This window comes from Eleutherodactylus coqui, chromosome 13, assembly GCF_035609145.1.
Source record: "Eleutherodactylus coqui strain aEleCoq1 chromosome 13, aEleCoq1.hap1, whole genome shotgun sequence".
In the NCBI taxonomy this organism is placed as follows: Eukaryota; Metazoa; Chordata; class Amphibia; order Anura; family Eleutherodactylidae; genus Eleutherodactylus; species Eleutherodactylus coqui.
The window spans coordinates 64,312,064-64,600,421 of NC_089849.1; the positions used below are offsets into that span (position 1 = coordinate 64,312,064).

Here is a 288,358-nt window from a genome sequence, read left to right on the forward strand (position 1 = left end):
CTCGGAAAGGTGCGCCGGCTCAGCGCACATTTCCGCAAGCTGCCACCCTGCGCACCCTGCAACATCGGTTTAATCTGCCAGTGCACCGACTGCTGTGCGACGTGCCCACACGGTGGAACTCTACGCTCCACATGTTGGCCAGGCTCTATGAGCAGCGTAGAGCTATAGTGGAATACCAACTCCAACATGGGCGGCGTAGTGGGAGTCAGCCTCCTCAATTCTTTACAGAAAAGTGGGCCTGATTGGCAGCCATCTGCCAGGTCCTTGGAAACTACCCAGATGGTAAGTGGGGATGCTGCAATCATTAGCGTCACCATTCCTCTGCTATGCCTCTTGAGAAGTTCCCTGCAAAGCATAAAGGCAGACGCTTTGCGCTTGGAAACGGAGGCGGGGGAAGACAGTATGTCGCTGGATAGTCAGAGCACCCTCATGTCTATATCTCAGCGCGTTGAGGAGGAGGGGGAGGAGCATGAGGAGGAGGGGGAAGAGACAGCTTGGCCCACTGCTGAGGGTACCCATGCTGCTTGCCTGTCATCCTTTCAGCGTGTATGGCCGGAGGAGGAGGATCCTGAAAGTGATCTTCCTAGTGAGGTACAGCCATGTGTTGCGTACAGCGCTGAGCCAATCAGAGGCAGGTCTGACTCACACCCCCTTCACACCCACTGCAGGCCGGCCGCGCGGAACTCCGGCTGCCGGGAGCAGGTGTGTATATATATATTTTTTATTTTAACACTTTTCTGGATGAATTGCAGGGAAGGGCTTATATATTTAAGCCCTTCCCGACAATTCATCTCGCGCACGCCGGCAGCCCATTGCTACAATGGAGCCGGCTGTATTGCCGACTCCATTGAATTCAATGGGCAAACATCGTTCTTCTCTGCCACAGCTGTTACAGCTGTGGCAGAGTAGAATGATTTGTCTTCTATATGTTCTCAATGGGGTCGGCGCTGCTGCTGCCGGCCCCATTGAGCGCATATAGAGAAGAGAACAGGAATCGCAGATCGCAGATAGGTGCGATCTGCGATTTCTGTTCTATAATTTATCGGACGAGCACATAAAAGGTGCTCATGTGTCCGATACCATTGCAAAGCAATGGTTTAAAAAAATCGCCGGACGCATGCGCATGCGCAAATTGCGCGAAAAAACGCCCGTCTGACTAAGGCCTAAAGCGTTGAAACTTTCACCTGAACCAATTTTTATTTTAACTGGGCTGCCTCCAGGCCTAGTTACCAATTAAGCCACATTAACCAAAGCGATTAATGGGTTTCACCTGCCCTCTTGGTTGGGCATGGGCAATTTTTCTGACGTACATTAGTACTGTTGGTACACCAATTTTTTGGAGCTCTCGCCTACAGTGTAATCCTATTAATTTTTTGCCCACCTGCATTAAAGCTGACGTTACATCAGCTGTGATTGGCAATGCAATGGGATATATTTATGTACCGCCGGTGGCTTCCTGGCACCCACGCATGCTGTGGGTCCACAGGGAGTTGTAACTGCATGTGTCCACTTCTAAAGAACCCCAGTCTGACTGGGGCATGCAGTGGGGGCCGAAGCCCACCTGCATTTAATCGGACATTACCTCAGCTGTGATGGGCACTGCAATGGGATACATTTATGTACAGCCGGTGGGTTCCAGGGAGCCACCCATGCTGTGGGTGCACACGGAATTCCCATTGCGGAGTTGTACCTGCCTGTGACTATTTATAAAAAACCGCAGTCTGACTGGGGCATGCAGACACCTTGACAGAATGAATAGTGTGTGGCACATAGGTTCCCCATTGCTGTGCCCACGTGTGCAGCTCCTGATGGCGGTGGCACAGGATTATATTTCTCATTGCTTCTGTACAGCATTGTGGGCTATCGCCCCGCCCCTTTTAAAGAGGGTCGCTGCCTAGCCGTGCCAACCCTCTGCAGTGTGTGCCTGCGGTTCCTCCTCATGGCAGATGCACTTATAAATAGACATGAGGGTGGTGTGGCATGAGTGCAGCTGAAGGCTGCGCAGGGACACTTTGGTGTGCGCTGTAGACACTGGGTCGTGCGGGGGGGGGGGGGAGGGGTTGGGCAGCATGTAACCCAGGAGAAGTGGCAGCGGAGTGTCATGCAGGCACTGATTGTGCTTTGTTGGAGGTAGTGTGGTGCTTAGCTAAGGTATGCATTGCTAATGAGGGCTTTTCAGAAGTAAAAGTTGTTGGGAGGGGGGTGGGCCCACTCTTGCCGCTATTGTGGCTTAATAGTGGGACCTGGGAACTTGAGATGCAGCCCAACATGTAGCCCCTCGCCTGCCCTATCCGTTGCTGTGTCGTTCCCATCACTTTCTTGAATTGCCCAGATTTTCACAAATGAAAACCTTAGCGAGCATTGGCGATATACAAAAATGCTCGGGTCGCCCATTGACTTCAATGGGGTTCGTTACTCGAAACGAACCCTCGAGCATCGCGATAATTTCGTCCCGAGTAATGAGCACCCGAGCATTTTGGTGCTCGCTCATCTCTAATTATGATTTAAGGCTGTACAGCTCTGATGTTGGAAGATGTCCATCGGGGTTCTCTTACTGTATATTGCCAGCCTCTCTGCTGTTGGAGCCTATCCAATGTGTTACCTCATGCAGTACTGGCTTTAGCCAGCATATAGCGCTGTTGTATAACGACAGAAAAAGAGTAAGCCCCCTAGGAAAACCAGGATACAAATTGGATTGGAAAGGGTTAAACCTGAAACTGTCTAGGTATACGGAGATGCCAAGATGACAAGACACGCATGTTGGCTCCGAGTTGCGTGCAAAGATAGGACCTGTCCTATCTTTGGTGCGTGCTTTCCATTGAAAGCACGCAGCTTGCACCTAGAATCGTGGGAACGGGCTACTCCAAGTAGCTGGAAGCAGCCCATTTACTCAATCTTTATAGCTTCTATAGCCGCGAACTTTTTGCGCTGCTAGCAGCGCGACATCTACGTTCGTCTGAAAGAACCCAGAAGTGCAGGAAGGGAGATACATTTATAGCTAAAATAGGATTTTTGTTTTCATCGGGGCATCAATGGGGTGAGAGAGTAAAGAAGCATGAAGGGGCAGACTATGACACCTACCTCTAAGACCTGCTCTAAGACAGGGAGAATGACTCCAGGGCAAGCCTACATGAACAAGAAAACTCTTGTAAGTTTGCCAGAAAGGGAAATGACATTGCTCCGAGCCAAACTTCTTTCTGGAATTTTTCCCAGAAGTTATGTTTCATTTTCTAAATTATTTTTCACATTGGATCTACTTGAATTTGTTTTTTAGTGAGAGTTATTCAGAATTTTCAATCACATTTAGTAATTCTACCCTGTAATGTATTACATCATTTGGAATTGACACCACAAACATATTTAACCTGTTTATGACTGTCCCATTTTAGGCCTTAATGACAAATTCATTTTCTAGTTTGTTTTTCATCTTCGTATTCCTAGAGCCTTAACTTTATTTTCCTGTTGACATAGCGGTATGAGGGCTTGTTTTTTGGTGGAATAAATTGTATTTTATAATGGTATCATTTTGGGGTACATATAATATATTGTATAACTCTTATTTTTAGGGTGGGTGTGATGGGATGAAAAAACACAGAAATTCCATTGTTTTTTGGGTTTCTATGGCATTTATACCACTGTGTGGTATAAATAACATAATAGCATTACTTTCAGCACAATTACAGTGATAACAAATTTAAAAGGTTTTTTAGATTTCCTAAAAACAATTTTTTTAGGGAAAAAAATTGCTTTTGTGTCTCTGCATTCCCAAAGCCATAACATATTTCTTTTTGTTTTGAGGGAACATTATGAGGGCTTGATTTTCGCTGCATAATCTGTAGTTCTGAGTGATAACATCTTTTGGAACATACCAATTTTTGATCATTTTTTATTCCATTTTTTTGGAAGCAAAATTAATAAAAAACTGCAATTCTAGCACTGTTCTTAGGCAGTTTCTTTATGCAGCATTCATCGTGCGATAGAAACTACATGTAGTTTTAATTCCTTAGATCACCATGATTGGCGCGATACCAAATTTATATGATTTTTGTTCTGTTTTACTACTCTTGCACAACACAGACACTTTTGTAAAAATGTACATTTTTCACACTGTTTACCCTGCATGTTCACTTGTTTGCTGTTCAGAATGCAATGCCAGTTGTCTAGTGTTTTTCTTTTCTTTTTCTTACGTGGTAAGTAGGGAAAGAAAAGGTGTTTTGTTTTTTAAACTTTTTTAATGTTTTTGTAATATTTTTATTAAACTTTGTTGGCTTGTATATTTTTGTCCCACTAATAGACTTCTTCACTTGGATTGTTCATAGAATACATGGCAATACTTAACCGTGGCAAGTGTATTCTACAAACCTACTTCCCCTACTTTTGGCAGGGCTTAATAGGCCACCACAGATAGCTGACCCAGAGGCCATTGTTAGGCCTCTAAGTACCATAGCTACCCATCAGCTTTCACAGGGTGCTAATGGGTGACATAGGGAGTCCCTTCCCACTGTCAGCCTGTTAGATGCCACAAAAACCTTGACTGCAACATTTAAGGGGTTTATGTGCAATTTTTTTTTCCCACGCCTATAATGCGGAAGAAAATTTGCTTGTCTTACTGAGCCCTGACGCTGACTCAAATACTGATGAAAATTCATATTAGAAAATATATGTACACATTAAATTTCACATGCAAACTGCAAATTTTAATGTTTTTTTTCATTGAATGTTGCTTGTACTCCCAACCAACATTTGCACAGAATGTAAAATGTCATATTAAAGTGGTTGCCAAGGTTCAAAAAAAGGCTGCTGTGAATTGGACACTTCCTTTCTTCAAATCCTTTTGGGAACGCAGTGTATAAAAATAGATACAACATATTACGCATACTGTATCTTATGGATGGATTATAATAGTCCAATCTCATTAAAGAAGTCCCCTTGTGTTGTTATATAGTTTCTGACACAAATAGCACGCAATTAAATGCTATATGAATTTTACAACCATTTATTATTGTTCCAATGCATCAAAAATTAAAAATAAGCAACTTTGCAAAATGTCTTGGATAAAAATATCTTACGATTTTGTGCATACTGCTTATATGCCGTCCTGTATATCTCCATGGTTACAAATGTCTAAGGTAGAAAAAGCTCTTTGTAGAGGCTTCGTACCATAGAAAGCTGCTGTAACAATATGCCATCACTTCATAATCGGATGTAGTTAAGCGCATCGATATCAACTCCCTGATATCAACTGTGCAGGGAGCTACAACACAGACCCGTATACTTGAATGGAGCAGTGCGGGAGTTCCTTACACGAAACATTAACCCTTTCTAATTCAATTCTGGATTCAGGGTTGCCTAAAAGGCTCTCTCTTTTTGCTGTTATACAACGGTGCCATCTGCTGGCTAAAGCCAGTGTGTGTGCACCAGAGAGGCTCCGACAGCAGAGTGGCTGGCAATAGACGGTAAGAATACCCTGTTGGACGTCTTCTGACATCAGAATGTAGGATTGGAAAGGGTTAAAGGAGTTTTCCAATATTAATTAGAATTTTTTTAAGCTGCCCATATTAAAACCTAATAAAAGGCACCTTCCTTCACTGGTTACAATCCTTTTGCCGCAACCTGGTTAGCAATATCCTCTTCAGCCATACATGTTGTGGATAAATGGTGATAAGTGGAGGAAGATTGTTGACTCTGCTTTTATGTAATAGCATGTTCATCATTACATATAGTTATAGGCTCTGCTGTTCAATAGGTCCTTTTTTGTGATCATTAACCTCTTTTGATTGAGGCCATTAATGGTCTGCAGCGCCGTCTAAGACCAAGTTCACATGACCAGGTCATATTCCGCATGTGGGAGGCCCGCAGTGGATTCCGGCTGTGAGCCCAGCCGGTGACCCTGCATAGCACAGTACAGATTACTTTTTTGTTCATATTTCCTGCACCGTCACCTAGCGTTGATGCAGGTACTTGCAGCCCATACGCAATGTAATTGCGTATGGGCTACAGGTATATCCGCGACCATAGAGCACAATGGGCTCTAAGGTCATGGATTCCGTGGTAAAATAGAGCATGCTACGATTTTCCTTCCGCTCATGGAATACGCAATTCGTAACCACAGGTGTGAGGGAAACTTCAAAAATGCATGTCTTTCAATGAATGCGTATTACCACGGATTGTCCGTACAGGCGGCGATTGCGGAATCCGCAATTCAAATCCGGTCGTGCGAGACTGGCCTTAGTTGGATCCTGTGTCAATGGGGTCCATCGGGCAATCTAAGCTGCAGTGTTCAATGTGACCATTTTGAGGTACATCTAATATATTGATTAGCTTGTAGACTTTTTCTTGTTGTCTGGCAGGGGTATCTCATGTCGTACATGTACATCATAGAGCGTTAAGAAGGTAAGTGTTTAGCACTAGCTATTTATTTGCTATAGTTATAGAAGTTAATTACTAGTTTCTTTGGTAAAGGGGTTGTTATGACAAGACAATCTATTTTTCAAATGCAGCCAAACATTCGGTTCCATCCGCCATGTCCAGGCGATAAAGTCCTACAGTAACTCTACAGACACCTCTCTGGGCAAAACACCTCCAAATGAATGGCATAGCTGTATTTGTCCACCGTGGTGCTGCAGCCACAGCTCCCACTGAAGTGAATGGTTGGACTCCTGTAAATACCGTAGGTCATCAGTTTTTAAGATCTCGAAAAGTTTCTAGTTGGTCCTTTAATTCTAAAACTGTTCAATTTGCAAGTAGAGAAAGGATGTTCTTATTACAGCTGACTAATCAGGAGGAAAGTATAAGTGTAATTTACACTGATCCAATTTAGATTACAGTACTATGTTCTTATGATAACTTCATTTTAAGGATGGTACCCATACTCAAAGAGAGCAGTACTCATTCATTTATTCCATATGTGAATTCAATGCTTAGAGGGGTCTCTGTATATTAAGACCAAACATTTCTTTTTTCGTAGAACACTTAGGCCCAATGTCCATGGCCGGAAAGCATTGGGCTTCCACACTTCATTTAATACCTGCGGATCTGTTTTGATTTGATTTGCGGATGCCACGTGTGGATAATAAATCGCAGCATGCTCCATTTTACCGCAGATCAGGCACAGATGCGCTCCATTCATCTCTATGGGAGCTTACGATCCGCAGTGCATCCACAAATACATTTGCAGGTTAAATTCAATTAGAAAGGTGGGGGAAAGGCTGGGAGGTGAGTTTGTGGATTTTTTACGCACGGATGATCCGCACTGCATCTGCGCGGGAAAAAAATGCAATCCACGATCTCCCGCAAGCAATAGAAAAATCAATTTAATGATGACTCGAAGTGCATCCGCTATGGAAATCTGCATGAAAAATCCACACACACCGTGGGCTTAAGGCCTTACTATTGCGTGAATATGTTGATAAAAGACTAAGGCCGCCTGCTGACGAGCGGGTCGGATCTGGCGGCGAGAATTCTCGCCGCGGGACCCGACCCGAGCGCCTGCAGAAACGAGCGTGTACTCACCCGCGCACGGCGGCCCCAGCTCTTTCATGTGCCGGCTGCCGGGCAGCCGGCGCATGCGCAGACCAGAGCCGGCGGCCGGGTGAGTGACGTTTCTGTGCGAGGCTCTGCGAGCCCCGCACAAAAATAGGACATGCCGCATAGGAGTGCGTATTGTAATGCACTCCTATGCAGGCTTTCAGTGGCGGAAATCCCGCCGCGGGATTTCCGCCCGTGTGCAGGCGGCCTACGGCTGAATGCACACAGCCAAGTTGGATTCCAACTTCGAGATCTCGCAGCGGAATCAGACCCTGTGCCCTGGCAGTGACCCCTGTGTACCTGCCAGTTGTCTTCTCCGTGCTGCAGGATGTGCTGGCCGCCGCGCCGCCGCACATGCGCAGTGCTGAGAATGACGCACCTCAATACAGAGAAGAACAGGTCAGGAAGTATTTGCATAACATACAAAAAAGGGAATCCACATTTAAATGAGTCAATAACCGTCAGTATATACAAGAAAATGAAAAAGAGAAGTGTCCTACTGGCACAATAAGTGAGTTATTAACTAGAAGGAGGCTTCCAGAAACTGACTTTTCTAAATAAAAACAACCAGTCAGGGTAAAGGTTTTTTTTTTGCTGTGGGAAATTACATTGATAAAATACCCTTAAAGGGAAACTGTCACTGGCTACGAGCTCCGTAAATTAAGTTATGGTGCTCAAAGGGCTGGATTGCAGGGGAGTATTTTTTATACTTACCTGCCTCATGCTGCCCGCACTGTCAGACCCAAAAGTCTGCATACAGACCCTGTCATTCGACTGAGGGCTTAAACACATGGATGCATGCGCAAATACGCTCGCCACTACGGAGCAGATTTGCGCATGAACCAGTGATTTTGTTTTACTATTCAAACTCTGTGCAAGTCTAGAAGAAAAAAAAACAGGAAGATAGGTCATGCCCTATCCTTTCTCGTACGTAGTAATATCTCACGAGAAACCCACCAGTCAAAACAATATCATTGAAATCAATGGTTTTCTTTCGTCACTTTTTGCGGCCTTGATTTTTAACAGCCGCAAAAAGCTGCAAAATCATGGCCATGTGAAGAAGCCCTGAAGGATGTGTGCGCACATTCCCATTAATCTCTGCATTCTAAATGCACGGTCCGCGCACAAACTTTCAGGGAGTTTCTTTAGACATGGAGAGGCAGGTAAGTATAACAAGTACCTCCCTGCACCCCTAAGAACCTGCCATATGAGTATCATAACTTAGTTTTTGGTGCTCATAACCAGTGACAGCTTCCCTTTAGGGCTTCTTCAGATAGCAGTGTTTTTCCAGGTTTTTGCACTGTTTTCAATGGATTCGTTTTGACTAGCAGGATTCTAGCGAGATATCTCTAGAAAAGATAGAGCTTGTCCTATCTTTCTCATTAATAGTATTTTTATGTGCGAGAAAAAATAGCGCAGGGCTATCTTCCTGCTTTTTTTTTTTTAATCTTGCGTGCAATAGCGCAAGTTTGAATAGTCAAAAAAAAACTGGTTCATACACAATTATGTTCCATAGTGACGAGCGTATTTATGCATGTGCCCATGTGTTTAAGCCCTTTAAGGGGTTTTGTCATTACAAAAAATAAATTCTATTCCTCCCCAGGCAGACTTCTTACCACATTTTCTCCTCACTGATCTTAACCAGTCCCCTGGGTCAGCTCACCGCAAGCCATCTGGATCCTTTTCTCCTTGTTATGAAGCCTGCATTCTTCACATTCTCCTTCCTGCAGGTCAGAGAAGGTCACGTCCCTGTGATGTAGTGTTCACCGACTTGGAAGGAATGCCGATCTATTGCAGAGACAGCACACATAAGCAGTCTCCGCAATAGCTCGCACTTCCTGCTAGACTGTGATTTAGTGACATAGCGTACATTTCCGGGCAGAAAGGAGCAGCCAAAATTCGCCGGAATTCTTTGACCAGAAAACCTGCCTGCTATAACTAAGGGCGCATCTGGACAGTGATTGTTTTCATGAGACAACCTTTTAAGGAACAGTCCCAAATGTTACTGATTTTTTCAAATGTACAAGATGAACCTATATATCTTATTTATATATTATAGAATCATTTATATATACTATAGTATATATAATATAAATAGTACATGTGTAATATGAAAGTGCCTGCATGTACAGTTATGTTATCAATGGATTTTAGCACTCTTCTAGTTGTCTAGCTTAACACAGGAGCATTTGCACAGAATACGCAGAGAATAAAACCGTTTGCTTTCAATGAGTTTGTTCAAATTTGCATATTTTTCCTGCACGTGTTAGTGGCACAAAAAAAATACAGCATGCTCTACTTTTCTGTGTATTTGGGCACCATAAATGTCAATAGGGATGCGTAAATGTGTGCGCAATACACAAGTATATGTGTGAAACATTGAGTAAATCGACTGGAAAAAGAACATACCTGCAACGAAATAGTCATTTCAATCAGTCCTTGTCTGCCGTGTGAAAATGAACATGCCTTGCAGGCGCAATAAGTACAGTAAAATACGCTGACGTATATACATGGCAGCCTGGCCATCTGAATGGGCGAGAAAACGGGAGATTTAGCCGCGACTTCATCGTGGCTTTCTCTCATTCGTATGATTTTCGGCCGCGATGTGGGTGGCCCATAATCACAACGCCTGTGTGAAAGAGCCCTAACGCTGAAGTGCCGTGAAATGAATGGCTCTATCATCGTGGAAATTGTTTTAAAAAGTTTAATTTCATAAAATTTGTGAAAAGTGATTAAAATCCAATTTTTCTGCCCTTGGGCATGTTCAAGACCTTTTCCCCCTGATCCCTGGACTTTGACCCACTTCCTTCTAACATTCCTCCTAGAAACTTCCCAATACTGTGCTGCAATGTTGTACATCATTTTACAACTATCAGCAATATATAACTCACAAATGTTTGGAAGCTTTCAACATGTCTGGGCTCCTGCTTGACTTTGACCTGAAGGTTTTAAATTATTTTGTGTAAGACATGTTTATGCATTGTTAGGGCAAAACGTGACAAAACGAAACCATTCATTTCAATGGTTTAGTTTTGACTAGTGTGTTTCTCAGGTGATCTTACTACGCGCAAGAAAAGACAGGCCTTGCCCGATTTTTCTTGCACATAGTTTTTCTACATACAAGAAGAGATAAGACACAACTTGACTTTTTGCTTTTTTTTTTACTTGTGCTTAAATTTACGCCTTGTTCAAATGAGCGTTCACATTTACACATGCATAGGTGTGCACAAATACGCATCCACGCATGTGCCAAAACATGCTTGAACGAAGCTCCGTGCAGCATTGCTCTCACTGGGGCCTCCACTGCTGCCAGCGGCCCCATTGAAAGCAATGGCCTGCCGGCAACCCCTACAGTGATTTTCGGTGAAGGACTTTAAATATAAGCCCTTCCATGAAAATCATCCCTAGCTGTAGTAAAAAATAAAAAAAATATATACTCACCTCTCCGCCGTTGCCGGGGCTCAGGCGCGTCTAGCCGCATTTCCTATGGGAACGTTCATGTGAAGGAATTTTAGCCGCGCAAAAAACATCTGAACATTCCTATAGGAAACCATTGGTTCTTATAGCCGCAAGTTTTTACGCGAGTGATTTCTGCGCGCGTAGGAACCCATGTGAAAGAGGCCTTACATGAGCCTTTACTATGGAAACGTTCAGATGAAAGAATTTTAGCCGCGCAAAAAAAAAAATTGCACCTAAAATGTTATGTAATGAAGAGGAATGGTGAGCCATGGTCAGCGCTGAGCCAATCAGGGGGCAGGTCTGACTCACACCCCCTTCACACCCACTGCAGGCCGGCCGTGCGGAACTCCGGCTGCCGGGAGCAGGTGAGTATGTATATTTTTTTTATTTTAACACTTTTCTGGATGAATTTCAGGGAAGGGCTTATATATTTAAGCCCTTCCCGACAATTCATCCCGCGCACGCCGGCAGCGCATTGCTTTCAATGAAGTCGGCTGTATTGCCGGCTCCATTGAATTCAATGGGCAAACATCGTTCTTCTCTGCCACAGCTGTTACAGCTGTGGCAGAGAAGAATGATTTGTCTACTATATGTTCTCAATGGGGTCGGCGCTGCTGCCGCCGGCCCCGTTGAGCGCATATAGAGAAGAGAACAGGAATCGCAGATCGCAGATAGGTGCGATCTGCGATTTCTGTTCTATAATTTATCGGACGAGCGCATAAAAAGCGCTCATGTGTCCGATACCATTGCAAAGCAATGGTTTTAAAAAATCGCCGGACGCATGCGCATGCGCAATTCGCGCGAAAAAACGCCCGTCTGACTAAGGCCTAAAAGGGACATCTTATCTTTATTCTACGCATCAATGCAACTAAAACGATACACAATGTATATTTTTTTAATGAACTTCTGCTTAAAATTAAAAAAAGAAAAAAACACCTGACACCTGAATGGCAACCCCATGGTCCTATTGTGGCAGGGCTATTTGCGTAATTTTTTACATCTTGATTGATCAGGATACTTATATACCGCTGTCAAGACTAACAGCGGCATTTAAAGGCTTATGTGCTTATTCACACGGGCGTATATCGGCCAGGTTTTCACGCCCGACCAATATACGATACCCCTTGGCTTACAATGCATCAGTGCACAGGGGAGTATTTCCGTGGCGTAAAAGCGCCGCTGGCAGCTGCATAGATTCCTATGGGAGCTGCCGGAGAAGGGAGGTAGAAGGGAGTTTAGCAGTGGGATTGCTAAACTCCCTCCCCCTTCTCTTCTCCTCTCTGCCTCTTGCCACTGTTTGCAATGGGAAGGGGCGGGACACTCCACCCTCTCCCATTGCTGGCTGCGGACAAGGAGCAGGGAGGGGTGGGAGCTTAGCTCTGCCCCTGTCCCACCCCCTCTCATTGCAAACGGTCAGAGGGGAGGAGAGAGGAGGGGAGCTGGCGAGGGGAGGAAAGGCGGAATGTTTCCCCAGGCCCCACGGCATGGCAGCCCCAGCATATATGCGCTGGGCCTTTTGCCATTCAGGCTTTTTTATGGCGGCGGCGTCTGCACGAAAGACACCTACGGCCATGTAGATGGGCCCTAACAGCTACAATCTGAATTAACTCCAATTGTGGCTGTTGCAGATATGTGTTTGTTGTCAAAAACAGCTGATACCTGTTGTATATGGAACGGACGCCATACACAGCATATACTGTGGACGTCTATACACATCCTAACTGAACAGGGCATTTGCAGTCAGGATATTTATAGCTGTATGGCTATCTGAAAAGGGGTAAAGTCTTGGCTTTGGAAATAAGTAATTAGGAAGGTATAATTTATTTTCATATTAGATTACTTCATTCATTTTTGTATTCTGTATTTACATATTGAAGGTTTTGCAGTACCATCTTGTTGCAGCTTGTCAGCTGTAATCAGGAAGTGGAGCAGAGGTGGCGTCTCTATGTCGGCCTGGTTCAGGTGACCACGCCTTGAGTGCTGAGATGTGCCTCTTCATGTCACTGTAGAATGTCCCTTACAAGTTTGCTGTTGGCTATCCCTTAAGGTTTCCTGTCACTGCTGAAGGTATCTTTGGGGTCATCTTTGGGAATTCCTTAATGTACTCTGCAATAGCATCTGTGGTGTGTGGACTGATTGACCAACAGGGAAGTGTTTTCCCTAGCCTGTAAATCAGTCATATTGAATGTGTATTTATTCTAGACCCTCCCCTCTAAGGGCTCAGTCAGATGAGCCTTTTTGTTTTTGCACACCGATGTGCGCCAAAAAATGCGCTCCACACATGTTAAAAATGTGCGTGACTGAATTCAATGAATGGCTAAGTGCTGCCTCTGATTGGCTGAGCACTCAACCAATCATACACAGCCCTTTCAGGAGGCGGGGATTTTTAAATCCCTGGCAGGAGAAGAAGCTTCAGAAGAGTGTTGGGGAAGCCAGTGACAAGACGCACCAGAGCTGCACAGCAGTGGAGAGGTGATGTATATATATTTTTTATTTTTTACAGCAGCTATGGATGATTTTCAGGGAAGGGCTTATATTTCAAGCCCTTCCCCAAAAATCACTTCGGGGGTTGCCTGCATCCCATTCCTTTCAATAGGGCCGCCGGCAGTAGCGCCAGCCCTATTGAAAGCAATTGGATGGCATTGCGGTCCTTTGCCACAGCTGTCACAGTGTTCAGTGATGAGGGGACTCTCAACGGGGAATCTTTACGCACAGCATGGTCCTTCCCGGCGCACGGATGTCCTATCTTTTGCTGGTGCGAGTATTTTGTGCCTGTAAAAGATGGACATGTGAACACAGCATAGGAAAGCAATGGTTCTATCAGTATGCGCAAAATAACGCTCGTCTGACTTCGCCCTAAGAGTGCTGCTTATTTACCGGACTTTCTGGTGTGGGAATGCATGCTATTCTATCTATTTTATCTGTCCTATGGGTGTTGTCGGACGCCTGTACCCTCTGCCCGATGGATGTTGTTGAACATCTAAACCCAGTCTAGTCTGAATTATGTCCTGACAGTTGTCATCTGCTGATAAGTTTTTGTGGTTATACTTTTACTGTGAAGACTATTCATTGCCTGTAATGTATACACATAGACAGTGTTTTCATCTCCTATGTATTCTCTCCTATCTGCCATTTAGGCATTTAGGGACAGACTAGGTCACCTTGGGTCAAGATGTGGGGCTGCCCCTATAAGGGTGATCCCCCTGCTTTTAGGCCCTATTTGATATTTGACCTGTTTTATGAACTCCGTGTTGGTACCAAATATAGATTTATCTATTTATTTTGGTGTTGCTTGATTTTGTAGTGATATATATATTCCTATCTCTTTTGGAGACTAAAATACTACATTTGTGTAGGAAGTTATCCGCACATCCTGTACGAAAGTGAGTTATCGGAGCTTTGTCCTGCATAGCGTAATATACATATGCAGAACAGCCTATGACATCGGAGCTCTGTCCTGCATAGCGTAATATACGTATGCAGAACAGCTTATGACTTTGGAGCACTGTCCTGAATAGTGTAATAAACATACGCAGAACAGCCTCCAAAATAATAATGTAACATACATATACAGAACAGTCTCCAACATTAGAGAGCTGTCCTGCATAGTGATAGAAACATATGCTATATACATTGTATGCCGTTATAGGATGATTTTGTATGGCACTGTATTACAGAGATAGATAGATAATCATTAAACAGATTAGAAAGGAATTGAGTCTTATATAAATGCATGTAATAACAATATACATATATTTACAGGATTGTTACAAATGATCTTCCCAATGTGAAACACTCATACCTCATGCTGAATTTTCAAAACACTGCTAATAAAATCATCCTGACAGCTCATTTTTATGTGTTTCTGTTGAGTAACTCCAAGGAATCCACAACTACCCAAAATAAATAAGAACTGGGGAGGGGGCGGGTGGCAGGGAAACTGGATTGGAAAGGGTTAAAACTTGGCAGTGTCCTTTTTTAGAAATCCCCTAGCTGTTCCTTGATTGTATGTAGTTCCCACTTTCACTTTCACTCAGCAGTAATCCTTGGGTGGGACTTACTGTATAATACGGAACAGAGAACATATAACAAGCACTTGTCTGCTGTCTATCCCAGTCTTTGCAGTTAGCACTGTCATTGGGTCGCCTTATGAGCTCTTTTTGGGGTCATCATCGTCTTAATCTTCATGCGATGAGGTGTCTCTGTTATCATCACTGAGATCCTACATTCTACATTCGCTGCAGATGCTCCTGGGACCATCCAGTTGGTATTGTCACCTTTTGCAATTCTGTGGCCTTCCAATGTATCCTTGGATTCTCTGGTTGATTCTCTGTAGCCTCTGCTGCCAGGTGAGACATGACTGATACTACCTTCCCGTAATCATTGCTTGTATCATCATTAATATTACAAACTAGCAAGCCCATCGCCGCTCTGCCCTGTATCTCTAGTATGCCCGTGTGTTTTGTGCTACATCAATCTTCTCGTTGTTTCCCCAAGGAGTTAATATGCGTTTGTTCCTCATTTGTGACACTGGTAATTTCCAGGCACCTGCTGTTTGCCTCCCTGGGGAGTTTAACTACAGACGTGAAGTGCTGTGTACTATCTAAATGTGTGTGCACTTTAGCATCCCACTGGTAGGCTAATTTCATGCCATGATCGACTAATCTGTTCAATGTTAACAATGAATATATCTTGGAAAGTTGTACACCGTGGCAGTACTGCTGTTTATGAAATAGCCCACAGAGAATTTTGTTTAATGAACCCACTGTTGAGAGAAAATTAATTTAATCAGAAAATGCCTGGAAGCAAGTTAACACTGAAGTTAAAGTCGATTTTCTATTGTTCCTCATATTCAGCAAAAAGTCAGACCGAGGGGTAGATCTGCCGATGGAGTTTCAATATAAAGCAGCTTAAAATACTGTCATGGCATATCTGTGGTTAGGATGTATATGTTGCAGAACACCTTTTGCAATCAGAAATTAGAGATGGGATGATGTCACCATGTCAGCTCTGACACACATGAATGCACCTTCGGTGCTCGCACCAATGAAAGCCTGTTTCCGGTCACTGCAGAAGTTCCCTTTGAAGAGTTGTCTGTTGGGAATCTGTCAGTGTTTTAAGTTTCCTTCTTCTCTTCCTTGGAACAATATTTCCTATGGTGTATGGGCTAGTTGGCTTACATGGAGGTGTTTCTGCTAGCCGGGCAATTAGCCATAATGGAAGTGCATTCATTTGGGGCCCGCCTCTACATGGGTGCTGGTTATTTTTCTGCCTGAGGTGTTTGGTGTGGCTTTGGGACTTATTCACCTGTGCGTAGCTCTGTTAGCATTTCCACCTGCTATATATCCTTCCCTATCTTCCAGCTAGGGACAACAGGCTAGGTCCTCTTGATCCGAGACATGGGGCCGTCCCTATCAGGACGAATACACTGCTTTTAGGCAAGGTCCATCAAGTTGTACTTGGTTAAGGAGAGCGTTCCCTCTCCTGCATTTTGTGTTTCCCTTGTTCCAGTGATGTAGATGTTGGTCCATTGCTGACACTATTACGTCTTAGGCCTCATGTCCACAGGAGGGTTGGATTCCCTATGCGGATTTCCGCAGTGGTAGACCTGCTGAAACCATTTGCGGGAGATCACGGATGTACTTGCTTTTCTGCGCAGATGTACACGGATGCACTGTGGATGGTATATTGTCAAGATACACAATGAATTACTGATTCATCAAGGTCTGACAATTGGGACTTCACCAGTCGTTAAAATAAAGGACCCTTTGACATTTTCTCATCACAGCACCTGGAAAGAAACTCGGCCTCAGTATCTGCACAGAGCCTGGATGGGAGGGGAACTGTGCGACTACATATAAGCCACACTTTTAGGGGTTTCATTTTTATGGCATTTACAGTGCGGTAAAAATTGCATGTTCACTGTATTCTGTGGGTCGATATGATTCTGGCAATACCAAATTTATACAGTTTTTTTTAAATTTTACTACTTTAAAAAGGCAACCCCCCTTTTTTTAAAGAAAAAAATTGCTTTCCACCTCGATTTTATAACACCCATAAGTTCTTTATTCTTCTGTTTATTGGCTTGTGTGTAGACTTGTTTTATGTGGGATGAGCTGTAGTTTTAATTAGTACAATTTTTGTGTACCTACAACTTTTTAATCACATTTTATTCACATTTTTTTTACGAGATTAGGGAGCCCCAAGAAACACAATTCTAATGTGTTAGAAATAATGTGATATTTTAATAGTTGAGACTTTTACAAATAAGGTGATATTTATATTTTCTAATTTGTTTTTATATGAAAATAGGAAAATTTGTTTTTATTAACTTTTACCATTTAAGCATCGCTAGCGATATTCCGTCGTGGCCGTGGACAGGCGGCCTTAGTTTAAATTTTCATCATGAAGCTACATAGCACACAAAGGATACAATATTGCAACTTCTCAGCTGTGAAAAATATAAAGTCTGTACAGATTAGCTGATGAAAATGTTTCCATCCACTGGAAGCAAGCAGAGATCTTAACCATTGTAAAGAATTGAAGCATACAGTTGGAAATAGAGAAAAAAAAACTCTCAATGCTATTTTTTAAAATTTGATTAGCCCTGCAGCATGAGATAGGAAACAACATGGCTAGATTTTGTCAAGCTGATCTTCTTATCTGCTGTCAGCAAAGTGTCAGTTCAGTAGAGCAGCCCACCATTTACATTGAGCAGTCTGCAGTTTTACAGCATACCTATCATTTCATATGACTTTGCAGATTAAGCTGTCATGTAGAGATGAGCGAGCACCAAAATGCTCAGGTGCTCGTTACTCGGGACGAAATTATCGCGATGCTCGAGGGTTCGTGTCGAGTAACGAACCCCATTGAAGTCAATGGGCGACTCGAGCATTTTTGTATATCGCCGATACTTGCTAAGGTTTCCATTTGTGAAAATCTGGGCAATTCAAGAAAGTGATGGGAACGACACAGCAACGGATAGGGCAGGCGAGGGGCTACATGTTGGGCTGCATCTCAAGTTCCCAGGTCCCACTATTAAGCCACAATAGCGGCAAGAGTGCCCCCCCCCGACAATTTTTACTTCTGAAAAGCCCTCATTAGCAATGCATACCTTAGCTAAGCACCACACTACCTCCAACAAAGCACAATCACTGCCTGCATGACACTCCGCTGCCACTTCTCCTGGGTTACATGCTGCCCAACACCCCCCCCCCCGCACGACCCAGTGTCCACAGCGCACAACAAAGTGTCTCTGCGCAGCCTTCAGCTGCCCTCATGCCACACCACCCTCATGTCTATTTATAAGTGCGTCTGCCATGAGGAGGAACCGCAGGCACACACTGCAGAGGGTTGGCATGGCTAGACAGCGACCCTCTTTAAAAAGGGCGGGGCGATAGCCCACAATGCTGTACAGAAGCAATGAGAAATATAATCCTGTGCCACCGCCATCAGGAGCTGTACACGTGGGCATAGCAATGGGGAACCTATGTGCCACACACTATTCATTCTGTCAAGGTGTCTGCATGCCCCAGTCAGACCGCGGTTTTTTATAAATAGTCACAGGCAGGTACAACTCCGCAATGGGAATTCCGTGTGCACCCACAGCATGGGTGGCTCCCTGGAACCCACCGGCTGTACATAAATGTATCCCATTGCAGTGCCCATCACAGCTGAGGTAACGTCCGATTAAATGCAGGTGGGCTTCGGCCCACACTGCATGCCCCAGTCAGACTGGGGTTCTTTAGAAGTGGACACATGCAGTTACAACTCCCTGTGGACCCACAGCATGGGTGGGTGCCAGGAAGCCACCGGTGGTACATAAATATATCCCATTGCATTGCCCATCACAGCTGATGTAACGTCAGCTTTAATGCAGGTGGGCAAAAAATTAATTGGATTACACTGTAGGCGAGGGCCCCAAAAAATTGGTGTACCAACAGTACTAATGTACCTCAGAAAAATTGCCCATGCCCAACCAAGAGGGCAGGTGAAACCCATTAATCGCTTTGGTTAATGTGGCTTAATTTGTAACTAGGCCTGGAGGCAGCCCAGTTAAAATAAAAATTGGTTCAGGTGAAAGTTTCAACGCTTTAATGAGCATTGAAACGTATAAAAATTGTTTACAAAAACAGTTTACACTGTCGGTTGACAGGCGGGTACGCTTATCCGTGATGATTCCCCCAGCCGCACTAAACACCCTCTCTGACAAGACGCTAGCCACAGGACAAGCAAGCACCTCCAGGGCATACAGCGCGAGTTCAGGCCACGTGTCCAGCTTCGACACCCAGTAGTTGTAGGGGGCAGAGGCGTCACGGAGGACGGTCGTGCGATCGGCTACGTACTCCCTCACCATCCTTTTACAGTGCTCCCGCCGACTCAGCCTTGACTGGGGAGCGGTGACACAGTCTTGCTGGGGAGCCAGAAAGCTGTCAAAGGCCTTAGAGAGTGTTCCCCTGCCTGTGCTGTACATGCTGCCTGATCTCTGCGCCTCCCCTGCTACCTGGCCCTCGGAACTGCGCCTTCGGCCACTAGCGCTGTCGGATGGGAATTTTACCATCAGCTTGTCCACCAGGGTCCTGTGGTATAGCATCACTCTCGAACCCCTTTCCTCTTCGGGTATGAGAGTGGAAAGGTTCTCCTTGTACCGTGGGTCGAGCAGTGTGTACACCCAGTAATCCGTAGTGGCCAGAATGCGTGTAACGCGAGGGTCACGAGAAAGGCATCCTAACATGAAGTCAGCCATGTGTGCCAGGGTACCTGTACGCAACACATGGCTGTCTGCACTAGGAAGATCACTTTCAAGATCCTCCTCCTCCTCAGGCCATACACGCTGAAAGGATGACAGGCAAGCAGCATGGGTACCCTCAGCATTGGGCCAAGCTGTCTCTTCACCCTCATCCTCATCCTCCTCATGCTCCTCCTCCTCAACGCGCTGAGATATAGACAGGAGGGTGCTCTGACTATCCAGCGACATACTGTCTTCCCCCGCCTCTGTTTCCGAGCGCAAAGCGTCTGCCTTTATGCTTTGCAGGGAACTTCTCAAGAGGCATAGCAAAGGAATGGTGACGCTAATGATTGCAGCATCGCCGCTCACCATCTGGGTAGACTCCTCAAAGTTTCCAAGGACCTGGCAGATGTCTGCCAACCAGGCCCACTCTTCTGTAAAGAATTAAGGAGGCTGACTCCCACTGCGCCGCCCATGTTGGAGTTGGTATTCCACTATAGCTCTACGCTGCTCATAGAGCCTGGCCAACATGTGGAGCGTAGAGTTCCACCGTGTGGGCATGTCGCACAGCAGTCGGTGCACTGGCAGATGAAACCGATGTTGCAGGGTGCGCAGGGTGGCAGCGTCCGTGTGGGACTTGCGGAAATGTGCGCAGAGCCGGCGCACCTTTCTGAGCAGGTCTGACAAGCGTGGGTAGCTTTTCAGAAAGTGCTGAACCACCAAATTAAAGACGTGGGCCAGGCATGGCACGTGCGTGAGGCTGCAGAGCCGCCACCAGGTTACGGCCGTTGTCACACACGACCATGCCCGGTTGGAGGCTCAGCGGCGCAAGCCAGCGGTCGGTCTGCTCTGTCAGACCCTGCAGCAGTTCGTGGGCCGTGTGCCTCTTCTCTCCTAAGCTGAGTAGTTTCAGCACGGCCTGCTGACGCTTGCCCACCGCTGTGCTGCCACGCCGCGCGACACCGACTGCTGGCGACGTGCTGCTGCTGACACATCTTGATTGCGAGACAGAGGTTGCGTAGGAGGAGGGTGGTTTAGTGGAGGAAGCATACACCGCCGCAGATACCACCACCGCGCTGGGGCCCGTAATTCTGGGGGTGGGTAGGACGTGAGCGGTCCCAGGCTCTGACTCTGTCCCAGCCTCCACTCAATTCGCCCAATGTGCCGTCAGGGAGATATAGTGGCCCTGCCCGCCTGTGCTTGTCCACGTGTCCGTTGTTAAGTGGACCTTGGCAGTAACCGCGTTGGTGAGGGCGCAAACAATGTTGCGGGAGACGTGGTCGTGCAGGGCTGGGACGGCACATCGGGAAAAGTAGTGGCGACTGGGAACTGAGTAGTGCGGGGCCGCCGCCGCCATCATACCTTTGAAAGCCTCTGTTTCCACAACCCTATACGGCAGCATCTCCAGGCTTATAAATTTGGCTATGTGCACGTTTAACGCTTGAGCGTGCGGGTGCGTGGCGGCGTACTTGCGCTTGCGCTCCAACACTTGCGCTAGCGACGGCTGGACGGTGCGCTGAGAGACATTGGTGGATGGGGCCGAGCACAGCGGAGGTGAGGGTGTGGGTGCAGGCCAGGAGACGGTAGTGCCTGTGTCCTGAGAGGGGGGTTGGATCTCAGTGGCAGGTTGGGGCACGCATATTAACACATTCTGCCGCAGTTCTCCAGCGCGGCCGATTCACCCAATCAGCTGGCTGGAATCGGCACATGTGACTACACAGCGTGCACGCGGATTGCCTGCAGCAGCCGTGTGCACTACACAGTACAGTTAAGCAGCCGTGTACTACACACTCCACTTAAGCAGCACGGGGTTAGGTTTAGGGTTAGGTTTAGGGTTAGGGTTAACTAAACCTAACCCTAACCCCAACCCTAAACCTAACCCTAAACACTAATCCTAAACCTTAACCCTAAAGCTTAACCCTAACCCTAACCCTAACCCTAAACACTAACCCTAAACACTAACCCTAAACCTAACCGTAAACCTAACCCTAAACCTAACCCTAAACCCTAACCCCGTGCTGCTTAAGTGTAGTGTGTAGTACACGGCTGCTTAACTGTACTGTGTAGTGCACACGGCTGCTGCAGGCAATCCGCGTGCACGCTGTGTAGTCACATGTGCCGATTCCAGCCAGCTGATTGGGTGAATCGGCCGCGCTGGAGAACTGCGGCAGAATGTGTTAATATGCTTGGGGCACAGGGGGAGAGGCAGCGGTGCAAACCGGAGGCGGTGAACGGCCTTCGTCCCACCTTGTGGGGTGCTTGGCCATCATATGTCTGCGCATGCTGGTGGTGGTGAGGCTGGTGGTGGTTGCTCCCCGGCTGATTTTGGCGCGACAAAGGTTGCACACCACTGTTCGTCGGTCGTCTGCACTCTCAGTGAAAAACTGCCAGACCTTTGAGCACCTCGGCCTCTGCAGGGTGGCATGGTGCGAGGGGGCGCTTTGGGAAACAGTTGGTGGATTATTCGGTCTGGCCCTGCCTCTACCCCTGGCCACCGCACTGGCTCTTCCAACCTGCCCTGCTGCTGCACTTGCCTCCCCCTCTGAAGACCTGTCCTCAGTAGGCGTAGCAAACCAGGTGGGGTCAGTCACCTCATCGTCCTGCTGCTCTTCCTTTGAATCCTCTGTGCGCTCCTCCCTCAGACTTACTCCAATTACTACTACCTGAGTGATAGACAACTGTGTCTCATCGTCATCGTCCTCCTCACCCACTGAAAGCTCTTGAGACAGTTGCCGGAAGTCCCCAGCCTCATCCCCCGGACCCCGGGAACTTTCCAAAGGTTGGGCATCGGTCACGACAAACTCCTCCGGTGGGAGAGGAACCATTGCTGGCCATTCTGGGCAGGGGCCCGGGAACAGTTCCTGGGAGTCTGCCTGCTCCTCAGAATGTGTCATTGTAATGGAGTGAGGAGGCTGGGAGGAAGGAGGAGCAGCAGCCAGAGGATTCAGAGTTGCAGCAGTTGGCGCAGAACTCTAGGTGGTCGATAGATTGCTGGATGCACTTTCTGTCATCCACGACAGGACCTGCTCACACTGCTCATTTTCTAATAAAGGTCTACCGCGTGGACCCATTAATTGTGAGATGAATGTGGGGACGCCAGAAACGTGCCTCTCTCCTAATCCCGCAGCAGTCGGCTGCGATACACCTGGATCAGGAGCTCGGCCTGTGTCCACACCCTGACTTGGGCCTCCGCGTCCTCGGCCGCGTCCACATCCTCTAGGCCTACCCCTATCCCTCAGCATGGTGTATTACCAGTAGTGCAGAAACAGAACGCTGTAATTAAATGTGCCGCTTATTGGCCTGTGGTTGGAGGCTGACTTCGCTTACGGAACGCACAGCAGAGGCAGAAAAGAATTTTGCGCAAGCCTGCTGTAACACTTAGCTGGCTGCGTATGAATTAGGACAACTACCCCCAGCAGAGACCCAGTACACTGAGGACGGTCACAGGCAGCCCAAATAGATTTTTTTTCCCAAATATTTTTGGAAAGGCCCACTGCCTATATACACTGTATATGTCTTCTCTCTCTGCGTCACCACTACTGGCCCTGGAGTATGTAAAATAACTGCAAACTGTTGCACTGTGGACTGGAATACAGCGGTGATGTAACAGCCAACACAGAGCCAGGAAATAATTTTGCGCAAGCCTGCTGTAACACTTAGCTGGCTGCGTATGAATTAGGACAACTACCCCCAGCACAGCCCCAGTACACTGAGGACGGTCACAGGCAGCCCAAATAGATTTTTTTTCCCTAATGTTTTTGGAAAAGCCCACTGCCCATATACACTAAATATGTCTTCTGTCCCTGCCTCACCACTACTGGCCCTGGACAATGTAAAATTACTGCAGACTGTTTCACTGTGGAGAGGAATACAGCGGTGATGTAACAGGCAACACAGAGCTAGGAAAGAATTTTGCGCAAGCCTGCTGTAACACTTAGCTGGCTGCGTATGAATTAGGACAACTAGCCCCAGCAGAGACCCAGTACACTGAGGACGGTCACAGGCAGCCCAAATAGATTTTTTTTCCCAAATGTTTTTGGAAAGGCCCACTGCCTATATACACTAAGGGCTCATGTCCACGGGCAAAATGAGATTTAAAATCCGCAGCGGATCTCCCGCGCGCGGATCCGCACCCCATAGGGATGCATTGACCACCCGCGGGTAGATAAATACCCGCGGATCGTCAATAAAAGTGATTTAAAAAAAAATGGAGCATGAAAAAATCTGGACCATGCTCCATTTTCATGCGGGTCTCCCGCGGGGACGGCTCCCGCGGGCTTCTATTGAAGCCTATGGAAGCCGTCCGGATCCGCGGGAGACCTAAAATAGGAATTTAAAGCATTTACTCACCCGCAGCGGGCCGCGAAGCTCTGCTCTTCCTCACGGCCGCATCTCCCTTGCTTCGGCTCGGCGGATGTGCCCGGCGCATGCGCGCGGCACGTCGACGACGTGCCGGCGACGTGCCGCCGGCGTCAGGAATTCATCCGCCGGCCGAAAATGAAGATCCGGCCGTGAGGAAGAGCAGAGCTTCGCCGCCCGCTACGGATAGGTAAATGCTTTTAAATTGCTATTTTCAGCGCTCATGTCCGCGGGGCAGGAGGGACCCGTTGCAGATTCTACATGTAGAATCTGCAGCGGATCTGATTTTCCCCGTGGACATGAGGCCTAAATATGTCTTCTGTCCCTGCCTCACCACTGCTGGCCCTGGACAATGTAAAATTACTGCAGGACGCAATGCTCTGCAAGGCCGATATGCCAAAAAAAAAATGTGCAACACTGCAAAAAGCAGCCTCCACACTACTGCACACGGTTAGATGTGGCCCTAAGAAGGACCGTTGGGGTTCTTGAAGCCTAAAATAACTCCTAACGCTCTCCCTATAGCAGCTCCGTCACCAGCAGCACTTTCCCTGAACTATGTCAGAATGCATCTGTGGCGAGCCGCGGGAGGGGCCGATTTATATACTCGGGTGACACCTGATCTCGCCAGCCACTCACTGCAGGGGGGTGGTATAGGGCTTGAACGTCGCAGTGGGAAGTTGTAATGCCTTCCCTGTCTTTCTATTGGCCAGAAAAGCGCGCTAATGTCTCAGAGATGAAAGTGAAAGTAACTCGAACATCGCGTGGTACTCGTCTCGAGTTACGAGCATCTCGAACATGCTAATACTCGAACGAGTATCAAGCTCGGACGAGTACGTTCGCTCATCTCTACTGTCATGCATTGACATGAGAAATAGTTGTATTTCTGTCCATCATAATACTGTTATGATGCACTGATCACTAGTTTTTCCTGTATGTAGCTTCCATCTCAAATTGTGAATTTTCCAGGAGCTGGTGGCTGGAGAAAAGCTACTGTAATGTTTCCCATGCACAGCAGACACAGAAACCGGAAAACCTGCTCCCTTTTCCTTCAGTAGCATACCTTCAGAAGCTGCATCAGCATGGCGGACATTATACAAAAGTACTGAGCAGCATAGTTGTGAATCCATCACTAGGATGCAATAAAACAGTTACAAGAGCCTTCAGCAGCAGTGTCTCCTTGTCTCTATCTTCTCTTACACTGCAGTTGCTTTCTTCCCCTCTCTTCTCCATAGATTTCTATGGGGAGCATGTAATCTGATCCCTCAGTGAGCTGATCTGTCCAAAGTTGGATTTCAGAGTATTTCAGAGTGCTGGAGGCAGGAAGGAAGAGAAGAACTGGCCCATAAGTGGAAGCATTTTTGTCTAATAAGATATATGGCAAAGTGACTTATATTCACTTGTACTATTGATTTATGCAAAGTTTTTATGAAGTGGCAGTTTTAGTTAAATTACCTAAGTCTTTAACTGAAAAAAGAATTGTCAGTGAAGTGAGGGCAGTAAAAAGGGTAAGGTTTGCAAATCTCTGAAACTGTTGTTTAAGCAGGTCAGACAAGAAGGCTTTCATATGACCGTTTAAACAAAATGGAATAAAATATACAAATAAATGAAAAAAAAACAAACAACTGTTTTAGTATCATCCCTTTAATAGAGCTGGCTGTAGTAAAATAATAAACTGAGCTGTACTTACCCCTCTGCTGCCTCCTGGATCCAGCACTGCAGCCCGCTGTGATCCCGGTGTTTATGGTGATAAAGGTCAGGTGACAGCTGCAGCCAATCAGGGGTTGCAGCATCACCACTTGTTTTCCTGGCATTGGCGCTAACATACTGAGTGCTGTGATGCCAGAAGTTCAGGAACGCAACGCTGCAGCCTCTGGTAACTGGACAACCCCCTTACTAAGTTTTAAAAAGTTCTTAAATGATTTTCCAAGTTATTTCTTCTAAATAGTTCTGGACTTCTCATGCCCAAAACTATATAAAAGAAATATACTCACCACAGCACCAGACCCTTTTTCGGCAGTTTGGCACTAAGGCATCTGACAGGTGACGTCCCGTAAACCTGTCACCTGGACTCCTAATGTAGAAGCCCCAAGGCAGGTTTACGGGACATCACTGATGACATCCCTGCCAGCCTCCCATTGGCTGCAGTGGTCACATGGGTAAACAACTCACATGACTACTGAAGACAGAATACACAAAACATTGGAGGACTGGAGTTTGCAACAGGAAAGCAGTACAGCATCGGAGAGGACAGCATTTGTGTTTTTTTTAAATAATACTCAGCACCCTACTGCCACCAATCTTTCTTCACAGGGCTTGACTCGGAAAACCCCTTTAAGACCAAAAATATAATGGAAATAATCTATATTTTGTAATTTGACGTCATTGAACATTTTCACTTCATAAAAGTACTTGTAAAATTGTCCTCATGAGTTATGTTATTACAGATACATTTTATAAGAATTTTCTAAAAAAAATAAGCTGAAAAGAGGAACTTAAATATTTCTAAAGCAAATTAGGGTTATTTTTTCAAATTTTAAACAATGTTTGTCCAACAATGAAGAGCAGTGAGTCATGAATAACCTTTCTAACCTATCTGTGTCCTACAGACACAGCATTCGTCAATCATTGGGTGGTCCTGGTACATGTGCAGTGCACACATAAAGCGGATACGAATACACCTGGCTTCACTGCATGTGCCTGGGAATCAGTGATCCTGCTGATGCCAGACCCCCTTTGGTGCGTCAATCATGCCTCAGTGGGCGTGCTTACAGTAGGGACTGCATAACTACTGAGTTGAGTGGCTCTGCACAGTTGACTAGTTCTTGGTAATTATAGTACAGTATGTGCACAATTAAGTTCATTTTCTGCAGTATTCATTATCACCCAGCATACAGTAATTAAAAGCATCTCAGTAGAGCTATTAAAGTTTCTAATCCAGCTGACAGATACCCTTTAAGTTCCTAAAGTGACATTTTTATAAGTTTCTCAAAACTCTGTTACCTCTGTAAACCACTGTCCAATTTAAGGTTATGTCTATAGCTGCTACCAAATGGTCTTCATTCCCTTAGGGTGGCCATAAACATTAGATAGAAGTAGGTTGATGGTTCAAAACCATACAATGAGCGATCATAACCCTGCGCCAGCCATATACATTGTAGTTCATGTTGACTGTTGCAGTCATTCAAACTGGCCATGCATTTTCAATGACACTGGGTGATGGACAAACAATGTTTCACTGGATAAATGATCTTTCAATTTTGGAAATGTTCTTTCATGGAATAGTCGTCCTTATAATGGCCAACTGTACACTAAAGTACTAGTGGATTTCTCACAAAAATTTTCAACATGGCTGATTTCTAACCAGATCTGGCATTGGTTGCCCCAAATGATTGTTTGATGTTACATTTTACTCAACAATCGTTTTGGTTGAAATAAACTGTTTTGATTAACTTCAGACTAATGGGTGTGACCACCTTAACATGGTAGATGTGCTCAGTGTCTTAGGTTTGCTTCGGTGTGAGGTTTCAGAAGCTTAGAATGTGGGTAAAATTGTAGTCACTAGTAATTGTTACACCAATCGTTCACTGAAAGAACTTTCCACCATAGAAGATCTTTTGTTCGGTGTCATTGAACATAAATGGGCAGTTTGAACCACTGTAATGGCCAATATGGAGTAAAATGGGCACAGCTGCATTAGTGTAATGATCGCTCACCAGATGATCACTTGTACAACCCTCCACCTACTTCTGTGCAATGTGTATGGTCACCTTAATGAGGTTATCCAGGCAAAACGACTTTTTGTTAATTTGCTCACCAGGTTGGAATGTGATTTAAAAGAGCCTACAGGCTTTTTCCTGCACCACACTTTGAACCCTTTGCGTGACCTTTGGTGGATGCTTTTGGTGTCATTGAATTTTTTACATCCTCACCACTGCCGTAAAATCATAAGATTTAAGTTTGATACATTGAGTGATGTCAGGCCAGGTCAAAGGTCCTATGTTAAATCTAGCGGTACTGTTGTGCTTCAGCCAACAGCCCCGCTAGGGAGAGTCAAGCATTGCTAATTGACGTTCCTATCAAATGCTTACCAGTTTGACTGTTATCATGTCCTCAAAACGTGGAAGACCAAACTGCGGATGGCGAACAGTTCAAGCCCAATCATCGGCTCGACAGTTCTTAAAACATTTACAAACATTTTATGTTCACGCAGCGAACATCGGGTTAATCTAGTAATATAAAAGATGTCATACTCACCTTATCCAATCCTCCCCACTCCCAGCCCCATGCTACTCTCTACTACCTGCTGCAGTGAGAACATCACCAACGCAAGCACATGTAACTGCTGCAGCCAATTACTGGCTCACTTTGGCTGGTGAGTAGCTGCAGTGGGCAAATGTTCCATTATTAGGACATCATTGCTACTGTTGCATGTACTAAAGAGCAGCGGGCAACCAGGCGCCGGTGGCAGGGGATCGGGTGATGTACGAAATCTTTGTTTTTCCAGCCTAGTAGGCAGATTTCCAAAAATTAATTTTCCCTGGATAACCCCTTAACCCTTTCCAATCCACTGTCTGACGTCTAAAGATATTCTGATTGATGGCTGTACAGCTTCTGATGTCAGAAGACGTCCCGCAGGGTATTCTTACTGTATATTACTGGCCGCTCTGTTGTCGGGGGGCCTCTCCAGGATGTCCAACACCGCAGTACTGGCTCTAGCCAGCAGGTGGCGCCATTGTATAATGGCAGAAAGAGAAAACCCCCTAGGAAACCCTGAATCCAAAATTGGATTGCAAAAGGTTAAAGTCCTCGACAAACTTCAACTTGTTAGGTATCTAAGCAGGGAATTTTCCAACAGACTACTGAAGTAAGAATAACTTTCATAACTTTAATATATCTACCAGCAGAATCTCAGCAGGTTTTCTCCATAGCGTCCAATATAGCAACTGCTATGTATTTTTTCTTTGGGAGCAGGCACATTCCTAGTCATCATAAAGACTGATGGAGCCACTGAGATACTGCTATTCTTCAACACATAGAAAAACACCGATAACACACACTTTATTATCAGCCAGCAGAGTGGGGATTGCTAATATGAACTTTTACACGGGGGAAAACTTACATTTAATGAATACCTTATCTTTTGCTACCATCAACAAATGCTGCTTCAGACAGGTTCTTATTAGAGGCAAGTCTCTGTGCAGGAAACCCGGCTAATAGCTCACTAAGGGGCTCATTTATGAAAACTAGTGCAAGAAAAAGTGGTAGACTTACCTATTGCAACCATTTTCTATTTATATTGAGGTTGTAAAGTTGTTTGCAATGGACAATATCTTTTATGCAGCTGATTTTATGCTATAAATGGACCCTAATGAATGGTCTACACGAACACTTCAGAATATATGACATATCACTAATGTTTATGACGTATCTTCTCTTTCGTAGAGTTCAGAATTCTCGTGTAAAATTACCGAATATGAGAATGACAGTAGATGTTGTTCACTATGTAAGCCAGGTAAGTGCACATCCGGTTTAAAGAATAAGAAACACTTTAGCTGTCAATACCGTGTTTCCTGTACATATACTGTGTTTTCCTGAAAATAAGACCCTGTGTTATATTAATTTTTTTCTCCAAAAGTGACATTAGGTCTTATTTTCGAGGAAGGTCTTATTATACCTACAAAGCAGGCTCGGTCCAGGTCCCTCCTACTGCTGTCCTCAGCTCCGACATGCTTCCAGCAGCCCTCAGCCGCTCATACAATATTACTTCCTGGTTACGGGATTCATAAATTCCGCCTCCAGGAAGCAATGGCTGTGATTGGTTTATCGAGCACTGCATTGATTGGCTGAGCAGTGGTGGAAGCCAATCACGTTTTAGAGGAGGGATTTATGAATTGGCTGAGCCACGGCCAATTACAGCCATCGCATTGGTTCTTCCAGTGCTGCACTGATTGGCTGAGCGGTGATCAACAAACAAATCACAGCCATCACTTCCTGGAGATGTGATTTATTAATCCCGTAACCAGGAAGTGATGTTGTACAAGCGGCTGAGGATTGCTGGAACCACACTGAGCTTCTAAAGAGCAGCAGGAGGGACCTGGACAGAGCCTGCTAGGTAATGTATTCTTTTTTTTTTAATGTATTATATCTAGGGCTTATTTTCAGGGTAGGGCTTATATTTCCAGCCTCCTCAAAATTATTTTTGGGGTAGGTCTTATTTTTGCGGAAACAGGGTAGATAACCTATGAAACAAGCATTCGTACAAAAATATAGTATTATCAGTCCCCTGCCTATTTTAATAGGCGGTCCTGTCATACACATTCATGCTAAAAGTACACACACACACACACACACTAGATATACAGTAGATTTGCTGAGCCTTCCAGTTGCTGGTCATCTGATATATATGGCGGCCTCCTGACTTTTCCCCAATGGCATAGGTTGGGTATGATAAGGATCGGACACTTGGATTTCAGCTGCCTGATCCATTTGTTCAGGACCTATCTTCCTGCTTTTGTTTTTTGAAACTCGCACGCAATAGGCTAGAGTTTATTCATTTTTACATTTTGAGCATGCTCAGAGTGCAGAACACATGCTCTGGCTGTTCATCAATGCCAGGAGCACACTTCACGGAGCATACACTGACTGTGCTGGTTGTGCTCCATCCAAAAGCAGGGTTGAAAACAGAGCATCAAGATGGCAGCATCAAGTGTAAAAACTCGTAATCAGTTTATCCTGGACAGAAAGTTGTGCATCATAGAAATGGATGCAGAAACTGCAAGGATGTAACTGTAAAGTAAGTTAAAAGCAAGGTCACAGTGTGATAATTTTATTTATAGTGTGATCTGATTGGTCTGTACTGAGCAGGCTAGAATGGAGTAGGTTGATCAGCTGGATCATTAGCACTGTGTACTCCTGCTGGTCACATGATTCACTCTGTGATTTCATGGATTACTCTGGGAGTAATCTAACAATGTGAAAATGAATATGCCTTTTGACTGAGGAACTGGATCGGGGTGACGTCACTGCGTCAACCCTTCACCACAGGATTCTCATGCTGGCATTGCTGACTGCCATTTTGGCGTTGAACGTTGACAGTCATACTTCTCACATTTTTTCCTCCTGTATGGGCAGCAGTCCAGCAACCAATCAGCTTTAGTCTATGTATATTTATTCTGGCTCCTCCTCATATATAGGGCATCAGTTTTTCATTCAGTCTGGTCTGATCACACTGTTTGAAGATCTCTGGTTCTGTCTGACTCCTGTCTGACAACTCTCTGCTTGTAGGGGTTTCTGGCCAAGTCAGTGGTCCCCAATTTTGTCCTGTATATTACTTAAGATTCGTCTGGTGATTACTAATTATCTGGTGTGTTAACATCTCATCAGCTGTACTTCTGTGGTTTCTACATTTGTGTTACATCTAACCTTTGCCCCATTTCCTGCCACCTTCTAGGGAAAGTCAGAGTCCCCCAGGCTCCTGGCGTGGGGCTGCCCCCATCAGGGCGATCACCCTGCTTTTAGGTAGGGTCTTTCTGTATCTGAGAGGTCAGAGTCAGTTTCCTTTTCACCTAGTTATATGTTCATTATCCCCTTAGTGACTACGCTATTGTGTTTTTACGCCCTGCTGTTGCAGAACTTGTATGGAGGGAGATAGCGCTGCTATCTCCTTCCATACATCGCAAGTGTCAGCTGTTTATTACGGCTGACACCTGTGGGCAACAGGCCCGTTCAGCTGCACGGCCGATCAGGACTATTAACCCTTTAAATGCCGCTGTCAAATCTGTCACGTACGTCCCCCTCCGGTGAGATCAGGGAAGCCATACGGGTGTCATGGCAGCCGGGATCCTTCTGAAAGGTCCCAGGGCTGTCATGGCAGAATGCCTATCAAGCCATCCCCGTGGGGTGGCTTAATAGGCTGCCTGTCAGAATGCAGTATGATGTAATACTATAGCCTTTTGCCATATTTACAATGAAAAAATCTAAATAATAAAACAAAAATACATATTTGGTATCGCTGCATCCATAAAAGTCCGATCTAGCATAGTAATGCATTATTTACCACGCACGGTGAACGTTGTCCGAAAAAAACAAAAAAAAAAACAACCAGAAATACGCTTTTTTGGTCACCCTGTTGCAAATCTAATTAAAAGTGATCAAAAAGTCCTATTTATTTAATCACGGTACAAACAGAAACGACAGGCCGCACCGCAAAAATGAGCTGTCGCACGACTATATTGATAGCAAAATAAAATAGTTATTGTGCGTAGAAGATGGAGACAGAAAATAAGTTTAAAAAATTAAATATTTAAAAAAAAATATATAAGTAGCACAGCAAAAATAAACTATACAAGTTTAGGATCGTAGTAATCATAGTGGCCCGTAGAATAAAGTTATCATGTCATCTTTGTTGCAGTTTGTGCGCCGTAGAAACAAGACTCACTGAAAGAAGGCAGAATGTCGTTTTTTTTTCCATTTCTCTCCATTAGAATTTTTTTTAAAGTTTTTCAGTACGTTATATGGTACAGTAAATATTACCATTGAAAAATACAACTCCACCCACAAAAAAAGCAAGCCCTCATACAGCCACGTCGATGGATAAATAAAGGAGTTACGATTTTTTAAAGGAAGGGAGGAAAAAACGAAACTGGAAAAAAGCAAAAAAAAGTGTAGTCACTAAGATGTTATATATATATTTTATTCCATGTTTTATCTATTTAGGACATTATATTTAGGCCACTTTCACACGGGTGACAGCGATATGGCAACAAGAAAATCGCAGCAATATCGCTTATGTGTTCTGCGTGACATTGCTGCGTTTTGTCGTGGCGATATCACGATTCTGGGTTGCTACAAAGTCATACGTACTGCTACAAAGTTGCGCAACTTTGTAGCGCTGTTTTTGCCAGGATTTTCTTGGGGGAAGGGAGTGGAGTGAAGGGGGCTTGAAATATAAGCCCTACACTGAAAATAACCCTTAGCTGCAGTAAAAAAAGGCGCTGTGATTGGTTCATCGAGCGCTGCAGTGATTGGCTCAGCCGCGGCACTCGAGAAACCAATCAGAGTCAGCGGTTCCTGTTCCAATGAACCACAAAGGAAGGCTTCATAGGGAAACATGGGCTACAAAACCTCTCAAATCGTGGCTGTGTAGAGCATGCCACGATTATCTATTCTAGCAATGTCGCAGGCAATAAATCATCGCTCATGTGAAAGAACCCATTTAAAAGCATTGGCCTCACATACAAGCGTTTTGTAGTGCTGTTGCATTGCTACAAAATCACGCGATAGGCCTGGTAGATTGCTGTGGTTGCACCTTGCACAGACATAACAGGTGGGCATGCCATTCACGTGATCTTACTTCACTCGATTTCTTCCTCAGGAAGTTAACACCAACTTATTCCACAGTGCTTTCAAGTAATTTATATTCCCTACCAAGCTGGGTACTCATTTTACCAACCTTGGGAGGATAAAAGGCTAAGTCGACCTTGAGCTGGCTACCTGAATTCATGTGGGGATTGAATTTGCAACCTTCAGGTCATGAGCAAGAGCTTGGCACTCTGTGCCACACGAGGGTTACATAAAGGATAATGTCTTCAAGAACAGGATGAATAGTCTCTCAGATTTACAAGCTTACACCTGTGATACGATTGCTACTGTAACAATAGACAAGCTGGAGAGAGCATGGCAGAAAATTGAGTATACACTGGATATTGTTCATGCTACCAATGGGGCACATGTTGAGGTTTATACGTACGTGCCAAAAATATGTTGAGTTGTTCTTGCATGTCCTGTAGTTTCACTTTCATTTTCCTGCCATTCATACTTTGTGCTGTGAACTAATAAAATGAGGCAGGTTTGAATGAAGCACCCTATATAGTGATCTACACCAGAATGTGAGACTTAGGCTGGGCACACACGGCCGTACGCGGAATCCACTTGCGGCCCGCTGTGACTCTGCATATGGCTGCTAAATTGTACTGCGCATGACCGCGTACTAACGCAGGTGGTCATGCGCAGTACATCTTTTTTTTCAGATTTAGTCAGTATTTTCTGTGCCAAAACCAGGAGTGGAATGTACAGAGAGAAAATTTAATGGAAATATTTGCATTTCTTCTGTATTTTGGACCCGCTCCTGGTTCTGGCTCACAAAATACTGATGAAAAATACGCCCTTGTGAAGGAGCTCTTAAACACTTAGAATATACAATATTACTTGTAGAACTGATCAGGAAAATTACAGTTGTGTATATAGTTCAGTCACTTATATAAGGACCTAACAGGGGCAGGTTAAGACTCAGAGAAAGGACACTTGTCAGAGCTGAAGTATCAGCAGCAGTACAATTATATTTCCTCTTCTGACTGCTCCAACTCTCTTTACACTTCAACCAGAGAACTCTGAGAGGGTTTGCTCATAAGCAAGAGCATCTGTCTGTAAGGCAGTAGAGGAGCTCACAACCTCCTCCCACCAGCACTGCCCTAGTCAGAGATTCAAGTGGCATAGCCTCTCTGGATGAAGCCTTTACCTCTGATACAGGCCTGCATCTTCATGAAATTAGCGCAACATCACCCATGAAGCCCTTTGCTCTTGGTGAAACTACTGGAGTACATATTTTGAAGACATAAATCTGTCCGGACTATTTTCAAGTCAAATAGTTAGACCCCTCCCTACTAAACCTCCTTGACCCCGCCACTGTGTTTGAGAATGTTGATCATGGCCTGCTCCTCACTATGCTTCGCTACATAGGCCTAAAGGACATTGCTCTTTCCTGGTGCACCTCCTATTTCTCTGACCGCTCATTTGGCATTTCCTTTGCTGGCTCTACCTCCTATCCGCTCCCCCTCATTGTTGCGATCTACAAAGCCCCGCAGATTTGGCCACCAATATCATCTCTATGCTGACGACACTCAGCTATACACCCCTTCCCATGACATCTCAGCACCATTCCTCCAAAACGTCACTGACTGTCAGTCCACTGTCTCAAATGCCATGTCCTCCCTTTTTCTCAGACTTATCCTCTAAAAAAATGAGCTTCTCGTCTTTCCGCCTTCTGCCAGCCGATCTTCCCCCAATATCTCAATCTCAGAATCTGGCACCATCATAACCCCCAGACAGGATGTCTGCTGCCTTGGGGCCACACTGGAATCTGACATCTCCTTTACTCCCCACATCCAATCTCTGGCCCAAACATGCCACCCGCACCTCAGGAAAATTGCAAAAATCCATCCATTTCTCACCACAGACATGCTAAAGACACTCGCCGCCTTCATCCACTCCCGACTCGACTACTGCAACTCTCTGTTAATCAGCCTTCCCTGCACCAGACTCTACCCTCTACAATCCATACTAAATGTGGCAGCTGGACTCATCTTCCTATCTAGCCGCTTCTCTGATGCCCATGCATTATGCCATTTGCTGCACTGGCTACCCATCCACTACAGAACTAAATTCAAACTCATCAGTCTCACCTTCAAAGCTCTCCATGGCACTGCACCACTGTACACTCTGATCCACTAACACACTGAGACTAAACACCCCTCTAATACAAACCTCACATTCTCGTCTCCAAGATCTCTCCAGAGCATCACCGATCCTCTAGAAAGCTCTACCCAAAAACATCCGGACAATCCCCAATGCAAGGAACTTTAGATGCGCCTTAAAACGCACCTTAAAATGCACCTCTTCAAAGAAGCATATCAAACCTCCGGAATGAATTCTCCCCTCACCCCTTACACTGCACAAAATAACACATTGCCTCCTTGTGCAAAGCAATTCTTGATCTTTGGTTCTCTAAGTAGAGAGCTACTTTTTATAGTGGCTTTCCACTTTGTTGGGTGAGGGACTCCTTCTACTAAATTCACATGCCCTAACAAGATATATAAATGGGGATTGCTGAAGGCAGACATCCCCACTGAAAACTTGTACAAGACTTTACCTCTTCATTGGCAGCAAAGTATCAGCAGAGGAGAAACAAAGAACCAGTCTAAGAATTACATCACTCTTCTCATAAGAGGAGGGGCTAAAAAATTGTAAAGCCCTTTTGTCTTGGGATGAGGAAGTGGAATGGAACTAGGCGGAGGGCACCATTATTATTTGTGCCATAGGACCCTTCTTATCTATGTATGACCCATTCTCCATCAAGGATGAAAATAGATCAGAACAAACAACTAGTCAATGTATTGGTGACCGTTTTCCTCTGTAAACTTTTCTTTAGTGATCTGTCCGTATGCCCAATGTTCGCCTCAGAGCACCACTCGCTATTTTTCACAGTTGATATATTAGGTTGGTTATTTTTTATGTGTGTTAATGTCTGAATCCATCATTCACAGGACAATGGTTGTTAACAGACTGCACAGAGCATAATGAAACCGTGTGCTTGCCCTGCAATGCTGGAGAGTTTCACGATAAATACCATAGAGAAACAAGCTGTCTGCTGCACTCAGAATGCAATGAAAGTATGTGGGACTTATTTGTTGTTCTTCTTCCCTTCTGTATTTTTTCTATCGTGTTTTGTTGGGAATTTTTGGGTAGTAGTTTAAAGGGGTTTTCAAAACTAGATAAAAAATGGACAATAGTTTTCTAACCAACACGTTGTTCTTAGAGCTTGGCTTTCAGATGATAAAAGATGGAACATCAACCTCAAATGTAGTCTGCAGTTGTCAATTGGGCAAGCACTGCTCAAGTGAAGCATGTGAGACATGTGTGAGGAGCACGGCTTGTGGTCCAGGAGAAGGAGTTATACAGAAAGGTGAGAGAAGAGATATAGTCAACTGTGGTGGGTACAAGAAGTGCTTGTGAAACATCTTGTAAGACGATGGCTACACGGTAGCTTTGGCCATGACACACAACATGACCACAGGTTTGGATATCTTACAACTGATGTGTCCTGGTAGCGCAATCAGATTCACTTGCATTGCAACGCTTGCAATGAACACAGTGTGAGGTTGCGATGTTTGACATATGATGTGGCCAAAGTTGACATGTAGTCCTAACCTTAAAGTTCTATCTCTACTTTTTTTGGTGCTAGTACATCATGAATGTTATACATCAGTGAGAATGCGTTCATAGTAACATGTTGTCCAATGGCTGCCGTACTGGGGCGTAACTATAGAGGATGCAGGGGATGCGGTTGCACCCGGGCCCAGGATCCTTGGGGGGCCCATAAGGCCTGTCTTCTCCATATAGAGAGCCCAGTACTATGAATAAAGCATTATAGTTGGGGGCCCTGGTACAGGTTTTGCATTGGGGCCCAGGAGCTTCAAGTTACGCCTCTGCTGCCGTAGGATACATTACTATGAACGAAGCATCACTGAAGCATAGTAAATGTACTGTGCAAGTTGAGAAATAATATAAAAGTTTAAGTCATTACGAATAAGAACTCTGTTCGAAACATGTAAGAAAAATTTTGGAAGATGGCTTTATCCTTGAAATTTAAATAAAACACTGTTTTTATTCTGGAATCCACAGTTTTGATTTTATTCTAGTATATGATAAATATATTATTAAATGGGGGCTAGTCAGAGTCCACAAGAGCTGCTCCACTCTTGCTTATAGCATTCTATGAAGTCCACATGCTCTAATAGGACATTTGGACAGGGGTTATCTTGATGGAACAATCCCATTAAAAGTAGTAATGTCTCCTTCGTTATTGAAATTCAGCTTATTTGAGAAAGTGGTTTCACTTCAAATTTTTTGGGTTATCCATAATTTTACAACATATTACTTTTTTGACATAAAGGTATTTAATGGGGTTGCCTTGTTGCCGGACAATATGCCCTCTATAGTGCCCACTGTGCTCAAATAGAAAAGGAGCAGTGCTTGCATGTTCCTTGTTGCTGCTGCCCAGCCATGGTCTCAGTGTTTGCTGGTAATGTCACTGGAAATCAGATGACCGTTACAGCTAATCAGAGGCTGTGGCATCACCACTCATTCTCCTGGCATCAGCTTTCTTATTTTAGCACAGTGGGCACTAATGCTGGCATATTGACCGGTAACTGGACAGCCCCTTTAAAATTGTATACATTTATATTGTTACCCAATGTGGTCAGGTTATTTAGGCATGACAAGATTAGGCCAGGCTCACACGAACTGGTTGGGTTTCCACATGCGGATATCCACAGTAGAAGACCTGCAATAAATCGCGGAAAGTAATTGTGAATGGTAGCGGAAGATTGCGAATGAGTGTGGTTTACCGCGCTGATGTATGCGTATGCTCAGCGTATCGTACGCACGGAAAAAACATTGCACACATGGAAACGACACCAGAGAGTAGTAGAGCATCGCTTAGGTGAGAGATTCCTGCTCTTAGCTCTCTCTCGCCCTCTTTTGCTCTCACTCTCTTTCCTGCTCTCTTGCTCTCTCTCGCTTGCTAGCTCACTCTCTATGTCGTGCGCTCTCTTTTGCTCTTTCCCGCTCTCACTCCCTCTCATGCTCTCTCGTTCTTTCGTCCGCTCTATCGCGCTCTCTCTTTCTCACATCCATTGACTTCATGCTGCAGAACATGCTGTTATTTTTGTCCTGCTTTCGGAATGCGCAATTCGTACCCTCGAGTGTGAAGGGAAAATACTTTCAATGCCCGCATTTTACCACGGATCTTCCACGTGGACATCGATCGCGGAATACGCAATTCAAGTCTGTTCGTGTGAGACTGGCCTTATGGTGTGATATTGTAGAAGTCCTAGTAATAGTTTTGTACTTATTGCATGTTTTACACGCCACTTTGGTTACTTTTAACACTCTTCTATATTTTGTCAGCTAACAGAGTTTCGGACACCCAGTGCTCGCCATGCCAAGAGGGAACATATTCTGATATAGAATCGCTGACGGCGGAGTGTATACACTGGAGCAAGTAAGAAAACACTTATACAGTACAGCTTATGTGCTACTAAAGTCACCAGATACATAAAGAATGTCTGCCAGGGAGCCAAGTGATCTGCTCTTTCAAGCTAAGGATTATTGTAGCATTTCTTCATTAAAGGGGTTGTCCCGCGGCAGCAAGTGGGTCTATACACTTCTGTATGGCCATAATAATGCACTTTGTAATATACATTGTGCATTAATTATGAGCCATACAGAAGTTATAATAAGTTTTTCACTTACCTGCTCCGTTGCTAGCGTCCTCGTTTCCATGGAGCCGACTAATTTTCGCCGTCTAATGGCCAAATTAGCCGCGCTTGCGCAGTCCCGGTCTTCTTCTTTTTTCAATGGGGCTGCTCGTGCTGGATGCCGGCTCCGTGTAGCTCCGCCCCGTCACGTGCCGTTTCCAGCCAATCAGGAGACTGGAATCGGCAATGGACCGCACAGAAGCCCTGCGGTCCACTGAGTGAGAAGATCCCCGCGGCCATCTTCATCAGGTAAGTAAGAAGTCACCGGAGCGCGGGGATTCAGGTAAGCACTCTCCGGTGTTCTTTTTTAACCCCTGCATCGGGGTTGTCTCGCGGCGAACGGGGGGGGGGGGGGGTTGAAAAAAACCAAAAACGTTTCGGCGCGGGACAACCCCTTTAAACAGAGGCCCACTTATCAGTGATTTGTAAGTCTGGGTTTGCACACTGTAGATGCAGCGTGGCCAAGGTGCACCTTCAATATGGCTGAAAACGCACCAATGGGGACTTAGTTTTCAAATTGACTGCAAGTAAAAGCAGTTCCATTGTTAATGGCTGCTTGGTTGGTTATGCAGCTAAACAGCAGTTTAGCACATGATCAGTTGATTTGATAATCCTGTCGTTCTATGTTCCGATTGCATGGTGGGTGCGCCGCAGCCGCAGTGTGTCTGCAGCATGGGAATGCAACCTACATGTGCTCTGATGGGTGGTTGCCGCATCAGCTGCTCTCCTAAATGACAGTCAAAGAAAGTGGCTTGTAGAGGGTTGGTACTGCCCATTTAAATAATACAGAGCCCTATTGTTAGTGTCTTACCCCTGTTGGTCTGTATGTGTGCAGAATGAGTGTCCTTTGTGGCCCCTTGTGTCTCCCCTCCCTGGTTTGCATGGATTGGAAGCATCACTTGTGTAGTCTCTCTGCTCCCTTCAATCAGTCCTGCCGGCATGTAGGATAGAAGCAGTGTAGTATCGCTGCATAGAATAGGGGAGTGAGGCAGCAGATACATACAGGAGGGGGAGCTGGGAGCCGGTGGTGGCATGAGCCACATGGAGGTGTCCAGCAGCTGCCTTCCCCTCAGTCCTAGCAGTAGTGGCACACATGCTCTGATTTACCCCCTAGCTACATCCCGAATAAGGGATCTGGCAACAGTACCTTGTTGGTGGCTTGCAGGAAAGAAGTTATAAAAGGTTCCTGCGCTCTTGGTGTATGAGTAGACAAAAGGAGAAGAGAGTAAGAAAAGTTATCACTTCTCTGAGGAGCCCACAAGCGCTAGCAAGCTTCCTCAAATATCCAGGTTCACATATTTAAGTAAAAAGGACCAAAGGTGCGAGTGTGCATTCGCACCAGTGGTCAAATGTGCGCTTGTGGGTTTGTGCATGCAAAGGTGCGCGTTTACTGGAAGAAGATGGCTGCCGAGTGGCGACGGCGTGCATACCGGCGCGTGTATGTTTGATCGCCAGTGCAAATGCACCCAATTACGTCCACTCCTTTTTACTTAAATATGTGCTTTTATCCAGTCAACACACCCTACTGCGTCATATGCTTGAAAAAGGAGTCCTCTGAAATGCGTTGCATGCATTCCCTGTGAAGTTTGTATTGTCCTGTTTAGGGCCCCTTTCCACTGGTGAGGAAATTGCGCATTTTTTTGTGCGATTCGAGAAAACACATGATTATGAAACCAAGGAAGTTCAATGGTTTCATTCTCATTGGAAATGTTTTCACTCCAGCGATGCTGCGTGAAAAAATTATAGCATGCCCATTCTTTTTGCAAAACTGCCCATTGTTTTCAATGGGGCCGGTGGCAGCAGCGCTGCCCCCATGGAAAGCAATAGGAGAGGATTGCTATCCCCTGCTGCGGCTGTGACAGCTGCAGCAGGGAATTCCTTGCATGGGAAACCCCTGGATGCAGTCACATTCGGGGGCTTCACCTTGTCGTCAGCAGGGCCGGCGGCAGCAGGTTAAAGGGATGAAGGGAACCTTGCAGGTATGCGAGGCTATTTTCACATGAAAACGCCTTGCATCTGGGGGGTTTCCCATGGATTACGAGAACGATATCAGGCCGTTAATCACTGCCCGATATCGCTCTTGCTAGTGTGCAGGAGGCCTTATGGAATAAAGAAACCTGGAGTTATTCCCACTCTCCAAAATATCCGTGCCCAATCTGTGACTTCCCATAAGTGAACCTGGATATTTGGGGAAGCCCACTGGCGCTTGCAGGCTCCTCACAGAAGTAAGTGAAAAGTTCTTTACTCTCTTGTCCTTTTGTCTACTCGTACATCAAGAGCGCAGGAACCTTTTGTAAGTTCTTTCCTGTACCTGTGACCGAGGTACCGGCATACTCTGGGCCCTTCCTCTGACGCTCTTCCTATGAGCTTGGCCTTTTACAGGGATCAGGTGGTAGAGTGGAATAGTACCATTTTGAAGGCAAACTGGGACCATCGGTGTGGTTGGTGGTCTGTCGTAAGATGGGCAGTCCACGCCCCTATATTTTCTGCTGCACCTTTCTAAAAACACAAAAATATATTCTCGGAGCGCTGCCTTGAACTTTTATTTATTGCTGATGGTTTGTACATTGCAGAGTAATGACAAAATAATGAATTAAGTTCAAACAGCAAAAAGTAATGAAGATAAATTACAGAGATGCCAGATCTTTTTTATTTGTTAGGCAATAAAGCCTAACTAATTACAGATAATGCAAAAAGCTTGGCAGTTACAGTCGCTGATGGGCACACTCAGCCTGGTGGTTACAGCATGACACATGACAGTTTCACATAGGTATTCAGTGTGGCGGTTGCAAACTCTATTGAGCACACAGTGGGTCGGTTGGCAACAGTCACCCACAACAAGAACAGTCTCTATTAGGCACACAGAATTGTGGTTTCATTTAGTAAATTCACTATATAGGATATGCAAGGCCTAGAGAGCTAGCTGGGTCTCAATATCTAGGCAGCACCATCAGCCAAGACATTATCATTTTGGAAGTGGTCTGCAACCATATGCAGGATTCTCCGACCCTCTCCGACCTTGGGGTTTTTATAGTAACCTCTTATTAAATGTCTCATTCATATTATTACTGATACATCTTACCACTCAGTAGTTCTACTGAACCCAACTTGGTTCACTATAGCTGGGACCATATTACAGCTGTGTGGAACAGGACTTATTGGGACCAGACTGATATTTAATAGGTTTGGCTGTAGGATGTAACTGAGCAATGCCATTGTCAGGGATGTACACAGTATTATCTCAAGGTGATAGTTTAATTAAATTCATTATGAAATAACTTACTCGGCACAGTCATGTTAGGATTTCAAGTAGTGCTAAGAGTCCTAATACCAATGTGCCGAATGATGACTCTTGCTAATGACACCAACAGTCACTGTCTGGTTGTCTCCCACGAAAGGGGGCAAAACGCCAGTCCATCCATACAGCCAGCTATGTTCTACAGACCACTGTCGACTGTACTAACAGGTGAGAGCAGCTTGTTTCCGTTCCTGCCCGACTACTACAGCCACCCTAGCAGTCTGAACATTTGTCTCCCAGACCTGATGCAACAGTGCTACCGTGTTTCTCCAAAAATAAGGCCTACCTCGATAATAAGCCTTACCCTGTTTTTATGGAGGGCTTAAAATATAAGCCCCACTCAAAAATAAGCCCTAGCTATAATAAATGAAAAAAAAGGAATACTCAACTAGCAGACGCCGTTCGGGTTCCTCCCGCCGAGCTGTAGGACTCCGTCAGGCTGCCGTGCAGTCCTCAATGCTGACTGAGCATGTCTTGTTGGTGACAGGGCTTAAATACCCTGCCTTTAGCAAGCGATAGCTTTGATTGGTTCAGGAGCGCCGCCTGAGCCAATCAGAGCCAGTGCTCAATGAACCAATCACAGCCATTCATTGAATGACATAATTGAATGGCTGTGATTGGTTCATAGAGCGCCGGCTTGGCTGAGGCAGTTCTCCTGAATCAATCACAGAAATCGCATGCTGGTGGCAGAGTATTTAAGCCCTGTCACCAGCAAGAGATGCTCCGTTGACATTGAGGACTACAGGGAAGCCTGCAGGAGCACCGCAGCCCAGTGGGAGGGACCCAAACAGCGCCTGCTAGGTGAGTATAATATACCCCCCGAAAATAAGACCCTGTGCCTCTTTTGGGGAAAAAATAATATAAGACAGAGTCTTATTTTCAGGGAAACACAGTAAGGACCAGAAGGGGGCAGATTGCTCTAGCCTGTACAACCAGCATGATACTTATCAATGTTTGTCGTCTCGGACAGCTGGCAATGCTCCTTTTGAACTTTTATAGCTAGTAAGTAGGGCAGTTCGGGACCTCGACACTGTTCCCACTAAGGTCGGCAGTCCAGAACAGCATCAAGTAAACATTACAACACCCTGATAATTTGCTATGAAAGTCAGATATACCGGGTCACATAGCATCCAGGCAAATAGTATTTAACACTATCCATGCCTAGTGCAGTGAAGACTATTGTCTGCACCCCTGGTGGTCTAGGGCAGTGATGCGGTTAATGTCTGTATACCTGAAACCTGGAACAGCGAGGGCATTAGGCCTCCTGCACACGGTCAGAAATTCCGCGGCGGGATTTCCCGCAGAATTTCCGCCTGTACACTCCTGCGTAGGATTGCATTACAATACGCAAACCTATGCAGACGGCCGCAATTTGTCCGTGTGAAATCACACGCGGAAAACAAGTCACGGCATGCTCTATTTCTGTGCGGGTCTCGCAGAGGCCCGCACAGAAATGTCACTCCCGGGTTGACATGTCTCCTTCTTCCTGGGTTGGTGGGACAGCCCTCAGAATCTGGGATGGTTCTGTGAAATCCAGGATGATTGGAAGATATGACTAATCATAGAGATGAGTTTAGGGAGAGATAATGATGCAAAGTAAGTAGTTATGGAGTCTACTTATATTAGATGATCCAAGTTACACAGCCAGTATGCAAGGAGTGCAGTGGACCTCTGCCGGCAATCAGCTTTGGAGAAGCGTGTACGATAGGAAAAAGTCCAGCACTTCCATGTATAAACACTTACGACATCAAGAATGAAAAGTCTATACAATAGTGTAACACTTTACAACCGCATCCTCTGCATTCCCTATAGTTACACCCCTGATTAAGAGCCACTGCACGGTTTGAAACGTGTAACCATTAGACTGCTATATGGATTTTTCATTACTGATGTAATAATAAACAAGTGATTTCATATGAGAAGACCGTGCAACTAATGGCTGTGCATGGTTCTCAATGATTGGGCAGAATGCTTCATCAGCACTTTTCCAGATCATTAAAGGGGTTGTCCGGTTACCGGACAATTTGCACTTTTTTAGCGTCCCTTGTACTAAAATAAAAAGAGGAGCAGTACTTAGGGCCCAACAACACTGTTTTCTACAGTATCAGTTTCACATACCGATTGCAGAAGTGTGTCCCTCCCTGACCATGGGTCTTCAGACCCGAATTCAAAGCATGATATGCGCGTATCTGGAAACCCACAGTCAGGCTGGAACACACTTCTTCCATCTGTATGTGCTCGGGCCCTTACCTGTCCTCTGTCGCCATGATCCAGTGCTGTAGCCTTTGTAACGGCTCCCTTGCTTATGTCACCAGTCACTGTACATCATCGATCAAGGCTTATGGGTGCAGCACTGCATTCCACATAGCATGTGCACGGAATAAATTTTCATATTCTGCTTGAATACACAGAGTTTTGTTTAAAATAAAGGAATATGACAGGCAAATTGGTGTATTCCGTTCTATTACATATCAAAATATTGTTTGCAGGTTTCGTTTGCCTTTAATGGCATGTTGTCATTGCATTTATTTATTAAGTGTAAACTGCTATAATGAATATAAATTATAAATGTGTCGTTTCCATTCTGTTTATTAATAAAATGTTATGGCTGCAGGGAACAACGACTTTGAAGAACTCAATCGAGATAGCTCTTTAATTGCAAAGTGTTGTGAAAACTGGCAGCAGTGATATAAATGTGTTTTATATGGAGAAAGACTGAATCTGCTTCAACATAGTACATTATATCTGGTAATTCCTCCAGAAAGCAATGTACTGTAAGATGCACAGAGTACATAGATTTAAAGAAAATAACTTCTCCCTTTAACAGCTATGGTCAATAAGTTACTACTTGATTAAAATCCTATAAGGGTAATTGTGACTTCCTATGAAATTAACCCTAGAGTGTATCTAAGATACAGAAATTAGATTGGGGGATCAATAGGGACAGGGAGAGATGCGAATGGTAACAGTTTCTCTTTAAATATCTGGCATCTGCCAGCTTCATTGCACACATCACAGGTTTACAGCATCACATCCTGCATATACGCCTGGAACACGATGCAATCTTCTGGGTTTAGAACCCGCAGTATCCTCGTCGCTATTCCCTACCAGGACATCTAGGGGATGTCCTCCCTTGTCAGACTCGCAATCTGGGTTTACAGCTCGCAGTGTCCTTGTCACTTACTTCACCTGAGGTTTCTAGGGGGTGTCCTCACCTGTCAGACCCGTAACAGACACAGTCTGGTCCGCACCAGCCGACTTGTAAGCGGGCTCGTGGGCTTATGTATTTTGGCCAAAATATGAACTAATACCTTCTACATTCTATAGCCAGTCCATCTGACTATGCATGCAGTATGCAATGTGAGTATTTTGGGTCGTTAGTCAGTTCAGTTAGAGGAATAGTTGGAACAGATTGGAACTTGTCTCTTGGATGAAAGCTTTCTATATTCATCTAAGTACTGGTTATCTTTCATTTTGCTTTTGTTAGTCTTTTCTCAGTTTCTTTGCTGTATTAGTGCATCTCTCCAGGTGTCCTGTCAGGCATAATCAGGTCCTAGATGAAGACCGTGGGGCCGTCCTTACCAGGACGCCTACCCTGCTTTTAGGCAGGGGTTCACCATTCCCCTGATTTGTAAAGGAAGATTTTTTTCCATCAAATTGTGCCTGCAGTGGTGCAATCTGATTCTGCAGTGTAACATGTGTGCTTACGGCATTTCTGTGTGAATGCTGCTCTGAGTCTGTGTTGGGCATGGTGCTTCTGAGCCACACGGACATGAGACCACCACTTCAGTTATCCATTAGGAGATATGGTTATTAAAATGTGGTATATTTTTTCTATATTTTATGTGGTATATTTTTTCTGTATTGAGAAGCAGACAGACACTCCTGTCACAGTTACTGATGAGGATCACACAGCTCCTGTCACACAGTTATAATAGAGGAGATCACAGCTCATCCTCCTTGTGGAGGTCCTAGGGGTCTGAGCCAACTTATCAGAAAGTTATGCCCTATTCTGTAGATAGGGCATAACTTTCTATCTTGGTCTAACTTCTATTAAGTTACTGTTCAGTTGTTTGGCTGCTCATGTTATATAAAATACAATTTTGCCACCTCCCATTTTTGTCTACCTTTTTAGGTGCGGTGATGGACACACAATTGTACAGCCAGGAACCTCAACCACGGATGTTGTCTGTGGTGAGTTATTATCCTAAGGGGATGCCATGTTTAGTTATCTTTCCTCAAACTGAACAGTAAATCACTAAATCAGGGAGGAACAAGTCACCAGGACAGTTCAAGAGTCAGAGTAATACAAAATGGCAAATACATTGTAGCTTATTACAGAGATGGCATCCTAGTAGGCCAATCAATTGCCACTTGCCATTGGCTGAAGCATGTTTTAAGCTAGTTAGGGTTCTTTTACACAGAGCGAGAAATCATTTGTGTGAGTGAACAATTTACAGAAATTCCTTGTTCGCTTGTTCATCCAGTTTACACAAGCAGATAAATAGTCTACATTTTGTTCGCTTGGTCGTTCATTTGTTCACATTCACAGCACCAGTGACTGAACGATTGCTGTTGAAACGCGACAAATTGCAAACGAGCAACGAATGAGAAGTAAATGAATTATCATTTGTCGGTCAATCGTTGGTTGCATTTACACGGAATGATTAGTGTTATAATTCACCTGGTCCAACACTATTTTTTAAAACAATCATTTTACATCTCAAACGTCGTGAAATGAGCCCTCGCACAACTACGGCGACAGAAAAATAAAAAGTTATTGCATGCAGAAGATGGCGGCAGAAAATATTGAAAAAAAAATAAATGTTTTTTAAAAAATATATAAAAGTAGTACGGCAAAAAAAAAACTATATAAGTTTGGTATCGTAGTAATCGTACTGACCCATAGAATAAAGTTACCGTGTCATTTTTGTTGCAGCTTGTGCGCCGTAGAAACAAAATGCACTGAAAGATGGTGGAATGACGTGTTTTTTTTCATTTTACTTCACTTAGAATTTTTTAAAAGCTTTTCAGTATATTATATAGAGTGAGAAGATAGTCCCTGCCCTATAAAATCTGATGTAGAGCAACCTCTCTCTGTGCCTGTAAGACTATTGGGGCAAATATGTAAGGAATAGAGATAAGTGAGCATACTCGCTAAGGGCAATTACTCGATCGAGCATTGCCCTTAGCGAGTACCTGCCCGCTCGGAAGAAAAGGTTCGGCTGCCGGCGCGGGTGGGGAGCGGCCGGGGAGAGCGGGGAGGAACAGAGGGGAGAACTCTCTCTCCCTCTTTCCCCCCCGCTCCCCCCTGCTCACTGCCGCAACTCACCTCTTCCCTGCGCCGGCAGCCGAATCTTTTCTTCCGAGCGGGCAGGTACTCGCTAAGGGCAATGCTCGATCGAGTAATTCTCCTTAGCGAGTATGCTCACTCATCTCTAGTAAGGAAGAAATCGGTAGACAATTACTATTCATCTAAGGGCTTCTTCAGATGACTGTGAGTTTGTCCCGTTTTCACATGGGATGAATCGAAACCATTGATTTCAATGGTTTTGTTTTCACTAGCGGGATTCTCGCGCGTTTCATATTATGAGCGAGAAAAGATTGGACTTGTATATTGTACTGCATTTACATCCAGCTGGAGACATTTGTCTTCTATTTCCTATTAATTGATGTGATCTTTTTCTCTTCCTTTTACAGGCCCGAGTGCATCCGATAAAACATGGATCTATATTCTATTAGTCTTCGGATGCTTTGTGGTGATTGGTTTGCCTGCTATCATTTGTAAGTACAAATAGATCACAACAGAAAATAACAGCATAGACATGGCAATACATATTGGATTAGAATTTGCCCTTTTTGGTAGTCAACAGTTTAATGTATAGCCACAGTTTCTTGATGACTGCCGTAGGAGAGAGAGGGGTCAAGCTTATTGGATTTCATAGGTTTCTATCAGAGCATTATTCTTCCTTTCTCCAGTAAAATGAACAGTGCACTCAACCAATCTGAGCATTTTGATATATTAGAGAGCTTGGAGTGATAGATGTCAACAAACCAAGTGTTAGCCCGACATCTACATCTACCTCATGTCTAAGGCCAGCTCTATTGCCATGCGGTATCTTAATATCCCATTTACACGCAAAGATGATCGCTCAAAATTCGCTCAAAAGACAATTTGAGTGAGCATTGTGTATAGCTACTAATGGGCACTAATGTCCATTAGCAGCTAATTAACATCATTTGCATGTTAATGAGCCATCAGGCGATGTATTTACAGAACAGCAGGTGGTATATTCTTTAAATACCTGTTCTTTGTTCTGCAGTGGGCTGCTAGCTCATAACAATGTTATCAGCGCTGCCCGCAGAGAACTCATCATGTGGTCCCTGCTATCACAAACAATGGATTTAATGAAATCCATTGTTCAGCAGAAAAGCAAACAATGGTAGGATTTAGAAGCAAGGATTATCACTTAAAAGCCATCCTTTGGACGAATTTCGAGCGATAATCGTTGTGTCTAAATGGGCCTTAAGGCTCTTTTCACACTGCGCTCTGCTATCCAGCAAAGGCTTCTTCTTGACTTGTTGTCTTCTATGCAGAAAACTGCATAGGGAAGCAAAGCAGGATGGAACCGGGACAGAACCATAGGATTTAACATCTGAGATGGACACCTCTTTGGTCTCCGTTTGACATGACTTCCACCCCTGGCAGTGTTTAAAGCTGGATAGAAAACACTTTTCTTGGTGATTTTCTAATCAGCTAAAAACAAATGGCAGAAGAAAGAGGTCTCAAATCTCACCTATTGAGCCTTATGATTCCATCTTGGTTCTGTCCTAATTTCTATCCTTATGCAGTTTTGTGCATGGAAGACAGCTGAGCCTAACATTTGTAGGGATAGGAAGATTGTTTTGGTCCTCAGAGTCTCTTGCCTTCTTTCTTAAATTGAAGCTGGAATGGCAATCAGCTAATCTTCACAAGTTTTGGCACCGGAAACCCTCAGGGGCACGTGTATTAATCCTGCAGGCAAATGAACTACTGTATGCTCAAGTGAATGGCTATTTCTAGTTTACTGCGAATATATGAGCATTTTACATCAGTTTTTGCATTTTTAATGCACGTGTCATCTGAGTGCAATTCATTTTTCATGCACTTGAAAAAAAGTGTCCCAATTGAAGCAATTTAAAACTTCCATTAAAGTCATTAAGTGCATGGACAAAAATGTAAAGACATGCAATTGCGTTCCGTTATAACATGCCAATTGACTTGAATGAGTGATTCTGGTCCAAGAATCACACCAGAATAGGACATTCCACAATCTTTTTACATGGACCTCAGGCTGCATTTCCACGAATGTATATCGGCTCGGTTTTCACGCCGAGCCGATATATAGGTCGTCCTCATGTGCAGGGGGGGGGGGGAGGGAAGAGCCAGGAGCAGGAACTGAGCTCCCGCCCCCTCTCTGCCTCCTCTCCGTCCCTCTGCACTATTTGCAATGAAAGGAGGTGGGACGGGGCGGGGCTAAGTTCTGAGAATTAGCCCCGCCCCTGTTCCGCCTCTCCCCATTGCAAATAGTGCAGAGGGGCGGAGAGGAGGAAGAGAGGGGGCGGGAGCTCAGTTCTTGCTCCTGGCTCTTCCATCCTCCCCCCCTGCACATGAGGACGACGTATACCGGCTCAGCGTGAAAACCGAGCCAATATATGTTCGTGGGAATGCAGCCTTAGGAATGTGAAAATCACATGTTAAGGGCTTAAACACATGGGTGTGCCTTTGAAAATCATGGCTGCATAATGGGACAATTACGAAACCTTTGATTTCCATGGTTTTGTTTCCACTATTGGGATTCTTGCTAGTTAATACTTTGTGCGAAAAAGATAGGGCAAGATCCATCTTCCTGCTTTTTTTCTTCAAACTCACACGCACTAGTGTGGAGTTTGAATAGTCTGCAAAAAAAAAACGAAACCTGTTCATGCGCTAATACACTCAATAGCGGCGAGTGTAATACTGCATGCCCCATGTGTTTTTGCCCTAATACACATATTGACTTTATTGGGTCCGAGTTCTGTATAAGATCTGTTTATTTTCAAACTAGGAGAGAACTCGCATGTTAAAATTGTCTGCGTTATTAAGCCTTAACACTTAAAGGAGTTGTCTGGTTGTAAACTCTTGATGTCCTATGCACAGGATAAGTTATCAGTAGTAGATTGGCAGAAGGCCACTGCCTGATCAGCTTTTTGCCAGGCTGGTATACTTGTGCACTGAGCTGATTTCTGTAGTAAGCAAACAGCTCTGTTTCAACTGCAGTGGCCAAGCTTGGTATTGCAGGCAAAGCCCCAATTCATTTCAATGAGAACTTGGCCTGCAATAGCAAACCTGGCCACTGCAGTAAGAACGGAACTGTCCGCTTCCTGCAGAAATCAGTTCAGTAAATGAGTGCGCCAACCCGGTGAATGGCTGATTGGCAGGTGGCCCAGGCAATGAACCCCTGCAAATCTACTATTGATAGCTTATCCTGTGGATAGTACATCAAGAGTTTACAACCAGACAACTCCTTAAAGTGTTAAGGAAGGACAGGACATCAGTAGTTTACAACTGAAAAAACTCTCTAACTGTCTTTGAGTGTTGATTCTAATCAGATCGACTAAATAGTTATTACCGTGATGGCTTATTCACCTGGGCAATATTCCCTTGCGAGTTCTGTCTGATTGCTATATGGATGGAACTCACATGTGAAAAGAACCCATTCATTTAAATGAGTTCATGACCACAAGCAATTTTTTACTTTGACCCATGGTTTGAGTTTGAAAATCCATGCATGTCCTATTGTGTGAGGCTTGCACCAGAATAGGACATGTAATGTGCAGTGTTCTGCATATCAGACAGCACACGGATGGAGTGTCCGTATTCAGGCCAGGACTCTCAGGCACAACTCATATGATATTTTTTAAGTGTCCTTTAATAACATTAGTAAGAAAAAATAATTAGAGATCAGCGAGCATACACACTAAGGCAAACTACTCAAGCGAGTAGTGCCTTATGCGAGTACCTGCCCGCTTGTCTCTAAAGATTCGGCTGCCGGCAGGGGGCGGGGAGCGGTGGGGGAGAGCGGGGAGGAATGAGGGGGAGATCTCTCTCTCACTCTCTCCCCCCCGCTCCCCACTGCTCACTCCTGCAACTCACCACTCACCCGCGCCGGCCGCCGAATCTTTAGAGACGAGTGGGCAGGTACTCCAATAAGGCACTACTCGCTCGAGTAGTTTGCCTTAGCGAGTACGCTCGCTCATCTCTACTAATAATGTCAAACATTGATCTTCTATGATGAACTGCATGATGGGCCCGTTTTATACTATAAATGTTAATGTAGCTGCTTATCTATCAAGGCCAACCAAGGCTATTAGATGTACATTAAGGTAAAACAAGCTCTCTGGGACAATTTTAGCCACATTTTCCTCATTTGTTATTCAGATCAGATTCCTTCTTGATTTACGAAAGGCAACTGGATGATATCCTTGTATCTAATCCCATACTACCCTCCTATTACATTAGTCATGGGATAAATATGTAGCCCTTCTTTATAGAGTATAATACTTATATTATCTGGAGGTTGATACATTTGATTTTACTGTAGTTAACCTGCTTTTTCTTTTATTTAGTTATGAGATTACATCGGAGGAAGAAGAAGAATGAGAAAAAACAGGTAAGAAATTATCACATTTGTATGCAAAATACCGTTATGAAAAAAACTAAGTACACTCTCTTCGAATTCTATGGCATTACGTATCGAGACATAAAAAAAAATCTGTCCAAGAATACACAGGATGTCAGCATGTCCTTCTTGCAACTTTTATTATGGTAGAAACAAGTACAAAAAATGTTCTTGTACATGTTCCTGCCATAATAAAAGTTGCCAGAAGGGCATCCTGATATCTTGTGTTTTATTGGACGTGTTGGGATGGATTCATTGCAGTTTCTTACATTTTTTGGGCTTTGGCATAAAAAACATCTGGTCCTTAGAAGGTCTTAAAATGAGGTAAATACAACTTCTGATGAACGACACAAGATAAAACCAGAGTTCAAAGGGGGTATACTTAGTTTTTCTCGTGACGATACACATAAGAACTCTGTCTTCCACAGCACCGTTATCATGATTGTGTTTAACCTTGAATTTTAACAGAATCCACCTGACCAAAACAATCAACAGCAGCCTATCAAAGTGAACCAGCCTGAAGAATATCAAGACGATCAGGATATTACAATGCAAGGATTGCCGGTGGCCCAGGAGCAGGGAAAGGACTACCGGTTGTCACAAGAGGAAGTCTAGGAGAACTATCAATGGAATGATTTGCATAGGCTCAGAATCAGACATTGGAGATGGGCAACAGTCTGACAGTCATTGCTAACTACTAAAATTAGCAGTGCAAGTTTTTGCTATACCAGCAAAGAATATTAACCTGGGCTTAAACCAAACTGGAAGTGGTAGGATGTTGGCTACCTAGGAACAGACCACTTTAATCATAACACTCTTTGATGAACTGGAGAAATTGCCAGCTTACCCAACCTAACTATTCCTCCTCACTGAGTGTATGGAAGCACAGAGCCAATGCTGATAAGCATAAAAGCAAATGGTTTTCCAGCAACTCGGACAGCATAAAATACTTCCTAATTTCACTAAGAGCATGGATAAAAAAAACAGCATAGATGTTTAAATGCTTACATGTTTCGAACAGGAACTCTTAGTAATGGCATAAGATGAACCATTAAATACATTTCTTCCTGCTTTTCACCCAATCTATTAAAAATGTATCAGATAATAGCATATATCATTAGTAGGTTGTTTTTTCTCCTCCCCTTGTTTGCAATTCCCTCTTTCAGCTTCTGTATATGTAACTGATTTCACTGATTGCTCATTTGCCCAACAATTGATCTGTGGTAAAGGGACCAACGATCAGCCAACAAACCAGCTGCACATCTCCCTTTTTTCAATGGGGACATGTGCAGTCAAACTAACGATTGTGGTAATGATCTGTCATTGGCATAAAGCAGATAATCTATCCATGTACATTGGGCTAATGAGCGCTGAGTGACATGACCATTGTCAGTCAGTGTTTGTTGAAAAAAGTTTGTTAGCCAGTAGAAAAAAATGTGATTGTTCTCAGTAAGCGAAACCAAGTAATCTTGTAGATATGATAACTTTTAATGACTAACAAAAATACATGATGTTATAGCAAGCTTTTGGACCTACTCAGGCATTAGCCTGAGGAAGAACCCTATGTAGGTTTGAAAGCTTGCTATAACAGCATGTATTTTTGTTAGCCATTAAAAGGTATCATATCTACAAGATTACTTGGTTTCTCTTGCTGAGAATAATCGCATTTCACTGTTTGTTAGCATGGGCAGATTATCTACTCGTGTAAAAGGACCATAAGAGCTCCTGCTCAAAACATGTAGGCGTTTAAAAATATTTGATTCCTTTTTTTCCATGTTTTTACTGAAATGATGAAATAAACAAGTCTTTTATGTTGTCTGAGTTACTGGAAAAACTTAATTGTCTTCTATTACACTCTTTAAGGCCAGTTTCAGATAAGTGCATTATTGCTGCATTTCTGCATCCATAATATGGACGTATGTTCTAGCCCAACCATGGGATTTACTGGCCCAAACTGTCACTGTTATAGGGATCTATGATGGTGACAGTTGGAGTGGGTATACCCCATGGTTTGGCTCGGACACACATACGTATTACAGACATAGAAATGCCAGTGCAATATGCTTGTTTAAAACTGGCCTAAGGCCCAATGCACAGGGGTATATTTGCATTGTGGGATCCAGAGCGGGCGTCCAACTCCAGATTCTGCAGCAAACACTGCCCATAGAAATGCTATACAAAATTGCTCAATCAGAGTTGGAGGGGACCTCCAGGGTCATTGGGTTCAACCCCCTGCTCAGTGCCGGATTCACTAAATCATCCCAGACAGATGTCTGTCCAGCCTCTGTTTAAACTCTTCCATTGAAGGAGAACTCACCACCTCCTGTGGTAACCTGTTCCACTCATTGATCATCCCCACTGTCAAATTGTTTTGTAAATTAATTGTATATGAAAACTGTAAAATGGTGTTTAAAAAAATCTTGTCATGTCCTCATGTCAGTGAGGCAGCTGTGGCCCAACCGATTCCAACTATGTATTTCTTTTGTTTATACACACCCATTATAGACTTTTCTTAGATTTGCCTCCTGACACTGTGAATAAGTCAAGTGGGTGGTGCCCATAGCTCACTGTCAATGGGTGAGGTCAGACTTGATAGACAGCGAGCAGTGGGGACTTCACACTTGACAAATTCACAGTGCTGGGAGACGAATATAAGAAGAGCCACTATGGAGGAACCGTGTTGAGTATAAACAGTATTTAGTTTTTGCTATTGTTGTGGACTATGTGAATACATTCATAAGGTAGAAGAATTATGATTTCTTCCCTTTATGAATGTGAGCCCCTTTCTTGTAGTCATAGATTTTGTCTAATGAAATGCCTTTGTGATGCCAGGATACTACCTTTTTCCTGATGCTTTTAGTCTTTCTGGAACTGGCTCTTTTTATAATTGATGGTAAAAGTATCCTCAAATGTGTTTTGCATAGCAAAGGGGTTGCGGTCATAGCAATAAATTCTGGTTCCACAGTGGACTATCTATTAAAGCAGAGGAATGGATGTCTTGCCTTAAAGGAAATCTCCAAACTTTAAAAAAAAAAAAAATTGTAAATTTGTCACACTACAATTAGCAGAAATAGTGTGGTACCGCGTTAGCCAGAAGAAAACCCTTGTAATATTTAATACTCTGTATAAAAAAAGACAAAAGTATTCAAGACAAAGGTATTATGATAACTTTATTGGCTAACCAGAAAAATTATATATGCAAGCTTTAGATAGAGGCTACTTAATGCCTCTTCATCAGTCTTGTCAGATTATAACAGAGGAAACATATTTATACATAACCGATCAGAGACAGTGTGATTAATTTACATTTTAGAAAGACAGGATAACAAATGGAAGGAAAAGCTCAGCATTTACATAATGATAAACTAGAGTCATAGGACTACGTCTTGTGTATAAGATGAAAGCGGGAGAGGGAATCTGGCAGCTCGAATATGCTGTCAAACTGCAGTCATTAAATTGTAGAGTAGTAGGAGCTGAGCAGATTCTATACAAGTTTGTGGGGGACGATTCAGTATAACTTGTATTTTATTGATTCAAACTTTGCTCATTCTGAGTCGAACAGTCCAATGGGCGGTCCTACCAGTGATTGAGAGCCTTCCCAGTTATACAGAGATCACTGATAGAACCGCCCACTGGACCACTTTGTTTCTCAGATGTAATCTGATGCGTTCATAATTACTACAGCTTCTCCTTTATCCACTGGTTTAATGGGGATATCATTAACTTTTAGTGACTTTAAAACCTTCCTCTCTTTCATTCTGAAATTGTGTGTAATTTTGTGGCATTTGTTTAAAAGTTCCAATTTTACCTTATTTCTAAAGCAGTCTGTATAATCCAGAATTGGGTTGTATCCAGATTGTGGGGTCCAGTTTTTAAAAATGACAGAGATAGAAAAATATGTTTCCTCAGTTATAATCTGACAAGTCTGATGAAGTCTCTAAAGCTTGCATGTTCTATAATTCTCTTCTCTTTTTTATACTAGAGAATTTAATATTACACTGTGATTGATATAGATTGCATATGATAGATTAGATAGATAGATAGATAGATATGAGAGATAGATAGATAGATAGATAGATGTTTTATGGTGTGGACTGGAATAGGTGCTTTAAAAAGAGTAAATACAAAATACACTTTTTTTCTTAAAAGATTAAGTATGTAACATTTGAAGCTTATTTTCTTAATAAAATCTTGCTACAAAGACTCTTGTAATTTCTAAAATTTTCCCAATTTGAATAGAGAAGTTTTTGACAAGTAGAAGATATTTTATTATAGAAACAGAGGTATGAGCAAAATTATATTACTATTCAATAATCATAAAGGGACTCTGTCACATCCTATAAGTTCTAGAAACTAAAATTATGGAGTTTCCTTCCTCGCCATTCCCCTGCTGTCTGCCCATAAAACCATCACTGTATGTATCTCACTTTGAACGCCACATAACGAGGACTTGTTTTAAGTAGTCTATTATGATAAATCCTTTTTTTTGCCTAAGAGGAAGAGCCTGCATTGTGCTAGGAACACATAACTGTCAAAGTAACATCCACAATGCCCTTGAGAAAGACAGAAGGTGAGCAAGGAAATGTCTGAATATCCATATATGCAGGTGGGTGACCAGAAAACACTTGTCAGTAAGTTCAAAATGGCCGACTATGTTTCCAACTTCTTGCTCCACTTATAAAGTATAAACTATTTCTTTAATAACAAACTTCTATGCAAACTACTAGAGGAACGTTAAAGAGTATGTTCAATTATACTATTTGATTGGAGAGCTACCGGTACTAATCATTGTAATAATAGTATTCAGTGTGATGATAAGAAAACTTGTACTAACCAAACCTAATATGCTTTCTATGAAGTTTTTAAATAATACATTTTCATAGCTACAACACTAAGAACACTTTAGTGCTATTGAGATGGATCGTGGTCTCCAGAGCACTGTTTCCAGGATGGCTCTATGATTATCGGTAGTATAAGAGGAACATTTAAGCTTCTTTATAGCAAAGGGACGAACAGAAATTCTGTGTATATATTACATAGTACAAAACGTTTTGTGATAGCCGTTCTGATTTTTACCCATTACCACAATTAGCAATTTCACTGGTATCCCACAATCATCTTTAAATAAATCACTGGATATATGTCCTCAAACAATAATAATCACGGGTAATATCCATTATACTTATGAGAATCTAGGAAGACTATTGTCTTGCATTGTTAAAGCCTTAAGATGCCAATTTTCATAACCAGCAAGAGAATGCTAAGGCTGGTCAACTTGGACAAGGAACCCAGGTCTATCACTAGGGTAATGGAAGACCTGGGTTTACTGCTGTAGATCTGAACTACTGGACGATTATCGCTCCATTTCCTTTGTTTGAATGAATTTTGAGCGATTATCGTCCCGTGTAAATGGCCCATAAGAAAATTAGGTTAAATAGATTATTGGTTAGGTCATCTATACTTATGGCTGGCCTTACGCTGCATGGTGCCCGTTGCAAAATTGCCCTGACTCCATTTTTTACTATTATGTGGTGTTGGTATTCAGTTCTTTTGTTCATTTTTTTCTACTCCGTTTCCCCAGGACATATTTAATATCTTAGGAAAGTTGATTAAAACTGCTGTACATGTGGACTATGTTGGTAGTTTTACTCATTTTCTTTTTAAAAAACCTCCTTATGTTGACTTTTGTTCTTCATACACTGTCTCCCTTTGTGCTGCACGTAGTCCTGCAATTCTGGCACGTATTTTGTGTTTTATTTTTACGCTGTTCACTGGGCGGTAAAAATGACACATTACCTTAATTCTGCGGGTCAGAATGATTACAGTGATACTAAATTGATACATTTTTGTTATGCTTAATTACTTTTAACCCTTTCCAATCCAATTTGTATCCTGGTTTTCCTAGGGGGCTTACTCTTTTTCTGCCGTCATACAACGACGCAATATGCTGGCTAAAGCCAGTACTGCATGAGGTGACATGTTGGATAGGCTCTGACAGCAGAGAGGCTGGCAATACACAGTAAGAGAACCCAGATGGATGTCTACCAACATCGGAGCCGTACAGCCTTAAATCATAATGTCTTCAGAGGTCAGACAGTGGATTGGAAAGGGTTAAAAAACCTTTCAGAAGAAAAATTGCTTTGGTTCACAGAATTCCTAGACCCATAACTTTTTTTTTCCATTGATGGTACTGAGCGAGGGATCATATTTTTGCGGGGCGAACTGTGGTTTTTATTGGTACCCTTTCGGAGTACGTATGATTTTTTGACAATTGTTATTCCTTTATTTGGGAGGTAAGGTGACCAAAAAACATAAATTCTGGGACTATGTATTTTTACTTTTAATGGCGTTCACTGTGGGGCATAAATAGCATGCTATTTTAATAGTTCTGACCTTTTTGCAAGCATTGAGAGCAATTTTGTTTATTGTTAATATTTTTTTACATCTCTACTTTTTTATGTGCAAAATGGGAAAGAGGGTGATTTTGTTAGGGTTGGAGTTCTACTTTATAGTGGTTTTCCGAGTTGTTAGTGAGGCCGGGAAATGTCCGCAGCGATCACATGATTGTATAACACAGAAGTCAGGAGGGAATACCGACTACCAGCGACCACAAGCGACAAAGGATGAGAGTATGCACTGTTTCTTATTTTATTACATACACTGAAAAAGAGACATCTTGGCAGTGTCTCTATCAGACGACAGTCACCACTCCCTTGTAGATGGAGGACGGTATTCTGTGAACCCGCACAGGTCACACATAGCTCAGGCCAGCCATGTCTATACACTTAAGCCAGCCAACAGCTATTTCTCTTGAGTTCATTATAAACCACAGATCTGAATCTGTATGGTCGTTCAATAAGGAAATGTGAAAAAGTCACTGCCAGACTCTGTAGTTGGGGGATAGTTGGTAGACCATCATACACATTAGACGGTTGGCCAGACATAACAAAATTGGCAGGTTTTGTCAGCATTTATCTCACATTATTTGCAATTTTTACTTTTAATTTTTGCACTATTAGCAATCATTTGCTCTGATATTGTAGATATTGTCATTTATTGTGTAAAACTGAACTCTTGAAGGAAGGCTCCATTACTCTGTTGGGTTGCCTCTGTTTTACACAGTTGTGCCTCTTTTGCGTTTGTATGACCTTCTCGTCCAGAACAAACATAACATGCAGGATGTCCTGGACATATTGCTGAGCTGTCATTGTCTCTTGTACTACCACTAGGGGTGAATGAATGTCATATGCAATGGTCCCTAAGACTATCACACCAGCAGTAGGGTCACGTCCCACAGCAAAGGCAAGTTTGAGGCACTCACTCCTAGGTCTCCAGACACAAGCATACCCATCGTCAGTGCTCAAACTAAACCTGGATTCATCACTGAATACAACCCGATTCCACTTTGTAGCGGTCCAGTTTCATTGTACATGACAACACTGCAAATTAAGGTGACAGTGGGTGGGTGTCAAAGGCAATACATGTAAAGGGTGCCAGGAGACTAAATGTCAATCAGCCAAGCTCTTGGAAATGGTTCTGAAAACAGGGGCCTGTAGCAATTGTGCCACCTGTCGCTGGATGGCAGAGAATGAAACAGTTGAATCTGGTCATGTTTGTTGGATGATCAGAGGATCCTCTCTACTGGTGGTCTGTTGAGAGCGATCTGAGCTCGGTGGCCTTGTATGCATGCCCTCATGCATCTACTGTTCCAAACACCACCTAACAGTCTGATTAGAAGGGCCCAGGTGGCAGGCAATTCATTGATATGACCATCCAGCTTCTCGCATTCCAATAATGAACCTCAGAATCCGTTAACTGGGAAAAATCTCTTTGATTGTGTCATAGAGGCGTCTAGTGCTCAACAAGCTCTACACAAGCGGAAGAAGAGGTCACTACACACAAGAAGCCTCTGAGAGCCTTTTTATAGGTTAAGGGTGGAACCACTTTTAGGGCCTCAGGTGGCAAGAATGTTCATCTAATCACACCACAGCTCTAATTATTTGCATATCTGTATGAGATGTAACCATTGAAAATAGACAATTCCTTCTAGGTGACATATTAACATAATATGTTAGACTGAAAAAAGACATATGTTTATCCAGTCTATTAACCCCCCTCCCCCAATGTTGATCCAGAAGAAGGCAAAAAATCCCAATGAGGTAGAAGCCAATTTATCTCATTTAAGGGAAAAAATCCTTCCTGACTTTAAATCTGGCAATCAGAATAATCCCTGGATTTACAATCCCTCTGAAGTAATTTGTGACTATAACATGTAATACTGTAATGCTCAAGAAAGGCATCCAGGCCCCTCTTAAACTCTTTTATCGAATTTGCCACGTCCTCAAGCAGAAAGTTCCATAGTATGGAAAGTTCCATAGTTCCATCCCCATATAGTCACATTAGTCACAATGAGAGCTGTTCTAGGGTTGCTGGCAATCCCATGATCGTCGAGTCCCAGACAGGAAACGGCAGTGCTGCTTCCTGCATGTAGCCTGCGAAAGGGAATGCGGAAGGACTCAAGGACACAACCTCCTCCTATTAGATTGCAGGAGCTTTAATTCTTCTCTATATTTTTAGTACTGTATATTTGGTCCCCAACGGGTTAAGTTCAAAATACAAGTAAATATGGTACGAGTCACTTATATTTGCTAATCTACAAAACCAAATGTAATTACTTGTAAATGTAATAAGACTTGAGACGAAATGTTTTCTGCTGGTAGAATGCTTTATAATATTTGCAGTACTTTCCAATTTATTAGTCATCTGAGCATGTTTATGTTCCCGATTTTAACACCTCATTGGATGTAGAAATAACCAGTTGTTAATATATACTGATAAACTGATGTGATGAATGAAAAAAAAAATCAGGCTCTTAAAAAGATATGTAATGTTCTTCTGATGGATTTCAATTCAGTTTTAAAGCCATGGGCGTAACTATAGAGGATGCAGGGGATGCGGTTGCACCCGGGCCCAGGAGCCTTGGGGGGCTCATAAGGCCTATCTCCTCCATAAAGGGAGCCCAGTACTATGAATAAAGCATTATAGTTGGGGGTTCTGTTACAGATTTTGCACTGGGGCCCCAAATCTTCAAGTTACGCCTCTGTTTAAAGCTATAGAATTTACGGATGTCTTTGCAGAACAACCACTATAGCCACCAAGATACTGCTCCGAGCTATACAATGTTTCAACACACTGCTAGGCGAGGAAACAAATCTAGGTTGAGTGGCAAATGGAGAATTTTTCTGGCAAGTACTACTTTATTTAATAACTGGGACTTCAGGAAAACGGTGAGGTTGGGAGAATGTTCAGTGCTGAATGACGTCCAGAGTGCAACTTCACTGACCGCTCTTTATTTCCACCTTCTACTAGACCAAAGCCAAAGTGGTTTCACCCCAGTTAAGAGGCTCCTACGGTAGGGCGCCGGATTTGAGGAGTCCGCTTCCAGTCACTGTTATGGGGATCTTGTGGCTATTACTATTATGAGAATCCCGTGGCTTTCACTGCATTTGAAGGGTCATTTAGCGGTAACTTATAAGGGGTTCTTTTTGCAGACACTTGTTATCATTTTAGCATTCACATTTGAGGCTACATTAGTGGGAAAAAAATCATTGTTAAATAGCGTTAGATTTTTTTTCATTTGGTGATTTACAGCTATTTATCCCCGTTATTACAGCTATTTCTACTTAATTTAAAATTAAGTCGTAGCCTTATTGGTATCTTGGCACACTTTAGAGAATTTCCCAGAAAAATTATCACAAATTTAGACACAGTGACAAAAAGGTCCAGGCCATTAATCGGTCATCTTTTAACTTTTTTTTCTGCCAGGCAAGCATTACTTGGATGAATGCAATAGCACAATGTTCTGTATAAATATCATATTCTTCTTGAATTACTCTAACATCTTTTCTCTTGTTGTACTTTTTGAAGATAGCGTCCTTAAGAAACTCGGGTATTAATTTTCTGTTAATCTATAACCCAAAAGAGATACAACTAGTTTAATATATGTATATACTGTATACTTGACACTAGTCTTGTAGTGTCCCATTTGGTCATTTAGTGATTCCGCCATGAGTCCACATGTCTGGTGTCACTCTTAAGGGGGTTGTCCAAGTTATTATTTTTTTTTTATTTTTATACCCTCTTTCACCAAACTATATTTGACTACTATGCTTACCCTGGAACTGGAGCACATCTTCTGCCCTGGTGATGTCACATGGGCTTCTAATGTAGAAGCCATGGGACTGTGTACAGGATGTCATTGATGATGCCCATGTCAGACCTTCTATTTGCTAGAGCAGTCACATGGGTAAGCAACCACATGACTGCTGCAAACCCAGTGTGCACAAAGAAGGACCGGAGCAGCGAGGCCATGGAGAGGGGAGTTTCACTATTTATTTTTAACTTTGTCAGCCCCCGAATTTTATTATAAATTGGATAATAACAATCAGATAATCACCATGAAAGTTTACATATTTTAAACCCACATGGTTTTTAGTCATAGTATCATAGCATGACTAAGAACCGTGTAGGTTTGTAACATGTAAGCTCTGTCTGGGTTACACTGTTTTGCTTTTAACATGCCTTGAATTAAACTCTTTTGATGCACCCCATGATCCTATACGCCTTGGCAGCAGCTGCCTGACACTGGTTGCTCCGGTTCGGTTTACAGCTAACTAAAAAAACCCAAGTCCCTTTCCATGTCAGTGTTTCCCATTTAGTGTGTAATAGTGACATGTATTTCCTCTGCCCATAGGCATAACCTTACATTTATGCCTGGGTCAGGCTCACACGAGCGTAAGTTTTCAGTGTATTACGCGTGTGATGTATGTGTGTGTGATACACGGTAATTCGCAGGCAATCAAATATATTGCCTTACGCTGTTTCGCTCACATTTGCATGTATGCATTGCGTAATACGCAAGTGCAAAAAAGAACGTAGATATTCTGTTTTGCCGTGCATTACGTAGATAGATCCCATTGTCCTATGGGTGTGTAATCAATGCTGCCTGTATGCAATTAAATTATGTATGGGCGGCGTATATATGCGCCATTGTGAAACAACAGTGCAGGAAATTTAACAAAAAAAACGAAACAGGAAAACTGCGCATGACAGAGTGCGTGATATACATTGTCATGTGCATAACAATATCACAGCCCCACAGCTGCAAAACCCTGCGTGACTAACGCAGGGTTTATGCATCTAGTCTTGTGAGCCCTGCCTTAGGCCGGTGAAATTTAATGGTAAGTTTTATCACTCTGCATTTCATTTTCAACTGTGAATGCTGTAGAGAAAAAACTATTTATGGTGTTTCCCTGCCTTATATTATTTTTGCCCCAAAAGAGGCGCGAGGTCTTATTTTCAGGGAATGTCTTTTTATACTTACCTAGCAGGCTCGGTCCAGGTCTCTCCCGCTGCTCTCCTGAGCTCCGAAACGCTGAGCCGCGGCATTGATTGGCCAATTCATAAATCCCGCCTCCACAACTCGATGACTATTATTGGTTCTTCAACCACTCTTCAGCCAATCAATGCAGCGCCCAATAAGCCATTGCATCAGTGCATCAAGTGCTGCATTGATTAGCTGAGCAGCGCCCAAGAACCAATCAGAGCCATCACTTCCTGGAGGTGGGATTTATGAATCCTGTAACCAGGAAGTGATCTTCTGTGGGCGTCTGAGGACTTCAAGAAGCACATCGGAGTTTTGGAGAGCAGCAGGAGGGATCTAAACCATTCCTGCTAGGTAATATATTTCTTTTTTATGTAATGCAGCTCAGGCTTATTTTCAGGGTAAGGCTTATATTTCAAGCCTCCCGGAAAAACTCAAAAAAAAAATTAGAGTAGGGCTTATTTTCAGGGTATGTCTTATTTTGAGGGAAACGGGGTAACAGATTTGCTTTTACCTCATCATCTTCTACAGTTTTTCCTTCATTACTTTTTAAAGGGCCAACACTTTCTGTTTTAATCTTTTTAGTATTTATATAATTGAAGAATAGTTTATGGTTAGTTTTACTCTTTGGCAATGAGTCTCTCTGTCTCCATCTTTACTGATTGTATTTGCTTTCTATATATTTTTTACTTTATAGCTTTTTAGTACTGTTTGCTGCCTTCTTGTTTTAATAGATTAAACTCTTTATTTTTGTTTGATTTTTTTTTGCCCACTGGTTTTCTCCTATTACTAAGTATTTTTTCCCATAAGGTATGAACCACTCAATTTAATTTAAGATGCTTTAAAAAACATCCCATTTTTTGTCTGTACTCTTATTTTGGGGGACATTGTCTACGTCAGTAAGGGTAAGAGCAGCTCTATGCTGATCAAACTTTGTCTTCCTAAAGTTCACTGTTTTTGTGCATCTCCAACAGAACACCCTTTTGAAAGACAGGTGGAAATGTGTTATATTATGGTCACTATTTCCCAGATGCCCCCCGACCTGCACCTTTCTTATCCTGCCAGGTCTGTTGCTTAATATAAAGTCCAAAATGGCCGTCCCTCTAGTTGGGTCCTGTACAAGTTGGGAAAGATAATTATCTTTAATTATTGACAGAAACTTGTTTCCTTTATGAGATCCGCAAGCTTCATTTTCCCACTTTATGTCCAGATAATTGAATTCCCTAATAATAATTACCTCATTGTGATTTGCCGCTTCATCTGTTTGCCTTAGTAATAGGTTTTCAGTGGGTTCTGTTATATTTGGTGGCTTATAGCAAGCCGCTATTAGGATTTTATTATTGTTTTTCCCTCTATGTATCTCTACCCATAAAGACTCCACGTGTTTATCTCCTTCACATTTTTCCTCCTGTAATGTGGGCTTTAATTAGGATTTTATATAAGGACAAACCCTTCTCCTGTTCGGTTTTTACTATCCTTTCTGAATGAACTGTACCCTTGTAAGTTAACTGGCCAGTCACAGCTTTCATCTAACCATGTCCCAATTCTTTCCACTATGTCATAGTTTTTCTCATACATGTATAACTTCCAGTTTGTCAGCCTTATTGGTCAGACTTTAGCATCAGTCACCATGCTGTTTTCAGATTTTTAGTTATTTTTGGACATGTTTCTTATTAACTTTTCTAACTGCACTAACCCTTCACAATGTTCCACCCCCATTTTCATTAATTAGTCTCAGATCACTAACTTCTTTAGCTTCCCCTCTATCTCTCTGGTTGCCCTCCCGCAGTCCCTAGTTTAAGCACTCATCCAAACTTCTAACCATCTTCTCCCCCCTCACAACTGCACTCTCCCCATTGAGATGCAGCCTATCCATACGGTAGAACCTGTAGGCAACAGCAAAGTTGGTCCAGTTCTTCAAAATCCCTCCTTCCTACACCAGCTCTGGAGCTACTTGTTTACTTCCCTAATCTCCTTTGTTTCTGTGGTGTGGCACATAGTACAGGTCGTATTTTAGAAATTGCCACTTTGGAGGTCCTTGTCCTAAATTAGTTTTTAAGAGCCTTCCACCTACATCTAACGTTGTCATTGGTGCTAATATACACCCTAACTGCTGTCAACCCAATCCGCAATATGCTAAAATCAAACTCCAGAAAGGCAACAGATTGTTCGCTGATCCCAGTCTTTGTGACAAGTTGCCCTTTCTGTTCCCCACTACGAGGACCTTTATAGCCTGCTCTGTGCTCCTATTCCCCTTCTTACACCAGCAGACATTTCCCTGCTAGTTTGAGGACATGTCTTGCTGTAGCAGTGCCAATCATCAAATGGTATACCCCTTATCCGCCAACTTTGTGAACTTGTTGGGGTATGCCATATGAGGACTATGCTCCCTAACACTTTCCCCTCTACCCCTCCTTCGGTCACCCAGCTGGCTGCCTAATCATTCTGCACTTAAATCCTACCATCTACCCAAACATCTATCACAGGGAGTACCTGCTCAATGATCAGCAAACCCCTTTCCATATTGTCAATGGATCTCAGTGTTGCAATTTGCATATTTCGATCCTGCATCTGGATATCCAAGATCAGAGCAGCCCACTTGTGTGCATTAATTAACACCCCTTTTTATGCCTTAGTAAAACACAGCAATTAGCAGGGGGGCAGCAGAACCTGCCACCATTGACTATTATTCAGATCTCTGTGTCTGAGTCTCTGTTAATGGGCCTTGTCACTAGTGACTGACTATTCTAATTCTACCTGGTATTGGCAATTACTTTATTTCTCTAACAGTCCTTAGGATCCAGCAGGGGACGATCGCCCCGTGTGCAGGCAGGTTTCATGGGTAAGTTGTCTTGTGAGAGTAGGAACCTGTAAGACAATGAGGACCCTTGTCACAGGCTTAAGTGTCTTGTCCAAGACACAAAGCAATACCTCATATGTTCTGTAGGTATTCCAACTATCTTTGCATGCTGGTATGCTTGGTGAGTGTCTTGGGCTGTTCAGTTCTGTTGGTGGTCTGGTGGGAGCAGGTTGGAGCCTTTTTTCTGGGTGAAAGCCATCTCTATAAAGATAAGTGCTGATTTATCCTTCCTTTCTTTATTAGTGCTTTACACAAGAGCTTTGCTATATTTAGTATATCTCTTCTGGTGCCCTTACAGGGATAGTCAGGTCCCAGGGGAAGACCGTGGTACCATTCTTATCAGGACACTAACTCTGCATTCAGGCAGGGGTTCCCCATCTTCCTGTTTAATAGGGACTAGTGTCATGCATCTTCTCTAGCCTGGTGTGGAGTAATCTTTGCAACATCATACTGCAGGTATTTGTGCAGTTCTGTGTGAATGCTGCCCTGCGTCCGGGCTGGGAGTGGTGTCTAGCGCCACTCAGACACAACACCTATTATTCCTAATGATAAGCCTAGATCTGATACTATCAAACCAGAATCTGTAATCTGCTAATAGAGTCAAGTAGGGAGCACTTGCAGATCTCTACTAACATACCTCACACTATAGAGTACTGTGGGTACTACCATTTCTAAGCCAGTTGTTACCTCATTCACTCAAGCGCTGTGTCTGAAAACTGCTTTGGGCATGACACATTTTTCTGGAAACCAGCCTGCTCTGATATATATATATATACATATATATATATATATATATATATATATATATATATATATATATATATATATATATATATATATATATATATATATATATATATATATACACACACCTTTGACTGGTACTGTGTACATTATATATGTATGTTTGCATTACATGCCGGTAGCAGAAATCAACAGTGTGGCACTATGTTTCGAAGTACATTGCAAATCATCTCTATGGAGTGGACATGCTTCTATTTCCAGCTGTTCTCTCCCCCTTTCTTGCTTTCTCCCTTCTCATTTTTCTATCTCTTCTCTCCCCCTCCTTTCCTGTTTCACAACCATCTCTGGTTTACGGGTCTCTGAGGCCTCCTCTGATTAGATGATTTCTTCCTTTTCAGCAGAAAAACTAATAAGAGCCTCAAAGGATTTTTCTTTTGACTTAAAAAAAGAACAAATATCTTAATTTGCATCCACCCTGCAAACTAATTGGTGGAAAATGAAACTGGTGAAGCCGGTTAATTAAATGAGGACAGAGTGAAATCCGACCAGATCCTGATTAGCTGGTGCATTAATTCAGTTTGTGTGAATTTAGATGAGTTTGGAAGCGGAGAAGAGGAGGGAAAGGAAGCATGGGGACATAGAGAGAGGTTACAGTAGACCGTAAGGCAATCTCCAGATATCATATGGATAAATTGGTACACAGGCGGCAGGAATTCATTGTGGTGTATGACAACAAAATTGGATCTCAAGCTAAAATTATTTGGTTAACTACTTCTGGCCTTCGAAAGAGGCCTACAGCCTCCTGGGCAGGAAGGAAAGATGGTCGTAATAGAATGCTGGATTCAGTGAACTGTGGCCACCTACATTCACTCAACTGGCAGATAGTTTGCATTGCTTTAAATAAAAACACGTCATATTAGAAAAGTATTTTCAAGTCTCTCAATGGAGCACAGAAGAATAATTATTGGTACTGGGTGAAAGCATAGTGGAAGGACCAGGAAGATTACATTGTTGTCTCACAATAAATAAATTTGAAAGTTTATAGGCACCATTCAAAGTGTTCCCAAGTGGTGGGTGTTGCCTCAAATCCCCGCTGACCAATCACCCCATACACCAGGAGAGAAGTGCCCTTGTCAATGGCCAGTGCTTCAATAATAGAGGGCATGCACTGCCACAAGGATCACATGGGCAGGGGCTGACACCGTGACACCACGTTGGACCTGATCCCATGATGCGGCCAACACATAGAATAGTAGAGTTGGAAGGGACCTCCAGGGTCATCGGGTCCAACCCCCTGCTCAATGCAGGATCACTAAGTCATCCCAGACAGATATTTGTCCAGCCTTTGTTTGAACACTTCCATTGAAGTAGAACTCACCACTTCCCGTGGTAACCTGTTCCACTCATCAATCACCTTCACTGTCAGAAACTTTTTTTTCTAATATCTAATTTGTGTCTCCTCCCTTTCACGCTGCAACAGTTTGAGTGCTACTAACCATTCCCCTTCAAATGAATACAAAAATGTGTCTGATCACACTGAGACATGCGGCAGGAATTTAGTAGAAGAAACTTTTATTTTGTCCTCTGAGGAATCATGATAAATAATGACAGTCCCTCTTGAAGCTGTGGTAGTGCACTGTGGGAAACTTAGTCATTATAACTGCTTGAAGATGGTAGATCACAGGTTCAAGAGTTGATACAATGAAAGTTTATTACAACGTCAATGACAGCTAATACCGCAGATATGCCCTCATAAGGAGTAGGCGTCAGTCCTTTGAGGTTACCCTGTTAGATTCAGCTGTTTTGGAGTTCGAAAAAAGCTGGAAGGCTCCCAGCCAATGATAATGGCAGCAATGAGCGTCATGAGTAGGAGATGAATGAAATCAGGTATATAGGAAATTACATGTTCTCTAAAAATAGTTAAAGACTAAAAAGTAGGGATGAGAAAAACTTTGTGAACAATTTTGACACGTCTTTATTCCTGCATTCAAAGAATGCGTATACTCTATAGATTTGGTAGCTTGCGGATATCTAGTTAGTGTAAGGGCGGTATCACATCTGCGTCGGGGATTCCGGTTTCCTGCTCAGTTTGGGGAGCAGGAAAAGGGAATCCCCTGGCCAAACAACTCCATCTTAAGGGCTCGGTCTATTGAATGACAGCTGAGAGCTGCCTCTGATTGGTCCCTGCACTCAGCCAATCAGAGGCAGCACTCACTCACCCATTCATGAATTCATGAATGGGTGAGTGAGTGCTGCCTTTGATTGGTGAGGGATGTGACCAATCAGAGGCAGCCCATTCAGCAGGCGGGGATTTTAAATCCCCGCCTGCTGAATACTACAGAGCGCAGTTCAGGAGAACTGCCGGCCGGACGCGGCTGAACTCCGGCTGCAGGAAAAAGGTGAGTATACTTTTTTTTAAATTTTTTTTACACATTTTCAGGATGGCTTTCAGGGAAGAGCTCCATTGAATTCAATGGGCGAACATCGTTCTCCTCTGCCACAGCTGTGGCAGAGGATAGCGGGCAGTCTTGGGCCGTTTCGCTGAAAACGCTGCTAGGTGCAGATTTTTCAGCGAATCGTCGGCCCCGGTCACGCGATTTGCGGATGCGCATCCGTTATGCGATCAGCAAATCGTGCGAAAAAACGCCCGTGTGACTGAGGCCTAAGACGGAACTGCACAGCACTGAGCGGACCCATTGACTAATGCAGCTGTTTTTCTTCCAGTATTTTGTGCTGGATCTGCGATGGGACCTCGGACCGAAGTTTTCAACGTAGATGTGAAACCATCCTTGGTGACTCTTTTCTGAAACTTTTAGCCTTTGTAGAACATTGGATAGCAAGTACTGTATTGTTCCTGTATCAGCACAATGGATAGTAAGGATTTATGACTATCTTCTTTACTGCATTGCTTAACTGGTATTTTACAGGGTGCCTTTGCTTATTTGCTCATTACACTTCATGCCGCAATATTTCAATGGGTAAAGGTCATAACTTTGACTTGACAGTTCCAAAGGGTAATATTTCTTCTGATGTTATATTTACGGGTATGTTTAGAACCATTGTTCGAATGGATGACTATTTTACTACATGTCAGTCCATCAGAAAATTTATCAGAATGCAATAGGAGTGGAATCGCTCGAGTGTGGGTGCAGCATGATAGAAATGCTGAAGTCCCATAGATAGCCGGTAAGTTTGCTTTTTACTCTGTTACAGGTAGAAAAGCAATGGGTTTCGGATTCAAACAGGATCCGTTGTCAGAAGTGGTACATCTTTCTATCCAAAATTCGTTGCTCCTATACCTGTAAAAACAGAAGGCATATGTTGTGCTATTGATGGGAGTTAAGTATTCTTATAGTGGCGCACCATTATTCGAGGGGTTCCGTTCCTATTGCATTCTCAGAGGCCTCCCATGGGATCATTCCAATCAGTAGAAACCACTGCTGGCAGCTCAATTAACTCTACGCTTTGACGGTTTGCAATCACAACTATAATAGGTGAGTGTATTTCCAGCATCACTAACTTTTATTGATGTAACAGTCCTACACTTGCTATATTTTATGATCCAAAAATGTACGGCCTACTCAAAGAGCTCAAATACCTTAAGCCAAGTTCCTTATTATTTACTTCAAATCATGTGGCGGATATGTAGAGAAGGCGGGTTCACATATTTTCCAACAATGGGGCAGATTTATGAAACGGTCTAAAACAAAAACTGTATGTTGCCCACAGTAACCAATCACAGCACAGCTTTCATTTTGGATTCTGCTCTTGAAAAAGTAAAGCTGCGCTGTGATTGGTTGCTGAGGGCAACAAACAGTTTTTGCTTTTAAAGTATGATCACACATAGTGGTGCAAATCTGCCCCAAAATCAACATGCTGATTTCGATGCAGATTTTCACAGCTGAATTCTCTTGTTGCATTCTGATGAATGAATTGCATTGAGAACATATCCAACATTCTGGCAACAAATACGGGAGGCTGTGGATTTGAAAATCCGCAGAATGACTAGCTTCCACTGCAGATATTCTTTGCTATAAATTAATGAGGTTTGTTAAAACCTCAGATGCTTACATTATTCTGTATATTGCTGTGGAATTTTGACTTGCATTCAATAGCCAAAATTCTGCAGCAAGTCCACTGTGAGTGAACACACACTTAGGGTATATTTACATGTGGCGGATATTCCGTGGAGTGTCCGTAGCTGAAAATTCCGCAGCAAATTACTTAGAATGTTCGCATCAAAATCTGCACCATGCGGAAATGCTGCTAACCAGAGGCGTAACTTGAAGCTCCCGGGCCCTGATGCAAAACTTGTAACAAGGCCCCCAACTATAATGCTTTACTTATAGTACTGGGTTCCCTTTATGAAGAAGAGAGGGCTTATGGGCCCCGTAAGGCTTCTGGGGCCGGGTGGAACCACATCCCATGCATCCTCTATAGTTACGCCCCTGCTGCTAACGCAAAATCAACTAGGTACCCACAGCTGAATTCAGAAGATACAGCGCTCACCTCCGAAGTCTTTAACTGTCAGTGCTCTCCTTCACTTGGTACCCAGCAGCCTCTACTGAGACCTGCGCCAATGGTCAGGTGTTGCGGAAGTGAGCAGCAGTGCTACGCTCACTTGACTTCGGAGGTGAGTGCTGTGTCTTCTGAAATCAGCTGCGAGTACGCAGCTGATTTTGAGTCAAAATCCACACCAAATGGTGCGGGTTGTGACTCTGTTCTGGAAATGCTGTGCAATTTGCCATGGAATTTCTGCTGCAGACACTACACAGCATTTCCGCCCCGTGTAAAGTTACCCTTAGGCAATTCCATAAATCTGCCCCAATGTCTGTTACAAGAGGAGAAAAGCAGATGATTCGTGGCACGGCTCAAGAGAGCGACCACTGGATGCTTAACACTTGGACGGACAACGCATTTGGATGCAAAACTTGCACTTTCTTCAAGCCATTACCGTATGAACAAACAGTTGTTGTTAGATCTGTTACGCCCTGAAGAACTGAAAGTCCTGCACCAAAATGCATGGCCTGTCCAATGAAAGTGTTAACTATCGGTGTTTTGGTCCTTTTGTCGAGCAGCACTACAAATCCCCTACTTTCCTTCTCTTGTGTTGGGTCTTCTATGGAAGCCCTCTGTTTGTCCATCCAGGGATACTGCAGCAACTGACTGGTTCCTATACGTGTATGATCCAGATACTAATATTCTTATTTCCTATTGGTGGACTTGATTAGCCCTCTACATCATGGAGCGCTGTATTTTGCTGTTCGCTCACTTTCACATGGCAGTATTTCTGCTCAGTATTTCGCATCAGTAGAGTTGCAAGAAAAAGGAAGCAAACTTTTTGGAAGTACCTGGAGTTCTGCATTTACTACTACCCATTCAAAACTGCTCGGAAAATCTCATAACTGGAAATCTGTGACGCAACAGCAAGACATATGACCATTCAATTCAGTTCAATTGACCTAACTGAAATATCCCAGTAGGGCTTAGGGGGGTTCAGGCACTATTTAGAGCACTGCAGTCCCCTATGTTCTGGAAATCACTGATGTTTTTGGCTAGATTTCAAATGATTGAAGAAATACAGAACTGTTTAAACAATTGCTTTAAGTGCTGTACAAATGAGTTACTAGAAAAGTACATGTGAAACAGTGGCAGAATGGGATTTTGTTCATGGCCAGACCAGTTCTATTTAATTGATGGCTGACGTTGTCTTTAGTATGATTTATTGTGTTTGGTGACTACTGATGTGTTGTATGATCGTGTCAAAGAAGAAAATGAACATGGGTATCGAGGGTGGCAGATATCCGTAAATAAATGTGCACCAGTGGAATGAAACAATTAATGGGCATAGTAGAGCAATGTCATATGATGTTTACATACTGATATGTAATAAATATGGAGCAAGTCTGCCCCTGCAATTAGAGCATAAGGTCTTGGTACCCTGAAAATTAAGGGATTGACTTGGGCTAGGAGCTCTGGCTTTCTTCATGTCCCTTTTGTCCAGCATATAGAGCAGCCAGTTGGCGAAATCTTGGACCCCAAGAACCCAACTGAGAAAAGTCTTGCTCTGAACTTGTAGACCAACTGCTGATTGAACTGAGGGATGCAGCACTGGAGCCTGAGCCCTCAAAGGCATAAGTCTGGAAGGAATCATATGGAGGCACTGATGAGTCCTGATCGGCTAGCCTCACTTTCCTACTGATGTAGTCTTTGAACAGTGAGAAGTCCAGTTCAGCTCCTGGAAACCACTGAGGCAAGGGGTGACGTTGAGTAGCAAGAGTACTATCCCCTCCGGCCTCACTCCCTTCACTAAAATTGTACAAGCTGCGCAAAGCTGACATGTCGTATGCCTCGGTGTCCTGTTCTCCACCTCCTTCATCATTGTACTTGATGACGTTATCTCTCATATCTTCGTCTTCATCTGATGAAAGGTGACCCTGGTGGTGCCGTTTTAGAGCCAGAATAAGTAGAATCAACACTGCGGGCAATAAAAAGTAATGTTTGAATAACATAGTATGACAATCTTACAAAGTATAACTATAGTAATAAACTTCTGGAACTTTATAAGAACCTCTTACACTTTGATGAGTGGCCGCATTGGACACACTAGGCTCTGCCCCCCGTCAGACAAAGCAGGGGAGTAGAGTAAGGAAAGATTGACCATGCACCAGAATTAAGTTGTTATTTGGAAGGCAGCACTGGTCCAGGGGAGATCAGCCAAAAGACAGAAGGTATTGCTGATGTATCATCTGGCAATCAGTATTGTGGGTGTTCCCGGGTTGGCACAATATAACGCAAGAGTAATCAATGGATTAGCATGCGATATGGTAAAGGGCCTGAATGCTACATCACAGGCCTTGGACCTTCTCCTACTAGACATACAAGGAGTCAGGAAAGCAGCTTTACAAAATAGAGCCGCCATATATTACCTGTTACTCGCAGTAAACCACGGATGTGAGGAATTTGAGGGGATGTGTTGTTTCAACCTCTCTGATCACTCAGAATCCATTCACCAAAAGATCAATACCTTGGGAAAAATAGCTACTAGCATATGCACCAGAATTAGGCACATGGAAAAAGATTGTGGTGCATGAAGCGCCAGAGTTTAGTAACACTTGTCAGCGCTGTTTTAGTAAAGCCCCGCCTTCCCCCCCGAGCCCAAACTTTCTCGGCGCCTGCTGTCTAGAGCTACAAAGAGGGAGAGAGAGTCTATGTAACTGCCTCGAAGTGGAGAGGGGCATTTGGACTGCGACTGGGAGCAACAGGAACAACGCGGTGGAGTTGTACCCTTGATATGATGCGGTCTGCGTCAGTGGTGACTCTCACGCAACTGAACTTTAAGTAGGGCCGGCTTCCAAAAGATAGGTGTGCATGCCTCCATAGACTAGATAGTAAGCCAGCAGGAGTGCTATGAATATGGACAGAGGCATTAGCGGGTATTCAAACACCTGTTATAAATTCTGGGCTTGAGCACTCAGGTGTGGGCTGAAATAGATATATACTAACAAGCAATGAGCCTGAAACCCCAGAGACATTGGTACCGGAGTTCCAACTAAATTGTGCTACTAATTTGCTGTATCACGGGAAGCAAAGTATTTAGCCTTTGTTAGACGAACAGTATACATTCCGTAAATTACAATGTCGATCATTGGGACGGATCTGGTTACAGCATTATTGATGCTGTTTTACCAACGTTGTTATTTTTTCATTCTAAGTGCAAGATATTATTGTTTCTTATTGTGCATAGAGTATTTTCAATCTTAGTATTCAGTAAGTAAATCTACAAGAAACATTAAATTGCTTAAGCGTTGTTATTTCATTATTCGTTTGCATTATTCTTAACCCCTTAAGTGGCTCTTGTGCGCAGAGTGCTAAGGCAGCAGAATGCAGTCTTAAACTCTCGCTCACGACCTGAAGGTTGCAGGTTCAATCCCTGCATGGTTCAGGTAGCCGGCTCAAGGTTGACTCAGTCTTCCATCTTTCCATCCTTCCGAGGTCGGTAAAATGAGTACCCAGCTTGTATTATACTGAAAATTATATAAAAGTGCTGTGGAATAAGTTGGTGCTATACAAATAACAAGTTACTTCTCTTTTGTACCTTAAGGACAGGACACTTTTTAGGGATTTTACCCATGTGGTGGTTTTACTGCCCTATTTATTTTCCCTCCAGCTACCAAAATTATTTTTGCTGCATTTTTTTACATGTCATATAGGGATTAGAGATGAGTGAACGTACTCGGATAAGCACTACTCGTCCGAGTAATGTGCCTTATCCGAGTACCGCTGTACTCGTGCTGAAAGATTCAGGACGCGCTGCGGAGCGGGGAGCTGCAGGGGAGAGCGGGGAGGAACGGAGGGGAGATCTTTCTCTCCTTCTCTCCCGCCCGCTCTGCCCCGCTCCCCGCTGCGACTCACCTGTCAGCAGCGGAGCGCCCCGAATCTTTCAGCACGAGTACAGCGGTACTCGGATAAGGCACATTACTCGGACGAGTAGTGCTTATCCGAGTATGTTCGCTCATCTCTAATAGGGATGTTTTTTCACTGACTTTTTTCCCATGATTTATTTTTTACATTTATAGTTGCTTTTTAAAAAATTAGTATATTAAACTAAAATAAAGTATGGGAATGGGTTCCTAATTTTGTTTTGGACATTTTGATATATAACATGTATGATTTTGGATTATAGGGTGCATACGGCGACGGTTTTGGTTGACATCGGCTTTGGGTGATTTTCTTTAGTTATGTATATTTTTAAATTTTATTCTGTAATTCTTTTCTTATTTTTGTAACAATTTTTTTTACCATCTATGTCCCCAATGACGTCATATAAGACCTCTGGGGGTCATTCACATGGGTTTTATTTTTTTTAATTTGACACTTTTTGACTCTAACTGAGGCATCCATAGGAGCCGCATCCATAGGAACCCCAGTTACAGGGACAACATCCCCGTGTAGTGACATCAGTCACTAACAGAACTGATCAGGGTCTGCTAGGACCCTGCAGCTCTACTGTGCCAGGGGGTCCTGGCAGACATGTGTCCGCCGGCTCGCGGACTTTCACTTTTTAGTACATAGCACTCATTTGGTCTAGAAAGTCTCTGGAGGTATTTGTTCTAAAGTATCTTCTTTTATTAATTGGTACATGCGTAAATAATCTCTAGTAATATATATTTGTCAGTGATATCTGCAAACTTAATGGACTGCTCTTGAATTACTATATAAGGACTTAAACAGTTGGGTGTGTTTTCATCCCGTTATGCGTCCGTGATAATCACAGCTGCATAACGGGAAGAAACAAAACTATTAATTTCACTAATAGTACGGCTGAGAAAAGGGAGTGCTTGCCCTATCTTTCTTCCACGTAGTTAATACTATATGCAGGAAAGATAGGGCAGTACCTATCTTCTCGCTGTTTTTTTCAAACTCCTGCTTTAGGGCGCCTACCCACTGGCGTTGCCGATTTTCGTGCGTGAAAAACGCAGCGTTTTCCCGCACGTTTTCCGCGCGTTTTTTGCGGCTTTTTCGTTAATTTCCATTGACAATCATGGGTGCATTAAGAGAAAAATAAGGAGACATATGCAACTGACAGTTCCTATGTTAAAAATTGCAACGGACCGGAAAAAAACCCCCAATGGACAAGAACACATTCTATACTAATTGCTCTTCAGAAAAAACGCAAAACGCAATTTAGCATCGCAGGAAAAAAAATCGCCAGTGGGTAGGCGTCCTTATGGTGCAGAATTTGAACGGCCTGAGAAGAAGAAAAAACCCCGTTCATGTGCTGCTATGTTCCATAGCGGTGAGCATAGTTGTGCATACAGTCAGGTTAAGCCACCCTAAGGCTGGATTCACACGGGCGTATATCAGCCGGGTTTTTACGCCTGGCCAATATATGCTGTCCCTCTGATGCATTTTTTTACAATGCATCAGTGCACATGGGCATATTCCTGCGGCGTAAAAGCGTCGGGCCAAGATAGCGCATTTCGGCTGGGCTCTTTTACGCCAGTGGCTGCATAGACTCCTGTGGGAGCCTATGACAGCTGCCAGAGAAGGGAGGTGGGAGGGAGGTTAGCAGCGTAACTGCTAAACTCCCACCCCCTTCCCTGCTAATCTCTGCCCCTTGAAATCTGTTTGCAATGGGAGGGGGCAGGACATCCTGGCCCGCCCCCTCCCATTGCTGGCTGCGACAAGGGTCGGAGAGGGTGTGGGAGCTTAGCATACTAGCTCCCTCCCCGTCCCGCCTCCTCCCCTTGCAGAGAGCTAGTGAGGGGGAGAGAAGGGGGAGAACAGTTTAGCAGAGCTAAACTGTCTCCCCCTGCCCAATGGCATTGCGGGCTTGGCGTATATGCCTAAGCTCGGGCCATCTGAACGGGTGCACAAACGTTAGCTTTGTGCGCCTGTTTACGCATCTTTATCCCGCCTGCAGGCGAACGTAAAAACTCAGACGGCCGTGCGACAAGTCCTAAAGGCTCCTACCCACTAGTGGTTTTTTTCGCTGCGATTTTGCTGTGTTTTTTTTACAAATGTCAATGGGACTTTCTAATGTTAAAATCGCATTGCACAAAAACGCTAGTGGGTAGGAGTCCTAAGGGTGGCCATACTTGACAGTTTCCTGCTTCCAGAGGTATCTCTCCCCAGTGAAATAATGGCTAGTTTTAGGCTGGATTCACACGAGTGTATGTGTATTTGCGCTGTGTTTTTGCACATAGGGAGTTGCGTATTTGCGCACACAACTGCGTTTTTTTACCGCACTTTCCTGCAATTGCGTATTCAAAAAATCATGCACTGATGCTCTCAGGCATTAACCCTTTCCAATCCAATATCAGACCTCATCCAACATTGAGATTTCCCTGCATAACTCCTTTGGTGGACGAGGTCTGACAAATGTTCTAAGACTAGGCTGCCGGCGGCCCCATTGAAAGCAATGGGATGCCAGCGACCTCTGTAGTGATTTTCAGGGAAGGGCTTTAAGTATAAGCCCTTCCCAGAAAAATCATTCCTGGCATGTGTAAAAAACTAAAAAATATATATATTCACCTCTCTGGCGCTGGCGGGGCTCAGCCCATCTAGCCGCTTGGCTTCTCTGCACTGTACTGAAGCTCTTTCAGGAGGCAGGGATTTAAAGCCCCACCTCCTGAAAGGGCTGTGTGTGATTGGCTGAGCGCTCAGCCAATCGCAGGCAGCGCACAGTTATTCATTGAATGACAGCTGAGCGCTGCTTGTGATTGGTCACAGCGCTCAGCCAATCAGACGCAGCGCTCAGGCATTCATTGAATTTAATTGAAAGGGTGAATCTGCGGCAGATCGGCACCAAAATCCACAACAAAATCTGCAGCAAATCAGCTATGTGTGAACACACACCCTCAGGCTACACTCACGCGGGCGAGCACAATATCTCGGTTGCACCTAATATCGTGCTTGAAACTGTTTATTTTTCACGGCGATGCAAAGCATTTTTTGATTTAAAAGCACATTACATCGCTTGTAAATTGAAATTGCGATCCCCACACGCATGTTTCACAAGCGTTTTTTCAATTTACGAATTCGCTTGCACATCGCACAACGTGCAATGTCTTTTAAGGTCACATTAAAAACAACGGGCGAGGGTTACGCGGGAACACCCAAAAATAGAACATGACACAATTTTTTCTTTTGCTAGTGTGAATGGATCTCAAACTCACACGAGTTTCGCTTGTATCACACAAAACTCAGGCGAAGATATCACCCATGTGAACAAGCCCTTAGAACCCATTCATATGGGCGTATTTACTGTCAGGTGCTGCTCATAGTTTTTACTAACTGAGGGCTTAAACACATGGCCGTAACTTTGTCATGTTTTGTGGCCATGAAAATTATGGTTACAAAACTTGACGAAACAAAACCATTAATTTCAATGGCTTTGTTTTGACTGGTGCGATTCTCGTGCGTTAATAGTATACGAAAGAAAAGATAGGACTTACCCTTTCTTTCTCACACGTAGTCTTTCTAGGGCATGACCTATCTTCTTGTGTATAACCACCCTAAAGGGGTTGTGCCAAGTATAAACACAGGACATGATAGAAGGCAACTTTATGATAATGGGGGTCCGACTGCAGGGAGTCCGTTGGGTCCCTGAGTGAATGGAGTGGAAGTCGTGCAGGCTTGAACTCTTATATCTCTGGCGCTGTCATTGAAATTAATGAAGTTGCGACAGCCCTGCATGACCTCCGGTCCGTTCACTCGGGGACCGATTGGACCCATGTTTTCGGGATCAGTGGGTGTCCCAACGGCTGAACCTTTGCCGATAAAAAGGGGATAACTTGGCACAACCCCTTTAAGCATGCCATATTATCCAGGAGTACATTGAAATTTTTTATATCTCTGAATACCCCACACCCTCCTTTCTCCATACATCCCAGTTTTAAGCCAAGTGCTGAGGGCTATTATGGTACCTGTGTATAATAATGATAACATATGAGTACTAAACACTAGTATGAAGTTATCCAGAAGTAACACTGCTTTACCTACCACCACTTAATGTAAATTGTTGGCGGTAAGCCATGCCGTGTAAAGTTAGCTCAGCAATACTCCTTTATTGGCTCACATGTCACCAGCGAGAGCTAAATGCTATGAGTACCTGGAGGACATTTTTGATGAAAAATGGATTGGATTTCTGCACTTACATTTCAATACATTTTAAGATATTCTTAAGCTTTTTGCAAGAACTCAACTGAATATAACATTTGTGTTACCAGAAGCAAATGGCTTTGTCCTTTTCGTCCTTTTTGATTTAGATATGAAACACTTAGAAACTTAATACAATATACTGCAGTTTTGGGCGAGTCTGCTGCGCAGGGTTGCCCTTATCGATGCGGCTACTGTTAATGGGTCAGAATTTAGGGCTAATACGGAGAGTGTGTGTATAAATAACCTGCCTCATCCCAGTTTTAATATGAGAGAGTTGTATATGTATTTTTGTTTTATGACTTGGAGGTATTGGTGATTATCCCTTCATTGAGTGATAGTATATTACACCTAGGACTTATACAACACTGAGCGATAACTCTAAGTGACCAAAATGTCTGCACAATGCAGGAGATTTAATGCATCTCTTATGGAGATGCCCCAGACTAAATTGGTTTTGGATTGAGATAATAGACAAAATAAATTCAGTCTTTTCTGCTTAAATTACTCCCGATCTATTGCTATGTCTTGGATTGTCTGGATGAGATGCAGGGAAATGAGTTTTTGTAGCTGGCAGTCATCCAATCGCTATTTATAGCTAGAAAATCTATAGCCTCCAAATGGATGTCCTCTTATCTGCTAATGGTAGCCAAATGGGGAAATGTTGTAAATCGCAATTCCTGGTTTGAGTGGCAGACCTACCAGCATAGATCTTACTTTAATAGAACATAAGTTGTATGGTTAGATAGCCCCTAAATCTCTTTAAAGAATTGGCTTACTCTTGCCCTACATTTGAGAGTTTACCATTGGATTGTCAGGGTTAATGTTTATTGGTTGATCTCTTCATCGGCGCAGAGTGTTAAGGCAGCAGAAATGCAGTCCCAAGCTCTCGCTCATGACCTGAAGGTTGCAAGTTCAAGCTAGCCGGCTCAAGGTTGACTCAGCCTTCCATCCTTCCGAGGTCGGTAAAATGAGTACTCAGCTTGGTGGGGGGGCATAAAATTACTTGAAAGGGCTGAAGGGCTGCGGAATAAGTTGGTGCTGTACAAAGATTTACTTAATTTATTTTTATTCTTTTCTAAATGAGAGCCCACTAGTGGCTAGATGAATACCAATATGGATCCAGCATCCAAAAACCTTACAGATTGCCCGCCATCATTAGGGAAAGCTGAGACAGGCCATGTGTACATATAAGGGAAATATGATATTACATGGCTGTGCTTAGTCTTTCAGAGTGTTAACTGTTTTTTCTTTACAGCGGACTATACTCTATATAATTGATAGGACTCCTAGCCTAAATATCTCTCTATGATACTAATATGTCCAAATAGAGAATATGTCAAGAAGACAACCTCTATTCATTTGCTGTAATAGGGCATATGGACATCATAGAGCAAAGCCCCCCAAGTCAGGGCACACCTCTGTGAGCCAGAATGGCGAGATACTCTGTAAGAGCATCTGGTAGGCTTTAAGATATACTTGTATTACAATGATTGTGCTTCATCCAAATGCCTGACATGAAATACTACATTTCCCTTGCAGCGGCTATTGCATTAGACATGCCTTGCTGGCCATGATTTCCCCAGCAAAATCAGTTGTTCGCCAGGAGTGCTGAGAGCAGGACCCCAGTGATCAGCTGATCACCCCTGAGGCTGCATTCGGTAGGGGGTCATCTTTGATGGGACAACGTCTATAACCGCTTCCCAGCATGCACTGTATATGCATGGTGCAGCGGGCCAGTAGTTCTCACAGTGAGACATACATGTACGGCACTGAGCCCCCAGTAATCACAGTGAGAATGTGGCTGCAACCTACAGCTGCGGTCCAGCTGCAACAACTGGGATGGAGCTTAAGCCTTTAGATGCTACTATCAATGCAGTCAGCAGCGTCTGGAGGGTTTGGAGAGGAAGAGGACTCCCTTCTTCTCTGCATTGGCACTTCTGCAATAAGATTACAGGTTGTTGATGGTTGCCATGGCAAATGGAGGTAAAATCATGGTCTCCGGGTCTGCCCTATAAGGTGGCCTGTAAGGATCAGTGTTCATCCTTGACAGTAATCGGCTGTGCTGTCAGTGTCTCACATCGATAATGCGATTTTGTGTCGCTACAAAGTCGCACGTGGTGTTACAAAGTCACATGACTTTTTAACACCACGTGCACGGATTTTTGGGGGGTGGAAAGGGGAGCTTGAAATATAAGCAATACTCTGAAAATAAGGCCTAGCTGCATAAAAAAACGCATACACCACCTAAGGGCTCCTGTATACTGGTGAGAGTGATATCGGTATGTGATTGACGCCCCGCTATCACTCCTGCAATCCTTTTGAAGCCCTGGATGCGAGGTGTTTCCACAGGGAAACAGCCTCCCATCGCAGCAGGGCTGAAGGAATCTCCTGGCTACCACAGCCATGGCAGGAGATAGTTATCTTCTCCCACTGATTTCAGTGGTGGAGGCGGCAGCAGCGCCAGTCCCATTGAAATCAATAGGTGATGCTCGCGATCCTCTGCCACTGCTGTGGCAGGGGACTCTCCGTGATGAGGATTTTCAGGGGGGGAGGGGTTGAAATATAATTTGCTGCATACTGGCAAAAAAATATGCTAAAGCGAAGAAACCCATTGATTGGCAGAAGTTCTCAGACCTACTAATAATGCTTAACTAGGGAAAGCTGTGTTCTTTTCCCAGCGTTCTGGAGTTGGGTGTGGGATTTACGCTTATGGGAGTGGTAGTAGTACTGAGGTGCATTGCTTACTCTTATGAAGGGTTGGAGAATTTAAAGGGGTTTTCTAACATATAGCTACATTGGTGGCAGTGGCGGGATGTCATAGATATTAAAAAAAAATACTCATCTCCTCTGCCGGGCTGCTTCCATGCTGCCACTTCCTTCCTTTAGTAACTGTGTTAACTTTGCCTGCAGCAGTCACATGGTTCTTTATCCATGTGACCACTACAGCTAATGGGAGGACTAACATTGATTTTATCAGTGACCTGCAGTAAAAATGCCTGGGGCTTCTACATTAGAAGCCCACATGACAAGTTATGGGATGTCATCAGGCCAGAAGACCCGGTGACATTACCTACCAAATGCTGTGGCTCCAGAGCAATGGTAAGTACATTAATAGAACATAATTTGTGTCCGGAGGGTCCAAAACTGCAAAGTTAAAATAACTTAACAACCCCTTTAATTTGCAGTTATATTTCAAATGAAAAAAAATGTAAGAAATAATCTCATCCAGAAAAATAAATGGGGAGCTGAAAGTTACAAAGTTAGTAACAAGCATCTTAACTTACCTACAAGTATCAAAACACACACCAACAAGGCAATAAGTGCTCCAGGACTCAGACTTCCAGCCATCACATAGGCGGTTGTGTTACACGACTGCACTGCGCCAGTGCTGTCACAGCCACACACTCGAATGGTAAGAGTTCCAGTACTACTCAGAGCTGGAGTACCGCCATCGACAACTAGTATTGGCAAGATAAACATATCCTGCTCCCTTCTGTCAAATGGCATTCGATGTGTATGTACCGAAGCTGTGTTATCTGCAACATAGAACATACATGGTATCAACATTGGACATTAAAGAGGAATTAGATAACCTCCCCCCCCCTTGTCTGATACTGGGATAATCATTCCTAGTGTTTCAGGATTTGTAAATTTAATAATTTAAAGTCTTCACTTAGGGCACATTTACTGGTGAGACTTTGGAGTTTGAGCAATTTCTCAATTCAACTCTCCAAATTTTAAATTGTGTTATAGTAACACTAATAGGAGCCCATCTGTGGAGAACTATAAGGACCGATCTATATGGTTTTATTAGCTTGGGAAGTGGTGGAAATTGGTTAAAAGTTAATTTATATCCAAAAATCTGATTTAAAGGGATTGTACCAAGATTACAAGTTATCCCCTATTTTGTGGATAACTTGCTGATCAGTGGGGGGCCTTGCTGCTGAGAAACCTGCTAATCTTGAAAACGGGGGTGCCATTTCACCCGTCTTCCTCAATTTGGGTTTATTGCACCCCCTGCAATGAGAAAAAGACTAACGGAGCACTGGTTGCGCAAACATGCTAATGCTCCATTAACTTTCAATGGGTCTGTGGAGATAGCTGAGCAGCAAGCGCTTGGGTATTTCTTCAGCCCTACTGAAATGAATAGAGTGCCGACCACTCAAGCTCGGCCAGCTCGCCATTCATTCTGACATCACTGCTCATAGTGACACGCAGAGGGGGGCACCGGAGTCCCATTTTGATATTTTGGGGGTCTCAGCCACAAGACTCCCACCGATCAGCAAGTTATCACCCTATCCTTTGAACTAAGGATAACTTGTAATCTTGGTACGGCCCCCTTAAGACAATATACAGAATTAGGCAATACTTGCTCAGATCCACTAAAGTGAACTTAGATCACCATAACATTCAACGTTGATCTATATCCAATTCGAGGAACTGAGGAAAATCAGTATATCTTGCTTTTTGTACAGATGTTTAATAGCAGCCTTACTTAATGCAAATCATTTTGTAAGACAGTCAACTATAAAAATGGAAGAATTAGCATGTGCATGGAGGAAAAGATGCCATACATAGAACTATCCAGGTTCAATGTGGTAGAAGTGTACTGAAGGAAATGAATGAGAATGTAGAAATTTGGGGAAATGGCATATAATAATACTGTATATAGTGTATATACTGTAAATAGCAAAGTAGTAAAGGTACCATTACAGGGGGCAATCATTGTCTAAATACTCGCTAGAAACAGAAAATTTTGGCGCTAATTGTCCTGTGTACACGTGGCCGCCAACTGGGCATTGAATGAGAAATCACTCACTTATCGGAGTTGCTTGGTTTTTAGCTTTGCTGTTATGCAGTGTAAACGTGAACCGCTCAATGTTTGAGCAACTCCTGTTTACTGTGAATAGAGGTGGGTGGGTTGGAATGATCCTCGGCCACTCCTCCTTCATTCATTAAATGACTATCACTCCTATGTAAAACACAGGAGCGATAGTCAGGTGGTAACCCAGGGGTTGGTTGTTGGGTGCTTATGTGCCTGACAGTCACAAAGTGTAAAGGTACCTTTAGAAAGTGAAGTTAAAGAGTTTTTGATCTCATGAAAATAAAGTTTAATCACTGTATTATGAACATTTCTGTAACTTTCTAATATTTTTCGTGTTAGTAAATGGAAGCATTCTAGCTTGCGTTTACAGGCTGAAAACCTATTGTGATGATGTCCCACAGTAGAATGCTTACTGGTACCATGCATCCATGGGTTAACACAACAGCTATATGACATAGGACTAGTGACACATGCCTGATTATATATTTCATCCTATTCAGCCCATGAATGCACTACGCATCCACTGGGTATACATCCATTCTAATGTGCAGACAGGAGTATACTGCACTGATCTTAAGATGTATATGGACAGTAGTTTAAAGCATTATAAGACATTTTTTTAAAGAGGTTGTACTAAAATTGACTTTTATCAGCTGTCCATAGGATAGATGATGAAAGTATCGTTGATGTGACCCCCACCGATCCCAAGATCATGGGTCCCGTTCCGCCTTCTTCTCCTCAATACAGATTTATTGTATCCACACGAGATGATGTGGAGATTGAATGGAGTAGCAGTTCCACATGCATGGCTCCGCTCATGTAGCTGACGCAAATAGTGAAATGCAAGTGCTCAGCTATTTCCGCCAGCCCCATTGAAGATGAATGATGCAGCACCATGCATTCACAACTCCTGCTCCATTCAATCCGCTCCTCACTGTGGGAGTGCAGTGATCTTGCAGTGAGAGGAGGGGGACACAGGACCTCGACCGTCTGGATTGGTTGGGTTCTTAGTGGTGAGATCCCCAACCATCAGCCTTTCATCACCTATCCTGTGGACAGCTGATAATAGTCAATCTTGTTTGTCATTTGTGCCTGAAATATTAGCATAGTTGAATACATTATTCGGTCAACCAGAAATGCCAGAAAGTAATGGAAACCTGATCAAACAAAGACCTTATGGGTCTCAGTTCGACTAATGAAAACATATGGTTCTGTCCACGGTTCCATCTGGATGCCATTTTCAGTAATCCAGATGGAACCCTGGAACAAAAACTAGGGATGTAGGCTGAGATGTGGTGGCACATGGAGTCCCTACAGACTTGTACTGTGGACCTGTAGGCCCTCCATGTTCTACTATATGTTCTCCATGAGGCATGGTACTCTTCCCTAGAAACAATACCGGGTTATAGTATGGGTCCATAGCAGATTATAGGCTGTATTACAGATCTATGAAACACACACTAAGGCCATGTGCATGAGCTTTAAGATTAATAGTAGTTTAATAACAATAGTACTGTGAAAACTGGGCTATCAAACATTGATCTCGTGTGACGTCAGTTCATACAATACAAACTAATTTTTGAGTATTCGAAAGGAAGTGAATGGATGGAAATCATGGCATGATCAAAGTTGATGTATGGTAGGTGACCAGCGTATGGCTCACCCTTGACATTGAGCAGAGTAAAGTGATGCTCGGCGCTGGGGTCTGGAGCAAGTCTGAAGTAGAATCGATGCCCCCCCATTGGCTCATCTCGATCCACCACACTGATAGTCTGAATCAGCTACAGCAAAGGGAGCACACATTATTTGTCCAAGCTTGGTAAGGACGGATAATACATTCTTTTAATACAAACATAGAAATATACATTTTCTTATATGATCATTTAAATTCAGAAGCAAAATGAAAATTACTTCGGGGTCACTTCAGATAGAAATGTTCTGTCTTTTGGTCACCTGGTCACAAAGGAATACATAGCACTATTTTTAATTCATTTCTACCTTCTCCACTACTCCTCTGTAAAGGTCAGGCCATGCACATGCATGTATATTGGCTGATACATTCATTTAAAGCGCCCCTCCGGGTGGAGAAACAAATATGGTCAAACCACTTCTCTGACTACCTGATAGACATTGTGTATACTACTATGCATCGGTAGTCTAAGACACTACATGCTGCTCTGACTGGCCAGCACTGATCATGTGGGCAGCACTGACCAATCAAAGCAGGTGTAGTGTCCTAAAATACTGATGCATACTAATACACAGTGTACATCAGAGAAGTAGTGCAGCCATCTCTGTTTCTCGAGGCCCAGAGGGTCACTTTAACCATTTCAAGGCCACAGCCCTTTCGGTTTTTCATTCACATTTTCTCATTCTTATTTTCCAAAAAAAAATAGCTTTTTTATCTTTACTTCAACGTAGCTCTATGAATTCTTCTTTTCTTGGAGAGCGAGTTGCATTTTTAATGGTGCCAATGGTACCTTATTAGAGATGAGCGAACGTACTCGTTTAGGGCAATTTTGCAATCGAGCATCGCTTTTTTCGAGTACCTGACTACTCGGGCGAAAAGATTCCGGGGGCGCCGGGGGTGAGCGGGGGGTTGCAGAGGGGAGTTGGGGGGGGAGAGAGAGAGCTCCCCCTTGTTCCCCACTGTTACCCCCCGCTCCACCACGCCGCCCGGCGCCCCCCGAATCTTTTGGCCCAAGTAGTCTACTTAAAAAAAAAGGAAAAGTGCTTGCTAAAAAAACTTGCTTTTGTCCCCATATTCTGATGCCCATAACTTAAAACATTTGTTTTTGTTTAATTGGCTGTGTGAGAGTATGTTTTTTGCAAGGCGAGCTGCAGTTTACATCGGTACCATTTTGGGGTGCATAAGGCTATTTGATCACTTTGTATTCCATGTTTTGAGAGATGGGGTGCTAAACTCCCCCTACAATTCTGATATTATGTATTTTTTCTCTTACGGCATTCACTGTGTGTGATAAATAGTGCAATATTTTAATAGCTCGGAATTTAATAGACATGACGATACAAAATACCTTTTAATATGATTTAAACCTTTTTTCCACTTTTATTTTAGTCCTACTATCAGATTTGTGATTGCTTAATCACTGGTATCATATGCTGAAATACTTCTGTACTGCAGTATATACTACTTTTGATTGTTACCTATTAAGCCTTAAATAGGTTTTCTTTACATGGCAGCCCTGGAAGTCTTCACTAGGACCGAGGCTGTCATGGCAATCTATCGGCATTCTGCTTACAGCAGTAGTTAAAAGTCTAGCTCCTATCATGACTTTTGCAGACACCCACTGGGTATGGAGTGGGATTGTCTTGTTAATCCACACCATACACCCTCATGACTGCAAGATGTATATTTACATTATGCAGCCATGAAGGGGTTAATATGCATGAAGACCTTTTTACTCTTCCTCGACCCATTTGGCCCTAATGACATCAGATGGTATACTTTCTACTAACGTTTGATACACTTCAGCTGGTATTTCCCTTTATTCGTCCTGCAAATGTCTGGCAAGTCCATCGAAGAACATGGACACTATTCAAATTTCCTGATCCAAAGTTCAAATTCCTCCCAAAGATGTTTATTAGGGTTCAAGTCGGGACTGTGTGCAGCAAGTTCAATCTTGGAATATCCATCTTCTCAAACCAATGTAAAACAGTGTTGGGTTTGTGATAAGGTGCGTTGTCTTGGAAGTATTGCAGACCATTCCCAGAGTATTGCCACATTGTCGGCAGCACATTATTGTCTAGATTGTGCAGGTACACCTCTGTGTCCATGGTTCTTGTCACTACAACCAATGGACACAGACCATGGCCACATAAAACATCCCAAAGACTATAATGGAACCTCCGCCATACTTCACTGCTGACATAACACACTCAGGTATAAGGCATTTTCCAGGCATCCTCCACACCCAGGTATATCCATCTGATTTGAAGATGGAGTAGCGTGATCCATCACTCCATGGAATATTCTTCCGTTACTCAACAGTCCAATGATAACGCTCCTTGCACCATTATAGACAAGCGGATGCATTTTCTATGAGAGAACTTGGCAGATGTTTGCAGGATGAATGGAGGGAAATTTCACATGTAAATAAATATTACTTTTGCTTCTTGCTCAGGTATCCTATTACTTTTGGTAGGATAGTGAATATGGGTTATATTGGCTGGATATATTCTTGTGGTGGCATTGTCCATATCATTTAGTGATGACGTAAAAAAAATGGCTAATATGTCACAACAATGTGACGAGGGAAACGTTACAATGTCACAGGGATCTCACTATTATAATATTTTGATAAAAGAAAAAAGACGTGTATCAAAATAATGAGATATTTAGCGTTATTGACATAAGAAATATTTCAAGAGAGGTTTTATGGTTTGTTATAGTTACTGGGGTGGGCAAGGTCGAATGTGAGCAGACAGCTAGAAGGAGAGATTTAAGGAACCAAGAGTATCGTACACTCCCTTTGTCTACCGTTCTATAGGAATAGATTATAGAACATTACCTGTCCTGGAAGAGCGTCTTCACATACAGAAGATTCATGGGGTGTAGCCAGCTCTGGAGGATTGTCATTTACATCCAAGATGCGTATCCTCAGTGAGAGAAGAGAAACTTTTTCAGGGTCATCTGTAGGGAACATATTACAGCTATGGTTACTGATGTGCTATAACACCTTTAATGTTGCTAAGACCTACAGCTTGAGAATAATGATATCACGCCATGCCTTATACAAGGATGGTACACTAATATACAAAATAACATGTAAGCCAATACAATACTATCTAACACCAATCAAAATGTGTAACCATGAAATACTAGATGATACACTGACAATAGGAGATTGCTAGGGGCATGGCGTAAAGTAGTTTTCCAAGCAAAATGCATTTATTATCAATGAGGGCAACTGGAAAAAAAAAGTTCCTTTAAATTATTTTTCCATTGTTATAGATTGGTTGCCTCCAGTCTTAGCGCATACAGGTAAGCCAACCATACACATAAAGTAGCTGTCAGCTGAATCCTCATTCAGGCCCACAGCTATCTCACCGTCTCTCCATAAATATCAAGGCTTCGGTTGACTGAGTGGGTCTATTTAGTGTCATATGGGATAAGCCGCTGCCTGACGCCTCTGTTAGGGGTTATCTTCTATGGAAAAAGAAGAATTGGACACATTAGACCCTCAAACACATTAGATCCTTTGTAGATTCTACCAAAATCGGTGGGGTCCGCCAACAAACTAGGTAATACATGAGACAGGTAGGTAGAGTACCGTCGTAAAGCAGACAATGGGTGGACTGAGGGTTGAAAGTCAGAGGAAAGAATCATTGGTTAATGTCAGCAATGACAGTATTTAATTGTAGTATACATGTGCAGTATGACGCCTAAGAGTCCTTTTACACGGAGCAGTTCATCATTGGAAAGAGCGAATGACCAAACGATGACCGAATTGTTGGCTTTGAAAATCTTTCAAACGTTTGTTTAGACGCATAGATTATTGTTCACATTTTTCACAATTTTTTCGGCATAGTTCATTGCTAGTCAGGGGAGTCTGGAAAATCCCTGGGAATTGGCCGTGAGTGACAGAACGATCGCCTTTTACATGAAATAACTGGCAAACAACGAATGATGATTTTTATGCCTACATGAAATGAACGTTGAAGGATCAGTGCACGAATTATCGTTCATCCTTGAGTTGTTGGCTGTGTTTACACTGATTGATTAGCATTCATTTCGCATGATTCAACGACTATTTGAATAATTATTGTTCTATGTAAAATGGCCTTGAACAGGGGCGTAGCTAGAGGCTCATGGGCCCGGGTGCAAAGGTTTAGCTTGGGGCCCCCCTACAGACCCCTCCAACCCCCACTCCTTTTCACGGCTACTACTTCTACATCACTTTTAGCTACATTTTTTTTTTTTCTAAATGACCCATCAATAGATCATTAGTAATGAGGGGTTTTAGCAGAGTTTTAAAACATCCATTCCAGAACACAAGCCTCAAGGCATGCTTCGCTTCCTCAGGAAAGAAAATTTATATATATATATATATATATATATATATATATATACATACACACACATATACATTGGAGACAGCATAATAACAATACATATAATAGAGACAACATAAGCTAACTTTATATAACATGTTAGGGCTCATGTCCACGGCCAGGTTTTCACGACGTATTATGCGTGCGTTGCGCACACACACGTGGTGCGCAGTGAACTGAGTCAAGGAAAGTCAATGAACTGCGTGTAGATATGCAAGAGAAATAAATCCCAGCATGCTCTCTTTCTTTGTGTACCATGCAACGTGAGCCCTGTACACTTGTATGGGCTGCATGTGATACACCGCCCATACGCAATACATTGTTTCCATACGCATTGACACTCTAAACACTCCCCATCACATGGAACACCCCTTATCGTCGTCGCCCCCCCCCCCACTCCCCATCACACAGAATGCCCCTTATACCCCCCCCCCCACTCCCCATTACACGGAACGCCCCTTGTTTTCCCCCCCACACACTCCCCATCACACAGAATGCCTCTCGTTCCCCACCCCCCACTCCCCATCACACAGGATCCCCCTCGTTCTCCCCCCCCATCACACAGGATCCCTCTTGTTCTCTCCCCCCCATCACAGTATCCCCCTCGTTTTCCCCCCATTACACAGGATCCCCCTCGTTTCCCCCCCATTACACAGGATCCCCCTCGTTCTCCCCCCCATCACACAGGATCACCCTCGTTCTCCCCCCATCACACAGGGCCCCCCTCGTTCTCCCCCCCATCACACAGGGTGCCCCTCGTTCTCTCCCCCCCATCACACAGGGTGCTCTCGTTCTCTCCCCCCCATCACACAGGGTCCCCCTCGTTCACCCCCCATCACACAGGGTCCCCCTCGTTCACCCCCATCACACAGGGTCCCCTTCGTTCACCCCCCATCACACAGGGTCCTCCTCGTGCTCCCCCCCACCCCCATCACACAGAGTCCCCCTCGTTCTCCCCCACCCCCCACCCCATCACACAGGATCCCGCACACTGACTGCAGTTTCAGACCCACTTCTGTAGCCTTGAGCAATTCCAGCAACCTCATTGGTTGTTGGGGACACACCTTCCCTTCAGATGTGCCCGAGGATACAGTTACACAGATCTGCGGTGTATTCACAGAGCTGTGGAAGCACCAGAAGAAACATATGCGCGCGGGCCGGCAGCTTCTCCTGCAGAGGGGAGGAGTCTGAGCGGAGGTCCGGGAGGAAGCGCCGGCATGCAGGAGAAGCTGCCGGCAGGCGCAGAGACATTAGTGAAAGTAACTGCGGTCAGTCCGTGTGAAAGAGGGCCCCCGGGGGCTCAGGGGCCAGGTCGCAACCGCGACCCCAGCACCCCCTATATGTACGCCTATGGCCTTGAATGACTATTTCTGCAGGGTGGAGCGGGAGCGACAGCGAGATAGATACGGGGAAATGGGGTGTCTGGTGTGGAGTCCTGGGAGGTGTGCACTTTAAGAATCAAGAGGGCAGTTGGGTGGTTTCATTAGTCTCAAAAACTTCAGTCTTGCCTTTCATTAGTCTCAAAAACTTCAGTCTTGCCTTCGCCCCCCCCCCACTCCATTGCCAAGAGTTAAGTCAACCACTTTTTTGAATCTTCACCGAAAACAAATCTTTTGTGACTTCACAGAGGCATTCAGATAAGTTTCCTGAGTCTAATTAACATGCACATTACTTAAAACACTTGCTATGTTTACTCATGTAAATGTCCGGCCCTTTTGAAATTCTAATATTATTTTTGACATATTCTGCTAGGACATTCCAAGATTCGACTTTTCTTTAAAAAACAAACAAAAAAAACAACTATTTCCTGTATTGACTGCAGATTATGTAATGACAGCGACTATTACTCAGCCTTGGCTAGTAAATTAAGATACAGGATAAGGTCAGGCTTAGTATAAAGAGGACCTGTCATGTCCTCATGGCAGCAGAGCAGCTCTTGCCCTTCTGACTAATGGCTTATTCACACGTCAGTGTTTTTCATTAGTATTTTGTAAGTCAAAACCAGGAGCGGGTTAAGAATACGGAAGATATGCAAATCTTTCCATTATACTCTCTTGCTGTATGTTCCACTTCTGGTTTTGGCTTACAAAATATTGATGAAAAGTACTGAGGTGCGAATAAACTCTAAAGCCAATGGTTTTCTTTTGATTACACTCAATCCCATTTCCACATAGAGGCTCTTCTTAAATTCACCTCTGCAATTGTGATTGCGTCAAGTGGGCGGTCCCCTTTGCTCACTGTCAATCAAGTCTGATGTCACCCATTGGCAGTGAGCGGTGGGAATCACCTACTTGACACATACAGGGCCAGATTAACCAAGGTGTCAATGGAGCACCAGCTCCAGGCCCCGCATTTCCCTATATTCAGGGGAACTCCTGACTGTCTGTTCCCCTGGGGCCGAAACACTGGTTTTCACCGGTTCAGCAGATCAATGGTAGTTTAAAAAGCAAAAAACACTTATATACTCACCTTCCTGCACAGTGTTTCCATGCCAATCTGGACTGCTCTTCTGATCTTCCTTTCTTCCGGGGTCCGTGCGATCACCTGATACGTGCCGTTCTATGTGACTGGTGCTGACCATTCCTGGCCTGAGGCAAGGGATAGGCTAGCGCTACTGCTAGGGCATGTGTCATAGCACATACCAAGTACTTGTGCTGACCCCGGAAGATCAGAAGAGCAGTCCAGAGCGTCATGGTGGCTCTGGCCCTGGACACATACACTTCACACCATGAGCTGAATCTAAGAAGAGTCCATAGGGGTGAACAGGGTGGGTACGAACAAAACAAAAGGCTGCAATGGAGCCAACAAATCTATGTAGCTTGCCCCAATGACATAAGGACCCTACAGGTTCTCTTTAAGCTTCGAGGGAAGGGAGGCAAAATGAATCTGTTTAACCTTTGTTAAGTAGGGTGTATATAGTAAAAATGCAGAGAGATTTAAAAGAAGATACATTCATATAAAGGAACCACTGAGGGCCCTTTTACATTAGCAGACATTTAGATGAGCGCTGATCAACGAGATCAAGAATTCCCTGAATGGTGAGTGATGGTCATATTAACAGAGTAAGGTGCACATGGCTGATATATTAATTGGCTGATGACAATATTTAAAAGAATGAAATAAAGTGAGCTGAACAGAAATGATGAAGTTGCACTAACTTGCTTCCTTGGCCTGTACTGTCAAATTGTGCCACCCAGAGGTTTCACGGTCCAGGGCTTTGGTTATCCTGACTTCGCCAGTCTCTTCATCAATATCAAAAATCCCATCATCAGACGATTTGTCCAGTGTGTATCTGGATGACAATGACAAACAGTTTTGGTACTTACAGCGTAATAGTACTTACAGCGCTGGTGTTTCTCATGCAGTTTTTGAAATCCATGTTGCAGAGAAAAAGAGAATTGACATGTCAGTCTTTGGCACGGTTTCTGCATGGAATCCATGTGGAAACCATGCTGGGCTTCCGCATGCACATTTGCCCCATTGATAGGGGCTAAATCCATGTGTGGTCTGCATGAGGCTCTGTGACAGAACTCTGAGGATCAACATTAAAGTTCTGCTGTGGACTAAACTGTCAACCAGTTGCAGTTTACTTCAGTCACCCCTGCGGAAGGCGGCACCATAGATGGACTGGCATCCAAGGCTTTTGACCACCACAAAACTTCATATAACCTGTTCATCAGTATTATTTATGCATTGTGTAACACTGTAGACTACTTTATGTATGGAGTTGTCATTGCATGGTATTATTTGGACACTATATGGTGGCATCTACTTTGGCTTTTTGTGGCACTGCTAGCTAGGCACTGTATAGCCTTTTATTTAGGCAACAGTACAGATAGGTTGCTTGGCCAATGTATGTTTTGGCACCATATTATATGGCGTGTATATTTAGGCACTGGATAGTATGTTGTTCAACATTGGAAGGGGGTTGGACTGTCAACGAACTTAAGAAACAAAGCACCATCCAACGTATGGCCACCTGACATAATGAGGAATCTTCCACATGAGTAGCAAATCTTTCCCACACTCTCCTTTGGCATGATACCTGATGGAGTTGTTGGCTTTATCTGGGTCAGAAGCTGTAATCGTCCCAATCACAGAGCCAACATGTGCATCCTCCGACACCTCAATTATCCCGCTCAGAGGGTGGAATTTGGGAGGTTCATCTACATCCAGAACGGACACCTTCACAATTGCTTGATCTCGAAAAGTCCCCAGATCAGAGAAGCGAGGATCCAAAAACCGGTTCTGGGCTTCTAGAACTAATGAGTGTTCCTTCTGGATCTCAAAATCCAGCGGCTGTAAGACAAAGAGTAGAACGCTTGTTGATAATAGGTTGCTATGGAAATATTTCCCATCACTGATGATAATAAAAAAATTACATAATTTCATCACGACAACGATAAATAGATGCAAATATCAATTACTCGCAATCACCTCAGTGTCTGTGTCCTTATTTAAAATGCTTGATAAATGGATGTGTTCAATATTTCTGTCTCCATCGGATTCAAGAATATTCTTATTAATGATTGCCTCGTAATTACTTTAAGATAAAAAGACATTTCTCCAGCCCTGGAATTTAAATGATGTTTAGTCTGGAGTCGGGAGGTGCACAGGCTGTGTTGGCCACATCTGAGAAAACTAATAATTGTAATTGTGAACGTCAATGCAGCCTACTACATAAATCACCATAATATATTCTGCGAATCAACTGAATATTGTTGGTTTCTAAGGACGAAAACCTGTGGAGCTAATAGATGTTTAAAGTGGACTCGTTGATTTGAGAAAATAATTAAAAATGCAAGCTATCGCTAGGATACCAGCCGACTCTGAGAAAGGACCTGTTGTTACAGGCTTCACTTTTCTATGATTGAATGCAATATAAGCACTCGTATGTATGGGCTGGGCTCTTGTGATTACATTGTTTCAGCATTTAATAGGTTTGCTGCTCATTGCAATACAGGTTGTAGGAATCTATGTGTACTAAACTTACCTTGCCATGTTCTATAGGTCCAACTACACTGAATGATCACTGCATTAGGAACATCTGGCATATAAGATCTTGTGATCAGTAACGCGGTACCATACGATGGCCGCATTCCGATCGGCTCGCTAACCTCTCTTCTGCACATTTGGCAGTCATGGGTAAATGTGGTGACTTGAGAGACTTCGTACCCGGAGGTGTGGTGCCAGTATTTCTGAGACAGTCACATTTGTTGGCTGTTCCCAAACCACAGTATCAAGAGTGTACAAAGACTGGTTGAACCATGGATAGACATCCAATAGAAAATCACACAGAAGCAGGACGCTTGTGCTTGAATCTAGAAACGAGCATTGGATGGCACAACTGGTATCTCAGCAATGGACCAACTGAACCAGCAGAATAACAGTGGGGAAGCTAGACAAACTTCCACAACACCCATGTGGCATACCACTCGTTGACTGGGGTTTAATAGCTGACAAGACTGACAAGAGTGCTCCTATCACCCTGCGTTATTGCCATCAACATCTCACATGGGCTCTGAAGAGGTCATCAATGGACCTTACACATGTCAGAAGTTTGCGCGGAGTGATGAGTCCCATTTCCTGCTGAACCATACAGATGGCCAGGTCTGCATCTGGCGTAAACAGCACATAGCTATATCTTAGTGGTGGTTGTATGATGGTTTGAGGAGCATTTTCCTGACATAGTCTAGGACCACTGGTTATCATACCACAATCCTTATATGGCAAGCACTACAGTGATCTGTTAGCTGACTATCTGCATCTATATCCTCAGGAAGTCTTCCCTAATAACAGTGCCATCTTTTAACAAGACAACGCTCCTTCTGTGCTATTGAGCTCTAAACACTAGGGAGTTGTTTGAAGAACATGACAACAAATTCTCCACGCTGCTTTGTCCCTCAAACATACCGGACTGTAACCAAATTGAACATGTTTAGGGTATGCCTGAGAGGGCTGTAGGATCTGCTCCCACTTAGCAGCAAAATGTGCACCAACTGATGGACCTGCTGCAGCGGTCATGGGTGAAGTTGAGTAGATTTTCGTCATCTTGTGGAATATGTTCCCCAATGTCTGAAAGCCATGATTGACCAAAAATGTAGATCAACCCATTATTAAGTATGTGTTCTTCATGCAGTGTGTTGCTCTGCGCATGCGTATGCAATAGATTGGGGAGGCGGGAAGTAAAAGCATAGTAAAGACCCCCATACACATTACACAAAAGACTTTCAAAGCTGCTAATTTTAGGCAGACTTTTGTATGTGTATGGGATCTCCTTCTGTTGGGCAATAGAATGGTCAGGCATGTTGAGTTCCAATGCTTGATCCTTTTGTTTCCCGGGGAGATAAGCTGGATTCAGAGCTGTCTGGCTGTAGCTTTTTCCACTGTCCCCATGTAGAACACATGAATGTTTGGCCGAACTGAGTGTTCATGTGTGTAGGGGAGTCAGAAAAAATAGCTATTGGCTGAACAAATGGTCATCTGAGAGTTATCGAAAGTTCAAGTGCTACTTTCTCAGCCACTCAAGACTCAGCAAATTTGGTCCTCTCACACCAATATGGAGCCAGAATAGTACTGTATTCCTATTTCTACCTCCTCTTATGTATGCTCATCAATTTAACCATTGATCTTCGTTTTGCATTTGGCCTAATTCAACTTCTCTCTTGCCTCATACTTTGTATGACAGCCTGCTGCTGAACCTCTGCCTGAATCTTATTATGCATGTTTCGGATTACTTTGTGCTGCACTATCCATCATTGGTGACTTTTTGCTTGTTCTTGACCTGGTTTTATGTGTGATCAGTTAATGATAACTGAAGATTTATGGGTAATAGCTTGCTCAGGTAAGGCTTGGTTCACACTACATCATAGGCTCTGTTCTGAGTTTACGTTGGCAATCCCATCGAATTTGCTGTGGAGAAGAGCTCTGCCTCCAGTGCCATTTTTGCCATTAAAACAATAGATAGTTTGACAGACGGCAACAAACGCCATTATAAATCATATTACCATCATGACCCTGATATATAGTATTTTAATGTATTTATACAGTATTAATATTTGGTGTGCTACAGCTCTCTGATCTGTTTTGTAGGGCACAATGTAAGGATGGTGCTCATAAAATCCCTTTGGTACTTTATAGCCTCCTTCTGCTAGAACTCTAAAAGGTTATTTATTCCTATGTGCTACAATAGGGCCCCATAGGACCTGACATAACGGCTGCCTCTCTTTCTTGCTAGAAGACCATAAATCACTTGGATCAATAGTTAGGAGTTTCCTCTAAATTAAAAACAGTCCCAAAATGATAGCAACCTGAGGAGCTGCAGCGATAAAGCATTTATGCCAGGAGATGACAAAGACATGACATTCTTGTTTGTCGCCAGAAGCATCTCTTATTTGCAAAAGTAACATATCTGCAAGTAATAATCATCAAGCATACATGACATGTATACATATTATTTATAGTGCACATTCGTGTGCATTAAAGGAGTTCATTTACTAGCTTTTAGAACAAACTAGAATTGCATTCCACATCTTAAAGTGGTACATTCACATCAGAAGCAGGACACACGTCCTTAATAATGATAACAAGTCATAGACTTAAAGGGATTATTGGCCTTGGACAATCCCTACTTTTTAGAAGGGCCTTTGTCATTAAAGGGGTTGTACCAGAATTACACGGTATTCCATATTCCTGTAAGGAATAACTTGCTGATTGGTGGGGGTCTCACCTTGAGAATGGGGTTCCATATCCACACCCCCTGCAGTGCAGAGGAGAATGAATGGAGCAACATTCTCGCAAGCTAGCTGCCGCTCCATTAATTTTCAATGGGACTGCAAGAACTTAGGTTTTTTCGTCAGCTCCACTGAGAAGAATGGAGCTCTGACAGAGAATGCTCAGGCAGCTCTCCATTCACTATGACGTCAATGTGTGTGTGTGTGGGGGGGGGGGGGGGGGAATATTCCTACAATCAAGAGGACAGGGAAACACGGGACCTCCGTTTTCGGGACTGGTGGGGGTCTCAGCGGTGAGAACCTCACTGCTCAGCAAGTTACCCCTTAGGATAGGAAATAACTTGTAATTCTGGTACAACCCGTTTAAGTGGATCACAAAGTGTCCTACTGCTGAGAACCTTAGAGATCAGCTGTAATCTCTTTGATAACCTGGCCATAAGAGTTCAATATCCCTGCAGTGCCACCACAGGAGAAGTGAAGCATTACACAGTATCTAATCAATAGGTTGTCTGTGTATTGTAGAACAGGACAGGTCAGAACAGGACAGGACAGAATGAGAAACACTCTTTGAAGTTGCTCTCCACTTTAAAGGCTCATTTACATGCAAAGACAATCTTTCAAAAGATTGAAAGATTGTCAGTTTTAGCAATCATTTCACATAAAGTGCTAATGGACACTAATGTCCATTAGCACTTTATCAGCTTCATTTGCATGTAAACGAGCCTCCGGGAGCTGTTTGTAGAACACAGTAGGTGGTCTGAGCTCCTCTGTTCTCACATGGACTGTCCGCTGAATACAATGTAATCTCCAACAGCCCATGGAGAACACAACGTGTGGTCCCTGTTATCTTCTCTCCGGCTGAACGATGGATTTTAAGCTCACCTTAAAATCATTGTTCAACCGAAAAGTAAATGATGGTAGCATTTACATGCAACCTTTATCACTCATATGCATTCTTTTGAACGAATTTTGAGCGATATTCGTTGCGTGTAAATGGGGCTTAACCAAGAGATGAGGAACCAGAACAAAGGACCTCTATTAACTCAAATTCCCTAATACAGCATATGAAATAAGTTTTCTAAAATTCACAGCCCTTTTAAGTGCAATGTTTGCTTTGGACAATCTCATTTGTTAGAAGGACAATAGATAAGGAGATCAAAAAGAATACCGCTGCTGAGACTCCAACCAAGCAGCTTCAGCCTGTATAGTAACCTGGTAGAAAGAATTCAGCTCCTCTGTGGTGATACAACAGTGATGCATTACATGGAGCCCATTGACATATAAGGACTGCCTGTAAAATGCATACATGTGCCAGGTCCTCCAAAAACACTCTTGTAGGGGAGCCTCAAGTACAGATGGATAAAAAATGGAGCACATGTTGCAGCAAACCAAAATAATCTTTATTGGCAGCTGAATTTGGCATAGTCACTTTAACTTGGCACACAGTTTCAGAATATTGCAACACAGTGTCAAACACTTTGCCAACACTGACTCTTCTGCTTCACAAAATTATCTTGACTTGCCAGTCCTTGCATAATCAAGCCCAGTCTCTTTAACTACACAGCAAACTTGTTGTATAATCACAGTCTCTTCACATATTTACAGGATCTTTGTAGTTAGTCTCTTTATAGAAAAAAATGAAAAAAATGGGCGGTTTGGTCCTGAGTTAGCCAGTAGAGCTAAATGTGATTGCTCTCAGTGAGATAAACCAAGTAATCTTGTAGATATGATACCTTTTAATGGCTAACAAAAATACATGATGTTATAGCGAGCTTTCGAATCTCTCAGGGTTCTTCCACAGATCTGTTTCATTATGCCTGAGTAAGAACCCTGAGAGGTTTGAAAGCTCGCAATAACATCATGTATTTTTGCTAGCCAATAGAAATGTATCATATTTACAAGATTACTTGGTTTCTCTTACTGAGAACAATCACATTTTTCTCTTCATAGACTCATAGGTCCTTTATAAATTATTAGAGATTAGCGAGCACCAAAATGCTTGGGTGCTCATTACTCGAGCCGAGATTTTTGTAATGCTCGAGAGCTTGGCTCAAGTAACGAACCCCATTGAAGTCAATGGGAGACTCGAGCATTTTTCAAGGTGCCCCATGCTCTGCATTGTTTTCAACGGAGCCGCGGTTGCTGCCGGCGGCTACATTGAAATCAATGGTCTGCTGGCACTCCCGAATTGCTTTTCATGGAAGAGCTTTACATGTAAGCCCTTCCCTGAAAAACAATAATTTTAGTGTTTAAAAAAAAAACGTACCCTCCGCCGCTACCGTGTCCCCCGCTGGGATAAAAAAACACATCTGCCGCATGCGGCAGATGTTTCCTTCATCCCCGCTAGTAAAAAGAATTCCATGCTGCTAGATCTGTGACAGATGCAGCAGAGGAATTCTTCAATTCCCTACCGCAGCTGTCATTCATTTGGCGAGAGCTGCCTGTGATTGGCTGAGCGCCTCAGCCAATCCCAATCAGCTCTTTCAGCAGGCGGGGATTTTAAATCTCCACCTGCTGATAGATCAGCACTACAGAGTTGGGGACAGCATGCAGAAGACGCGGCTGAGCCCCAGCAGCTGTAGGGAGGTGAGTATGTATTTTTATTATTTTTTACACTATTTTTCCTGGTTTTTCAGGGAAGGGCTTATATTTGAAGACCTTTCCTGAAATCCAGTTACTGGGGGGCCGGTAGCAGGATCCTCTACCGCAGCTGTCATGTGTGACAGCTGCGGTAGGGAATTGAAGAATTCCTCTACTGCATCTGTCACAGATGTGGCAGATGTAGCAGAAGGGAATTCTTTTTACTAGGGGGATGAAGGAAACATCTGCCGCATGCAGATGGGGACACAGCAGCGGCGGAGGGTAAGTTTTTCTTTTTATTTATTTTTTTTAACACTAAAATTATTATTTTTCAGGGAAGGGCTTATATGTAAAGCCCTTTCATGAAAAACAATTCAAGGGTGCTGGCAGACTATTGTTTTCCATGGTGCCGCCGGCAGCAGGAGGATAGGGTGAAGTTTTCTCGAGCACCGTGTGGTGCTCGGCTCAAGTAATGAGTACATTCAAGTATGCTAATGCTCGAACGAGCATCAAGCTCGGACGAGCATGCTCGCTCATCTCTATAAATTATGCATTCTCTTTGTATTTACACAAGCCTTTTGGTTACTAGGTCTTTTAGGCCTAGCGCAACTCTGTGGACACCCAACACATCTGTCATTGGTATGCACTCATCATTGGTATGCACTCACAGCCTTAATGCTGCGCTTCCACTATCTTTCAGCAATGCAGCGATTTCACAACTACAGTTGCCGTAGCTACATTGGTCCGACTGTCCAGCTACCGGACACTCTCTGTCCAGACAGAAGGCTCCAGTTAATGCATGCACTACCTAATCTGCAGCTGTACCCAACCTGTTCACACAAGCTTCCAAGTTTCCTCTTATGGCTCACCACTGGACCATACTTAGCCTTGCATCACTCTCACTTACTTACTGCTCCCTCCACCAGCATAGCTAACATGGGGTTAAAAGATTAGGAATATATATATTTTTTTGTAGAATCAGCTGTCTTGGAGCCTTTTCCTGAAAGGAGCCGCCGTAGGCACTGGCCTTTCAGTGTCTAGGGGTAAATACTGCCCTGACTATAGCATTTTATGTAGTAAACATCAGTCATTATAGCATTTCTCCAATAGTAAATAGTACTTTATATCACTTTCCTACACTTTGCATCTGCATCACTTTCTCACTGAGCATTAGCATTCTACATAATCTTTCTAACTAGCAAGTGCAGCATTTGTCTGACTTCACTAGGTTAATGTATCTAATAGAGATGAGCGAGCACCAAAATGCTCGAGTGCTCACTACTCGAGTCGAACATTCAGTGATGCTCGAGAGTTCGTTTCGAGTAACGAATCCCATTGAAGTCAATGGGTGACTCGAGCATCTTTGTATATGACTGGTGCTCCGCTAAGGTTTTCATTTGTGAAAATCTTAGCAAATCACCAAAGTCATGTAAAAAACACAGAAATGGATAGGGCAGGCGAGGAGCAACATGCAGGGCTGCATTTCGGGCTCCGAGGTCTCACTATTAAGCCACAACAGTGGCAAGAGTGAACCCCCCCCCACTGTCACCATAACGATCGTTCTCCTCTGCCACAGCTGTAACAGCTGTGGCAGAGAAGAACGATGTTAGCCCATTGAATTCAATGGAGCCGGCAATACAGCCGGCTCCATTGAAAGCAATGGGCTGCCGGCGAGCGCGGGATGAATTTTCGGGAAGGGCTTAAAAATATAAGCCCTTACCTGAAAAAGAAAGATTTTAGTGTAAAAAAGAATAAAAATGCAGGCATTCTCTTCAATGGAGCCGCTGCTGCTGCCGGCGACTCCATTGAAGACAATGGTCCGCTGGCACACCTGAATTCTTTTTCAGGGAAGGGCTTTACATATAAGCCATTCTGTGGAAATGAATTAAAAGGGATTTAAAAAACAAAAAAAATAGATACTCACCTCCCTTCAGCTGCCGGGGCACAGCCGCATCTTCTCCGGCTGTCCCCTGCACTGTGGTACTGAACTGCTGTCATTCAGCTGAGAGCTGCGCTGAGCCAATCAGAGGCAGCATTCACTCACCCATTCATGAATTCATGAATGGGTGTGAGGGAGATCTGCCTCTGATTGGTCAGGCTGTGACCAATCAGAGGCAGCTCATTCAGCAGGCGGGGATTTTAAATCCCCGGCTGCTGAATACTACAGAGAGCAGTTCAGGAGAACTGCCAGCTGGCCGCAGCTGAACTCCGTCTGCCGGGAGCAGGTGAGTATATATATATTTTTTATTTTTATACATTTCTGGATGAATTGCAGGGAAGGGCTTATATAGTTAAGCCCTTCCCGAAAATTCATTGTGCGATCGCCGGCAGCCCATTGCTTTCAATGGAGCCGGCTGTATTGCCGGCTCCATTGAATTCAATGGGCTAACATCGTTCTGCCGGGACAAGGTGAGTATATATATTTTTTTACTTTTTACACATTTTAGGATGATTTTCAGGTAAGGGCTTATATTTTTAAGCCCTTCCCGAAAATTCATCCCGCGCTAGCCGGCAGCCTATTGCTTTCAATGGAGCCGGCTGTATTGCCAGCTCCATTGAATTCAATGGTCAGTGCTCGTTTAATCGAGATGAGCACCGCGTGGTGCTCATCTCGAGTAATGAGCATCTCAAGCACCCTAATACTCGAACGAGCATCAAGCTCGGACGAGTATGCTCGCTCATCTCTAGTATCTAATCCTCCTTCCATGCTCTCTACTGCGGCTCATTGATGAAGATCCACAATGAAGATATTATAATTCCTTAATAAGGTATTCGGAAATTATTTTCTTTAATTAGACAATTTCTTTTAATGGCAGATATAAATTCTGCTTCCTGTGCGGTTCATCCTTGCTAGCAAATTCTTTATGTCAGTTCTTGCTAAATGGCTGCATACATGTTACTCCTCCAATGGAAGAGAGGAGAGCGGTAAAAACCAGTACTGGGAGCACTGTGATTAGTGGTTTTATTGGTAATGTAGCCGTTGTGCACTGGTGATGGATGGCATTATTATGGGGAAACTATGGGCTATACTATTACGGCTTTTACCCACTAGCGGTTTTTTTAATGCTGCGATTTTTTCAATGGGACTTTCAATGTTAAAATCGCATCGTACAAAAATCGCAAGTTTGTGTGATGCGATTTTAACATTAGAAAGTCCCATTGACATTTGCATGAAGAAAAAAACACAGCATTAAAAAAAACGCTAGTCGGTAAAAGCCCCTATGGGGCACTTTGGCTGGTACAGTTTTAGGAGCACTGTACAATATCAAAAAGTGCGAAAAAGGTCAAACATTATCACACATATTTGTGTCTATTTTGCTAATTTCAAAAGTTGGCAGATACGGCGCTACTCAACTACCCTGTTTCCCTTAAAATAAGACATATCCTGAAAATAAGACATAGCATGATTTTCCAGAATTTTTGAGGATGCAAAATGATTTTTCAGGCTTTTTGAGGATGCTTGAAATATAAGCCCTACTCCAAAATTAAGCCCTGCTAACAGTTAATTAAAAAAATCAATGTAAATAGTGTCCAGGCAGCTATACATGTAAAAAAGGTAAACCCTTTTGAACAAAAATTAATATAAGACACTGTCTTATTTTCGGGGAAACACGGTATATATTGCGAAACCCGGCAACTATTATTCCCTAGTTTTTGAAATACTATTTTTAAGTTACTTGAAAAAAACTGGGGAGCTTATTTGTCCTCTGGACATCCTATAAATTGTTTTCTGCAATGCATATGTTAAGCATTGTACCTCCCCCTGTACATAGTGGTATGGAACATGCTGGATTATGCATGTACAGCACTTAGGCCAAAAATAGGGGAGTGTTACATTAGGTAATTGATATGATTTTTTTTTTAGCTTGAACCTTTCCTGGGAGCCCTATACAGCCTTGTCTCCATGAGAGGGGAAAATATATACATAGAAGTACAGATATAGGAGATGCAAAGGAAGCAGTCATACTTGGGCCAGAATTTCCTTCCGCCACACAAGAGGTCACCACAGGAGCATGGAAGCATAGGGGCTTTGTTACAGATTTTGCATTTGGATGGAAGAGCTTCAAGTTACACCTCTAAGTTATCAGAGACCAACAAAAAGCTGCCTAGGTTGTGTTTGACTACAGATTATACTGCAAATTAAAGTAGATCTAGTAATTAACTTGTGTTATTACATACTATCATTAGTATTCAATTAGGAAATTATACATTGGAAGTATCTTGCACTGGGAGAAAAAAAATAATTTGATTGACCAGCAGATGGCGCTAATGCAACAAGTTGCTTTTCATGTACTTACTAACCCTACCTTAGTTTTTGTACAGCCAAGTCTTTGGCAAAAAGTGTATCATATGTTTTTTTTCTATTCCCAGAGATGAAAAAAAAAGCTGCAAAAAAAGAGCGTGAATGAAACTGACTAGGCAAATCTTAACAGCTGTCCACTACGCCTGAATAATTTACCGTCAGAGGCCGAATAGTCACCTAGAGAATATATTATGGACTGGTATAAAGGAGTGAAGCCAGGGGCGGCCATAGAGATATATTTATTTGTAGTCTGTCTTTAGTGAAAAAGTAACCCTTGACTGCACTCATAACAGATCAGAAACGTCATGGGCACCGGTCATCACACTTCTTCCTATATATGTCTTTGTATGTAGGGTGTTATGCACTGTGGACATAAAGCAAATCAAGGTAACCAAATTGGAGATGATTCTAAATTCTATTTCGTCTAATCAGCAGATTTGATAGCAGAGACATTCATGCAATGACGGTAGTTAAATGGGGACTGGGCCATTACGGATATTGCAGCTGGTACAGATTGGGAACTTAAAGGTTAAGTCCTATTGAACTGATTTGGACTCAGCCTGCAATACCAACCTGGACCACTGCGCAGTGTGTGGAGCTATCTGCTTCCTGAAGCAAAACAGATAGAAGTTGGAAAAAAAATGTGACCTCATATTGTAAGAGGGCCTAAATTTGCATCATGCAGGGCCAACACAAGTAGATGGGGTCTGTAAACTATCAAATGTAGCCACATTGGAGGTAGGTGATATTAATGCAAAAATAAAAAAAGAATACCCCTTTAAGACAATAGGACACAGCTCCCCAGTGCTAGAACTCTATAATCAACAATAGAGCGCCATCATTTTACACAGCTCTAAATGATATGTGGAGTGCAGTCATTACATATATTGTATATGGGTCGGGAAAGGTATCGTTTTTATTCCTTATAGGGAGCACATAGAAGGGGTGACAGACTTAGGCCACCTGCAAATGGGCGGGTCGGATCCGGCGGCGAGGATTCCGCTCGTGTGCAGGCAGCCATATAAGGCCACTTATGCTTCCCGCTCAGGGTAAACAGGCAGTTGTTCATCAATGAATAACTGCCTGTTCCCAGTGAATGGAGGCGGACGATTGGAAGAGATTTCAGGCGTGCTTAGAGATGCTATCCAGCCATTTTTCATCTTTTTTTGTCCCTGCTCCAACAATCAAACGTTTTCTTTAACTAACACTGGATGAAACACTGTTTGGTCAGACAACATCCCCTCTTCCCCCTAACCTCAGGCCTGACTAAGATGACCAAGCATATGCCCCACTTGCCCTTGCCCTAGGAGTTTAGCTAAAGGCTCTTGGCCCCGGGTCAAATGTTAAGTTTGGGTCCCCCCCACTGCTCCCCCCGCAGCTGCCTTGCTCATAATCTGCCCCAAAAATAAATAAATATATATATCTATATATATATCTATATATATACATTCTACACAGTGATAGTGATTACAGTGCCGTTACCTCCAGTGATCACACGTGACATCATCTCTGATAGATATCATCCACTTTATCTTTCCTTCACCATTTGGTCCAGACAGCCATGACATTTTCCTATATCTACAGCTTGTCTCTGCACATTTTCCACACTTTTTAAAGTAATATAGCCTCCCTGTGACCCTTTAAATGGGTATTTCAGGACTCTTTTATTTTTGCTATTGATGACCAACAGGGCATTAATAGATGATTGTTGGGGACCCACTGCTCGAATCTCCACCAATCAGCTGATTCCCAGGGCTGCTGTCACTGCAGTCAGCAATTAGAAAGCACTGATCACAGTGCAGCGACCCAGGTTGGTATTGCAACCGCCGTCTCCATTGAATTCAATAGGAGTTGGGCTGCAGTACCAACCCGGGTTGCTGCACTATAGTCAGCGCTTTCTGCTTCCTCAGCTGACCATAGTGACAATGGTACAAGGAATCAACTGATCGTCAGGGATCCGAATAGCAGGTCCCTATAGCAAAAATAAAAAAGTACTGGAATATCTTTATAAATTAATGGAGCCCCCTTATGCCCCTACAGAGTAATAGAGCCCATCTCTGCCGCTTTAATACTAGAGGCCCCCATGTTCCCCTTTAAGGTAATAAATCCCGTGTGACTCCATTCGGCCAAACAGTTTGTGCACACTACTTGTCACTCGACTCCTGTGGCTGCAGCGCTACACAGTCTCACGTGTTACCCGCCGTTCAGCTTGGTTAGAGCGTACCATAAATCCTCCAGGAAGAGTCATGCTACGCTCTGACCAAACCGAGTAGCTGGCAGTCCATGACAATATGTAGCGCTGCTATATGTGTGAAACAGATGTTACTGCGCACTAATTGTCCAGCCGGAGAGACGGTTTGGGAGAGCCTCAGAGTGATATAAGTGGTGAGGGGGGCCTCAGGACCCCCCTAGCTTAGGGGCTAGGTCACAATTGTGACCCCTGCGACTTATTGCCATGCTTTTCCCTCTTTCTGCAGCTACCCCCATGCAATGCAGAGGAATTTGCTAATCAGTGTCTGTGAAATCCCAGATGACAACTCCCTGTGTGCACAGTAATGGCCACCATTAATGGTCAGTAACTCTCAGTAGCAGAAAAGAATCTTAAAAGGCTTGACATAATAGAACAACTAATGTATATTTGGACGTGACAATGAGATTTCTGCAAGGAACGGTCTTGAATTGGAATATGTCAATTCATTGAAAAACATAATGGAAAAAATAAAAATATGGGTTTAGACTCCAAACCATCCTGACACACAAAGGCATAAATTCAATGAATTCCCCAGCTCCTAATAGTGGCAGAGACACAGCCTCGATCTAGGACTCTGCCATTGTTTGGAATACAAACATCATTATACACTCTCTCTGTGGGTTGGGGTAGTCAATAATATAAAGAAAGAAAAAACAGAGGCGTTCAATATCACAAAAGGAGAAAAAGAAGTCGCTTCACTAAAAAGACTAAACTTAATAGCTCAGGTGGTTTCAACCTATCCCCCATTACAACGAATTTCAATACCCTATCTTTTGTGCTGCATTGAATAGCTATCATGATGAATTCCTGCGACCAACGTCACATGTTCTGTCAATTTTCCCATAGATGTATAGTAGTTTATCAGTTGGCTTTTCACAAGCGTTGTCACTGACTAATTACACCAAAGGGACTTTATGCAAGCAGACTAATGTAGGTTTTCTATGGTTCAAGTCATTTATACACATTTACAGAATTTTTGCCACAAATGAAAGATATCATTAGTTTTTATAGATCTTATGAATATTTATAAGTCACATCCATTGCTGGCCTTAGCTTACAAGCAGTTGGTCTGACCACTAGCTTGTAAGAGTGGTGGTGGCACCAGGCGCATGTAGGCTGGGGCGATCGCCCACTTAGGTCGGCCCGGCCAGATGATCTTCTTCCTCTTTGTGGCAGTGCCTTGTGGAGCTACATGAATCATTCTTCTCTTAGCTCTTTGTCTTCCTCTAAAGTATTCTGAGTCACTGCTATCAGCCCAGCGGCACCCCCAGAACATAATTGCTTAGTTCTATTACCGTGTTGTTGTTTGAGCTTGGTTCTGGTGCTGTATTTATGTTATGAGTTTGGTTCTGGTGCTGTATTTACATTATGAATTTGGTTCTGATACAGTATGTATCCACTGAGCTGTTCTGGTGTGGATATGCTGCTATCTTGCTGCTTTCTGCACAAACAGAATACAGGCAAACTGCTTATCAGTACAATATTTCTTGTTTTTTCTTATTTGGGGTGTAAGGGGTGGGGGGATTCTGCACAGGGTGATATCTAATCTAAGGCAGGCACTGGTTATATCAAGTCCTGTGAAGGCTGGCCTCCACTACAGCTCTCTCATGGAATCTGCCTAGACATGCATAGCGTAGGGTACTGTTGAATTGTATAGTTGATTTGATAAAATCACAGAGGTGAGGGAAAAAAAAACAAAAACATTATTCACAGAAAAAGCCAAAAATACAATACCTGAAGGTCTGCAAAGCAGACACGGTCGCCATAGGCACAATCGCCGTAGGGCAGGCGCAATGGCCGTAAGCCCTGGAGATATGCAGTCAGCCAGACTGTAGCGATTGTGCCTGCCTTATGGCGATCGTGCCTATGGCGGCCGTGTCTTCTTTGCAGACCTTCAGGTATTGTATTTTTGGCTTTTTCTGTGAATAATGTTTTTTTTTTTTCCCCCCTCACCTCTGTGATTTTATGTAATTTATAGTGAGTTAGCGTAGGTACTGACGGACGCGGTGTGGCCTCGTCGCGGCCCGTCAGCCTATGCGTTTTGGCCAAAATGCAGTACCAACACCCGCATTTTATTAGTATGCATTAGTACTTTTGTATGTAGTTTGCTAGTTGGTGGGGGAGCCCAAGATGTCAGCCAGTGTGGCCCACTTTAGAGATACAGGGCAACCCGCTGTTATATCAGCCAGGGTTGATATCCTGTATGGTGGGTCACCATCCATCTATGGCTGGCATTTTTGGTATCGTTCACATGTGCAGGCTATTAGTATATGCAGTCGCTCCTCCCCAATCTGGGCTGGGTTGAGTGGGTGACTGCATATTAGCCTGCCAGGAACAAGCTGCTCCTCCACATTATTGTCTGGCTGACTGCATATCTCCAGGGCTTACGGCCATTGCGCCTGCCCTACGGCGATTGTGCCGGTGGCGATTGTGCCTGCCTTATGGCGATCGTGCCTATGGTGACCGGGTCTGCTTTGCAGACCTTCAGGTATTGTATTTTTGGCTTTTTCTGTGAATAAAGTATAGTTGATTTGAGGTGTAATGGACTGGGGTAACTTGGGCCCACCAAAGGAAGTCAAGCTGAGAGCTTATCTACTACATCCACACACAAACAGAAGCATATATTGAAGCTATTGGGCCCAATGGAAAAGGTGGACTCAATAGTGATGAGCGAACTTTTGCAAATTTAGTTTAAACTGAACTTCACGAAACCCCTAAAACTGGCGTATAACACTGTCTAAAAGACATAAGGATTGTATAGCACTTAGAAAGGGTTTTCATGAGTGTTCAGAACTAGTGTTGGGCAAACCAGTAGAACCCTGTTTCAGGGGTAAGTTTGCTTAAAGCTCAGTTTGGGTTCATACTGACCCAACTATCATGTATCATTTAAAGTAGTATTGTATTCTCCTCATGCAGGGTAGAGGGACCTGTGATGCAGGTGTGACTGCTACCTATAGCTACACTCCTGTATACAAAAAGACTAGTAATTGTTAAGAAATTATATGTACCAGTGTTTCTGGTGGCACAATGTGCCATACAGCTCTGCTACATGCACGTCACACACACAGCACTGCTACATGTCTGTCACATACAGCTCTGCCACATACATTCTTCATACAACAGGGATGAAAAGCAGCACAGCAGAGTCCTGCGCATACTGATCACCCCTTGGTCGTGTGACCCCAGACTGCTCCCACACAGGTGACTGAGCACATGACGATGACATCATGCCGGGTGCTGTAAGCACACTTCTGTAGGTGTTTGTTAGTATTCCATCCCCTATAAATCCCTGCGGCCTCAGATGCTACAGAATACTAACAAACACCTAGCCGGACCTTAGCAGTGGGCTAACAGGGTCTGTGATGATGTCACCATCATGTGATCGGGGGCAGATCATGTAACTCACTCACTTGGGATGAAGGACCTTTGATGATGTCACCGTCATATGATCAGGGGTGGAGCATGTAACTCACTCACTCTTGCTCTGCCCCATATCACCCGGAGTGAGAGAGTTACATGCTCTGCCACTAATCTCTTAACCGTGACATCATCACAAGTCTTTCATCTGGAGGTTATCCCGAGTCAGTGAGTCATGCATCACCTACAAACCTCTGCGGCCTCAGTTGCTATGAAATAGGACCCGTGATGACATCACCATTATGTGATCAGGGGCGGAGCATGTAACTCACTGACTCAGGATGAAGGACCTTTGATGGCGCCACCATCATGTTATCAGTGGCGGAGCGTGTAACTCCCTCATGCACAGACGAACAAGTGGTCATTAGTAGTTTGACTGTAGTGGTTGTCAAACCTACAATCCAGGGAGTCCCAATGTGAGAATGGATGGAGCGAATATCAGGCACAACCACATGAAGTCAAGATGTAGATAGCGGTAAACCAGTCTAATAGTCACAGGTATAACCCATTTTGGGACCAAAGCGTACCCTTTATCAGGTAAATTACCGATTGCTATACTGATTATTAACGTGAGTTCTCTCCTATCTTTCTCACACACCATATTGTTAATAATGTTCTGTTTTTTTACTTATATGTTTGTCTTCTATTATATCATCTTGGCATGTATATAGATTAATGCTGATGTATTTCCTCTTTAGCATTGTGTTAACACACCCCTGAATGCTGCAGACCAGCAAACTGTCCAAAGCTCTGCTTTTATAGAGCTGGTCACACTTGCTGATCATCAATTAATGAAGAGCATTTGATTAGTAGCTCCTACCTGATACTTGCCCTCTTAATTCTGATGGAAGCATGGAATGGGTGTACTTAATTATTCACATGTCGTTCTGCATTTTGGCCTAGTTTTCATTCAATAAACAATGGCATGGTGTAATTTATTGTGTGTTGTTGTTCATCTGAGGTTCTGTTTGCCTAATTCTAAGGATAAGATTTTTTATTATTATGCCCTGAGGGTCTACTTAGTTTTTTTCATGAATGCACATCAATTGTATACATTTTCTCAAAATGTAAATCAAAAATATCGCACAAAAAGTTGAAATGAAAAAATTCTGAATTTCTTACACCATTTCTAGGTCATTATTCAAATTTAAGCAAATGTATGACACTGACAAAGTTAAACTATTTGTACAAAAGGTCACATTTCCTTGCATCTTATTCCGTTCATTGAAGCAGATGTTCAGATGATTCTCAGTTGGGGAGTGTGCCTTAGGTAAAGCACTCAGCAACATTGTGATAGTAGAAAATATGACAGTAGAACTAAGTGAAAGAGTCAGAAGTCAAAAAGTTATTCTAAGCAAAGAAAAGCTTTCTCAGAATCAAATCAAGGCTAGACTTAGGCCAATTTCCAAGGGGGCACGCTATACCCTTAGATTTGGATATTTGTCAGAAAGGTTAATACAGGAGCAGATACTGCCCCAAAGCACATGTCAAGGCTTTGCAAGAGCTATATGAAGATGAAAGAAGCGCAAAGATAGCTAAAAGTCAGGGACTTCTTGCCACAGTCACCTGACCTCAACCCCAATGAACATTTGAAGAATGAAAAAAGTGCATATTTAGTAACATCACAAGACTTTTTTGGAACATTCTCAAATATTGCTGAGATACTGAAATATGGATTATTGGGTTTTGCACAAACGTGTGAAGTCCATGCCAGCTGGAGTGTGTGAGGTCATTAAAGCAAGAAGGAAACATACCAAATACTAAGTCTGACATTCCTGCAAATATTTCAGTGATGATACTTTTTTCTCAAATTGCTATGCTAATATAATTTGTAATAAGACATGCTCAGACCGCATCTCCAAAGCAAGGTGCATATAAGAGTGGCTATGTTGTGAACATGCAGACAGGGTGTAAACACACTCCACAAGTTCCAAGAAATTTGCCAACAGCAAATACATTGAATTGAATCACTGCTATATTTATAAATCTGAGGTTGTTAGCACACATTTTGATCAAATCATGAAAGCCCATCTTCCCTGACAAAACAACCTCTTCAGATGAGACCTTAATTCTAACAAACTTACCTCTCCTGGGCCATAGGTTTACGAAGCAAACTCAAAGACAGGTAGGATCCAGCAATACCAATGGTCCTCACCATCCTGGATTTGGGGAAACAGTCTCGAATTTGGGCAGCTGTCTTGCCATCCTGGCAAGGCATGCCCCTGTCCTACCCACTACAGGACCCCGAACCACTAATTAATCTTTTATGTACAGTAAAGACAGCCAGCATGATGTGATCACTCACAGGTCCTGCAGCATGCTGCACACAGCACAACTTCACTCCCTCCAGCTCCGAAATCACAGGGATGAGAGCAGAAGCCGGGCATGGTGTGCTGCCAAGAACTGCAAGTGATCACATGACACTGGCTGCTCTTACTGTAGATGAAGTGGTTAGTGGAGTGGGGCCATTATACTATAAATGAGGCCACAGGGGGTCACTATAACAAAAAGGGGCCACAGAGGCGTTGCTATAAAAAAAGCCACAGAGGGGGTCACTATAACAAAAAAGGAGCCATGGGCGAGTCACTCTAATTAAAGGACTAAAATTAGATACTGTAGCTAAGAGAGGGCACAGAGGGGTCATTATAACAAAACAGGGTCACAGAAGGGGTCAATACGGCAAAAAAGGAGCCACAGAGGAGGTTACTTGTAACGGAGGGGCCACAAAGTGGCACTGTAACCAAGAGAGACCACAGAAAGGTCACTGTAACAAAGTTGGAACACAGAATGGGCATTATTACTATGGAAGGTTACTGAGAAGGGCACTGGAGGTAGTGGAAGGATGGCCAAAGTGTACAGAGATGAGTTATGTCTGAAAGCAATCTTAAGGGCCATTTCCATGGCAAGACTATCATGCAAAGCTCATTCAAATGAAAGAAAATGCGCGATAATCGTTACGTCTAAATGCAAAAACATTGTTTACTATTTGTTTACATTTCGTTAACCAATTGCTGGATCATTTACTTCAGGCTGTGTGTAAATGCACCCCGGTTAGCACTTCACATAGAATGCGATAACCAGCTAATGTAATAGTCAGTGATGATCTGCCTGTCTAAACGCTCTGCATGAGCACTAACAACCTTAGCGGTGATGTCAGCGCTTGTACAGCTGTTTAACCGACAGTCATCTAGTGTAAACCCAGCATTAGAAACAGTCAGGGCCCAGAGTGAAGAAAAACAAAGAGAAGCCACTGATCAGGAACGACATGACCTGTGAACACCAGAGGTAACAGCACTGTAATCAATGTCACTATGTAGAGTTCATATCTGACTATTATTTAAATATTTATTAGTCTTGGGTACTCCCAGGAGTTGTGGGACATTCATCCTTGTCTGTTCCCTCCTTAGCCCCCCATCATCCCACTTCTTCCTCCCAAAATAAAATTTTCTAAAGCACAGATAACAACTGTAGCTGTATAGCTTTTCCTTGGAGAAGGCCCGTGCTTGGCTGTTCTGCTCACCTGATACAATTTGTCCTTTGCAAACTTTATGGCACTGATTTTAAAACAAGCAGCACACCTGTTGTCTTATCATAGTATATAAGGCTGAAAAAAAAAATCTGTCTATCCAGTTCAACCTATGTTGATCCAGACGAAGGCAAAAAAACCCCCCAATGGGGTGGAAGACAATTTTTCTAATTTAAGGGAAAAAAATTCCTTCCTAACTCCAATCTGGCGTTTGGAATAATCCCTGGATCACCGACCCTTTTGAAGTTATTAAAGATTATAACATTTAATATTGTATCGCTCAAGAAAGACATCCAGGCCCCTCTCGAACTCTTTTATTAAATTTGTCATTACCACATCCTCTAGCAGAGAGTTCCATAGTCTCACTGCTCACTGCCCAATCTTAATAACCTCTCTGGGTATTGTAGTCCGCCCATTCCATCTATTACTTTAGTTGCCCACCTTTGAGCTCAAAACTGTCCACAATATTCCATGTGTGGTCTGACCAGTAGCTTCTAAAGAGAAAGAACAATGTTCTCGACATGTGCCTCTAGACCTCTTGTGATGCACCCCATGATCCTATTTGGCTTGGTAGCAGCTGCCTGACACTGGTTGCTCCAGCTAAGCTTACAGTTAACTAAACCACCTAAGTCCTTTTCTATGCCAGTGTTTCACAGTGGTTTCCCATTTAGTGTGTAATGGTGACATGTATTTCCTCTGTCCATGTGCAGAACCTTACATTTATCAGTGTTAAATCTAATTTGCCATTTTTCTAACCTAGTGCTCCCAACTCATCCAGATCCTCTTGCAATCTTCTTGCTTTCTCTCTTGTGTTAATATCTTTACATAGTTTTGTGTCATCTGCAATTTTGATATTTTCTTCCTTGCCTGTGACCGTCCTCAGTGTACTGGGTCTCTGCTAGGGGTAGTTGTCCTAATTCATACGCAACCAGCTAAGTGTTACAGCAGGCTTGCGCAAAATTCTTTCCTGGCTCTGTGTTGCCTGTTACATCACCGCTGTATTCCTGTCCACAGTGAAACAGTCTGCAGTAATTTTACATAGTACAGGGCCAGTAGTGGTGAGGCAGGGACAGAAGACATATTTAGTGTATATAGGCAGTGGGCCTTTCCAAAAACATTTGGGGAAAAAAATCTATTTGGGCTGCCTGTGACCGTCCTCAGTGTACTGGGTCTCTGCTGGGGGTAGTTTTCCTAATTCATACGCAGCCAGCTAAGTGTTACAGCAGGCTTGCGCAAAATTCTTTCCTGGCTCTGCTGTGCGTTCCGTAAGCGAAGTCAGCCTCCAACCACAGGCCAATAAGCGGCACATTTAATTACAGCGTTCTGTTTCTGCACTACTGTTAATACAGCATGCTGAGGGGTAGGGGTAGGCCTAGAGGACGTGGACGCGGCCGAGGACGCGGAGGCCCAAGTCAGGGTGTGGGCACAGGCCGAGCCAGTGCAGTGGCCAGGGGTAGAGGCAGGGCCAGACCGAATAATCCACCAACTGTTTCCCAAAGCGCCCCCTCGCGCCATGCCACCCTGCAGAGGCCAAGGTGCTCTAAGGTGTGGCAGTTTTTCACAGAGACGCCTGATGACCGACAAACAGTGGTGTGCAACCTTTGTCGCGCCAAGAACAGCTGGGGAGCCACCACCACCAGCATGCGCAGGCATATGATGGCCAAGCACCCCACAAGGTGGGACGAAGGCCGTTGCACCACTGCCTCTCCCCCTGTGCCCCAACCTGCCACTGAGATCCAACCCCCCTCTGAGGACACAGGCACGAGTGCCTACCGGCCTGCACCCACACCCTCACCTCCGCTGTCCTCGGCCCCATCTAGCAATGTCTCTCAGCGCAGCGTCCAGACGTCGCTAGCGCAACTGTTTGAGCGCAAGCGCAAGTACGCCGCCACGCACCCGCACGCTCAAGCGTTAAACGTGCACATAGCCAAATTGATCAGCCTGGAGATGCTGCCGTATAGGCTTGTGGAAACGGAGGCTTTCAAAAGCATGATGGCGGCGGCGGCCCCATGCTACTCGGTTCCCAGTCGCCACTACTTTTCCCGATGTGCCGTCCCAGCCCTGCACGACCACGTCTCCCGCAACATTGTACGCGCCCTCACCAACGCGGTTACTGCCACGGTCCACTTAGCAACGGACACGTGGACAAGCACAGGCGGGCAGGGCCACTATATCTCCCTGACGGCACATTGGGTGAATTTAGTGGAGGCTGGGACAGAGTCAGAGCCTGGGACCGCTTACGTCCTACCCACCCCCAGAATTGCGGGCCCCAGCTCGGTGCTGGTATCTGCGGCGGTGTATGCTTCCTCCACTAAACCACCCTCCTCCTCCAACGCAACCTCTGTCTCGCAAACAAGATGTGTCAGCAGCAGCACGTCGCCAGCAGTCGGTGTCACGCGGCGTGGCAGCACAGCGGTGGGCAAGCGTCAGCAGGCCGTGCTGAAACTACTCAGCTTAGGAGAGAAGAGGCACACGGCCCACGAACTGCTGCAGGGTCTGACAGAGCACACCGACCGCTGGCTTTCGCCGCTGAGCCTCCAACCGGGCATGGTCGTGTGTGACAACGGCCGTAACCTGGTGGCGGCTCTGCAGCTCGGCAGCCTCACGCACGTGCCATGCCTGGCCCATGTCTTTAATTTGGTGGTTCAGCGCTTTCTGAAAAGCTACCCACACTTGTCATACCTGCTCGGAAAGGTGCGCCGGGTCAGCGCACATTTCCGCAAGTCCAAGACGGACGCTGCCACCCTGCGCACCCTGCAACATCGGTTTAATCTGCCAGTGCACCAACTGCTGTGCGACGTGCCCACACGGTGGAACTCTACGCTCCACATGTTGGCCAGACTCTATGAGCAGCGTAGAGCTATAGTGGAATACCAACTCCAACATGGGCGGCGTAGTGGGAGTCAGCCTCCTCAATTCTTTACAGATGAGTGGGCCTGGTTGGCAGCCATCTGCCAGGTCCTTGGAAACTTTGAGGAGTCTACCCAGATGGTGAGCGGGGATGCTGCAACCATTAGCGTCACCATTCCTCTGCTATGCCTCTTGAGAAGTTCCCTGCAAAGCATAAAGGCAGACGCTTTGCACTCGGAAACGGAGGCGGGGGAAGACAGTATGTCGCTGGATAGTCAGAGCACCCTCATGTCTATATCTCAGCACGTTGAGGAGGAGGGGGAGGAGCATGAGGAGGAGGGGAAGAGACAGCTTGGCCCACTGCTGAGGGTACCCATGCTGCTTGCCTGTCATCCTTTCAGCGTGTATGGCCTGAGGAGGAGGAGGAGGATCCTGAAAGTGATCTTCCTAGTGAGGACAGCCATGTGTTGCGTACAGGTACCCTGGCACACATGGCTGACTTCATGTTAGGATGCCTTTCTCGAGACCCTCGCGTTACACGCATTCTGGCCACTACGGATTACTGGGTGTACACACTGCTCGACCCATGGTATAAGGAGAACCTTTCCACTCTCATACCCGAAGAGGAAAGGGGTTCGAGAGTGATGCTATACCACAGGACCCTGGCGGACAAACTGATGGTAACATTCCCATCCGACAGAGCTAGTGGCCGAAGGCGCAGTTCCGAGGGCCAGGTAGCAGGGGAGGCGCAGAGATCAGGCAGCATGTACAGCGCAGGCAGGGGAACATTCTTCAAGGCCTTTGCCAGCTTTATGGCTCCCCAGCAAGACTGTGTCACCGCTCCCCAGTCAAGACTGAGTTGGCGGGAGCACTGTAAAAGGATGGTGAGGGAGTACGTAGCCGATCGCACGACCGTCCTCGGTGACGCCTCTGCCCCCTATAACTACTGGGTGTCGAAGCTGGACACGTGGCCTGAACTCGCGCTGTATGCCCTGGAGGTGCTTGCTTGTCCTGCGGCTAGCGTCTTGTCAGAGAGGGTGTTTAGTGCGGCTAGGGGAATCATCACGGATAAGCGTACCCGCCTGTCAACCGACAGTGCCGACAGGCTTACTCTCATCAAGATGAACAAAGCCTGGATTTCCCCAGACTTCTCTTCTCCACCAGCGGACAGCAGCGATACCTAAGCAATACGTAGGCTGCACCCGCGGATGGAAGCATCGTTCTCTATCACCATCAAAAACGGAGACCTTTTTGCTTCATCAATCTGTGTATTCTATTCATCCTCCTCCTCCTGCTCCTCCTCCTGAAACCTGACGTAATCACGCCGAACGGGCAATTTTTCTTAGGCCCACAAGGCTCAGTCGTATAATTTTTGTAAACAATTTTTATACGTTTCAATGCTCATTAAAGCGTTGAAACTTGCACCTGAACCAATTTTTATTTTAACTGGGCTGCCTCCAGGCCTAGTTACCAATTAAGCCACATTAACCAAAGCGATTAATGGGTTTCACCTGCCCTCTTGGTTGGGCATGGGCAATTTTTCTGACGTACATTAGTACTGTTGGTACACCAATTTTTTTGGGCCCTCGCCTACAGTGTAATCCAATTAATTTTTTGCCCACCTGCATTAAAGCTGACGTTACATCAGCTGTGCTGGGCACTGCAATGGGATATATTTATGTACCGCCAGTGGCTTCCTGGGACCCACCCATGCTGTCGGTCCACATGGACTTCCCATTAGGGAAAAAAAAAAACTTGAGCCTGACTGGGGCATGCAGTTTGGGCCGAAGCCCACCTGCATTTAATCTGACGTTATCTCTGCTGTCCAGGGCACTGCAATGGGATACATTTATGTACAGCAGGTGGGTTCCAGGGAGCCACCCATGCTGTGGGTGCACACGGAATTCCCATTGCGGAGTTGTACCTGCCTGTGACTATTTATAAAAAAACGCAGTCTGACTGGGGCATGCAGACACCTTGACAGAATGAATAGTGTGTGGCACATAGGTTCCCCATTGCTATGCCCACGTGTGCAGCTCCTGATGGCGGTGGCACAGGATTATATTTCTCATTGCTTCTGTACAGCATTGTGGGCTATCGTCCTGCCCCTTTTAAAGAGGGTCGCTACCTAGCCGTGCCAACCCTCTGCAGTGTGTGCCTGCGGTTCCTCCTCATGGCAGACGCACTTATAAATAGACATGAGTGTGGCGTGGCATGAGGGCAGCATGTAACCCAGGAGAAGTGGCAGCGGAGTGTCATGCAGGCAGTGATTGTGCTTTGTTGGAGGTAGTGTGGTGCTTAGCTAAGGTATGCATTGCTAATGAGGGATTTTCAGAAGTAAAAATTGTTGGGAGGGGGGGGGGCACTCTTGCCGCTATTGTGGCTTAACAGTGGGACCTGGGAACTTGAGATGCAGCCCAACATGTAGCCCCTCGCCTGCCCTATCCGTTGCTGTGTCGTTCCCATCACTTTCTTGAATTACCCAGATTTTCACGAATGGAAACCTTAGCGAGCATCGGCGATATACAAAAATGCTCGGGTCGCCCATTGACTTCAATGGGGTTCGTTACTCGAAACGAACCCTCGAGCATCGCGAAAATTTCGTCTCGAGTAACGAGCACCCGAGCATTTTGGTGCTCGCTCATCTCTAATCATGTTAGATTTATTTCCATCTTCACTGTGACCCGCTATCTGTACAATTCTATTGGAAAACAAACTAAAATCTTTTAGGGTGGAAAAAAGTGTTTGCATAAATATGCACACCCAGAGGCGTAACTTAAAGCTCCCGGGCCCCAAAGCAAAATGTGTAGCGGGGCCCCTAATTATAATGTTTTATTAATAGTACTGGGCTACCTATATTGTGTTGAAAGGAGAAATTCCTCTTCATCTTCATCCTTTTAGCAGAGGCCTGAAAGTTTTGTGCCAAAATGGACTTATATTTGGAACTGTTCATAATTCCCTTTACCTTGACTAAAGCCTCAGTTCCATTAGCAGAAAGACAACTGTCTCCACTATCTTCACTGTGGGTATGGTCTTCTTTTGGTGATGCGCAGTGTTGGCTTTGTACCAAATATACCTTTTGGAAATATGGCCGAAAAGTTCAAGCTTCGTTTCATCAGACCATGACATGTACTCACACATACTTTCGGCAGACTTGATGTAGGTTTGGCAAAACATAGCCGGCTTGGATGTTTTTCTTTGTTAGAAGAGGCTTCTGCATTGCCCCCCACCCCACAGCCCAGACATATGAAGAATACAGGAGATGGTTGTGACATGCACTACACAACCAGTACTTGGCAGAAGTTCCTGCAGCTCCTTTAATATTGCTGTAGGCCTCTAGGCAGTCTCCTGGACCAATTTTCTTCTCTTTTTTTCCATTAGTTTATGAGGGAGGTCCTGTTCTTAGTAATGTCCTGCTGTGCCAAAATTAATCCACTTCTTGATGACCATCTTCACGGCGTTCCATGGTACGTGTAATGCCTTGGAAATTTTTTGCTATCCTTCTCTTGACTGATACCTTTCAACAATCGGATCCCCTTGATGGGCTGTAAGCTCTTTATGGCATTGGCTGAAAAATGTAACTAAGAAAAAGTCAGGAAAATCCTACTAGAAGAGCTGAAGTTTAAATCAGAGACCCTGTAAATAATGGCAGTGGAGTACTGGCAACAATTTAACATAAGGTTAAGGCCGCTTCCACACAGCCGACAAAATTGTGCGATTTTCTCGCTATGCAACCTCACTACAAATCGTATATATGTGAATCCCATGCTTACCAATTGGTTCTTTCACATTAGTGATGTTTTGTAGCCTGCAACATTGTGAGAACACAAAATCGCAGTATGCTCTATACAGCCGCGATTTACAATGTTTTGGAGCCTATGTTTCGCTATAGAGTCTTCCTTTGTGTTGTATTGCATCGCACAAAAACATTGTTTTTCGTGCGGTGCAATGCAACTTTTATAGTAGGAAATCCTACTGTAAAAGCCCTAAAATAAACTCTATCTGCATCAAATAAAAAAAAAATACATCACCTATCAGGCACCGTCTGCCCCGGCGTGCTTCACCTCTGCAGCTTCAGCACAGTTTTCTGTAGTCTTCAGGCAGCCCTTCTTGGATTGGAGGTTTAAAATCCCCGCCTCCAGGAAGTGCTGGTTGTGATTGGTTCTCGAGCGCTGCAGTGCAGACAATTAGAGCCGCTGCTCGATGAAACAATCACAGCGTGATGTGCGACTTTGCAGCAACACAAAAACGTGATATTGCTGCAATTGTCTCATGGCCATATCGTGTCGCCTGTGTGAATGCGGCCTAAGTGTCATTGGCTTATTGTGGACACAACCACATTCGCAAATATAAGTGGGTTTTCACACTCAGGCAACCACATTATTTTTATTTTTCCATCCTAGAAGATTTCAGTTTGTTTTTCAATGGAATTCTACAGATAATGCGTCACATTGAAGGTGATTCATCTTTGTTGGATTTTTCTAAACTTGACAAAAACCTGGCATTTTAACAGGTGAATAGACTTTTTATATCCACTATATGTGGGCCTTCTTTTGTTTCCAGTGACACCCGTTGCTACGATTGACTCCTACTCCACTATTCATTATTTTCACCAATTTTTGGGCGGAGCATAGTGTTTCCTAGATATGTGGCTATACTCCCATGCAGTTTGGGGGGGGGGGGGGGCTGTAGCTCCATTGTGGACTTTCTGGAGGGCATATTAGTGAATCCAATTTTTACTCCCATTGACTTTAATGGGACACGGCATCAACCATCCTAATTCACGATGATTCTCGTGAAATCAGCCTGATGCCAACACAAACTGATTATTGCACTAATTGCTTATCACTAGAGATGAGCGAACCTACTCGGACACGCCCCTTTTTCGCCCGAGCACTGCGATTTTCGAGTACTTCCGTACTTGGGTGAAAAGATTCGGGGGGCGCCGTGGGTGAGTGGGGGGTTGCAGCGGGGAGTGGGGGGGAGAGGGAGAGAGCTCCCCCCTGTTCCCTGCTGCTACCCTCCGCTCCACTACGCCTCCCCCCGCCCCCCGGCGCCCCCCGAATCTTTTCACCTGAGTACGGAAGTACTCAAAAATCGCGGTGCTCGATCGAGTAATTACTCGAAACGAGTAGGTTCGCTCATCTCTGCTTATCACCAATTATAATTCTGTGGTATAAATATTTCAAAGGGGATTATTTTTAATTAAATTGCTATACTGGTAGTAGCATTTGTAATGAGAACTTTTGGAGTAAATTAGAGAACAACACAATATGGTAGCAATTTAAACGCTATTTTCATGTATGTATGTATGGATAGATATGAGATAGATAGATAGATAGATAGATAGATAGATAGATAGGAGATAGATAGATATATAGATAGATAGATAGGAGATAGATAGATATATAGATAGATAGATATGAGATAGATAGATAGATAGATAGATAGATATTCAGAAATGTTCTACATTCACTTCCTATAACTATACCTCAGAGACTAGAATGCCCTTGGATCTGACATGTGAGCAGACTATATTTATAGTTAATGCTTCTTTTCTATAGACTCTCCCGGAGTGCACTCATTATGGAAGTGATACTCTATCCCAGACAAGTGTGGGAGAATCAAAGGAGTCAGACTCCCCCTCTATACCAGACATAGTGTTCAACGTTTGTTCTCAGCTATTGCCCAGTAATTTATAGCTCTGCACATGGCTTTACATTTGCTTTATTCTTCTTGTCCAGTCTGTGGTGTGTAATATTTACTATATGAGTTCTAGGTAAGTATTCCTTACCTATATGTATACATCCAACATGCCGGACTTTCGTTTAGCAACTATAGTACTTTCACACCAAGATTTTCGTTTCAGCACCAGTTCCATTTCAGGTTTCTGTCCTCTATCCAGAAAACTGCCTAGGGATGTGAACCAGAAACCTCCGAAGACATAAACCCTAAGGCAGAATTGGTGTTGGAGATAAAGTCATGGTGTGAAAGGAACCTTACTTGTGTTATGACTTACATATAACTGTAGGGTCACTTCACTTACTCAGAATTTATCTTTTTTGCGAGAGTTTAGGCTAGTCACTCAACATCAAGTACAAAGAAGGTGAAAGTTGTTCTTGTGTGCTTGGTGTCATATTATGAACCACTAGCTCATTATACCTCGCCCTCTGTTTGATCATATAATATCCACTTGGTGAGATCCGATGCCCTAACAAGCAGGGATCTGTCTAGCGACACGTCACTTCATGTAGAAGATTAAGCTGTTTATGACAGTGAACTTCTCAGTCTTTTTCTACTGGATCCTCACTGCCAGCAAGGTGAACAAGGTTCCAGTGTGAACTGAAACACGTTCTCTACAAGTTTCTGTGATCTAGCACGTTTGTTACCAAATAAACAGGAGTTTTGCACACATTGTTCCCGACTTTGGACTTCACTGCCAAAACTTGGTTATACCTGATTCTCACCATTGGTCATAGTCCATTCCAAATTCTTTAAAAATTAGCTCAATTTTTCAGTAAAACATTATAATAAGCAGAAAAGGCATCCGTTATGTTACTAAACCCAAGATTGGTGCAACTTGGTAAGATCAATGCAATATATGACACTTATGTAGTCAATGAAAACAAAGATCTGGTACGGTGTTAGCCAGTAGAGCAAAATGTGATTGTTCTCAGCAAGAGAAACCAAGTAATCTTGTAGATATGATAACTTTTAATGGCTAACAAAAATACATGATGTAATAATAGCGAGCTTCCGAACCAATGCAGGGTTCTTCTTCAGGCTTATGGATTGGATCTGAAGAGGCATGGATATTTATACACACTTATAACATACATACTTATGACAAGGCACAGATATGGATGTGAGTGGTTCGCACTTAAAAGGAATTCTGCAACAGCAAACAAACTTTTTTTTTTTTTTGTCTGGGCACTGATAGCAGAGTGAAAGTTTTATGGTCCCTAAATTACTGTTGGGGGGGGGGGGTTGGGCAGGCTAGAAATGCTACAAGAGGTGCACAAACATTTTTAACTAAACACTGATCACTGATAAGAGAGTGAAAGTTTATGGTCCCTGAATTACTGTTGATGGGGGTCTTATCTGTGTAATAAATGTCTCACACTTCCCATTCACGCATAAATCCTGGGGAATAATTTAACCCAGTATTCAGTGTGTCAAAAGTTGTTATCAATTTATATTCCCAAATCTTTCTGTGGTTTTGTGACTTGAAACCACCCTTCAATATCAAAACTCTCATATCTCCTATGTTATGTCCATGGTTAGAGAAGTGCTTGGCCACAGACCTGCTCACATGTACTGACTGCGGACAGGATACGGATCCCCAACACACAGCAGGACTATAAGATCCCGGAGACATTCACATGTTCCTCGTCCAATGTTGTGTACCTGATCATGTGCAGTAAATGTCCTGTTGGGGGTCTTTATGTTGGAGAAACAGGACAGAAACTGAAAGCAAGGATGAGATCTGATCGCCACATGATTAAACACAGAAAAAGAGAATTGCCTGTGGCCGAGCACTTCTCTAACCATGGACATAACATAGGAGATATGAGAGTTTCGATATTGAAGGGTGGTTTCAAGTCACAAAACCACAGAAGAATTTGGGAATATAAATTGATAACAACCTTTGACACGCTGAATACTGGGTTAAATGGTTCACCAGGATTTATGCGTGAATGGGAAGTGTGAGACATTTATGGCACAGATAAGACCCCCCCCCCATCAACAGTAATTCAGGGACCATAAACTTTCACTCCCTTATCAGTGATCAGTGTTTAGTTAAAAATGTTTGTGCACCTCTTGTAGCATTTCTAGCCTGCCCGACCTTCCCCCCCCCCCCCCCAACAGTAATTTAGGGACCATAAAACTTTCATTCTGCTATCAGTGCCTAGACAAAAAAAAAAAGTTTGTTTGCTGTTGCAGAATTCCTTTTAAGTGCGAACCAATCACATCCATATCTGTGCCTTGTCATAAGTATGTATGTTATAAGTGTGTATAAATATCCATGCCTCTTCAGATCCAATCCATAAGCCTGAAGAAGAACCCTGCGTTGGTTCGGAAGCTCGCTATTATTACATCATGTATTTTTGTTAGCCATTAAACGGTATCATATCTACAAGATTACGTGGTTTCTCTTGCTGAGAACAATCACATTTTTTTTTCTTATGTAGTCAAAAAACTACTCCTAACTTTGTCTCATCAGTGAGGTCATCCTCAGAGTTTGAGAAGCACTGATCTGAAGCAGACCTGGATAGCACTTAAGATCTCCACATTGCCGCTCCCAAGGTAAAAGTATGCAGCGCTAGAGAGGAATCCTAACTAGTAATTTGAGGTAATTTTATAGAACGACAGTTACAGTAAACTATCAGTATTTTGATGTATTGGAGGAAACATAAGCAAACACAAGTAGAACACGCAAACTCTATGCCCATGGTCAGATTTTAATCTAGAACCCCTGCAAAAGGTAACAGTGCTAACCACTGAGATTGAAAGTAAGGGGAGATATTCAGAATATCCACACAGCATAAAGAGAACATAAAATCTGTAAAGTAGAAACCTTTCTAATATTACTTGGAAGGCTGTTACCTACAAGCCTGATGGGTAGAATTAAGAAAGAATGGTGATGAAATATGCTCTAATACCATGCCTGGCACTACAGTTACCCATTGTACTAAACTTCAGAGAAAATAGGTTTTCTCTAAAAATGGGAACCAATCACAGAGTAGACGTGGCTAAAAATTATATTTTATTTATTGAGTTTTAAAAAATATAGACAAGGTTCGCAACGTACACGTAATATGACTTACACATAAAGATGTGACGATGATAGAATCGTCACATAAAAGTATAGAGAGACTAGACTTTAGAAAGAAGGTTTACTTAGATAATCATCCTAAGGGCTCCTTCCCACGGACGGATTTCCACCGCGTAATACGCGGCAGAAATCCGCTGTGTTGCCCGCAGCTATTAGGTTCTATTGAACCTAATAGCACAATGCTTACGGTGTGGAATTCCACCACGGAATTCCGCACCGTAAAATCACCTGTCCTCACCCGCGGCATGCTCTATTTGCCGCGGGTGTACACGCGGACGGCTTCCATTGCAGTCAATGGAAGCTGCCGGTCACGCTATCTTCCGCTGTAGCACAGCGGAAGATAGCGCGAAACCGCTTCCCCGCCTACCGCCAGCCGCGTCATATGATGTGGCCGGCGCGTCATGTGACACTGTAGGTGTGTCATATGACGCGGCCAGCGCGTCACATGACGCTGTGGCGTGTCACGCGCTCTATTGCGCATGCGCGCCGAAGCGTCATGCGGGACGTAGGACGCCGGATCCGGAGGTAAGTATTGGGGCCTCTGGGTGGGCGCCGTGACGGCCGTGTGAAGCCAGCCTAAGAGAGGGAAATTACATCTCTCTAAGGTGTTCGTAAAAATCACGATACAAATGATGATTATTTAGAGGTTCATGGTTCGTAATGGTTCAACGCCTCCTGATTGGCTGGAATCGGCACGTGACGGGGCGGAGCTACAAGGAGCCGCTCTCCGGCACGAGCGGCCCCATTCAGAAAAGAAGAAGACCGGACTGCGCAAGCGCGTCTAATCTGGCGATTAGACGCTGAAAATTAGACGGCACCATGGAGACGAGGACGCTAGCAACGGAACAGGTAAGTGAATAACTTCTGTATGGCTCATAATTAATGCACGATGTACATTACAAAGTGCATTAATATGGCCATACAGAAGTGTATAGACCCACTTGCTTTCGCGGGACAACCCCTTTAAGTCTAATTGTAACTTATATATGAAAAAAAAGATATACCTAAAAATCCCACGGTTATAAATAAAACTGTGCCGATTATAACTGCTTGAAATGTTACCGGAGATAAAGAGAGGGGAAATGACGTAATGGGTCATGTGCCCATAATCAGAAGTCGCGTGGTACTTGTTGTCAAGGCAACCGAGGCTATTATCGACGTCCCGATGTGCAGCCGGTACACAATACCTGTTGCTGACATCGGTGCGCCGTTGCCAGGGGGAGAATACTTGCAGTCCGGAGTGCGCTTGATGACGTTGGCACGTATGGAGTACGCGTGAGGGCGTCAGCACATACGGGGTACGAGTAATGACGTCAGCGCGTTAACGACGTCGCCGTTACCCAGGAAACAACGCTGGGGATCCAGATATAAGTCCTTAATGTCGTGTCATGTGACGCAGTCACGTGACATGGCTAATACAAGGGCAATGACTTCCAATTCATTAAGAAGTGCCGGTATCCACATGAGAGAAGACACATAGATGGAGAATATCGGTCCGAGAGGTCCACAATTAGCATTGATGTACATGATGATATAATTGATATATTGATAAAAGAATTGGATCAATTTTATCCGGATTTATAAATAATAAAGTTTATAAAGGTAAAGGAAAGATTTTCGTTAATTCCCAACGGAGAAAGACAATCTATTCTAAAAATCCAAGCAGCTTCCTTTTGTAGGATTTTACGCTCAATATTGCCCCTTCTGTTGTTAACACGTATGGTTTCCATGCCTTGAAAGGTTACCAAGTCTTCATTGCCCCCGTGACACGCCCACATATGATTCGCGAGTGGGGTTTTCTCCTTCCTACGGATATTGCCTATGTGGGACAGTATTCGGCATTGTGTAGCTTTCCCTACATCATTTAGGGGGTATGGACAGGAGGCAAGGTAGATGACATTTCTAGTAAGACAATTGCTGAACTCCTGGTTAGTGTATCGCTTTTGTGTACTGGCACTCTGGAAGGAATTGCCTTTTTGTATGAATTTGCATGCCAGGCAATTGGTGCATGGGAATGTACCCATAGGTTTCATTGAACCCAACCAAGTGAGATTAGTCTCAGCAGATGGCAAGTGGTTTGTTACTACACAGTCACGAATATTTCTCCCGCGTCTATAGGTTATAGCAGGTGTCTCGAGGATAAGATGTACCAAATATTTGTCTTTTTTTAGTATATCGCAGTACCTGAAAAGTATGTTACGGACCTGTCCTGCCCTTGAATCGTAAGTACCAATAATGCGCATTTTTGACAAATTATCTCTACTTCGTGGGACTAGGAGGTCTGTTCTTTGTTGATTTGAAGCAAATTCTTGTGCTACTTGCAGAATGTCTAATGGGTAATCCCTCTTTTGGAACCTCCTTATGAGATTTGTACATTCGTCTCTGAAGGAGTTATCGTCCGAGCAATTTCTCCAAACACGGAGGTACTGTCCTTTTGGTATGCCCTTCTTCAGAGCATAAGGGTGATGACTGTCCCATCTTAGTAAGCTATTTGTTGCTGCAAACTTTCTACACAAGGTAGTTGAGAGGGTGCCATCAGGTCTCTTGCTGATTTTGACATCCAGGAATGCCACTGCCTCCTTACTAATCTCGTACGTTAATTTAAGGTTAAGGTTATTGGAGTTCACATGGTTTATGAACTCGACGAGACTTGACTCGCTACCTGACCACAGTAGAAGGATGTCATCTATAAAGCGTAACCAGATGAGTATCCGGTGCGACCATGACGCATTTTCGAGGGCAAACACATGTATTTCCTCTAAAAATGGGGAACACTAAATTAGTGCCCAGACGCATAACTTGAAGCTCCTGGGTCCAATGCAAAATCTGTAACGGGGCCCCCAACTATAATGCTTTAGTCATAGTACTGGGCTCCTTATATGAAGAAGAGAGGCCATATGGGCCCCCTAAGGTTTGTGGGCCCAAGTTCAACCGCATCCTTTATAGTTACGTCCCTGGTTGTGCCTGCTATGGCTGCTCAGCTCAACTGAAATGAATGGGTCTGAGCAGAGGCATAAGTTGAGGCTTCTGCCCCCAATGCAAAATCTGTAACAGGGCCCCCAACCATAAAACTTTATTCATAGTATTGGCCTTCCAATATGGTAAAAAAAAGGCCATGTGGGCCCCCTGAGGCTCCTGGGCCCGGGTGCATCTCCTCTGCATCTCCTATAGTTACACCCCTGGGTCTGCAATACCACATACAACCTGCCGACCATAGTTTTCTAATTTTATACAACCCCTTTTGCATTAGGTTAACAGCCATATCATTTGGTAATATCTTTAAGACTTTTTACCTTTAAGCCTTTCCTACACTGCGCCACAATAGTACAGCATAGGAAATGGTTATTTCCTGTGTAACACTACTATTACTGTGCAGGGATGGCACATACTTAGGTACTGTGCCCATGTTATCCATAGTGCTGCAGTGCCAAGGAATAGAGATACCTCCAATCCTGGATGTTTAACCCCTCAGATGCCTTGGTCATGGCACCTAAATGGTTTTACAGATGGAAGGGGTTCCCACTGGCATGTTAATGACGAGATTGCGGGTTGCCATGTACTGAAGCCCAATAGGCTGCCTGTCAGTAAAACAATAACAATCACAATTCACGGCAATACAGAAGTACTGCAGTGTATTATTTAAATGTTCAAAATCCCCATACTAGGACAAAAAATAAAGATAAAGGGGCACATCTATGAAAGGATTTAAACTAGTTTCTACATAGTAACACAGAAATTGGCGTAAATTATACCAGATCGGACCTGGTGTACAATTCTGTCTAGGCACGTGGAGCTGGCAGGAATGCACTGATTACACGAAGAGGTATGCGCCTCTTTATCTATTCAGTGCACCTGTACTCAGGGAAATTGTACTATGCCCAGCGCAGGAAATGCTGGGCTTAGTAAATTTCCTCCTGTTGCCCCTGGGTAATAATAATTGGTATAACTGAACCCCGTAGTGACCTGTGTTATAAAACTAACATGTTATTTATCTGCCTTTTAAATGCTGTAAAACGAAACTCACTAAACCCACTGAAATACAGTATAAAATAGATGACTTTTGTCCGTCCTCCTAAGAACATACATAAAAAGTAATTAAAAATTGGTAGCACCCTAATGAAAACTATGTCCTACAAAAAACAAGCCTGGATAAACGTTCATCAGCTAAGTAAAAAATCTTATGGCTTTTGGAGTGTGGTGACCAAAAAACATTATTTTGTAAGAAAAATGTTAATTGTGCATAAGTTGTAAAGTATGAAAAAAAACGAAAGATTTGGTACTTCCACAATTGCAATAACCCACATAATAAAGTTATTATTACTTACGCCTTAAAAGAAAACAATGGCACAATTGCTTTTCCAATCCCTCATAAAAGGTCATCAATACTCTAAAAGGTCATCAATGCCGCCAACATTCTTATTTCCAACTCTCCAATAGACTGACTTTCATTCCAGTTATGGATAAAATGAAGTGTCATTAAAACCAAGAGAAGACCAAGACATTTTTGGGACAACATTACCGAAATATCACCCTTATGCGTGCTTGATTATCCTGCACCAAGGGGCTAGAGACCAGAAACTATGTAGTGTAACAAATAGGTAGCATTGGATATGGGTAAAAACTTTTTCACAGCGCTTTATATGGTAGGCGACCAGTAATATATTGGACGACCAATTGTATCTGACATGTTTCTAAGGTCAGTACCTGCAGAATACTGAGGATAGCCTCCTGAGTGACGGCATCAGTTGTAACACTGAAGAATGCTGCTGCCTCTTGCTGCTGGATCTGGTAGAACATGTCTGTGTTCTCCCCCACATCGGCATCCTCTGCTTTTATACGACCAATCACTGAGCCCCGAGGAGCAGTCTCCATTACACTAAACCGATAAAGCTCTAAAAAGAAGCAAAAAGTATGGCTTTTAGAAATTAAATTTTAAATGTTTTTATCTCCATCTCAGATGTAACTTTTACAAATCTTATACTTTTACAACAATCTTAAATGGTATTAAGAGGTAGATGCAATCCTTCTTTTTTCCCTTTTCTACTCCAACTAAGTGTCTTGCCCTAAAAGCACAGGATCCTTAGGTTTTGATCAGTCTATTTCCTAGATACTTGGTTCAAAACTTGAGGGCACTTTGTGAAAGCCAAACCTTCAAACAGTCAAACCATGTTATTCCCCATCTGAGCCTGAAATATTAACCAGATCTTTCTAGGAATACATTCAGTTGAAATCCATCCATATAGCTGCAGAATATACCTTGTATCAACATACTAGAAGATGGAAGATGTACTATTTTGTCTATGTTGCATGAATATCTTTTAACATTAGCTGCAGTTTATTTTCAACTTACTCTGGGGGAACCTTGGTGGGTTGTCATTGACATCAGTGATCACGATGGTGACAGTTGTTGACCCAGAAAGTCCTCCCATTTGTCCAGCCATATCTGTGGCTTGTATCACTAGGTCATATCGGTCCTGAGACTCTCGGTCAAGGTCTGGTACTGCTGTACGGATAACACCTTGGATAGAAAGAACACATCAAATATGATAATACTAATATTGTATGAAAGTACTATAATACTTTTTGTATATTTCAAAGCAATGATCAGCAAAGGCTAGCTGAAAAAAACCCGAATGGGATAAGGCTGTCCTTGACATTTGTGGGGTGCTGGTAGATGTAGGGTTTTACAGAAGTATAGGAGAGGAACATATGAAGTGCTAACTTTCTGCTATGTATTCTAATGGCAATTTGCTCTCTAAGATCAAAGCTTTAGAACCATACCTAGAGCATCTCCGATGATTGTTAACATGCTGGGTTCCACGGACAAGAAATACAGAGACGATGGCTACATTTATACAGGTGTCCCACTTGCTGAAGGCCTGGAAAAATCAGCTATAACACATTTTAATTAAATTTGATCAAAACATACCTTACTCAGTGAAAATAAAAAATACTCTTTGAGCACTTATTAACCCAACTGCCACAGTCCGCATGGTTACAGTGAATGGCAAGGGAAAGGATCAGCTAGTCTGGGTGCCTAACCTGTCTCTTTCTCGACACACCATGCCACCCCAACAGTCATATTTGGCTTCAGTTGTGTAGTTATAGGGGAGGGTGAGCAGTGCTTTGCTTCCCCATACAGTCTTACATTCACTCTGGCATGCAGCCAATCTTTGCAGCATTATGCCCTGGCCTCTCCGGGCCAGTACCTGGCTGGAAGGGGGATCAGGGAGAGAGTGCAGAGACCGGCTGAGCACCAGCCAAGTGTAGCACTTGCCAGTGCTTGCTTGAGGCCCCGACCTCCCCTCCTTGATAGTCCAGCAGCAGGGAAGGGCTTAATGAGAAGAGGAGAGTGCTTCCAGGAGGAGGTTCTGCCCCCTCTATGATGTGTCTGGCACATCACTGTCCAGATGAAGCGCATTAAGAGCTGTGGTGTGTGAGGGACGGAGTTTTGCCTTCCCCTCAAGAGATTGGCCAGAAGGATCTGGGAAGTTTTGAGACTAGAAGTGGAGGTTAAGTCCCACCCCTATGTGAGATCACAGTAGCCATCTTAGCAGTGTGTCTGTGAGAGAACAACGATTGCAGAGCATCAGTAGTGAATAGTGAGTGTGCCTACTACAGCCTGAAATGGATTATGACAGTGGCCATCACGAGTAGAGTGCATTAGGAGACTGGACAGCAGATACACCAAGATGCTGAGGGACATGAGGCAATGTATTTTAACCCAGTAGGTGATGCTGCAAGGAGCAGTGATTGTGACTGCAAACGGACTGTGTGATGCTGCTGCAATACGCTGTGAAATAGACACAGAGAGATCAGGGACTGTACTGCAGGTGTCAGAGAGAGATTGCACCATGGAGAAGCTGTTTTTAACAGAAAGGACTATGGACTATATCTGGACTGCCTGAGAGGACACCGGGGTCCAGCAAAAGTATGGAACAGTGTGCACAGTAAAAGATAAGGAAACTGAATTTTGTGAGCATTGGACCATGAGTGGATGGCCTAAAACAAACCTGATTGGTGTAAATCATGTGAGAGACTTGATGATTAGTAAGCAGGCCGGCTAGCAGCTTAGGAGGAATAAAGGCACCATATGCACAGAGGGTTGAGAGTTCCAGAGAGGAGCCTGGAATGAGTAATTAATGGGTTCTGGAGTTGTGATGCAATGTGAAGGTTAAATTGTCTGATTATTACAATGCTATTTGTAAGGGCGCAATGAGTTATCAGGGATGGTAAGCATATTGTGCAAGTGTGATGAAGCCTGGAAGAGACCTGTGAAATTTGTGATAGTTGACGTCTACAACATCTGGTGTCTCAGTAGCAGAGACATAGCCACTATGGGGTAAAAGGAAATCAGTCTAGGCAAAAGTTAGCAGTACCAATCATCAGCAGTATCAGTAATGGCCAAGTAATGGTCAGTACATGTTCTCCAGGTGACTCTTTGTGGCCCAATTTGAGAGAAGTGTTCTATTATGCCATGGTTAACTATTACATACCTTCCAGTCGAGTTAAAACCCTAGTTCACATTCTTAAAAAAAAATGTGGACTGCCTCTGTCTTTGTCTTGTCACCGGTGGATGCACCATACACATACCATCCACCTGCAATATAGTCAATAGTGCTACATTCTGAAGGGCAAAGTTTACTGGAATAAGCCACAAACTATCCAGGAATTGAAAAGGAATCAACTGATCTCTTCTAGCAGAGAGAAGCTCGCTTAAAGAGGTTTTCTGGGCATTTACTATTGATGACCTACCTTCAGTATAGAACATCGGTAGTTGAATGGCGGGGTCTGCCACTTGGAATCCCTGCGAATCAGCTGATTCTACGGCCTGCTGCCAGTAACATCTGCATTGGTGGTTAGGGCTGGAAGAATAATAGATGGCTTTGCTGTCTCTTAACAGGATAGGTCATCAATAGTTGATTGGGACCTCACTGATAAGCTGATCCTCTGGCCTGTTGTCAGTGCAGTGTGGTCAGGGCTGGAAATGTAATAGATAGCTTTGTTCCCATTGGAACCAATGAGAGTGATGCCTTTCATTACACTTCCAGCTCCTCACTGTGTAATAGAAAGCATAGCTCGCATTGATTTTATTGGGAGCAAAGCCATCTATTACACTTCTAGCCCTGACCACCAATGCAAACATCACTGACAGCAGGGGATCCCGAGTGGCAGAGCCCGCCAATCAACTATCTATGACCTATCCTGAGGGTAGGTCATCAATAGTAAGTGCCTGGAAAACCCTTTTAAGTGAGTGCCTTTCTGCTAGGAGAGATCAGTTGATATTATTAAGCTTTGTTTGCACAAGAGACATTTCCCTAGAAGCCGATTGCTACAGAAACTGAGTAACAGCCTAGTTAGGGCTAAGAAGCCTAAAAACTTTCCCACTGTGACTGATTTATGTTCTGTAGAAAATTATTGCAAAGTCATAAAGAGAAAATCCCTTCTTCTTTGTTGTGCCTCAAATTCTACGTGACTATTTTAGTTGGACAACTGCCATCACCTTTCTTCCTGTACCTTGCAAAACACAAAACCCTTATGGTTCTCCTCTACCAAACTTAGATCATCATGCAACCCTATGGTCATCTAAATTAGGTTTGGCATAGCCATCACATCTCACCAACCATGTCGAATTGAGACCAGGGTGACGTCTCAGCATCAGTCCCAGCCCATGTGAACCACACGCTGACACATGCTCAGTGTAGTTTCAGCGTTTGACACTGACGTGAGCACTTCTCTGCTGGTGTATGGATGGATTGCTTGCCTGGAAGGTCTGTATTATAACTGGCTAATCAGTGCTTGTCTGTACTCATTTATTTCAGCTCCTCCTCATTGAGCAGGACGGTTCATTGCATGCTTATTCAACAGCTATACCCTATGAATTGTTATCTATCGCAGCAAATATTATCCCTGTTTTCCAACTAGGGAAAGTCAGAGTTGCTTTAGCTTCTTGACGTAGGGTTGCCCTCATCAGGGCAGGTGCTCCACTTATTATTAGTAGTTAAGGTCAGATTTCCCTTTCCCTCACTTTTATGTTTCATTATGAATATATTGTGTTCTTTGCGTTAGAATATTTTGTGCATATCCATCCATTTAGGAGAACTAATTACATTCAATCTGGGAGAAATATTTTGTATCCAGCTTGGGCAAACCAGTGGCCATAATATGGCTGGGAATCCATGAACCAAATACAGGAATGCGTGTAGCGGCAGCCCCAAGGCATATATTCTGTGCCCATAGATGTACTTTATGTAAACATACAAATTTATCCTGTCTTACCTTTTTGCCTGTTTCAAGACATTTCAAGAGAAGAGCTATGAGATGACCAGCTTAGAAAATAATTGCATTTCTCTCTGGGGTGTTGTGAGCAACGTATAATTTTTGTTTTCAAAGATGGTGCTCTCACATGCCTTCCTGATCTTTGGAAATCTTGAAAAAGTTGAAAAGCTAAGTGGGAACATATGTAGTAGGTACAAAACCACTTCTAACCACGCTTGTCAGATGTCAGGACTGCTTGGGGAGATTGAGTCACTAAAAGGGTTTATATTGGAGAGTGTGAGCATAGAGAGTGGACACAGATTGTTTATTAGTCCTGAAAAATCCCCCGAAGTTTCACATTGTAAAGTTTACTGTTAATTGCATTTTATTCACAAGATTTAAAATAATGGAAAAAAAGTCAGATGCAATCAGGGAAGAATTACGTTTAGAGAATTAGAACACGGAGCATTTTAAGCAAACACATTTTCAGCTCTGCAAAAGCTTCCGTAGCATTTAACAGCTAATGATTAACACAGCGATTGAAGCACTCAGAGTATATTTCATACTCTGACAGTTCATTTCAGTTCAACTGAGAAACAGCAGCCGAGAGTGAATAAAGCTCTTGGGGTGACGGGGCTCGCTGAAATAACACTGTATCCTATAGAGAAGCTTTTTACATGTGCATTTCGAGATGAAAAAGCTGTGGCAATGCTCCTGTTGCCCTCAAATGAATACCAGTTGGCATTGTTGTTAAGTTGATATGTTGCACTTAAACCGATCTTTTATGAACCACCTGTACAGCAGTCAGGAAAAACAAGATCTTAAAGGGAACCTGTCACCGGGCTCAGGCTGCCTGAATCATGGACTGCCTAAACCCAGAATGGATATGTACATTGCCCTCACATATTTGTTATTCTAAAATGTTTCAGCCTTTCAGAATAAATACGCTTTGAAGTTTGCCTGTTTGACTCGGGAATGGAGCTCTCGAGTCAGAGGCGGGCCCTGTCAGGATCTCCCCATCTGCAGCATGCTGACAGATTCTCTCCCTGCTTCTAGTTCAGCCTGTTTCCACCCCTCTTTGTTGATCCAGAGGAAGGCAAAAAACAACATGTCAGGGATCGAACCCGGGACCTCCTGTGTTCCAGCTCTTCATGTTGAGCTATTCAGCTCTCTGGATAAGCTCCCTTGCTGAATCCTTGTTTCTGGTTCCTTGCTCCTGATCCAATTACTGCCTCTCTGTCCTGGCCCCGCCCAACTGCTAATTAGGATTCCCTATAAAGCCTGACCCTTCCACACACTCATTACATGATTATTCTGCTTCTCAGCATTGTTCAGCTCCACTTCTGTCTGTTCCTCTGCCATTTTGACAAGACCTCCTGATACCGACTTCTGGCTTCCCAACTGACTACGTACCTATCTTATCCTTCTGTACTGCATATTGAGATCACCCGTTGTTGACTCCTGGGTTGTCCCTGATTATCTCTCCAGGCTTGCATGGCTACTACAACTGTGGTGTTGGTTAGACGCTTATACAACATTCAGCAGGCAGGGCGATCCTGGCACAACCCGCCTCTGACTCGAGAGCTCCATTCCTGAGTCAAACAAGCAAACTTCAAAGTGTGTTTATTCTGAAACGCTGCTGCATTTCAGAATAACACATATACAAGGGCATTGTGCATAGCTGTCCCGGGTTCATGCTGACCATGGTTCTGGCAGCATTAACCTGGTGACAGGTTCCCTTTAAAGTGCTACTTTACTTTTTGCGTACACACTGTGCCAGGAAAAGCCTTCTAGATTCCCAAAGTAGAGTTGTCCAGTTGTAAACTATTGATAACCTATCCATAGGATAGGCCATCAATAGAAATTTAGTAGGGGTCCACTGCCTGGGACCCTTGCTGATCAGATATTCACTGGGCTGGTAGACTCATTCACTGAACTGATTTCTGCAGGAAGCAGACAGCTCCATTCGCCAGTGGCCAGGCTTGGTATAACACGCAAAGTTCTCTTTCATTTCAGTGGGAATGTTGCAAGTAATACCAAGCCTGGCATTTCAATTAGATGCAACCAGATGCCAAAAATACCTCTTCCACATCAGGCATAATAGTTTTCCGAAAGGACGAGTATATGTGTTATTAGAAAACTCGAAGAACAAAACTATAAATGATGAAACTAAACAATGAGGAAAGGGAAATATCACCCTATCATACTAATAGAAAACTCTGCCTAAGGGCGCCCACCCACTGGCGTTTTTTTTTCCTTTGCGTTTTGCGTTTTTTCTCAAGAGCAATTAGAATTGAATGTGTTCCTGTCCACTTGCGTTTTTTTTTTCAGTCCGTTGCAATTTTTAACATAGGAACTGTCAGTTGCATATGTGTCCTTATTTTTCTCTTAATGCACCCATGAATGTCAATGGAAATTAACGGAAAAGGCGCGAAAAAGCCGCAAAAAACGCGCGGAAAACGCTGCGTTTTTCACGCACGAAAATCGCAAACGCCAGTGGGTGGGCGCCCTAAAAGCGAGGTAATCGCCCTGATAAGGGCGGCTCTAAGTCTGGAATCTGGGGGCTACCTAATCTGTCCCTATATGGCAAAAGGGGTGACAATTGACAGATATAAATAACAACAGTCCGAACAGTACTAGGAAGCAGATGTTATACCAAGTAAAAAGTAAGAACACCAGGGACTTATCTGACTGACACGACACAAGAAGGACGTGAACCAGACAGGAACTCTATCATACAGAGGAAAAATCTGCACCCTCAGAGCGGAGAGGCCAGAATTCATATACTATAATAAAGGTTGATTGGCTCCCTGCTGACCAATCAAACCCCGCACATCAGAAATATATTTACATGTTGGCGCCAGCATCAAATGATATGTAGCATGTGCTGGCGCCACAGCCACATGCAGTGAGAATAAAGCTGTTTGCTTCCTGCAGAAATCAGCTCACTGCACAAGTGCACCAGCCTGGCGAGAAGCTAAATGGCAGGGGTCCCGGGCGGCAGAACCCTTCTGATCTACTACTGATGGCCTATTCTGTAAATAGGCTATCAATAATAATTATTTACAATTAGACAACCCTTTTCATTGACCTATCGAATAAAAAGCCAGAGTGAGTAATTTACTTCCAAATGAATTGACTCTCTACAGTTTACTATCATTTTCTATATTTGAGCTAAATAAAATGTATTTGCAAATCTATACTATTGTAAATAACGTACAGCATATACTATATGTTACAGTCCTTCTTGCTAGTTAAACCAAAGTGCCTGAAAATGGCTGTTGACGTTACATTCAAGATTTATTGCATTTCGAAGGTCATCGTTTTGTTGTCATTAGAATTCACAGTTGGCGGTGCTGTTGAATTGGCATCTACATAAAAGGCTTTTTGGTACTGCGATAACCTAGTACTGTGCCGGAAAACAGTATCATGAATAGGAATATTACATTTAAAATGAAGGTTTACATAGTGGATAAAGCTATATTGGGGAATTGGGAAAAGACTTCATTCATCAGGAACACTTTTCAATGAACTTCCCAGTTAGATGCTTTAACCGACTACAGATCGTAATGCTACTATGTATCATCTGTATTCAATCCACTTCCTTCCCCGTTGGGTTATGCTGGATTGGAAGTAATCTCAATAATAATAATCCTATTTTAGGAGATTGCTACTAAGTAGAGATGAGCGAGCATACTCGCTAAAGGCAATTGCTCGAGCGAGCATTGCCTTTAGCGAGTACCTGCCCGCTCGAGACTGAAGGTTCGGGTGCCGGCACGGGGGAGCGGTGAGTAGCTGTCAGCAGGAGGGAGCAGGGGGGGGAGAGAGAGGGAGAGAGAGATCTCCCCTCCGTTCCTACCCGCTCTCCCTGCCCGCCGCCGGCACCCGAACCTGCAGTCTCGAGCGGGCAGGTACTCGCTAAAGGCAATGCTCGCTCGAGTAATTGCCTTTAGTGAGTATACTCGCTCATCTCTACTACCAAGGTAACTGCCTGATATATCATCATAGGTTTAAATGGTAACAGAAAGTTTTTCTAGTCTTGTGTAAATAAAGCATAATCATCAAATCATCATTTAACAAAAATGTATGTATTTTATGTACGAGAGTGTTAAAATGTAGGAAAATGTACAATTATTGTGGCACAACAAGATTCTTAGAAGTGCAAGAAAGTAATCTAAAAATCAAAATTGTTCGTTAAGGTTTTTTGATTGGAGGCGTAAAACATTTTACATCTAATGCTGACATGCAGAGAAGCTCTCAGAGTTATGTGTATGCAATCAAGTGTAACCTTTTTATGGCCATTACTCCATGGCCAAATTTGTTGGCCATGCTAATGTATTTCCTATTGGCATGACCTTCACTCCATTTTTAGATGTGATGGTCGCAGAATTTAAAATGTGCCTCTCATCCACAGATGGTGGAGATGGTTATTTAATTCTTAAATTAAAGCTGCCGTCAGCATAGGTTCACTTAAAGGGGTTCTCCAGTAATAGCGGCATATACGATAATGTCGTATTAGGACATAAATTACTTTAATGATAGCTAAACAGAGCATCTTGGGTCATTAAATGCTTATCCTTTACTAATGTAAGGACCTGAATGTTGGTGAAATAACTACAGTGTGATTGACAGCTCTGGTCTAAAGTCCTGCCGAATGGTTCTGTATAGGGAGAACACCGAACACAGTGTTATTGGCATTCAAAAAAATCACCTTCATACATGATGAAGGTGATATCAGTACTTAAAGCGACCCTCTAGTCCTGGAAAAAAAAGATGGCTGAACCACTTCTCTGACTACCTGATGTATACTAGTAGGAATCATCAGGGGCGTAGCTAAAGGCTCATGGGCCTGGGTGCAAAAGTTTATCTTGGAGCCCCCCAACTTCTCTTAACCCCTTAAGGCAGAGGTGTAACTTGAAGCTCGTGGGTCCCAATGCAAAACCTGTAACAGAGCCCCCAACTATAATGCTTTATTCATAGTACTGGGCTCCCTATATGGTTAAGAGAGGCCTTATGGGCCCCCTAGGGCTCCTGGGCCCGGGTGCCACTGCATCCCCTGCGCCCTCTATAGTTATGCCAATGGGAATTATTAGTATAAGACACTACATCTGCTTTGATTGACTAGCATTGCCCATGTGGGCAGCACTGGCCAATCAGAATATCATTTTTTGATATTCTAGCCTCCTATTGGGGGGGGGGGGGGGGGGCTACTGGTGTTTCCGAGCCAGGTGTATGCTTAGAGGCAAGGTTCAGTTTTTATTGGATTAAGCACTAGACTTTTGTGGCCCCAAGGACCTCCTCTTCTTATATAAAGTGATTAATTTGTATTTGTTAATTTGTTTAAATAAAATGGCTGCTGTGGCTAAAATATCCAAAAATTATCATGGTCTCAGTGTATCATTGGGGGTACACAGTAATAGGTTGGGATGGGTCACAGCGGATGTGACTCTAGCATACCCGTGTCATGAAATACCTATCCTGATGTCTCCCCTGTCACCTGCACAATGAACGGCACGCGACTGCCCACCGCATCTTCTCAACTCCTTACGGCAGGCCGGCATAGGTGAATATTCAATTCTAATTCATTTCAAGCCCATTTAACACTTTTTTATGCCCCCCAAAAACTTCTTTAAGTAGTGGATTTGATTGTAGTTACTAAATTGCCCTACAGTGCCAGTGATGGTTCAGAGTTGATCACTACATCTTTCACTCCTTAGAAACAGAACTCCTTTGTAGCTTCCTGATTGAGAAGTTAAGGGGCTGTTCATTGTTAATATGCATCTCAACACCCTAATGTAAAGGGGGTTGCCAGGGTCCCAGGATCTATTCAAAGAGAGCAAATATATTATTATGACTAAGACTGGCCTTAACTATGTGCAACCCATACTGTAGCAGAGGGTGCTGGCCACCAACCTGTAGGGGAACGCCAGGTAGATGTAGGGTGGGGGAGATTGCCTCCTTAGGTCTGCCTAGCCTGATGATCTTCTTCCTTAATGTTGCAGCATCTCATGGAGCTACATGAAGCATCCTTCTTCTGGCTCTGTCTCCTCCCTCCGATGTTCTAAGGCTTTACTGTTAGTCCGTTGGTGCCTGTGCAAGACAGTTACTTAAATCTGATCCAGTATTTATGTTATAAGCTTGTTCTTGTGCTGTATTTATGCACTGAGTTTGGTTGTGGCACTGTTTTTATGTTATGAGCTTGGTTCTTGCACTGTATTTATGCACTGAGCTTGGTTCTGGGCCAGTATTTATGTTATGAGCTTGGTTCGTATGCTATATTCATGTTATGAGCTTGGTTCTTGCACTGTATTTATGCACTGAGCTTGGTTCTGGGCCAGTATTTATGTTATGAGCTTGGTTCTTGCACTGCATTTATGCACTGAGCTTGGTTCTTGCACTGTATTTATGCACTGAGCTTGATTGTGGGCCAGTATTTATGTTATGAGCTTGGTTCATATGCTATATTTATGTTATGAGCTTGGTTCTGGTGCTGTTGTTATGTTTTGGACTGATTCTGGTGCTGTACGTATATTCTGAGCTTGTTTCTGGTACAGTATTTATTCACTGAGCTGTTCTGGTGTGGGCACACAGCTATGTTGCTGTTTTCTGCAAAAGCAGAATAAAGGCAGAGTGCCTATCAGTGCAATAGAAAATGTGTTTTTTATGTCAGGGAGGGCACCTAAAATTTTTTTGTACGGGGTGCTACCCAACTTCAGGCCAACACCGGTTTATGACTATTAACTGGAGCATTGTTTCTTGACGTCCTCCAAACCATGATTTAAATTTACTGATATCTTGCATACACTACATGAATAATGAGACTTGACTAGTTGCAAATATTTTATTAAGATACTGAAGATGATAACTACTGTTACAATGTTGGGCCCACCAAAGATAATATATAAAAGAATGCTTCCCGTATTGTGCATTTAAAGTAAAGCATTTATCTTGCACTCTCCAGTGACTTGTAAGATTTACCGTGCGCATGTAAAGCTATTACTTGTGTTGTCAGAAATGATTATCTTAGTGCCTGATGTTTGTAATTAAGGACTAAGTGATTGACAGCATGTCGTATTGAGCTGTGATGTAGTCCTATAGTGCTGATGCGGCCCTTTCCTATGGTTCTTTACAAGCCTCCATTACAGCTTCCCCCTGTAGATTAATAGATGTCAATAGTTAATGAACATCATGTGGTAACGTAGAGACTGTAATAAAAAGGCTTTAAGACTTAACTGATTGACCAACCGGTTACTGCAAGTATTGTTTAAATCATTTACCCTCATTTACGGAGAAGTAAAGGCGTGTCCATCTACATACTCTACTGTATCTGGTAAGACATAAATGACGGGCACTATACCTGCCACTGGGTAGAGAACGAAATAGGATAAATTCTAAGGTTCTAGATGTATTAGTGTAAAACTTTGGTAAATATATTCCTCCCACTGTGGGATGAATTTCTGAGAATCATGACTATCCCTCACAGATCATAGCACTTAAAACCCCACAATCATCAGAACATCAGATAAAGGGGCAGAGTCCCAATACAATTAGCAAGTATGGCATCTCATCCACCGGATGAAAAAAAGAAGAGAGGGACATCAGCAAGGGGGTTTGCTCCATTAGTGCATTACAATAGGATTAGGTCTCATAAGATGTGATAGGGATAAAGGTGACAGTAAGACAAGGTCTACGCCCTGAAAAAAGTCACGGATATTGCTATTAATTTTTCAGGATTTCCAAGAAAAAAAGAAAAAAGGCCCGGCGCTCCACGAAACGAATCCAAATGGATGGGAACAGGAGATCAATCTAGGATCTTTAATCTAAGGTACATATATAACGCGTTTCGTCGCATTACCGCAACTTTTTCAAGGCTTGAAAAAGTCACAGTAACGCGACGAAACGTGTTGTATGTGTACCTTAGATTAAAGATCCTAGATTGATCTTTTGTTCCCATCCATTTGGATTCGTTCCGTGGAGCGTCGGGACTTTTTTCTTGTTTCACTATTGTACAGTGGTCATGTCCCTATCTTAGGGATACGACAGGCTGTGGCCAGCTCCTGCCTGACACACAGGGACAGGAAAATGAGAACGTGGACTTCCATTGTTTGGATTTGTTTATATGCACACCAGGACGTGGAGGTGTTGTGTGGGTGGCCCAATGCTTGGCTTTCCCACCATCACCGGGTAAGTCCTGTCTATATTTATATTTTCTTTTCCACTGTCCAGTGGGTTGGAGCGCTGTCCTTATATTTGTTTCCTAATGCACCTAATGGTCTTCTTTCCATCTGCCCCTTTTTTTCTTTCCAACAACTTGTTACATTGGCCCTATTTGCTCCATTCTAGGCTTTACATAGGCATTTAGCTGGGTAGCTCCTCTTTCTGAACCTGGAAGACAGTTTCCACTATTCCAATTGGAAAGATTCTTTAGAGGGGTAATTACATCATGCACACAGATACCGTCCCACTGGCAAACTGCCCCCCCCCCCCATTCCCCTCTTCAGTGATGGGGGGGGGGGCAGTTTTCCTACTGCAGGAGCTTGTTTGTAGCAGTAGTCTTCCTAATGATGTTCATTTGGATCCTGCCTTCATTATCAATATTAATGGAGAAATCAAAAACGTGAATGCATGATTTGTTATATTCATGCATGAATCTAATTTCTATACTGTTCTTATTCAGAACAGAAACAAAGTGCTCAAAGTACGTCGTCTATGTACCGACCCCAAAATAAGCTATATTGATTAAACTCTTCCATGTCAACTGTGAAAACAAATGTAGGCCCCCACCACCCTAAGAAAAAGTTTTCAAAAGTGGGTGCCTAAGTTGTACCCATGGCAGTACCACATATCTGTAAATAAAATGTATTATTAAACAAGAAATAATTGTGCATAAGTACAAAAGAGATTAAATGGTGAATCAAATGGTTGTGAACAGAGAAATTTGTGCCTTGTGTGGATAGAAAATAATCCGTAGCCTTCAGGCCTAGAATATTTGAATGAACTCTCTCCACATCGATGGTTGCCGAAATAATGTTCTCCAATACAGATATATCATGTATAGTGTCTTTTGTGACTTGGAGGCAAGAAGGCAGTGATGCCACAAATGGTCTTAAAACTGTGCCAATGTAGGTACTGGCATTTGCCTGAGATTATTGAGCGGCCCGCAAAGGGTATCTTTTTTAAAGTAATTTTGTCAACGCATAAAACGTAGCAATAGTAGAATTTTCATTGAAGATTAATAATAATTCATCCAAAGATAATGGATGTTCCTCCAAAGCCTCTGTCAGGATTGACCTGAATTCTTCAATGAACAGTCCCTGGGTCACCAGACAGGGTTCTATAATGGACATTCATCTTTAGCAAGACATTCAGCCATTACCATATAAACTGGTTTGTCCATAATCACTATATTACCTTCTTTGTCAGAAGATTTTATTTCAATGCCCACATTACTATTTAACTCCTCCCGGGCTATTACTTTCTCAGATGTTAAATTGGAATCCATTTTATTTCTATGAGGTTTAATTTTTAGAATGTCATTTGTTACCATATGCATGAATGCATCAACTCTGACTAACTGAGAAAGAGTCAGAGTGCTTTTCGATTTGGGTCAAAACTTGGTAAAAGGGCCCTACATCTCCTCTGTAACACACTATGGCCCTGCTATACGCCCAAACTTTTAAAGTCTACCCCTACATCTCCCGATGACTTGGAATCTCTGGAGATGCTAGAGGACCTCCTTTCCTTTCCCCTCAGGAGGTCCTCTAGCATCTCCAGAAATTCCAAGTCATCAGGACATGTAGGGGTAGACTTTAAAAGTTTGGACGTATAGCATGGCCATAGTAAGGCCATTTTTTGAGAGAAAAGTTGGATATGTTTGATCAAAACGTGAAAATTTGTGGGTAGGAGTGAATAATAAACCTTTTTTCAATACAGAACATTGAGCATCAAGAAGTATGTGAAATGAAAGGTTTATAAGCTGCATTTCATCCTGAGAATCCTCTTTCTCTGCCTGCATCCCTGGTTGTCCCTTTCGCTTTGTGGCATGATAGTTGGACCTAAAATAAATGGCACCATCGGGCAGAGGCGTAACTTGAAGCTCCTGGCCTCCAATGCAAAACCTCTAACAGGGCCCCATTTATAATGGTTTATTCATAGTATTGGGCTCCCTATATGGATAAGAGAGGCCTTATTGGCCCCCTAAGGCTCCTGGGCCTGGGTTTAGCCTTATCACATGCATCCCCTATAGTTATGCTAGTGCCGTCGGGGGTAAGATAGTATTTATAGTAGAACGAAGCCTTGGTAATTGACGAGGGTAGGGGCTAAATCCATCACCTGTTATTGTGAGCATGAAACTATGGAGGATGTAGAGACGTTTGGCAATCATGTGGAGCAAAAGGAAATACATCCTCCCAGGTAGTTTCAGTAGAGCATTTTAATGCTTGAGTTGAGGACGTAGTTCCCAGAACAGTGGAATCTAAATTCTTAAACTGAAGTATTGGGGGTTTCCTATCAGCTATCACCAATGGTTTCGAGTTATTTTATGAGGGATTGTATTGTGCAGAATAAGTGGTGAAATTATGATAAAATGTCCTCTTTTTTTATTTTCCTTTTTGTATCTGATTCTGAAGGATCAGACTCAGAAATGTCTGTATATTTATTCTGCTGAGGATGTATGTTATTTTTCTTAGTATTCACCTGTCCAATCTCGAATTTCCTACTATGCCTAACAAACTTCCAATGTATTTTGTCCTTAATTTCTCTTTTAACCCTTTCCAATCCACTGTCTGACGTCTGAAGACATTATGATTTAGGGCTGTACAGCTCCGATGTTTGGAAGACGTCCGTCAGGGTTCTCTTACTGTATATTGCCAGCCTCTCTGTTGTCAGAGCCTATCCAACGTGTCACCTCATGCAGTACTGGCTTTAGCCAGCAGATAGTGCCGTTGTATAACAGCAGCAAAAAGAGTAAGCCCCCCTAGGAAAACCGGGATACAAATTGGATTGGAAAGGGTTAAAATTATCAATATTTTATTGATGTTTTTGCTCAAGTGTTTGTAAATCAGTATGTCCACCAAAGGCTCCAATGTCCTTAATCTCGTCTTCCAACATCTCTGTAATCTTCGCTAAATAGACTTTTTCATAATCCAATAGATATTTAATCATACGTGGTGAATTCTCTGTAAGGACTTGTTTTCAGCCCCTCAATAATTCTACTTCATCTTTGTGTGTACTCCGTATAACATTAATCCTGAGAGCACGGTGCACTATTTTGTGTTGTAAATATATCTCAAAACTAGCCGTTTCCCACCATGATCTAATATATTGTTTATGGGGGTTTTGTAAGTTGTGAAATGCAACATTGATTTCTGATGATCCTTTACTGCCTTTCATTGTGAAAAGACCTTCGCTGCCTCACCACACAACTCCTGTATGTTAATACCCTTCAAAAACAAACCCACGCGGTAAATGGCGTCAATAAATGTACATTGATTTTCATTGTTCCATGCACACTTGTGTATATTTATTGCATATGTTCCGTGCATAAAAAAGATATAGAGCCTTGTGTGGTGCAGAGTGTAAGCTCTCACCTACGACCTGAAGGTTGCAAGTTCAATCCCTGCGTGATTCAGGTAGCCGGCTCACGTTTGACTCATCCTTCTGTGGTCAGTAAAATGAGAACCCAGCTTGGTGTGGGGTAATAAGTAATAATTACCTGAAAGCGCTGTGGAATAAGTTGGCGCTATACAAATACCAAGATTTATTTTATATAGCACATTCTATTTTACCGCGTATTATGCACCTAAGAGCCCTGTTGTTCTCTATGGGTGAGTTCCAAACACAGTGCATACGCAAATACATTGCATATGTGCGGCGTTTGTTTCAGATGTTGCTAGGGGACATGAGAAGGAAAATTTAAAAAAAGAAGATACCAGCATAAAATATGCTGTACATGCACAGGCATACGTGAGTAAAAACACACCAATACACACAGAAACGCAGTTCCACGCGCCAATAAAATGCTAAAATGTTTACGCAGTGTATTACCATATGGTCGTGTGAGCTCGGCATAAGGAAAGAAAAGAATGGGGATTCCCTCTGGTCAGTTAGAAAGTAATATAAACAGAAGGGGAAAGAGGTTACTAAAAAACCTCCTTATTGGATAGAGAAAGGGTCAAGTGGGTAGTAAGATTGAATCCCCTACCTAATCATATATAGAGAACAAAAGAAAGGGTGTGACCCATAGGAAAACATTCGGTGCTGAGCAGATGCAAATAACAAAAGGTGTGTTTAGACGGAACGATTGTTCCAAGAACGAAAATGAATGGTCATCATTGAGTTAAAATGGAAGCCAATGATTAAATGACATATGAGAATCGTTCACTTTCCGTTCATCGTTCAGTTTATCATTGTTGGCTCATTCATTTCTCATTGCGTTTAAACACTGAACGAGAAGTGAACTGTTCTCAACGATGATCTGCCATGATTAAAATACAAAAAGCCCCCCTCATCATGTTCTGCAACTTAATGTAGCATCCTCAGGAAAAACACACTAGGGCTATAAGCAAGGACCGGTGAATAGACAACCTTTTTATGTCAGATGGGAGTAACCAAACATTCTGAAGTTCCAATCATTAGCGCATGTGCAGCTCATAATATCAGTAATCTGTAATTCTCCCAAGCCTTCTGAGCATACGCCCTTTATTTATATCACTTCCAGTAATTTGCCTTTTCCGGTAATTTGACCTGGTATACCCTGTAGAGGCCACATCTTTACACCAGGATGCACATCGACATAGACGTAACACTGTTCGAGTTCTCATATTACACCTCATTTGCAGGAGGTACAACCTTGAACACATGCGCTGCTGTGTTTTGCAGTTCTGGTCTATCAGCATCCTCTTGGACTTCCTCTGGTTCCAATTTGGCTCTGGTCATCAGGGCCCTTTAATAGTCAATGTTCAGCTCCAGGTATACACTCTTTTACAGTGTCTACTGCATTGTTCCCCAGAATAAAGACAAGGCAGCTCAGGCCACTCTCTACTATCAGTGGCCACCGCCTCATTAGCACTACTGCTGGGCTACCTTCTCTCCAGGATGCTGGTTACTGCTGGTTCTCTCACTGATGCATCACACTGCCCTTTCCAATGATGCAACATTCCATTCTACTGTATTTATAGCACCTGCAAGGTGCCTAGTGAGTTCCAGGGCTTTTCTCGATGCAGGCCTTAATGCCCCATATGCTATTCCCTGCTGTGTGGGCAGTTTTGAGTATATTTTCCTTTTTCAAAATGGCCACCACTGCATAGTCATGTGAGGGAGCATTGCCAAAGGTCCTGTTTACTGTTCTCTCCTTGCTCTGCTCTCCCCAGTGGGGATGTCATCTCAGGGAGGGGGTTGGAGCTAAAGTTCTGAGACTGTTCTGAGCAGCAGAGCCACTTATGCCAATAAGCAGTGCCAATGCCCCCACCCTCTTACATAGTAATAACTTTATCTCCACACAGGAAGCTGTCATAAATACTTATACAGGCTTATAGGAAAGGCCTACATTAGCACTATAAGACTATATAATAGCTTAATAGTATGTTCTGCTAATATCTAAGTCCTTGATTACCAGTCATATTTCATGTAGAGAGATAAGAATTTTTGTCAACACCAGTAGTAGCCTTGGTAAATGTAAAAAGTCACTTGAAAAGTACTGCCATGTAAAGCCTAAATCTCTTTGCAAGTCCCGGCATACTGGTATCTTATTTTAGCTTTTAGAACAACTTGAAAGGAAAAAGAGGAGTGGGACAGACTCTTTAATAGAGGTTTTCTAAAGGGTAATGGGTATAGATGAAATGAGAAATGGGTCACTTTCACACGCCAGTATTCTAGTCACTATTTTGGATTAGTATTTGTAAGCCAAAGCCAGGAGTGTAACCTACAGAGATAAGCTATATTGGAAAGATTTGCACTGTTTTATCGACCCACTCCTGATTTTGACTTAAATCAAAAATTCATTAAACCCCCTAAGAGCAGCATGGCAGTGTCCGTTCAATGGATGTGGATCAGTGGTTACCACTGTTGCCCTGCAGCACTGGGGTCCTACGATCAAATCTCACTGAGGACAACATCTGCATGGACTTTGTAAAACTCCATTGTCCTCAGTCAAATTTGAACCTAGAACTCCAGCACTGCAAGGCAACAGTGCTAACTTCTGAGCCACTGCACTTCTTTTCCCTTGGAGCAGAGAATAACAAGAAATACAAACATACAAGCTCCATACAGATGTTATCTTTGGTCAGGTAAGATTTGAACCCAGGACTCCAGTGCTAAAAAGAAGAGGTGCTAATCACTGAGCCACATCCATTGAAAAACCACCACTGCCACTCTGTTAGACAGTGTTCAACACACTTCTGATTCAGTAGAAATGAACCGCCTGAGGTTTGAGTTCTCACCACATAGTATTTTTTACCAAAGTTTGACCCAAAACAGAGTTCTATTGGTTGAGTCCTCTCAACACTACTACTGATGCAAAATACTGCAGGCTTAAAGTGCCCATAGAAAAGAAATGCAAGGGAGATGAGGATAGGTCCATGGTGGAGTTTGCAGTGCTGTCATGAATGACAAAACTAGACTGCTACGGAGTGGAACTGGGTTGTCTCCAGCAATGAATCCAGGTTTAGTTAGTTATGGAACTGACAATATTGAGTTTATGTCTGGAGACCTAGGGGCGAGGACCTCAATCCTGTCTTTGCTGTGGAGCAGCACACTACCCCCACTGCTGGTAAGATAGTTTGGGGAGCCATAACATACGACAGTTGCTCACGACTAGTAGTGGTATGAGGGACAAAGACAGCCTCCACAGCACTGCCACACTTCCATGGCTGCCCTGTCGCTAGATTTATTGCCAATAGAACATGTATGGGACTATTTGGAATGCCAACTTCGACAACCTATGAGTTTGCACAATCTAGAGTAAGTAGGTCCAACAGGGTACTAGAACCTCCCTTCAAGAATTTGGTTTTCCACAATAAATGATGCTTTTCCTCTGATATTGTATTCACTTCCTTATATCAACGTTACAATTACACGTAGAAAGTTTAATTTGATACCAACAACTCCTTCTAGGTGCTTGATTTTTTTAATGAGTGTATGATAACTTTTCTTAACAGTTAAGAGGTGTGAGGTATTTGAAAACAATTGTTGAGCTTGTATCAAAACCCTATTTGAGGTATGGTGGCTTCACTAAGAAGAGTGATATAGTGCATCTGGCATTTATTTAATGGGCTCTTACCTGTCTTGCTGTCCACAGTGAAGTGCTTCTCCCCTTCCAGGACACTATAAACCACTCTTGCACTACTTCCATAAGCAGGGTCATCTGCATCAAATGCTGATACCGCCATAACAGATGTTCCTATAAGGAGGACAGAAACAAGCTTCATAATTCCATTCACCATTTGTGGTTCAACTTTCTGAGGAAATGTGCCTTACCAACAGGAGATAGCTCAGGAACACTTCCAATGTACGGGGCCTGCAGGAAGCGTGGTTCACTATCATTAATGTCCTGCACTTTAATAATAAATTCAGACTCTGGCTCAAGTAGTCGATCAGTGTGTCTGTCTCTGGCTTGGGCACGGAGGGTGTAGAAGGTCTTGTGCTCCCGATCCAAACGCTCTGTGGCATGTATATCTCCAGTCAGTTCATCAATGATAAAGATGGAGCCAGCTCCCTCTCCAGAAATGGTGTATTTGATGGAACCATCTCCTTCATCTGAGTCTGAATGAATCTGTAAAGATGGAATTAGATGTAGATAAGAATCGGAAAGCCTGAGACAAAAGCAAATATAGGGAAAAGTTTAGAAAAGACAAGAAAATTGCATCTAACCCGGTCAAAAGCTAAACTTGAGCTTGTTTTGACTGAACATACAATTTAAGTATAAATATAATCATTTAGTTCCCCATGAGACCAAAAAAATGTCACAGTGACGGTAACCTGTGAAAAGGGCACTGCCATGACAATGTGAGAGCAAGGGAATGGAAAAAAATAGATGAGGAACAGGGGTAAAGCAGAGTCTTCTTGCAGGGCCGTGTAGTGGTACTTGTACAGGAATGTAGTGGCTACGAATGCAATAATGTGAAATGGATTTTCAAGAGAGCAGATCTCAACAAAGAAAGTGAAGATGTATACAATGCCAGGAACTACTAAATGATTAAAGCACACCTAACCTTTTAGATGACTCTTAAGAATAATCTGTCACATGTACATGAGGAATAACACTGTTTCTATCCATTATATGACTTGCATCCTGCATTTTTCATCACTTTTCCCTTTATCAGGCTCCATCTGTAATTCTTCATTTTCCCTGAGCTCTTGTGTACAGACAAGCAGTTATGATGGCTCCACAAACTGCATTTATAAGGACCCACACTAATGTATAATATTACCATAGAGAGAAAAGAGGCACCAGAAATTTGGCCAAAATCGTAGTATGCGCCAACATTTGGCACAATGGAACTGAATTTTGCTCACTGGACATTTGTTGTCTCTTTGGTGCGATGACTATAAAAAGAGCAATTTTCTGTTGTGTTGTGAGCTCACCAAAGCTTATGTAGGCCCAAGGGCTCAGTGAGCTGGGTTCTGTGCCGCCTGTGATTAGGGCGCAGCAAGACCGCAATGGCACTGAGCTGGTGAGGAGCAATGCCAATGACAAGAACCAGAGAGCATGAGCTTCAAAAAGTGCTCCTGGATGCGCATAAAGCAAAAGACTAACTTTGAACCATGTAGCCTGAAACATCCTGTGCATCGAATTGTAAGTGAGACCAGCCTTTGACAAGGCCACACAGAAAGAGAGAGTTAGTGTCGAGTCAGCACACCTGTTCCAGAATCCACTTATTGTATTAGGGAGATTGGACTGTTAGAGATAATTTTCCGTCACTTGGGCTCCTGAGGATTTTCAGCGTATTGGTGAGTATAGAAAGATCCTTATTTCTGGACTGAGATATTTCACATTGAGAAAAGAGAAAGACAACTCTTAGCCAAACTATGTGTTGCGTTCTGTAACCTACATTTATGTGAGACTATACTGATATTAGCAAAGTATTATTGATATTGTTGGGTAAGTAATAACTACTTATATAGTTAATCATATATTATGTTTAGATAATCAGGAATGAGAATACAATTGCTTGTTCTTTAAGATTCAATTGTTAACTTTTATTTCTGTGTTTTCGATAAAAACTTCACTTTCTGTTTAGTCTATCTGCTTCATCACCATCCTTCTTTCTGTGACACATATACAAAGAAGAAGAGATTCTGCTCCCCTATCATTATTTTACATATACAGAGAAGCAGCAACAGCATGGAAGACATTATTCAGTGGTACTGACCAATCTAGAGGTAATCCCATTAGCTATAAAACAGTAAAAAACTTGCTACTGGCTGCAGCACAGTCTCTTCATCAGTCTCTCTCCTTCTCTCTTGGCTCATCTTCCTCCTCCCATTTCTCCTCTCCATAGACCTCTATAGTCAACATGGTCTGATCCCTCAGTGAGCTGTTAGTCCACCTTGTCTACCAAGACATATTTATCAGTTTTTCAGAGTTAGCACAGTTTAGAAAGGAGGGGAGGGAGGAAAGAAGCATTTTCTCTGATAAAATGTATTAAAAAAATGTCTTATATTCGCCTGTACTATTGATTTATGCAATGTTTGTTGAAAGGTTAGTGTCCATTTAAATTCAACCGTGGCATTTTGTTTGGACATGATAGCTGCTTGTACAATTACATCTGTTACTATAGAAGCAGATTTTGCCAATAAAGTCTGCTGGCACAGAACTCCACGAACACATATGGGTTGCCTTTGCTTTCCTCAGATCAATGAAGTCCCATAATAAGTAAAACTAGATGAACATATGCCTATTTTCAACCTTGAAAAGCATATAACTATATATAATACTAGACATAAGGAAGGTCTCATGTGGGAGAGTAATGGAGTGGGCAGGCCCACCAACTCCAGAAAGTGGTAAGAGGGAAGTAGGCACCAGGTCAGGAAAACAGTATGTTCATCAATTATCATCTTGGTACTGCACATTCATTTTATATCATAACTTCATCAATTGGAAACAATAGAAGATACAATGTGCATAAAATACACATTGGAGTCCAAAGCTCCAAAGTGTACTGTCGGTCACTGATGCCTTCAAAAAGCGTAGGCCATCCACTGATGCCATTAAAATAACATACCATCCACACAGATACCCAGGGGCGGATTGGGAACCCAAAGTGGCCCTTGAAAGAATTTACAAAATGGCCCCATGTTGTAGGGCGCCCCTCCCAACAAGCAGCAAGTGGGGCAAATACAAGCAAGCAAGGGTCAGCAAATCGCCAGCCACAGCAACGAAGGTCGGAGAAAGGAAGAAGCCTATGTAGTGTGCATAGCTCACCGCAGCAAAGTTTCTACAAAGCACAGAACATGTTAGGACTGGAGGGGGTTTTCCAGGGAAATGCTACTGATGACCTATCCTCAGCCAAAATACAAGGTACGGAGTGTAAGCAGATTGTTCTGACCCCTGTGTAGTGGCCGGCGGTGGTAATTCCAGGTGCAGCTCTCATTATACTATGCCTTCAGCACAGTCTAATGGATTGCTTTGCAGTTTTAGATGCATAGGGAATAATTTTTTGCTACATCGAGTATACCAAATATCACTTTTTGATGTCCCTTGTGGGTCTTAAAAAAAAAACAAAACTGAATAAATGTTAATAAAGTTTGTTTAAAAAAAATGACAGCTGAAAAACATTTTATTTTGTGACACATATATGCGATATCACTGTAATCATCATGACCCATGTAATTGCCTCCACTGTCACTGCACAAAACCCACTATACCAAGGCCCATGTTACCAATAGTAACACTGTATACCAGCCAAATAATACCACCAGACCATGATAACATATAACCACCACATAATGACTGATACCACTATACTGTTACTGAATAAGGACATTACAAAGACAAATAATAACACTGCATGATGACCAGACAACAGCGCCAGACTGTAACCAAATAATATCACCATAGTTGTGCTGAAAAAACACTAAAGAAAGATCATTATTACCCCCCCCCCCCCTGTGACCATATACTGGTTGATACCAGCTCTATATAAGCACTGCGCAGGCTGTATAGTACTGTTATATCCAGAGATCACAGGTGACATTGTGTCTGACTGGAGTCACTTGAATTTCCCTTTACTTCTCTATCTTACCCAGATCGCCATGGCGACTTCTCCCATGGCATCTTTGACTCCTGAATTTTCCTGCCACCTGGCTTTGTTTTCCAAACTTCTACATAATATCCCCATTTATAGTGCCCCAGAAAGTAATAATGCCACCCATGATGGCCCACAGAGTAATAGTAGTTTCCTTTTTTTCTCCCTGCAAATCTCACATAATAAGTGACACTTTTAGTGTCCCAAACATTGTAAAAGTGCCCCCACTCAATAATAAATCCCTCATGGCCCCCACTCAGTAATAAAGCTACTCATATCCCCCCCCCCCACTCAGTAACAATACTCATTGATATGCTCTCAATTAGTAATAAAGCCCGTCAAAGGCTCCACTCAGTAATAATGACGCTCATAGGCCCCAGTCCCCACTACAGTACCCCTTATAGATACCAGACCACAACTCTGTAATAAGTAAGTTTTTTTGATTTTCTTCTAATGCATTCCACAAAAAGATTTTAACATTCTTGCCTGTCCACTAGCCCCAGGACCTGGCCGGCCCAGCAGGAATTTTCCTGGCTGGTGGGTTCAATGGTCAACCTGGCCCTGTAGATACGTCATAATTATATTCCAGCCACAGAGGCCCTATAACAATCTGCCAGCCATAAATGTTTTCTGTACCTGCCTGCCACAGATATGTGTTAGCGGAAGATGCCCCATAGTAGCTCCAGCTACATTTGTGCAAGTCGGACAGCAACAGTTGGAGACCCTGATGTGTGGATACGTCCGGTATAATATTTCTTCCTCAGTCAACTGAAAACTGGCTGAATTGAAAATACTAACAGCTAAAACTGTATTATGGGAGTTTGAAATGAAAGAAATCAATACCAAGTGCATGGCTGAACAGCATGCTTCCATTCCAATTGGGTATCATAGTATACATGTGGGAGCTCAGTGGGTAGTTGAACTAAGGTCTTATGCACACAGCGGAGGGTGATTTTGGTGAAAACTGACTGATTCCTCTGTGACTCTATGAGCATTTCATGTCAGTTTTTGTTCGGGTTGTGTTTTTATACGGATGAGTGAGTGTCATCTGATTGCGATCTCTTTCTCACACATGTAGAAAAATTGGAAAGTGACCCAATTGATGTCATTAAAAACTCCCAATAAAGTCAAGGGTGTGTAAAAACCGAAACGCACTTGCCTGCTATGTGAGTGCATTCCATTTTATGTAATGCACTCATTGACTTAAATGTGCAATTTTGCAGCAGAAATCACAGGCCATAGACACCATGGACAGGAGGAGACTAGTGATGAGCGAGCATACTCGCCAAGGGAAATTGCTCGAGCGAGCATTGCCCTTAGCGAGTACCTGCCCGCTCGAGAGAAAAGGTTCGGGTGCCGGCGGCGGGCAGGGAGCTGCGGGGGAGAGCGGGGAAGAACGGAGGGGAGATTCTCCCTCTCTCCCCCCCCGCTCCCCCCTGCTGACTGCCGCTACTCACCACTCCCCCGCGCCGGCAGCCTAACTTTTTCTTTTGAGCGGGCAGGTACTCGCTAAGGGCAATGCTTGCTCGAGCAATTGCCCTTAGCAAGTATGCTCGCTCATCTCTAGAGACCAATTGATTACTATTGGAGACTGTTCTAGACACGTTCTGTCACCTGTACAGAAAGCAGGAGAGCTGTGACCATCACCTATTGCTATGCTATCTATATTTAGGCGTTGCCTTCTATTATAATTATGCCTGTGATTATAATTAGATGACTGCTGAAAAGTTTTCTCCACAGAACAGGAAATATCACATTTTTATTAGGCTTAGTGGTCAGCGTGAAAAATGCAGGACTTTAGTATTTTTTAAAATGCAGTATGTAATATTCAAAATTCTAAAAAAACGAATTCGTAAAAAACATATTAAATGAAGTCTAAACATTAGGTCATTTTCTGATGACACCTTTCCTTTAAAGAACATTCAGTAAAGTTATTCTCCTTTTTCATCACTGTGGGTTTTAGCACATTTATGATTTTAATGCTTGTTAGTAATTACTCCCAATGGCTTTCACTTCATGGGCTTGTTTATTAGATGTTTCACACAATGAAACTCCATATATCTGAACATATATCCTAGTACTAGTTACTCATGGAATTACACTAGAGTTCATTGACAACTAAATCTGTACGTGGCACACACATACCTTTGTTTCACTTAGGCCGCCTGTCCACAGTCAGGACGGATTCTCGCAAGCGTTCTTTTCTTTCAATGCGGGAAATCATTAATAAAGGCCTCTTGCACACAGGCGGGTCGGACCCCGCATGCGGCATTCGCTCAGCAGAGTTCAACCCGGTGCCCGACTGGTGACCCCTGCATACCTGTCCAGTGCCTTCTGCGAGTGCTGCGGATGTGCCTGCCGGCACTCCGTCAGGCATCCACAGTAGCTGCCAGCACTTGGGGGGGAGGGGGTGGGTGACACGTATCCCGCGATACTTCCACAGTGCTTACTGCGGAAGTACCATGGGACGGACGGCTTCTATTGACTTCAATGGAAGCCGGCCGTGCGTAAACCGCACAAAACCGCAGCATGCTGTGATTCATTCTCCGCGAGTGGAAAATTGCAATCAATTTCCGCTCATGGAAATGAAATGGCGTTTTGCCATTGAATAGTATGGGCTGTATTTGCTGTGGAGTCTGGAAGTGGAGGTCCGCCACGGACTCCGCAATGCAAATATGCCTGTGTGCAGGAGGCCAAAGTCACGGCGATGAACCTATCATTATGATTGGTTCATTGCGGAAAATCGTGGCATGCAGCGATTTTTAGACCCGAGCAGGAAAATCGCAATGGATTTACCTCTCGTGTTTATCAGGCTGGGCTTTTCATAGTTATCATATGGAAAGCGTTTCAAGCGTGATCCGCGTGTAATTTATCGCCGCGGATCATGCTATGAACTATCACCTATGGACAGCCAGCCTTAGGGATAACGGTTTACATTTCACATTGTACTCCCCATTTTATGTAAATCTGTCCTGCTAGCTTGCTAGATTTTCACCTGCCATATTTTATTGTATACAGTCTCCGTATATCCTGTATGTCTTTAACAAATCATTCAGCCCTTAATCTGCCTGAGCCATGCTCACATCCACAAAGCCCCTCGGTAATCTGTCCCAACATGACTGCATTTCTGAGGAGCAGTTTCCCTTGAGAATCTAGACATACCTATGGGCTACCGGGTGCGCAGTATATTTCATCATTCTTTTAGAGCAAAGGTAAAAGAAAAAATCCGTGACAAGTATTCGGTAGTTGCGGCTTTGGGTTTGTAGAATATAATAGGTTTATTCTTGACATTAGGCTTTTCTCACAATGTGTTTCTGATTTTATTCCCAGGTAGTATACTAATAGCTGATTATCCTGGAAAAACGGAATTTGAATTTCTAACAAAAGAAAAATTAAATCCAACGGCAATTATTAGATTTTTCTATTTTATATCCCTTGTCTATTTTATATGGGGAAAAGTTTTCTGCCTTTCTATTAAATAAGTACAAACCAGAAGACAAAGCTATCTATCTATCTATCTATCTATCTATCTATCTATCTATCTATCTATCTATCTATCTATCTATCTATCTATCTATCTATCCATCCATCCATCCATCCATCTATCCATCTATCCATCTATCTATCTATCTATCTATCTATCTATCTATCTATCTATCTATCTATCTATCTATCTATCTATCTATCTATCTATCTATCTATCTATCTATCTATCTATCTATCTATCTATCTATCTATCTATCTATCTATCTCATATCCAGCGATTAAGGCTTGGTCATCAGCACCTGACTAGTTGGCTCTATTATTTCAAAAACTGCTAACCTTGTGGGGTTTTCTAATGTGACAGTGTCAACAGTATACCAAGAGTGGGAAAAGGGGATCCTGTGGACTTGCTGATATAAGGGGTCAGAGGAGAATGTCAAGAATCATTCTGATGAACAGGCTGTGTACAGTCAAGCAAACTGCTGGATACAATGCTGGTGCTCCAACTTATGTGTCCAAATGCACAACTTGTCGTTCATTAGCACAGATGGGCTATAACAGTAGACTACCAGTTCCAGTGCCATTTCTGTCTAATAAAAACAGAAATACAATCCAGTGGAAAAAAAGAGCAAAAATTGGATCACTGAGCAGTGAAAAAACATCACCATGTCAGATGAATCCAGATTTCTGGTGCACCATGCTGACGGGAGGGGTAGAATTTAGCAAAAGCAGCATGAATCAATGAACCCTTCCTGTCAGCTGTTCAGAGCAGGTCAGCACCTCCATCAAATCTGCAGCAACTACAAGCTATAAATGTAGCAAAGTTTAACTTGATTGTGATAATTTTTTATAACATTTTTTAAGCCCATCAAAATCTATTGTTCTCTTATCTAAACACCACACAAAACTATTATAAAGCAATTAAGTAAGGAGTAGAGATGAGCGAGCACCAAAATGCTCGGGTGCTCGTTACTCGAGTCGAACTTTTCGCGATGCTCGAGGGTTCGTTTCGAGTAACGAATCCCATTGAAGTCAATGGGCGACTCGAGCATTTTTGTATATCGCCGATGCTCGCTAAGGTTTTCATTTGTGAAAATCTGGGAAATTCAAGAAAGTGATGGGAACGACACAGAAACGGATAGGGCAGGCGAGGGGCTACATGTTGGGCTGCATCTCAAGTTCCCAGGTCCCACTATTAAGCCACAATAGCGGCAAGAATGCCCCCCCCCAACAATTTTTACTTCTGAAAAACCCTCATTGGCAAGGCATACCTTAGCTAAGCACCACACTACCTCCAACAAAGCACAATCACTGCCTGCATGACACTCCGCTGCCACTTCTCCTGGGTTACATGCTGCCCAACCCCCCCGCACGACCCAGTGTCCACAGCGCACACCAAAGTGTCCCTGCGCAGCCTTCAGCTGCCCTCATGCCACACGCTGGCCTCATAGCCACACCACCCTCATGTCTATTTATAAGTGCGTCTGCCATGAGGAGGAACTGGAGGCACACACTGCAGAGGGTTGGCAGGGCCAGGCAGCGACCCTCTTTAATAGCCCACAATGCTGTATAGAAGCAATGAGAACTCCAATCCTGTGCCACCTCCGTCAGGAGCTGCAAACGTGGGCATATCAATGGGGAATCCATGTGCCACACAGTATTCATTCTGTCAAGGTGTCGCATAGCTCAATCCACACTGCAAGGGGAAAGCCGTCAGCGCTCTGCCCTCTACCCAAGTCAGTCAGTGCCTTTGTGCCAGACAGGTCAAACACCGCGATGGGAACTAAGTTTGCACCAACAGCATAGGGGGGTCCTAGGAAGCCCAAGACATGAACCAGAAAAATTAATCTGAGCGGCCAAACATGGCAGACTTGCACCGCGCCCACGATATAGGCCTTGGCTCACAGCTTCAGCAATCCTAGGCAAGAAGCGGACTTTCACTGCACCAAGGACATAGGCCTCTGCACAAACCCTCAGCAATCGCGGGCCTACAGCGGACTCCAATGCTAGTGTAGCTGTGCATGTCTCATTAGCGCTGTATTGCTCCTGTAGTTTCTCCCAATGCAGTGCCCCGGATAGTAGAGCTAACGTCAGATTAAAAACAGGTGGGCTTCGGCCCACACTGCATGCCCCAGTCAGACCGGGGTTTTTTATAAATAGTCACAGGCAGGTACAACTCCGCAATGGGAATTCCGTGTGCACCCACAGCATGGGTGGCTCCCTGGAACCCACCGGCTGTACATAAATGTATCCCATTGCAGTGCCCTGGACAGCAGAGCTAACGTCAGATTAAATGCAGGTGGGCTTCGGTCCACACTGCATGCCCCAGTCTGACCGGGGTTTTTAATACATACACACTGGCAGGTACAAATCCCTAATGTGAAGTCCGTGTGGACTGACAGCATGGGAGGGTCCCAGGAAGCCACCGGCGGTACATAAATATATCCCATTGCAATACCCAGCACAGCTGAGGTTACGTCCGATTAAATGCAGGTGGTCTTCGGCCCCCACTGCATGCCCCAGTCAGACTGGGGTTTTTTATAAGTAGACACAGGCAGGTACAACTCCGCAATGGGAATTCCGTGTGCACCCACAGCATGGGTGGCTCCCTGGAACCCACCGGCTGTACATAAATGTATCCCATTGCAGTGCCCTGGACAGCAGAGCTAACGTCAGATTAAATGCAGGTGGGCTTCGGTCCACACTGCATGCCCCAGTCAGACTGGGGTTTTTTAAAGTAGACACAGGCAGGTACAACTCCCTATTTTGAAGTCCGTGTGGACCGACAGCATGGGAGGGTCCCAGGAAGCCACCGGTGGTACATAAATATATCCCATTGCAATGCCCAGCACAGCTGAGGTTACGTTTGATTAAATGCAGGTGGTCTTCGGCCCACACTGCATGCCCCAGTCTGACCGGGGTTTTTAATACATACACACTGGCAGGTACAAATCCCTAATGTGAAGTCCGTGTGGACCGACAGCATAGGAGGGTCCCAGGAAGCCACCGGCGGTACATAAATATATCCCATTGCAATGCCCAGCACAGCTGAGGTTACGTCCGATTAAATGCAGGTGGTCTTCGGCCCACACTGCATGCCCCAGTCTGACTGGGGTTTTTAATACATACACACTGGCAGGTACAAATCCCTAATGTGAAGTCCCTGTGGACCGACAGCATGGGTGGCTCCCTGAAACCCACCGACGGTACATAAATATATCCCATTGCAGTGCCCAGCACCGCTGAGGTAACGTCACATTAAATGCAGGTGGGCTTCGGCCAACACTGCATGCCCCAGTCAGACTGGGGTTCTTTATAAGTAGACACATGCAGTTACAACTCCGTGTGGATCGACAGCATAGGTGGGTCCCAGGAAGCCACTGGCGGTACATAAATATATCCCATTGCATTGCCCAGCACAGCTGAGGTTACGTCCGATTAAATGCAGGTGGTCTTCGGTCCACACTGCATGCCCCAGTCTGACCGGGGTTTTTAATACATACACACTGGCAGGTACAAATCCCTAATGTGAAGTCCCTGTGGACCGACAGCATGGGTGGCTCCCTGGAACCCACCGGCGGTACATAAATATATCCCATTGCAGTGCCCAGCACAGCTGAGGTGACGTCACATTAAATGCAGGTGGGCTTCGGCCAACACTGCATGCCCCAGTCAGACTGGGGTTCTTTATAAGTAGACACATGCAGTTACAACTTCATGTGGACCGACAGCATAGGTGGGTCCCAGGAAGCCACCGGCGGTACATAAATATATCCCATTGCATTGCCCATCACAGCTGAGGTTACGTCCGATTAAATGCAGGTGGTCTTCGGCCCATACTGCATGCCCCAGTCTGACCGGGGTTTTTAATACATACACACTGGCAGGTACAAATCCCTAATGTGAAGTCCCTGTGGACCCACAGCATGGGTGGTACATAAATGTATCCCATTGCAGTGCCCTGCTCAGCAGAGCTAACATCACATACAATACAGGTGGGCTTCGGCCCACAGTGCATGCCCCAGTCAGACTGGTAATATGTACCTTAACAGTAACCGCGTTGGTGGGAATGTGGTGGCGACTGCGGACCTAGTAGCGCGGTTTTATTTAGTTGGTTTTCGGAATGTGGCCAGGATTAAGTGGGCCGTGGCGGGGGGATGTTGGGGGGGGCTCTCTTGTTGTATCGGTAAAGGTGAAATTCTTGGACTGCCACCAGACAGACCAATGCAAAGGTATTTGCAAAGAATGTTTTCATTGTTGGAGGAGGAGGGGGATGTTTTTGAGGCACTACGTGTCCTCTCCACGTGTCCGTGGTTATATGCACCTTAATAGTAACCGCGTTGGTGGGAAATGGCCTCGCCACCATAATGTCTTTGGGAAGCCTCCGTTTCCACACCCCAGTGACATAGCATTAGCAGCGGTATAGGCAGAGCCCAGAATTAGTAACATTTCAGCGGTAGCATTAGGGACAGGCCCCAGTAACATATCACTAGCAGCATTATAGGGGGAGCACAGTATTAGTTCCATTTCAGTAGTAGTAGCAATCCAGACAGGCCCCAGTAACAATTCCGAAGCAGCAGTATAGGGGGGGGGGGGGGGGACAGTCTTAGTTCCATTACAGTAATAGTAGCAGTCAAGACAGGCCCCAGTAACAATTCCGAAGCAGCAGTATAGGGGGAGCACAGTATTAGCTCCATTTCAGTAGTAGTAGCAGTCAAGACAGGCCACAGTAACATTCCCGTTGCAGCAGTTTAGGGAGATAACAGTCTCTTTCACATTTCAGTAGTTGCAGTATAGACAAGGCCCCAGTTACATTTATGTAGCAAAAGTGTAGGCCAACCCCACACACCTTGCTGTAGCATGAGTGCAGGCGAAGCCCATAAAAATTACTAGGATTACACTGTAGGCGAGGGCCCCAAAAAATTGGTGTACCAACGGTACTAATGTACCTCAGAAAAATTGCCCATGCCCAACCAAGAGGGCAGGTGAAACCCATTAATCGCTTTGGTTAATGTGGCTTAATTTGTAACTAGGCCTGGAGCAGCCCAGTTAAAATAAAAATTGGTTCAGGTGCAAGTTTCAACGTATTAATTCACCAACTACTACCCCCAGCTGAGACGCAGTAAACTGAAGGCAGTGACAGGAAGGCCAAATATAGTATTTTTTTGAACTTTTTGGGAACAACCACATTGCCTGTGATATACACTGTATTTCGATTTCCCTGTTGGAGGCTGACTTCGCGTACGTAACGCACTGCAGAGGCAAGAAACAATTATGCGCAAGGCTGGATATTAATTCACCAACTACTACCCCCAGCAGAGACTCAGTAAACTGAAGGCAGTGACAGGCAGGCCAAATATTGTATTTTTTTGAACTTTTTGGGAACAACCACACTGCCTGTGATATACACTGTATTTCGATTTCCCTGTTGGAGGCTGACTTCGCATACGTAACGCACTGCAGAGACAGGAAACAATTATGCGCAAGGCTGGGTATTAATTCACCAACTACTACCCCCAGCAGAGACGCAGTAAACTGAAGGCAGTGACAGGCAGGCCAAATATTGTATTTTTTGGAAGTTTTTGCGAACAACCACACTGCCTATATAGCCAGTATATCTCTTTCACCTTTCCCACTGTCCCTGCATCACCAGTACTGCCCCTATACTCTGTAAAATGACTGCAGACTGAGGACGCTATGGTCTGCACGCCCGATATACAAAAAATAAAATAAATTGTGCAACACTGCTCCCAGCAGCCTCAACAGTACTGCACACGGTCAGATGTGGCCCTAAGAAGGACCGTTGGGGTTCTTGAAGACTAAAATAACACCTAACACTCTCCCTATAGCAGCTACAGCAAGACAGCACTTTCCCTGATCTCGGTCAGCATGCATCTGTGGCGAGCCGCGGGCGGGGCAGATTTTAATACTCGGGTGTCACCTGATCTCCCCAGCCACTCACTGCAGGGGGGTGGTATAGGGCTGGAACATCACAGGAGGAAGTTGTAATGCCTTCCCTGTCTTTCTATTGGCCAGAAAAGCGCGCTAATTTCTCAGGGAAGAAAGTGAAAGTAACTCGAACATCGCGTGGTGCTCGTCTCGAGTAACGAGCATCTCGAACACCCTAATACTCGAGCGAGCATCAAGCTCGGACGAGTATGCTCGCTCATCTCTAGTAAAGAGTAAATAAATGGTGGTAAAGAAAGCTATCATAATGCATTAAAAGTCAAGTTAAACTGTGCTACATCTGGTATCTAGAGATGAGCGAGCACCAAAATGCTCGGGTGCTCGTTACTCGGAACGAAATTTTCGCGATGCTCGAGGGTTCGTTTCGAGTAACGAACCCCATTGAAGTCAATGGGCGACGTGAGCATTTTTGTATATCGCCGATGCTCGCTAAGGTTTTCATTTGTGAAAATCTGGGCAATTCAAGAAAGTGATGGGAACGACACAGCAACGGATAGGGCAGGCGAGGGGCTACATGTTGGGCTGCATCTCAAGTTCACAGGTCCCACTATTAAGCCACAATAGCGGCAAGAGTGGTCCCCCCCCCCCGCACTGTCAGCATAAAGATCGTTCTCCTCTACCATAGCTGTAACAGCTGTGGCAGAGAAGAACGATGTTAGCCCATTGAATTCAATGGAGCCGGCAATACAGCAGGTTCCACTGAAAGCAATGGGCTGCCGGCGTGCGTGGGATGAATTGTCGGGAAGGGCTTAAATATTTAAGCCCTTCCCTGCAATTCATCCAGAAATGTGTAAAAATAAAAATATATACCGTATATACCGGCATATAAGGCGACGGGGCGTATAAGACGACCTGCCAACTGTCACCTTATATGCCGGGAATACAGCGGAGCAAAGAATAAAAATCATTACTCACTTTCCCCGGCGTTCTGCGGCGCTGCTGCAGGCTGTCGCTCCCTCCTGGTCCCCGGCAGAGCATTGCTTTCTGGACGCAGGGCTTGAAATCCCCGCCTCCAGAAAACACACGTGCCTTCAGCCAATCACAGCCAATGACAATGATGTCATTGAATGGCTGTGATTGGCTGACGGCGTGTGTTAGCTAATCACAGTAGCTTTCTGGAGGCGGGAATTTCAAGCCCTGCGTCCAGAAAGCAATGCTCTGCCAGGGACCAGGAGGGAGCGACAGCCTGCAGCAGCACCGCAGAATGCCGGGGGAAGTGAGTAATGAATTTTATTCTTTGCTCCGCTGTATTCCCGGCGTATAAGGTGACAGTTGGGGGGTCGTCTTATACGCCCCGTCGCCTTATACGCCGGTATATACGGTATATATTTTTATTGTAACACATTTCTGGATGAATTGCAGGGAAGGGCTTATATATTTAAGCCCTTCCCGACAATTCATCCCGCGCACGCCGGCAGCCCATTGCTTTCAGTAGAACCTGCTGTATTGCCGGCTCCATTGAATTCAATGGGCAAAAATCGTTCTTCTCTGCCACAGCTGTTACAGCTGTGGCAGAGAAGAATGATTTGTCTTCTATATGTTCTCAATGGGGTCGGCGCTGCTGCCGCCGGCCCCATTGAGCGCATATAGAGAAGAGAACAGGAATCGCAGATCGCACATATGTGCGATCTGCGATTTCTATGGCCTAAGAAGGGCCGTTGGGGTTCTTGAAGCCTAAAATCACTCCTAACGCTCTCCCTATAGCAGCTCCGGCTTCAACAGCACTTTCCCTGAACTATGTCAGAATGCATCTGTGGCGAGCCGCGGGCGGGCAGATTTTAGTACTCGGGTGACACCTAATCTCGCCAGCCACTCACTGCAGGGGGGTGGTATAGGGCATGAACGTCGCAGGGGGAAGTTGTAATGCCTTTCCTGTCTTTCTATTGGCCAGAAAAGCGCGCAAATTTCTCAGGGAAGAAAGTGAAAGTAACTCGAACATCGCATGGTACTCGTCTCGAGTAACGAGCATCTCGAACACCCTAATACTCGAACGAGTATCAAGCTCGGACGAGTATGCTCGCTCATCTCTACTGGTATCCTGTCTGCATGGACCAATACTGCTACAAAATATGAACACCTAGTGGAATCTATAGCAAAGGAGGGCCGACACACAACCAAATAAGAGTCTCCAATAAAGCTGCCATTCAGTGTCTATGTGGGTGTATATCTACACACACACACACACACACATATATATATATATATATATATATATATATATATATATATATTAGCATCATAGAATGGTAGAGTTGAAAGCGACCTCCAGGGTCATTGGGTCCAACCCCGTACTCAATGCAGGATTCACCAAATTGCCCTAGACAAATTCTGGGATTCACTAAATTATTCCATATGTAATATATAAATAGCTACTGACTATGTATGTATCCATTCAATTTATTACACATTTTACTGTTTACAGTCTGCCATTAGTGCACTTTAAGGGGGTCTACCTAGAAATACGCTGAACAGCAGTTGTTCCCAGGCAATCACTTGTAATCTATGCATGAGCTTGGCAGGAAGTGCTCAGTTCCTTGCAGTGTCAGCACTATAGAGATTAAGAATTACATGACACCCATTAAAAATGGACTATCTAGTTAATGCATGGACATATTGGGTCCTCCAGTGAAAGAGAGCTACATAGGGAAGCACCCTTTGTTGTCACTCTCTGCTACAGTGAATTAATAGGGGAATGGGGAGTTGGATTCCATTATTAACTTACAGTGCTCTAATAGAATATTTGACAATTGTTTTTCTTTACCAGACATCCTCCTTAAACCATGGATATCAAAGGACATCCTTAAAAGGTTGAAACAGTGGGTGCTCAATGTGCTCGCTAAACAGCCCCAAACTTCAAATCACTGCCTGGAGGGCCGCATCAATTTTCCGTTCAATTCAATTAGTTAGTAAGCTATCATGGTTGCATTCACTCTGGCAATAAGTCAGATAGGTTGTGCAGGGTGAAGGAATCGCTAAATGTGTCCTTGCTCGCAATGAATTATCAATGCTCCTTGCTTCATGTTACTAATTTGCTGGGGAATAGAAGATATGAAGGTATTCCTTTGTATTCTAGAACAGATGAGGTGAATAAAATTAGAGTCAGAACTCCTTGGATGTGAAGAAAAAGTCCGGGTCTGATGATCTCCCCAAAGTTCCAGTGATTTCAGGCTCTAGAACCACAATGGCTGGCCTCAAAGGTTCTGCAATCTCATTTGGAGCTCTGACAATTGGAATTTATGGCTATGCTATATTTACACTGGGCAAAGATTGGGAACAAACATTCATATGTCAATGTTTGCCGAGTAGGAAGTTTAGGTTGGATTTCTACTACCATGGAGCTGGTGATGCAGGACACTCTGTTGCCTTCACAGGGACCAAGATGTTGGTCTGCGTTGGGGTCTGTCTGGTTGTGGGTGTCATTGTGGCCTTGCCAGGCTCATTAAACCATCGTGGCCCAGCTCCGGCCAGGCCAAGTCAGGCTGTGGCCTGTGCCACAGTAGGCATGGAGACCCACCAGATGCTTTGGGAGTAGCTCTGGAAGGATGGAGACTTTCTCTTTCTATGCTGCTGAACGAACTTTAGTAACACAATAGAAGAATATAACAAAATGAAACCAGTCAAGACTTGAAGGCCTTACTTGGGCCGAAGACAACAATCGCAGTCCTTGTACTTGTAGCCAGTAACCTTCTCATGGATCGGATATTCCTGTAATCAGGATGCAAATAGTCCTTTTCTAGGTAAGTGCCTGTTCACTAAGTCTCTGTCATTGTGTTCCTGGGCATACTCACAATAGCGGGCCCACTAACCGTGTCTTCCGTTGGCGTGGTGGAGCAATTGCAGTGGAGTAGTAAGGCGGTTAGGACCAGCTTCTGGTAATCAGCAGAGTAAAAATTTGTCTTGCTCTTTCTAAGATATCCCGTAAGGCACTCAGAAGTTGACCACATTAGGGTCAGCTTCAAGATCTCTTAAGATGCATCCTACTTGCAGCACCACATTCGTTTTTTGGTCCAGGACATTCACGCCCAAAAGCTGGCCACACCCCACCACACTCCACCACCCCTCTCTTAAAGGCATAGTTATCAGATATCGAACAAAAAAACAGCAAACAAACAGCAATCATGGTACAGAGTCCAGCTCTTCCCCTCTGCACATGCGTGTATTTGTCTAGTCAATCATCGGTTTGTGTAAAAGGATCTTTATGGGTTGATTTGCAAATTGCATATTACGCCTTATTGATGACATATACTGTGTGAAATGATAATTAAGCTTTTGATAAAGAGAGGTGCTATTTGACAGCTAGTCAGTGCCTGTACTTCAGTAATACTACTGAAATGCCCATTCTGATTGGCAGGATCTTCCACTCAATTACACATGCCACATTAGCAGTCTGCTTTTGACATTGTATGTTGAATCTAGTTTCAAGTTATAATTATCCGGAAAAGACCATTGTTTGTTGAAAATATTGTATCTTGAGGGCATTATAACTTGAGGGATCACTGTCAAAGAATCATAGAATAGTAGAGTTGGAAGAGACCTCTACGGTCATTGGGTCCAACCCCCTGCTCAATGCAGGATTCACAAAATCATCCCAGACAGTTGTCTGTCCAGACTCTGTTTGAAGACTTCCAATGAAGGAGAACTCACCACCTTCTGTGGTAGCCCGTTCCACTCATTGATCACCCTCACTGTCAGAAGGTTTTTTCTAATATCTAATTTGTGTCTCCTCCCTTTCAGTTTCATCCCATTGCTTCTAGTCTTCATTATCAGTAGTATATGACATGTGTAGTGGAAATACTTGATACTAGATTAGCACAGTATGTGGGAGCATTTAAGGTGACCCTACAGAAAGAAATCCAGAGTGGCCAAGGAATGTGGTGGCCAAGGAGCAGGGCGTGTGTCCACAGAAATACCTATCCAGGGGAAAAGGTGATCTTCCCTTTTTATCTCATGATTGCATTCATTCATTTGGGGTATTTTCTAATTGCCACCAATGAGTAAATGCATTTCTATACTAATTTGTCTTAAATTGATTCCCTGTGCTTATTTTAGCGCCGGAACAAGTAGCTCTACATACACACATACCCTCCTGTAAGGCTGGAAAGATCTCTTTTGCCCCTGGATAGGCATTTCTGTGGACATCCCATATAATGAAATCAACTAATGAAGAATGTTTGATCTATTAAGCTTAAATAAAATGATATGTACACTCTGTACTCTTTACTGCTCTAGACCTGTATAAATAGTAATCTTAGAAAACCTCCACCATCCTAAATCACCTGGAAAAATAGTTCTTAACTTCTAATCCAACCTAGAGGTGGAGGGGTTGGGGGGGGGGGGGCGGAGACAGAGGCAGAGACAGAGGCAGAGAGACTCACACAAAGATATGACTGCAGGTTTTACTAAGACTTTAATGTCATGTCAGTTCTAGATTCACATCTACACTGCTCAGTATTGCTGCATAATGTCCTCCATGCTGCTGCTGGTATTGCTTTAGATATAATAGCGTCACAGAAGGGGAAACAAAAAATTAAAAACAATCACAGAAAATGGCCGTTACTTACTGGGTGAGGAGTACATATAGATGCATCCTCCTCTCACCATGCAGGTAGCAGACTGCCAAATGGAGGAGCCAATAACACCTGTGCAGGACACCGATAAGACAACCACTCACACTGCCTCTTGATATAGAGGGGGGTGGCTGCTTGGTGTATACCCCCACGCATAGTGGATACAGGGTGCCAGACCATTCTGATATATGTAGTTCACCATGCAGACCAGCAACCTATTAATGACGCCATGATAATTTGCCGGGTTACCCTGCATTTCAAACAGTGAACCATATTGGTACTGCCACCCTGGGCTCCCCCTGGAGTCTTAAAGCCACACTGCATGTGAATGATAGATAATAAATGCAAGGCATTGGTTGGATGTTGGCCAAGATACATGAGCCCACTAACCACTTCACGGTTCCTTGCGTTGTAGTGGGTCCTTACACTTATCATGGCGTCATTAACAGGTGTTATTGGCTCCACCATTTGGTAGTCAGCTACCTGCATGGTGAGAGGAGGATGCATCTATATGCACTCCTCAGTCAGTAAGTAACGGCTATTTTCTGTGATTGTTTTTAGTTTTTTATTTCCCCTTCTGTGATGCATTTATATTAGTGTAGGGCCCCACTACAACGCAAGGAACCGTGAAGTGGTTAGTGGGCTCATGTATCCTGGCCAACATCCAACCAATGCCTTGCATTTATTATCTATCATTCACATGCAGTGTCGCTTTGAGACTCCAGGGGGAGCCCAGGGTGGCAGTACCAATGTGGTTCACTGTTTGAAATGCGGGGCAACCCGCCGAATTATCATGGCGTCATTTATAGGTTGCTGGTCTGCATGGTGAACTACATATATCAGAATGGTCTGGCACCCTCTATCCACTATGCACTCCTCACCCAGTAAGTAACGGCCATTTTCTGTGATTGCTTTATATATAATAGAGAGTGATAAGAAAACAAGATCCCTCCTCTGTGTGCAGTATAAGTGAGCCATCATAGCAGCTAATCTACATTCGCCACCTCAAGAAAAACTGAGCATTAGGCCGGCTTCACACAGCCAGATTCCTTTTGTGGAATCCACGATCATCGTCTGCACGGAGGATCCATAGCAAATCACACGAATTGAAAGGTATGTACTTTTTTCTTTTTTCTTCACACTCGTGGATACGAATTGCGTATTCTTTGAGCGGAGCATGCTCTATTTTGCTGCAGACAGTTTGAAGTCAATGGACACCGTCCGAACCGCAGTCCGTACGCAATTAACATTGCATATGGACCGCAGGTACCTGCATCATCACCTAGCAATGGCGTGGGAAATACAAATATTTGAAAAAAAAAATCTGTACTGCCCATGACCACCTGCGAGCCTCCGCGGTCATCTGCATTACATATAATGCAGGTACACAGGGTCGCGGGTTGGGGTCACAGCCAGATTCTGCTGCCGGATTCCGCTCCCTCATGTGCAGACGGCCTTACGCTGGGTTCAGACGAGTGTATTATAACCATGTGTCATCAGTATTTGCCTTTGTATTGTTTTTTTTTCTATTGGGCAAATGCTAATAGGTCATGCTGCATTTTTAAAAAAACGTTCGTGAAAAATATGCCCATGTGAATAGATACGAGGAGGTGCTGATAAGTCTTTGGCTTTGTGTTCTTTTTTTGTTTCTATGGTAACGGATGTTACATCACATTAAAGCCTTATGTGTCTATTATAGGTTTTAAAAATGTTGTGTTTGTAGCTTATGGCAACAGTGATCTTGGCAAGCGGGAAAACAAGATGGCGGAGTCTAAGGCGATATTCACAGCAAATGAGAGCAGAGGAGTGATAAAATTCTTGTTTCTGCAAGGCAAGTCCTTAAAGGATATTCATGGTGATATGTTGCAGACATATCTGGGTTGCCAAATTTAAAACGGGCCACTTCAGCACCAATGATGAGGAACGTCCTGGAGGAGCGCGAGAGGTTGTTGTTCCAGAGATCGCCGATGCTGTGCACAACCCCATACTGGAGAATCGGCGAATTTCAGCTGCAGGAATAGCAGACATCATGGGGATTTCTGGTGAACGTGTTTGTGTCATTATCCATGAACATTTGAACATGAAGAAGCTATCTGTAAAGTGGGTCCCCAAATGTTTGACAACAGATCAGAAAAGCATGCGAGTGAAAACTTCCATTTGGTCCATTTGTCAGCGTTTCCGGACTGATAAGAACTTCCTGTATCCACTGGTCACTATGGATGAGACCTGGATTTATTTTTATGACCCTGAAACCACGGAGCAGTCAAAAGAGTGGAGGCACAGTGGTTCTCCTCGCCCAAAGAAGTTCAGCCACTAAGGTGATGGCGTCTGTGTTCTGGGATAAGGAGGGCGTGCTGCTAGTGGACTACCTTTAAAATGGTTCCACCATCAATGCAAGGTATTACATTGAACTTTTGGACCAATTAAAGGCAGCCTTGAAGGCCAAAAGGCACGGCAAGCTGTCCAAAGGAATCTTGTTCCTGCAAGACAACGCCTCCACTCACACTGCACAAGCGACCACGGCAAAACTGGTGGAGCTAGGCTTCCAGCTGGTGGACCACCCACCCTATTCACCAGATCTAGCTCCCTCCGACTATCATCTGTTTCCAAACCTGAAGAAACACCTCAAGGGTAGCAAATTTCACACCATTTCTGATGCCATGGCTGCTACGGATGACTGGTTTTAGGCACAACCGAAATCCTTCTTTTTGCAAGGCTTACAGAACTCTGAATACCGATGTAAGAAGTGTGTTGACATCAGTGGGGAGTATGTGGAATAAATGTAAAGTTTCATCTTCCTATCTCATTTCCTTCTGGGTAAAGCCAAAGACTTATCAGCAGCCCCTCGTACATAGAGTCCCATTAGCTCCGTCCCCAAATCACGGATCAAATACGAATCTAAAATATGCCAATCTGAAAGCAGCCTTAGAGATGGAGCCTGCAAAGGGGAAAGCTGGAGTAAAAAAAGTCATATAATGGGCAGCAGCGTTGCTGCTCCTCCTGTATATACACATGACAGCTTATTATGAAAATGCGGCTGAAAAGTTAGCTACGCTTTAACCTTTATCGTTACATAAAAAATTGATAGCTGAACAATTTATTTCTTACTATAAATGAACAGAAAAATATGGCAGATTCCAGGCCCCTTGCTTCCAGACACGATTCCCATACCTGCACTTCTATATTCTAATCATTAATACAAGCAACAAGCACATTGTTATCTTCCTTGTGCCACTTATTTGCAGGCAGCATTTGCTTGGAGCCAGGGACAAGCTCAGCTCGGTCTGGTGACAATTTCAGCAGGCAAGGAGTGTTGCCCCTGCCAAAAAAGCTTTGCTGAAAGGAATGAAAGTGCTGTCCTCAATGTATAACTAAACGCAGAACATGAAAGCTCCTATTAAGGAGCTCCGTGTAATGGACATCTATTCATATATGTGAAAGTGATAAATGGCCGTCGTATAATGAATTTCTTCTACGGGCTTTTTTTAAATTTTTTTTTAAGTTTTTGGTTTCGAAGAAGCTGTAATGATGATGTCTTTTGGAATGGGAAATACTGACATCCTGACAGCGAAGACGACTGCGTGATGGAATTGTTCTCCGCTCCTTGTTTGCAAAGAAGTACAATTTTGCTGAAGACTATCTTTCCAGAACACAATTCTTTTTGAAAGAAAAACTCCCTATTAAAAAAAAAAAAAAAAAAAAAAATCCGCAGTAAATAGAAATCGAGTTATCCTCTTCTAATGTTTTTTTGATACTCTACTTATTTTCAGATTAACCCCTTAAAGACATGGCCAAAGACGTAGCAATTTTTTGGGATTTTCATCTTCAGTTTTCAAAAACCGTAACATTTTTATTTTTTCGTCAACATAACCCTATCATTGGCTTATTCATTCGTGTGGCGAGCTGCAGTATTTATTAGTAGCATTTTTGGAGACATTATTTATTGCATAACTTGACATTTTATTTACTTTTTGGGGGGTGGGTATAAAAACAAAAATTCTGCAATTTTTTTAGTGTTCACCATAAAGCATAAATGACAGGATAATGGTTTCTTGCGGGTCAGTCTGATTTAGGACGGTCTCACCCAACCGGGTTGAAAGGAATGTATTTTCAAATTTTTCTTCACACTCGCAGATACAAAATGTGTACTGCACGAGCGGAAAAAAAAATTCTGCATGCTCTATTTCCCTGCAAAATCCACATGCACGTCCCCCACTGATGTCAATGGAGGTGTGTGACCCGCAGCCCATATGCAATTAACATCCTGTATGGGCTGTTGGTGCCCACGTTATCGCCAAGTGGCAGCGCAGGAAATACAAACAAACAAAACACCCGTACTGTGCATGACCGCCCGCGTGCTTCCATGGTCATCTGCAATAGAGTAAAGTGTGGCACGCAGGGTTACCGGCCGACCTCACAGCTGAAATCTGCTGCGGGAATCCAACGCGCTTGTGTGAGCCTGCCATAAGATGATCCCTGCATTTCAGGTGTAGCACAACACAGAAAATGATCCCTAAGCCAATAGTTGTCAGGTTGTGCTCCTTGGACCTGTAGTTCTATGGGTTTCCAGGAGCACACGGCTGCAGGTGTGGTTGATTTGGCAGGCTAATTTTGTGGAGTTCTCCAGCTAGCCAATCACCATTGGTCTTATGTACATAAATACCAGCCCCTCTCACTAGAGGCTGCTGGTCATTTTCCCATTTATCTCACAGAACTCTGGTACTTGAAGTCATGCAAGTTCTGTTTCGGTGTAAGTTGCATGCATGAGGTTCTTGGTGGGATTTACTTGTGTCTGTTTGTTGATTTGTACAGTGACTTGTTCAGTGTGTGTTTACAGGTGTTCAGACATTGTTCTGTGTCTGTATGCATTGTTGAATTTCTGTGTGGTGATATCTGTGTCTGGAGGTGTGAAGATACCTGTTGTATGATTTCCCTTGTCTGTTGTCCCCGTGTCTAGGGGGAGACAGGCCCCTAGGTTCCAATGTGGGGCTGCCCTTATTGGGCTGATCGTCCCGCTTGTAGCCAGGGTTCCTTTTTGTGGTTTTAGTTGTCTTGCTAGAGTAGGGACTCACAAGACAACGAGAACCCTTGACGTGGGCTTGTGAGCTTACGTATTCTGGTCAAAATACAAACCAATACCTTGTATGTACTATTCATATTTCCATCTGTTTGAGTTGTAGAACATTTGGTAAGTATTTTGGCGTGTTTTGTCTGTGGTTGTTTGTATCTCCCTTTGTGTATCCCTTGGGTTTGTGCACTCTTTCTGTGCAGTCTATTGTGACAGAGGCCATTTGTGTAAGATGCAATAGTTCTATCTCGAGTGTCATGATTAGCAACTCCTCCAACCCACACAACATCATACAGGACTTATCCATATGGGACTAGTACAGATGCATCTATGTCATACTAAGGAGCAAGTACACTAATTGTGACTGATCAGAGTAAGTCAGTGGCAGGATCAACAATAACAGTGTGACTCAGACATGACATCATCACTAATTAGCTTTGTGGTTTTCTCCAGTCCAGATCGACATGACTGCCTCTCTTGTCCAACTTGTCTCATCAGAGGTTTCCACACAAATGTCTTTGGCTCTTTGCTTTTTCATATCCGTAATCCCTATATTAAGATAAACTTGTAATAGTAAGTGCGATGAAAGGATCATGCTGGTAACAGGAAGATGTCGGTGTGTGGCCAGAAAGAGCAGGCGGGACAAACAGAAGACTACCCCGGACGTCGGGACAGCGGGTGAAAACCAGGACTGTCCCACCAGAAATGGGACAGTTGGGAGGTGTGGGTTAAGTTGCTGAAATCTGAGTTATCTCTGATCTTGACTGTTCATGTGAGGTTGCCAGTTGTATTATACAGCTGTCATCTGCAAATGATAGTGTAGGCATAGCCCCTGAGCCAGTGCCATCACAGTGCTGTAATAACATGTTTCCCCTAAAATAAGACCTACTCTGATAACAAGCCTTACCCTGATTTTCAAGGGGGCGGGGTGGGGGCTTGAAATATAAGTGCTCCCCCAAAAATAAGCCCTAACTACACTGCATGAAAAAAAAAAAAACAATATTCAGCAGGCAGCGTTCGCTCCCTCACGCTAGGCTACGGCGCTACGGCAGTCTTCCGTGTAGTCCTCAGTGCTGAGAGAGCATTCTCTTTCTGGTAATGGCGCTTGAATACCCTACCTTAAAGGGGTTGTCTCGCGAAAGCAAGTGGGGTTAAGCACTTCTGTATGGCCATATTAATGCACTTTGTAATATACATCGTGCATTAAATATGAGCCATACAGAAGTTATTCACTTACGTTCCCTGCGCTGGCGTCCCCGTCTCCATGGCTCCGTCTAACTTCAGCGTCTAATCGCCCGATTAGACGCACTTGCGCAGAAGGGTCTTCTGCCTTCGGGTCTGTCCGGCAGCAGCGGCTTTCTGGCTTTGCCCCTTCTACGCATCATCGCGTAGCTCCGCCCCGTCATGTGTGCCGATTCCAGCCAATCAGGGAAGGTAAGTGAATAACTTCTGTATGGCTCATATTTAATGCATGATGTATATTACAAAGTGCATTGATATGGCCATACAGAAGTGCTTAACCCCACTTGCTTTCGCGAGACAACCCCTTTAAGCAAGTCATTGCTGTGATTGGATCACGAGTGCAGTGGCTCAGTCAATCAGAGCTGGCGTGATGAACCAATCACAGTGATTCAGTGAATGACATAATTGACTGGCTGTGATTGGTTTATCGAGTGCCGGCTCCGATTGGCTGAGCCACGGTGCTCATGTTCCAATCACAGCAATCTCTTGCTGGAGGTGGATATTCAAGCCTCATTACCAGGAAGAGAATGCTCTCTCAGCGCTGAGGACTACACGGAAGACTGCCAGAGGGTCGCAGCCTAGGGTGAGGGAGCCAAACGCCGTCTGCTAGGTAAGTATTAAGACAACCCCTGAAAATAAGACACTGTGCTTCTTTTGGGGTAAAAATTAATATAAGGCAGTGTCCTATTTTCGGCAAAACAAGGTACTATGGTGGCTTGTGTTAAGTACATGTGAGTCGCGACTTACTATTATGGTGCAGGGCACAGAGGTGTTAATGCTTGTCCATGAGTTTGCATTATAGTTGGATTAAAACTTTTTCCCCATTTTGTAATCATGTGACAGTCTAACACCACAACCCCTGCTGATGACCATATAGTCATTGCCTAGTTAAGTCACTTCATAGAAGAAAATTTTGAATTAAAGTGACTCTTCAATTTCGGAACAAAACTTTGTTCTTGGACTGGAGGACTAAGGGGTAGAGATGAGCGAGCATACTTGCTAAGGCAAACTACTCGAGCGAGTAGTGCCTTATGCGAGTACCTGCCCACTCGTCTCTAAAGATTTGTGTGCCGGCGGGGGGCAAGGAGCGGCGGGGGAGAGCGGGGAGGAACGGGGGGGAGATCTCTCTCTCACTCTCTCTCCCCGCTCCCCCCTGATCACTCCTGCAACTCACCACTCTTCCCCTCTGGCACCCGAATCTTTAGAGACGAGCGGGTAGGTACTTGCATAAAGCACTTCTCGCTCAAGTAGTTTGCCTTAGCAAAAACGCTCGCTCATCTCTACTAAGGGGATAGTTTACTGGATATATTATAATCTACTTAATGTACATTGAGCACTGCTCTCTGACTGGCCAGTTCTCATCACATGAACAGCTCTGGCCAATCAGAAAGCAGGTATAGTGCAATGGCAGTCTAACATTACCAATACACTATGTGGATTAGATAGTCTGAAGATTGTATTAGCCATTTTGGACAGCTGATAGCAGGACCTAGATCCAGCGAATCACAGGGATAACAGAGAAGAACAACTTCAGGCCTAAGACACAATTTTATCTCAAAACCGAGGGGTCACTTTGAGGGGTTTTCCAATATAAAAACATTGCTAGCAGTGAGAAAACGAAGCTAATATAGATTTAAATTAAAAACATATATTTTAAAACATATATACTCACTCCTCTGATGCCGTGTTGCTCCCTCACTGCCACTCTGGTGCTCCGGTAACTTTGTTTGTGTTGTCTGCAGTGGTCATGTGGTTTTTTTACCCACCTGACCACTGCAACCAATAGGAGGCCTACAACGAGATGTCATTAGTGATGCCCCATAAACCTACCAGGCCTTCACAATGTGACAGATTTACAGGACATCACTAGGCTAGAAGACCTGGTCATGTCACGAGTTGTACACTATGGCACTGGAATGGTGCTCTGGAGTCACAAAAGTACATGATTTAAATGTACTTTGGGGCAGCAGGGGCTCAATAGTCCAAAAAAAATTATAAGTCAGACCAACCCTTTAACAAATGGACCACAAAGGTCTTCTATTTACCAGTAATCTGTTAATTTTAGGACCCATTACTTGTGAAGCGGTTACTGCCCTATTGGACAGGCAATATTTTGGTCATAAGGTGACTTTGTAATGGAGAAGGTGGCATATAGGAGTAGTAACAGGTCTAAAATAAATGTGTGCAGTCTTCGTAGAAGCTCTCACTTCCCTACTTATGCTTCCTATGGCTCTAAAACTGTCAAATGCTGTGATTTGGCATTACTCCAAGCAGAAAAAAGCCTTATACAATGAAATACAAGACAATACAGCTCACTTTTCTCTCCAACATATCACTTCTTCGGCTTTAATTTCTCATTAACATCGCTAATTAGACATATCCTAATTAGATGTTTTATAGATAGCAATTCAGTGTTATGTAAGAATGACAATGTCTCTGCTTAGTCGGAATCTGTCAAAGAAACAAAACATCCAGGGACAGCCAGAAAGAAAGGAGCATTCTATTAGGCTATAGCGCTCTCGATAATTCTCTTGGTACCCATAGGTGGTAATTCATATATACAGTTTGCAGCACAATAAAGTTACCCATACATATTAGATTAACATTGGCTGAACATGCCAATTTTGATAGGACTGGTTGACCATTTAGGTCTCATGTCCATAGGCAGGTCAGATTCCACATGCGGGAGCTCGCAGCGGAATCCAACACTGCCCACAGCCGTCGACCTTGCGTACTTCTCCGGGTCTTCTTTTTTCTGTACTGCGGATGTGTACGGAAGCGCCGGCCGGCATCCACCACACATGCGCAGTATAGTTTTTTCCCCCAAACTTCTGCTTTCCCGCAGAATTCGTGGCCCATCCGCAATGTCTATTGCGGATAGGATGGCTTCCATTGCCTTCAATGGAAGCCGTCTGTGCGGAAACCGTACTAAAATGAAGCATGCTGTGATTTGTGTTCCGCATACGGAATCCGTAAAACACATCCGAATGTGTAAATTCAAGTGCAGACACCCATGATTCCCTATGGGTGGCTTGAACTGCGGATCTTCCATGCGGGTGGACATTAGGCCTAAGGGGTATGTGGGATTTCATTATGCCAAATCTTTCATTCTCACAAGAGATAAGCCACCGCCAGAAGGATCTGGCAGTTACTTATTCCCCTCTCCCTATTGAGAAAACATGCATGCTTGGCCAAGCAAAGTGAGCAATTTTCATGAGGAGCAACTATCTAAGGTGTATGGCCACCTTAAAAAGGTTATCCCAAAATACGAGGGATAAACTTTTCCTCTATCCACAGGATAATTGTCTGATCAGATAGGTGTCTGATCACTGGGTGATCGAATGCTGGGACCTCTATTGATCATGAAAATGGGGTCTCCCCATTTTAATGGAGCAGCAATCGAGCATGTGTTCTGTTGGTCTATTCGTCTTTATGGAATTGACTACAAGAAGCTGAGTACAACACTTGGCTACAGTATGAATCCTTTAGAGCTGGAAGGAGTGACAGTGCTCATGCTTGACTATCGCTGTATTCATATCGGCTCCCTGTTCGCATGATCAGTGGGGGTCCAGGCAGTTGGATTCCAATTGATCAGACACTAATCCTCTATCTATATTACAAAACTATATGATATAAAAGCAATGTAAATGCACTAGAGATGAGCGAGCATACTCGTTAAGGCAAATTACTCGAGCGAGTAGCAGCATTGTCTGCTCTTCCGAAAAGATTAGGCGGGCGGCGGGGATGAGTGGGGGGATGCATGGGGGAGCGGGGGGGGGGGGGGGGGGGAGAGAGAGATCTCCCTCCCGTCCTCCCCCCCCCCCCCGAATCTTTTCGGACGAGCAGGCAGTTACTCGAAAATGCAGCTACTCGCTCGAGTAATTTGCCTTAACGTGTATGCTTGCTCATCTCTAAAATGCACCATCAACATGAGGATCGCTGGATATTAACCAAAGATGTCCTAAGACCCTACTATCTATCTTCAGATATGTAGCTTGACACTTTTGGTTTTAGAATCATGAGGAGTCCACTAAAACCACCACCACTGATATATTAGAATCTTTCTGCATTTACATTAGCTATTTATGTGCACAGTGATTTGCCTCAATCTATCAAGATGGAAAGTCTTTCTTAGGCCGGTTTCACACACCTGAGAAAATCTCGCTAGATTTGTGCGTTGTGAGACGCACAAGTCTCACACAAATATGAACCCCATTCTTTTGAATGAAGTCATATACATGAGTGAAATAAATTGCTGCATGTCCTATCTTTCCATGTTCCTCGGAACATTGCCCATTATTTTCAATGGGACAGTTAAATACACTGCACAATGTGCGCATGAGTGCAAGGCGAGGTTTCCCATTGAAAACAATGGGAAACACTTGCTGATCCTCCAATGCGGCTGAAAGCCGCGCATGAGGATCGCTACTTTACTAAAGTGAAGAGGCGTTTTTGATATCCCAGTGAAAACGCACATTGGCGAGCGCAATATTGTGCTGAGTTTCATTGCCTGGTATTGTGCTCGCCCATGTGTTGGTAGCCTTGAAATAATAGGCTAGAAATATCTGATCTCAGAACCCTACCCTAAAAGTGTCAGGGAACCCAACTCTACAAGATCACATAAACTTGGATTGATGAATCCCTCCGGCGGCATCCGATGCATACACACATGAAGTGCAGTGTACTAGCCTTGGCTTCAACTACACACTGCATTTGAGATGGCTTGTAAAGAAATATCTGGCCTGTGGGATGACAGTTAAAGGGGTTTTCTGGTCATTTAGTATAGATGACCTATTCTCAGGATAGGTCATCAATGGTTGATTGCCATGGGTCCGATGATCAACTGATCCCCCAGCCCACTGTCAGAGCAGTGGGGCTGAACATTGTCATCGGAGTTGGAGTCGGAAGTGTAATAGAAAGGCTTTGCCCCACTGAAATCATTAGGAGCGATGCCTTCTATTACACTTCCAGTCCACATTGGGGCCGGAGCCGGAAGTATAATAGAAGACATCACTCCTATTGATCTCAATAGGGAAAAGCCTTTCTATTACACTTTTAGCTTCAACCCTGATGAAGATGTCTGGCCCCACTGCACTGATAGAGGGCCAGAGGATCAGCTAATCAGTGGGGATCCTGAGTGGTGTCTCCCTACCGATCAACTATTGATGACCTATCTTGAGTATAGGTCATCAATAGTAAATGCCCGTAAAACTCCTTTAAGCCACGATGGAAGGAATGGGCCAGCATGACTGTTCTGAAGAGCAGCTCCATCCCCGTGACTCCTTATAGGCACTTGAATATAGCATTCAAAGTTCTTCTTCTGCTTTATGCCAAATTTCCCCAAATACTGTATATCATTGTAAATCTGCTACTGTCCTTTGGTGGCTGTAAGTGGGCCTAAGTCCTTCTCTTTAAATGTCCCTTGCCTAAAGGAATAACTTATTTTTTAATAAGCTGTGCGGAACCCTTTTGTTTTTCAAAGTACTTTTATATAATATGGGCAATTGTACAGCTCACAAGATATTCTGAACTTAAGCAATTATGAAGTTCCACGCCTGGAGCTTGCAAATAATGAGTAGTTGACACAGAGTGTGTATTTTTACAATCCATAATAAAAATAGCTAATCAAACAAAAGTTCAGCCGTTGCTAAATGTATTAGAATCTCAACACTGAAACTTATGCAGTCTTGGAGAAAGACTATAAAAGAAGTAATTACATAAGATTTTTTTTTTATTTAGGCAACATTATCAGATCCTGGGACTGATTGTAAATTCATAGCAGTTTTGCCGCAATATATATGATTCAGCATGAAAGCAATTTCTATTCAGTACAGTGAATTACATAGGAACCAATCCGATTACTTGGTCATGAAATGAGGGGAGGGTTATGCAAAGAACTTACTCTCAAGGGAAAAAATGTCATCTACTTGGAGGAAGAAGAGCAGATAAAAAGAAATGCAAGGGAAATGGCTCACTTTTTGTCAATTACACTTCTTCTGGATCTCTGATTAGGTTTTTTTTTATAAGGTTGTCTACTTTGGCCAATTATCAAAAAATAAAGTGAACACTAGTAAAAGCCCCATCATCTGTGGGGAACTGGCATCAAGTGCACCATTTCCCTGCAGTGCCCCCACAGGAAAAATGACACATTACATGATGCATGCATTTTCTTCAAACCTATACAAGCCTAGTGCATTCTGTTTTTTTTTTTTTTTTTGGGGGGGGGGGGTGGTGGTGGTGGTGGTGGGGGGGGGGTTTATTGCCGCAAACCTAAAAAAGGCACCCGAAGAAGAAAACCTTTTTCCTTTTTATGTTACGCTCATGACTTTCCTGAAAATTGGGTGGGGCTCAGTGGGAGGGTGTGGCCTCCTGCGAGAGGCAACTTTACTATAAATTACATTATAAACTGGCATGAATGATATGTTAGATCTATACCAAGTCATAGCTGCCATTTATTAAGAGACGTTCACCTCTTAATATATGTAGTCTCATTTTACTTGATTATGACTGGCATTTGAAACGCCAGTCTTGTTAAATTCCTCCCATTGAACGGAGAGAATGCCATAACTTTCTTATGACCTACAACTAATATCTAGCTGTTGCGTTTTTTTCTTTTTTTACTGCAAAATGTTGTGAGAATTGTAGCAAAAAATGCTTTGCTTTTCCTAAAAACACAATTTGTGAAACCACCCTATGACTGGAGACTTTTTTTCTTGAAAAAATGCTGCGATTTTTGGTGTTTTGATGCAGTGGTGTTTTTTTTCCAGCAAAAAATGCTGCTAATAGATGTTTGCTGTAGCTCAATAGTAAAACAAGAGACACCCTACAAACATTGCATTTTTTGTAGTAGCAGTTTTTCTCTCTCTTTTTTTCTACTGTTTTTGGTCCATTTTCTTTTTTGCAACCACAGCATGCTCTGTGTATGGCATTTTTCAGCCATTTTTCTATAAGCATTTCTATAGGTAAAAAAAGCCAAAGAAAAAAATGCGTATATGAATAAAAACACCACCAACAGAATGCCAATAAAACAATGCAGGCATCATTCACCAACCAAAAAACTCTTCTGATTTCTTTGACTTTTTTTCTTCACTTAAAAACTGCAAGAAAAGACATATCTGAAGGCATCATGAGGCCAGATGCACACTAGCATTTAAAAACGTGTCTGTGTTGCATCCACAAAAATGGGCATTTTTCTATCCGGCCTTAGTCAGACGGGCGATTTTTCGCGCGATTTGCGGATCGCATGACGGATGCGCATCCGCAAATCGCGTGACCGGTGCGCGCAAGTCGCCCGCAAATCGCCCGAAAATCTGCTCCTAGCCGCGTTTCATTAGAAACGGGCCGGAGCTGTCCAGCGCATTGCATTCAATGGAGACGGCAATACAGCCGTCTCCATTGAAAGCAATGCGCTCTGGGCGAGCCCGGGATGAATTGTCGGTAAGGGCTTAAATATATAAGCCCTTCCCTGCAATCCATCCTAAAATGTGTTAAAATAAAAAAAAATTGTATACTCACCTTCTCCCGCCAGCCGGAGCTCCGCGTGGCCGTCCTGCAGTGGGTGTGAAGGGGGTGTGAGTCAGACCTGCCCCCTGATTGGCTCAGCGCTGAGCCAATCAGAGGCATGCCTCACTCACACCCATTCATGAATTCATGAATGGATGTGAGTCAGACCTGCCCCCTGATTGGCTCAGCGCTGAGAGGCAGCAGTCACTCACCATTCATGAATGGGTGTGTGAGTGTTTTCAGCCTCTGATTGGTCAGGGCTGTGACCAATCAGAGACAGATCATTCAGCAGGCGGGGATTTTAAAGCCCCGTCGGCTGAATAGTGCCAAGAAGCAGTTCAGGAGAACTGACAGCAGCCGCGGCTGGACTCCAGCTGCAGCGGAAAGGTGAGTATACAATTTTTTTTTATTTTAACACATTTTAGAATGAATTGCAGGGAAGGGTTTATATATTTAACCCCTTCCTGACAATTCACCCCGCGCACGCCGGCAGCCCATTGCTTTCAATGGAGCGGCTGTATTGCCACTCCATTGAATTCAATGGGCAAACATCGTTCTTCTCTGTCACAGCTGTTACAGCTGTGGCAGAGAAGAATGATTTGTCTTCTATATGTTCTCAATGGGGTCGGCGCTGCTGCCGCCGGCCCCATTGAGCGCATATACAGAAGAGAACAGGAATCGCAGATCGCAGATAGGTGCGATCTGCGATTTTTTTGTTCTATAATTTATCGGACGAGCGCATAAAAAGTGCTCATGTGTCCGATACCATTGCAAAGCAATGGTTTTATAAAATCGCCGGACGCATGCGCATGCGCAAATCGCGCGAAAAATCGCCCGTCTGACTAAGGCCTCCTTGTGCAGCTCAGTGATGCTTTTTTGCATCCATATTCACTTGAATGGAGGAGTCTTGTTCATAAATTGCGTCAGAATAGTCCATGCTGTAGGTTTTTCTCACGATCTCTGTGTCCGTGTAAAAAGAAAACAACAAAAAACTGATGTATTTCTTGCCACATTGACTAATATGGGGCCATATGCTATCCCAAGTCAAGTCAATTTTTTTACATGGATAAGAAACGGACTGATGTGCAAGTGGCCTTAAAAAGTTTTATGCATAGAGTTGGTTTTTCTTTGCTCTATTCCTGGAGAACTGGGCCGACTTTGCTTTTGGCTACAGGTTCTACTGAAGGGATGGGCTGCATTTCAATGGACAAGAAGATGGCTAGAAGGTTGGAAGAGTGTTTAAACTAGGAACTGGGAAGGAGGCCAACCAGAGTGATAGAGGGGGAGATAGTGTAGACAGTGACCTTGGATTAATTAATGAAAATGGGGGTGGAGCATCAGGAGGGGTTAGTACAGTTAGAACTTGACGAATAGTTAGCATGGATACACTTAAAATAAAAAATACAAAAAATTTCTAAACTGTATGAAGACTGATGCAATAAATCTGACCAATAAGGTTGATGAACTGGAAGTAATAATATCTGAAGAAGACTATGACATAGTGGGAATAACAGAGACCTGGTTGGATGAAAGCTGTGACTGGGCAGTTAACTTACAGGGTTATAGTCTGTTCAGGATCATAGAAAACAGAAAGAGGGAGGCGTTTGTCTTTATGTAAAATCCCGCTTAAAGGCTACATTACAGGAAGATATATGGGAGGGAGATGAACATGTAGAGTCTCTGTGGGTAGAAATACATAGGGGAAAAACAATAATTAAATCCTCATAGGGGTTTTCTATAGGCCACCAAATATAACAGAAGCCACTGAAAATCTATTACGGAGGCAAATTCGTGAAGCAGCAAATCACAATGAGAATGTTGATCACATAAAAGTAACAAATTTCCGGTAATGACTAAAAATAATTATCTTAACCAACTTGTACATGACCCAGCTAGTGGGATAGCCATTTTGGACTTATTCAGTCAGGTGTATTGGTCATTATTAACAGGGGTGCAGGTTGGGGGGCACCTAGGAAACAGTCACCATAATATAGTAAATTTCAACTTGTCTTTGAAAAGAAAGTTTTATCGGGGAGCTATAAAAATACTAAACTTTAGTAAGCCAAAGTTCGATCGGCTCGGAGTTGCCCTTAATATTATTGACTGGGACAATGTCCTTAAAAATAAGAGTAAAGACAATAAATGGGAAACATTTAAAAACATCTTAAATAGAGATGAGCAAATCTACTCGGTTGGGGTGTTTTTGAACTCGAGCACCGCTTTTTCCGAGTATCTCACTACTTGGACGAAAAGATTCGGGGGTACCGGGGGTAAGCGGGGGGTTGCAGAGGGGAGTGGGGGGGGGGGGGGGGCGGAGAGAAAGAGCTCCGCCCTGTTCCCCACTGCTACCCCCCCGCTCCACCACGCTTACCCCCGGCATCCCCCAAATCTTTTCGTCCAAGTAGTGAGTTACTCGGAAAAAGCGGTGCTCGAGTTCAAAAACACCCGAACCGAGTAGATTTGCTCATCTCTAATCTTAAATACTCACTGCGAGAGGAGAAAACCAATGTGGCTCACTAAAGAAGTACACATGTGTCTTCTTTTAGCCAAACATACTATGTTACTATGTTATTGAAGATGTCAAAGCTTTCGAATTGGTGGAAAAGTCCAACAAAAACTCCTTCCTCTTGCAAGATCAATCCAGCACATTAGTGCTTAGGAATAGAATTTTGTATCTAGGGTACATACTGGGGAATGTACACCTGTTCAGGTATTGTATCCTATTTACCAAGTACCATAGAAGATGTCTTTAATTTTGACTTGTTGACACTAAACCATTTTCCTTATTTTTTATTTCAATTTCTCTTAGTAAATGGTTTATTTTGATTCAGTTCTTTAGGTTATCATTCTGTACTTAGATGCAGTGTGGCATTTCACAAGCTTTTAAGTCTTTCCAGTATATTAAATCATATCCTTAGCAGCCCCCGGGTGTTTAATTGTGAGAGAATGACAGGAGAGACTTCCTTAGGCATTATTGGATTATGGGACACAGATAAATACAATGACACTATAGGGCAAGGTAGAAGAGAAATGGATTGTTCTCTTGGGTGTTTTAACATCTATCTGTACTGTAATATCATTCACTGCATGAACATGAAGGTGAATGCAACCTGGCCAGGTGTAAAAGTTAAGTTACATAAGTAGTAATCAGTTCTAGACACACTGATGAGACTGGTGCTATGAAGTGAACATTTTTATGCAAGAAATTTTTGCCTAATTGCCTGTATAGTTACACCAGCTTTAGGAGAGTAAAATAGATATTTGATGTTCTTGATGGGCCATGTGGGTTTTAAGGGCATAAGAACCATGTGAAAAGAATTTAATTAGCTACATACAGTCCTAGAACTTCAATGATATTTTTGCGTTCGTGTAGGGCGCAACTAGGATGCCTGCCACAGATGTCAGACTAAGATGTGATAATGTCCGCGAAGGACCAACATATAAATGTATAACATCACTGAAACTAGGGAAATACAAAATACAGAAAAGTCAATGCTCTCGCTAACCATCGTTCCTAGAGGGAGGATAGGAAAGGATATATAGCAGATGGAAATGCTAACAGAGCCACACACAGGTGAATACACCCCACACTAAAAGTATAATCAAGGATACTTATCTACAGACAACCACTGTCACACCAGACTCCTCAGGCAGGAAAATAACCAGCACCCATGTAAAGGTGGTGTTACGTCCATGCGGCACTAGAGCACCATGCCTCAGCATGGATGCAAGGAAGCGTTCACACAAACGCCATAAGCACATACAAGGTGCAAACTGAACACCAAGGTAGGACTGTGAACTGATCCCACGGGCAGACATATCATATCCCTACTCTAATGGGACAACCACTATAGGAAACCTGCTTACAAGCAGGGCGACTGTCCCGATAAGGATGACCCCATGCTGGAACCTAGGGACCTTCCTATCCCTGGATAGCAAACGATCCACAGCAGGACAGAATGCAGCTCACACCAACTCACAGAACTGGACTGTTCACACCTGGTGTCTGGAAACCTCCACAGACACTGAACATGTCGCTGCTTAAACCAACACCCCAGGGACTTGCACACAAGACAGAACAGGCATCTGCACAGACCCAATGAACACGTCACTGTTCATACACATGTCCGGCCACCTGCACAGACACTCACTACACATCATGCATAAAAGCAAAACCCTAGGGTGACAGAGAAACCCAACACAGAAACCCCACTCAGAGTTCATATGCATACAGATAAACCATTGGTAGCGCAGGTTTCCTCACACCAAAGGGAAAGAGTCAACCACTGTACTGACATACAGAGAATAGTGTCAGGCATCACCCACCTGACACACGCATAACACGTCAGACGTCTGGAGGCCGCACCTGTCAAAGGGAAGAGGGAGTCTTTATATGATGCAGACAGGGACTACAGATGTCCAGACCATCCTCAGGGAAAGTAAGCGAGACACTTCAAACTAGACATGCATAATGTAGCTCAGAGTGGGATTAACACAGCATGCATAAACAAGATAAGATGACCAGCATTGTCTGGCAAGAGAAGTTGGCATATATGAGCAGCAGACTAGGGGAATTGGCTGGCTGGGGAAATCCACACCCAGCCAGCTCAATTAACCACTAGCTGTAAAGCTGTGCTCTTGGAAACCCATAGAACAACAGGTTTCAGCATGCACACCCTGACAGGCTGGTCCAGAATAAATACACTTCCATTATGGCTGATTGGACAGCTAGGCAAAACACCGCCTTGTCAGCTAATCAGTCCATACACCACAGGAGATATGGTAAAAGGGAAGAGAAGCAGGAAACATCAAAAACACTGAGTAATTCCTGAGAAACAACCCCTTAAAGGAACTTCTGCTGTGACAGGACACACCGAGGAATTTTTTACAGACGACTTCTAAAAGAACTTCTGCAATGAAAGGAAACACCAAGGGGTTCCCAACAAAACAACTCCTATACTCACCGGTGCTAAGCACTGAATAACCAGGAGCATAACACTCTAAAGTGATAACATAGTACTGCCATACGGTGTCTTCTAGGTAACCTAGTACGTAAGACATTTTTCTTACACACGCCAATGGACATTTATCTCCATTGCTCAATGCAATCTGCTCATGACCCTGCTCTTGTATAACGTAGCATTCTAACTTCTTAAGGCTTATACACACAGGTGAGCCCAAATGCTGTCTATAAAATCAGATGCAAAAAAATGTAAAAAATCAGCACACCAATACTGTCCATGTTCTGATTGATTTTCATAGATCTATTAATATTGCATGAGCTATTCTGATTCATACAAATGGATTAAAGTAGAACATGATCCTATATTTTCCACAAAGACCATTGTTTTGCATGAAAAAAGCATGCCTAACCAGCCCCACTGACTATAATGGGTTTGTGCGTAGCAGTGTGAAGTCCAATGGACATGTGGAAAGGACACAAGATACTCTGCGTAAATAAGCCATAATAGGGCAATTATGTTATTAAATTGTTAGCCGAGACACTCCAACGACCCTGATTATCCTCAGTAGAGCACTGACTAGCAATACATATTGGGGGAAATTTACTAAGCCTGGGATTTTTGGTGCTGGGCTTTGAACAATTTTCCCTGGCGCATAGTGGATTCCCGGGACCTCTATGTGCTGAGATATTGGAGGAGATAAAGATCAGGCAGTTGCATTTTAACCCTTTCCAATCCAATTTCCATCCTGGTTTCCCTAGGGGGCTTACTCTTTCTGCTGTTATACAATGATGCTATATGCTGGCTAAAGCCAGTACTGCATGAGGTGACACGTTGGATAGGCTCTGACAGCAGAGAGGCTGGCAATATACAGTAAGAGAACCCCGATGGACATCTTCCAACATCGGAGCTGTACAGCCTTAAATCATAATGTCTTCAGAGGTCAGACAGTGGATTGGAAAGGGTTAACTGTCTGAGATTTTTGTTCTTGGGAGTTAAGTTGCTACATCTGCCTTGTACCCTCTGTTCACAACAAAAACCACAGTATTGTGTGAGATCTGTCATACCACAAAACCATTTGGTTCATTGCGCGTATGTTTTATATCTATACCGCATCTATTGCTGTTTAATGTAGCAAACATTATCCTTATTTCCAACTAGAAACAGTCAGGATTGCCCTAGGTTCCTGACGTCGGGTTGCCCTTATCAGGGTGAGCGCTCTGCTTTTAAGGGTGAGCGCTCTGTCTTATCGCATTAGTAGATTATAGTCATATTTCCTTCCCCCCCCCCCCCACACTTTTTGGTTTCATTTTAAATACTTTGTGTTCGCTACATTAGAATAACACCTTTTAATACATGCCTAGACACATTTCTTGTGTCCGCTAACTGCATAGATAACTGATGTATATACTGCGACAGATGGAATCTGAATGGTTGCTAAGAACAATCACTCTACTTTTAGTTCTTTCTACATAAGGCCCCTTGTGTGATCTACTAATCTAGTACTGGTGTGTACAATGAATGAGGCAGGAGTACCTATAACGCTAACCTGAGCGTTCCACGCAGGGCCAGTATATAAGAATGCCAGTTCTGTGCTCCCAATTCCATCAGTACAAAGTCAATTATATCCAGTGAAGTGCCTTATTGCAATCAAAAAGAAATGTGATTTGCTATCGTAGAAGCATTGTTTAAAATCACGCGTAATCCAACTTAAGCTTTTTAAATAAGCAGAATTTAATATTCAGTTGTTTGGTGTCCCCAGAGAAAGAGAAAACTTCAGCACTTTCCTTTAATTCTCAGCAAGTTAATTAAACGTGTGAGCTTTGTGTTTAATCCCTTTTATATCTAAAATAGATCTTTCTGTATTCTGTCTTCCGTGGAAGGCTCTGACCCTATAATCCTATTAAACAAGAGAGATCTGCACAGGGAGACTAATAAGTAATAAGAACAGCAGGGGGCGCTACTGTATCTAAAAAAAAAAAAAAAAGTCGAAAAAAGGTGTGTGTCATTTTGTGATTATTGTGTATCAATCTACCGGGACTTATCCTAGGGATGAGATTGAGATGTGTATGAGCACACATCACCTCCTATTCAACACAGTATTAAGCACAAAGTGGTTGAGTCCCTAAAGGACGATGGAGAACTTACAAGATACCAGAACTTCAACTCAGACAACTCAGATTTTCCAAATGGCACTATGCCCAGATATATCTCCTATCTCTGAGAAGTTTGCCAGCTGGAAGCCCTGAAGTCACCGCAGTTACTGCAATGAAGTCTCCTTTTATAAAATGCAAAAGATTTCGAGAAGTTTTTGTTGAATTTTACACAAAGTTCATGAAAAAAACATATTAATATTAATGAAATAAAGCCTGTACTCAACAACAGAGATATCTTCTATAGATAATACTGACAATATAATGGCATGTTAGGCATGTCATTTTACATTACAGATCAATTTAGGTAAACTTATGTGAGATGTATTCTGCATATAACTCCACCATGAATGAAGACACATAAATAACAAAAAGTTTTAGTAGTAACCTAATATTAGCCTTCCCATCACTGTAATACATTTTCTCTCATGATGAACTCTACCAGTTGTGTTAAAGGATATAGTGTACAGAAGGGACATACGTGAAAGAAAAGGGACCCAATCATCTTCCTTTCTGGTTGAGGCCATCGTTTATGTTAGAAGGACAAGGCTAAACCCTGCTAGTATTATCCACAGAAAAGTAGGATGGGGCCAAACTGGGTAAGGAACCCTACTTAACACAGACCTCATAGCAGCCATAAACCTCACTATATCATAGGCAGGAGGAATATCCTTTGCCAATACTACTTGGTGTACAAAACTCTTAAAGGGAACCTGGGACAGATATGTGCATTCAGCCAATGCATGTTTTATTCTGAAATGCTTCTGTATTTAGAAAAAACATACTTAGAACTTTGACTGGAAGTTTAGCTCTCAAAGCTCTTGAGTTGAAAGGGATTGTGTATGGGAAGGGAGCTGTTAGTCTTGGTGATGGGGGGGGGAGGATGCGGTCTGGTTCTGTTTCAGCTCAACTGCAAGTTAACTTCTAAGTATGTTTTTTTTTATCAAATACAGCATCATTTTAGATAGAACATTCCAACTCTATCTGTTCAGTCATGTCTGACTCTTGGATATTCTGTAGGCTAGCCCTCTCCATGTTTCTCTATTCTTTACAGCTGTTTTCAATTGGTGTTCATTCCTGCATGCTTCTTGATGGTGTACAGCCAACGTGTTTTTTTGTCTTCCCTGTTTCCTTTTACCACTGACCATCCAAGTAGCATCTCTTTTTCTTGTAAATTCGCCTTTATCACGATTTTGCCTTCCAGGGACAATTCTGGGTTGATACGGTCCAGGACAGTTTTCTTGGTGACCGTAGCTGTCCAGGGGATTCGTAGAATGCTTTATTTCACGCGTTGAGCTGCCACTAGGATTGATGAGGGACTGAAGGAATACGAATCTATTAACCACTTTGATTCCCACGTTGTTGACCTTTATGTGGACTTCCTTGTTGGCGGCGGTCATGGTCTTTGTTTTCTTGATGTTCAGTCAAAATCCCATATTCTCACTTTCTTCTATGAGTGTCAGATACTTCGCTGTCCCTGCTACCAGAGCTGTATCATCTGCGTATCTTAGATTAGTGATTGTTCATCCCTCTATTTTCAACCCAATATCCTGATTAGAGATGAGCGAGCGTACTCGGTTCGGGTGTTTTTGCACTCGAGCACCGCTTTTTCCGAGTAACTGGCTACTCGGACGAAAAGATTCGGGGGCGCCGGGGGTGAGCGGGGGGTTGCAGAGGGGAGTGGGGGAGGGTGAGAGAGAGAGCTCCCCCCTGTTCCCCACTGCTACCCCCCGCTCCACCACGCCGCCCCGCCCCCCCCCGAATCTTTTCGTCCAAGTAGTCAGTTACTCGGGGGCGGCGTGGTGGAGTGGGGGGTAGCAGTGGGGAACAGATGGGAGCTCTCTCTCTCCCCCTCCCCCACTTCCCTCTGCAACTTCCCGCTCACCCCCGGCGCCCCCCGAATCTTTTAATCGGAGTAGTTAGTTACTCGGAAAAAGCGGTGCTCGAGTGCAAAAACACCCGAACCGAGTACGCTCGCTCATCTCTAATCCTGATCATTTAAGTTCAGCCGCCTCATGATCACTTCTCCATAGAGGTTGAAAAGAAAAGGAGAGAGGATGCATCCTTGTCTTGTGCCCCTTATGATTTTAAACCATTCTGTATCCCCATACCTTATTCTCACTGTGGCTTCTTGATTGCTGTAGAGGGACCTAATCAACATGATCAGTGGTGTTGGTACTCCTACCTCCCTCAGTGCTTCCCAAAACCTATCAACCTATCATGCTCAACACAGTCGGAAGCCTTGGTGTAATCAATGAAAGATTGGATGATTTTCCGAATCATCTTGCTGGTGTGGGAAGTCAGAGCGATCATTCTATAGTTTTCACAGTCCTTGACATCGCCCTTCTTTGTCAGTGGAATGAAATCTCATCTTTTCCAATTCTTTGGAAAAAACATATATGAGCTGAATGGACATATCTGTCCCGGGGTTCATGCTGCCTGTGATTTGCATCGGAAATGATCAGCAGAATTTGAACAATCTTGCCAAATACATGCAGTTTCAACCAGTCACTGATGAAACTTTCCAACCTGGCCGATTAAATTTTCTGCAGACATGTGTCTGTCATCGCAAGTGATTGTGTAAAAATTTTCAAATCATGATAGGCGAAAGTCAACCATTCCAGATGACCTTTCTTTTATGATATATGGGCAGCTTTACGGACCACCAAAAATGTGCAAAATGGCCTTCTGGAGGAATAGACATCTCAATATACATTGGATTTTGAGCATTATAAAGCTATTTAAAATAGATCAAAGAGTGGTCTCAAAGAGTTGGTCACCGTACTTTAACTTTTGAACAGCAAATCCACATTTGTGCGCTGGCAGGCAACCACAGGATCTGAAGATGATATAGTGATGTCAACCCGGACTTGATCCCAAGACATGGAAAAAACTGGTGTCAGTGGCACCATGACACATATATTAGGGAGTTGCTCATAATGCAATTCTCTAAAATTTTGGCTGGAGTACCTTCTAATACCTTAGTTACCATCACTTTCATTTATACCTGCAACAATAAATTGGAGTGTAGAGGGGCTACAAAGAACCTTACACTCTCTGGAGGACCCAGTGGTCATTGCAGTGGTCATAATGCAATGCTTCATTTCTCCTGTAGGAGTGCTGTAAAGGAATTAAATACCTGCTAATAGTTTGCCCCCCAGATTACAGCTTATTTTTGCAAAACTTGATCTAAAAATATTTTCTCCGCCAAATATACCCTGTAGGACATTGTAACATTTTAAAGCTGCCAAGATTCTATACAGGGGCGCAATGATAATGTGCATTTTCTAGCCTGACATGTAAAGATTTTTTGGTTTTACTCTACCAGTTGCCCTTTTCAATAGGTTCTAGAATAAATATATATAAAAATTAGTACAAATATTCAATGTAACTAATGTGTGTAACTTAATCATACAGCAATACATCTGAAATCTCCGTAAATTAGTTCATTCTCATTATTGCTGCCTCTAATTCACATAAACCAGCAGTATCCAAAATAGTTAAGTAGAAACTGACTGCCATATGGTAGAATTATGATGCCTGTGGCTGAATACAAATAGAAAAAAGAGAAAACCTATTAGAATCCCGGTGGCTGTCAAAGATGTCTGGGGTCTCAAAAAAGCGTTAGAGGGACAGTGGGATAACTCTAATCTGCACACAAGAACGCATGCAGAACTACACAGAAAACAGCATCAGAAACCCTGTAATTTTAAGATCTCAACTATACACCTAGAAAACCACAGATAAAGACGTGCTGCTCTTCGGGTACTCTGCTTTCAACAGGTAGAAGTACACAATTACGCACTGCGGGATCTCTCTGCATCCGCCAGTTACATACCAAGCAAAAAATACACTTATGAACATACTGTATCTGCATGAGATTAGTAAGATTTTTGGGTAAATAGTAAAAAAGATAGTAGTTGCATAAACAGGCGACTGGAGATGAGCGAGTATACTCGCTAAGGGCAATTACTCGATCGAGCATTGCCCTTAGCAAGTACCTGCCCGCTCAGGAACAAAGATTCGGCTGCCGGCGGCGGGCGGAGAGCTGCGAGGGAGAGCGGGGAGGAACGTAGGGGAGATCTCTCTCTCCCTCTCTCCCCCCCGCTCCCCCCTGTTCACTGCCGCAACTCACTTGTCACCCGCGCCGGCAGCCGAACCTTTTCTCCCGAGCGGGGAGATACTCGCTAAGGACAATGCTCGATCGAGCAATTGTCCTTAGCGAGTATGCTCGCTCATCTCCACAGGCGACCCAAAAGCAAAAAAGCACCCCAAATATTAGTGATGCGCTTTAACCTCTCCATGACTGGGATTCTTTTGTGCTGTCTACTTTGGAACAAAATTTGCCTGAGTATTGTGACAGTGAATACACATATGTTTGGTAAGAATATTTTTTATTGTTCGTAGTCTAAATTTAGGTACAGTTGTAGAGAAATTGGAAATAAAACCCATAAAAATGGACAACAAATTGATTCACTAATTCTATCAAATCTGGTGATACTAAAAATGTGCACATTCTCCAAAGTCAGCCGTAGCTTTAATGAAAGAACGAACATATTGGTTTTTCTACATCTGCACAGAGCTATCTAGATATTACATGTCTAAAGGCCCTTTTACACGCAATGATTATCGCTCAAAATTCGTCCAAACGGCCGAAAATGAGCGATAATTGTTACATGTAAACATAAGCATCGTGCACTTCTCGTTTGAATGATGGATTTTAGCTCTGCATAAAATCCATCATACAGCCACTGAAAGACTGAGCAAATACATTCCATTTTAATGCATTTTGCTCATCTTTCAAAAGACTGCAGGATACACAGTGTATTCCTTGGGTTTTGCTTTGCATATATAATGAGTACACTGTGCCACAAGGAGAACAATGGAATCTGCCAGCAGATGTTTAATCAGTTGTCTGTGTGTTTAAACACACAACCAGGTCGGCAAACAATTACTGGATGAAAAAGAGGATTAAAGGTCCTTTTACATGCAAATGAAGATGATTAAAGTGTTAATGGGCAATAAAGCCATTAACACTTTATGCAAATACATCTCTAAATCTTTCGGCCCTTTGAAAGATTATCTTTGCGTGTAAAAGGACCTTAACTATAAGAGCAAAAATTGCAACACCAAGGACACTACATCGCCTCCCTCATCTGTCTCTCTTGACAGAGTTGTTACCGGGATCAAGTTACAACAGCCGGTAAGAAGTCCTGGCTGTTGTAACTTTATACAGTACAGACGGAAGAGGGTGGTCTAGCCTACGTGAGACCCAGGTTCTTCACATCTCTACCTGACTGCACCAAAGGCAGCGCCTTATTCACCTTTCCGAATTAAAATAAACATACATGCTTGGCTCATTTGGGACCCATTGAAATGCATTAGAATCTGTTCAAAATTTAATAAAGAGTTAAATCTGTTAAATCTTATTTCAAAATGGAAGTTTCCCAATCTTGTAAACCTTTTGTTTAGCCTTTTAATTTTTTCTGACTAGCTGTATTTAACTGATACTTTTTCGAGCATTTTAATCATGATACAGAACAATGGATCAAAATGATAACCAACGTAGGGAATATTTGTAAGATACATGATCAGAACATTGTTCTGCCTCTTTACAAGTCACTGGTCAGATCAGACATGGAATATTGTGGACAGTTTTGGGCACCGGTACTCAAGAAGGACATATCAGAGCTTGAGTGGGTATAAAGGCGGGCAACTAAAGTAATAAATGGAATGGGCAGACTACAATACCCAGAGTGGCTATCAAAATTCAGTCGTTGTCAACTCTAGGTCATCCTATGTACCAACTCTTGCCATTTGCATCTATCAAGTACAGCTTCTTTTCTCTGGCAAATAGACATGCCAGTGTCTGCCATGATTGTGTCTAACCAGCAAGTTTTTTGACAACCTGTTCCTTGTGAACCACTGACATCCTAGCATAATATCCTTCTGATTGGGCCACCGTTGCTAGTGGGGTACCACAGGGTTCCGTATTAGGCCCAATTCTGTTCAATATATTTATCAACGACCTGATAGAGGGGCTGCACAGTAAAATATCAATATTTGCAGATGATACAAAATTATACAAGATAATTAATACAACGGAGGACAATGTACGGCTACAAACGGACCTGGATAAGCTGGGGGCTTGGGCAGAAAAATGGCAAATGAAGTTCAATGTTGATAAATGTAAGGTTATGCACATGGGCAGCAAAAATGGATGTTACCAATATACACTAAATGGGGTACCACTAGGGAAAAGTGAAATGGAAAAAGACCTGGGGGTACTAGTGGATTGTTAATTAAACTGGAGCAATCAATGCCAGTCAGCTGCTGCAAAAGCAAATAAAGTATTTGGGTGGATTAAAAAAGGTATAGGGGTGCGGGCCGAGAACATTATTTTTCCACTATACAAGGCACTTGTCAGGCCTCACATGGAATATTGTGTACAGTTCTGGTCACCGGTGCTTGAGGGGGTTCAAAGAAGGGCAACTAAATTAATAAATGGAATGACGGGACTGGAATACCCAGAGAGGCTATCCAAATTAGGATTACTTACCCTGGAAAAAAGATGGCTAAGGGGCGACCAAATAACCATGTATAAATACATGAGGGGACAATACAAGGATCTCTACCATGATCTGTTTATACCCAGGACTGCGACGGTAACAAGAGGGCATCCGCTATGTTTAGAGGAAAGCAGGTTTCATCGCCAACACAGAAAAGGGTTCTTTACTGTAAGAGCAATGAAACTGTGGAACTCTCTGCCTGAGGATGTGGTGATGGCAAAATCCATAGAAGAGTTTAAAAGGGAACTTGATGTCTTTCTAGAGTGCTACAATATTACAGGATATAGCCATTAGGTGACCAGCGGGGTTGTTGATTTCAAATGTTGATCCAGGGATTACTCTGGCTGCCATTATGAAGTCAGGAAGAAATATTTTTCCTCCATAGGAGCTAATTGGCTCGCTAGGTTTTTTTTTGCCTTCCTCTCGACCAACAAGGGGGAGGTTAAAACAGGCTGAACTAGATGGACATTGTCTTCATTCATCCTAACAAACTATATTACTATGTTCTCCAGTCTATTTGCTTGCATGATGTGTCCAAAATAAGATAGCTTTTGTTTTGAAATCTTCGCCTTTAGGGATGTTTTTGGCTTGACACGATTCAGTACTTCCTTGTTAGTGATTCTCGCTATCCATGGGATCCAACGCATTTTTCTCCAGCACATAATTAAAGAGCGTCTAACTTCCTCCTGTCATCCTTTTTAAGTGTCCAGCCTCCACGAGCAATGGGAAAAATAACTGCATTTACTAGGCAGCACTTGGTTCTAAAACTGATGTCTTTAACTTTCCAGATTTTGTCCATTCCTAGCCAAGCCACATGATCAGCGCCATTCTTCGTTTAATTTCTGACCTGCTTTCTCCATTGTGATTTATCTTGGACCTGAGGAATATGTAATCTGGTACAGCATCAATCTCTTTATTGTTAAATTTGATGGTGGTTCTACCATTTCCAGCAGTTGTCATGATCTTTGTCTTTTTAACCCTTTCCAATCCAATTTGTATCCTGGTTTTCCAAGGGGGCTTACTCTTTTTCTGCCGTTATACGACGGCGCTATATCCTGGCTAAAGCCAGTACTGCATGAGGAGACACGTTGGATAGGCTCTGACAGCAGAGAGGCTGGCAATATACAGTAAGAGAACCCTGACGAACGTCTTCCAACATCGGAGCTGTACAGCCTTAAATCATAATGTCTTCAGAGGTCAGACAGTGGACTGGAAAGGGTTAATGTTTAAGAAAAGACCTCCTTGTTCACTTCTTTTTTTGACTGTCATCATTTCCTGTTCTAGATGATCTTCACTTTCTGCAAGAAGGGTGGTATCATCAGCATATCGCAGATTGTTTATGTTCCGCTCTCCTATTTTCACACCAATTTCTGACTCAGCCAAGCCGATTTAATTCATAACTGCCTCAACATACATGTTTAAAAGAAATGGGGACAGATTTTGTAGTGGTCCAGAGTTAGGGGCCCCCACAGCACGTTGTCAGCGACTTCCTGTGGTGTATATGTTTGTCTATATGTATATGTGTGTGTATGTGTACCCATGTCTTGTATTTGTGTATTGGCTTTTCTGGTCACTAATCAGTTAATATCTGGTGTCTGTTTTGTATGTTTCTGCTTAACTTGGCAGAATTCACCCTGTCGCCTGTCCATCACACCTGTCCAGCTCTGGGATTGGATAGAGAAATCTCCTCTTAGCCCAGGATTGGTCAGTGGGGATAATATTAGGGGCAGCACGTGGGTGTAGGGAGAGTTGAGTTGAGATCTGAGCTGAGCTGGAGACTTGAAGGGAGGTGGCGGAGTCTAGCCCCATGCCTGGGCATGGGCCTGGCCTAGGCCTAGAGGGAAGCTTTGGAAGAAGTCTTCTAGAGTCGTCTGCAACCTTGCAATGAGGGACTGTTTTGAGGGAAGGCCGGCTTGTCAGCGGGAAGGAATTCATCCACTGTAATCCCTTTATTTCTCCACCAATAACCACCCAGTCCAGCCTGGCCACCTCATTTCTGAGAAGTAACAGTAAATACCTAAAGTTACCATTTGTTGGACGTCAACCTGTTTTCCAAGTAAACTGTGTGCCTTTGGTTTCACCAACATTGCTTGTGACTGGACTGTTTTTTTCATCATCACATAACACTAAAAGGCACTGGCGTCACATTCAACCTACATTAATTACTTACAGCCCTGGTAAGGGCCCTTTTGCAGTCCACCTGCTGCACAACCCACCATTATCCGCAGAATAGCCACCACCGTGACACAGTTAGAATTTGCGCAACCACTTTGGCTCACTGCAAATGCACCCTTGACATGCTCCTTTTCTGATTTTGCAGCAGCCTGTCTCCCCAAATGGTGTTCTGATCGTTGCTTCCTGATTGATATAGAGTGATCTTATGAGCTCAATGATGTGTCAGGACACCCATTTGTTTGAGGCAAATACAGAGCTTCTGACGGTCTACACAATCGAAAGCCATGGTGTAGTCAATAAAACAGAGGTAGAGGTCTTTTTGGTATTCTCTTGCTTTCTCCATGATCAGTCCCAAGTTTGAGATATAATCATAAGTGCCTCTGCCTTTTCGAAAACCAGCTGTCACATCAGGCATTTTGCATCCCATGATTGCTGCAATCATGGAATGTATAAATATACCAGAGGACAATACAGAGATCTCTCCCATCATCTATTTATATTGTGACTGTAACAGGGGGGCATGCTCTATATCTAGAAGAAAGAAGTTTTATACACCAACATAGAAGGGGGTTCTTTACTGTAAGAGCAACAAAACTATGAAACTCACTTAGAGAATACAAGAGGGCTCTGGACACCTTACTTGAGTTATCAATATTAAAGGGGTTGTCCCGCGCCGAAACGGGTTTTTTTTTTTTCAACCCCCCCCCCGGTCGGCGCGAGACAACCCCGATGCAGGGAGGTAAAGAAAGCTTACCGGAGCGCTTACCTTAATCCCCGCGCTCCGGTGACTTCAATACTTACCGCTGAAGATGGCCGCCGGGATCCTCTGTCTCCGTGGACCGCAGCTCTTCTGTGCGGTCCATTGCCGATTCCAGCCTCCTGATTGGCTGGAATCGGCACGTGACGGGGCGGAGCTACACGGAGCCTGCATTCTGCACGAGCGGCTCCATAGAAGACTGCAGAAGACCCGGACTGCGCAAGCGCGGCTAATTTGGCCATCGGAGGGCGAAAATTAGTCGGCACCATGGAGACGAGGAAGCCAGCAACGGAGCAGGTAAGTATAAAACTTTTTATAACTTCTGTATGGCTCATAATTAATGCACAATGTATATTACAAAGTGCATTATTATGGCCATACAGAAGTGTATAGACCCACTTGCTGCCGCGGGACAACCCCTTTAAATGTTATAGTCACTGATTACTCAGAAGGATTGTTGATCCAAGGATTTATTCTAACTACCAGATTGGGGTCGGAAAGAATTTTTTTCCCTAAATGAGGAAAATCTGCTTCTACCTCCTTGGGGTTCTTTGCCTTCCTCTGGAACAACATTGTAGGATAATAGATTAAAGTGGATGGACATACTCGTAGAACTTTTTTCCGCCCTTCATTCCATGTTACTATGAGTTAAAGAGTTTAGCAACTTCACAGGTTTGTGTAGGGCCTGCTGTTTCTTGACATTTGTGGCCGTACCACAACCTATATGAGTTATATGATTCGAAGAGTAGCCATATACAGTAGATGTATTTTGGCCGAACTTGCCAATTTCGACATGTCCAGCTGATCATCTAATGTATATGAGGGCCTCCCAATTCTCTCATGACAGCAGATGTCAGGGAGAATATAGATTGTGCAGTTGGATTTCAACCGCCAAATCTTTTTGTTCTTGGCGAGATAAACTGCTGCAAGAGGAGTCTGGCAGCAACTTTCTCCCCTCTCTGCATTCAGAGCACAAGCACACTCGGCTTGGAGGTGTCAGACAAGATAGTTGTCCACAGAAGGAACATTCAGTTGATAGCTATCTAATATGCATGGTCACCCTTATTGTGTGTCCGACTGAATAGTCTGAAACCCCTTTAATTAATCTTATTATACTGTTATAATTGCTCATTTCAATCTATAACAAAACTAACAAACCGCATGTAAATGGAACATCTAACAGACACTGTGCATTACGTAACATCACACGCATTAAACATTAAATTGGCAGTATCAGCTCGAAATTAAAAGGCCTATTTACATTCAATATTATGCAGTCAGCATCCAAAAGAAATCTTTAAATGTTCAAAGGGCAGTATCAGCTGAAAATTAAGTGGGTTATTTACATAGAAATTTCTTGTAGGCAGCATCTGTGGTAAAGACGATGTTTGCCTATGATGGTGTATTTGACAGTAAGGCACATATTAGTATATCTGGATCTGACATCCGATAGCTTAAAAGGGGTTATCCCATTCTAAAAAATATTTTAAACAGTTGGCCATGGCTTAAAATAACAGAAGCAGCAATACGCAGCTTTCCTCTCCCCCCCCCCCCCCCAACAGCTCTTGTGTCTCTCCCGGTCTGTATTTACAGCAGAAGTCAACGAACCATAGGCCGCATCACCATTGTCCACTCTTCTGGAAACAGCACTCACATCCTGTGTGCCATAATACCAAGAATTTAGGAAGGGGGTGCTGTGGCTTCTGATTGGCTGCAGCAGTCACCTGACTTCTGCTGTTAACACAAGCGGGGTGAGACATGCAAACCGATGTGTTCCTTACCGGGGTAAGAAGAGAGGTGAGTATTGCTGCTTTAGGCCTCGGTCACACGACCGTTTTTTGGTCCGATCTGCAGACGCGCTTGCGATCTGCAGATCTATAGACCAAATGCATCCCAATGGGATCGGTCACATGTCCGATCAATTATAGGACACAACGATTCACAGAACGCGCCTATCTGCGTTCTGCGCATCGTTGTGTTCTATATATGAGCTCAATGGGGCCGGCGGCAGCAGCGCCAACCCCATTAAGAACATAAACTTAAAGATCGTTCTCCTGTAACAGCTGTGGCAGAGAACGATTTTCGCCCATTGAATTCAATGGAGCAGGCAATACAACCGGTTCCATTGAAAGCAATGGGCTGCCGGCGAGCGTGGGATGAATTATAAGCCCTTCCCTGAAAACCATCCTAAAATGTGTAAAAAAAAAAGATACTCACCTTTTCCCTGCAGCCGGAGTTCAGCCGCGTCCGGCCAGCAGTTCTCCTGAACTGCTCTGCGTAGTATTCAGCAGGCGGGGATTTAAAATCCCCGCCTGCTGAATGGGCTGCCTCTGATTGGTCACAGCCCTCACCAATCAGAGACAGCTCTCACTCACCCATTCATGAATGGGTGAGTGAGTGCTGCCTCTGATTGGCTTAGCGCCAGGACCAATCAGAGGCAGCTCTCAGCTATTGAATGACAGCTGAGAGCTGCCTCTGATTGGTCCCTGCGCTCAGCCGGCTCCATTGAATTCAATGGGCGAACATCGTTCTCCTATGCCACAGCTGTGTCACAGCTGTGGCAGAGGATAGCGGGCAGTGCAAGGCGGTTTCACTAAAAATGCTGCTAGGTGCAGCTTTTTCAGCAAATCGTCGGCCCCAGTCACGTGATTTGCGGATGCGCATCCGTTATGCGATCCGCAAATCGTGGGAAAAAACGCCCTTGTGACCAAGACCTTAGTTATTTTAGGTCATGGCCAGCTGCTTAAATTTTATTTTTTTTTATAGTGGGACAACTCCTTTAAGAAAAACAGTTAAGAACTTATTCGCATCTCCCTCTAATGGGATTTTCAGGACTTAGTGAAAGCATGGAAAATGCATTATATAAAGACAAGACTCTTACGATGGTGTCGTTGTAATATATGTATACTGAAGATTGTAGGATACCCTGGGGGCATGTATTAGTAATGGAGTTCATATAAACTAGAGTATTGTTTAAAACTTCAGTCCCTTCTGTTGTCAGTCTGAGCACCAACATATCACAAGACGCTTGAAGAATATGCAGCTCGCTATAAAACGGACTCTTATGTGCATTGTGACGGCTTTCCTCCATATGAGCCTCTTTTGGCATTAAGGAGTAGCATATGGCTCTCAAGAGTACTGCAGATTACATGCAATTATATAACGATGACCCTTTATAATGACAGAATGGGAAAATGTTGAATCTATTGGCAGGTGAACCAAAAATGGTGCAATTAAAGCCTAACTATGGTGCACTTTACGAGCTTAAGCTCCCTGGCATCCTAAATCTATTTTACAGGACACCACACAATGACACAGGTGCCCTGTACTTCGTTTTATGCCATAATGTGTATAGTGCGTAATCGGTATAGCTGAATACTATATGTAAAATGCTCATTCATTCAAAGACGTATCAAAAGGGATTGTCTTTATAGGACAATCCCTGACCATATGAGCATCACAGAGGTGGAACCCCTTGTTAGCCAGAGCAGAGAAACTAACAAAGCAGGTCTCATTCTGGCAAATGGGGTGGTCCCACTGTCAAATGGCTGACCATTTATTTGGCAAATGCATGGCAAACCTCAACCCTCAGGCTCCGTTGATATTAGCTGTTTGCCAGAGCATTGAGAAGGTTTATATAAGAAAAGGTTGGCATAAGACACCCCTTTAAAATACATGTGCAAGAAAGAACACATTTGATAGCAGTTAGAAATGCTACTATATACACTGCCCAAATTTGTTCCACACTTTATTTAGTTCTACCTTGTGATGTTAATTGTATACATATATAGTACTTTGCAAAACTTTTCGGCAGGTGTGCAAAAAAATGCTGTAAAGTAAGAATATTTTAAACAATAGAAGTGTTAATAGTTTATTTTTGGCAGTTAACAGAATGCAAAGTGAATGAAGAAAAGATTCATTTAAATCAAATCAATATTTGGTGTGACTTCCCTTTGCCTTCAAAAGAGCATGAATTCTTCTAGGTACAAGGTCAGGGATTTTGTAGGATTATAGTCAGGTGTATGATTAAGCAATTATACCAACTAGATGATAATGATCATTACTTTTCATATGTATGTTAAAACACAGTTATTAACTGAAACAGAAACTGCTGTGTAGGAGGCTTAAAACTGAGTGAGAAACAACCAAATTCTGCTACAAAGGTGAGGTTGTGGAGGACAGTTTCATGTCACATGTCATGCACCACAACCAGACCAAGCGCAGCAACCAGACACAAGGTAATTGTAGTTCATCAGCAAGGTCTCTCTCAGGCAAATATTTCAAAGCAGACTTGGGTAACAAGATGTGCTATTCAAACTCCTATGAAGCGCACAAAACAGGCAATGTTAAGGATCGCAGATGCAGTGGTTGGCCAAGGAACCTTAGTGCAACAGATGAAAGACACATCATGCTTACTTCCCTTCTAAATCAAAAGATGTCCAGCAGTGACATTAGCTTAGAACTGTCAGTGAGACGTGGGACCCAGGTACACCTATCTACTGTCTGGAGAAGTCTGGCCAGAAGTGGTCTTTGTGGAAGATTTGTGGCCAAAACCCATACTTGGACGTGGAAATAAGGCCAAGTGACTCACTTATGAACAAAAACATATGAACTTTGGTACAGAAAAATGGCATCGGGTGCTCTGACTGAGTCAAAATTTGAAATATTTGGCTGTAATAGAAGGCAGTTTGTTCTTCGAAAGGGCTGGAGAGCCGTACAATAATGAGCATCTGCAGGCAGCTGTGAAGCATGGTGGAGGCTCCTTGCAAGTTTGGGGCTGCATATCAGCAAATAGAGTTGGGGATTTGGTCAGGATTAATGGTGTCCTCAATGCTGAGAAATACAGGCAGATGCTTATCAATCAGGGAGGCGTCTGATGGACTCCAAATTTATTCTGCAGCAGGACAAGGACCCCAGACATACAGCCAATGTCATTAAGAAGTATCTTCAGTGTAAAGAAGAACAGGGAGTCCTGCAAGTGATGATATGGCCCCACAGAGACCTGATCTTAACATCATCCAGTCTGTCTGGGATGACATGAAGAGACAGAAGGATTTGAGTAAGCCTACATCCACAGAAGATCTGCTGTTAGTTCTCCAAGATGTCTGGAACAACGTCCCTGCTGAGTTGCTTCAGAAACTGTGTTTAAGTGTACCTAGAAAAACTGTTGTTGTTTTGAAGACAAAGGGTCATCATCACACCAAATATTGATTTAATTTAAAATTTTATTTGTCATCTAGCATTTTGTTAATTAACAAAAATAAACTAACACTTCTATTTTTGAAAGCATTCTAACTTTGCAGTATTTTTTTCACACCTGCCTAAAACTTTTGCACAGTACTGTATAAGGGATGCTTTAGAATTTGTATAGAGAGTTCCTGAATGTACTGAAGGGTCCAGGTTATGTATATGCCCCCTGCCTTCCAACAGCTCATTATAGAGCACCTCATTTGTGTCTCTCTAATAATCCTCCAGTAATTGTAAGCCATGGAGTTAATTATTTTAGTTCCTAACAGTCAATCTAATAATCAGTAGAAAGCAGCTTTTAACGTGGTTTTCCACTTTGAACTATTCCTACTTATTAGAAAAGTTCCTAGAAAAATACGTAGATCACACAGTTCCCCCTGCCAAGACCCCCTGCCATCAGCAGTTATCTCTGGGGAAACCTGACTGTAAGGCCGGCTTCAAACGATCGTATGAAAGTAGCGTCTTTGTGGAAGCAACAAATGTTTTTTGTGCGCATATCAGCGTATTTTACTGTACCGGCAAGCTCTGATTGGCTGAGACAGTCAATGAAGGGCTATGATTGGGCATCGAGCAAGCACCAACAACCAATCACAGCACTATTGCTGGAGGCAGGGTTTTCAAACCTGGCCTACGGCAATAGACTTGTTAGTGCAGAGGAAGCCCAGATCAGCGGCAGAGACCAGTGGGCGCGACCCGGACTGCAGCGGCTAGGTGAGTATTGCTTTTTTTTTTTCTTTTCAGCATTCTTGGTTGCGTTTTCAGCCGAGCTAAAAACGCAGCCAAAACGCTGGCATAAAGTATGCCAGCGCTGCTGAAACGGTGTTGAAAAACGCTGCGTTTCTGCAAACGCCCTGTGTGAGGGAGGCCTTAGACTATAAGACACAGCTAACTATAAGATACACGCCGGGTTTAGACAACAGAAAAAGTGAAAAAACACTTCATACTAATTTAAATGTCTCTGGGGGGTCTAACAAAGTGGAAGGGTTGCCTTCTGGTTCCCAGGTGCCTGGTCAGGTGATGCTGGTCAAGTAAGGCCACTATAGGCCGCTGGGAACTGGAAGCCAGGGAGCAGGGACAGCAGGAAGCCTTCAGAGGAGGAGAAGGGGAGCGTCGCATAGTATGAAACCAGCTATAGATACACGGCTGATTTCCAGTCAAAATCTACACTAATGGTACCGATTTTGACTGTTTTTGGATACGGAAATACTGCAGAATTTGCTCCCTGTTTTTAAAACTGGCCCAGTACATTTTATAATGATGGAGGTAAAATTGTACGTCGTGATAAGCCCTGCCCCATGACCACACCCCACTGTTCCGCTTTGACTCTGGGAAAATCTGGTCACCTTACATAGATATGACATCTTCTACAGTCCCGCTACTGCTAGATCTTTCATCTTTGGAACATGAAATTTTTGTTGTTTTGCAATCACACTGCAGGGTGCCTATGGGTAATAAGAAGAGATCCCTGTCATCTGCTTACATGCTACAGTTGCTATTGATTGTGGCATTGAAGGAGTTCAACTGACATGATTTGAGGTTTCTCCTAAGGTAACTAGACATCCCAATTTAGGCGGGACAGACCCACTTTCTGGCGAAGCCCCAAGCGGCACAGTCATTTGTCCCGCTTTCGGGACGTCTGGTCACCATTAAAGTGATTACCAGCTGGAGTGTTACAGCTTCCCAGCTGGTAATCACTCTGCAACGCCGCAGCCAGATGGACCTACTGATGGCAGTGTGTGCACCCAGGATCTTCGTCCTTTCCTCCCCTGACCTCTCCTCCCCTGACCTCTCCTCCCTGACCTCTCCTCTTTGGTTCCGCAAGAGAGAAGAGAGGAGGAGGCACTGTGGGCGCACACACTTCCACCAGCAGCATAGCCAAGAGGAGCAGTATGCTTTGAAAACCAGGAGGAGGGAAAGTATATTTGTCTTAGGGGAGTGCTAATAATATTGCGGCTACTATGGGGCTCACTAATATTGCTGGTATAGGGGAGCACTATTACTAGTGAAGCCATTGTGAGGGAACACTATTACTACTGGTGCTACTGTGGCAGTCGCTATTACTACTTGGGCCTATGTGAGGGTCACTGTTACTACTGGGGCTACTGTGGTGGTCACTGTTACTACTGGAGGCACAGTGGGTGTCACTATTAGTACTGGGGCCACGGTGGGGAGGTCACTATTACTCCTGAGGCCACTGTGGGGGGTCATTATTACTACTGGGGCCACTGTGAGGGTCACCATTACTACTGGGGCTACTGTGGGGGACATTATTACTACTGAGGCCACTATGGGGGTCACTATTACTACTGGGACCACTGTGGGGGGTTTCCAATTACTACTGGGGCCACAATAGGAGTTACCTATTACTACTGGGGCCACAATAGGGTTCACTATTACTACTGGGGACACAATACAGGACATTATTTCTTCTGGGGCCAATATAGGGGATGCTCTTACTACTGGGACCACTACGGGGGCCACTATTGCTACTGGGACTGATATAGGGGACACTATTACTGCTGGGGCCACTCTGCATGTGGCAGCATACCTCAAGCTGACTTAGAAGATGTTTACATGTGGCGAAAATGCTGCGGAATGTCTGCAGCAGAAATTTCCGCAGCAAATTCCGCACTAAAAAGATAGTCAAAATCCGTATCATTGGTGCAGATTTTGACCAGAAATCAGCTGCAGATCTGCAGGTGATTCCATACTATGTGGCGCTCCTCTTCACTTCCTCTGAAGGTTTCTTGCTGTCATTGCTCACCGACTTCTGATTCCCTGCAGCCTGGTCAGGGGCGGCGCCAGTCAGGTGAAGCCACTACAGATCTCTGGGAACTGGAAGCCGGGGAGTGCTGACAGCGGGAAGCCTTCGGAAGAGGTGAGAGGGAGCACTGCATAGCACGAAATCAGCTGCGGGTACGCAACTGTTTTTCAGTCAAAATCCGCAGCAATGGTACAGATTTTGACTGTTTTTTTGGATGCGGAAATGCTGCGGAATTTGCTCACTGTCTTTTTTTAAATAGCCCTGTACTTTTGTATGTCGTAATAAGCCCCACCCCCTGACCACACCCCTTTGTCCAGCTTTGGCCCTGGGAAAATCTGGTCACCTTAGTTTCTTCACTCCTGGCAGCTAGAGCAGAAGCCTGGCTGTCAGTAGTCACCCAAGCCACCACCTTAAAAAGATGTATGCGCAGGTTTAAAGTCTATTAGTGAGGTCAGTAAAAGGGTATTGGTCATCACTAAAGGGTTAAACTGGACAAACCCTTAAACGTAACAGTAACCCCTCTTTATCTACTCAGCCCGCAACTGTATAGGTAGCATATACCAATTTCATTGACTAAAATATCTGGATTCTTGCAGACAGAAGACTTCTGAAGGTAGACCGAGTCAATCCCAACAAGCTGAGTCAGCAGGAACACGAACAGCTCTGATCCAGTAGTTTGACGGAGATGTGTCTAAATCCATGTATGCACCGCTATATATGTATGTCGAGTAGTCTTTTTAAAAAGATGTCAGACTTTACCTAACACATTGACTCCATAATTTCCTCCGCGTGGCACATCAGATGTGAATTATAGAACGTGGCTAGTCGTGACTATAATAATGTCTGCTATACAATTTACTGAGCACTATAATATTCTGCAGAAACATGGAATTGTGGCAGCAGGTAGAGATTGATCAGTGCATCCAGCCTGCCGCACATGTTATTTATTAATGACTATGTCTGGCAGGGGTTGATTCTGTCACTCGATCTACGTTGGTCAGGGTCCAGCAATTCAGCCTCTCAGCCAGAGAGTCGTAGACCCTTGTTACTGACTTGGAAGAAGCGAAACATCTAGTCCTGTAGGGCAATTCAGAAACTATCTAATAAATACATTTGCCAGGTAATGATCCTCGTGATTCGGAGAGTATATTATCATGTAAGAGGATATTCCGCAACATCACCTTCAAGGTGTATGGGCTGCTGAGACTGAAAGAGGTTGTTGGAGAGCAGAAAAACGTCTGCTCTTAAAGTAGCGTCACTTTTGACTATGGGCTTTGGCTGGTAGGGCTGCTCATTCTATGTCCTTTGTACAGACAACATCAGGGCCAGGATAAAGAGTTGGTAGGTGACTACCTAGGGTGTGACCTCGCCACAAGGAAAAAATCTGCATCATTGTATTGGTAAAGACTTTTTAAGACACTTAACATTCCATACAGTGAAGGCTTCCATCACTGACTGTTACAGGAGTACCGGGAAGCGGTGAGCATGGTTTGTGTTGCTCACCGCTCCTCGCTCCCAGCTAGTCATACGGTACTGCACTGATTTTCGACACTGCCCATGTCAAGACATAGTGTGCATCAGTGCCAGGATGTGGTGTTATGCCTGCAGCATAGGAAGGCCTAGAAGACTGGGGTGGCATCAACGGCAGCATGGACAGAGCGGCGGTCTTAAACGGGACTGGGGCTGTATTCATTATGGGATCTGTGCTGGCCTGGGATGTCTATTAATAATGGGGTATGATCTGTGGACTGTTTTAATTATGGGGCCTGTTGAAATTAAGGAGTTGAGGTCTGTATTAATTTGGGGTTTGGATAAAGGCCCTGTACAATTTTGGGACTGGATACGGAGTCTGTATAAATGATGGGGTCTGATCATAGTCATGTGATATCTCTGTAAAGTGAGTGACACCCCTGGCACTTTCATATTAATGTGTGTATTTCTATAAGGTGAGGTGATTATGGGTGGCTCAGAGGAACCGAAAATAAGGACAGGGAGCACTATTTTGTGGTGGCACAATATGACTCAGACCAGGCCGGAGTGAAGATCTATTGCACCAGGCTCTGACCCCTGTGTGTGTAGAGGGCCGCAGGAAACTCTTACCTCTGCTATGGGCTACAGTTGAAGACCAGAGTTTGTAGCCAGAGTATTTGTGGGATAGAAATAAATATTACACTTCTTATTGTCTGGAATTCCACTAAGTCTTCTGCACCGCCAGTACTGCTGTGAGTTACCATTAATAAATCAGTTAAGAGCAAAATGTGGTGTGGAACTGAGAATTTTTTGGCATCAAGAAAACCCTATGCTGCGGCTTGTAGCCGGGACTTTTTCTGGACCAATGGCAAGACCAAGTGTGAGTGGGCATCTCCATGCCATTCCTCCACACTAGCTGCCTGCAAAACGTGCTAGCCAGCCAATGCATTGCCGACAGGGAATGTCGTGGTCAGCCAAAGTAAGGACTTGGTTGAAGCTCCTCTCCTGCTCATTCATTGGTCTGACAGGGTGCGCCCTGCTGCCCAACACCCTGTTAATCTCTCTATCAATTAGGTGACATAATTACAGCTTATATTTTTGAATAGCACCCTAAATAGGAGTTTGCGGCGCCCAACCCAGTGAAGCACCATACTGTGAGCATTTCATGTACAGGATGTTTCACTTGAAGCGCAGTCCAGTATTTTTACAATATTTGTGTTTTGGAAAATGATATCTCACGAGAATGAATACTGATACCCCCCGACAAACAATACCACCCGTGGCGGGAATTCTCACAATGTGGCTCAATTATGATAAAATACTTCTGCTGTAAGTGCTATAAGGAAAATGCCCACAAACCTCCTTTTTATATTTGGTTGGTGCTTTGTCTTGATTAGGGCATCAATGAAAAAAGACTTCGGCAGCATCCAGGGTGCAAATTGATATCCAAAGTTTTATTCCCCCATCACAGAAAAACAGGCAACGTTTCGGCCATGTTGGCCTTTGTCAAGCAAGCTCAGCTTGACAAAGGCCAACATGGCCGAAACGTTGCCTGTTTTTCTGTGATGGGGGAATAAAACTTTGGATATCAATTTGCACCCTGGATGCTGCCGAAGTCTTTTTTCATTGCTGCATGTGATTTTGGTGATAAGGATCCATTCACCTGTTTCTTTGGCTACTGCATAATCTATGCCCAGCCCTTGGAGGGATATACAATTTGTGCTGCTGGCGACCTGCTTTCTCTGGTCTTGATTAGGGCATGATGGGAGTTATCAAAGTAACTGAAAAGGAATAGAGCGGTAGTTGGTCAAAGCAACTTTTCAGATATCAGCTACTATCTTTCAGTCCTCTTTGGAGAATGAGCGATGCAACTGCATTGATTGCTATGGACAGTTCCTCCACTTTTTCCTTGCATTCTCTGAACCACACTCTGACATGCCAAAGATACATTTAAGGTGGGTTTCATTTCCTATATGGACGATCCTCACTTCCGGAGATGAATTTAGATGTGACGCAGAATGATGTGAATAAATGGTAAAGTGCAGCTTAGTATATCAGAGCGGAAAAAAGAACATCCAATTCAATCTGTAGTGCACCTTCAAATATTCTGACAGGTATAAGCATGTTCATACGTATGTGGTATCTAAATGCAATATATCGCTCCTTATACCCTGCCATGAGTAATTTAATGAAAAAAAAATCTTATTCACATGTTCAATGTACCAAAAATACTTTTCTATTAAGTAAAGGGTTGGGCAATCCAATAGAGATTTGGTGGAAGTGAGATACTTGACATGACTTTCTTCCTTTTGTGCTCAAGAGCTAAGATGAGACTTTGCAGTCATTAGACAATGGTATATGCACTTAGTAAATGACCCTGTAGCTCCATGCAAAGAGTAATAATTATGTGTATGGATTTACAAGAATTACTTAGTAATGTTGAAAAGAAAATCAGGTCAAATCGTTACTAATGGCAATCTTAGCCTCAATGGTGGTCGGCTGCGTCAGATAATTGGTTTTAGCACATGATTTATAGAAATTAGCACCTTTTTGGTATCTTGACCTTTACTGAACAGAATAAACATTGCTTCTCTTTTGCCCATTTAGAACTGTGCTACATGCAGGATCAGTCTTTGAATCACACAGGATACATCCGAAGGGGGCTCCACTGGTCCTAATGGCCTGTGGATCTGGAACTTGCACCGCTGATCACAATCTTGTTGCCCAAACTTATGGAAAAGTAGATGCATAACATGGAGCTGCATTTTCACCTAACTTTCGACAAGTCATAGAGAAATGTCAAAAGTATTGATCGTTGGGGGCCCCGCTGCTGAGACCCCTGCTGATCACTAGAACAAGGGCGTTGCAGCGATCACCTGAGCTCTGTATCCCCTCGGCTGTCTTTACTGCTTTTCGTCTCTTTCTGGGAGCTGAAGACGGCCACATTGAGGTGTATAGGGTTTTATACAGACCTCTATGCAGGCCATCTTCAGTTGGTGAAAGAAGGCAAAAAGCAGCAAAAACAGCCATGAGGGCACAGCGCTTGGGTGAGCACTGCAGTCTCCTCGTTCTGGCGATCAGTGGGGGTCTTAGCAGCAGGACCCCCACTGATCAATACTTTTGACATGTCTATAGGATATGTCAAAGGTTAGTTGAAAATGCAACATGGTAATGAGAGTAGGTAATCACATATTTACTGTCAGATGGTGGTTCAGGGGATAATAGTTGAGTTGACGGTGGGGGAACAGGTGGACTATTACTGAGCAGGAGCTACGGGAGTCCCATTCTGAGTTTTCCTATGAGGTCCTATGAGATCTGTGTATACCCCTGCATAGAAGGTAATACACAGGACATGAGCCAGCCTACAGGTGGCTTTGACTACATTGTACATTTGAGGGTAGCCTTATTGTAGAGTTTGAGACATTAGTGTTTCCTTTTTATCTGCAAATATATGGAAATAGGGAGAAAATTGTCATTTTTTCTGGAAAGTTAATTTGCATACAGTTTTTCCCAGGAAGCATTGCATAGCCTATAAGACTGCCTAGGCCCACTTGGCGCTCTCCACAAGGAGAAACTATACCCCTCCAGAACCACATCTTGTCCTTTAAGGGGAATGTGTCATCTATCTATTTCTTTTTTACTAGTTAGAACTAAATCTTGAAAGATATTCAATTTTTTTCATTTGCTTTTACTTATGATTGTACATTTTTCTACTCTATTGTCAGTATATGACTATGGGAGCGGCCATCTTGCATGAGCTGCAATTGACAGTATTTAGAGATGTGTTTTACAGAGGAATTCATGGGCTGTTCATATAATGGACAGAAGAGGACCCGTTGACTTCTATTGGAGCATGTCTTGTTAACCTGTACAGAAGTCACTTTGCAGGGAGAGGAGGAGGTGAGCTGTGACCATCATCTATTGTGAAAACTGGATCCAGTGCTATCTATACATTGGTATTACCTTTCATGGTAATCCTGCCTGTGATGATAATAAGATGACTGCTGAAAAGCTTTCTCTGCAGAACAGGAGGTTTCAACTTATTACTAGGTTTAGTAGGAAAACTAAAACTGCAGGACATTAGAAGTTTTTTAGACATTCATAATGACGCGAACAATTAAAAAAAAAAGTAACAAAAAATTCCTAAAAAATATGATTAAAATATGTGAATTATACAATAGGTCATTTTCTTATGACACATTCCCTTGAAGAAGACAGCAGGTGACGTGTCATTGGTGCTGCAATTTCAATGATATGCTAACAGATGAGCAGTCAGAGAACTGGTGTCATCTGTGCACAGACTTGGTTTGGTCCATTAGAAATGTTCAGATTTCTCTGTAATTCATATATGCAAACAATTTCCTCAGCTCTTCGATTTCAGATCCATGATAGCGTAAACAATACTCAAATGGAGGTAAGAGGCATGTTTATGGCTTGAGTAAATTTTGTTGTACACATTTGCATCAGTTCTTTTCTGTCAAGTTTCTGCAGTGATAGCCTTACCAATGCAAATCGGATAGCAAAAAGTTCCATTTTCATTGGAGAGAGTCACCTTTTCTATAGCAATTTTTAATGGGCTCAAGGGAAAAATAAAAATCAGACAGCACAGGGTTTAACCCAAATTCTAAATGTACTATATTATAACATGTAGCTCCAAAACTCTTGTGGTGGTACACTGTTACATATACTGTGCATTTGGTCTCATCAACAGTGAGGGGGAACAGGACCAGCAGCTATTCAAAGAGAGGATGAAGAGATAGCTGTGTAGTATTGAGTGGGAGTGATTATACTACACAGCCTCTGAAAGAGGAGAGGGGAGGGGGAGCTTTTCATGTGTACCTCCATGAGAGAAACCAGCTGACCAGTGCTGAAAACACGCCCAAGCCAGAAACTTGAGTGTAGAAGAGCCTGCAAACCGAGTATGAGAAGGAAAACTCAATGCAAAAAACAGATACTGTAAGGCTGGGGTCACATGGGACGGAATTTCAGTGCAATTCTCATGGAATGGCCGCACCGAAAAACTGTGAGATTTCTGCAGGATAAGCGCAGCTTCAAAACCCGTGGCCTTTAGCCATGGGTTTTGGAGTGGTTTCGCTGTCGATATTCCGCTGCGGCTTTCTCTCTCCATAGAGAGGAGAGAGGCCACTGCAGAAACGAGAAAGGAATTGACATGCTGCAGAATTGAATTCTGAGCCGCATGTGAGTTTTCATGCGGCTTGACCGCAATGGATTGGCCGCAGCATGTGGATGAGATTTTTGCAAAATCTCGTCCACTTTGCTGGCTAATCCTGGGATTAGAAGCCGCAGGCGGAATAGTTGTGTGAACCCAACCTTATTGAATCGTTTTTGGTTTTTTTTTGCAGGGACTTAGCAAGGTCTGTCTGTTTGCTGATGACATAAAAGTGTTGAAAATCCTGGTGGTGTCTTGAACATGGAGAAATATTTAGCCTTACTGGATAAAAGGTCAAAACAATGGAATTGCAGTTTAATGTTTCCAAATGTAAAACAGCACACTTAGGGCGAGCACCCACTGACGTTTTTTTACCTGCGTTTTGCGTTTTTCCTGCACAGGCATAGAGATAACATGTGTTCCTGTCCACTGGCGTTTTTTTTGCGTTGCGTTTGCGTTTTTAACATAGGAACTGTCAGTTGCATATGTGTCCCTATTTTTCTCCTAATGCACCCATGAATGTCAATGGAAATTAACGGAAAATGCCGCGAAAACGCCGCGAAAAACGCGCGGAAAAAACGCGAGAAACGCGGCGACAACGCTGCGTTTTTTTCCCGCGGAGAACGCAAACGCCAGTGGGTGCTCGCCCTAAGGCCTCCTTCCCACGAGCGTGACGGGCTCCGCCGCGTAATATTACGCAGTGAAGCCCGTCACAGCGCCCCCCAGAGCCCCTATACTTACCTGCGGGAGATAGCGTGAAAACGCTTCCCCGCCCACCGCCGTCGCGTCGTGTGACACGCCCACCGCGTCACGTGACGCGGCCGGCAGTGTCACGCGACGCGCCGTCCGTGTCAAATGACGCGCCGGCCGAGTCAAATGACGCTGCGGCGGTAGGTGGGGAAGCTTTTTTTCACGCTATCTCCCGCTGGTTACAGCGGGAGATAGCGTGAACGGACGGCTTCCATTGACTGCAATGGAAGCCGTCAGCGCGTACAGCCCGTCCTCACCCGCAGCAAATAGAGCATGCTGCGGGTGAGGACGGGAGAAATCGCGGTGCGTAATTCCGCGGTGGAATTACGCATCGTGAGCATTGTGCTATTAGGTTCAATAGAACCTAATAGCAGGGGGCCACGCAGCGGATTTTTGCCGCGAATTTACGCGGCGTAAATCCGTTCGTGGGAAGGAGGCCTAAGGGAGAAGAAATCCTTGGACCGAGTATCAAATTAGCTGTTCTGCGTTATCCAGGACTTCCGAAGCGGATTTAGGAGCTCTGCTTTCTGCCAGCCTCAACATGAGTCCACAGTATGGAGCAAGCAGTGAAGAAAGCAAGTAAGATACTCAGCTGCATAGCTAGAGATACAACCAGCAGAAAGAAAGAGATTGTGATCCCACTGTTTAGAGCTCTGGTGAGATCACATTTGGCATACTGTGTTCAATTCTGGTGACCTCACTTAGACATTGATAATATAGAATGAGTACAAAGATGGACTACAAAAATGGTGTAAGGTCTAAAGAACAAAACATGTCAGGAAAGACTTAAAGAACTTCATTTGTATAGCCTGAAGGAAAGAAGGGAGAGCAAAGACTTGATCAAAACATTTAAAAATGTTAAAGGTATAAATAAAGTTATGGGGGGGGGGGCAGTGATTTTACTAAGCAGCTAAATACAAGAACAAGGCGGTACAATCTGAGATTAGTTGGGGAAAAATCAGAAGCAACGTCAGGAAATATTTGTTTGCTGAAAGAGTAGTAGGTGCTTGGAACAAACTTCCAGCAGATGCGTGTCACGTCACTGCCAGCACTCTGTCATTTCTCTGCCAGCACACATTTGCTTCTGCAGGTTCCATCCTGTCTACCTAGGGTTAATGTCTTTGGTCCTGTCTAGTTAGGTTAACTACCTGATGGCTGAGGTAGTGGCTGGTGATTGACAGCTCTGTCAGCCAATCAGTTTCTCCCCACTCCTTATATAACCCAGCTCTTCCTGGTTGGGAGTTGCTGGTTATATTTCAGATCAAGTAAGCTTGCTCAGTTCTCCTGTCTGTTGTCTAGATCCTGTGTTCTGTTTTGTTCTTTGCGTTTCTGTTTGTCTTGCATTCTGTGTTGTTGTCTTTTATTTATTGTCAGTTTCTATTTGTCACTGGTTTACTGTACTCTTGTTCCTCTCTGACCTTGGATCTGCCCTTGGGGAAGTAGTGGGGTGGTCCGTTTCGGGATGAGTGTGCCTCTGCGAGCTGGGTTCTGACGGAGGGGTTCAGAGTGCCCACCCCACTCTTATCGCTACCTATTGTCTGTCTGCTCCTGCATCAAGGCACCTGTGTAGCAAGCAAACACGTCAGTCTGACTGCTCCGGTACCAAGTCACCTCAGGGTTTTGTTAGCAGTCCAGGACAAATGTAATGTGGTTGGAAAATCAACAATAATTGAGTGTAGGCCTGGGATAAGTATAGATCTATCCTAAGAGAGAAATAAAAGGGAAATAATATAATGGCAGAGTGGATGGATCATGTGGGCTTTTTCTGACATCAATTTTCTATGTTTCTATATGTGTGTATTGATTTTTCATGCACAAAGGTTTCCATAGCCTTTTTTTAACTGCTTCGCAGCCACTATGTACTTTCTGGTTGTTGCTGACCAGGACATGTGACTGCTGCAGCCAATTGGTAGCCACAGCAGTGACCTTCTATGGCTGGTGATTGGCTACAGCAGTCACATGTCCTGGTCAGCAGCAACCAGGAAGGACAGAGTGGTTGTGAGTCGTGGAAAAACGCCTTTAATTCAGATATAACCAAATGAATAGTATAAGGTATCTGCACTCTCCTAGATATGCAAACTGTATATAAACATAGATAGTTACAGTAAATGCTTGCGAGAAATTGAGATAAAGGACAAGCTCATATATAGTATGATAGACTCTCATTGCTACCACACAGACGGCTGTCCTTGGTAGAGCATAGGAAGGAGAATGTTTTCCCCTAAACGTATTATAGATGTTTTGGTCCGTTCTGCTGTCCAACCCTACAGTGACTCGGAAATGCAAAATGTGATAAAAATGTTCTTCTCTTCTTAGGACATGCAGCTGGAATCCTGCTCCCAACGCTTGTCCCCAGCTAATACTGAGGAAGAGACTTACTAGCCTCGAAACGTGTATATATGCTGGTTGTGATAAACAAAGAAATTGGGCGAAATTTCCCTTGAGTAATTTTATCATTATCTCAGGTCCCGCCTGTTTTTCCCCCCAATTTTTTATCACTTGTTGGACTTCCGGCTCACACGTCAACCTTGAAGGTAATACAAATAAGGAAGATGGAACAATACCTTTGCAGCACCACCTATTGGTACTGCAGAGGTACTGTTCCATCTTCCTTTTTGGCATAAATTTCCCAGAGGAGCATGAATGGACTTATAAGTCTCCTCACTCCTTAAAGGGGGGGTTGTCCCGCGCCGAAACGGTTTTTTTTTTTTTTTTTCAACCCCCCCCCCCCCCCCCCCCCGTTCGGCGCGAGACAACCCCGATGCAGGGGTTAAAAAAGAACACCGGAGAGTGCTTACCTGAATCCCTGCGCTCCGGTGACTTCTTACTTACCTGATGAAGATGGCCACGGGGATCTTCTCATTTGGTGGACCGCAGGGCTTCTGTGCGGTCCATTGCCGATTCCAGCCTCCTGATTGGCTGGAATCGGCACGTGACGGGGCGGAGCTACACGGAGCTACACGGAGCCCCATTCAGAAAAGAAGAAGACCCGGACTGCGCAAGCGCGGCTAATTTGGCCATTAGACGGCGAAAATTAGTCGGCTCCATGGAAACGAGGACGCTAGCAATGGAGCTGTCAGAACCGGCAACTCTCGGGGCCGCCGTGCCCGCACCACCGGTCCGGCCACCCGGGGTACAGGAGCACGGCGCAGAGGTACCCCGGTTCTTGTGATCTCCCCGGGCCGCTGTAAGACTGGTCGCCGCCGGGTTGCTAGGGAGGCAGCTGGTGCTTCTAGTCGCTTGACTACCAGGCTGGCTTCCCTGGTAACTGTCTGTGCAGTGAGACTGGGGGCGTGCCCCCAGCACCGCCCTGATTAGCCCTGCTGCTGTCAGGCTCCCCGCCCCAATCAGCTTCTGGGGCGGGAGCGCTGACAGCATTTAAATAGGTGTGTTTTCCTCTCAGGCCTTGCCAGTGTTAGTTTGGTCTTCCAGCTGCACCCGCGTATTCTTTTGACTCCTGTTTGTGACCCCGGCTTTCTTGACCTCTGCTTTTGGACCTTGACTACGTTTTTGCCTGACCCCCCTGTACTGCGTACCCTCCTGTTGCCGACCCGGATTGTCTGACCGTTCTACCGTTGTTTGTCTTCAGTGTCTGTTTGTCTTCCCGTGTCCCGCTTCCCTAGTGAGGGTAGGGACCGCCGCCCAGTTGTCGCCCTGGGGGTTAGCCCAGGGGGGCAAGTAGGCAGGGACAGGGGTTGCGGGATATATCAGGGACCCCCATATCCCGGACACTGTCCTGACAGTAACACTGGCCGAAGGTAGGTCAGACTCGTGCATCCGCCCGGCTACTTTGAATCCCTCGATGGAGGCCGTGGCTGCGTTAGCGAACCAGGTCCAGGTCCTTACTAACCTGGTCCAGGACCTAACCGCCCGCATGCAGCTACAGGAACAAGTGGCGGCTGCAGGTCCCATGCAGCCCCCTTCCGCTCCCGGGACTATGTCAGAACCCCGAGCCACGCTGCCGGACTGCTTCTCTGGAGAGAGAGGTCAGTTCTTTGCATTTAGAGAGAGCTGCAAGCTCTACTTTGATCTCCGACCCCACTCCTCTGGTACTGAATATCAGAAAGTGGGAATTGTAATTACCCGCCTGAGGGGGGACCCCCAAAATTGGGCTTTCTCGCTACCAGCAGGCTCTCCAGCCCGACTATCCCTTGACGCTTTTTTTTCCGCCCTGGGTCAAATTTATGACGAACCCGACCGGGCGGGCTACGCAGTCTCCAAACTTCTGGCCCTGCGCCAGGGTTGTAAAATGGCGGAGGACTACTGTTCCCAATTCCGTCAACATTGTACGGAATCCGGGTGGAACGATGCCGCCCTAAAAGACTTATTTTTGACCGGTCTGTCTGAGGGTCTCAAGGACCTACTTGTGGCCCACCCAGAGCCTAGAACCCTGGAGCAAGCCATGACGCTTGCTATTCGGGCCGACCGACGTTTGAGGGGCCGACACGCCGCTCGGGCCACTCCACTCCCCACGCCCACTTCTTCTACTGACCTGACTCTCTCACTTCCCACCACCGAGCCCATGGAACTGGGAGCCATGAACCCCAAGCAGCGACGGGAATATCGCCTGAAGAAGAATCTTTGCTTCTACTGTGGGGAGCCGGGTCACCGCATTGCCACCTGCACTAAGAAGCCACGGCAGGAAAACTCCCGCTCCTAGGCAGTTGTCGGGAGGACTGTCTAGGAGCTAAGGTACTCCCTGTGTTATCCAAAATGTTATTGCCTTGCACCCTAGAATTTCATGCTTTCCACCGTACTGGGCAAGCCTTTGTTGATTCTGGGGCTGCGGCGAATTTCGTTAACTTTAATTTCGTTGCTCAACTGTCCGGGGTTTTTTTACGTTTAGAGACCCCGATTCTGGTTTCAGGAGTGGACTCCACCCCATTGCAAGCAGGGGTGGTTCATCTGGTTACCCCTGAAGTAAGGTTTACGATAGGAGCCTTACACGTGGAAACCTGCACCTTTCTAGTGATGAGAGATTTGTCTGTGGACGTCGTCCTAGGCCTCCCCTGGCTCCGGGAGCACAACCCGGTAGTAAATTGGGACACGTTGGAACTGGTAAAGTGGGGTCCCCGCTGTGCCAACCACCTTTGTGCGGTGAAGGTGGGAATCTCCACCTGCGAGGGGACCCCCCTACCAGATTACCTCTCCGAGTTTTCTGACGTGTTCTCCAAACAATTATCTGAAGCTCTGCCCCCTCATAGGGAATGGGACTGTAAAATAGACTTGATTCCTGGGGCCAAACTTCCTAAGGGCCGCATTTATAACGTTACGGTTCCTGAGAGAGAATCCATGAGGGACTATATCCAGGACAGCCTGGCCAAGGGGCACATCCGGCCCTCAGAATCCCCGGTGGGTGCCGGGTTTTTCTTCGTTGAGAAGAAGGATGGGGGCCTCCGGCCCTGTATTGACTATAGAGAGCTAAACAAAATCACAGTACGAAACCAGTATGCCCTTCCACTCATTCCTGACCTCCTCAACCAGGTCGCTGGTGCCCGATGGTTTTCTAAACTTGATCTCAGGGGAGCATACAACCTCATCCGCATTCGGGAGGGGGATGAGTGGAAAACCGCCTTCAATACGCCCCTCGGGCATTTTGAATACCTAGTTATGCCTTTTGGATTGTGTAACGCCCCCGCCATTTTTCAGGGGTACATGAACTCAGTGTTTCAGGATATCATGGGGGTGTTCGTGGTTGTATATCTAGACGACATTTTGATTTTTTCCTCCGACTTGCCAAGTCACCATACTCACGTTCAGACTGTACTAGCTCGACTCAGACATAACAAGCTGTTTGCTAAACTCGAGAAATGTGTGTTCGGGGTACAAAAGATATCATTTTTGGGGTATATCATCACGCCATGCGACTTCCAGATGGATCCTGAAAAGGTGAAAGCCATCACGGAGTGGGCCCAGCCAGGGTCGTTGAAAGCCCTTCAACGCTTCCTCGGCTTCGCCAACTACTATCGCAAATTCATCAAAGACTTCTCCGTGGTGGCTAAACCTCTAACGGACCTCACCAGAAAGGGGGCAGATGTGAGGACCTGGTCTTCTGAGGCTCTGAGGGCCTTCGATACCCTAAAGGCGGCGTTCTCTTCTGCACCTGTCCTAGTACAACCAGATCTGTCCAGCCCTTTTTTGGTGGAAGTAGATGCCTCTGAGTTTGGTGTGGGAGCGGTACTGTCCCAAGGTCCCTCCACTCTCACCAACCTTAGACCGTGTGCCTATTTTTCTAGGAAGTTTTCTTCCACCGAACGGAACTATGATATAGGCAACCGGGAATTGCTGGCGATTAAGTGGGCTTTCGAAGAGTGGAGGCATTTTTTGGAAGGAGCCCATCACCAGATCACGGTACTCACAGACCATAAAAACCTCACCTATCTAGATTCCGCTAAGAGGTTAAATGCTCGGCAAGCCCGCTGGGCCTTGTTCTTCTCTCGGTTCAATTTTGTGGTTACCTATAGACCCGGTTCTAAGAATGTCAAGGCTGATGCCCTGTCTAGGAGCTTTGGTTCTCCGGAACCTGCCGAGCCGGAGCCTGAGAGCATTCTCTCCCCTGGGGTGGTCCTCGCTGCTGTCTCCTCCGACCTTTCACCTCTCATTCACGCCGCTCAACAATCTGCTCCTGAAGCCCTTCCGGAAGGCAAATTATTTGTCCCATCGTCACTGAGATTGAAAGTGTTAGAGGAGACACACGCTTCTGTCCTAGCTGGACACCCCGGCATCAGGGGTACGCTGGAGTTAGTATCCAGACTCTATTGGTGGCCGCACATGGCCAAGGAGGTACGGGTATTTGTGTCCGCGTGCCCGGTTTGCGCAAGGGGGAAGAATCTCAGGAGACGTCCTGAGGGTCCTCTTCTTCCCTTGCCCATTCCGTCCAGGCCATGGTCCCATTTGTCCATGGATTTTATTACTGATCTGCCATCCTCGCTGGGGAATACGGTCATCTGGGTAATAGTAGACCGTTTCTCTAAAATGTCACATTTTGTTCCGCTTTGCAAGTTGCCTAACGCCAAACTTCTGTCTGAAATGTTCATCAAGGAGATTGTTCGGTTACATGGGATCCCCGAGGACATTGTGTCAGATAGAGGGGTTCAGTTCGTCGCTCGCTTCTGGCGAGCCTTCTGTAAAAATCTAAACGTAAATTTGTCCTTCTCCTCCGCTTTCCATCCCGAGAGTAACGGACAAACGGAACGAATGAACCAAGAACTTATCCAGTATCTGCGACTGTTTGTCTCTGATAACCAGTATCAGTGGGCCAACTACTTACCTCTCGCCGAATTTGCTATCAACAACCATGTTAACTCGTCGACCCAATTGTCACCTTTTTTTTGTAACTATGGGTTTCATCCCCGGTTCTCGCTTTCCACTCCTGTGGTCTCGAACAATCCGGCCGCCGACATATCCTCTGAGGAACTGTGCACAGTTTGGGCCCAGGTTCGTAAGAACCTTCAGGGTTCCCAAGAGAAACTGCGTAAATACGCAAATAAAAGATGTACCATCTCTGCACCTTTTGTAGTCGGGGAGCAAGTTTTGTTGTCCTCCAAGAATCTGAGACTCAAGGTTCCCTCCCTGAAACTTGCTCCTCGGTTCATTGGCCCATTTACTGTTTCTCAGGTCATCAACCCGGTGTCATATAAGTTGGCACTTCCTGACCCCTGGAAGGTCCACAAGGTGTTTCACAAAAGCTTACTTAAGAAGTATGTGACTCCAGTTCTACCCACCCAGAACCCGCCTCCTCCTTCTCTGGTACAGGGGGAACTGGAGTATGAAGTAGAAAGGCTGGTGGATGCCCGACGGGTTAGAGGTGTGCTGCAGTACCTGGTCCACTGGAGAGGATTTGGCCCTGAGGATAGGACGTGGGTCCCTGCCAGGGACGTTCATGCGCCACGCCTAGTCCAGGCATTCCACAGGGCTTTCCCGCTTAAGCCCGCACCTGGCCATGGGGGTCCGGTGTCCCCCCGTAGAAGGGGGGGTACTGTCAGAACCGGCAACTCTCGGGGCCGCCGTGCCCGCACCACCGGTCCGGCCACCCGGGGTACAGGAGCACGGCGCAGAGGTACCCCGGTTCTTGTGATCTCCCCGGGCCGCTGTAAGACTGGTCGCCGCCGGGTTGCTAGGGAGGCAGCTGGTGCTTCTAGTCGCTTGACTACCAGGCTGGCTTCCCTGGTAACTGTCTGTGCAGTGAGACTGGGGGCGTGCCCCCAGCACCGCCCTGATTAGCCCTGCTGCTGTCAGGCTCCCCGCCCCAATCAGCTTCTGGGGCGGGAGCGCTGACAGCATTTAAATAGGTGTGTTTTCCTCTCAGGCCTTGCCAGTGTTAGTTTGGTCTTCCAGCTGCACCCGCGTATTCTTTTGACTCCTGTTTGTGACCCCGGCTTTCTTGACCTCTGCTTTTGGACCTTGACTACGTTTTTGCCTGACCCCCCTGTACTGCGTACCCTCCTGTTGCCGACCCGGATTGTCTGACCGTTCTACCGTTGTTTGTCTTCAGTGTCTGTTTGTCTTCCCGTGTCCCGCTTCCCTAGTGAGGGTAGGGACCGCCGCCCAGTTGTCGCCCTGGGGGTTAGCCCAGGGGGGCAAGTAGGCAGGGACAGGGGTTGCGGGATATATCAGGGACCCCCATATCCCGGACACTGTCCTGACAGGAGCAGGTAAGTAAAAAACTTCTTATAACTTCTGTATGGCTCATAATTAATGCACAATGTACATTACAAAGTGCATTAATATGGCCATACAGAAGTGTATAGACCCACTTGCTGCCGCGGGACAACCCCTTTAAGGAGTAATGATATCCCTCCTGACTCACCTTGAAGGTTGTGATGGTTTGTTTGGGGATTGGCTTTACCAGTAGTATAGAGAACTTCCTTGAAATATAGACCCAAGTTACACATGGCCTCTGAAGATATAATCCACAGGTGCATTTTTCTACAGCGGCCCCACCACTTTTTTTAAAAAGTGGGTGAAACTTGTCGTAGGGGTGCGTGGCCACCCTAGACCAACAGATTTATGTATAATTTACGCCAGAAACTAGTGTAAATAATGCCATCCACATTTCTGTGGATGTGCACACGTGCCTCTTCAAGTATTCAGCCCACCATGTATTGGGGTAAATCATACGAAGTCCGGTGTCGGAAAGGCTGGGCTTAGTAAATTTCCCCAAAGTGCCTAATGTAAGAAGATGTGCATGCATTTACAGTATTCACAACTGTGTTACTTGTCGCTCTATCTTGCCTCTAGCCTTCTGCAGGAGATACTTATATATAAACATGTGAATCTGATTGCTGGGATCATGGCTAGACTTAAAGGGGTATCCCGGTACACAGAGTGGATCCCTAAGGAATGCTTATGATATATTTTAACATTTGCAATATGGTTATGCATCGCTCCCATTAATTTAAATGGAAGTGAAGTCCGTCGTTACACTTCCGATGACGATGTCCAGCCTGCTGCACTGACAGCGGGACAGACAGTTAGCTGATTAGTGGGGATCCCTGAAGATAGGTCATTAGTAGTCAAAGTCCCAGGTGCTCCTTTAGAGGAATTCTCCTCTAATAAGGCTAATTTCACATATAGTGGAAAATATCTGCTGTATTTCCAAACTCTGTAAAGCAATTCACACAAGATTTTGTTGCGGATTTGGTACAGATTTAGGCCTCATTCACAAGGGCGTTTTTACGCAGCTATTTCGCCACAGTGAAACGTCGACTGAAAATCATGACCATGTGAAGCATTGGATTTTAATACATGCATTCATATTGGTGACTTTTTTTCGGGCGCATGGAAAAAATCACACCATTAAATTGTCAAATCGCCGTCCTTTTTCAGTTGCCGATTTCTCATACAGTCTCAAAAGAGCTAGAGGCTCCCATAGACTCCTATGGGAGCTGAAAATAAAAGGGGGAGAAGGGAGTTTACCTGCGTCCGACGCTCGGAAAAGAAGACAGTTGGCTCTATTTAAGCATTAGAAGTCATTAGGAGGATTTCTGCTGACGAGAAAGTGCTAAATGTTCGCAGAACTCCATCGTGGCTACTCTTCCATGATACGATTAATGGTGGCGATTTGGCCGTCGAAAATCACAACGCTCGTGTGAATGAGGCCTTAGTTGCAGGATTTCACAAATTAGATTACATGTTATAGCCACTAATTATTTAAGAGGGGTCGGTGCTTCGGGGATTATTCCAATTGCCAGGTTGGAGTTGGGAAGGATTTTTTTCCCCTTTAAATGAGGAAAATTGGCTTCTACCTCAGTGGGGTTTCTTGCCTTCGGGTGCGGGCAGACGAGCGCATAAACGGCGCGTTTTTGCGACCAAACGTATATACGTGACCATCTGAGGCAATGGTTTCGAATGTATTCGTTCACATGGGCGATTTTACGGCGCGTAAAAACGGCAATTCGAAAAAAACCGGAACATATGTGACCGAAATACGCGCCAACGCATATTCGATCGCCGAAAAGACCGTTTGCAAAGTAGGAACAAACGAAAATACGCTTTCTAGCTCTGGTCGTGATCGGTGAAAAACGATCGCTCGGGCGATTATACGTTGTGCTCGTGCGAACGTAAATACGCCTACGCTCGTCTGCCCGCGCCCTTCCTCTGGATCAACGTTGGAGGGTAATAGGCTGATCTGGATGGACATATGTCTTTTTTTCGGTCTTACATACTATGTTAGGATGGATTCACACAAACGTATTTATGGAGGTATATCCGCACGTGAAAATCTCGCCCATAAAACGCGACAAGGCGAAGCCTTCGATTTTAGTAGATTCGTTCAGACAAACTTGTTTTTTCAGCGCAAAGTCGTTGACTGCGAAAAGCTAGGTCCTGTTCTATCTCTGTCCAGGTTATGCAGAAACTTCTATGGCAGCTCAAAAAAAGGGAGGGGGGGGAGTTACTCTGTGAACAACGCAGGGAAGGGAAGACAGATGGCCCTAATTAGGCATTTAATTGCTATTCTATTCCTTGGAAAGGGTTTAACTGGCATTTTGATCACAAAAAATTCAATTTCGATCTGCTAGCACGGACGTATCAACCTGCTTCTTGCCATCATCTTGAGCCCCGTGTGGTGTAGAGTGCTCAGGCACCAGAAATGCAAGTTCAAATCCCTATGCAAGTTCAAGTCCCCACATGGTTCAAGTAGCCGGCACATGGTTGACTCAGCCTTCCATGGTTGGTAAAATGAGTTTCCAGCTTGGTGGGGTAATAAATAAGTTACCTGAAAGCACTGCAGAATAAGGTGGCGCTATACAAATAATTATATATATGTTTGCGCTGTAGGAAGCAGCAGGAGTGGGTTTTTCCCTCATTGCTCGGCGCATGCGCATTGAGAAGCAATGTACCGTTTCCTGAGTTGCTCTTTGACAGAGGATGACCCGTAAGACTTGACCAAAGCGGAAGAACAGCGCTTCAATTTAACAAGTGATGTAGAGCAGGAAATTCCAGTTCCTCACCTACTAGTGGGACATTAAAGTAAGATGTTGAGAAGCTGATTGGGTTACCATCCCAGCGCAGTGGGGGGACACAGAAGAAGTGAGGTACAGTGGGGGGAGTTGCGCGAACTGTAGTTTCAAGATGAATAGCGGCAGGGAAGCAGCAGCCATCTGGAAAACTGTCAATGCAGGAAAACATCAAAAATGGGGAACTGAATATGGAGGTAGGGTAATATCCACACTATTAATATCCATATAACCTGATGTGCAAAAACATGGTGCTTACACTTTGGATTTTTCAAAAATTCGCTTCACAACGGGAATACCCCCTTAAAAATAGCGCAAAAACTAAACATTTATTAGATCATACCATTTGTGAGTATTCCTATCTGATAATACAATATAACTCTCCATGGAGAGTACTGCTGCACGAAAAGCACCGAAGAACATGAAAAAGGAAATTAGGCTCCCATAGAAAATTGTTTGCAAGTAACGGCCTTGGCCCCAGTAACCCGAATATCAGACATTTACCCGCAATGAAGCTGGTTGGCAGACAAGCATGTTTAAATTGAATTTGTATATGAAAATGTGCCTTGAATGGAGAGAGGATTTAAAGGTGCATTCGATTGCAATGCAAATTCGCTAAGTAAATTTCCAAGACTTTGATGAAGAAGAGAGACGGCAACAAAAATCCATGAAATTGAAATGGAATATATGATGCGAATGTTCTCTGGTGCTTTCATGACTAGACCTCTATTACTCCTAGCAGCGTGATTACCCTGAGGTATAACATGTCTCAAGTTCTCTCTCAAACCTCATCTCGTGAGTATGATCTCTTAGTGTTTGATTCGCCCACGTGTGCCCCCCTCAGGCTTTCGTCTCTGTTTTCTCTCCCTTAAGGCTTTGACTCTTCCCTCGTGAGGACCCTCAGACACCATGCCCCCCCTTACGCTCTTTCCTTCAGGCACTGCTTTGCGAGTTAACCCCTCATAAGCAGCCCCCACCCCATGTAACTCATTTACATCTCAAGAGCTGTCTTCTTCGCCGCTCATCTCCTTACCTTCCCCACGTAAAGTGGCTCCGTTCCCGTATATTCTTCCACCACAAAGAACTGATTCCACACCCAACCACGCTTCACCCGTCCAGACACCTCTAACGACAATCCTGTCTCCATGGTAACCATTCCCAAGAGCTTCGGGCTGCAGAAAATCAGCACCACAGTCCAGGCAAAGCCTTGTGCAGCCATCCCAAGTCCACAAGATCCTTGGGGCCTCACATCACGCAGGGAGGATAGGTACACCAAGTGCGATAGTGGCACATGAGGGCATTCTTCTTCTTTTACGAGTTTGTAGAAATTCTCTCAAGACATCATCCAAGTTCATGAAACCTCCGACCGGTTGGATTAGAAAGGACGCACTACATGGAATGCAAAGGACTCGGTTGGGTCGAGTTGGGTCAACGTAGCCTTCTGTTAGTATGCAGTGCGTTATACTATAGAAAGAATGTATTAGGGTTCCGCATGGAATGAATAGGGTTTATATGAAGGTACAAACACACTGTATTCTCGGCAGAAAATACCATGCTGTCTCAGGCTACTTTGATTTTCTGCAACGCAGCAGGGACATCCATTGTGCACTTGCACACAGTAGGCATGTATGATCCTTGCTACAATGCACCGATGATAATGAACTTATGCAGGTCCTGTAATGAACTTGCACGCCAAGATGTCTTCTGCTCTAATGTAATGGACTTGAGTTCCTCTTTTGAACAGCTAAAACCCAGCTGTTCTTTACTATAATGTTCCTCTATACAATACGATGCAGGACTATGCTGTGCAGTGTTAAAAGATCCTCCGCCGGTATATACAATACTTTGAGGTAATTAAGATATCTCAGGAAATCCAGATTGCATTAATAGGATAGGCACAGCTGTTTTGGAATATAATGGGTTGCAAAATACATATACTGGAATTTACCATGATGATTTACTATAGTAAACTGCTAAACTGTAAAGAATTCTAGGAAGGAGTATAATCTCTGTTAACTACAATCGTTGGTAATTATTAAAGTATTGGGATGGACTTCTATAATAAGAGCACTGCAAAAAGTGTGTCTGCCGCATTATAATTTAATGGCCATAACTGTAGTTGTGTTGGGCATTAGGATGGAGGATATGGTACCTAGGATCCTTCTCGCGAGAGGATGTGTCAAAAATGGTAAGAAAGTAATTGCATGATGGGAATGAATATTAAGTGCATTGGCTCTTTCAAGAAGTTGAACACGTTTCTGGGTTCGGTAGAACTGCAGTATGACTTGTCAAGCTTTGCCTGTGTTGGGTTTTACATTCAATCATCCAAGTTTCTACCCTTTAGCCTGCATAGGACTGTGCCGCCACATGATGCATGTTTGATGCTGGTATCATTGTAGAGTTGGAAACTTCAATGTCCCTTTCATTGTTGGCCCATAAGAAGACAGCAGGGAGAACTGTCCTTGGTGCTAAACTTCTATTGAAATGCTGTAGTAGCAGATGAGCAATCCGAGACCTGCAGAGAGAAACAAACATAAATATTAGTTGTCTTTCATATCAATTATTGTAGGTCATTGTAGAACATCAATACAAACCATTCCACATCAGTTATAATTAAAATCATGTAAATTGTATACAAGGAATCGGGCAGTTTCTGTACCTCCTGTTACTTTTAATAAGTAAACTGTAATTGGATATGAAAAAACCTTTTATTACTTTAGTGTGCAAATTAGTTTTCTTCAGAATATACTAAAATAAGACCAACGCTCGCATTTAAATTCGATGTACACCTTTGCACTTTTTGAATAATTGTGTTTTTGGAAATGAAGACTTTTTGTAATTGGTTTTCATTAAAAAAAATATATTTCTGTGCTTGTATTGTTTTCCGAGGTACTGCAGACTGGACGACTGAAATCTTAGCAAATTATGTCAGTCAGAATAAACTGACAGCTCCTGCATTCACTGCCTTTCTACTGAGCTATTATAAAGGGCTGTAAAATAAAAGTGCTGGGTGATGGTTGAGGAGAGCAGAGAAAGCTACTATTACAGAGGGCTGAAATTCTTCCTAGATGAATTCTCTGCTCTTATCAGCAGTGAAGGGAAACAGAACCAGCAGCTACTCAGAGAGAAGACGAGAGATAGCTGTGTAGCATTGAGTGGGCGTGGTTATGCTACACAGCCTCTGAAAGAGCAGAGGGGAACAGAGCTGAACTTGTGTGCATTTATTGGAGAGACCAGCTGATCAATACTCAGAATGCTTCCCAGTCAGAAACTTAAATGTAGGAGATGGCTGCAAACCAAGTATGAGGCTTTCTAAATGCAAGAGAAGGAAAACTTAAAACAAAACAAGTGCTTTTCTCTGCAGGAACTTAGTAAGATATGTGTGTATTAATTTTTAATGAATATAGGTTTCCATAGCCTTTAAAGACAACAGTTATGTGCCATAGTGCTGAATCTGCTGCTGCTTTGTGGTATGAAGAGAAGCTACAAAGGGATTCCCCCCCCCCCCACCCACCCACCCACCCACCCACAAGCATCCTATAACCTGACCACCTCATCTATAAGAGATGGGAAAAGCCACAAGAAAATAGCTGAGCCTGGGTGTCCTTTAAGCCCCAGCAGTTTAGGAGGAGCTCTTTTTATTCTGCAGGAAACGGACATTATAGTTTAGAAAGAACAGAGTTAGTTCTGCTTAAAAAAAAAACTGTAGTTCCACTTCTATCAGGGCTAGCAAGATGTTTTTGTATCATTTTAAAGCTGAGATAGTTTACTTCAAAATGACACAAAAAGCATGTTTGTAGCCCTTACAGAACGAGAGTTCCAGTCCTTTGAAGTGGAGTCAGGAATACCGAATTTACAGCTGTCATTTTTTAGAGTGTGCAGAGGGGAGAGGGAGGGGAGACCAGCGGAAGCCGAGAAGAGCTGTGAGTCTTCTGTATATCTCCCTGTCCCAGGGGACGGGGGACATGAATTTTTTTCATCATTCCCCCAATCAATCACCGCATTATTTGATTATTACAAATGGGGATTTTTCCCATAAAAGAAGTGAAATGATGAGGACTTGCTCATCTAATCACTCCTCTGTACCAGTGTTCACCAACTCCAGTCCTCAGGGACCAGCAACAGATCATGTTTTCTGGATTTCCTCAGTGTTATAAAGGTGATGTAATTATTGTCAGTGCCTCAGACATTGCCACAGGTGTTCTTACTATAGGATATCCTGAAAACATGACCTGTTGGCGGTCACTGAGGACTAGAGTTGGGGACCTCTGCTCTATACAATTTAACTCTGAAGATGCTGTAGTCATTGCTGATCGTGGCATCTATAAACGTTTTTACACAAAAAATTAATAACTTTTTCCCCCTTTACACAAGGCTTTAAATATTGAAAAAAAGAAAAGATCCAAAAATCCTACACCTAATCGGTATTACAACACACATAACAGAGTACTATGATATATTACATTATCAAGCATGTATGAAGCGCCAAACAAAAAGTATTTTTGCAAAAAAAAAAATTACATTGCGCAAAAGTGATAAAACATTAGAAAGCCTCTATAAATTTAGTGTTGTCCCAATCGGAACGTCATGTAGAATAAAGGTAATATAATATGTATACCACACTGTGAATGCCAGAGAAATAAATTGGAAAAAACAGTGGAGAAATAGCTCTTTCCCATTGGCCCCAGCAAAAATAAAAATAATTAAAGTTATTGAATACATTATATAGACCTGAAATTAGTTCTTACGAAAACTAGAACTCATCCTGCAAAAGGAGATACAATTGAATGGCTCTTAGGTTTCATTCACATGAGCATATGCGTTTACATGCTGGCCGCAACCACCGTAAGATCGCAATAATGAAGAATAGCCGTGATCGAGCCCGAACTTAATGAGCATGTTCTTGGCCATTCACATGGGCGTATCATGTGAGAAATACGCTTCAGTCGGCGGAATTCTGAGCTTACAAGTCCAACGGGCGGTCCTATCAGTCTATGACTTACATAGAGGGGTAGCTGTCAATCACCGATAGCTCCGCCCACTGGACTGTTCAGCTCAGAGTGTGCAGAGATATAAATGAATAAAATACAAGTTATACCTAATCTTTCCCCATCTATATATCCATCTGCTCAGCTCCTCCTGCTGTATAACATGATGTAGTTTGGACAGCATGTTCCATTTGACAGATTCCCTTAAAGCATGTAACAGTGTATCTTCTGTACAAGGTTACTTCTTCAAGGAGTTTTCCCTCATTACTTATCTAGCAGTAGCATCTTCAGCGCCTGCACCTGCTGTTCAGTCATGTCCTATCTCCCCATGCAGCCTTGGATGAATATCTTAATGTAATTCAATTAACTCTTTATTTGCACTGACCCTACAGACTGGCATCCTTACATTGGTGGGAAGTACAGAACCTGTAAGGGCCTGCTGATACTAGATTTCTCCCGGCATCTACATTATGCATCTAGTATGTGTACTAGTTCTCTAGCGGAAATGCTCTATGTTGGCTAAGCTCTACTGTACATCATGTTGACAATAAAAATTACATCCCGCTCCCTGTTTCCCACTGACTCCTGTCACAACGACTGCGAGCCACTGATCAGGACAAATTGAATCCATCCAGACCGTATCCATATTTATTTATTCCACAAAGAGGGATGACGCGGAGGAACACAAGCAAGGGAAAAAATAAGAGATTGAGGCTCCTTCACACCGGCGTATTTGTGCATGCAAAATTTGCGCGTTAATATGCATAGAACAGAACCCATTGATTTCAATGGGTTCATGCACATTTTATTCTTTTTGCGCATGCATTTCTCACGTGCAAAAAAGTAGGACCGCTCTATTTTTGTGCGCATCATAGGTCCCCCCTAGAAGTGCACAAATGTATACGCATGGCACACACAGATGCGCAATATGCTGTGTAATTCTGCAGAAAAAAGAGCACACCTTAGGCTGCCTGTCCACAGTCGTTGCGCTTTAATGCAAGCGGATTATCGCTGCGGGAGAACACTTAACCCCTTAGTGACGGCCCCATACTGTTTTTACGTTCTGCTGTTGCAGGACGTGTATGGAGGGATATAGCGCCGCAATCTCCCTCCATACAGCATGTTTATTATAGCTGACACCCGCGGGCAATAGCCGCAATTGTGGCTATTAACCCTTTAAATGCCGCTGTCAATTCCGTACTCCCCCCCCCCCCCGCGCAGTGAGATCGGGGGAGCCGTGTAGGTGTCATGGCAGCCGGGGGCCTTCTGAAAGGCCCCAGGACTGCCTTAGCAGACTGCCTATCAAGCCATCCCCGTGGGGTGGCTTGATAGACTGCCTGTCAAAAAATAGTATGACGTAATGCTACGTTTTCCTTAGTTAGCCTGTGAAAGCATTTCATGCATTACCGGCATGCGGATTATCGCTGTGGATGACGCAATGAAGAATCGCTCGTGGAAAGGCAGCCTTAGAATCACTGGGCTTAAAAAAACCTGCCGCATCTGCAAAGAGTACAGTAAAATACACCAAAACACATGCAAAAAAGCCTCATACATAGCGTTCATATATTGTGGCATATGCCCATGTGATGGAGCCCTGACTATCTCTTTAGGCTCCTTCACATGGACATATTTTAGTGCATTTTTGCGTGCTGGAAAATCCCCCCGAAAAATGCAAAGAATAGAACACATTGAGTTCAGTGGGTCCATTCTCTTTTTTTTTTCTCATACGGTTCTCACAGGTGTACCGTAGGGCCGTACGGTCACCTCATTTGGCGAAATAGCCATTTAAAATCAGGGCAGTGTGATTTCTTTCCCATGTGAATGAGTGGTGCTTGTGCAAGTGCACCCAGTATTTGAGCAGGCACACGCACAATATAAACTTGTTCTATGCAGAAAGAAATTGCGCAGGAGCGAGCGTATTTTGAAATACACCCGTCTGAAGCGCCCTCTATTCAACAAAGGTAAATGCAATTCATGAAGATGGAAGCTCACAATCACCAACTCACCCCTAATACACACATGCATATACGCACACCTTATAGACCACAGCCTATCTGCCCACATTATAAATATAGATGGCGGCCGTGTATTAATGAAGCTAGTCGTTCTCCCCGCTCCGTTCCCCTGTCCTCATATGGTTTGAAATAACTTTCCTTTCACAGCCATAAATCTTATCTTCTATCAGGTGAGATAATTTTCTATTGTTAAACCTGAACAATAAGCAGGCAAACATAATTAATGACTGAATTAATGTTGCAAAGATTATTTTGGGGTCTGGGTTCATTTATTTGCTGCTGTCTTATTTGCTAAATTATAATTAGGTAAATGGAAAACAATGCGAAATTACACAGTTCAGCTTGGCTGAGCCATAATAAGTAGTCAGGAAGCCCTGGTCATTCTGACATACTTCCCAGTACTCCTGTGGGAGCTCGTGGCGGTGGTGACTGCAGTGGGAGAAATGTTAGGGGCAAGTCAAGCTTATTGCCCTGGCTTTTCTAACACATCAGTTAGAGGAAGATGTAAGTGGCTAGACATTTCAATATTTCCCATGTGAATTATCACCTATATGAAAGATGTCTGATGTCATTGCCGTCTCTGGATGATTATCTAGTCCAATGTTGCTAGACCTTAGGATGGCAACAAAATAATCGGGCATATTCAAGGGGACAATAACCACTTATCTTATGTAGGAACATAGTATGCAAGTCTGAAAAAAGTGGGTCAAGATGGGTATCGTTTCTCATTAAGGAGACATCTAGAAGGTGAGTGAGGAGACTTATCCATGCTCTTCTGGGAAATATGCAAATAGGGAAGATGGAACAATACCTCTGCAGCACCACCTATATGAAGGCAGCATTCCCGCAAGTCAGTGTCAGATTTTTTATACAAGCCTTATATCAATGACTGGAATTGTAAGCCCAGCCAGAATACCATACAGACAGCTGTTTTGGGGTTTTTGCCTGTCCTCGGTGTGCAATAAGTTTCTGGCTTGGCTAGTTAGAGGCCTAGAAATGTGGGTCAGGAAGGGTATTATTTCTCCTTAAGAAGAGCACCTGAGAGCCTTAAAAAAGACATGCCCATCTAGTTCAGCCTCTTCTCCTGCAAAGTTGATCCAGAAAAAGGCAAAAAAAACCCAATGAGGTAGAAGCCAATTTTGCTCATTTTGGGGAAAAATTCCTTCCCGACTCCAAATCTGGTAGTCAGTGTAAATCCCCGGATCACCAACACTTCTGATGTAATCTAGTGTCTATAATATGTAATATTGTTGCACTCAAGAAAGGCTCTATGTATTCTTCTGTTAATCTGCATCAGGGCTTCCCATTTCCTGTAGGTAATTAAGGTTTTTGCCAAACTAGTCACATTTGCTTGTTCATGTGGGTTCTAGTTTGTTCTATGTGCGGAGAAGGTCTAGTCAGCACTCTAGAGGTCCATGTTGTGCTGTCCTTCCACGGTACTGTGTATATGATATATTCTGAATGGCCAGTTTACTAGAGACAACCATCTAGTAGTATGTTGGGCCTCCTTTAGTCTTCAAAAGGGCAGCAATTGTCCTGGCATAGATTCTACTGGATGTTTAAAAAGTTCAACAGGAATATTGGCCCATGTGGACAGGACAGCATCTTGTAATTGTTGCAAATTATATGGAGGTGCTGACCTGCTCTGAACAGCAGACAGGAAGGGTTCATTGATTCATGCTGCTTTAGCTAAATTCTGCCCCTTCCATCAGCATGGTGCATCAGAAATCTGGATTTATCTGACCAGGCCATGTTTTTTCACCGCTCAGTGATTTCAGTTTTTTGTTCTCTTTTGCCCACGGAGTCTCGCCTTTCTCTTTTTTCTTATATAGCAATGACACTCAAACTGGTCATCTGCTATTACAGCTAATCCGTGCTAAGAGACAACAAGTTGTGCCTTTAGGCACATTAGTTGGAGCACCACTTTTGTATTCGGCTGCAATTTGCTTGACTGTGCAACACCTATTTGTCAGCACTTTTCTTGATATCATCCTCTGACCCTTTTTGTCTATGAATTGTTTACAGGAAAATATGATATTAAGTGCTCACGACTCCTTAATAGTAAACCAGTAATCAGCCGGAGTATTTCCAAAGCAAGGTCATGCTGCGAGTCCAACAGCAAATAATTCAGAAATGAAAAAATAACAGGCCAGCTTCTAAAAGAATCTTCTCTTTTATTTGTATACTTGTTAAAACATCATTGTCACGTTCAACCTGAGGGAATGCACACCTCGCCCGGAACAGACTCACGACTGTGTCAACACCGGACAATGCAATGCTACAGTAAAACCCATATTCAGCAAAGGAAAACACAAAATAAGAGAGACAACTGATCCTAACTTGGAAAGGTCCCTAGCTAACAGCAGATTGACCGCACTGATAAGTGCGAACCTGCTACCTTTCGGCCTGATACCTGATCCTAACAGAGGGCAAGGGAGAAGACCAAACCACAGTATGAATAACCAAGAGAGAGGGAAATAAACCACAACTTAACTGAAAGATTTACTCCTAATTCCAGAAGGACTTGAACACAGCTCCAACCACCACGACCAACTGAACTGCAATAAACAGCAATGAGCTAAGGGATGGGTAGGAATATAAAGCCCTCCCTACCTACTGATAGGTAGACCAGAGAGGAAACCACATGTAATAATACCTGTCTATAGCCTGGTTTAGACACAACGATTATCGCTTAAAAGATGTCTTTTGAGCGATAATCGTTGTGTGCCTTTACAGCGCAAGGTAATCGCTCAAACGTTGAGCAATTACTTTGACCACCAAGCGCGGTATACAGAAGACAAGCGTGGCCACTTGTCTTCTGCATCCAGCTGTTTTCTGCTCAGAGCACCCGGCTGTTATACAGCTGAGTGCTCCGAGCGGGGTATGCAGAAGACTAGCGGGGCCGTTTGTCTTCTGCATCCAGCTGTTCTCTGCTTGGAGTGCCTGGCTGTTATACAGCTGAGCGCTCCGAGCGGTGTATGCATAACACAGCTGGACCGCCGTGTCCTTCATACCCCTGCTGTTTACGGAGCACTCAGCTGGTATACAGCTGTGCTCTTTGTGTGGAGCATGAAGAACACAGCTGGACTGCTGTGTTCTTCCTACCCCGGCTGTGTTCAGGGAGCGAGATACAGCTGAAACAATAGTATCAGCTGTGTCCCGCTATGAATTCCTGATAACTGATCGCTGATCTTTCAGCATGCTGAAAGACAATGATCAGCGACTGCTTAACGAAAACTGCACAATGTCAGTGCAGTTACAAACAACAATTATCGCTCAAAAGACAGCTTTTGAGTGAATTTTGAGTGATAATCATTGTGTCCAAATGGGTCTTAAGAGGTGGGGGACATATCATAAATGTTTGATAAGTGGGGATCCCACCTTTGGCAGGATCGTTGACAATGGGTATGTATAAGAGCAGACCAAATGGAGAGATCTCTGCTCTCTAACCTTGAGAGTTATGGAAGTGAGTAGCCATCTCTCCATTTCGGCCAGCTTCACACACACATATCTGCAAGCACAATACACAGTGAATAGAACCCATTGATTTTAGTAGGTTCATTCAGATGCATGTATTTTCTTACACTTTTTGGTCATGCAGAACAATAAAATAGAACATGCTCTTTCCACATAAGGTCACCATAGAAGTCAACGGGAGGTGTGCAAATGCGCACACAATATGCAAGGAGATACACGCATGTGAAGCCAACATTAGTGTTTTATTACTTGCATCACATGTACTGAATGTCTCCAACTCCATACTTGGCAAATAGAAAGTAGTCTTCTGCATGGAATCACCTCTTTAAACCACTTCTGCTAGTAAACCTGAAGGGGTTGTCCAGTTGTAAACTATTGATGGCAAATCCCTAGAATAGGCCATCAATAGTTGATCAACAAGGGTTTGACACTTACAAACAGCATCGATTAGTTGTTCACCCTATGCGCTTAAGCATTGAGATTAGTTCTACAGAAAGCAGACAGCTTTGTTCTCACTGCAGTGGTCATATTTGGTATTGCAGGCAAAGTTCCCATTGAAGTAAAAGGCCTGTAATACCAAGCCGGACTATTGCATCGGGAACAGAGTTGTCTGCCATCTGTAGGAATCAGCTCAACGTATGAGTGCACAGGCCCAGCGAACAGATGATCAGTGTGGATTCCAGGTGATAGGCTTCTGCCAGTATACTATTGATGTAAGCATAGGCCATCAATAGTTTACAACTGGACCGCCTTTTTAATGTATCTGGAAACAATATTAGATTAGAGAATTGCTATTGATTCATGTTCGTAAAAGAGGATCCAAACAGAAGCTTCACTTTTAGCTATTTCCCTTTTTTCCATCAGTCTAACGCACAATCCTCTATTTTGGTACAATGCTAACAGTGTAATATGACATATATTTATTGGTATATTTTCTAGGTCAGTAGATAGTAGTATTTGATAAATAGAATAAGAATCAAGTGGTAAGCCAGCACAATCGGGCTAGCAAGCTCTCAAGACAGGATCATTATGGTTACTGGTGAGGACGAGAAACGGGGGAATTGTGGTTGCACCGCACAGCAGATATTTATACTTCTGTTACCTTTGGTGAGAGCGAATGAGCAGTGGAAGAATATTCTATATGTCCATTTAGTAAACAGAATACATACAGTTTCTTTTAAATTAAATATTGAGACTCCCTTATAGCGCTCTCTGTGCCATAGGTGGCATTATGCATCCAGTCAATCAGTTAATCGGACATTGCTTTTATTGCCTGAGGCTGTTTAGTACAGTTAAGCCTTATTTTTCGAGTTACCGCATAAAATACAGAATACCTCTATATGTAAACAATCCAATGTCGCTTGCCACAATTTGTATTGTTGGAATCCTGCAGAATCCAACATAGAAAAAAATCTGTATGAAATTGGAGGCATGCAGAGGTATAGAACAGGCACCTTTATGGCCGCCTACTGAGGCTCCATGCGGAGCAATGATACGGCCGCGTGGTTGAGCTCCATAGGCAAATTAAATATTGCATAATGAAAGATTGCATTTTCTAATAACTTTTGCTGGGATTCCTTTACTGTTTCTGCCCTGCTTACTGTCAGTGAACGGAAACATTAGGGCAGATGTGTTGTTCCAAATATGTGTTTTCTGGTGCAAATTGTGGCAGAAAACTATCTTTTTGCTATGTGTTTTTGGTCACTTTTTTGGACTCATCTGAAAAAGGTGTGTGGCTTTGTGGAAAGGAGAATGTAAATTGCATCAAAAATTTTGGCCTAAATTAAGCTAATAGGTGGTATAAACTTAGGGCCCTTTTACACTGGGTGGTTATCGTTCTGTTTATCGCTGGATCATGGGAATCTGAACGCTAATTGTTGAATTGTAAATACTGCCAGCGACTAAATGACAAATGATAATTCATTCACTTATCGTTTGTCATTCAGTTAAGGCAGGCGTAAGATCTGAACGATGATCGGCCTGTGTAAACAGGCAGTCATACATCTATGAAGGACTGCCTGTTTACTATCAATGGAAGCGGATGGCCAAAATGATCTCTGGCGCACTCCGCCTCCATTCACTGAGTGATTATCGTTCCTGTGTGAAAGCCCAGGATTAGCACTGGGATGACTGTTCTTGCGAAAAGACCCTAAGGGCTCCTTCACACGGCTGATTTTCTGCAGATATAGAACCCATTGATTTCAATGCGCACTTCACTGCATGATTTTCCAGTGTTAATTGACAACACAGGACTAATTGGGCTGCTCAGCCGGTTCAAAAACGGGCCCAGCAGCGTAAAATAGGACAGTTAAACGTGCGGGAATGCATGCAAAAGCATGTGATGGCGCTCCATAAATCACGTCATGCCCTCGCGAGTGTACATACGCTCGTGTGCAGGAGCCCTAAATGCCCTTTTACATCGCACAATCTTTTGAGTACAGATGCCCAACAGGTGATCCCAGTGATAATCGTTCGCTTTTCCTCTAGGAACGATCAGCGCTAGTGAATTGAGGCGGAGCAGCACTAGGGATCGTTGCGACCTGCCAGCCTCCATTCACAGTAAGCCGGCAGTCATTCATAAGTGATCAACTGCCTGTTTATACGGACTGTTCAGTTGTTCAGTTTTCTGCATGCAGAAACTGAATGACGAACTAGAAGCGAACGAATTCCCATTCATCATTCAGTCTGCGTATTCATTCTCACGGAACAATAATCGTTCAGATTCCAGCTGCATGCAGGGATCTGAGCGATTTATCGTCCAGAGTAAAAGGACCCTCAGATTAGACAGTCTTAATATACAACAGATTTATCATCCAGCATGAGTCACTGTGATAATAGACAAGAGTTGTTCAGTCGTTCAGTTTCTGCATTTAGTGTAAGCAGCAGTCATTCACTTATTAACGACTGTCTGCTCAAAGTGAATAGAGGCGGGCGGGTGGGTGAAGAACGCTGCCTGACCACTCCGCCTCCATGCTAGCAGCACTGTGAGCAATGCCAGCGATACTCGCTCCAATGTAACAGCACGGGAGCGAGCATCACTGGGACGAGTGTTGCCCAACAGCTCTTCCCGCCTAAATGGGCCATTAGACAGTCCTAATAAATATGCCCCATTATTCACATTTAATGGTGAAATAGAATCTGCTCCGATCCTGTTCGATCCAGCAGCAGATCTCTTTACAGGTTTGATCCACTTCAAGCGGTATTCCCATCTTGGACTTTTATGACATATTTACAGGATACGCCATAAAAGTCTGATGTAGGTGGGTTGCTTCCTCTGGGATCCGTACCTATTTTAACCCCTTAAGGATGTGGGCTGAATTATATTTTTCAATGGTACTATATAATGTACTGAAAAGTTTTAAAAATTTCTAAGTGGAGTGAGATTTAAAAAAACAAAACTAAAATTACGCCATCTTTGGAGGAAGGGTTCTTGTTTTTATGGTGTACATTAAATATGAACGAGCATGCTCGTTTAAGGCTGATGCTCGAGTGAGCATTGGTCTTTTCGAGTAACTGATTATTCCACCGAGCACTATGCGGGGGGGAGTGTAGGGGGGGGGGGGAGTGAGAGAGATCTCTCTCCCCCCGCTCCACCCCGCTTCTGCTTCTCTCTGCATGGTGCTCGAATGAGTAATTAATTAATCAAAAAGACCAATGCTTGAGCATCAGCCTTAAACGAGCGTGCTCGCTCATCTCTAATGTACATACTATGCCAAAAATGTCAAGATTACTTGATTCTATGGGTCGGTGCAATTACAATGATACAAAATTTATATAGTTTTTTTTTTTTCGCTGTGCTGTTTTTAAAAAATAAAATATCTTTGGAAAAAAACGAAAATTTATTTTCTGCCACCAGAACTTTTAAAAAAAATTTTTGCGGGAGAGCAGATTAAACATTTATTTTGGCTGTTTTAATCTCTTTTACGAGAGCGTTGCTTTTTAATTCATCCTGGGGGTTGCGGAGGGGAGGGGGGAGGGTCATACTTTTCTTAGCATCTGCCTGGGGTGCCATATCACCTTGAGGAGGAACAGGACACGAGTCATCGATAAACACTAGACTAATGAAACTAAGTACTATGCTACACAAATTACCAGCCGAATTAAGAATCGTGCTTTGAGTGAAAAACCCTGCATGCCCGTTATTAAAGGGGTCTATCGGATGAAAGATATGCTTTAACCTCTTCTCTAGTCATGGCTGAGTAGAGTAGCGGTAATCAAACACAATCCACGGTAATGCCGCACATGTGAAGAACCATCTTAGAGAGCCTCGTTAATGCAACAGCATGGTGAGTAAATTACGTCTCTCGGATATCAAGTAATCTAAGGGGCAGTTTATTAGCCACAAGCCAAACAGGAAATTTTAAACATCTGCAAAAATAAAGGTCCCCCGAGAGAAAAGAAAAGAAGAACCTTCTTCTTCTACTTGTAAGAGCGTGAGAAAGAGGTTACTTACTTCCATCACATACATTCATCTAATTGCTCTCCTTCATTACAAAATAAAAAAATGTAGCAAAATGTTGCAATCCCCTGTTGCCTTTAATGTAAATGCTCCATTTCATGAAATTCAACCCCATCATTAAAAGAACTATTACGTGATTTAACGTCTCTGAAATGAAGAACAACAACTTAGTTCATTACCTCAGTTGGCCTCAGACGACAGGAACGCAGAAATTATTGCTAAACTCTATGATGAGGATTCGCAATTATTTTATGCCGCGGTGAGGAAAGTTGGTTCTTTAAGGAGGATCCCTCATGGATTGTTTGCCGTAGGGACGTGTTGGCATTAGATGTTTGTTGTGTATAACCACTTCATGTACACTCATCGGACTGTCCTCCAGGGAACGGATCTCACCTTGGAATTTACAAAAGCAACCTATTAGAGATCCCAGCTATGTGCTAGGAATGCACAGCGAGCCCTGAGAGTGGACAACATGCACATCCGCAGACACATTCACAATCTTGTAGCTTGGCCCCGAGGTGTTAATAGATAAAGTAAATGGTGAAAGAGAGCTAAATTGGGTTGGGAATTGAATGCAAATTTACACTTGAGGGATTTTATTTATATAGTATATATATCATTTTATTTTTTATATGTACATATATATGTATACACTTATATATATCTATATATATATAGATATATATGTATGTATATCTATATATTTATTTTTCATTGTATATATATATATATTTAATTTTCATTTTAAATATACAGTATATATATATATATATATATATATATATATAAAAATATATATATATATATTTTTTTTTAATATTTAATTTTCATTTTAAATATATATATATATATATATATATATATAAAAACAAAAAAAAACAACATATATATATATATATATATATATATATATATATATATATATATATATCTGTTTCTACATTTTCAGGTCACCAGTTTTCTGCTTATATGAATTGTAATGGTTTTTTTTTTTACATTTTTACATTTCGGTTCAGTGATTTTTCTTTACTTTCAAAAATATGTTTCACACATTTCATAAGTGAGAGAGCTCCATTCAATAAATATTTAAGGGCTGTGTCCACCTTTGCAACCAAATTTTTCTACTGCTCGAATGCTTCTAATATCAAAAGTATGAAGCAATCTTGCAAAAAGTCTACTTTAAAAAAACTACTCTTTTGCGTCTACATTGCCTAAGCAAACACGGCAGAGAGTCTGATCTCCAGTGTTATTCATTTGCATCTGTGCCATGTTTATTTGGAACTTACTAAATATATATGTGTGATTGTTTCTAGGGAAGTATATCTCAATTCAGCATTGTATAGAAGTAACAAGCTAAACATAACAGAAGGAGAATCTGAAATAGTGCAGTGAGCTAGACCGAGCGCAGACCAATGATAAGGGTAAAACAGCGGGAGATAAGGTGGCAGTCCACAGTGGTTCTGCTGCTCCCTTAAAACGTGGGCAATCGTGATCTGGGCCTGTATGCCACATACAGTGGTAAAAAACAAATAAAATATACAATAGGCAGCTGTTATGGCCTGCTAACTGTCATGACACCAGTCCGTATATGGGTAGGGACTAGAGCTGAGCAAGCACGCTCGGTTAAGGCAGTTACTCGAGCAAGCATCGCTCTTCTCGAGTAACTGCATATTCGTCGGAGAAAATTCGGGGGCGGCGGGTTGGAGCAGGGGGGGGGGGAGAGTGAGAGAGATCTCTCTCTCTCTCCCCTGCTCCCCACCAGCTGCCCCCCCCCCCAATTTTCTCGGACGAGTATGCAGTTACTCGAAAAGACCGATGCTCGCTCGAGTAACTGCCTTAACCGAGCGTGCTTGCTCATCTCTAGTAGTAACCCATTTATAGAAATAAACTAAAAATGGTAATAGTCCTCATTCCTGGAGCGATAGTGTAGTACCTCATTGCAGTATGTTGATGATAGGAATAGAGTCCAGGCAACAGACATTTTACCTCTTTATTGCAGCGAGAGCGAGAGTACTTGACTTTGCCGTAGTAGCACAGATTACATTGCATTTACTTGAAGTAGGCGACAACTTTAGATTACATTTGTAGATATTGATTACCTCTGTACTTTTCTCAGGGTACTGTTACTAGACCTTGCATTAGTTCACTTGACTTGAATTTCCAGTTTTCTCTCTATTCTCTCCTCTGCTAACTCCTCCAGCATAACTTCACTTGGTAGTACTCATACTTTGAAATTCTAGCTCCCCATTGCACTGACTCTTGTAGATGTTTGCCTTGTTCTTCCCGGTTTCTATCTCTGGGACCTCTTGGCTGGGCAACCGCCAGAATTAGACTCACTAATCCCGCCGACTCTCTACCTTTTATGCCTTTCTTGTCCACCAATCCCAAGCTAAGGGAAAACTCTCTTTCCAATCCCAGGGGGTAACGGACACATACAAGAGCAGGTTAGAGTGTATTCTATAAACTCATACAAGGCTAGGCAGTAGGAACACCAGAGCGTAACACTTTCCTGACCATTTAAAGTGATATACACATAATTACACACATTCACAACTATATACACATTTCACCTTAGACAGCAGATAGCAATGCTATGGGACCCCAACTCCTGGGTACTACAATAGGATCCTTGCACCAACCTTTGAGGCATAAGTACTCTTGATACTGCAAACTCATCACCCCGTTACACTGAATGGCTACTTCGCAGTTGAAGCTTCCCCGTATGGAAATTATGTATGTGACCTTGAAGTGCAGCATAAAATTAGGTAATGGCCCTTTTATACAGGACGGCCTGTCGGGCACAGATCCCCGACAGGTTGTCCCAACGATAATCGACCCTGTGCTTTTACACAGGAATGAGCACCGTTAAGTGAATGGGTGCAGAGTAAGCCGGGCATTGTTCTGTCCCGCCCACCTCCATTCACAATAAACAGGCAGATATTCATAAGTGACCCGTTGTTTTGTTTTCTGAATGCAGAAACTAAATGACGAACAAGAAGCAAACAAATTCTCGTTCGTCATTCAGCTGAGGCATCCATTTACATGAACCATTTATCGACCCGTGTAAGTTTTGCGTGGATCACTTCCATTGTCAATCCCCATTAGAATGGAAAAAGCCAGTGATCTGAATGACATCCATGCTAGACTAACCGGGATCCAATGACTGCCAACCTTGAGGGGTTTTCTCTTGCAATAGTGTGGGAAGTATACTAAGAATGCAGTCATTGGTGAATTAAAAACCGAAAACCCGAAAAATGGCTGGTTGATAAAGTGTTAACCAAATATCACATGCACCAGTGTCTAGCATATTAATCAGGTCGTATATTAAGCAAGCTGTGAAAGTTTTTCTGACAATTACCTACAAATAAAGTTGTTCCCCGTAAGGACCTGCTGTAATCGTTTCACAAATTCTTTGCTAATTAACAATTGTTTTTGCCTTCTTTCGTTTTTTTTTGTCAAAATGGGGCTTATTTAATGTGTTATATGATATAATGGAAACATCAGCTACTCTAAGACTCAAAGCTCTTCTTCAAGACTCTTACTGAAGACTATAACAACGCCGCTCAAATATCTGAGAGACACTTTACCGCTTGGAAGAGAAAAGTGCATGAAATAATGTACTTGTTATAGGAAACATAAAGCATTTAGTGCTATTAAAGGAACATTAGGCATAAAATGCAGAGCTTCGAAAGACAGCTTCTTATATCAATCACACATATGTTGGTAAATGTTCCCGGAGCTTCTCAAAACTGGAGAATGTGTATCAGTAGGGGACCGATGTAGCAGTCTGGGCCCCGACAGCTGAGGTGGTCTAAAGGGCCCACTGCCAAAATATCGTTAATAGAGATGAGCGAGCATACTCGCTAAGGACAATTGCTCGATCGAGCATTGTCCTTAGCGTGTATCTCCCCGCTCGGAAGAAAAGGTTCAGCTGCCGGCGCGGGTGAGAGGTGAGTTGCGGCAGTAAGCAGGGTGGAGCGGGGGGAGAGAGGGAGGGAGAGGTCTCCCCTCCGTTCCTCCCCGCTCTCATCCGCCGCTCCCCGCCCGCCACCGGCAGCCGAATCTTTGCTCCCGAGAGGGCAGGTACTCGCTAAGGGCAATGCTCGATCGAGTAATTGCCCTTAGCAAGTATACTCGCTCATCTCTAATCGTTAACAACCAATGATGTTTTTACACGGGTCGAATACTTGTCCCGATGTAGCAAGTACTGATTGACTTGCATGTTGATCGGCGCTCATTTTATTTTCTTTTTACGCAGGCCAAGAAGTTGGCTTGTGGGGACAAACGATTGCTAATACTAGCTGTGCTAATAAACATAAGCATGAAATCGCTCCCTTGTCAGAGTTGCTTGAGTTTTAGCTCAACTAAAAACCAAGGGAGTATTGGCCCGTGTGAACAGGCAGTTCTTCATCTTTGAACGACTGACTGCCTGTTCACAGTGAATGAAGGTGGACAGTCAGAAGAGATCTCCGATGCACTCTGCCTCCATTCACTGAATGTCTATGGCTCCTGGGTGACAGGTGCTGGGGCGGCTAGGCACTTGAGCGCCTGACAGTTGTCTCATGTAAAGGTACCTTTAGCTAAAGTGCCCCCCCCCCCTTCCCTGCTGCAACTTCTTGAGCATATTAGAGCAGCAAATGGGTTTCCATTTTGTTTCTAGTAACCATTTTTGCTTAAGGTTGGGCTCACACAGGCGGATTTTAATTGTGGAATACGAAATTGTCGCAGAACATCTGCGGTAAAACGCAGACATTGAAAGGCATGCATTTTCACTTTTTCGTTAAGACTCGCGGATACGAATTACGTGAGTGGAAAAAAATCGTAGCATGCTCTATTTTAGCATGGATCCCGTACGGACGGCCCCATTGAAGTCAATCGATGCGAGTGTTCTGTCACCCATACGCAAATAAAATTGTGTATGAGTGGTGGAAACGTTTGCAACTTCAGCAGAAAATAGATAGAAAAGCCGGAATGCCGACTGTAGGGCTTTCTTCAGCGTGGACTATATGCCTTGTGCATAGTATACATCCATGTAGAAAAATGCTTGCATCCCGATCTTCCACAATCATTTGCAATTACTTTTTGCGAATGATCGCGGGTCTTCCGCTGCAGAAATCTGCATGCGGAATCCTACCTGTTTGTGTGATCCGAGCTCAAGGTTTTATTCACACGAGCGCTTTTACACGGCTATATAGCTGCATTGTATGCCGGCTGAAAATCGCGCCCGTCTGAAGTATTGGCTTGCAATGTATTCGTTCAGACGACCGATTTTTAGCTGTGTAAAAGCAACATTGCATTGGAAAAAATTTGTACATACACAACCAAATTTATACGCTGCCAGAAAAGATAGGTCTTGCTCTACCCTTCGACCGATATACGCTGCCGGCTCCCATGGGAGCTGGAAAAAAAAGGGGGGGAGTTTATTAGTGTCTAACGCAGGGAAAAGCTTGCAGGTGCCTCTATTTAGGCATTTGAAGTCATTCCGAGGATTTATGCCGAGAGAGGGATTTCCGGGCTACGGCGTATTTTCTCCGGGACCTCTTGGCTGAGCAACCACCAGGATTAGACTCACTAACCCCGCCGACTCTCTACCTTTTATGCCTTTCTTCTCCACCAATCCCAAGCTAAGGGAAAACTCTGTTTCCAATCCCAGGGGTTGACAAACAGGTACAAGAGCAGGTTAGAGTGTATTGTATAAAAGCATACAAGGCTAGGCAGTAGGAACACCAGAGCTTAACACTTGCCTGACCATTTAAATTGATATACACATAATTACACACATTCACAACTATATACACATTTCAACTTAGACAGCAGATAGTAATGCTGTGGATTTATGCTGAGAGAGGGATTTCTGGGCTACAGTGTATGTTTTCGCTAATACGTCGCACCCAGCCACGTGAATTGACGAGTAAACATAAATTAAAGGGGTTGTCCCGCACCGAAACGGCTTTTTTTTTTTTCAATAGGCCCCCCGTTCGGCGCGAGACAAACACAAGGGATGGGTTAAAAAAAAAAAAGTTTAGTACTTACCCGAATCCCCGCTCTGTGGCGACTTCTTACTTACCTTACCAAGATGGCCACCGGGATCTTCACCCACGATGCACCGCGGGTCTTCTCCCATGGTGCACCGTGGGCTCTGTGCGGTCCATTGCCAATTCCAGCCTCCTGATTGGCTGGAATTGGCACACGTGACGGGGCGGAGCTACGCGATGATGCGTAGAAGGGGGCAGAGCCAGAACACCGCTCATGCCGAGACCCAAGAGAAGGGAGAAGACCCTTCTGCGCAAGCGTGTCTAATCGGGAGATTAGACGCTGAAATTAGACGGCACCATGGAGACGGGGACGCCAGCAACGGAGCAGGTAAGTGAATAACTTCTGTATGGCTCATATTTAATGCACGATGTATATTACAAAGTGCATTAATATGGCCATACAGAAGTGCTTACCCCCACTTGCTTTCTCGGGACAACCCCTTTAAGCTTGGGACTTGATCGCGTCTTTTCTTCATTCACGCGATTTAACGGCACGTGTGTGGCCGTAAAAACACATACACTTCTGTGAAGTCTGATCATGTCATAAACCTTGTGATTTCTAGAAATGCCAATTTAATTTTACAGAAGTAGTGATTAAACAATTTGTGACAAGAAATGAACCCCGAAGTGCTGACGTCAGAAATGATGACCAGTCCTACAAGACCAGAGCCAGACCGTATAGAAGAACAATGTTTAAATCTATATATCGCGCATGTCCGAAATATATCCTATTTGTCTAACCACTATAAAAAAGGAAGTATCTCTTATACACTGATTGAAGTGTAACTGGTAGTATCCATGAAGTACTTCATTCCTTTTTATATAATTTGAATCACCCAAAATATACCTGAAGTATAGTGTTTGCTAATAATTTTGGTGCCGTGGCTCAGCCGTTTGGAGAAGTGTGCATGTGACAGAATGAAGTCCATTACATTAACAAGGGCAATAATGTACTAGAAGCAAGATATGATGTTTCCTTATAGTAAGATCAATAAACATAGAATAAAGGCAGCAAAGCCCAAATGATAATGTGTTCTAGTGGCATGAAGCAAGACGCTCTATGTCAGGTGATTACTCCACAATCTCATCCCTGCATGCTGAGCTCATTATGGAAGCATGGGGCATCTACTGCCTTGTTTAAATTTTTTTTTTAATCCAAAAATGGTATTGGATTTAAAAAAAAAAAAATGTTACAAAGCCTTATAAAGCAAAGCAGTGTATACAATCTCACATCTTATGTGCCAGTGGATGGTAAATATACAGAGACTGCAGATGATACAATCAAGCACAAATCTAGATTGTAAAATAGTTTGCCACTGGAGCAAAATCAAGGCAACAAAGGCCCTAATTTAATATTTAGAAGAAGTACCCCATCAGTATTGGGAATCATAGAGATGGAAGGGACCTCCAGGGTCATCGGGTCCAACCCCCTGCTCAGTGCAGGATCACTAAATCCTCCCAGACAGATATTTATCCAGCCTTTGTTTGAAGACTTCCATTGTAGGAGAACTCACCACCTCCCGTGGTAACCTGTTCCACTCATTGATCGCCCTCACTGTCATAAAGTTTGGATAATGTTATCAACCATAGCAGTCATGGCTGTTTTGTCAAAATGATATGATTGACATGATGTTTCTTGAACCAAGTGGAAAACCCTTGACAACTGCTCTTCCCCTCCTTACAAGCGTTTTTCATAGTTTGTAATTTATGGTCCTCTTTGGCTCAATCAATGGAAGCCAGTTGGATGGTAGACTCTACCTGAGTGATAGCCTAATTGGTGTGTGCATGTAAGGGTTCTTTCACACATGCCGAATTACGCCGCAGGCATAGCCAAATCTGCAGCTGCAGAATTTCATATCAAAATCTGCAGGTAGCCTGAGGAATTTGATGTGGAATTTACTGCGTCAGGTGACCATGTAAAAAGGTCCCTAAGGAAGTGAGTAGCACCCCAGGTGAAAGTTGTATACCCTTGCAATGTGTGTAATAAAACCGCTTATTGTATAGAATATGTATACTAACACATTATAAATTGTTTTTTAGTGTGTTGATGGAGCAGCCCAGTAGTCACAATCAGGGAACACCAGGATGGCAGGACAGATTGGGGACACAGGTTATGTAAAACGTCATCCCAGAGTAAAGATACCACTACTGTCTCTGTTGTTGGATGTCCATCTGGTTCTTGAAAAAAACCTCTTGTTTATTAGTTGTGGTCACGCGGCCAGTTCCTGTAGTATTAGGGCGAAGTCTGATGAGCGGTTTTTTGCACGCGTCTATGAGCACAAAAAAGTGCATCTGATAGAACCATTGGCTCCCTATGGTGTGGTCACATGTCCATCCTTTACAGGAGCAAAATACTCGCACCTGCAATAGATAGGACATCCGTGCGCCGGTAACGCCTGTGCTGAGCATAAAATATACCCCCGGTATGTCCCCTCATCACTGAACACTGTGACAGCACTTACAGCTGTGGCAGAGGATCGCAATCTTCTCCTATTGCTTTCAATGAGGCCAATGCTGCAGCCATCCCATTGAGAGCAATGGCATGCAGGCAACCCCTGTAGTGAATTTCGGGGAAGGGCTTAAAATATAAGCCCTTCCCTGAAAAATCATCCCTAGCTGGTGTAAAAAATAAAAAATATATATATATCACCTCTCCGCCGCTGTCTGGGCTCCAGCATGTCTTGTTGCTTGGTCCCCAGTAGTGTTCTGAAGCTCTTTCAGCAGGCAAGGATTTAAAAATCTTTGGTGGGACTTGAAGAAGGAGGTTGCAGCACACAAACTTATGAATATTATGGAACTGGAGGCCATTGTCCATGAGAAGTGGGCTAAGATTCCCCAGGAAAGCTGTCGGAAGCTGGTGTCTGGTTATACATTACATTTGCAGCAGGTCATAACAGCAAAACGTCCTCTACTAAGTACTTAAAAGGATAAAATAGGTCAGTCCTTCCCAATATAAATCCAAAGGTGCATGTTAAACCATGGCTGCAACATATAACAGAAGCAGGTTAAGATTAAGCCGCCTGGTATTGGCGAGTGGATCCATCTGAAAGCTTGGTCACCTGGACGTTGGTAGATGGGCCAATATGTTTTGATCACATTATATACCAAGAACCTTGCATTACATAATGTGGTTAGAGTATTTATTATAGGTATGTATACCTCTGACAGCCAATGTATTTTGCGTTCTGTTGCCACTTTTTGGCTTCTGCTTCTACTAAAGACGCTTGTCATGAAGGGGATAATTAATTCTGCGACTGAAGTAATCATTAAAAGTGGCATTTTGTGTTGAGTATGGAGAAACCACTTGTTATACTAGTTATGTTGAGCTATTCACAATGCTCTTATTTGATTGGGTTTATTTTTGCAGACAGCTGAAAGCTTGTAAATTCAGCAAACATACCTAATTTACAATGGAGGCTGAAATAATCTTGATTGCAATTGTAAAACAATAGCTAAAGTATGTATTCATCATTTTTGCTGTCAACCTCTGAATTTTGGGCACTTCTTTATATGGAATGAGAACAGAAAATCTAGATTAAATATCCTTTGTGCAAAGTTTGGTATTACAGGGTTCCTGCCAGGAAGTTGTTTCTGCCTGTGTCCAAATGACAACACTTAATGCCTCTTAGGCTTCTTTCACACGAGCATATATCAGCCACTGTTTTCATGGCTGGTTAATATACGCTATGATCTGGGATGTTAAAACTCATGAATGGGCGCACAAATCTAACATTTATGCGCCCGTTCAGATGGCATGGGCCCCGTCACATATGTGCCGAGGCCGCCATGCTGTTGCCGCTTCCCCTTCCCATTGCTAGCTCACCCCCGCTCTCCTCCCCACTGGCTGTTTGCAATAGAAAGCTCCCTCCCCCACCCCTAGTCTGCAGCCAGCAATGGGAGAAGGCAGGATGAGGCGACGCTTAGCTCCAACCCAATCCCACCCCCTCCTATTGCAATCAGCTGGAGGGGAGGAGAGAAGGGGGTGGGAGTTTATCAGTCATGCTGCTAAACTGCCTCCCGTCTCCAGATGCTGTCATTGGCTCCCATAGGAGTCCATGCAGCGGCCGACGTAGTTCGATCCAAAAGATAGTTCCAGGACTATCTTTTGGGCCCGACCTAAAAGCGACTGGTGCTATATTGGCCAGCTGGGCACTTTTACATCTCGGCAATACAGCCATGTAATCTGGTGCATTGGAATCCAATGCATCAGATCACAGCGTATATCGGCCGACCGTGAAAACGTATGAAAGAGCCCTTATAGTATAATAACGGGATAGCAAAAGCTGGATTCCTATTATTTGCTATGAGGTCCAATGTCACTGTGACAACACTGAGCTCCTTACTTGAGGTGAAGGAGATAACATGGGGACGTTCTTCTGTAGTTCTCCTTTAAAAAGCCAATTATTTTTTAAGCAAAACAATTAAATGTATTATTCATCCCTGTTTTGCTTATTGTCATCGGTGTTATTACGCCTCCTGTAAACAAGCTTCCAGTAATGTAATTAAATTCTATTATTTGATAATTCCCTAGGAAGTAAATTGCCCGTGAGAATTCGGTGTCTATGGCTAAATGTTTCTCATCTCATTTCTAGAACTACAATGGTTGGGGTGACGCTTACAGCTTAGTGACAGTATCCTTATTAATATCAAAGCCATAACCTTTCACAACGAGTCAATAGATTGTTATTTAGTGTTGGACGGATTCTGTGATCAGTACTGAATTTAATTTAGTGGAGGGCAGGCGCCGCTGATCAGTGGAGAGCATCCTTCAGTGGGAGACAGACTGACTGATTGGTGATGTGCAGCACAGCGGACGACACTATAATTGATCTGTACTAAGTTTTATTCATTAAATGGCAGACCGTATGGTAAGCAGGGAGGAGGCAGATTGAATCCGAGCTTGGGTGTTTTATGTTATTTTCAGCTGTTTTTATGTTAATGTGCTTCAGCTTATTATAGGAAGAGAAAATAAGACAATACCGTTGACTAAGCCCAAGACACAAATGGGCTTATTTACTATCCAAAATACAAGTTTCTGGCACAAATTACTCCAAAAAAACTGTTTATACGCTTTGCACATTTACTATTTATTTTTAGACAATTTTGGACAGTTTTTCCCAACTTCTCCGTAAAAGGTGTATGGCTTAAATTGTATCAAATTGCAGCGAGTTGCGCCAAAATCCTGATGAATTTTTTTTGGGCGGAAACTAATAAGTGGTCTAAACCTAGATTAGACCGTCTTAAAGTTTGACAGATTTCTCAATCAGCAGAGTCACTTTGATAAAACTGGCACATTTTTAGCCTGTCTAATAGAGATGAGCGAGCACCAAAATACTCAGGTGCTCGTTACTCGAGTCGAGCTTTGTGTAATACTCGAGAGCTTGGTTTGAGTAACGAGCCCCATTGAAGTCAATGGGCGACTTGAGCATTTTTCCAGATGACCCCTGCTCTACATAGGGGAGGTTGTTTTCTCTCTCTCTCTCTCTCTCTCTCTCTCTCTCTCTCTCTCTCTCTCTCGAGCATGCTCGCTCATCTCTACTGCTTAACTTTTAGACAGTATTAGTAAACAAGCCCCAACATTGTAATAATGAATAGGGCTTATTTCTTCCAAATCCTTCTCCATCTATTGCTATATTGAAGAACAAGCTGACCCACATTCTGCCTTAGTAGGAAGCTCCTCTGTGTATTATAAGAAAAGTGTGGGTTGGACTAGTCTGAGGGATCCTTCATGTGCTGTCTACATACATGCTTCAGACACATAGTTCCTATCACTACAAAAGAGGAATAGCTTTGTCAGCATCAGCGGATGTGGATCCGCTGTGCCAAACACTGGTTGACTTTGGGTCAAAACCATAAACAACACCTGAGAAACCTCATTCTTCACCCTTTATCCCACTAGTCCAGATATGGGTTTTGTTGAGGGTTCCCAAGGCCATTATACTGGAAGTCTAGTGTCGAAAGAAGAGGATGGGTGGAGCATCCCTATGGTGGTGCCTGAGGGTGAAAACTATGGTGAGGCTATAATATGGAGTCAATCCTCTGTGTGGAGGTGCTGCCAGCCAGATGTATCCCTCACAGTGGGCGGGCATGACATGATATGCAGATGAAAGAAGGTAAAAGTCTGGCACAATCTCCTGAGTAAAGGTGTTTTTGGCAATGAATGGAGGATCTTAATCGTTTTTATGGAAAAGTCATAAGAAGAATTCAAGCAGCCTAAAATGAGTTTTGAAGCAAACAGTGTCTTCTTCAGTAAAGCTGGATTAAGGGCAGCAGCGTTACATGAGGTGCCAGGCTAAGCTATCCATTGTTTGGGCAAGGGGGTTAGGCACCAATTTGGTGCAGTATCTGAGCTTGAAAACCGAGGTGTAGTCAGAAAAGTGTAGATCGAGGCAGACAGTGTAACTTCAAAACGAGGGACAGTCCACATGTTGGGGCACACGGAATAAGTTCAGCCTGGTGCAAACAGGACAGGAGTTAGGGAAGGCAGCATTCAGGAGAATGGCGAATACAACAGGCTGAGGTCAGGAGTGGAGAGTGCAGAGAAGTCTGGAATAATCAGGGTCAGAAACCTGGAAGTCAGCACAGACAAATAGCACCTTCAGCTGGACCAAGACCAAAAGCTTAAGCAACTTTCTTTGGGGGAAGGTGCCAGATATAACCACAGGTGCTCCATGATTAGCAGGGAACAGTATGTATTCTGGCCCTCTAAGATGATAGGCGTGGGTGACAGAGAGGAATAAAGAGAAGGCCAGAGCCGGACATGGGGAGGGCACATGCCACATGCGCCAGTAGAGGGAGTTGAGGCAAGATGGCAGTTGTCAATCGTAACAAGTTTATCTGTGAGATAACTTTAAAATGTGAAAGATCCAGTCAATAAGTCAATTGGCCATGGGGCTGTCTATGCTCTACCTTATAAGCCCATTTGTGAGAGAATAAAAAGAATATATGGTCACCACCATCCATGCAAACATTAGACATATTTCTCCTTGCAAGGAAAGAAACCATTTTCCAATGGCAGGCAAACTTCAATTCCAAGGAGAAGACAAAATCCCGCATCCTTCCAAGAAATTCAATCTCTCATTTTATTTAGGATCCATTAAAATGTATAACATGGATCCACATGGACATACGCCCGCATGCTTGCGTGTTTTGAACTAAGTGTTCTTGCTCACAACACCTAACTAAAGCCAAGATGAGATAGAAGCTACTTAAAAAAGTATTCTAGCCATAGCAATCATCATCTCTCCCCTGGATAGGTGATAACTGCTAAATTCGTGGTTTCCAATTACCCGAACCCCCATCTGAAAGACCATATTCACATGACCGTATATACGCCACTATATAGCCACGTCAGAAAATTGCGACCCTCTGAAGCATTGGATTCCAATCTATTTATTCAGATGAATGATTTTTGGGCATGCAAAAAAATTGCGCCAGGAAAAATAGCACATTGGCAACCGTTTTTGGTCGCCATTTTTATACACTTCATCAAAAGATAGGTGTTGCCCTATCTTTTGCCAAAATATGCAGGAAGCTCCCATAGACTTCTATGGGAGCTGGAAAAAAAAGGGGGGGGGGGAGTTTAGCTGCATACAATGCTGAGAAAAGAAGACAGCTGGCTTGATTTAAGCATCAGTAGTCATTTCGAGGATTTCTGCCGAGTGATGGATTTTCGCACTGTAGCGTATATTTTTGCCGATATGCAGCAGCCACCTGTGTGAATGGCCGAAAATACGCTAATTGAGATCAGAACTCGATCGCAGCAATTCTTGATTCATGAGAATTTACGGCGCATATGGGCGAACGTTAGAAAACGCATACAGTCATGTGAATGAGGCCTTAGAGGAAGTTTGAGTGCAACGGTGCTCAAGCATGACTTCTGCCTTTCCATTTAAAGTCTACGGCACTTGCCAAAATAGCTGAGCATTGTGCTCCTTGATTTCAGTGATCCGTGTGGTCTTTGCATCTGGATCCCCACCAATCAAAACGTCTGACATGTCACCAAGGCATCTGAAAGGACAGGTATCCTTTAAGCATTAACCGCTACTTACTCTGCAAATGGCAGGACCTATCTATTTCGGAATTGGCTATTAAGTAAAGAGAGATGTCACTCACTATTGTAAGCGATGCATCACAAAGGGTATTACCTAGTTTGATCTACCTAGTAGAAAAAGTTGCATTATTATACGGATTACTGTTCACCAGAGAGAAAAAAGGTAGCGGGAATGTGAGTTTTTATAGAATATGGGCATTTGCTGAGTGTAAAGCTTGTCTAATATGCTGGTCTAACAAGACTGAAAGGAGTCAGCGTTCATGTCAATTGTTACAGAAGAGACATAAGTCTTCAATGAGAAAAAGAATTATTCACTGAATGATAATACATGGGAAATCTCTCAGTCTTCTGACCTGCGCTATGCTATAATATTTCAATTGACTATTCATCGAGACTTGTTTTTCAGATTTTACTCTGGCCTCGGTCATATGTATGACTCCCTACTTTGAATTGCGCATACATATGGAATGTAATGCTTGCATGCTGGTCAAACACTAGGAGGCTTCTTCTTGAAGTTCATCCTTGATCATTTATTAATCCACACTAGATTACATGGCAAAATCTATCATTAATAATTATAATTAATACTATTGCTCTAAACACTCTGGCCCTCATGTATCAAGCCTGTCTGGTGCCTTGTTTCTCATAGCATAGAATACTTTTTACAAATGAGTTGCTGAATACTTCACTACAGATCTCAGATTACTTGGAAATGCATGAGCGATGGATTCCTGCAGAAGCCAAAGGATATGACTAGAAGGATGGAAAGCACACCATTCTTAGTGGAAGAGAACACCATCCCCGCTGCAGAGGATTGATATATAGTTCTATGCTGAAGATATCCAGAAAATAAAAGATTACACAAGATATAAAAAAGGCACTCCGTAGGGTAAGAGGACCATTAAAGGAGTTGTAAGAACACCGGTAGACCTGATGGAGGACACGCACTAAGTTTGAATGCTTATACTGAACGCATACATTAAGAAGGAGACCCATGAAAGGGCATAACCCTCTTCCTAAAAGCTCATGTCCATGGGCGTATGCGTAAAACGCTATGGGTCTACCCACAGCGTTTTACCCATTTTGTAAACATTGGCTTTGCCGCGTATGGCTGCGAGTTCACAGTGTGCCTCTTTGTTTTTTAATTCCCCGCTCTGTTTCATAAGGGAGTTGCCTATGTGTCATAGCCCATATGCAATATATTGCGTATGAACAGCGTTTCATATGGAGCCTATACAAAAGTATAGGGCTCACGCTGCGTGGTACGCAAAGAAATAGAGCATGCTGCGATCTCTTTCTCTTGCGTATCTACACACAGTGTCTATACTCACATGTGCATAGATCATTGACTCCATTCACCGTGTGTCACGCCGCTGTGCAACGCACGCGTAATACGCGGCGAACACACAGTCATTGACATGAGCCTTAACAGCAACTCAAAGAATGGCTATAGCTGTTGATAGTAAGAATGATATATTTTGCCTGTACATGTAGAATACATGTGTAATAAACCATACAGTTGGCCGGTGGCATTGCCTACTTCCTCCTGCCATTGGTTGTGGCTAGTGCCATGTTCACCGTAACTTCTACAGCAGACAGTACACAAAATACACTGAACGCCCCTTTTCTATCTCCAGCCACTCTGGACAAACTCCTGTCTATTGAAAGTTCTCTTCCCCATTGGAAGATGCCTGAGCGATTAGTTCTGTGCAAAGATGTATTCTAACTCTAACTGATTCTTGGTTTGAACCACGCCTGTTCTACTCAGCTTTCCTGTCTTCTCCAATCCTGACCTTGTTTCTGGACCATGTTATATATGTCTGCTGTTTGCCTTGACTCTTGGCTTGTCATATTGCATCACAAGAATTCTGCCTGCTCTTACTTCAATTTTGCATCACATCTCTGCCTGTTCTTCAGCTGCCACTACACTAAAACTAATTCTGGGGTAATGGCCTGTGAGACACTGCAGCAAAGACCAGATCCCAATTGGTGAGGTTAAAAGAGGAATATCAGGGGACCCCTGCTGCTGCTCTGGAGTATCCTTAAGCCAGATTGGTTTGTGACACAGCGAGTCCACACCTGGTATGCTGACATTGACATTATTTGACCTGCAGAAGAGTGTAATCCTAAACCATGAGATATGTTGTCTTTCTTAATAACTGCATTTTTCTGCCACACTTGCCAATGCTGTTAATATATTGTGCATTAATGCATTATTGGGCCAATTAAGTTAATGTTTTGCTATGATTGAACTGAGTGAGAATGTAGGGTAGCATTCAATAACACAGCTGATTGCCGGGGGTCCTGAGCGGCAGACTTCCTCCGATCAATTAGGTCTTCAATACTACAAGGGGTTAAGTCCCCCGAATACCCCTTTAAGACATCACTGTTGAACCTTGAACTATTTCAGAACTCCTGAGTATGTCTCAGATGCACATAAATTCCGCATTTGATGAACAGTTAAGGAGGCAAACACAGCAGTGGGTTTTGTAATGTGATGTCAAAATAATGACACAGCCATAAAGTGACTGGAAAAGGTGTCCTGACACTGAAATGATATACCTAAGCCAAAAAAAAAGATTCCAAAATCTTTTAAAAGCAATGCCTTGCAGACAAGCGGCCTTAAATCACTATTATATGTAAGCTTATAGGCACATCTGTATATCTTGTATACTCCATTATAGGATAAAGCCCTTTATTCCTTCCCAATGTGAATTATGTCTCTGTAGAAAAATTACCCTTCTGAAATTCTCTATCACGGGACAGGAGATTTTAATCAAAGATTTGGCGTTAAGCTTGAATTATTTATCATCCAATACAGGAGGAAACAAATGAGCGAGTCTCTCAGCACAGCAGTTATAGCATAGGCCCTCTGGGGCAAGCCGGATTCTAGCTAAAGAAGCAGAGGATTCCTTGATTGTCCTGCTATCAACTCAGCAGCTGCTATACCGGTAACACAGCAGAGTGTGCCAAAGGACAGATAGATGGTAGATGGATAGATAGATAGATAGATAGATAGATAGATAGATAGATAGATAGATAGATAGATAGATAGATAGATAGATAGATAGATAGATAGATAGATAGATAGATATGAAATACATTCGTGTAGGGCACCAATACGACGGACCAGTGTAGACATATATTATATCACCATGAAATGCAGAACACAAAATAGGGCAAATAATGGGAACAGAAATACAGTAATGGGAATGCTAGCCCAATCCAACTTTGGTGTGCCAGCCCCTGCTTAGAAGCAGGGTGATCGTCCTGATAGGGGCAACCCCACACCAGGACCCTAGGGGCCTATTCTAACCCAAGATGGAAGATAAAAAGGATGTTTAATGTAGATGGAAAAAGCAATGTCTACAATAAGGTAGAAGTTAATAAGCCCCACATAGGTACTTAGCTGACAAGAGTCCACTACCTCCCCCCAAAATTCACCACATTAACACCCAACACAACCCTTCATGACAAATAGGGCAGTTGCTGTAACAAGAGCAGCCCTATACAGTAACCTCACCCTTAGGCCTCTTCACGCGGACGACAATGATATTGCCCTAAGAAAATTACAGCAATATCGCAGCTGTGTTCCCGCGATTTCTGTGTGATATCTCTGCATTTTATCACGATTTTGTTGTGCAGCAAAGTCGCGCGACTTTGTAGCGCTCTTTTGGTGGGATTTTCGGGGGGTCTTGAAATATAAGCCCTACCCCAAAGATAAGCCTTCGCTGCATTTAAAAAAAACAACAACAATACATTACCTAACAGCCGGCAACAACAAGTGTTGGCTTTGCTGCACTTCTCCTTCTGAAGCTCCGCTGCACTTGGTTGCAGGCTTCAGACACTACTTACTGGTTAGGGGTTTCATAAATCCCACCTCCAAGAAGCACTGACTCTGATTGGTTTTCGATTGCCACAGCTCAGCCAATCAAAGCAGCGCTTTATGAACCAATCATAGCCATTCAATGCGATGGCTATGACTGATTCATTGAGCACGGCATTGGTTGACTGAGCTACAGTACTCGAGAACCATTCAGAGCCAGTGCTTTCTGTAGGTGGGATTTATGAACTCCCTAACTGGAAAGCGGCGGCTGAAAACTGCAAACAAGTGTAGCGGTGCGGACAGCGCTTGTCAAGTAATGTATTGTTCTTTTTTTTTAAATGTAGCTAGGGCTTCTTTTAGGGGAAACAGTAGGACTTACTAAAGTTAAAGTTGCATTGCACCGCACGAAAAACGCAATTTTGTGTGATGCGACGCAACACAAAAGAAGGCTCTATAGGGAAACATGCCTACAAAACATCGCCAATGTGAAGGAACCCATTGGAAAGCATGGGCTTCACATGAATGCGATTTGTAGCACTGTCACCCGTGTGAAAGCGGCTTATGATAGGCCTGTCTCCCAACACATTTTTATTACAGAATATTCTGGATGCCATCAGAGGCATAAAAAAGACAAAAGCTTAGAATATATCAATTCATCTCAAAAACTTAAAGACCACAGAGTATTAGCCATCAGAAGTAATTGGATGTATCAGTATGGAAATAAAGTGGTAGTTATATATAAGGTACCTATCAGTATAAATCAGAGCGCCATCAGAACAAAGCACCATAGAAAAAGTTTACTAAACTGCTCATCAATAGTCCCAAGATGGGCAAAACCCAAGGTCATACTGCACTTGATGTCTTATGTATATACTTGATCAAGTATCTACATTGCTTAGAATGCTGGCTGCACAACAGGAATAGGTGTAAAGTTACTTCTTTATAAAAAGCATTAAACAAACATTTTGGTAGAAATAAGCAGCAATATAAATGTTAATTTCTTAATTCCTGGCTTTCATGTTAAAAAGAAAAGATTTAAAGACTTTTAATCCAATGTCTAACCAGTATTTTTAAGTGTCTTAGTACCATAGCTCTGCTGATCTTTGTAAGCCTAATAGTAAGAAATATTTAAATATTACACTGACTCTAAAAGAAGTCACCATAGCACTACAATTCACTATACACTGGAGACACTGTCAACTCACCAAGCCTTAATATTCCACCCCACTGAGTGTACAGAAGCAGAGAACCACTGCTAGTAAAAGGCTAGGATGGCTTGCAACAGAGGCTAAAAGCAATAAAAAAGGATTTTGGGGGTATGTCAAAAGCAAAAGAATGCTATAGGATGTTTACAGGATGAAAATGGTGAACTGGTGAAAAATGATGTTGAGAAGGCCGACCTTTTAAATTCCTATTTTGTATCTGTTTTCTCTCAGAAAGTAGATATAACATCAACTGATCTTCCCTGTGCTATTGGGGGAATAAAAGAATGCAGGCTATCTATAAGCAGAGAGATTGTGAGGGAACACTTCGCTATCACATGAATTCAAGTGTCCAGGTCCAGATCAATTACATCCTAGGATACTAAAGAAAGCAGCTGAGGTAATTGCTGAACCACTCGCCATAATCTTTAAAAATTCCTGAAGAACAGGAGAAGTCACAGAAGATTGGAAAAGGGAAAATGTTGTCCCTATCTTCAAAAAAGGGAAGAAGGTGGATCCATGAAACTACAGGCCTGTGAGCCTGACTTCTATACTGGGAAAGATCTTTAAACGAATTATTAAACAGCATGTATGCAAGTACTTGGATGAAAGTTTCCTTCTATGACAGAATCACCGAGTGGGTTGATCAGAGAAATGCAGTGGATACAGTATATCTTGACTTTAGTAAAGCATTTGACAAAGTATATCATACAATACTTATTGAAAAAATGACCAAATATGGGATTGACAAGACAACTGTTAGGTGGATTCAAAACTAGCAGAGTAATTGTACTTAAAGAGTGGTCATTAATGGCTGCACATCCAATTGGAAGAATGTATCAGGTGGGGTACCTGGGGTGTCAATGCCAATGTGGTACACTTCTGAGATACAGGGCAGCCTGCTGATGTAACAATGGCATAACTAATAGGCTGTAAGCCTGTATGAGGTGCCACATTTATCAATTGGCTTTACACCTTCTGTATCATGTATCTATGTACATTGTTTGCGCTGCCATTTGCGGATATATGTGAGTGGCTTTTATGTCAGTGTTTTGCACCTTTGCAATGCTCCTCCATATTTGTGCTTTGTTTTTATCAATATCTTTTGCAACATGCGGTCTGACCTTTTGCCCTGGGGGAGACCAGGGTGTCAGTGCCAGCATAGTTTGCTCTCTGTCATTCCTTTGCCTGCTTTATCTTTATCTGTAAGCTTTGGATATACATTGGGCAGTGCATGTTTGGCCTGGCATCCTTGCATTTATTTTCTATCTACATGCAGGTGTAGCACTGTTTAGCTGCTCCCCTCCCTTTGGTTTGTCATGTGAGCAGTTGCTCATTAGCATTATTTACCTATTTAAAGCTCCTCCATGCAACATTTGAGCTCTCTGCCTCTTTTGGGTGGTGAGTATCCAGCCTCCCTATCTTTATATTTTTACTATTTGGTGAATTTGGCCATACTGTTCTGTGATTTTATAGATTTCTCCCTTTTCTTGTGATAATTTCCTTCTATGACAGAATCACTGACTGGGTTGATCAGGAAAATGCGGTATAGTATATCTCGACTTTAGTAAAGTTTTTGACAAAGTATCTCATATAGAGATGAGCGAACGTACTCGGTAAGGGCGATTTCGCAATCGAGCACCGCGATTTTCGAGTACTTCACTACTCGGGTGAAAAGTACTCGGGTGCGCTGTGGGGCGGGGGGTTGCAGAGGGGAGTGGGGGGTAGCAGCGGGGAACAGGGGGAAGCCCTCTCTCTCTCCCTCCCCCCCCCACTTCCTGCTGCAACCCCCCCCCGCTCACCCACAGTGCACCCGAGTACTTTTCACCCGAGTAGTGAAGTACTCGAAAATCGCGGTGCTCGATTGCGAAATCGTCCTTACCGAGTACGTTCGCTCATCTCTAATCTCATACCATTCTTATTGAAAAAATTACCAAATATGGGATTGACAAGGCAAATGTTAGGTGGATTCACAACTGGCTGAGTGATCGTACTCAAAGAGTGGTCATAAATGGCTGCACATCCAAGTGGAAGAATGTATCAAGTGGGGTACCACAAGGCTCTGTTCTAGATCCAGTGTCGTTCAACATTTTTATAAATGATCTGGGGGAGGGAATTTATGGGAAACTGATCAAATTTGCAGACGACACAAAGCTAGGAGGGATAGCTAACACTAGAGAAGAGAGAGAGGATTCAAAAAGATCTAGAAAAGCTTGATCAGTGGGCGGCGACTAACAGAATGGTCACAGACTGAACATGAGTCAATAGTGTGATGCAGCAGCAAAAAAGACAAACACAATTCTGGGATGTATTAAGAGAAGCATAGAGTCTAGATCATGTGAGGTCATTATCCCCGTCTGCTCTTCCTTAGTCAGACCTCATCTGGAATACTGTATCAATTTCTGTGCACCACAATTTAAAAAAGACATAGGCAAACCGGAGCAAATTCAGAGAAGAACTACCAAGATGGTGAGTGGTCTGCAAATCATGTCCTATGAGGAACGGTTAAAGGATCTAGGAATGTTTACCTTGCAAAAAATAGGCTGAGAGTAGATTTAATAGCTGTCTACAAATATCTGAAGGGCAGTGACAGTGTAGAGGGATCAGCCCTATTCTCATTTGCACGAGGAAAGACTAGAAGCAATGGGATAAAACTGAAAGGGCGGAAACATAGATTAGATATTAGAAAAAACTTTCTGACAAGGAGGGTGATCAATGAGTGGGCCAGGTTGCCACAGGAGGTGGTGAGTTCTCCTTCAATGGAAGTTTGAAACAGAGGCTGGACAGACATCTGTCTGGGATGATTTAGTGAATCCTGCATTGAACAGGGGGACGTTGGACAAGATGACCCTTGAGGTCATCCCATACAGATGTCTGTCCAGTCTCTGTTTGAAGACTTGTAATTTTTAAATGAATAATAGTACGGGTCACACAGGACGGAACAAGTATAACAGAGTGGAGTCTCAAGTGGAGTAAGAGTGAACTAAAGAGAGCGTCGATCTCTATGGGTAGAAATTAAAGGTCTTAACTGGCTATACTCCAGCTAGGAAATGCTTGTCTCTCCAAGTCTTTGCCATATGTCCTCAAGGGACGGCAAAATGGAACCAGTGAATATTTTTAAAGTGTGTATCCTCTCGTGTTTGCCATTGAAAAAGGAGCCCTTTTTTCATGCCAGGTGGAAACGCTAGGTTATGGAATAATGGGCTGAGGGGGCTTTCTTCTCTGGATAGAACACTTTTACAGGCTTTTGAGTTCCAGATCTTAAGGATCTCCTGCAAGAGAGGGTTACGGGGGAGGGGTAGGCACGGCCAGCATGTCTGGTCCAGGGAATGAGTTTTAGAAGGACTGAGAAATAACTGCTGTTCCAAGGGAACCCACTCCTTAGTCTCATAGTGGAAATGCCAGTCTAGGAGATGTGTCAGTAATGCTGCTTCATGATACTGCCAAAAGTTTAGCAACCCAGACCTCCCTTTAGATTTAGGTCGAACAAGAGTTTTAAGGTCTATTCGAGGATGGCTGTGTGGCATCCGAGCTGGAGACTGGCCTTTGCGGGTGAGACCACGGAGTGGGGAAAGCTTGATAGCTGTCCCTATTTCGTACACTGAAAAGTGTGCCTATAGCACTTCTCTTGATGCCCTGTTAAGTGTCGGAAAGGTGGTCTCTGCTACATAGATAACACATGGGGACATGTCCATGAACTGTCCCTATATATCGTAGAGTTGTGAATAGTATGACCAAAAGACCTCAAGGATCTCTAATGGATTATGATGTGTGTCTGAGCCCACTAACTTTTTAATTTGGGGGATGTATGTTTGCATGACCCGTGGGTGTAAAAGGGGGAGAGGCTTCTGCCAGCCTTGTTAGAGAATCCATAATAAAAACGTTTGCAATGATCCCTTAATTGTAGTTATTTTTGGTCAAAAAGGGAATTCAACTCATACCCAACAATGGTCAGGTCAGCCAGCAGTGAAGGCAAGGGGATCCGTTTATGTGAAAGTTTTAGTGTAGTTCTTATCCTGTGGATAGAGAATCCGCCAAACATCCACCAATTTGTGGAAGTGTTTTTCAATGCACAGAGCTGTTGGGTAGGGATAGAGCCCCATGCATTTGGGGTATCTATTTGTGTATTTAATGGAAAGTTAAAATCGCTATCAATACCCCATCTGCAAATTCAGCAAGCTGCAATCTGGTGCTGGTTTAGGAGATACCAGTTTGCCATGGTACAGGAGTTTATTGTCAGCTGTAGGAAGATATATCGACCCTGAGCACGTATTTTAGTGTCTATAGAAGAATGCGCTAGTGATCTATGACGTGCAATAGACGCTCCCCGGATCTTGAACCAAGATTGGCGCAATGTAACCAACTAGAATAATATTGATCTCTAAAGTTCGGCTCATGTCCAACTTTAAAATTAATCTCTCGAAGGAGCAGTACCTGTACCCCCTGTTTGTGCATATGGTAAAGAACCTGAGATCTCTTCTGAGGTAGGTACATTAAAGCCATGCACCTTGAGAAAGTTGAATTTCAGAGGCACCATATAGAGATGGAGAAGCGGAAGAGAGAAGGAGATGGAAAAAAAGAGGAGAAGAAAAGAAAGAAAAAGATGGAGAAGAAGAGGAGAAAAAAGGTAAGAGCAAAAACTAGGGAAAGTTAGCCAACTCCCAAGAGAGGTGGAAGAAGCAAAAGACAAGGAAACAAGCTTGAGACTAAATAATTGCATTCTTATGTGTGTCTTAAATCACAGAAAGCGACCATACTTACTGATACATTGATACAAGAGGGCAGGCATATAAACCATATATGCCTCAAACATGCAGAGGCCAGACTGCTATATGGAGGAGCCAAAAATGGACACATGTGAGGACACTGATGAGATAGCCACTCATAGACCCTCCTGATAATGAGGGTGGTGGTTGCTTAGTGTTATTACCTGCATAAGAAAGTCAATACAGGGTGTGAGACCACATGATACATGTAGTGAACCATGCAGGATTGCAACCTATTAATGTTGCCATATTTGAAACCAGTGGGCTGCCCTGCATCCCAAAAGTACACGACACCGCCACTGAAACCGTGGACTCCCCCAACAGTCAAAGCCGCACTGCATGTTATAGTTAAATGCTGATAAATGTGAGGTATTAGCTGATATTTTAGCTAGAATATGTGAGCCCACTACCCACGGCAAGGGTCCTTGCTTCTTGTGTGTCCCTGCACAAATAGTTAAAATCACAGAAAGAGAATTATCAAACAGACAAAAATCCAGGGTGTCAGTGCCGGGGTGCTATACCTTTGGGGTGCAGGGCAGCCCACTGGTTTTAAATCTGGTGACATTTATAGGTTGCAAGCCTGCAACCTCTCCTTCAATTGGTATCTGTACACTCTACATATAATGTCCCGTGGGCTTTGGGCTAAGAGACATCTATGCACAATCAAGCTCTAGGGCAGAATCTAAAGGAATACCTAGGATAGTGTTAAATATGGGTCAAAGAGTATCTTTGAGGCATTGCTGCTCTACCATCTCTGGGATGCCCTGCTTATTTTCCTGTCCCCTATTCTTTATATCATCCAGCAAATCAGCAAGATATTGCAGCTGGTATGTGTGGGCAGAAAGGAGGCGATCATGGGTGTCTCACCTGGTGGAGAGGAGAGTTATGGAGGTTTCCCTCCTCTGCAGCATGTACATCAGCCCGGACCATGGACTATTCTGATCTAAAGGAGGACTCTAGCCTGGAAATATATGCCTCCATGTTATCCATGACGAGCATCACACGGACATGGGAGCTGAGAACTTTGAGTTCCTCTCATGCTCCTGCCTGATGTAGAAAATCAGCAGGGAGGGAAGCCCCCAGGTTAAATAATTGAGGTACCAATAGTATATGTCGAGGGAGAGGGCCCTTTGCACATGTAGGGAATCCTAAAAGGGGTGGCGACATGGAGTTGCTGAATGGAAAAGGAGGACAAGTCAGAGAGTAACATCTATCTGCCTTTCTGTAGACCGGTCTCTGACACTGGCAGTGTTTGGAGAAGGAAGCTGCGCCTGAAGAGAGGTGAGGTAAACAGTCTTCTCTCACCTGTTGCCCATTTGAAGCTCACCTGTTGCCCATTTGAACCATATATATATGATTTTGGGCATCCATAGGAGCTCCTGTCATAGGTAAATAGTCACTGTGAGAGCTGTTCTGGGATGTGCTACGACTCTGAAGCTTTGACATGTTAAGAGTTGCCGGCAATCACCAGGATTCATGTAGATAATGGCACTGCTGCTTCGTGCATTCTTTACATAGCGCTCATTGAGCACTATGTAACCTGTAGATGAGAAGGCAAAAGTGAAAACAAAATGCTTCTGCCTTCTCCTTTGGGTCCTCGGCTGTGTCTGAAATACAAGCTTCAGTCCTGTGCCATATGTTTACTATGATGTGTGGATTGAAACCCAGGACCAAGCACCATTTATTTACGGTGCTTGGTCATTGAGGATTACAATGTGTGCTTCTCTATTGCATTATGCATGTTTTGTAATCCCCATTAGGCAGCAATAGGGACATGACAATTTGAGAGCACTCACTATACTTTACAGACATATGAAGGCAGAAGAACCTTCACATCCCAGGAAACATACTGATGTAACCAAATAATGATGTAAGTGAGGGCCAGGTAGCAGTTGCACAAAATATAAAGTATGAAAAACACTTGCTGGTTATCAATGAATAGACATTATAAGGTCTCTATGGGAAAATGAAGTGTGAAAAAAAGACTTTAAACATTTACTATATAATTGGATTCCTAGCAATGTAAAATTTTCAATCTTGGCTTAAAGATGACCCGTTAGCTGTCTTGACATGTCTGCTTTAGGAAATACTTGTATTCTTCATTAAATAACAATTCTGGACCATCTTTTCTTAAAAAGCTGCATTGTGCCATTCCAGTGTTATTATTCCTGAAAATTTATGAATAAATTGACAACTGGGTGTTACCACTTGGGGGGGGGGTCTGAAGGAGGGGTGGGTTTGCTTAGACCATCATTGTTTTGACACTCCTGAATTCTTCCTCATATTGTTGAGCAACCTAAGAGTTAATGTTTTATTATAGTGTTCCCTTTAAGGTGGGAGAAGCAGTGTTCTGGTGGACTCTGTGGGCAAGAAAAAAGATAAAATGTACTCTTAAAGAGGACGTGCAGTGGGGGACAGAAAGTGCAGCACATGAGGATCTTCTCGGAAGGCTCGGTGAGAACTAACAGACCGCCGAACCCACAGCTTTAATGAAAAGTCAGCCACTGGAGTTTTGGCAAGAGTAATTATTTGCACTTCTAAGTACCCAGAGTTTCCAGAACTGGTCCTCTCTAGCTGCAGCTTCAGTGTCAAGTAACCTTGGCACTTGGGGTAACTCGTTCTTTACAGAGACTGTATTGGCAAGAGTTGTTCTGCACAGGCCCATGGCCCCCATTAGGAAAAGGACTACCAAAGAACCCTGCCATTCAGGGTATTGTTCTACTCATAAGAATTAATTGGCTGTAGTCAAAAGTCGTTATTGTTTGAGATGTTTATTGCAACTGTTGAAGTCAGTGAACCTCGGTTGTACCAGAGTAGACATTCCTTATTGTCATCCTACTTGCCACTTCTTTAAATAAAACGTTTGCTGCATCCAAGATGGTGCCTTGCCCTGGTGCTACCACCCATGAAGGAGTTAAATTGTTAAAAGTAAAAGAATGCTGAACTCTCGTGCTCCGCCAAATTCAGCATTGAGGTTGAGAACAACTTAGTCCCCCAACTCAAAATACTACACTGTCCCCTTCCCTTTCTCCTCTACAGCCTAGAGCAGGGTGCCGTATAACGGCTCATGGGGTCCATTCCACCTGCACGCCACATAATGTTCCTACAGAAACTGATACTATCAACACTGATTGGACAATATCAGACTGTGTGGGGACACACCCCCAAGTGGTAACACCCATGAGGAATAACAGAGGAGCGGCACAGTGCAAATTTCTAAAAAAAGTTGCTCCGCAATTTTTATTTCATAGAGAATACAAGTATTTACTAAAAGAGATACGTCAGGAGTGGTGATGGGTCCGGTTTAAGGTACACTTTTAAATTAAACAAAAAATAGATGTGTCTTAGCAGAGCTACAGGTTCGGATCAGACATATTTTCACTTAAAAGACTAATAAGATACCAGTTACAGCTCTCATAACCATTTCTCTGACAGCAACACACAGGCTGCCCTCTAGTAGCTCCTTTTAATTAGTGCCAAAATCCTTGTGTGAGTGACATTCTCAAGCAGGCATTAAAGTGACTGCTTAATCCTGACCCCAGTTCCAGATCAGTAAATACTCAGTGACAAAGTGCCACCTAACTTCATGCTGTCTGGGATTGACACTACTGTGAAGTTAAGCCACAATAATAAATATTTCATGCTTAAAAGTATCTGCCCCCCAATTTGTTGGCTTATACAGTTTGGCCTTTTTATACAGATCCATTACTATTGCTTATATAAAATCAGGTATGTAACCATGCAACCTCAGTAGACAAATCTTCCTAGTAGAAAGGTGTGTATTGAAGAGATCAATGAGCACCAATGTATTAGCTTTCCTATAATAAAACATCTAAATTCTGCTGCTATTACTGTATTGTGAAGAAGAAGAAAGCAGCACTAGAGATCAATGATGCTGACTCATATAGCATATAAAAACTATATCCCATGGTTTCAACACTTACTAGTAAGCTTCAAACTATCTTTGGAAGTTACAATTGTAAAGGATCAGTTCTTAAAGGTTTTAAGCCAGGGTGTGTGAACTGGACCCACCATGTGAATGGTGCAGAGATTGAAACTGACAGCAGAGTTAACCACTGCTGGTGCTCACTCCCAATGAGGCAACAAAAGGCAAGTATAGCTGGGGGCCACAGGGATATATGCCCCCAGTACTGGTCCTCATAGGGGCAGGGATGTGGTTGCAGGGCCCCTGTCTTCAAAACTCCAGCCAGCAGGGCAAAGGAAACTTCATCATTCATGCTACTGATGCACACAGCATGGCTATGTGCATAGCTCAACTCCTCCCCACAGCTCCTGCCTACACTGTACTGTGGTAGCAGGAACATATAAAGAAGTCAGGCGATGCATGGCGCCACACTGTGGGCAGCAACAGTGTGCGTTATCAAGGTTTTACTGCAATGGTGGCCTGAGGTTTTTTGGGGGGGAAGACTTATTACACAGAGAAGCATTTTTCCTTTGGTAAAGGTACAGAGGGGGCTCTATTATTTTGTGGGGGCACAGAAGAGGCACTATTACTTGGAAGGGCATGTAGGGTAATTATTAGTTTGGTAGGGGCACAGAGGGTGCTCTACTACTTTGTGGTGGCACAGAGAGGGCAATATTGCTTTTGGTGGGAGCACTATTACTTTGTTTTGGCACAGAGGTGACAATATTTTTTAGGGGAACAGAAGGGACATTATTACTTTTGTGGGGGCACAGAAGAGTACTACTACTTTTGTGGGGGCGCAGAAGGGCCGCTATTTCTTTGGTGCACAGAGGGGGTATTATTACTTTTGCAAGGCACAAACAGGACATTATTACATTGTGGGGGACACAAAGGGGAATTATTATTATGTAGACAAAGGACAGCTTTATTACTGTGGAGCACAAAGGAGGCATTATTTCTTTTGGTGGGCACTATGGTGGAATTATTCCTGTTGAGGCACTAGTACTATATGGGGCACTAAATGGGACACTAGTACTGTTTGGGACACAAAGTGGGAGCACTATTATTTTTGGAGATGGGCATTTGGGGTAATGGCAGGATGGGGAGAATATGCAGAGATGAGTTATTGCTTAAAGAAGTCTTCATGGTGGTCTAGATAGGCCTGGATAGAGAAGAAAAACAGAAGTGGACAACTCCAATCAGAGACAAAGTCATCGGTGATCACTGGAGGTAACTACACTGTATTCACTTCTCTTTTTGTACAGCTGCTGTCTATTATTCTGTGCATTATTTACAGGTATACTAGAGTTGTATCTAAGCCCGGCATTTTATATCAACATTATTATTACAGAAATGTATTATTACTTTGGTGGGGGCACAGAGTTGGCTCTATTGCTTTGTGGAGGATACTATTACTTGAAGGGACACGCATTATTACTTTGGTGTGGGCACAGACAAAGCACTATTATTTTGTTGGGGGCTCTTTTACTTTGTGTTGGCAAAGAAGAGGCACTAGTAATTATTATAAAAGTTGTCTTATAGCTATGCTATCATATGTATTACATTTTTTATGGGGCATAGCATAGGGCATGTTTTTATTTAGGGGTGCAGTATGGCAGTATGGGGTATGCATTTATTCAAGGGTCATTGATTCTATTTATGTACTATGCATGGTTCTGGTGCTGTATTTATGCATTGGGGTTAGTTTTGGTGCTGTTTATTATTACGGAAAGAGGAGGTAAACATGTTATAAATGAGCTGCTACTCATGGACGGTATTATTGGAGCTTTTCGCCACCGGAACTGGTGGGTGTCCACAAGGGTAAGGCTGTTTGACAGCCAGGTGATGCCCCCTGTTTCTGATTGGCTGCAGTGTGCGCTCACCGTGCTCAGCCTCACAGGTCCCGGCATTCAGTAATAAATTACTTTGGCCTCAGTTTTCCCTACCATCCTGCCACCGGTGGCTACAGTCAGGAGCTAGGGCGCCTCAGCACAAGCAAGGTGACCCCATCCGATCAGCTGAGCAGGCGCATGCTGTCAGCGCTGCAATAACAGAAGTCAGAGCAGAAGCCTCCGCCATCCACCTTCTTATAATGGCCAGCGCTTGTAACTGCAGGCACGGCTGCTATTGATTTCAACGAGAGCCGTGCCTGCAGTTACAAGCGCCGGCCACTACATAGACATCAGTGCGGATGCTTCCGCGCCGACCTCTGTGTTATTGCAGAGCTGACAGCATGCGCCTGCTCAGCTGATCAGTCGGGTCCCAGCCGATCAACTATTGATGACTTATCCTGAGAATAGGTCATCAATAATATTTCCCTTGGAAAGCCCTTTAAATTACGCTGCACAAAACAGGGGCATTTTCAGATTCCACAATATATACTCTCTGGCCTGCTGTTCTCACATATCCTGCTGCCCAGGGATTGTGGCCTACTTAATTGGCGTTGTTTTTTGTGAACATAAAACAAAAAAAACCTTGAGGATTAGGGTTGATCGCCGTCTACAAGAGAGAATGCGGGAAACAGTGTTTAAGTTTCCTTCCTCATTGACTACGTTCTCCGAAGAGGTTTCAGATGAGCCTATGGAAAGTTTCCATTAATGAAGAATGAAGGGATAGATGACGAGAAAAAGGTTTGTGCTTTTATTGTAGACAAGATGGGCACTTTATTCTCAGTTGTCCAGTAAGACCCATGAAGAAGGTGCCGGTTATTCAGCAGATACCACAAGTTGCCTGGTTGGCTAACTCCAGGCAGACATTCCCAGCCAAAGTCATTTCAAATAATAACGTCATGACTGCTGGTGTTTGTTTGGATATTGGGTCAGACATTAATGTGATTAATTCTCAGTTTGCCCGAGAAAGCTAAGATAGAAACATTCTCTAACCCAATTTCTGTTTCCACTATACATGCGTCCCCATTACACTCGAAGCACATTGTTCGGGACATACGATTATGAGTTGGGCAGTTTCATGTAGAAACTGTATCTTTATACGTATGTGAGGGCCTGCTTACTGATATTATCCTAAGATTACCCTGGTTAGAAAGTCATAACCTGATTATCAACTGGTTATCTAATAATATTTCTGGGTGGGGAACCCATTGTCTTACCAGGTGTATTCCTGTGAATACCCTAGTAGGGAGTATCAGCCCCCCATCTTGATTTATTGAAAAATAATGATCTGTCTAACGTTATACAATTGACCTGGCATGATTTTTCCTGTTTTCAGTTCCCCTTGGGTTTCATACATTCTTTCCTTGCAGACTATTGTGACTAAGGCTGTTTGTGTAAGGCACAATAGTTCTGTCCAGGGTGTCACAAATTGCATTCCCGCTCTTGTTTTTTTACATTTATGCATTTGTTTCTGGCCCATATGGATAAGTCCTGTATGATGTTGTGTCTATGGAGGAGCTGACATATGCTTTTGTTCTTTGCCCTAAAAGTCCAGTGGTCCCTTTTTTAGAGGGGAAGGGGATAGGGGTTGTCACTGACAGCACACCTTTGCTACTGTGGGTTTTATCCTGACTAGCTACAGTTAATACATTCGGTCCTGTCTAGTTTAGGTTAATTAGTCCTGCAGCTCTTAGCTGAGTTAGTGGCTGATGATTGACAGCACTGTCAGCCAATAAGTTTCTCCCCACTCCCTATATAACCCAGCTCCTCTTGGCTGGGAATTGCCAGTTATATTTCAGTGTTCCTGATCAAGTAAGCTGCAAGGGGAAACAGAACCAGCCACCACTCAGAGAGAGGATGAGACAGAAGGAAAGATAACTGCAGTATTGAGTGGGTATAGTTATGCTAAACAGACTCCGAAAAAGGAGAGGGAAGGGGGAACTACACTTGTACATGGGAGAAACCAGCTGATCAGTGTTGGGAAAACCCCCAAGCCACAAATTTGAATGTAGGAGAGACTGCACATAATTTATGATGCTTTTTAAATGCATGGAAATAAAAACTCAATGCAAAAAAAAACAAAACAAATAAGTGCATCACTTTTTTATGCAAGAACTAAGTAAAATATGTGTGTTTGATTTTTCATACACAAAGGTTTCCATGGCCTTTAGAGCTTCAGTGTACAATTATCATCATCCTTATATTGTACAACTGTACATTATTCCACTGCCAGTCTGTGAATAAAGTGTGCATTACAGCAGCAAGATGATCATCAACAGTGCAATACAATATCAAGTACAACACTTAACACTGATGAATATGTCAACAGCAAACTATTCACAGCTCAAAAATACAGTCATGGGCGGTTGGGCGTACTGACAGTCTGCATCGGTTTCCAACCCTATTACACACCAGTACAAGAAATGTTCATCTTGAGCGTCATGAATAGCATTTCCATGGCTAAGTAGCTGCATAAAGACCTGAGAGCACCAATTATTGGCTAGAGTGGTAAAGAAAGCAAGCTGTCATTGTACTTTCAACCATGATTGAGCACCTGGCAGTCTGGAAAATGAATCTGCTTTTGGAGGATGTCAGGAGAATGTTTCTTCCACAACCCCAAGTCTTTGTAAAGTTGGCCAGGCTGTGTTTTGTATTTTGGGTTGAAACCCCTAGATCCTGTCAATAATTGGCATACAGCGATTTTCTAGTAAAATGTGTGATACCATCTTTATGGCAATATTTGAAGATGGCCATTTTCTGTTTTAACATGACAATGCCCAAGTGCACACGTTGAGTTCTACTACACAATATTGCTTTTGTCAATTTAGTATGGAAGATTTTAAACGACTTGTGAAGACCTTTTGTCACGTGCGACAAGGACATTACAAAGACCTCCAGGACTAGGATAAGAAAGGGAGATGGAAAGACACCAGAGCGACTGAAAGAGGAGAATGAATCTGTCCCTGACCAAAAAATGGTCACACCTGCCTAACTAGCGGAGCACCCACCCAAAAATGAGCGACCCCCTAGACAAGAACCTGGGGCTTCTCTAAATAACCCTAGCTGGAGTAAGGGAGGAAGACAAACCCCAGGAACAGACCAAGTGGGACAGATCCAGGAAAAGAAAGCACACCCAACAAGACACCCACACAGAAGGGACAGAACAGAACAAATGTAGAAAGCAACTCAAACGGACACAGAGAAAATGCCTGCAAACACACTGACTCAACTAAACCACTGACTTAGAAGACCAGAAGACAAAAAGTATAACTGAGGAGCTAGTGTAATTAGCAAAACAAAGTTACTGACTAACTGGCTAAACTGCCAATTACCCCAGCCAGCCAATTAATCAATTAAAAGCAAAAAGCTGTTAAATACTGAAACCGGCATCCAACAACAAATCACAATGAGCATGCACTGTCTTGGTGAATCATGTGAGCTGGGGCTGACTCCGTGACATCACACCGGAACGTTGCCTGTTTGCCTTCCTCTCAGGGATACCTTTGGCCTCAATTACTTAGAGTGCAATACAAGATCATGGTTGGTGTTCGTTTCTGTTCTAGCCAGCCTTTCCATAGATTTGACATTTGAAGCTAGGAGCTTCAAGTTAGGGGCTAACCAGACTGTCTTTAGCCTCATCTGTTTCATGAAGGACTTCTGAAGTGTGTCCCAGCCTGACCACAGGTTTCCGGACCTGAACTCAGAGCATCATACTGTATGAACTGTGGATGTGGAACCACTGCGTCAACCTACCCGGTAGGTGAAGATCCAATCCAGCATGGCTGACAGCCAACCCCAGCATGGGAGGTAAGATACCAGAGGAACAGCCCCGTATATAGATGGAAACTAGGGAAGGTATCTTGCCCTGAACTGATAACCAGGAGAGGGAGACCGCTGCCTACAAGTGGAGCACTCATCTCGATAAGGACGACCCCACGGGCTTCCTCTAGGCTCTGACTTACCCTGGTGGGCCAGAACATCTATAAGACAAAGATGGAACAACACCGGGTAGTAAAAAAACAAAGGAGGAACAAGTGGACAAGGATAAACAGAGAAGCAGAGAACGGGAACCACAGACTACAGAGTACACGAACGAAGAACACAGAGCACAAGTAGAATGCAAGGTAGCAAGGTAACTGCCGAAGCAGCCGCTGGACATGAAGTGAAGGGAACAAACTCTCATCAACACTGCAGCAAGGTCTGAAAGGCCCAGGGCAGCTATATGGGATGGTGATTAGAAAAGGAGCATCAGCTGAACAGGAGACCAGAAGCTATTAACCCTAAGAATGCTGGAAGAGAGTGAATATAAGTTCAGGAAACTAAGAGAATGGGCCAATGCCCATATTTGCCAGACACAGAAGCAGAAGATTGTGTCTGAACAGTACACCTAACACATACGCACGTATTATAGTTCAAGTTTGGGTCCAGAAAACCGTGATAAGTCTGAGACACAGTTTGAAAGATGGAGCTAAAGACAGTGTGGTTAGCCCCTTATTCCTTTGCCTAGTGGAGATTTCTTTAAATCAAATTACTATTGAAGGTATATTTTTTTAAATACAATTACCCTTAATTTCTACACATTTATCCATGCATAAGCATGATATACATAAAACATAGCTGTGATTTCTTGACATGAAAAGAATAGCAACGATTTGTTCTGTGTAGTGTGAGAGGAACATCCAAATCAAAATTACACGAGAAAGGTGAATAAATAACCATGTATTGAAATATTTTAGTCTCTCTCTCCCTCTCTCCCAGCCAGCCACATACTGCTGTTGATGTGCGCAAGCTGGCACGTCATAGCAGGAAGTGGTAATGCGGGGAGGTGTCAAAACGGGAAGGGGTCGAACACGGCGTGGTACTCGCTCGAGTAACGAGCACCATCGACTATGCTATTACTACAACGAGCATCCGGCTCGGACGAGCATGTTCGCTCAACTCTATTTATTATTTGTCTTTATTCATATACATTATTTATAGCTTTTGCAACATAGAAGGGGGGAAGTTAGTGAACAAAGACAAATATATAGAGAAGAAGTAGAAAGCTTTCAAAGTTATTTCTATCAAAATCAAGAAAACAAAAAAAAAAGGCGATATATCCTCTGGAACCAGAATCTTTGAGCTCCGTGACACTCTGGTAGTCATCATTTTAATTTTGTTTTCCGTAGTTTGAGATACTTGCTGCTATGTAGTTGTAACAACCAGGAGCTATTTGGGAAATGTAAATTCACCACTGCAGGTGCAAAGGGGAATACAAAATCTTACTTCTGAGCTCCAAATGGAAACAAAATCTAAAAACAAAGTGAAGCAAAGTAGACGTTATGTAAATTGTAGCTTATTTAAATTATTTTATACACTTCAATGTGGCCTAGAAATTTGTGTCCTTATGTGAAGGGAAGTGTTTGGTGCATTTAACAAAATGCACGCATATGTTATGACTGCACAGCTAAACACTGAGAGGAGGGGCGCCATCCCACGCCCCATCGACACCTGCTGCAACGCAATTGGGTGCCGTTGATAATGCTCTAGCATGGCAACCCTGAGCCTGCTGATGCCTACCAAACCCTGCCTGTGACAGGGCTTCATAGGCAGCACTAAAAATCACTTTATACCGCAATACTGAAGTATTACAATTAGAAATGAGCGAGCGTACTCGCTAAGGCAAACTACTCGAGCAAATAGTGCCTTATGCGAGTACCTGCCCTCTTCTCTCTAAAGATTCCGGTGCCGGTGGGGGAGAGCAGAGGGTTGCGGGAGTGAGCAGGGAGGAGCGAGGGGGGGAGAGAGGGAGATCTCTCCCCCCCGTTCCTCCCCGCTCTCCCCCGTCGCTCCCCGCCCCCCGCCGGCACCCGAATCTTTAGAGACGAGCGGGCAGGTACTCACATAAGGCACTACTCACTCGAGTAGTTTGCCTTAGCGAGTACGCTCGCACATCTCTAATTACAATAGAACAAGCCATAAAAGGGCCACAAGTTCAAACCCCCTGTGAGGACTAAACAAAGATGTAAAAAAAATTAATAAAGGTTTTAAAAAAATTAAAACATATTAAGGGCTCCTGCACACTTGCGTTTTTCTTGCACGTTTTTTTCACACGATATCACTGCGTTTTTTTCACACGATTGTCAATGGGACTTTCTAATGTTAAAAACGCATCTCAAATTTGTGCTTTGCGATTTTTGTGCCATGCGTTTTTAACATTAGAAAGTCCCATTGACAATCGCGTAAAAAAAACGCAGCGATATCGCGTGAAAAAAAACCACAAAAGAAACGCAAGTGTGCAGGAGCCTTAAATTAACAAGTAAAAAAACTATTTTCCCATTTTTTCCATAAAAATCCAAACAACTAAAAAAAACATATATTTGGTATCACCATGGACGTAAAGGTCTGAGCTATTAAAATATCACATTACTTAGCTTGCATGGAAAAGGCCAAAATAAAATACCTACGGTAATGACAGAATTAGAAGGACTTTTTCTGTTAATCCTGGCTTTGACAAAATTTGATCACAAAGATTCTCCAAAATGTTACTAATAACAACTACAGCAAAAAACAAGCCCACATACAGCTCAATCGACGAAAAAATAAAAAACTGACAGGTCTCAGTATATGGTAATGGAAAGCAATTTTTGTTTTAAAAAAGTTTTTTTTCCTTCTTAAAAATAGAAAACCATAAAAAAACGGTAGAAATTTGGTATCGCCTTAATCGTACCGATGCATTCAGATTACTTGTTAGTTTAACTGCACTGTGAATGCTGTAAAAACTAAACCTCCCCAAAATGACACAATTGCTTTTCATTCTTTGAAATTTCTCCCAAATTAATGTTGTTCCTGTAACCCCCGTTTGCCTCTTTATCTTAATTTACTGGGCTAAAGACATTGATAGATTGAGAATAGAGACTGGACATTTGGGCAGTACAATGAAATGAATACACAGAATCCAATGTATATGAGAAAGCAGTAGTATCAGAGTGGGGTGCCTAGGGCCCACCAATAGAATTAATTCTGTGGACCCAACCTATTTTGCACCTCAAGTGAAAAATACAACATTGAACACTCCTAAACCGCCTGCTATTGCACTATTTGGCCTCATAATTAAAGGAAATGATTATGCAGCAAGACATGCTATGCTAAGCATCTATGCTTAGCATTAGATACCAGATTTGCATGTGGATCCAATATGTCCCTAGTGATTGGCGGTGGGTGCTGGAGATGGTTTGTCTACACCAGAAGCGTAACTTGAAGCTCCTTGGCCCCAATGCAAAACCTGTAACGGGCCCCCAACTATAATGCTTTACTCATAGTACTGGGTTTCCTATATGGAGAAGAGAGGCCTTATGGGCCCCCTAAGGCTCCTGGGCCCGGGTGCAACTGCATCCCTTAGAGTTACGCCAGTGGTCTACACTTGGTCAATAAAGGTAACTCTAGTTCCTGCAATATATAAATAGGTCATAAGCTCTGATTTTACCAGGAAACCCTGTAAATAGTTACTTTTCAGAGCCAAAATCAATCCAAGATTAGCCAAGAACTGGAAAAAATACAATCCAAGCAAAACCAAAGCTAAATATTACAGTCATCAAAGAAAGAGGATACGAAACTCCAGCCAAGAGTAAGTTTCAGGATCAGACAGACAGAGCTAATTGCTCAGGAAGCAGAAGAACTGTAACCTGTTGAACAAAAAAAGAAAAAAGAAAACCGAGAAATGAGCCTACTATCTATAAAGCAAAGGAATAACAGAGGGTTTTGTCAGGAGGAAAGTACTCACTTTAGAAGAATGCCGCATTATAAATTATGGCCGCACAGATGATGCTGACAGGGCCAAGCACAAGTACAAATGCCTCTGAATAGGCATTTATCATAGGATGGAAATGGGACAAAAATTAGGGCCAGTACATCACAAAGAGTTTATCCACTGAGTTCTATATATCATATTAAAATGAAGACTGCCATAAATAAAAGGTACAAGGGATTGTACTCGAAGGAGCATTTCAACCATACTAAGTAAGTAACATCTGTTCTATGCAGGGATATGATGAGCCATAGCAACGTACAGAGTTCTGTGTGTGAACGAATCCCATCCATTCATGTTTAAAAGGAAAGCAGACGTGACTAACCCTTCCTAGATCTGCACATCCACCGGTACTTAAAGAGGTTCTTCCCAGTTTGTAGACAGCAGTCAAACAAAATCAATTGCACTTTGTAAAATACTAAAATAGTTGCTGCTATTTCAACAAACTTTGGATAAAACGTTGCAGGCGAATATAAGAAACTTTGCAGTATATCTTATCATAGAAAAAATGCTTCTTTCTGCACTTATAAGACACATTTCTTCCTTAAAATACTGCTAAAATCCCTCTTGGTGCACAAGACAAACTAATAGCTTACTGATTTATCAGATTACATGCTGCCCCTAGAAGTATATGGAGAGGAGAGCGGAAGGAGGAACCAGGTGAGATATAATCGGAGAAACCTACACATAAATACTGCTGCAGCTAATCGTAAGTGTTGTGCTGTCTCAAAGCTACTGGAATCTCATCTACAGGCTCAGTACTTCTCAGTACTTTTCTCCCACTAAACTCGCATCGCAAAGCTCTATGTATTATGACTGTCCTGCGTTTTATTTATCGCAGCGTTTTTAACACTTTAAACTTAATTATAGAGCAAAGAATCGCAACGCATTCGCGCGTGCGATTCTGCGATGTGCGATGCGTTTTTACGGCACCCATTTACTTGCATGGGCGAGGGAAAAATCGGACATCGCACTAATATAGGGCAGTCGCAATCGATTAAAAAAATGGCACCCGCGCTGCGAAAAAAAATTGCAAATGCGCATAGCCACATTACAACTCATTTGTTTCAAACTAGGAAGTTTTAGGGCTCAATCGCAGCGCTAAAAAAACGCAAAACGCTAACGCAAGTGGGTGGGAGCCCTAATACTGCTACTTCTCTGTATATGAAAGAAATAGGAGAGCAGGATCTCCTCTTCTCTGTATGCAGTGTATGGGAGTCATCATAGCAGCTTGTCTCCACCACCAGCTCAGGGATATCTGAGAATTAGAGATGTAACCTGCAGAGGAGAAAACTGGTGAAAAATGTAAGCTACAATTCATATAATGGCCAGAAATAGTTTTACTCCTCATGTACAAACACACGACAGCTTATTCTGAAAAGTTGTCTGAAAGTTTATATATGCTTTAAAATTAGATCCTTAAGTTGACAGCAAGAACCGCGACTGTGCCGAGTTAATTTACAGGAGCACTTCCACATAGCACAGTCTGTAGACGCATTGCATATATTAAAATCTATGTAGGCAGCTGATCTGTAGACATCGTTGTGTGGATTTGCTTGTGTAGACAAACTCAGCGTCACCATACAGTCTTCAAAAACCCCAATTGTATTATAAGGAGGTGTAGATCTTTGGATTTTGTGAAGACCCCCCCCCCCCTCCCATTAAGTTTTCATAGTGAAAATGGGGAGTTATGTCATGCTATGTAAGAAGGAGTGATCGGTCTATGTAATAAAGGGGTGACACACAGAGATGAATGAAGGGAGGAGTACAGAGAGTCCTGTTTGTGACAGGAAGATGAGGAGACAGAACTGTGGTGGGCAAGGGAGGCGAGGGAGACATTTCTAAATTTGTGCCTCTAGCTTCATTCATATGCATTTGTGGACCTATAAATCTTTGATGGAAGAAAGTGTATCCTTATTCATAGCGCTTGCAAGAATTGCTTGCTTAGCTGTCACTATTCCCTCCGCCTTCTCGCACTGTCCCTGGGGACATTCAACTCCCCCACCTGCTGAATGCGAATATTAATGACGAGAGAATTAATTTCAAACAAGACGGGTGGGCACATAAAATCCGAGATCACACTGAACGGGCCCCTTTGTATGATAATGTTATTCTCTTGTGGCAGAAATCCCCATCTGCCCCTTATAAAGCGTCAAGTCACACAGACACAGCATATGGTGGGAGGTGGATTAGATAGCCAAGAGCTATGTATATGTGAAAGACTTCGAAATCGCAGCACCGAGAAATGTTCTGTGATATATATCTACACGGAGAAATACATAACATCACAAGAAGGCGAGATATGTATGTATCTAGCAGGTCATACCAGTGGGATGACTTTACAGAAAGGAACGCTCGCCTTTGGAAGGATTATGGGGGTCAAGACTGGGTTTTAGCTACAGCATACCAAGACAAAATATCTAGAGGATTACTTTTGGAAAGGACAAACAAAGCATGTGTGCAGCCTTTGCAACTGCTCAGGACCCTGGAGGCAAGAGGGCTCATCTCCATCGTAAAAAAGAAAATAACAGTTCTTGCTACTAGATTGCTCTTACGAGATTGTCAATTACTGGTGGATTATAAACCGACATCGAAACTAACACACCACTGGAGGACCTGCTAGAAAGTTTCTCTAAGGCCTCATGTCCACGGGGAAAAGAAGAATTAAAATCCGCAGCAGATCTTAACTCTTCACCCGCACGCGGATCCGCACCCCATAGGGATGCATTGACCACCCGCGGGTAGATAAATACCCGCGGATGGTCAATAAAAGTGAATTAAAAAAAATATGAAGCATGAAAAAAAATGGACATGCTCCATTTAGGTGCGGGTCTCCCACGGGGACGGCTCCCACAGGCTTCTATTGAAGCTTATGGAAGCCGTCCGGATCCGCGGGAGACCTAAAATAAGAATAAACTTACCCGCAGCGGACCGGGCAGATCTTCCCTTCTTTGCGGCCGCATCTTCTTTCTTCGGCCTGGCGGATGTGCCCGGCGCATGCGCGCGGCACGTTGCCGGCGTGCCGAGCACATCCGACGGCCGAAGAAAGAAGATCCGGCCGCGAAGAAGAGAAGATCTGCACGGTCCGCTCCGGGTAAGTTTATTCTTATTTTCAGCGCTCATGTCCGCGGGGCAGGAGGGACCCGCTACGGATTCTCCATGGAGAATCCGTAGCGGGCCTGATTTTCCCCGTGGACATGAGGCCTTAGGGAGCTTTCACACAAGATGGAATAATTGCAACAATGTTGCGTAATATGCCATTCATGAATTCCGCACCAAAATCCGCACCGCTAACTTCAGATTTTAATGCAGAATTGCTGGCAGGATTCTGTTATTTTGAATCGCGCACCGAAATCTTGCCATATCATGCAATGCTGTCACAAAATATTTTGTCCCGTGTGAAAGGTCCCTTAAAAAACTAATGTTACACAGCAAGGAGTCACCATATGTTTTCTGCACAGGGTGCTTCCATGCTTCCAATGTCCGTCCCTGATGTTTGGGAAGCTGTTGTTGGCTACTAACCATCCTACTCCTCTATTTAATTTGAATAATGGATAATTACTATATGAAAAGTTAACACTTTTAGTGCAGGTATAAAAATAAATGCTTGTTTCCTGATAAGAAAAAACACCTCATTATAATTTTGGAAAGTTAAAGGGGTTTTGTCATTAGAAAAAAAATCAATACTCACCTATTTCTCACCAGGCAGTCTACTTACCACATCTAGTCATCGCCGATCTTCTCCTGGCTCCTGCAGTCCCCCGGGTCACCTCACCTCCAGCCAGCCGATTCTTCTTCTTCCTGTTATGAAGAGTACATTCGCAGCTTTCTCTTTCCTGCAGGTCGGTGTATGCTACGTCACTAGTGACCAAGCTTTTACTGCCCAGCAGGGAATGCCGAATCCTATGCAGTGCTATTGCCGAGACTGCGTATGCGTGCTGTCTCGCAGCAATTATTTATGAACACTCGCGGTGACACAGTGCGCATGCGCAGCCTCGGCAATAGCCCGGCATAAGATTCGGTGTTCCTTGCTAGGCAGTAAATGCTATATCACTAGTGATGTAGCATACATTGACCTGCAGGAAGAAGAGTACCGGTAAATGTACATTGCGTCACAAGAAGAAGATCCGGCCAGCTGGAAGTGAGGTGACCCGGGAGACTGCAGGAGCCAGGAGAAGATGCAGTAAGTGGACTGCCTCGGGAGGAATAGGTAAGTATTGATTTTTTTTTTCTAATGACAGAACCCCTTTAAAGGGCCACTCCGGCAAAAACACATCTTTCCATCTCTGCCCCCCTCACCAGATTTCTTGTCACAGGTTTCCCTGCAGTTCAGCCTCCTGTCTGATACTTATCAGGCATCATCTTGAAAGTGAAATTTGTTGCTTTCAGTTTTACATCTATCCCATGATGCATCAGCCCAGTATTAGCTGAGGATATACCATTTTTGCCTGCTGGGGGCGCATTTTAATTATCATTATCTCCTGTAGACTTTTAAATAAGCTAAGACCATAAGTATACAGTCAGGAGGATGAGCTGTGATCTCTTCTATTATAACTGTGTGACAGGAGCTGAGTGATCATCATCAGTAACTGTGATAGGAGTGCCTGTGTCCCCTTCCATGCAGTTTCTGTAATAGGGTCCACGCAACAGTATCACACAGGCTTTGAAATTGACTAGAAAATGAATCTATAACCGCAAGTAAATTTGAACTGGTCAGAACCGAGATCACATGACCATGTGAGGAAAAAGAGGACAGGAGTTTCAGACAGAAAAAAACAACAACCAAGGTAACGCTATCTCACTTTTATATACTGGTGGAATAGCTACATAATGAATGAATGAAAAAAAATTTGTGTGTGTGTATCACATTGCTTTTTAGAACAGATTGCTTCATGAGTAGGACCTTTCAGGTAATAAAGTTCCCTTTACACTGGCAGATTTTCAGCCAAGAGTGAGAGCCAACTGACATTTTTGAAAGCCGATTGGCACTCATTCACTTCATTGGTACAATGGGCACATATATTTCCATTGTTTTCAGCAGAACATCCCAGATTACACAGTGATATACTGCCCACAAACAGATGGTTTTTGGTACTGCATAAAAATGTTTGTGCATGGCTCAATTTGAGCCAAATGATGAGCTTCAATCAACAAAATCAGCACTAGTTTAACCCTTTGCAATCCAATTTTGGATTCATGGCTTCCTAGGGGGCTTTCTCTTTCTGCCATTATACAATGGCGCCATCTGCTGGCTAGAGCCAGTACTGCGGTATGAGGCATGCTGGAGAGGCCCCTGACAACAGAGCAGACAGTAATCTACAGTAAGAATACCCTGCTGGACGTCTTCCGACATCGGAGTTGTACAGCCTTCAATCAGAATGTCTTTAGACGTCAGACAGTGGATAGGAAAGGGTTAAATGGTCTTCACACAGGCCAATGCAAACTTTAATACGATCATTCATCCCCATACACCTCTATCATTGTTGAGAGCACATGTCCTGTCTGCATGGGGAGATGTACTGCCAGCAGCAATGTTTTTTGGAGCCACATTAAAGATTGTCAGCACCTTCATACGGACAATAATCAGGTGGAAATCATCAATGATCAGCGATCATCTGGCTATGTAAATGGCCCTTTCTTCAGTGTCAGAGAAGTTACATTTCTTGTGGCTCCTTTATCTGGGTCTTTTATGGCAGTGTGTGGTGTGGGTGGAATCCAGAAGCTTCCATAAACAGCAACTAAGTGTTTTTTAATGTAATCGGAGGTCGCCCCATTTTTTCTAGGTTGCTGCGCTTCTCTATTATCTAAACATTCTTGCTTTTAAAGAGTGTGACTCAAATGATGGGTTAATAATAGGGAATTGGCAACTATTCAATCACTAAGGCATAAATGTTGTAGCTATAGGTTCAACAGATAAATGTATGGCTTAAGTATTCATGACATACCTCGTGAGGAATTCTACAAAAATGGAACGCCATGAAAGTACAAACCGAGTAATGTAGCCACAAAACTAAAAAACGATTGACAACATTCTTCTGCAAAACAGTCTCATTTATAGCCACTATGGAAGCTGCAATGGTGGCCACTAGAGATGAGCGAGCACCCAAAAGCTTTTCATAAAATTCGAGAGCTCTACTCGAGTAACGAACCTCATTGACTACAATGGGAGACTCGAGCATCTTTGTATGTGGGACGCCGGGTGCCGAGCTTATTTTTTTTTTACTTGTCTCTCTCTCTCTCTCTCTGTCTTCCCTGCCTGCCAGACAAAAAATGTGCCAATGACGCGTGCTGCGTCGCAGCGGGGAGAAGCCAAAAACTGGGGCGCGGTCGAATTTGGCTTGATGCTCGTTCGAGTAACAAGCACCATCGAGTACGCTAATACTCGAACGAGTATCAAGCTCAGCAGGGTATGTTCACTCAACTCTAGTGGCCACATTAGTTGTTACCAAGCTTCCCCAGAAACAGAGAAATGACTGAGTAGAATTTTAAACAAGCAGTTGTCTCATCCTAGATATTGATGACATATTACTAATATATGTCTCCAATCATCTATTTATACCCAGGACCTTAAGTGTCACAAGGAGACATCCTCTACATCTAGAGGAAAGAAGGTTTCTACACCGACATAGCAGGGGGTTCTTTACGGTAAGAGCAGTGAGACTATGGAACTCTCTGCCGGAGGATGTGGTGATGGCGAATTCGATTAAAGAGTTCAAGAGCGCCTGGATGTCTTCTTTGAGTGCAGCAATATTGCTTCAGAAGGGTTGTCGATCCAAAGATTATTCTGGTTGCCAGATTTGGAGTCGGGAAGGAATCCCCCCCCCCCTTCTTCCTAAAATGAGGGAAATTGGCTTCTACATCATGGGGCTTTTGCATTCTGCTGGATCAACCTTGCAGGCTGAACTGAATAGACATATGTCTTTTTTATCCATATATACTATAGTCAGGAGGCTGACTGCAATTACTTCTGCCTCTTTTCTCATAGATGCACAGGCAGCTATTGTAGTAGTCAACAGCAGCCCATCTGGTCATTCGGAAAAAGCCTAGTGGGCTTGGAAAAACCCTAGTTATTGCCGACCATTCATTTTAAACGGGGGAGGAAGTTGCATTTCCGAGTGATATCTCTGCAATGTCTAAAATGAGGTTTTATTATAAAATGTTCACTAAGTAAAACCCATCCTAGAAATTACCGCTAATCTCACCGCACATTTTATGATGAAAAAAACCCGTAAACTTGTTAAAAAAAACCTGACTGCTAAAATGCTGCCTTGAAACTGTCACAAATACATTTTTATGATTGCTATAGGACACTGAAGTCGAGCCATGGTTGTTAATTTTGCCATTTTGCAAACGCTACATGTCCTACATGACAAGTCTTTTCCTCTGGGAAGATAAATATATGTACACAGCCCTACGTGCTTTTTTTCAAAGCAGTCTACCTTATGCATTAATCAAATTTGTAATAACCTTGTTGAAGAAAACCACTGCATTTAGATCAGAATATGGCTGCATAATGTGTAATCTCTATACTGCAAGCACCACTGGACAGACAGCATTCCTGCTAAGGAGGAAAAAATGTAGACACACAGCAGCTGCAGAGACCCATCTGGAGGAAATCCCAGACTGGCGTTTAAGTGTGTTCCATTGACCCTCTGATATCCTTTCTTTTTGGCTTAGGATTTTTTTTACATTAAAAAGGCCATTAAATGTAAAAATACAAGCTAATCCAATATAGAAACCATCCAATAAAATCTACAAATATATATTAAAAGTGCCCATAGCTTGAGCTTCTGAAGTAGCTATGCAGTTAAGTGCAAGTTTGTGCTCTTATCTACTGTATGTCTGACTGCAGTATAGACTTATTAAAATTGGAAGTCAGGTAGGCCTAGAAGAACTTTCAGCACAGTCACCGACTTGTAGGAAATATCACTAAAGCAGGGTTCACACGGAGATGGTTTTGAACAAGAGCAGCAGTCAATTGTTAGCTGTGGGTGAATGAGAAAATAGGATTCTCCATTGACATATAGCTTTTTGTAAAAGTGTGGATTATCAGTGATTTTATTTCACAGTGTATTGCATTTAGTGGTAAGGTAAGCTGTTCTGGGGGCAAAGGTGCACATATGAACCATGTGTAGTGGCCAACGCTACTCAACAGGTAGACCGCACTCCGAGTGTGGACTGCAGCAGTCTGCTGTTCAGATGAACCTGAAGAAGGAGCTACTGTTAGTTTTCCTTCCCTCTCCGCTAACTCATTTCATGTCATCAGTGTGACAGCCCCTAGCTGCTGCACACAGCATGTAGCTGCGCTCCTCCCCTGACTCTGGACTCTTGGTGGTCTCGAGAAGCAGGAGTCAAGGAGGAGGGGCTCATCACAAGAAGCAGCAGCAGCATGAAGCCATCTACCTGTGTACTGGAGAAAGGAGGGAAAAGGGAATTTTACAATGGGACTGTATTTTGTATGGGGCAGAAAGGATGATAAATGCTGTACTTTATATGGGACTGATTAACAGAGCTGCTGAAAGGAGGCAGAGAGTTATGATTTACATGGGACTAAATGTTGGAGGGCTATGTTCAGGGGCTAAAGGCAGGGAGAGTTGATTGTTTTACATGGGACTGTAGAAGGAGATGTTGAGAAGAAAGGTGCTATTTTCATGGGCATGTGTATTGTGGTTAAGAGGAGGGGAGTGATGTTTCTTTGTGTGGCTCAATATGATGGAGTAGAGGGAGAGTGTATTTTTTTACATGGAACTGTATGATGGAGAAGTTAGTTGAGGGGGTACTATTAGTAAGAAGGGCCACAAGGACACTATAAGAGGGGCCAATATAACTAAGAGGGGCCACAGGGGGTAAGCATACATAAAAAGGACCACAGAGGGGGTAATATTTACTATGGGAGACTTATTGAGACAGGGAT

At 43.6% G+C, this 288,358-nt stretch overlaps 2 protein-coding genes across 3 annotated transcripts; one reads left to right on the forward strand and one right to left on the reverse strand.

Moving 5' to 3' along the window:
* The first annotated feature begins 15,061 nt into the window (after window positions 1–15,061).
* On the forward strand, window positions 15,062–53,643 carry CD40 (CD40 molecule). Of its 2 annotated transcripts, none has more exons than XM_066588202.1 (9): window positions 15,062–15,335; window positions 29,516–29,585; window positions 36,394–36,519; window positions 36,666–36,812; window positions 38,819–38,912; window positions 46,602–46,660; window positions 48,167–48,250; window positions 52,115–52,158; window positions 52,636–53,643. In XM_066588202.1, exons 1-9 carry the CDS (start codon window positions 15,231–15,233, stop codon window positions 52,780–52,782), a joined length of 876 nt encoding a protein of 291 aa, XP_066444299.1. In that variant the 5' UTR covers window positions 15,062–15,230; the 3' UTR covers window positions 52,783–53,643. The 2 variants fall into 2 exon arrangements, with proteins under 2 accessions (XP_066444299.1, XP_066444300.1); XM_066588203.1 differs by having other exon boundaries at window positions 52,115–52,154; window positions 52,631–52,777.
* An 18,275-nt stretch (window positions 53,644–71,918) lies between these two features.
* On the reverse strand, window positions 71,919–228,172 carry CDH22 (cadherin 22). The gene is made up of 11 exons (XM_066587905.1): window positions 228,057–228,172; window positions 150,949–151,243; window positions 150,752–150,871; window positions 131,567–131,734; window positions 130,921–131,108; window positions 94,766–95,019; window positions 93,879–94,012; window positions 89,178–89,299; window positions 86,309–86,426; window positions 83,105–83,356; window positions 71,919–73,632 (listed from the first exon to the last, which is right to left on the reverse strand). The coding sequence occupies exons 1-11, from the start codon at window positions 228,168–228,170 to the stop codon at window positions 73,121–73,123; spliced, it is 2,277 nt and encodes a 758-aa protein (XP_066444002.1). The 5' UTR covers window positions 228,171–228,172; the 3' UTR covers window positions 71,919–73,120.
* Window positions 228,173–288,358: the final 60,186 nt, after the last annotated feature.

Excerpts from the sequence above, each read along its gene's own strand:
- CDH22 (XM_066587905.1), bottom strand. The coding sequence starts at position 228,170 with ATGGAGACAGGATTGTCGTTAGAGGTGTCTGGACGGGTGAAGCGTGGT. Across the intron at positions 86,427-89,177 it reads AAGACGCTCTTCCAGGACAG|CTGATTCAGACTATCAGTGT; the intron begins GTAATGTTCTAT and ends CCTTTGCTGTAG. Across the intron at positions 73,633-83,104 it reads GTGTGTTTTGATACTTGTAG|TGTTGATTCTACTTATTCTG; the intron begins GTAAGTTAAGAT and ends TATTGCCCGCAG.
- CD40 (XM_066588202.1), top strand. The coding sequence starts at position 15,231 with ATGCTCCTGGGACCATCCAGTTGGTATTGTCACCTTTTGCAATTCTGT. Across the intron at positions 15,336-29,515 it reads TCTGTAGCCTCTGCTGCCAG|AGTTCAGAATTCTCGTGTAA; the intron begins GTGAGACATGAC and ends TCTCTTTCGTAG. Across the intron at positions 36,520-36,665 it reads GCACTCAGAATGCAATGAAA|AGCTTGGCTTTCAGATGATA; the intron begins GTATGTGGGACT and ends CGTTGTTCTTAG.